The following is a 288,358-nucleotide window of genomic DNA, read 5'->3' on the forward strand; positions in this document are numbered from 1 at the left end:
TATGCAAATCAAACATTTATTGATAATAAATCATAATTTCATTATTCTCATATCCCCACATAAAGTTGAGACCCACAATTTGGGCTTTTATATGTAGTGCATAAAACAGAGCTTTATGGTACGATTTAGATGCCAGGCAACAGAAATTATCTTTTGTCCTAGAAATAATAGTGATGTGGTTATATTTGCTCTTGAGATGTTTGATAGTGCTATAGAGAATAGATTGGATAGTAAAGAGATTAAAACCTGAAGATCTGTTTGGTAGCTATAATAATAGTTCAGGAAAGAAATGGATAAGGACCTGAAAGAATTATAAATGGAAAGAAGGGAAACATACCACGTAGATTTTTCAGTTGATTGGATGTGGGGTTGGGTGGGGCAGAAGAGTCAAGAATGATCCCACAATTGAACATTTGGGAGTGCAGAAGTATAATAAATTAAAAGAGGGAAATTTGGAGGAGTGGTGGATTTAGAGAAAATCTTTTGGACATATTGCAAATGAGATTCCAATGGTTCATCCAGGTGGAGATGTCTAGGAGGTTATTGACAATGTGGGCTTAAATTTGGTGGGGGGTAGATTAAAAAGGACAACTGAATGTGGCCCAGGATACAGAGGAAGAATTTGGTCTTTTTAAGTTAAAATCTTTGTCTGAAGTAATACCCATTCAATGATTAAGGCTAGATAAGAAATGAGGCAAAAAAGGTCTTTTTTACCTAGTTTAAAAAAAAAAAAAGCAAACCAACAACAATCTGGAAGGGCAAGAGCTATTGTCTTAAGCATCAGAAATTTAAATATAAACAAAATTATTTTTCAGTTGTGTTCTGACTCATTGTGACCCAATTTGGCATTTTCTTGGCAAAAAGATATTGGAGGGGTTTGCCATTGTGCTCTCCAACTCATTTTACAAACGAGGAAATTGAGACAAACAAGGTTAAATAAATTTCCTAGAGTCACACAGGTAGTAAGCATCTGAGGCAAGATTTGAACTCTGGAAGATGAATTTTCCCAACTCCAGGCGTAGTATTCTATTCACTGTGCCCTCTATCTGCCCTAAACAAAGTAGGACCTTCTCTAAAAGAGTTTACATTCTGAAAAGGAAAGATAATATTTGTAACATTGATATAATGATTAAAATAAATATAAAGGGGAGCTGAAATCCAGAATGTGCCCTACCTAGAGATGTGCTAGAAATGGGATAAAGGTCTGAAATTGGGTAAGATGAGGCCAGAGTTGGCTTTTCAAAGCCCTAGGGTGGCTCCTGGATTAGATTTCCATTATGAAATTGCAAGGAATGGAGGTGTTGGCTTGAGTGCAATCAAGTGGAGATGGGAAGGTCTCAAGATATTCTTGTGGTGCTGTTCAGTAAAGAAGAAAGTATTTTAAATTCTAAATCCTCAGAAAAGGTTCTAGAAGAAATAGTTAAAATCCATAGAGTATATAGAGCCTTTCCTGTTTGATAATGAGTAATAGCATCTTCATCCAAATGAAAGCATGGGAATTTTAGATTGGTTTCTTCGTTCTCTTCCTATTCCTTAGTCTGTTTCATTTCTTTTTCAAATATTTTAGGCAACGTATCTATCCAAATTCTCTTTTTAGCTATTTGCAATAATATTTCAAAAGAGTCGTTTGGAAGTATTTAAGTAAATACCTACTTAGAATTCAGCATAAATAAGCTCTTTCACTTTCTTTTCATTTTTTGGGAGGCATTTGGGGTTAAGTGACTTTTCTAGAGTCACACAGCTAATAAGCATTAAGGGCCTAGCTCACATTTGAACTCCTGTCCTTCTAACTCTGGAGCCAATGTTTTATCCACTATACTATCTAGCTGCCTCATATATTTCATTTCCATGGAAGATCCATTTCTGAAAAATTGTGTTAAATGAGAAATTTTTTTAAGGGAGTAGTGAGAAGAATGTTCAAATTGAAAATAAAAATGCAATTTTTCCTATCAGAATTCACAGACCTCCTAAAATCAAGTGGGTCTATGTACTCCAAATTAGCTTCAGGGAAGAACATGATCTCTAAAGGTCAGTTCAATTTAAATACTTTAAACACAGACTGCATTAGTAGAAAAATCACATGAAATCTAAAAGTAATTACTTTCTGTTTATTTATGAAATCTCACAAATATTTTGGTTAAAAGAATTTCAGATGGTCCTCTCACTGTTCTGAACCTGTTTTTTCCTTCTGAAGCTTGTTTGAAAGTTGTCTTAAGCAAGCTTACAGAGGAGGAGATTTGTTAGTGAGATGCCTGCTGTTCCCATGCCAACAAATCCCATTTACTAAATTGGCTGCTTTGGGCTGTCAGGAGTGCTTTGACTTAATTCCAGAAATATTTGAAACTTCCTTAAAAACCTAAGTAGCCCTTCTGACTACATTGAGTTTCTGGTTCTTTGCAGGGCTCTTTTGACTAAGGGCAAAGATCATATCTTCTCTGTACACCAGATTATTTCCGGTAATTGTTTTCCCAAACTATAGTATTTATCAGCAGGCATGCTGCAGCCGAAAAAAAAAAAAAAGATTTAGAAAGACAGAAGGACTTCTGTTTTCCTATTGCCAGTCCTCTCTGGGTCTCACATGTGCTTTGATCTCTAGCTTAGCTCTTTCAAGATCTTCATCATTAGAGATTGTAGGTAACTGTTACCTGTTGTGGCTGGAAGTACTCTCTCTGCAATGAGACTCCCATAGTTGTCACATATCTGCTATTGCCATACAAAAATAGTAGTTTGAAACTTAAAGCTTTCCCCTGAGGAATTCAATTAAATCATGTAGTTAGAGTTATGCTCAGTTATCTCAGACGACCATGTGACCAGTCTGCAAATGGCAGTGAGATCATTTCTCGGCTCCTCTTAATCTGCTCTTGGCCTGTCTCAGGGAGTTTCCTGAGAATTAGAAAAAAAAAAAAAAAGAAAGAAAGGAAAAAAGAAAGAAAAGAAAAGACAAACTTTCCTTTCAAGGAAAAGGCAGTGAGTGGCTTGGCCATTCTATGTTCTGAACTGTGCTTTTGACTCTCATGAGAAGTTTGGTTGATGGAGGGCCATCATTTCAGTTTGTTTTTTAACATTTTTGCAGTGGTTGCTAGGAAAGGAGACTCCTTGTTTATTGGGCCCTAACAAATAGTGACAGCTGAGAGACAAATATGGTGTTCTCTTTGCAGGCTCAGGATGGGAAAGAGGCCAGTAATTAGCAACCTTTAAACACAGCTCCCTCACAAAGAAACCTTTGAGGGCTTTCTGGTACTGTATCTCTCCCCACTGCTTAGGGTCAATTAAAAAGGGTCTGACATCATCTCTTCAATGATAAATTACCTTCCAAAGCTCAGCCAATGTATGATAATTTGATATACTTTTCAAATTTAGAGGAACACTGCCCATCAGAGATTACAAAAAAAGCCCTGTTTAGAGTTTGGGTCTCATTTTCAGACACTGTCTTTTTTTCCTAATCCAGAAGGCAATCGAAAGACATGTGGGAAGCATATGTAAACATATATGATTTCAGGTGAGAAGTAGGTGGTTTTGTTATGAAACTGTGATTCAATTGCAGAACTTCCTGAGAGCTATGTTGTGGTGTTCTTCTTCTTTAAAATAATAATGTCTCTCTTTGGGAGCAGGTTTCTTGGGGAGGTTTTCTGGAGGCAGCCTTAAGTTTCAGTTAAAAGTAATAATCACCCAAATGCAGCCAGGTGCTAAAAGTTCAAATCTTTTATTGCTTCCTTCAAAATAGCTCGGTTAGTTTTTCTTAGAGGCCCCTCTCTCTCTCCTTGATTCTAAGAGCTTTTGCAGCTTGTCCTTTGCCTCTGCTTTCTTCAGTCTCCAGCCAGCACCAAGGTGAAAGTTGGAATGAATCTCATGTCTCCTTGCCTGAGGCTGGGCAGCTTTCTGGAGAGCCTTTCAGACTAGCCTTGGTTGGTCTCAATGGGGGAAGTGCAGGAGCCCAGCCACCACAATGGTGTGAGATGAAGTGAATCTGGTAGCACTTCTGAGAGAGTACTTCTCCTGAACTGACTTGATGCTCCCCTCTCAATCTTTTCAGCTGAACTCCCTTGACTGGCTCACTGAAGCTCTATTTATGCTTCTTCTCCGAGAGAGTGGGATTATGGGTTTCCTCCCAGAGTGATCTCTGGCCCTAAGAGCTTCTTGCTTATATGAGCTCTCTAAAGGTGTGAACAAGCATTGTTTTTTATCAGTTCTACTTAGTACCTTGTTTCTTCTGGCCCGTAACATCTCTTTGTAAGATCAGATCAATCATACTGAACCATGCTAAATTAGATAATTATTGTCTCTATCAACTCTAATGACTTAACACTTTGTAATGATTTCAACACTAAGTTAGCATTCTTGAGACATTAAAAGCACCAAAACACTCTGGAATGTTGGTTGGATAAAGTATGGGCGATTTATATAAAAAAAAAAAATATATGAGAATTGCTCAGGATCAGGAGGCCACATCTTTGACTTGTCTATAGTTACATAGCTGGTATATTTCAGAAACATGCTTTTAACCCAGGCTTCCATTTTGCAAATTTCATTTCACTCAGCATCAGTTCATGTAGGTCTCTCCAAGCCTCTCTGTATTCATCCTGCTGGCCATTTCTTACAGAACAATAATATTCCATAACATTCCAAACTACAACATTGATGATCCTTAGAAAAATCTAAGGAATCTCAGTGATAGTTTGGGGAAGGGAGATTTGAGCTTGGCTTCTTCCTTTGGTTTAGTACTGAATTAAAAATAATCACATTTTAGAATACCAAAGGCAAAGGAAGAGCTTTGGACAGGGTTCAAGTCTCAACTCCATCTCTTACAAGCTGTGTGGGTCTGGGTAAATCACTTAATTACTCTGGTTTCCAGATGTATCATTTTTATAATTGGGATAAGAATATTTTCTTTTTTTATTTCCTTTTTTTTTTTAGGAAGATATTGCTTATCATTTTTATTTTTTATTAAAGCTTTTTATTTTCAGAACATATGCCATAGCTAATTTTCTTTTTCTTTTTTTTTTGATTAAAGCTGTTTATTTTCAAAACATATGCATAGATAATTCTCAACACTCACCCCTGCAAAACCCTGTGTTCCAAAATTTTTCCTTCCCTTCCCCCCATCCCTTCCTAGACTGCAGGCAATCCATTATGTTTAACATGTACAATGTTCTATACATATTTCCACAATTATGATGACAAGAAAAATCAAATCAAAAAGAAAAAAATGAGAAAACAAAATGTAAGCAAACAACAAACAAAAAAGTGAAAATTATATGTTGTGATCTACACTCAGTCCCTACAGTCGTCTCTCTTTCTCTCTCTCTCTCTCTCTCTCTCTCTCTCTCTCTCTCTCTCTCTCTCTCTCTCTCTCCTGATGACTCTGATAACTCTGTCCATCACAAGACCATTGGCCTGAATCACCTCACTGTTGAAAAGAGCCACGTCCATCAGAATTGATCATTGTATAATCTTACTATTGCTGTGTACAGTGTTCTCCTGGAAGAATACTTTGATTAGCAATCTCACCAAGTTGTCATGAGAAAAGTGATTTATTTACTTGTCTAACTAAGTGGATAACCTGAGATTTAATTTTAAGTTTCATGATTTAACCTAGAAGGGTCTTTAAAAATTATCCAGTGCAACTCTCCCATTTTACATTTAAGAAAACTGAGGCCCATAGAGATTAACTGACTTATTTAAAAATCACATGTTTGATTTTAATTCACGTGATTTTTTTTTCATATTTCAGTATTTGATGGCCTGTATGGATGAATATATATTCATATTATTGGAATCCTAGATTGAGATATTAAATATTATTATTGTATTTTAATTATGAAAAAAACTGAGAACTGTGTATCCATTTGAAATTAAACTATTTATGAATATTTTGAGTCTTGGTCCTTTTATTCTTAGCAACTCTTACCATGCCTGTCACATAGGGAGGGCTTAATTCTTTTTGATTACAGGATAAAAGAAAATTAGTTACATGTATATCTTTTCTCCACATTTCTCTCCAACTACTTATCTTTTTATCTGCCTATCTGTCTACTTATCAATCCACCTAGCCATCCATCCATCTGGTCAATCAGGTATTGAATAACCTAATTTTAAAAGCTAAAGATTTAGCTTTGGGGAGGATATGGTGAGTTTTAAGTGTTGGACAGTTTTCCCTAACAAAAACTGAAAATCCAAGAAAGGAGTACAAAGGCGAATTGGAGGATGGTTTTGGGAACTTTATTAGTTAAAACAAGAGTTCTTATTTAGCGAAGGAGTTAATAATTAATCTTAAGATACTCAACCTTCATTTAAGTCTGTCTTGCAATGTATACAAATCTAAATTCTCTAGTTACTTAAATCATTGTTATTCAGATTTGTATTCAGATTTCAAACTTGTTTTGAAGATAAGAGCATGACAAAATTTATTTTCTAAATTGTATTTCTGTCAGCACAATGCTCACATAAATTTAAAAAATAAAAAATCCTCATTTGGAATACATGCAGTTGTGTTTCATATTTTAGGCCTGATTTTACGAATACGTTGAAGCTGCTCCCTCAAGCCTCACCAATGCCTAACTTATTATCTAATCCAATAGCATTTTTTCAGTCCTCATCCTCTTTGATTTTAGTGGAAATATTTGATTTTTTAAAAAACCATTTTTGCCCTGCTAATATTCTCCTCTCTCCCTTGGCATCTATGATATGGATCTTTTCTGGTTTTTATCCTTCTTAACTGCTCCTTCTCAGTCCCCTTTGATGGGTTCCTTGTCTCTTTTACCAAGTATCTTCTCTGTTTCCATACCATTTTTGTTTCTCAACACTTTCTCTTTGGGTTATCTTACTCTCTACACTTTACTCTTAAGCTTTTTCTGTCATGGAACTCTTTGGAAATCTGGTAAAGTCAATGGACCTTTTTTTAGAATAATGTGTAGGGTTTTTTTGTGATCAGAACTTAAGAAAATACTAAATTTCAGGTACTGACTAGTGAAAACAAAGTTGTAATTTTTTCCATCCAAGTTCGAAATGTATCCAAACACTCCTAAGAGGCATTGATGGCTCATTGAATAGAGTGCGGGGCTAGGAGTCAGGACGATCTCTATTAAAATATAGTTTTCAATATCTACTAGCTATGTGAACCTGGGAAAGTCACTTGAACTCTGTTTGCCTCAGTTTTTTTTTTCCTTTATTTATTTATTGCCTCACTTTTCCATAAGGTAGGATAATAATAGCACTTATTTTGCAGAGTTTTTATGAGAAACAAATGAAATATATGTAAAAAAGTGCTTGGCATATAGTTTTTTTTTTTTTTTTCCTGTAACTGGAGGTTTTTTTTTTTTAAATTTTTAAATAACTTTTTATTGACAGAACCCATGCCAGGGTAATTTTTTACAACATTATCCCTTGCACTCACTTCTGTTCCGATTTTTCTCCTCCCTCCCCTCACCCCCTCCCCCAGATGGCAAGCAGTCCTTTACATGTTGAATAGGTTACAATATATCCTAGATACAATATACGTGTGTGGAACAGAACAGTTTTCTTGTTGCCCAGGGAGAATTGGATTCAGAAGGTATAAATAACTCGGGAAGAAAAACAAAAATGCAAGCAGTTTATATTCATTTTCTTTCTTTGGGTGTAGCTGCTTCTGTCCATCCTTGATCACTTGAAACTGAATTAGCTCTCTTTATTGAAGAGATCCACTTCCATCAGAATACCTCCTCAAAGAGTATCATTGTTGAGGTATATAATGATCTCCTAGTTCTGCTCATTTCACTCAGCATCAGTTCATGTAAGTCTCTCCAAGCCTCTCTGTATTCATCCTGCTGGTCATTTCTTACAGAACAATAATATTCCATAACATTCATATACCACAATTTACTCAACCATTTTCCAACTGATGGACATCCTTTCATTTTCCAGCTTCTAGCCACTACAAACAGGGCTGCCCCAAACATTTTGGCACATACAGGTCCCTTTCCCTTCTTTAGTATCTCTTTGGGGTATAAGCCCAGTAGAAACACTGCTGGATCAAAGGGTATGCACAGTTTGATAACTTTTTGAGCATAGTTCCAAATCACTCTCCAGAATGGCTGGATGTGTTCACAATTCCACCAACAATGTATCAGTGTCCCTGTCTTCCCACATCCTCTCCAACATTCCACATTATCTTTCCCTGTCACTCTAGCCAGTCTGACAGGTGTGTAGTGGTATCTCAGAGTTGTCTCAATTTGCATTTCTCTGATTAATAATGATTTGGAGCATATTTTCATACGGCTAGAAATAGTTTTAATTTTTTCGTCTGAGAATTGTCTATTCATATCCTTTGGCCATTTATCAATTGGAGAATGGCTTTGATTTCTTATAAATTAGAGTCAATTCTCTATATATTTTGGAAATGAGATCTTTATCAGAACTTTCGACTGTAAAAATGTTTTCTCAGTTTATTGTTTCCCTTCTAATCTTGTCTGCATTAGTTTTGTTTGTACAAAAACTTTTCAATTTGATGTAATCAAAATTTTCTATTTTGTGATCAATAATGATCCCTAGTTCTTCTTTGGTCATAAATTCTTTTCTCTTCCACAGGTCTGAGAGGTAAACTATCCTATGCTCTTCCAGTTTGTTTATAATCTCATTTTTTATGCCTAGGTCATGAACCCATTTTGACCTCATCTTGGTGTACAGTGTTAAGTGTGAGTCAATGCCTAGTTTCTGGCTTGGCATATAGTTAATGCTATACAAATGGTTATTCCCTCCCTCCTTTCTCTGTAGGGTCCATCAGTACCAGTTTAGGAACTTCTGCTCTGCACAAAATGTCTCCAAAGTCTATACATATACCCCTAGCTTCTTTCTTGATCTCTCATCTCAGATACCCAGCTGCTGATACCTAGAACTGATTAACAGTTACTTAACACCTGTTGTAGTCAATTAGACTGATACATGTCCCAGGAGGCAGTGTTGAGTACAAATCTGGCCTCTGACACTTAACTAGTCTTGTGATCCTTGACAAGGTGCATAATTTCTGTCTGCCTCAGTTTCCTCAGCTGTAAAATGGAAGTATATATATATATATATGTATGTATATTAGGATTGTTGTGAAGATTAAATGGGTTACTTACAAAATGCTTAGTACAATGTCTGATACATGATAGATCCTCAATAAAAGCTTGTTTCCTTCCTTCACAACAAAATCAACTTCTTATGCTTCTTCCAGTCTCCTTATTTCTGTTGCTGTAACTACCATTTTGTCATTCATATAGCTTTGAAACCCCAGAGTCATTGCTGGCTCTTTACATCCCTCTACATTGTGTCATTTGATAATTATAAAATCTGGCGGATTTTTACTCTGAAAATATCTTGTGAATCCATTCTTTCCATTATTATTTCCTACATGAAGTAAAATATCCTACTTATTGTTCTTGTGAGTGATTTCTCTTTTTTACTCTATCCTTTATGATGTTGCCAAAATAATTTTCTAATGTATTGGTTTGATCATATAACTTTTCTGCAAAAAAAAAATTCCAGTAATTCTGCCTCTGCAACACCTGTGACATTTGTCCTCCTCTTCTCTATTTCCATTGGTACCAATCTAGCATAGCTCTTATTAATAGGCATTCTGGATTCTGTTCTTTCTCACCTCCTTGAATCCATCTTCTCTACTACTTCCAGCCTAGTCTTCCTTATACTCAAACTTTGTTAAGCTTTTTACAGCTTTTCCTTGAATGCCTCTGTATTACTTATTGGCACTTAAGGCTTTCCATGATTTGGTTTAGCTTTATTTAATATTGCTCAAGAGGCAACGAGGTCATACATTGGTTTTGGAATCTTGAGTTCAAATCCTCTCTCAAGACACTTGACCTTGAGCAAGAGTTTTAGTTTTTTTCTCTTTCAGTTGCTAACTGTGGAAGGGAAAAATTGGATGAACTTTGAGTACTTTAGTATAATGATTCTTCAGTCCAGAGAAAGATAAACTGAGAATATTTTTCATGTTACTAGGAAATAATTTCACATATGATTCTCTTATTAGGGCAATCAAAACCATAGTAGAACAAAGGGTACATTATTTGAATTAAATCAAATATATCCAGTTGGAAGAATTACATTATTAAAATGTTATTTTGTAGAGATATTATTCTATTATTTGATGATTACTTAATTTTACTGACTTGTGGATAAATTTCAGGAGCATCTAACTCCAAGAAAATTTCAGAGCAAATCAGAAATTAAGATTCATACAGATTTAAGAGAAGTGATAGTGGGCAAAGATAGAGACAACTAAAATAATGATAGTAAAGTTTATTTAAGATTGAGATCTTTGCTCATGCCTAGATATTTGTATTTTTTTTACTTTTGTTCTAGTTTGTATTATTTTAAATACAGTATTATATTATTCATTATTTATCCTGAATGATCTTAATAAAGAAATTTTATTTTTTTTTAAAAATAATGAAAGGCAAAATGGCATAATGGATAGCCAGCCACTCTTGTAGTCAGAAAGATCTGTGTTTGAATCCTTCCATTGACATCCATTTTATAGTGATCCTGGGCAAGTCATTTAACTTTTCAATGTCCCAGGTAAATTTTGAAGATTTTAAGCTGCAGTTACTTTCTTCTTTGCTAAAGAGTTTCTCCAATGGGATTATTTTAAATCAATAACACCATAGAGCTAGTTGCTCCCCTCCCATATTTCCAAAACAAATTAAGATAGAAAAAATTGCTTTCTACATTTTATCTCATTTGAAGGGGTAAGTAAGACTTACATAGTTATACCTGTGGCATATGTTTAAACACAAATATCAAATAAAGCAACTGAAATGGCCATACCCTTTGTCCTAGAGATTCTACTGCTGGGCATTTGTTCTAAGGATGTCAAGAATAAAAAAAAAAAAGAGTTCATGTTCAGAGCTTATAAAATACTGGGTATCCCAAAAGCTTAGCCTGGTTTAAAACTCCAATACAACAAGTATATAGTGACCAAAGAAAATTTTCTTAAATGCAGATCTAACTGGTCATTCCATTATTCCATTAATTTCAGTGGCTCCTTGTTAGTTCATCAGAGTTTAAAATCGCACAAAGGTCTTTTGGGATATCCTATCATTTGAAAACTTTGAAAAAAGATGTGTTTGACATGCAATTAGATTTTAAGCTTCACAGGATCAATAGATGTTCCAAGCTATCCTTTTTTCTTCTCCAAAATCTATTAATGCTTTACATGGTGCATTTTCAATAAATTTGTTGTTTCAGTCTGAAACACTGTGATTTTTTTTTGGGCTTCTCTTGGCAAAGATATTGAAATGGTTTACCATTTCCTTCTCCAGTTCATTTTACAGGTGAGGAACCCAAAGCAAACAGGGTTAAGTGACTTGGCCAAAGTCACACAGCTAGTAAATGTCTGAGTGCAGAACTCAAGAAGATGAATCTTACTGACTTGGGGTCATTTTTCTCCTTTCATTTTTTTTGATATTTTGATATTTTTGATATTTTGATTTTTTGATATTTTGAATATCCTTTTTTTTTTTTTTTTTTTTTCCCCAGGACCATATTGTGGTGAGTCACTGGATTCTTGGAACCTGCTCCAATAGGAAAAAAAAAAAAAAAAAAAAAAACTCAGGAAGTTTCTGCCAAGTTAGAAAATTTTTCAGTATAGGCCTCGTGTGTTTGGTCATCTGAGGGCAAGCCTAAGTAAGGTTTTCTAGTTTCATCTAGGATCAAGCTTGATCATTATGAACATAGCTGTTCATTGATGAGTATCTACTAAGGCCTGGGTACCTAATTTTCCCTTATCCTACCTTTCCAAATGCTGGGCAGTTCTCGCTTCCACATCTGATCCATTTTTTCCCAATCACACAGCTATCAACTTTAGTTCAAGTCCCTGAAACCTCTAATCTAGATTATTGTTCTAGCTTTTCTAATTGATTTATTTACCTCCACTTTCTCCCTATTCCAATCCATCTATTGCACAAAGTCAATTTTCTTAACACAGAACTGCCTGGGTTGTTCCCCTCCTCCATCTGCCCTATTGCCTCTAAGATAAAATTGAAATTCCACTGTCTAACTTTTATATCTCTTTGGTTCCAACTTATCATTTTCAGCTTCATTGGACATGCTTCCCTTCCCTGTGCTCTGGACAACTGATCTCTCTATTCACCACGTAAAACTTTTTACCTTCCATCTCTGTGCTTTGTGCCTGTCCATGCATTTGCCATACATCACCTCATAGAATATCAATCAAGTTATAGATCAAACTCCATTTTCTACATAAAACCATTTCTTGATCCTATGAACTGCTAAACCTTTTCCTGCCCAACTATCATTTTATTCAATTACTTTGTTGTTATTTGTATTATTTCCTTATATTTTTCCTTTTATTTCTCTATATTTCTATTATATATATTATATTATATTATATAGTTTCTATTCCATATTATATTTATAATAAATATAAGTATCTATTATATATATATGTACAATATATTTTCTTCCCCTCTCCCCCACATTGTAAGTTCCTTAGAAGAAGGGATTGTTTAACTCATTGTATTTTGTATTTCTAGTTTATGACATATTCCTTGGTGCACAGAAGGTATTGATTTGTTGAACTTCAACCTGTATTATTTGTGGGAATTGACCTACGGTGATCTCACAGTTCATCACCTTACTATCTTACTCTCTCTTTTTCCTATATCATACTTCCCATATTCAAAGGATCTCTCACCTCTGCACCTTTGTAAAGATCCCTTTGTCTTCTTTTCTCTATTTCTTGGAATCTCTAACTCTCTTCTAGGTTCAGTTTTAGTCCTGGATCATCAGGAGACTTTCTTGTTTTTCTCAATTTAGGATCACAGATTTTGAAGGAAACTTTGTGGGTGTACTTAACTAATTTAGGATATGTTCTAATCTGTTGAGGTATTTTTGGATCCTTATTTCTGTTATCTAACATATTAGTGATGATTTCCAGGATCATTCCTTGGGGCCTAGAATAGAAACAAAACCTTGAGGGACTTAACTCTTTCATTCCCAGAGCACCTGCCACGGGGCCTCATTTTTCTGATTGGTGGTGGCCTCAGTGACTTGTTTTATTTCACTCCCTAACCATTTCTTTTTCTAAACCTTTTTTTTTAGGTTTACTATATTTTTATTTGTTTTGTTAAAAAATTTCCCAATTAAAATTGGAAATTAGTATGGCAGAAACTAGGCATTGACCCACACTTAACACCATACACCAAGATAAAGTCAAAATGGGTTCATGACCTAGAGATAAAGAATGAGATTATAAATAAATTGGAAGAACATAGGATAGTTTACCTCCCAGACCTGTGGAAGAGGAAGGAATTTATGACCAAAGAAGAACTAGAGATCATTATTGATCACAAAATAGAAAATTTTGATTGTCAAATTGAAAAGTTTTTGTACAAACAAAACTAATGCAGACAAGATTAGAAGGTAAGCAATACACAAGGAAAACATTTTTACAGTCAAAGGTTCTGATAAGGGCCTTATTTCCAAAATATATAGAGAATTGACTCTGATTTATAAGAAATCAAGCCATTCTCCAACTGATAAATGGTCAAAGGATATGAATAGACAATTCTCAGACGAAGAAATTGAAACTATTTCTAGCCATATGAAAAGATGCTCCAAGTCACTATTAATCAGAGAAATGCAAATTAAGACAACTCTGAGATACCACTACACACCTGTCAGATTGGCTAGAGTGATAGGGAAAGATAATGTGGAATGTTGGAGGGGATGTGGGAAAATAGGGACACTAATACATTGTTGGTGGAATTGTGAATACATCCAGCCATTCTGGAGAGCAATTTGGAACTATGCTCAAAAAGTGATCAAACTGTGCATACCCTTTGATCCAGCAGTGTTTCTACTGGGCTTATATCCCAAAGAAATCTTAAAGAAGGGAAAGGGACCTGTATGTGCATGAATGTTTGTGGCAGGTCTCTTTGTAGTGGCCAGAAACTGGAAACTGAGTAGATGCCCATCAATTGGAGAATGGCTGAATAAATTGTGGTATATGAATATTATTGTTTGGTAAGAAATGACCAGCAGGAGGATTTCAGAAAGGCCTGGAGAGACTTACATGAACTGATGCTGAGTAAAATGAGCAGGACCAGAAGATCATTATATACTTCAATAACAATACTATATGATGATCAATTCTGATGGACGTGGCCATCTTTAGTAATGAGATGAACCAAATCAGTTCCAATAGAGCAGTAATGAACTGAACCAGCTACACCTAGGGAGAGAATTCTGGGAGATGACTATGAACCACACTACATAGAATTCCCAATCTCTCTATTTTTGTCCACCTGCATTTTTGATTTCCTTCACAGGCTAATAGTACACTATTTCAAACTCCGATTCTTTTTGTACAGCAAAATAACTATTAGGACATATATGCTTTAACATACTTAACATGTATTGGTCAACCTGTCATTGGGGGGAGGGGATGGGGGAAAAGAGGGGAAAAATTGGAACAAAAGGTTTGGCAGTTGTCAATGCTATAAAATTACCCATGCATATAACTTGTAAATAAAAAGGTATAATAAAAAAAATTCCCAATTACATTAACAAAATTTTAAACATTCATTTTTTTAAAAAAAATTGAGTTCCAATTTTACTTTCTTCTTTTTGTCCCTTCTTGAGAGGGAAAGCAATATGATTGATTATTCTTATGAAGTCCTGAAAAACCTAATTCCATATTAGTTATGTTGCAAAAGAAAATGCATATTAAAAAATAAATATAAAGAAAGTAAAAACAGTATGCTCAAATCTGCATTCAGACTTCATCAGTTTTCTCTCATGAGATGAAAATCATTTTTCATCATAGGTCTGATCTCCTTACCAGCCATCATGCTGCCCAGATCAGAAACTGATTCTGTTATTGCTCTTGAAAAGGAGGTCACTCTCTTTCTCTATGACTCCAATTGCCATCCTCTGACTTTTCTGTCTGAAAATTCTCCTTATCTTCTGCTTCCCTCAATATATTCATTCCCTATTAGAATTTGAATCTCTTGTGGATAAGGACTGTCATCTCTTTTGTATTAGGGATCCCACAATTTAGCATAGCCCTTGATATATGCTTTTTCTTTCATTAATTTGTTGGTTCTATTTTGACTATCTTACTGATCAAGATTTGATTCTGATGTCATTAGGAATTGTAATTTGGAATGTAGGAATATCAATGAGATATTCTTCATGTCGCTTCCCAGTCTTTGTAGTTGCCAGTGATAACCACATGAACAATTTTTTCTACATTCACAGGAAAGGAACATAATTAGATTGAATTTTTCATGAGGAAACTTCAAAGTTTGAACGATTTCTTTGATTCTTAGAAAACTAAGTAATATACTCCTCAGGGAATTACTCCATTTTCCCATATTCCTCCAAAGTGAATCAGAAGAAGACTTCATTGTATAGTTTTAGAAAACCTTATCCTTTTACTAGCTAATTGCAGTATTAAGTTAAATGGACCATGATGAGAAAGTGAAATTTTATTAAATAACATTTATTAAGGTAGATTATTGACTAAAATTTGAAACTATTTTTTATTAAAAAAATTGGAAAAAAAAACCACTTTTTTTTTTCTATTAGAATATAAGCCCCTTGAAGACAAAGACTTCCTCACTTTGGGATTTGTGTTCCTAGAATCTGGCACAGTGCTTGATACAATAAGTACTTAATAAATCCCTTTCTGATTGACTCTTTAAAATCTGAACTATCAAAATCAATTTAGCAGACATCTACTATATACCAGGCACTATAGTAAGCACTGGAGGCACAAGTTGAAAGAATAAGAGTTCCTATTCTTTACTCATTCTAATGGGGGTAGTCAAGTGCAGATATAAATACAAGTAATGGGAAGGAAGACAATAATAGTTGGCATTGGGGGGAGGAACAGGAAAGGCTTTATGTAGCATGAACAGAATCTTAAAGGAAGAGTGGGACTTTCTGAGACAAAGGTGAGCAGCAAGGGCATTCCAAGAATGGCAAAAGGAGAATACAAACTCACTGAGATGGGGAGGTTGAATTTGGTGTATGTGAGAAACAGAGAAAGCCAGTTTGTCTGGATCATGGGAGGAGGGTCCAATATGCTGAAAAGATGGGTTGGGGCCAGATTGCAGAAGGTTTTAACATCTAAATAGAAGAGGCAATTATCCTAGAGGCAATAGGGAGCCATTGAAGTTGATTGAATAGAGTTTAGACAAGTCAGATCTGCATTTAAAGAAATTACTTAAATTTTACTGATTAAATAAAATTACTGATTTAGAATGGTAAGACACTTAAAGCAGGGAGACTAGTGAGGAAGCTGTGAGGATAATTCAGGAGAGAGGAGATGAAGACCTGAATTAAGATGATAGTTTTGGGAGTAGATAGAAGGAATTAGTTGTGACAGATATTGTGAAAGTAGAAACAGTTAGATTTGGCAATTAACTAAATGAGGATGAAGAAAATTGAAGAGTTGAGGATGACAACCAAATTTATAAGTCCAGGAGACAGGAAGGACGATTTTTCTTCAACAGAAAAAGAAACATTTGGAAGATAGAATGTAATGAATTCAATTTAGGTTTAAAAAAGAAAATGAAAAAAAATTTTGTTTCCAAGATTGCATTTTCATGCATATAGCTCTTATTAATGCCTATTATTTTATCTTTTCCCGACTATGTCTCCATGATTCATGTTATAGTCTACCTACCGGGATAACATAATGTGAGCACAATTATAGATCACGAGGTCGGAAGCCTTTCTTGTTATCCTTAAATGTTTCCCTATTGTATCAAACAAATAAGAAAAGAAAAAAGTGATTGTTGGAAGAGTATTTCTCTTTGTCCCCAGGAGAAAGAGGAAAAAAGAGACTTTCCTCTCTGAAGTAAACTTAGTCGATTTCAAAATAGAAAAGTAGGTCATCTCATCTCTGTATCATCATTGTTGGGAAGCATGCCATGATTTTAATGCACAGCTGTCCAGCAATTTGTCTTTGGTGAAGGAATCTGATCACCACATTAATCCATCTGCTGACACCTGATGAAGTATATTGTTGAATCCTTTGACAGATGACCCAAGGATTGTGTGTGTGTGTGTGTGTGTGTGTGTGTGTGTGTGTATGAGTATGCATATGTGTGAGTGATGAGTACATTTTCTAGATGACTGAGCTCAGAGTTAAAAACCATTCTTAAGTTTACCAAAAAAAATACTTTGATGGAAAAAGTGGAAAAGTTGTTTTGGAAACCTAAATAGAAATCCTTTGAGCAAATGTTAGCACTGTTTATCCTAAGGACCAAGCCAAAGATAAATGTACCACTTGTAACTCATTTCTATCTCCGCCATTGGGGGAAAGAATGCCAGTTATCTGTGAGGGAAGCCCAAGCTATCTGTGATTCTGATATGACTTCTAACAACTAGACACCATGCACCAGAATAGTCCTAGAAATACCTTGTTTCTATTATATATGGAAAAAAAATAAAGATGGGAGTGGAGAGGAGAATCAGAAGAGGAGGAAGCAGGAAGAGGAAAGAGAAGGAAAAAGAAGCAGTTAAGGAGTAAGGAGTAGAAGAAAGGGAGAGGGAAGAAGATTAAAAATAAAGGAGGCAAAGTAGGAGGAAGGAGAAGTAAAGCCAAGCAATAGACTCAGTTCAAGCCACAATAAGTCAATATCTCAATAACTTTACAGAGTCTGATGTGAAACTTGTTACACTAAAAGATTTTTTTTTTTTTTTTGGTTGCTCTTCTTGGTTATTGATGTTGCAGAGAGTGAGTGAGGATTTTTGTGGGATTGACTATAATGCTTTTTAGTGTTCCCTGGTAGACTGGAAAATATAAACTAATTCTGGAATCAGAAAAACTGGGTTCAAACCCCAACTTCAATATTGTATAACTTTAGAAAAGTTACTTAATTTTCATGAACCTTGGTTTCCTCATTTGTAAAATGAGAAGTTTGGATAAGTTCTTCCGCAGAAATAAAAAGCTGTGTTGTTGGCTGGAGAAAGAGAACACAATCTTCCCCATGTGTGGCAAAGAAGTTTTAATAGTAACACTAGACTTATAGGATTTTTGAGGATGACGGGATCTGTTAATTAGTCCTGCCTTCTTATTTTATAGATGAGGAAATTGAGATCTGTCACTTACTGATTTTGAGAAAATCACGAATTTTCTGTGTCTCGATTTCCTTATTTGTAAAAAGAAGTCTTAACTTGAAATCTCTGGATTTTAAAAACTGCATTTCAATACAATTGATTTCCTTAGTAATCACATGTATTTTATTTTATATTTATATTTATTTTATACATTTAAAAACTTCTTCTAAGAAGGAGGCCATGGAATTCTTCATCAGATTACTCAAGGGGTCCAGGACAGAGAAAAGTAAAGAACTCCTCCTCTGATCTTCCTAGAAGCTCTAAGTTTAGGATTCTAGTTCCAAGTTCCAGCCATTCAATTCATTGAGTTAGCATTAGAATAGATATAAAAATTCATAGGTTTGATGAGAATAATATGAGGTGAGGTTATCAAGATAGAGTTCCATTATATTATACAAGTAACTGAATGAAGGACTTCTAAGTTTATTCAAAGGGCATTTTTGAGCCACAGGTGACTTTTGAACAGAAGCAAGATATAAGATATCAATATGTGATAGATTATTCTGGCAGTAGTGTGAAGGATAGAATGAAGAACAGAGAGAATGGAGGAAAGAACATCCTTTAGGAATCTGTTTCAGTAGTCATTTTTTCCATCGACAGTTTCTTTATTAATAGAAGGATAGGATATACTTTTTATAACCACTTTTTTTTTTTTTAATTCAGGAGTTACTTAGAAATAATGGGTACCTCTTTGTAGTAGCCAGAAACTGGAAACAGAGTGGATGCCTATCAATTGGAGAATGGCTGAATAAATTGTGGTATATGAATATTATGGAATATTATTGTTCTGTAAGAAATGACCAGCAGGAGGATTTCAGACAGGCCTGGAGTGACTTACATGAACTGATGCTGAGTGAAATGAGTAGGACCAGGAAATCATCATACACTTCAACAACAATACTATATGATGATCAATTCTGATGGACATGGCCCTCTTCAACAAAGAGATGAACCAAACAACTGCAATAGAGCAGTAATGAATTGAAACAGGTACGACCAGAGAAAGAACCACTACATAGAATTCCAATCCCCCTATCCTTGTCCTCCTGCATTTTTGATTTCCTTCACAGGCTAATGGATACACTAGGCCAAAGTCCGATTCTTTTTGAACAGCAAAATAACTGTTTTGACATGTATACTAATATTGTATTTAATTTATACTTTAACATATTTAACATGTATTGGTCAACTGCCATCTGGGGGAGGGGGTGAGGGAAGGAAGGGAAAAATTGGAACAAAAGGTTTGGCAATTGTCAATGCTGTAAAATTACCCATGCATATAACTTATAAATAAAAAGCTATTAAAAAAAAAAAAAAAACAGTGGGCACACATTAGATCTTCCCTAATGCAGACATTGAGTTTGGGAGTGGGTATTGATGTTTGGATGATCAAGTGCCAGCTTTATTACTTATTAGCTGTGTGATCCTGGTATAATGGGGTTTTCAAAACCTTGTCCTGCTTTACTTTGCCTTGATTGGATTATCTTTGGAACACTGTATTCAATTGTGGGCCACAGTTTATGAAAGCTCTTGGTCAGTTGCTGAATGTCCAGAGGAGAGCTACCACGATTGCAAATGACCTCAAGTTCGAATCATATGAAGACTGGCCGAGAAGAATTAGTGGCATTTAGTATAGCAAGGAGAAAACTTGGATATAAGGAAGTGGGGATCATAATAACTATCTTCAACTATTTGAAGGTATATCTTATGGAAAATTGAATTGGTCTTCTTAGTTTCACAGAAGAAAATGAAGAATAATTAGTGGAAATTACAAAGAGGCAAATTTCGGTTAGATTTAAAGGGAAAGTTCCTTATTATTAGAGCTATCTAAAAGGTAATAGATTGCCCCATCACTGGAAGATCCCAGTAAAAGGCTAGATTAATATATTCATTGATTCTTGTAAAGGAAGTTTCTTTTTCTGGTATGTGCTAGACTGGAAATAACTTCTGAAATTCATTTTTGAAATTGTATGATACTGTTGGACTCTCACTGTGATACAGAAGTGCCTTGGTGCTTTCTAAAACTATGCCAAATGCAGCAACAATTCTGAGTGATCCATTAAAACTGGAAAGGCTTGAAGTAAATGCCCATAAATAGACTATGTTGAAGCTTAGCCTAGTTAAATTTGAAATGTCCATAACTAGAGAATTGGTCACTGGCTCATGAATTTTATCAGCTGTAATAATTCATTTTACTTCAGACAACTGTGAAATATATTCAGAATACTGACTCCTTAGAGAAAATGTCAATAAATATCACTTACAATATGCTTTAAAATCGTTCAGCTATGCCTGACTCTTCATGACCCCATTTGAGGTTTTCTTGGAGAAGATACTGGAGAACTTTGCCATTTTCTTTGTCAGTTCATTTTTACAGATGAGGAAACTGAGGCAAACAGGGTTAGGTTACTTGCTTAAGGTCACTAGTGTTTGAGGCTGAATTTGAACTCATGAAGATGCATCTTCCTGAATCCTAGTCCAGTGCTCTTTTCATTGCACCACCTAGCTGCCCTACTTTAAAGTTTACAAAACGTATTTATGTATGATCTCATTTGATCTTCCCAATACCCTCTTAGATACTGTTATTATCCCTCTTTTATAGAAGAGGAAACTGAGACTGAGGGGTTAAATAGCCTCTTTATGGTCATACATTATAATATCCCGAATATTCCAACTTCCCCCATCATGGTTTTGACATATCACAGATTGATATGAGAAATTAAATGGGACTTTTTTGGGAGTTTTGTAGAAACTGCAGATGACATGCAAAGACAGAAAAAGTTTAGAAACTCAGAAATGGATAACATATAAGAATAGTATAATATCATGATTTTATCTTTTAATACTATGGTGATCTTTTTCTTCTCAAAACACAGCCAGGTGATAAAAGTTCAGATCTTTTATTGTCTCCAATATAGCCCGGTTAGCTTAGAGCCCTCCGAATGTCTCCAAATCCAAAGGTTTTGTCCTTCAGCCTCTGCCTCTGCTTTCTTCAGCCTTCAATCCAGCTCCACTCTTCATATAACTCTGCTGAAATCTCGACTCGTAGCTTCTTCCTCTGAAAACTCTTCTTCTGCCACCAGCCAGCCAAATGGAAAATATTCTCCTTGCCTTGGAGAGAGGGCTTCTGGCGTAATTCCACTGAAATCTCCCAAAGTGCTCTGTGTCTGCACCAGAGTGCTCCTCTCCAATGCAGCTGAACTGTCTTCTGCGACCAGCCAACCAAGTGGAATATATTTTGGAATAGATCTCTCATCACTGGCCTTATATCTGACTCTTCTGAGAAATGGGATTATGGGTTTTCTCCCATGGTGCTCTCTGGCCCAAAGAGCTTCAAGGGAGGTGTGAACTCACAAAGTTACAAAGTTTACTTTGTGAAGCTGGCATACTTGTGAACTCCAATGAGTAAAGGTGCAAACACAAGCATTGTACTAATTAGTTCTACTTAGTACCTTGTTTCAGGTTCTGCCCAAAACATCTTCTTGTAAGATTAGATCAATTCTAATTAGTTAGCAGTTTGTAAGGATTCCAACATAATACCATAATAATTCAGACTCTTTCTTTGATACAAAGGGAGAGCCAAAATTTTTATGTGGATTTTCTGTATTGTGAGGATGCTATGTCTGTGATTGTGGAAGAGATAACTATAATAACTGAAGCAGAATTTAAAGTCGGGTCTTCCATTATTCTGTCCTTCCTATAAAGCTGTCCATAAGTAAGAATTTCAAAGTGTCAATATTATTACAGAGGCCTTATGAATTAGTAGACAGTTCTCACCTTAAAGTCAAATTCAGGTTCAAAATCAGTCTTTACTATTTAGCAGCTATGAACCTGGGTGAATCATATATCTTGTTTATTAAGATGGCCCAATGAATTTTAATTCACTGTGCTGAGTGCAACACTTGTAGTCATGAAGACTTGAGTTTAAATCCAGACTCAGATATTTACCAGCTTAAAAGTCCTGAGCAAATCATTTTACTTCTCTCAGGTTCAGTTTCCTTCCTGAAAAACAGGGATAATAAAAGCACCTACCTCCCAGATTTTTTGTAAGCATCAAAGATGATATATGTAAAACATTTTACAAACCTTAAAGCACTACAAAAATGTCAGTCATCTAATACTCATTGAGTTCCTGCTATGTGTCAGGCACCACACTAAGCCCAGGAATGTTGTTAGTATTATTAATATTATTAACCTTTATGTGTTTCAGGCAATTTCCTAATATCATAGATTTAGAGTTCAGATCTTCTTGATTCAAAACTGATTTTTTGCTTAACAAGAGATGACTCTCCCTGTCTCCAGTCATTTTCAAAATCTGCTTAGAATGCAGAATTTCAGGTCCAACTCTGCAGAGGATATTGAAGAGCAGTCTAGGGAGACTCTGGCAAGAAAGGAAAACAATGATCCAGGAGCTGACCATGCATAGGACATAAGGATGCCCAGGACCCCCACCTTCCCTGCAGGATTTTGCTTTCTCCTTTTGGCAGAAGAAGAAGCCGTAGCTGTGATCTTCCATTTTCCCCTCTGGTTCTTCTATCTTCTTTCTCTGGCTGCTGTTATCATGACCCACCTATCCTGATGACATATCTCTTGCTAATCTAATATTTTTCTATTTACAGGAAGGCTTTTATTCCTGTATTTTTAGAATTACTGTCAGAAATGTTACTCTCCATTTACAGAAGTAATTTTTGATGATTTCTACTTAGCTACTTATTTACATTTCCCCCAAAGTCCATATTGTCTACAACTCTTCATTGCATCTCTCTTCACAAGTATATATTTTTTTTACTTCACAAGTATTATTTTTTAAAATGTAAACAGGCTTCAGCTAGTTTAGAATCTTAATTTCTTAATGCCTTACAATTTTCATTCCAAATTTTTCTGGAAAAATTTTGGTTTTCCTTTCTGGAAAATAAGGGATTTGAGTTAGAATTTCACCTTTGACACTGCCTACTTGTGTAACAATAAATAAGTCATTTTAATCTTTCTGGGCTTCAGTTTTCTCAGTTGCAATTTGAGTATTGAACTAGATGACCTCTAAGATCCCTTTCAGATTGAGGATACTGTCATAATTCTATGATCTAAATCCACTAGGGCTTATTTAAATAAGGAATTATTTTCTAGCCATGCCTCTCCCAGATAGCTAATTTTTTAAAATGCAAAATGTAAAACAATTTTAAAAATTGTATTTCACCTCATTAACTTCAGCCATTCTTTCCACCAAATGAACTCTTTTAAGATACCCATTATGGCTTCAAATGTATTGTTTATTTTTCCCTGATTTATATTAGTCTCAAATTTGATAAGCATTCAGTCTAAGCGATTACTCAAATCACTGAGAACAGTATTAAATAGAATGTGACCGGGAACAGTGATTAATAGCTTCTCAACTAGAGATATCATTACTGGGTTATCTGTTTTGTCAATTAATGCTGACTACAGAGTTGTATTCCATTTCATCCCACATCTTTCAGTCTTAACCATAAGGATATTGGGAGTGTTTGTCAAATGTTATTGGGAGTGTTTGTCAAATGTTTAATGAAATTCAGGTATATTGTATTCAAGAAAATCTCTTAATCTTCTAGCTTAGAAATTTTTTCATAAACAGAAGTGATGGAATATTTGGCTTGGATTGCTTTTTTTTCCCCTTCCTCTCTCCCTTTCTCTTCATTCCTGTCTTCTTTCCTGTCCTAATGATTGATATGATTCAATAATTTATTTTCATGTTCCAGGCACAAGACCTTCTCTTCCTTCTCTGTGTTGAAGAGTATCCCTCCTTTTATCCCCTCATTCACCTCAGCCATTAGGATTTTCCATGACATTCTAGTTCTTTTCCTTTCCAATGACAAGGTATATAGTACATAAATCCTTAAGTGTTATATTATCCACAAAGATTTTTTTAAAATGACAGATATTTAACTAGAGAGCATTGGACTTGGAATCAAGAAGGCTCATCTCCATGGGTTCAAATCTAGCCTCAGAAATTTCCCAGTGTGTGACCCTGAGCAAGTCATTTTACCCTGTGTGCCTCAGTTTCTTCTTCTAAAAAATGAGCTGGAGAGGAAATAGCAAAACACCCAGTACTTTGCCAAGAAAACCCCAAAATGGAGTCATGAAGAGTTGGACATGACTGAAACAACTGAACAACAAACTAAATTTGAAAAGTTTTATAGAATAAGACGATATTCTTTTCAATAACATTCCTTTCCAACTTATTATGTCATACTTTCCCTTTTTTACTCAAAGTATAAATTGAGAACTTTTAAAAACTTTTTTTTAATGTCAAAGACTTTTGGAAGTCTGGTAAAACCTATGGACCCCTTCTTAGAATAATTTTTTGAAATGCGTAAAATAAAATATATATTATAAAACAAAATGTGTAAATATATACAGTTATAAAAATATTTTAAGAAAGAAATGAACAAACCTCAGGTTAAGACTGTAGTAGATAAACTGGTTATTTTGCTTTTTCTCATTCCCTGCATGAATTCCCTAGGTATCTACATCTATTTCATGAAGACAGGTCTTCCCTTTCCTCCTTATAGGAGCTTTTTCTTTTTAAGTCTTTAGAATTTTACTCATCTTTTGCCCATATTTTCTGATGTGATTTCCCTAATGGAATTCTAGATCACAGAATGTTACCCTGGCCCTCACCCCACCCCAATGTACATTTCAAGCAGATTGCTCCCCACTTTTCTTTCCTTCTCTGTCAAAAATTTTGACAAGTTTCTATCATTTTAACTCCAACAACTACCTTCTCCCTTTTGGTGAGAATCAGGAATAGACATACCATTTGAAAGATGAAATTATACTTAAAGCCAGTCAAGAAATGGATAGCTTCTGTCCTTTGGGCAAAGAAAGCCCTACAGCAGATGTCTAGATAATTCAAGTCTTCTATCATGTCTCTATGCCAATTTAGTAATCTCCTACTTAATTTGTTATCTCCTTTGTAATATACTCCAACAATATATTGTTTTTATTTCTGACTTCATTCTCTTCACTCATTCTTTGCACCATGCATCCCATCTGTTTTTTTTTTGATGTCCTCACAAAAAAAGTTTATTTTAAAACATATTAATGGTTCTAAGTCTTTTAAAATTATTGAGAAATATAGGAGTTTTAAATGTGGGTTTTGTTTATTAATAACATATTAGAAATATAAACATCTCTACACTTTCATTAAAGTCATTTTGATCTGATGGATCCCTTAAAAGGGTTTTGAAAAGGTCTCTGGATCACACTGTGAGAACAACTAAAATATATAATGTTATTCAAATACCATATTCAAATACCATACTTTTAAAAATATATTTTGTTTCTTCTGAATTAAGTTCTTATAACATCTTACTTCCTTTTCTCCACAATGAAGAGATTGAACTTCATGATCTTTGGGACCTCTTATACCTCTAATTCTATGACACTAAATCCCAATGATATCTGTGATATCAAAATTTCTTGGTTCCCCTATGTGTAAAATAGGAATAATACTATGTGTAAAATAGGAATAATACTATTTATCTTACAAGAATATACTGAGAAAATCACTTTGTAAGTCTTAATTACTTTAGTGGATCTGGGAGTATCTCATGAATAATCTTCCCACTAGCATACATTTCAGTCCATTTATTGAAATAATTGAGGGGATTAGGAAACAAAGTGCTTAATTCTGGAAATTGGATAAATCACACTGACTCCTTCTTGCCACTCAATTCTTTGTTCCCTTTCTATTCAATTATTGGTCTAGTCCAACTTATGTCTTGTGAGAAAAATTCATTCAATTGTGGGGATTGAGAAAAAACCCTTATTGTATTATTTGAAACTGGGAAGCTAAGAAGGCTAGGAAGCTAAACCAACTTTCCTTGCTGTTTAGAGATCCTTAATTGAGGACTTAGGTTATGCTGGTCAGAAACCTGGTCAGAGCCAAAAATTGATGCAAGGATTTTTCTCACAATTATACATCTCAAGTAATCCATCTCTTATCTGAAAACTGGTTCGATGCTGATTAATCAGTTATTGTTTCTATGTTTCTTTAATTGTTTACAGACACTTTGAGAAGTAAGATACCTCCTTTTTCTGATTTTAAAGAATTGCACCTGTTTATTATTCCCCTTCCAATTAAGAAAGTTCCTAACTTTTCTCTAATTAGAGATCAGATTATTTAATGTTGTATTGAACCATTTATGTTAATTGACCTTATTTGACTATGCTTAATGTGTAAAAGTGTGTCTCTCTCTGTATTTGGGGTTCAATTAATTGTAAGCTGAAAAAGGATCTGGTCCCAGTTTTTTGAACAATTGGCAATATATTGCTTAATAAATTAAAATGTTCAGATTGAATCTTTATTTCTTCAACCAATTCATTTTTCACTTGTCACATCATGCTCTCTCATCCTATGGGTTTCTTGCTCCTGTTTTTCTCTATTATTTTCAGCTGGGTTCCTGCCTCCACCTCCACCCCCACCTAAGTGCATTGAAGTCCTTTATTTCTATCAATATTCTCATGATTCGTAGACCAACAGTTATTCATCATATGTCACTTCACTGTCCTTGAATGGCTGCATCACCTCTTTTCCCCATTAATACATGTTATCATAATATCTTTTATTCTACTTTTCATATTAAGACATATATAGCTTAGATAAAATGAAAAACTTCTGGATAATTAGTGCTGCTTTGGAAATATGCCGCTACCTGCTTACACACCCATAATTCACATCCATAGTTCTATCTTCAATTGTAATTTTCTTAAATTATGCTATTCTGTGATTTGCAGTTACATAAAATCACCTATGGAGTATTGCTCTCAATCATTTTCTTTGCAGTAATGAGTAACTTGGGACCCTTGGAAATCTTGCACAATTTTACAAATGGTCTCTTCATGTTCTTCAGATATGAATGTAGTTCATTTTCCATCAGTAATATCTGTCCAACACTAATACCTTTTTGGTGGAATTGTGAATACATCCAACCATTCTGGAGAGCAATTTGGAACTATTCTCATAAAGTTATTAGACTGTGCATACCCTTTGATCCAGCAGTGTTACTACTGGGATTATATCCCAAAGAGATACTAAAGAAGAGAAAGGGACCTGTATGTGCACGAATGTTTGTGGCAGTCCTGTTTGTAGTGGCCAGAAACTGGAAACTGAGTAGATGCCCATCAATTTGAGAATGGCTGAATAAATTGTGGCATATGAATATTACAGAATATTATATTGTTCGGTAAGAAATGACCAACAGGATGATTTCAGAAAGGTCTGGAGAGACTTACATGAACTGATGCTGAGTGAAATGAGCAGGTCCAGAGATCATTATGTACTTCAACAATAATACTATATGACGATCAGTGCTGATGGACTTGGCCATCTTCAGCAATGAGATGAACCAAATCCGTTCTAATGGAGCAGTAATGACCTGACCAGCTACACCCAGAAAAAGAACTCTGAGAGATGACTAAGAACCATTACATTGAATTCCCAATCCCTATACTTTAGCCTGCCTGCATTTTGGATTTCCTTCACAGGCTAATTGTATGATATTTCCGAGTCCAGTTCTTTTTGTACAGCAAAATAACGGTTTGGACATGTATACTTATTGTGTATCTAATTTATATTTTAATATATTTAACATTTACTGGTCATCCTGCCATCTAGGGGAGAGGGTGAGGGGAAGGAGGGGAAAAATTGGAACAAAAGGTTTGGCAGTTGTCAATGCTGTAAAATTACCCATACATATAACTTGTAAATAGCAAAAAACTATTTAAAAAAAAGTAATATCTGTCTAAGTTGTGTGTACTCATGAGCAAAATGCTTCCATTTTGCATGGTCAGAAGCTTTTCTGTAATCATTAAATGATAAGACCAAGAGGATCTGTATTCAATGAATCTCAGTCATATTTTTTGGCATTATGACAGCAAAGACTTGGTTCAGTATTGTATAAATATGTATAATATATTTACATCAAGGACACTTTTTCACAAAGATTTTATAGAGAAGAAAAAAAGAGGCATAAAAGTTACTAGTTGATGTTTTCTTGGTATTCATTTAAAATTTTATAATTGTTATTACTTGTAAGCTTTTTCATTCTGTGGAATCTTTCTCAAGACATTTTAAAATTTAGTTTTGAGTGTTTATTTCCCTTATTTTCTTTTCTCTCTCCCTCTTCCCACCCTCCGTCATTTCCTCCTTTCTTCCTTCCCTTTCTCTCCCTCTCTTTTACCTCCCTCACTATCTTTATCTCTTCTTCTTTCACTGTCTTTCTCTCTACTCCTTTCCTCTGTTTTTTCTATCAGTTTTTCTCATCATGCTGAATCTTGAAGTGCTGTTACTGATAATGTTAGGAATTGTGTGTGCCAGTGTTTCTGGAAAAAAGAGGGAGAGAAAAGATAAATTATAGAAGGAATAAACTCTGTTGACCCATTTAACTTTATCAGTACATAATTAACCTGATTAAAAGTCAGATCCATATTATATTTCCAGCTGCAAAAAGTGTTCAATTCTGTGATTATTTCAGTCTTAATTCTCCCCCTGTGAAAAGATTCTATAAAATCTTAAGACATTATATAAATATGAACTTTTAAACTCAAATCCTTCTCCCTAGGGAGAGAGTGAGTAGTTGGCAGAATAGAGAGAGCACTAGGCCTAGAGTAAGAAAGGACTGGATTTGAAGCCCATCTCATATACTTTCTGGTAATGAGCAAGCCACTTAGTCTGAGCCTCAGTTTCTTCATGTGCAAAATTGGGAAAATAATTCTTTTAATTCCTTGAGAGGAATCCCTAAGTGGAGATTGGTACTGAGTCAACATATCTAGGCAAGGCCTCCATCCCTCCACCTACATCATGAAAGGCCAGAGTCCTCTTGGCCTTTTTGAGAATTGAAAATTGATTAAATTAAATAGGAGGAAAAAAGGTAGGAATGGAAGGAGGAAAGAAAGAAAGAATAAAAGTAGGAAGAAAGGGAGGGATTAGCTTCATGAATTTTAAGGCAAGATCAAATTAAATTGGGTCTCTAATACCTTCCTAGTCCCACATTGTAGGTAGAATTCTAATTAGGAAATTATATAAGACAAAAGCATGAAAGACATGTTTGGGGGAAGGATGGACATGGTTTGATGTAAAGGAGGCAAGGGAGAACCACAGGAGAGAAAGAACTTACCCCGTAATCCCTATTGGAGAGCTCTCCTTTCCCAGGATGCTTTTACTTCCCATGCTGAGGACCATTTTTTCCTCTTATGTTGTTGGTGGAATTTTACCTTCTCTAAGTGCCAAATCTTTTTAAAAGAATATTGTACAGAGATGTGTGTGTTTGAAGTAACAGCAACTTGGAGGAAACCAAAGAAAGCCTCATTTCCTTTTATGACATTCAGTTATGAGACTAAGGGCCATTATTCTAGAATGGCCAGTAGCCCAAACATTCAAAGAGAGGTCAGAGTTCAGACTTGATAGAAAGTACCCAGTTAAGTAAGGAGACTTGGATTCTAGATTTCTTTCCTATCACTAGTTCTGGGTCTCTTTTCCACAGTAATGGTTCCCTTCTTGATACTTCTTGCCTTCTTCTTGATTATAGTCCATATCCATCCCTTCCCCCCACCTCCACCACCCACACACCTAAGATGCCTTTCATGCTTTTGTCTTATATAGATTCCTCATTATGGTTCTACCTACAGTGTGTGGGATTGGGAAAGTAATGGAGACTCAATTTAATTTGACTTTGCCCTAAAATTCATGAAGCTAATTCCTTCCTCCCTCTCTTCCTCCTATTTAATTAATTAATTAATTATTAATATCTAGACCTCTGATTTTATAAATGTGACCTTGGGACAGTGAGAGGTAAAGATCATACTATGGTTATTATGTGTCTGAGATCAGACCCGAACCAGGTCTTCCAAAGTCCAAGTCTGGCCCTTTATCTACTGTTATCTGCTGCCTCTATCGGGATGGGATTTTTTTTTTTTTAATAAATAGACGATTATGGATATGGACTGCTGATTAGTTCCTAATTAAGACATTACTTTTATATATTGATATTCTTGTTCTTTAAACATAAATGTGTAACTTCCTTGACTTTTGGATGATTTTGAATCACCTACATTTTGAAGGCAATGGGAATCAATTTCTGATTATCCATACAATTGCCTTTCATCTTTAGATTGAGACTCTATAGGTTCCTTATAGAAGTTCCAACAAAAATTAGCACCTAGATGGCACAGTGGATAGAACATTGGATTTAAAGTTGGGAAGAACTAGGTTAAATCCTGCTTTAGACACTTATTGTGTGATTCTAGGGAAGTCACTTAATTGCTGCCTACCTCAGATTCCTCATCTGAAAAATGAAAGAAGCATTTTCTTTACAGGAGTGGTATGAGGATTAAATGAAATAACATCTATATTTTGCAAACAAATTTTTAGCTCTCTGGGTTTTAGCTTACTTCTCTGTAAAAGCAGGAGGTTAAACTAGATTGCCTCTTGGCTCTTTCAGAATCTATGTTTTTGTTATCAGGGTACATGTGACCTTGGAAATGTTTGGATTACAGTATGATTACAGATTCTAAGGAATGAAGAGAAAGACAGGGATCAAGAAGAAAGTTTGGCATCTTTCTTTGTGATTGAGTTTCCAGAAGAGGTGTATGTGTGTTTTTTGATACATGGATGAGAGGGATAGATAAATATTCTAGTATAGAAGTCATAGAATTAAAGCTGGGAGAAACAGAAGCTATCCAGTGTGATTTTCCAAGAAATGGTTATCCATCCTCTGCCAATCACTTCCACAACAACCCTAATTAGCTCTTCCCTATTTTGAATTGAAATTGATCTCCTTGTAACTCCACCTGTTAGTCCTAGTTCTTACCTCTGGGACCAAAGAGCAGAAATCTAACCCCTTTTCTATATGACAGCTCTTAAGATATGAAGACAGCTGTCATATCTCCCCACCCACAAAAACTCTTTTATAGGCTAAATATCCTCACATGGCATTTTAAAAAACCTATTCTTTCCTCCAGATGAACATCACTTTTGTAAGGTAGAGAATGGGATATTAAAGAGGAAAGATGAAAAAGGAAAAGGGCTTACAATTTTGTCATAAGAAAAAGAATATCCTTTTGTAGCAAGGTATTTAAAACAACTTAAAAGTAAGGACCCTTATGTTGCTGTTGTTGGTTGGCAGTTTTTCAGTTGTATCCAACTTTTGTGATCTCATTTGTTTTCATTTTTATTTTTGGGTTTGTTTTTTTGTTTTGTTTTGTTTTGTTTTTTTGACAAAGTTACTATAGTGATTTGCTATTTCCTTCTCCAGCTCATTTTTACATATGATGAACCTCAGGTACACAGGGTTTAAGTGACTTGCCTGGGATCACACAACTAATCTGAATGGCCAGATTTAAACTCCACAATGTGAGTCTTCTTGAATCCAATTCCAGCACCCTAACCATTGTGCCATTTAGTTCTTCAAATAGTTCTAAAGCTTCATAGATCAAGTTTAATCCAGCTATATAGTGGCGAGAATATGCACATAAATTCTTGAAAGTAATATATACTCGGCCCTGCTACTTTTTTGGAAGAGATGCCTACTTTTGAGGCAAAAATAACACCATGTGCCAGATGTTTTACTAAAAAATGCTGTAAATGCTAGTTTAAGAATAACTCAAAAACAGATTTATGGTGGCTTGCTCTAAAGTCTATCTCCATGTTTGCAACAGCAAAAGAGACCAAAGTAAGCACATTTTCATTTCGTTTATGTGAATAGGATATTCATACACAATGGATATAATTGGATATAAATACACAATTCTTCTTCAAGATAACATGTCATTAAATACCAGGAAGAAAAGCTAGGTGTACTCCAAGCAAAATTTATTAGAAGTCTATTCAAGAAAAGAAAACACAGACCTTTGCTTGTAAGAATTCAATTACCTGAAAGCCAAGTGTGAAAAAAAATTATTTCCCCCCTTCTTTTTAAAATCAGATAGAGTAGAAACAGCATTTGTCTTAAATATTACAGGCAACAGATATTGAAGTGTTTTTTTTATCATAAATGGCATCAAAGGTAGTTACTAATCATTCCTTGGCAAAGCTGCATGCAGTTGACCTAGCTCTGAGCTCCAAAGCCTTTGCAATAGAAATCTTGTCATGACTACAGCATTAAGAAGGATAGGCTGCACAAAGGTGTTTCTTTATCTTCAGACTAATGACATTTCTCTGTAATAAAGATATATACATACATTTCAATCTGGCTGCTAAGACCATTTTTAAAAATTTATAAAATTTTGCATAAAAGCCAAAGAATTGCACTCTCAAAGTAAGCATCATGATTTGTGAGTCAGGAAAACCTATTGAAAAATTTTTCTTCAGTTACTGTTAAGTATGGGGTGAAGACTGAAAAGGAATTTTTTCCCATTTGTTACTGTACAAAAGAGAGGCAAATATATGTACAATATTTGAGAGGCTATGTCCATTGTGGGGAAAAAAAAATCAGTCACTGAGCACAGGTGAAAAGCCATTAAAAGTCTGTCATTTATAAGGTGCTCAAGAATCCAAATATGAACAGTTCTTGTATAGTCATAAGAATTCTTAAGCCAGGTCTCTGAGTGAGTGTAACAGAGGCATAATTCACTGCTATTCATTCTTGTGGGTTTTGATTACCAGTTAATCACTATTTAGTATGGTCTTAAGCTCATCATATTTTGGAATTCGAATTTAGATGATCTAGAACAAACCATTCATGGAGCCAAGACTCAAACCTAAGTCTGACCCCAAAGTCAGTGTTTTTTCCAGGACTCCGTCCTGATAAATTCCAAGATTTGGGTCTAACAAGGTGCCCGATTTATGAGTAGGAAAGATTTTATACAAATACACACGCTGGGAGACATAGGCTTAATATACTCCTGTCTTCTAATACAGACACTATTTGGACTTGAACCTTACAGAAATAAGATAAGTGGTGCATTCAAATAATTGCTTTGTTCATTAAAGGAAAACAAAAAAGCAAAGCAAAAACGTGGATTAATACTTCTGATGTTTCTGAAGTGCTATATATATATTTATTTTTATAAAATAATGCGTGCCTTGGGAGTCTAACATTTTCATAAATGTGCAACATATGCATATGTACTGTATGTTCATATACAATCATGCATGTATATGTGCACACATATATGCAATATAATAAAAATAAAACCAGTACATAGCTCTTGAAGATACTTTCTGTGAGTATCTTGTTCAAGGGTCTACGTTCAAATGAATCTTTGCACTAACACTGCTTTTATTTAAAATTAATCTGATAAATAAAACTAATATCTCATAGTTCATGTTGCTGATTATAACATTTTTAACATAAAATAGTAATGCAACTTTAGAACGCAACACTTTTTTTTGCTGTCCATCTTTTACCTCTTCTTTTTCATAGTAATTACTTAAAATTGTAAATTTTCTTATCATTTACACTTTTAAAAAGTTAAAAAAAGAAAACCCAAACCAACAAAAAGCCAACTTCTCCAACCCTTAAGGAAAACAGTCCTATTAGAAAACTCAAATGTGATAATAAAATCATGCTTGTCCAAGTGAAGGTTCCTACTCTTGCTGAAGATTTTACAATCACTGTGCGTGTTACAACCAGTAAACGAAGGCAAACAATCACTGAATTAGAGTTAAAAATATATTGTCAACTCGAACAAGAGGCAAACTTGTGATGCAGCAAAGTGAAAATAATGTATCCTGCCAAACTAAAGAGGTGGAAATGCAAATATCAGCATGTCCTAAGGAAACACTATCTTCCAGCTGTCTCAGGGGAGGTGATCTGCTAGAGTTTTTGATTAGGGGACCAGAAAAGCTTCTCTGTGAGATACTTCTCAATTGGACTCCAGATTTCATCCATTTTGTTTCTATGTATAATACAACTCCAGGTTGTTTTTGTGTTTCAAATTGTAAACATTTAAAACAGGTAACAGGACTAAGTACAGTTACAGCAAAACCCTCCAGCCTCTTCTCCCAAAGGGGTCATGGCAGCTGTAACTCTGCACTGCAAGGATGAAGATGGTGATGATGATGCTTAAAGCCTTCTGTTTGTGAAGCATGGAAACAGAAGTCCTGGGAAGCATGTTTTCCAAGAAATTTGATGTGAATGTATTGCTGAAATGCAGCATAAATAAGTAGAGAAAAGAATTCACAGCCTCTTGACATAGTTTCCGGGGAAAGTACCAAAGAATTTGGTTCTTCTTGAAGTTCCTGAAAGTAAGAAGCAAGAAATGAAAGGAGGCATAACAATGAACCATCACTACATGCATGGGGCCTTGAAGACAGTTTTCATATCCAAGGCCTTGCTGGTGCTTCCAACACCACAGGCTTTAAAGAGGAAGGAGGGAAAATCCATTTTAAGACTAAAAACCATCACAATACTTAGGTTCTCTATGTTGCTTGATGTGAAGGACTGGGTCATGTTCTATTGTTATCTAATTGTTATCTACTATTATCTAATTTCACTAATTGGAAATATAACCTTTTGGTAATCAATTTCTAAATCTAAGTGAATTGCAATGAGATTTTAGGTATGTGGTTGGCTCTGAACAGTAGGGTGAGATGAAATTTTTTTTGACTGGAAAATGGAGCAGCAGGAGATTGCAAAGAGGAAAATGGGAGAAGTAATGGAGGTACATGTTAAAACTATATCTTCCAATATAATTCTCCAAATGAGGTGGAAAGCTTGCAGAGTAGTGGTCTACAGCTGGGAGATATAGGAGGTAATATTTGGGCTACGTAACAAGAGTGAAACTTTCCCTCTTCTATTTAAAAATAATTTGGATACTAGGTGACAAAATTTTTGTCACCTTATTTATAATGAAGGTCATATCCTTCATTAAAAAATCTTACTTGCTCAAAATCTTAACAAATTAGATTGATTTTCAATGAATTACAGAAAGTCAACATATAAATGAGAAGAAACTGTTGGGGGGTTTGGAAGACAAGGCATCATTAGTAGATGTGATGTTTAAGTTATTAAAAATGTTTCCATGCAATATTTAAATTGAATGCTAAAAGGGTAATGATGAATACATCAATGCATTTCACCTCAAGAACATTCTATCAAAGAATCTTTTAAAAAACAGCAGATGAAATATGTAATTTAGAATTTCCAGCACATTTAAGTATAAGCAAGTTAATTTAAAAGAAATATACTTTTTTTTAAGCTACTCATCTGAATTTACTGTCCCATATTTGATACTTGCTATGTAATTAATCTCCCTTTAATTTATTTGCCTTTACTGGTTGCATAAAAACCACAATTGGAAGTGGTCAATAAAGGTCGCAATCATGGATTTTCTCTTAGTTACAGAAAAATGTGTGAAGAAATAGATGCTTAAATTGGGAATCAAGAGAGTTGAATAAAAGACCTAGATCTGTTACCAAGAGCAAATTGCCTTTTCTCCCTTCATCTGTATAATGGGACTATAATAGTTACACTACCAATAAGGCTCATAATAAGAAGTGGAGGCAAAGGAGGTTGGTAGTGAGGAAGGACTACGGATAAAGTAAGGAAAGAGACAAAGGTAGAATAATCTAGTTCTCTTTCCATAACTATATATCTATAGATGTGTGTGTGTATATATATATGTGTGTGTGTGTGTGTGTATGTGAGTGTACACATATACATATGTATACACACATATAATGTAATATATATGTGTGTGTGTGTGTGCGTATGTATTTGCTTTCCTAAGTATAGTTTTGTTATTTACCTATACCTTTATCTGTAGCACAATGAAGGTGTTCATTAATGCTTAAATATAATCACTGGAGACCGTATGGTAGTATATACCTGTAGTCCCTACTGCTGGGGGGATGGGGGATGGCTAACGCTGATGAATCACTTAAACTCAGAAATTCTGAGCTTAGAGTATAGAGTAGAGTATAAAGCTGATCAGGTGTGTGTACTAAATCTGGCACCAATAAGGAGAGTGCTTCTACCTCTGCCTTGAGGTAGAAAAACAGAGCAGGTTAAAGCTCCTGAACAAATCAGTACTGGGATTTGGTCATATCTGATTGTGATACTTTCAGCCAAATGAGATAGAGGAGTAGTCTCAAAAGAAAAAAAATCATGAGCATTTATCTGTCTGAATAAGCCTTTCATACATTCTGTTTTCTTGTTAAAACATTGGGCATTTATCTTATTCACAAAATCTTAATGAAGGAAATAGCTAACCTTTTATTTGTGTCATGGCCCCAACTGGCAGCATAGTGAAGTTGATAGGTGCTCATGTTAGTGCTTTTAAATGCACAAAATACATAGAATTACCAAAAAAAAAAATCCAATTTCAATTTTTTTTGAACCAAGATTATGAATCCCAGGGTTAGCACTTCTGAACTAGCCCAACAACCCAGATCTGAGCTGAATTCCTTCTGCTAAAGCTTGGAACTTCTGAGCTCAGATAATTAGTCAGTACCACAGCAGTAGGGACTACAAGTATGTGCTACCATAGCTGGGCTCCATGATTATTTTTAACCATTTACTAAACACTTTCACTGTGGTATAGATGTAATAAAATATAGGCAATGTCATCCTTGAGCATCCTTGAATTGAATTAGAAAAGACAGAAAAACTACTCAACTCTCCAAAGCTGCAAAGGAAAATCTTGACAAAGGATATTAGAGAATACCTGAAGACATATAGAGAGAACAATATTGTACATTCCTGATCATCCAGCCTCTACTTGAAGTCAGCAAGAAACCAATACTTCCAAGCTAAGCTAAGAAAGATCTAATTGTGAAGAAATGATTTTTTTTCTTCTATCAACCCAAAACTACAACTTCTAGCCCTTTCCACATATCTATATCTATATATACATATACATTGACCTTTTGTTGGAGATTATACTGTGAAGTCATACCATTGACTTGGAATTGGACTGAGACTTTTTTTTTAAGAGAAAATTTCTTAGAATTACATAGTGCATCTGCATTTTTATATATTTAAGAGGTCAAGGAGTGTATGAAGTCAAAGAAAGCATGATTTATCATTCAGTAGAAAGCAACAAATTATGCAAAAGTGTGCAAGCAAATTATGAGCAAGCAAAATGTATATGAAAAGAATCGGACACATACCCACAAACCATCCATCATCACATTTCTCCATCACATCAATGACATCGCTCTCCCTGAGCTCCAATTCATCTTCATTCCTAGGAGTATAGTTATACAGAGCCTGAAACCTTAAACAGGACAAATACAAATGCGTGTGTTTAAACAAAGTTCTTTGCACCTTTGCTAAGCTAGAGAAGGAGGTGAAATTGTCACTTTGGTTGGAAAAATGGCATTCTAACTAAAAATATACCAAGGAACGTGAAATTTTAGTCAACATGGAGAGGAAGAAGGTAAAACTCTTCATTAGGGTACTGGGCTGGGGCTATGATTACATAATTATGTAATTTCACTATTCACGCTATGAAGGGCATTCTAATATTTTTGAGTTTTTAAGGCAGATGCTTATTTTGTTCATCTGATGACTTTGGCTGTCTCACACAACTTAGATAATGAAATTGAATTAAAAAAAGTTATTATGATCCACCTACAGAAAATAAGAAAGGCTCTTAGAGAATCAGTGTTTCTGAAGATAGCTATTTAGGCTCACATATATCTGTGGCATAAATTTTGAAAGATTTGGTTTTCAAAATACATTTTCATTAAGAGAAACCAAATAGTTTAAATATATCTCTTGAGTACCTATGTGGGAATTTGTTAGAGTGCCACTCTGCCATAAGGAGATGTCATTTTTTTAAAAGCCACTTTTTTCATTTCATCTTCATTACCTATTAAAAATACATACATGCGCATATACCAAAAAAGTCCGCTGGCACACTGGGTGGCCATTCTCTTTGTATTTATGCAATGACCTAAATAAGACCTGCTTATAGATGGATGGGTTGCAACTTATACCAGTGGAATGAAGGTCCACACTATTGAAAACATGCACCCATGAAAGTGTTTTATCTTAATAAATTTATAATCAACTAGAGTTTGTGGAATAGTCTCAGTGGGGGGGAAATCTTATTCAGATAGTACATTTTATGCTATGTATGGATTACAGACCAGGATGAAACAACGGAAAACGATGGATTTTAAAATGTTCATTGTTTAATCCAATGCCAAATAGCTTAAAGCTACATGTTTCATGTTATATAAGAATTACAAAGATTTTTTCCTCCCCCCCTTTCACACTTTTGAACAATTCCTTCATATCCCTCAAATAATTGAACGCTACCATTCCCCAGAATCCCATATTTCTTGAGAGGCTATAAAAGAAGCATTAATGAAAGAGCAATAAAGAATTTGGGGATTCTAGTACCACCATCTTACAGAAGAAATTTATAAACAAGATGAACAATGGTATCTTAAAAACCAAAAATACAATATCTGAGATGGCCAAGGAGAAACTGGTACATAAATTAACATGACTGGGTCCATCTGACAATTGAAGGCTCTGGAAGCCAGTTTTATATGGCTAAAATATATCTTCCCCATGGAGAATGAAAAAAAGAAGTTTGTTTAATTCTCACAAATTGTTATGCAGCTAGGAAAATTGGAAGATCATAGATTTGGACTTGGAAGAGATTTTAGATGTTACATGTTTCAGTTCCTTAATTATACAGCTGAGGAAATGCAGGTCCAGAGGGAATAGGAGGCTTGCACAAGATATACAGCTATTAAGTGGTAAGGCTAAGTCTAGAAACTACATCTTCTCTGGCCAATGTTCTTGTCCCTACTCTGCGGTCTCCTCTGGCAGCATTCTCAAAAGACTGCTATTTGCAGTCCCTCAATTAATGGTAGATAAAAATAAGGGCAGCATTGGGGATCATTTGGCACTGAGAAAATGGACACTAGTGATTCTGACAAGGCTGAGATGATTCAGGAATGGGAAAATTAATCATCTATAATTGTTCTTATTAATTATAATTGATATCCATTATATTTGTTATTATATTAATTACATATGTCATATATATTAATTAAAATTGTTCTTTAAGTGGGAAAATAAAATAATGATAAAATAAGGGGAAAATGCTTTTGAGATTCAGGACCTAAATATAATCATAATAAGTATTTTAGGGCACTGACATATTAACTTACTCTCAAATGTGTTTACTATTCTATATTTCAGTAGTACAACACTCACTGGAGCTTTCCTGAACAGAAGTGTGGACTACTAATGGCTTGGATAAGGTCAAGAGGTCAGCCTTACACATAGATGGATTAGATTGCCACCATATGATATGTTCAAAAGGAAATCCAAAAAGGTTTCTTTCTTTCTCCAAATATACTATTTTGCTCTTGACACCTAAAATTCTACCATTCTACCATTCCTTTGGTTTGTTTGGTTCCCTATTAAAATGAAAATATACTGAGAAGAGTTAAGCTAAAAGCCTTATTATTCATTCTTACCTTATGGCAAACTATTTCATTATATTGTTTCTTAAGAGCTGATTTTCAGTATAGGAAAAAGGAATGTGAAGGCACTGGCTGTTTTTGGTTGGGGAGATAGTGCAGAAGAGGTAAAAGACTGGGATTTGGAGGTAGAAGACTTGGATTCAAATCCACACACTAGCTGTGCTACAGTGGGCAAACCATATTTCTGGGCCTGTTTCCTCATTTGTTAAAGAAGTCAGGAGTTGTAAACATTTTGAGAGGTCACAAATTTCTTTGGAAAGCAGGTGAAGACAATCTCTTAGAATAAAATTGATCATTTATATTCATAATGAAGACATTGATCAGCCATTGTACAATTTTGCCCATCAAATGGCTTTTTTTTTTTGATTGAATAAATGACATCTAAAATAGTTCTTATCTCTAAAGCCCTATGGAAAATCTCTTGATATTTCCAGTAGATGTTAAGAGTTTGGGGTGAAATTAGTTTGGATAAATAAAGGGAAAAACACTCAATTTTGAATAGTGCTCTCTGTCTTGGGAAATGACCTCGCTCTAAAAATATCTGAATATGTTGTCATTGTGTAATCTCATATTATCCTCTTTGGTGAGGGCAGAATGTTTTTGGCTCATCAGTTTGGCACTATTGTGTATTTTTTTTCCTGGGGCAATTGGGTTAATTGATTTGCCCAGGGTCACACAGCCAGGAAGTATTAAGTGTCTGAGGTCATATTTGAACTCAGGTCCTCCTGACTTCAGGGCTGGTGCTCTATCCATTACACCAACTAGCTGTCCCTGTCATGTATCTTCCAAAATGTTTGAAATTGTATTGCTTTCCTCTGGGCTGAGCACTGATTTTTCAGAATGGAAGGATGTGACTGGTTCAAGGCTTTAAGACCCTGGGCAATTACATTATTATTATTATAATTATTATTTTGCTGAGGCAATTGGGATTAAATGACTTGCCCAGGGTTTCATATTTCATAAGTATTAAGTGTCCTGAGGTCAGATTTGAATTTACATCCTCCTGACTTCAGGGCTGGCACTCTATCCACAGCATCATCTAACTGCTCTAGCAGCTACATTATTATCAAAGACCAGTTTGCAGGTACAAACTTTGATTTGATCATAGGATGATGTGTCTGTGTGTTTACTGAAATGGTCCTGCTTTCATTTCTCTCATTACTTGGAAATGTGAGCAAAGAATTGAGGCATCTTCCCAGGAACTTCCTGCTTCTATTAGTATTTAAATCAAGTCACTTTAAGAAGGGATACTTCCTCTGTGTTGGGGGTTCAGTCATGCTGTAAAAGACTAAAAGGGCTGTCCTATAAGACATACTGGAGGAAATAGGAATGAGTGGTGGAAGAAACAGGATGCCTTAAAGGGATATTTTTTTCTTTTAGTGAAAAATTTCCCTTATTCCAAGAAAAGGCAAAATTGAATTATTCTTGAATCTTTTAAGACTCAGAACCTAGCTATTCATAAGACTTACTTAAGGATCTAAATGAAGCCAAGTTCTCTACCTATATTTCATGGAATGTAACTGGGCAGTATTATTTAAAACAAATATTAAATCTGATCGTCAAAAGTATAGCTTTAGTAAGTGGTCAGAAAATCAATTAAATTCTGCGTCCACAGAAAACAACGCCCAATATTCCTTATCACTTAAAAATAGGGATGGGATAAAAGGATGGGATAAAGAATAGGATAAAACATTTATGCTCCTAAAGAATATTATAATTTACTATTTTCAATAAGGGGCCACCTTGAAATTGTCTATAAACTGCTCAATAGGAATTTAAAAATGAAAATTAGAAGATGTTCTTAGACAATTTCCAAATTCAGTAAAAATTGCACTCATCATCTTTCCTTGCAAAGGCTTATGGATTTTCTTATCAACTTTTTTCTCTTACTAGCTTCTGAGACTATGGCGTTTTAAGCTGAGAGAAGGTTTTCTAGGTTATGGACTCTAGTTGAGGGTGAGGGTTTAGGGTTTAGGGTTAGGAAAGAGGTGAGTTAGGGAAATGAAGGGAACAAACCATAGAGCCAAATCAGAGAGAGACAAGTTGGTATAATGGAAAAACACAGACTTTGATATCACAGGATCCCAGCTCTGCCACTAGGCATTCATGTGTTTTTGAGCAAATCACTTAATCTCCCTAGGTCTTGGCTTTCTCATCTATTAAAAGAAAGTGTTGAACTAGATCAGCTTGAAGATCCCTTTCTAGATGAATGATCTAAAATTCATAAAAATGGCTTAATTGCTATTCTCTGGGAACAGAAAGACTATGGTTCAGGGATAGGAATATGGTCAGAAGGCTTGAGAGTTACTGAGGATATTATAGTTGATGCTACAGAAGAGATTTTAGCATCTTTACTAATAATATCCCAGCATTTGGATGAAAAGGGGTTGATATCTCTTTGGTGCCTTCTCCTACAGAAAGTCTTTCCTGATTTTCTGAGTTGTTAGTTGTCTTTTGTTCCACAGAGTTATTTTTTATTTTTTTATGTACATGAATTTTCTCTCCTGCCCACCCCCAGTATGATAAAACGTCCTTGAGTGCAGAACTTGTTTTTCATTTTCTTTGTAGCTCTAGTCTTAAAGGTGCATGCCTTGCAAAAAACAAGTGCTTAACTAATGCTTGTTGAATGAAGAAAAAAAAAGTATTGAGTAGAAATAAGGGGTAAGAATTCTAGTGAGATTGTCTAGAAACTACAGGCTAATTTGGTAAATGGGAGAGATCATTTATTTGTCTATTGTTCCATAAAAAAATCAAAGCCATCATGATGGTGATAACTTGAGAGTAAGCTGCATTTAAGTGAGGCAAAATTGTACAAAGTCATCAGCCTTTCTCTTTCCTTCAAGATCATCAAGGTCCAATGATAAAACAAAAATCAAGACGACTGCCAATGACTTCTAGCATGGATCACTATGGCTGATGTGAGGAGAGTGTTTCTCAGGCTAAGGAACTAAATGAGCTTGGTTAAGTAGGAGCAATTTATGAAAGGCTGCCATTTGGAAAGGGTCCTTCTGGGGCATCAGAACTGTTTCAGAAAGTTCCTCCAATGGGCTATTCTCACTCATCTGTTCTCCCAATAACAAGGTGAGCTAGCTGCATTACAATGAAATTGATGCTTGCTAAGAGCCATAATGAGGAAGGAAAACTGACTCATAAATCTTAGGAGGGAGTCTAGCTCAATCATAAAGCAAAGACAAGGAACTCTTCATCTAAGCATGACTTCCTGATGGCATGTAACATTAAAGTTATGGAATATAACACAGGTGAAATACAATCAAATTAGATTGCTTATTTGGAGCAAATGGAACTCTGTCACATAAAGAAATTTACCATTTTCCTTTATGGCCACACAGATTTTGTATTTGAGCTCACTGGCTATTCCCCCCTTCTTTTGTTAGGGTTAGGGTTATTCTTGAATTTAGAAGAGAAGACGGATACTTACGGTTCCCCCCCACTTTGTATGTTTTCATGAGTAAACCCAGGGCGCTGTGGCTGTAATGAAATGATTTTTGATGTAAAAAAAGCATAGTACATTACTAAGTAAAAGTTTGGATAATGGCATGGTATTTTTTCTTGACATTTAATATTTCCTGTTGTAAAAAACCAAGAGGAAAGAAAAAGCAAACAATAGGACTATTGCAGGATTGAGAATTGGAATATTTTGAAGGGAATTGTCAAAATTTAACCCAAACAATTCATGTTCAAAATACTTGGAACATGTCTACAATCTAGACTCTTCACATGTTAAAGAACTATCACAAATCCCATTGATTTTTCAGAGGCCAGGAATATTGCAAAGACGCAGACCACTCGAATGGGACAGGATGGACAATAGCATACATTCTTAGTCTCCCATATATTCTCAAACAAGCAAAAAATAAATCACATTGAATTTTGACAGCAAAGGAGCCACATTCATTCATTATGTTGTTCCTGAACAGACAACATTCTCATGTACAGTACACATGAAAATATCAACTGGGCAGGCACCCCATGCTACATTTGGATTAACACTGTCCCTTTTCAAGATGAGGAGAATACCATGCAGATTTTAAAGGAAAACAGACGACTTTAAATAGACTGGAACAAACAATATCCAGGTAACATGTAACATTTTACCTTATTAGAGAAATACTGGTAGATATTTCCAGTGCACTGAACCCTCAAAAGAGTTTCCTCTCTTTTTAAACTAAGCATCAAGACCAGTATCTGTAATAGATACTTATAATATTGGAAATGATAAGCCTTAGCATCCTAAATCACTACAAAATTTTTTCATCTAATGGAAAAAAATAGTACTTTTCATCAATAGGTAAATTCTACATCCATCTGTAATCTCTGAGTGATCTAAATATATCTTCTAGGAAAAATGCTGCATTACAGTAATTCATCACACATTTTATATGCATCCTTATGCTGCGTGAAACAGATACATTGTAAACATAAGATATTTTCCAAGTCTGCATGTTAGCTTACTGAATACAAATCTTTCATGACCACTGCATTGAAGTAATTAGTTAAATGATCTTAAACATAAAGAAAGATACAGCTGGATTTCTGAGGCATTTAAGAGTAGATGACTGATAGGCTGTTTAGAGCTTTCCCTGAAAATCTTTATCATCTAGTGGTCCATTTTATTTAGGACACAAAATACATAAAGTAGGTAGGCAAATTGGTGGCAAAATCATTATAGTAACAGAGTAAGTGTCAGGAATAACCAATTCCAAATTGGGCCTTAAACACTTACTAGCTCTGTGACCATGGGCAAGTCAGCTAACCTCTCTCTTGCCTCACATTCTTCATCTAAATAGTAGTATTTATTTCCCAGGGTTGTCTAAAATGTAAACTTTTTAAAGCATTTTGTAAATGATAGCTATCCTTAAAAACACAGGGAAATGATGAACTATAGTGGTTTCTTTTAGCTCAATGATGAAATGACTTCATAATTTCTTCCTATATAACATGTGAATAATAAAGTTCTTCTGTTCTAAGTAGTTTTATTCAAATCATATAATGTATAGAAGAGCCTCTGTAATGTACATAACTAAATGTTGTCCTGGGTAAAAATTAAGGTCCCAACGAACAAGTGGGCTCAGTTATAGAGAATGCCTCTCTAAAGGTAATTGTAAAGTGCCCCCCACATTAGTAGGATTTGACGTTTTGAACCCTAAATAGCATAAATACCTTAGAAAAGCTGATTTTTGAAATTACTATTTTTTTTTTTTGCTCCACTGTCTGCCTATGAGGCAAATCACAAAGGAACTATAAGACCTGGAGAATGGAATAGAAGAATTCAATGAAAAAATCATCTATCTCAAAGGAAGGAAATTAAAAATATGACTTGCTGCTATCCCCTATTTTACTACCACAAATCACTATTACACTATCAATATCATATAATGATTACTGTTATGAAAAATGTCATCATCACCTTTAAGGTCAAATTGTGACTGACAACTACCAGCAGTTACAAGTTGTAGCAGAATAAATTCAATGTATTTTCATTTGCTTCTATTATATACAAATATAAATTGTAATATATATACATATATATGTCCAAGTCATTTATTTATTTGTTTTTATTTTTAAAATTGCATGAAATATAATTTTACAACTAGTACCTAATCTCACTAGTTACCTAACAATTTTAGAACTAGTACCTAACCATCCACAAAAATTTCACCTAATTAAGAAATAATATTCACCATAATGAACAATTTCCAAATTGAATAGAAAAGAAACTATCTTATTTTTGGTTTATTTCTTTAATTGCTAATGCTAATGAAACTAAAGTCATAAAATCAAATTGCCAACCACAAAAAGCAACCCAGTGGAGAGAGGAATGGGAGGGAGAAGAGGAAAGATTTTTTTCATAATTTCTATTTTATAGCTATACTATAATTGCTAATCATTGTAATTGTATTAGTTTAATTTCTTTTTAAATTCTTTCAATTTATCTCACTTGGAGGTTCAGGTTTATTGTTTTTCCCTTTTGATTCTAAGGTCACTATTTTTTTTTCGTCTATTAAAACTGATTAATTTGTTATAATCATGTGTTCTCACTGTATTCTACAGGCTTCCTTGATGTTTAACCCTGGGCTGTCTTTCCTTTACATTAAAACAAACAAACAAACAAAAACTTTCAATCCTTCCATGGATCTTAAAGAATTTGTCATTGTGTACTACTAGATTCATTTACCTCTATAGGTCAAATTGTTGCAGTCTTTGACGGGAAATATCTTTCAATATCTTTCAAAGAAGAATATCTGCTTGTACTTCTAATTACTCACTGACTATCTCTCCACTTAGTTGTATAGACAGCATCTCAAACTAAAACTGTCCCAAACTGAAATCATCATTTCTTCCTATCACATCCAAGTTGCTCTTACTCTAATTGCCATTAAAAAAAAAATCAATTCTTTTCCCAGTTACCCAGGCTCAAAACTTATCATCTGCCACTCATAGGTTCTGAATAAATTCTATTCTGGAGTTCCAAAGGAATCTGTAACATGATAGCTGAACTGCTGTGAGAGATCTCTGAAAATGCACAGTGCTACATGGGCTAGAGACAAGTAAATGTTCTATCTTTCCAAAAGAAAAAGAATGTGGACTGTTCAAATTATAGATTGGAGAGCTTAAGCATAATTTTTAGAAAATTCTAGAAGTTAAAAAGATAGTTTGAGAGCAGTTAAAAAAAAGAACAGTGTTTACTGAGTGCCAAAATGGATCTATTAAGAATAAATTGCATTACAGGTAGAGAACTTGGAGAAACGGTTAATTCATTGGATATAAGGAATCCCACAGAGACCTCGGTGTACTTGGATGAAAGGCTCCATTTAATAAGATCATATTTAGAGGGAAAATATAGAAAGTCCTCCCCTTAATTACAACACAGTTGTACAAGTAAATATAGGCGGAAATATGGCTAGACTAAAGTTTACATGAAGAATTTGGAGATTTTAACAGACTATAAGGTCCTTGTGAATCATTAGTAGAATTTGATAGCCAAAAAGGTTAATGAAATTTCAGTTTATATTAACAAAGGTATAGTGTCTAGATGAAGAGAGGAGATTGTGCTATTGTATTTACCCTGGTCAGAAACATCTGGTATATTATTTTCTTCCGGGCACCACATTTTCAGAAGGATATTGACAAGCCAAAGGAAAGTACCAAGAAGGGTGTAGGTATACAAACTATGCCATGCTTGTTTAAAAAAACTTGGGACATTTAGCTTATAGAAAAGACTGCCTCATAATAACTTGACTGCTGGAAGAATATCCGATAAAATTTCTTGTATTTGAATGTTCTTATATTTTAATGTGTAAGAGTGATTGGATTTGTTTGGCCCTAGAAGTCAGAACTAGGAAATTCTAGGGGTAAAGGGTGGGGGAAGGATGCGTCTTTACCTCAGCACAAGGAAAAATTTTTGAACAATTAGATAACAACAACAACAACAAAAAACCAGAATGGCAGAGAAGGATGTCAGTTTGAATTCCACATATCTGGTTCTCAGGTTTCCTCAACTGCATGAAGAATGAGAGGATTATACCAGATAACTATGAAGTCCTTTCAAGATCTAAATAGTTCCCCACCAATATAAATCTTGAGTTGGAGGTAATATAGCTATTTGTTGAGGATATTGTTGAGGTTATCACTTCAGCTATGGGTGAGACTGTCATATTTCTGAAGTTCTTCTGAATCATGAGGTTCTATGACTTTCATTCCTCCCCTAGTCCTGACAGCAATCAATGACCAAATTTTGTTGCATCTTCCTCTAAGAAATCTATCTATCCCATTATTTCTACTTCTTCTGTAAATATTGTACTTCATTTCCTCATTTTCATTCATTTTCCTCATTGAAATCCTTCTATTTGCTCAGAAATATTCACTATTTCCCTATGATCTCCTAAAGAACAAACAACACTTCCTTCCCTGGCATTCAAAATCATCCATAACCTGCCTTGGTTCAACCTTTTTGTCATTATTTGCTTCACATTCCCAACATCCCCAAATCCCAACAAACTCAGCTAAGGACTATTTCCTTAGCTTTCTATTACCTTTGCACCCTTGTTTATCTTTTCTCCCATATCTTAGATTGAGACCTTCCTTGACACCATCCGTCACCCCATCCTTCATCAATTTAAATCCCTCCCTTCCTTTAAAGGCTTAGTTCAGATATCACTTTTTCCACGAAATCTCTCCTAATACCCTTAAGCTGGAATTTATCTTTTCCTCTTCAAATTTCTCATATCCCTGTTTAGATCACTCTTTTGCTCTTTTATCACTTTCTGTTTTCTGGTAACTCATGCTATGACTCATCCCTCCTATTAAAAGGACTCCGTCATATTTCATTTAGAACCTAGCATAATCACTTGCACAATATAGATCCCCCTTAACTAAACATCTGTTGAGTTAAATCATACTGAGCGACATTCAAAAACAGGTTCTGATCAAGTTTTCTTCTTTGGGGGACAAGTAGGAGGTCCTGACTAGAAGATTTCATTGCTATAAGTAAATGCTGGGGAATTTATCAAATTAAACTAATACCTGCTCTGCAACTTATAATGTTCATGTTATTTGGGATCTGAGGGACTCAATCACTTTCCCAGAGTCTCTTTGTCCATATGGGTTGAGATTTGAAACCAGATTTTTCAACTACTAGAGTGGCCATCTATGTATAACACCAAACTGGATGACTGAGCTTATCTTTACTAATTTGAATGGCCACTCTTTAGTCTCTATTTGCATAATTCAGAAAACCCACCTTAGCAGAAGATGACTAGTTATGTAACACTGGGAATCAATTTGTCTTTTTTTCTTCCTTCAGTATCAAGCAGTACTAACAATTACTTAAGAGACAGAATTACATAGTGAATAGACATCTGGTTTGGGGGTCCGAAACATCTGTTACATTAATGAAATAAAATATGACCACCATTTGAATGGATGAAAGAGACAGTTTTAGTAGAAATTGGGAAGATTTCTAGGAACCAATGAAGCAGAAAGTAAGCAGAATTAGAAGTTATATGATGACAATATTATAAAGAAAAACTAACTTTGAGAGACTGAAATTTTGATTAATGTAATGATAGACATGATTCCAGAGGACTGTTCAGCTGTGCTCGGCTCTTTGTGACTGTGGAAAATGGGGTTTTCTGGGCAAAGACACCAGAGTGGTTTGCCATTTCCTTCTCCAGTGGATGAAGGCAAAGGTTAAATGACTTATACATGATCACTCAGCTAGGAAGTATCTGAGTTTGGGTTTGATTCCTGATTCCAGTTCTGGCACTTTATCCACTGTGTCCATTTAGCTGCTTCAGAGGTAATGGACTAAAATAACAGAATGAGACATGACTAGTATGGGAATCTGTTGCTTCAGCATGAATTTTTGTTCTGAGAACTTTCCTTTCTGTTTTTGTGCATTGGAGGTGGGGTGGAAAGGAAAGAAAAACAGATGCTTGTTAAGAAGAAAAAATAATAAAGTTTATATATATATATATATATGTATACACACATATATTAAGGATGTGCATTCAGGCAAATAACTTAATTTCTCAATAATACAAATAATTTAGAAAAATTATCAATATTTGCTGAGAAAATTTTCATCTCTGGGAGTTCCTTGAATCAATAAAGTCACAGGTGAGGATCAACAATATTACTCTGTAGACTTTAATCATTTGGATGCTAGTCTTGGAACTAGGGAAGCTTTTAGGTATGACCCTAGGCAAGTCATTATTTTTTTCAAATCATTTATCTCTTAGGTCATGGACAGATTATAATCTTTTTTTGTTAAAGGAAATTTCCATACTTGAAGTTCCAATGCTGATGACATCACAGATCCTTAATGGATTTCATGGCATTGCACTTGATGATCTTATCCACATATATAATTTTATGAATATAAACAAATAAAATAAAAATAGGCTTCATGCTTAAAATTATTTGTAATATATTGCCCTAATAATGCATTTTATTTTAATCATTTCTTAGTAGAATATTGGAAAAATTAAATAACTATAAAAGTAATAATATAAATCATAACAAGAACATATAAAATTAAGGTCTCCCATGCCTGGAATGATTCCCCCCCACCTGCCCCCAGCCATCTTCCTCCTCATCTGTTGGAAAAAATCCATTAGTATAATGAAAATACTGACATTTTCAGATTCAGCAACTCTTAAAACGTTCTACTAAGTAAAAGAGAAGTGACAATAGGGACTTGTGAAATCAGAGTTTATTGAACTATGTTCCCACTTCCAATTTTCAGATTGATTCATTGAAATTAAGGGTATCCACTGATTCCCTAACAAAGGAACCAGTGAGGGGTCAATAAAAAAAATACAGGTTCTAGAATCAGAGCATCTGGGTTCAAAATCCCACCCTTGCCCTTTGGGACCTGCAACAAGTTATACTCAGCCTTCCTGGGCCACAGTTATCTCATTGTGAAATGAAGAGCTTGGGCCATATGCCATAGGAGCTCCAGTTCTAGGATTCTAGGAACACAGAATAACATGTAAGAAAAAGGAGTTGAATGACTTTGATTTTTTATTTTCCCTAATTAAAAAAATGTTAATGATTTCTGCCATGGTCCTATATTTTCAGAGCTTATAATTATATAACCGTGGAGAAAAACTCTTATTGTAGAGCTTCCTTTTTTCATTTTTTTAAAATTATGGGATGAGATATTATATTTATTTCCTTCCAAGAAAAGATTTTCATATCGCCTGAATATTCCCATTAATAAATTCAAAGCTAATGCTATCATTATTTAATTTGTTGTGAATCTGCCTCAAATATCCCTAATATTATCTTTTGATTCCTTCCTCTAAGATTCCCTATTACATCTGTGGACATTGTCTTTTTTTAGCCCCAAATTCAAGGAGGACCTTCTCAAGAACTGTATACTGTACCATCTTCATCTCACATTCTCTTCTATATGAATAATCCAGAGCCAGATGAGTTGCTTTTTAGCTGTAGTTCTATCACTGCCTTGCTGTGCAATGTTGAGAAAAATAAAGTATCATGAGGTTTTAAGATTTGTCCTTCTGTAAAATAGGAATAACGCTGTCCTACCAGGAGGTTGCTAGAATGACATATTTTAGTCCTTCAGTGGAGTCATGAACTTGTCAGTGTTAGGGGGAAAAGTTACTAAGAGTAAAGAAGGCTGCCTTTGAGGGTGCATTCCCTTTCACTTGAGGTCTTTAAGGAAAGACTAGATGATCACCTGTGGGGTACAACTTTAGAGGATATTCCTGTTCAGTTCCAGCTCTGAGATTCTCTGATCCTTTTGTCTGGTATAATTATTGCAGAGTGAATAGAGAATGGGCATTATTGGCAGGAAGATATGGATTCAGGTTGCATCTTTGACACAGAGTGGCTATGTGAACCTAGGTAAGTCACTTAACCTCTTATTGCTCCCAGGAAAACCTCTAAGATACAATATAATAATAGCATTCACATGGTGCTTCACTTTGCAAACCATAAAATACTAGGAAAATGCTGGCTGTAATTATTATTACAAAAGGTATAGAGAAGTAAAAACTTGTATTAGGTAGAAGGAGTTTCCACAATTAAATGAAATGATGGTCTCTATCTCAGGGAGTGCTGGGATCACTATCATTCACCAAAATATAATCATGGTATGTGAACTTTACCGCCATCTAATGGAGTTCAGAGACAGCTACATGAGAGACAATTGTTTTTGGGAACCTCCCAGCAAACTCCCTAAGCAGCAGACTAAGTCAGAATGGGAACAGGACGTTTTCGATTAGATATTTTAAGGAGCAGACTGTCCGGTGGATTAAATAGCCATCTCTCTTCCAGCCCGGTGCCCTCCCTTCTTTCTTATTTTAACCATCTTGTAAAGGCATTTCTATTACTCATAACCTCCTGGCTGTTTTGTAGTTAAAAATAGAACAATATACATTTGTGATATTTAGCCTGGATCATATGTACTCTGAGGCTAAGAAAATGAACTTTTAGATTAACATGGGGAACTTCCATGCTGGTTATATATTAAAAGAGAAATATAATTTTTTTTCTTATTGGTCAAAATGAGACCTCCAATGACCTATTAATTTCATAGGTACAAAATGTCTCACAAAGGTCATTACTTTCATAAAAATAATTGTTTTTTTAAACAGAAAAGAGACAGTTATTAGGAGAGGAATCCATTCTAAACATAGGTCACAGTAATTTTATGCTTCCTTGTTATGGTTTATGTCAACATCTTTATTATTTTATATTGTTAATTTTCACAATTGCCCATTAATAAATGGCATTCTGGAAGCAAAGGTATATTTATGGTCCAACAAAATTTCTCTTAATTTTTTTCTTTTTCTTTTGGTTTAGTAAGGTCTACCAGCTGTTGTTATTGACATTGGTTTTAACTACATATGAACTTTCAAAGCCAGATAACCAGTGTCTGAAGGAAGCCTAGGCATGAAATCATTGTTTTAAAAATAAAACAGACTCTACTCCATCTAGAATTATTAGGTACAGTTCTGTCAAAAGTTACTTAGCACAGCCTGTCTCCAAACTATACCACAATAGTAAGTGATTCTAAGCTTTAAGAATAAACATTTGTTTTATGGATCTGATATTAAAATTTTAAAATAGCTTTTAAGAAGGTTTAAAGTTTGCAGAAGATAGCTAGTGACAGTGGCTAGAGTACCAGGCCTAGAGTTCAGGAAGATCTGATTTTAAATATGACCTCAGATACTAGCTGTGCAAACCTGGACAAGTCACTTAACTGCCTCAGTTTCCTCATCTGTCAAATGAACTAGATAAGGAAATGACAAACCACTACAGTATCTTTGCCAAGAAAGATGCAAATGAAACAACTGAACAACAAAGTTTTCAAAACAAAATCCTTTTGCGCTGATTGCCAATTCTAGCGCAATCATATTATGATTAAATGAAATTGTCCATGTGATCAAAGTCTTTCTAGGTTTGCTTACTTTCCTTTTAAAACTAAGAATAATATAATTTGTCATAAAATCTATTAAGGAAAATTAGACTATTTAATGTCATATGTAACAAACAAATTTAATCTACTCTGCAAAAATCTGGAAAAACAAATTTCAAGGTGACTGGATTATCAACTATGGGAGAACCTAAGGTCTCATTGGGTCCTAGAACAAGGTAGCATTTCTCTGATGGCTCTTGCCAGCCAAAAGAGGAAATTTTTGTGTATGGAATTCTTTACTTCTGAGTTCCATCTTCTGCCAGGGTCAGAAAAAGGGATCATAAGATTGAATGAGTATTTCTTTAGCACAGATGATTTAATGGTAAACAGAATGAAATTATTACAAAATGCTAAAAGCAAAATCATAAAAATGAATACATATCAAAATGAACCAAAAATAGAAGAAGAAACATTATCAAAGTCAAGGGCTCTTGCAGTTTTGAGTTGGGGAAAAAGTAAATGCCTAAGTGAACCACTTAATTTAGAACTTGCTATGACTAAGATTCGATCAATGATTTAAGACTAAAACTGGCGACCCTATGATGGTGATAGAAACACAAAACCTGTGGAAATTAACAACTCATCCCCCTTGACTGTATAATTTTATTTTAGATGAATATTTAGAATCCATTCATTTAAAAAATATAGTAAGTTAATGAACATACTATCTAATGGGAAATAATGTGCACTTTCATTTAAATTAAGATTATTGTAATATAGAAAGACTGAGAGAACAGATAACTCCTTAGAAATGCTATTCCACAATGAAGGCACAAGAGAACAGAGCTTAGCTCACTATAGTGACAAAATATTTTGAGAAGAGAAGGATGCATTAGGAAAAAATTCTAACAAATGGGACATCAACCAAAGAAAACATGCAGAAAACGAGATGCAGGATATGAATTAAGAAAGGTCCAGTTCATGTTTTGTTTTCTTGTCTTAGAAATCAGTGTCTTAGAGAACACACAACAGACAACAAAGCCTGGAACAGATAAAGAAAGCCACATTCTTGGTACTTATTTACTTACTAATATGGTGTAGAACTAGTGGCAAGAGTGCTGGATTCATAGTATCTATCCCAGTTCTTTCCCTTATCAACTGTAAGACCCTGAGCAAATCCATGTGCAACTGTGAGCATAAATTTTCTCATCTGTAAAATGACAGCACTGTAAAAGGCCATCTCTATGGGCATTAAAATCTTATGTAAAACTCTGCTTTTACTTGATTAAATGGCTAATGGGAGGAGAAGAATTTGAATACTACCAAGCATACTTTCTTTAGTGGAGCATGCCTTTTAAAATGTAGTATATATAAGCACAATTGAACTTTCGTTGATCTATGAGTATCTTCATCTTGATTTAATAGATAAAATTTATATATTGCTTTATATATGTTATTTCAATGACTCTATGAGGTAGATGCTATTGTTTTTCCCATTTTACAGATGAGGAAAGGAAAGTAGAGAAAGATTAATTAATTGGTCCAAGGTCACACAGCTGCTATATTTCTGAGGCTGAATTTGAACTCAGATTTTGCTACACTCTAGCTGACCAATGTGCAGGACTAAACACTAAAGGGGAAACACCGAAACAGCGAGGATGGGGAAGGCTGTTTCACACCTGGGGTATGAGGGACCCTACCCTGTGTGAATTGCTGTGACCTCTGACAGGTGGGCTGCAGGATCTCCTAGACATCACTGGACTACGAGGAGGCTTAGCCATTACAAATATCTCTCTTTTTAAATCAGCCTGAAAAAACCACAAAGAGGGTGGTCAGTTCCCTTTACATGCACATACAGCAGACATGCTTAAAAAAAACTTTGCAAATAAAAAAGCACTGCAGCACCCCTCTCCCACAGAGTAAGAGTTCCCAGTACTTGGGCTACTGGCAAAAGCCACCCTTCTGGTGTGTTACTGGGTAGCTAAAGCTTTCGGGGCTCACAGAATATTCCAGGGAAAAATTCATAGCAAAATATTTGCATATATAACCATTTGTTGGGAAGGGCAGAAAGCTGAGAACTCACAGAAGGAATTTTGCCCATAGCAAATGCATTTAAAATGAGTTTGTTCAACTATTGATTGATTTCCTATGTGCTTGTTTGAATGGAGAAGTGGGAGAGAGAAAGATACTTCCCTTGGTATATAGGTTCATCCTGAATGCCAGATGTCTATAGGATGTAAAACTCTTTCAATAGAGGAAAATAATTTTCTTCTTGGAAAAAAGGATAAAAGTACAGTAAAGTGCTCAAAATTTCTATATTTTAAAACTATTTTGATAACAACTTCATAATGTCAGGAACACTCTTCCACAGGAAGCCAGACTTTTGCACTGGTCCTTTTGGAACAAGCCACAATGAATTCTAGTAGTTTATTTGAGATAAATGCCAATAATTTGGAAATGTTGGAAGAAAACTGTCAAAGAAAGATCTCTAGAATGAAAAGACTTGGATTCTGGTACAGCTTATACTAAGTACTAGTTGTGGCAAGTTACTTTTTCTCCTCTCTGGACTTCCTTTTCCCCCTCTATAACATTAGAGGACTGAACTAGATAAGTGATATCTAACTCAAGTAGAAAGAGGATGGATGTTAAACCATAGTTTAACTAAACAAAGTAAAGATTCTAGCAGATCACATATTAACTTAGAATACAACTATTAATTTCTATATTCCACTGTGTTTTTTATTTATTTTATTAATTATATCCCAATTACATTTTAATCTGATTTGGATAGCAGTTAGGAATATTATTTGGCCTATTATTTCTAAAACTTCTTTCAGTTCTAATATTATAGAAACAGAATGTCATAATTGCTGGCCAGTGCCTTTTGACTGATTTGAGAATAACTCTCTCTAAGGGAAGTAGGAAAGGCTAGATTCATCTTTCCTCCTTAATGACCAATCTACCTTACTCTTTTTGTGACAGAGGTGAGGGATTATGGGTGAGGAACAGGCTAATATGCCATTTAATCCTGAATAATAGGTTTGCTTTTTTTTTTCTTTCCTTCAATCTTTTTCAGAAGGGATAGGAAAGGGAAAATTAAGTATTAAATATTCAGAAATTAAGATGATTTAAAAACAAAGATGGTATCACACATTTTGGGAAAAAAAGAAAAGAGAGTTATCATGTGCTAAAAAGTTTCAACATGCATCTGTCTTTAGTAGACCAGAACACTGCTTTTACCTAGGGATGTTTGAAAATAGTGCCTAATTAAATAGTAGAAACTCGGGCACTATCCCATCTCCAAGTGTCAGGCCTATTTTCAAGGGAAAACTGCTTCTTGCATATAGTACCAAGCATATAAGCAGGAGGAATTTTGCCTTTGGAGACCTTGTCGTTTGGGGTGGTAGTGGGTGACTTTTCTGCATGGATCTTGATCACTAACCTAAAAATCCTTAATTGCTGTAAGATAGGTCTAAACTTTTGTTTATTATACAGTGTACCCAAAATCTTAGTGTAGTTTTCATACTACTTAGTGTAGTATATTGACTATACTTTGGAACTTTGGTATACTCTGTATTAGGCAAGTTTATTTGAGAATCTAAAAGACCTAGTACAGATCTCCTGGAGTGAGATAGTAATGGATCAAAGTAATAGAAATAAGATGAATACAAGACTTAACCTTCCTGGGTTCCTAGGTTCTATTTATAAAACCATACTTTAGGGGAGGCTTCATTATAATGTTCTATAATGAGGGAGGGCCTTGTTACCCACTTCTCACTCAATTTTTTTGTTAGTTATTTCTCAGTCATGTCTGAGTCTTTTTGACTACATTTGAGATTTTCTTGTGAAAGATAGTGAAATGGTTTGCTGTTTCCTTCTCCAGCATTTCATAGATGGGATATGAGGCAAATAGGGTTAAGTGATTTGCCCAGGGTAATACAACTATATTTAATCCATCTGAGACTGGATTTAAACTCATGAAGATGAGTCTTCCTGATTCCAAACCTACTCTATTGACTGTATCACACGACTCAACTACAAGTAGTCTAAATCTCTTTTCTCTCGCTTTAGGAGAAATGATAGGATCATGGGTGTTGGGACTCAGTTTCCCTATCTTTATTTTTTAAATTTTATTTTATTAGTTTTTTTTTTTTTTACCAGTGAACAAAATTGTTTAACTTCATGTTAAATGGGGTATGGAATTCCCTATCTTTAAAATGAGATTGTTAGTGATTCAAATGATGGAAACTGAAATAAAAAGATTGAAGTCCCAAGTAGCAGAGAGCTGGTGTGAGAACTATTTATTAAGGGAAGGGTTACCTTAAGGGATGATATTTAAAACGGCAGATTTTGTCTCTGTACTGCACATTTAAAAGGATATTTCATTAACCTGTATTCCAGAAAATGCTAGTTTTGCAGTGGAATGCTTTTATTTAAATAGAACAAGCATCCTGTACTTGTTAATAATATGGGAATTATGTGACTTTATAAACCCAGAAAAGTAGGGGACTCAGAGGGAAGCCAACTGTTCTTTGCATAGAATTGAATCCATTTTTCATCAGACTTTTTCTTTAATAGTCTAATATTTAGCAGATTCTCCTCTGGGAGTTAGAGGCTTCTACTTGATTTCCTAACCATTTTCAAACAGAACTGAAAAAAGAAACCAGGAGATAAGAAAAAGCCAATGAAAAGAGTCAGAAATTTTAACCTAAAAATGAAGAAAGATATAAACAATTTATGTCCATGTGAATTACAGTAAATACTATTACTGTAAAATTGTTCCTCCTCTCCCCCCATAGTGAAAATAGAAAGTTCTTTTTACTATTTCAAATGTCTGACTAGATTTTACCTTTTACACCTCAAATTAATTTATTGGGGGTCTATATATGTATGTTGTGAATAGATCACCTAAAAAATATTTGAGAGACTTCATGTGATCTGACTTAGTTAATAGACTTGAATTGTGCCTTGCAATTTTCAATCTTTACTGTATTAATTATTCTTAATTGCAAAGAATAAAAAAATTTCTTTATTTTTTAAAGTTAAAACATTTTTTTACCTCATTTCACACATGGGGAAATGGCTGTTTTTCAGGAATCAATTGAGCTTTCTTAACAAAACTATTTTTGTGTGTGATATGTTGGCTTTTAAATTAAAAATGTAATTACCCCCTATGCTAAGATCAGACATCAATTTACTTTAATTATCTGATTTCAAATTCAGCCTCAGAAATATAGCAGCTGTGTGACCCTGGACCTTTAATTAATATTACTTTAATTAGAGGGGAATTATATACCAGATGAAGATGCCAGAACTTGGCAATGGATATTCTGCCATCTGCATCATAGGTAGCATTCTTTCTGTTTATCCTATTCGTTTCAAGGCCACATGGGTTGGTGGAAAGAAGTCTATATTTGGATTCAGGGAACATGGATGGGAACTATAGGTACCTAATTTACCATTTGTGTGACTGTGATCTTGAGCCTATTACTGCCTTGGAGAGCCTCAGTTTCTTCAAATGTAATAAGTGGGAGTTGGACTAGAAATCCTCTCAGACTCTTGGATACTTATTTTCTTTCAGTCTTAGTTTATTCATCAATAAAATGAGGATAATAACAGCATTATCACGTAGCGTTAGCATCACCTAGGGATAGTAAGAGGTTCAAATGAGATCATATATGTAGAATGTTTGCAAACCTTTTAAGGTTGCTCTATAAATAAGGTAAATAAATAATAAAATAACAATAGATAAGTAAATAATAAATAACAAAAAGGTAAATAAAGAAGGTGCCATATAAATGCTGACTGTTGTTATTAATGCTGTTAGCACTGTCTCTTCAACCTGTCAGAAGTTTACTAAGCACTTAGTTTGTACCAATTATCCCATTTCCAAGTAAGAAGAATAGTATTTACTCAGGTATTTTTTTTTTTTTTAATATTTACCCATTCCAAAAGTTATTCCACCACTAGGCCCTACTGAGCTTCCTGATCTGTAGGAAATAGCACGGGTTCATAAGGAAGTGGCATGAAATTATAAATCTCAAGACTCAAGATTTAAACTGATAGCCCTGACATAGTAAGTTGCTTGCATTAATGTTCAACTTCTTTCTCCAGTGCTTACTTTGCTCTATTAGAATTTAGGGATTTATTCCAATCTTGAAGGAGCAAATTTACCACTATCATTTTCTTTTTATTTGTTTGTTTGTTTTGTTGCTATACTTTTCAAAACTTTGGATAAGATCCTAAGATTTAGAAGTCATCTATTCCAAATAAATTTACAGTGAAGGAACTGATGTCCAGAAAAGTGACTTGTCTAGAGTCACATAGAAAGGAAATGTCAGTTCCAGGATTAGAATCCAAATCCTCACATTCAAAGCCAGGCTCTTGGCTCACTGCTGACACTGCAAACACCATGCTTGTTTGGTTACATGTTAGCAATTAATTTCCCACAAAATTTAGATCTTTCAAGATGGTTATTAATCTACAAAGTGTATGTAACCTTCCACATGCACTGGAAGGCATGCAATAATGTATCACACCCAAACAGCAGATACAGTTACCTTTAACTTGGGTGACATTGTCTCTTGTCGGTAGGAAAATTTGGTAAGGAGAGGAGGTGAATAGGTCTGGACAGAACCAGGGAGTGTAGAGAGAGAGTCAGACTTGGGTGCCAAGGTAGAATGAAATGGAGGGCTAGTGGAAAGGCAGCAAGGGGAAGTTGTAATAATCCCTTCATCTTCTGGAGAAAATGATGCTGGCTTAAATATTTTAAAAAGACAAGAAGTCAACAGGCTATCCAGTTGTCATTGGTAATGCCTGATAGTCACCTCCAATCCCAGTATCCTGACTGAAGCATTGTTGTGTGTATATGTTAGTATCACAGTTCCCAATGGATCATTTTACTTTTTCTATGGTTTGGAAGCCAGAACCCCTCCCCACCAAAGTTGCCTATCCTCTAATTTAATCTCAATTTTCTAGAAAGTTTTTGAAAATAAATCTAATTTAAGACTAGGAAAATTAGCAATATGAATGATTACTATAAGCAGAGTTAACTATGAATGAATACAGAAGGTGCTGGTTAAGCTTAGAAATAATCATTGAGGTTCTCTTCTAGGTCTCTTCTAGGTCTTAAAGTATATGCATTCAGGTGGCTCTCTCTCAGTAGATTCAGAGATGATTAGAGCAGGAAGGGATATCAGAAAACATCTAGTCCAACCTCTTTGATTCCTACAATTTCAATTTTTCCCAAGTTCACATTTAAGCTTGTATTAGAATTAGTTGTATATGTGTCCTGCCTCCCTTTATAGAATATAACCTCCTTAAAGTCAGAGACTGTCTTTTAATCTTAATCCTCCTTCCCGCTATCTCTCAGACTACCTCATTTCCCCCAACACTCAGCTTGGATACCATCATATACATGATTTCATTCCTAGGTTCTAGCAATTAATGTCTCCACATGACCAAATTTCTTGCATTTTCTTATGTGTTATGTCCTTTTTTCTCTATGCAAATATAGAATCACTGAATGCATTGGGCATCTTGATGGGAGCACTTTAATCATGGGCCCAATGGCAGAGTCAGAATTAGAAGGCAATCAGGATCATCCTTGGAAGATAATGAGTAAGTTGCTTTCTGGATATATGGAAGTAAAAAGCAAATAGGCAAATGGTTAAAGAATGTCCTATATTTTTACCGTCTTATCTAATAGCATAAGTGTTGTGCTCTGACCTACAAAAATCCCTTCTCTGCCTTACTAGGTAAAACCTTTCAGGTAAATAAAGTCTTTTGTCCATTTTGATGTCTAGTGCCAAATGAATACTTAATAAGTGTTAAATATTAATTATTATAAAATGGAATAATCTAATTATAAGGGTTAGTTCTTTAGTTAATAAGCTAAATCAAAATACCTCTTTACTTGTACTGGCTGTATTCCAGTCTTCCTTAGATATCCTAGGATCATTTATAATTGTCACTGGAGATGTTAAGCAATCATGTTTCATCTCCTCATCTTCCTCCTCTATGTATAGCCTTGGTGCTTCCTCTGTAACATCAGCTTCATACTGAAAGAAATCTGACTCTTGAAATTTTGGCTTCCTTCCATGGATGATTGACATTAACTCATCACAAGAGTCCTCTTCTTTTTCTTCAATGACAGGGAGTGTTTGGGATAAGGTACCCACATTATACTGGACTGAAGTAGCAACCTTATCACCCAGGACTTCAGGTACCTTTCCAATTTTTGAAAAGTTTCTTTTTTCTTTGTTAGTGGGAGAACCTTTCATCTCTTTCCAATCTGCACATATTTTTTCAGCTGGTTTTGTATAATCCTGAATTAACTCTGCATCATGGAACTGAGAGGCTAGAGGTGAGATGGCACCAGAAGAAGAAAGAAGTGGCAGAGAGGATGGCATTTCAGTGGGATCGCATGTCTTGGTAATGGAAGGGTTAGCCTTAACTTGAGCACTGTTATTCCCTAGGATTCCTGGATCGGACGGGCCAGTTGGGAAGGTTAAAGCCTCAAGTTTTTCTAATTCATCCAAGAAGTTGTCAGGAAAAGGAGGTGGAGTTGGGGTCACAGGGCTTGAAGGTAGAAACCCCATAGTCAGTGATAACCATTCATTGGTGACTCCTTCTATAGCCCCTTTATTAGAATATGGGCAAGGTGACATGAAAGGAAGGCAGGATGCACTGTAAGCCAACTTTACACATGAACAAAAGTATAGGAGGAAAAAAAGAAAGAAGAAAAGATAATGTAGCACAACAGAGAGAGAGAGAGAGAGAGAGAGAGAGAGAGAGAGAGAGAGAGTGAAATATAGAAGGAGTGCAATGTTGTACCAAAAAATCCCCATGTCATGTTTTGGATTAGAAGGAAGATATTTCAGTGAGAGCAAATGCATGAAATCATTAGCATATGAATCAGAAAAGTTATTTGAAAAGTGAAATTCTATCAGCCTTGGATAGGATCACAAATGTCAAAGCAAGATAGATGTGAATCAGAGTTCACAAAGAAAGCTAAATTATCTCTTCAGAGCTCTGTTTACTATTTGCTCTCTTCTGAATTAGTCTTTAGTGTGGTGATTAAGTAATCTATGCAAAAAGAAATCTGAAATAATTTCTTCAAACTATGACTAGACTTGTTCAGTTGAAATAAAAGATGAATTTATTAAGCATATGTTTTACTTCTGAATGCTAGTTTAATTTAATTTAATTTAATTTACATATTCTAAAATATTTAAGAAGTAGCTATACATTAAAGGATTATAAATGAAAAAAATCAAAAACAGAGAAATGTGACTGAGATTGAGGTGAATCCCACATTAGCAAGAGTGCTCTCTTGGGAAGAACTTGAGACTTCTTTATAGAGGTGTACTCTTATGTTGTGTGATTCAGATCAAAGAAAATATAGCTTTGATTTTAACCATGTCGTGTATAAATTTTGACTAGGTTTTATAACAACACAAATTATTGAGTAATTCTAGAAGCATCTGCCATATTGTTCTAAGTTACTTTTTTTATAGTAGTCATGGAAAAGAAAAAAATGCCAAGTTTTGTACTTGTAAATAATCTTAACTGAGGATAAAGAATAGCTTTTTACTGTACTTTGAATTTGTAAATAACATCCTTTCTGGTTCATAATTTAGTGTCATATTTTATTTACGATAGGTGGTGGTTTTTCTCTAAGCTTCTTGCATCTTGATAGTATAGTATTCTCTAAGAGAAAGGGTACCTTAATATACTTGGTTTAATTATTTCACTCTATCTTATTTTACTCTAAATATTAACAGTCTAATCTAGAATGATCTTCATTAAAGTCCTTTGATGCCTCCTTAATACATAGATAAGCTTAACTCTTGAAGGATATTTCAGAGAATTGAACCTTTGGTAGGTGCTTACTACCCTGGAAAGACTTGAGCTCAAGAAAAGCATTAACCTAGTTAAGTCTAAAGGGTTCATCAGTAGTAGATTGGTCAACAAATGACAGAATTTTTTTAAGAACCTAGCAACTCAAGAAATTTTCAATAGGTATTTCTTCAAACTATAGTTTATAAATATTTTAAAATTTTTGAACATGCTTTATTTCTAAATGTACTAAGAAACTTATCTATAAAAATAATCTCCAAATTTCTAATATATAAACTTTAAAATTTTAATCTAAGAAAATAACTGAAATCTGATTTTTAAAAATCTCAAAACAATTCAATGAGGGCAGCTAGGTGGCGCAGTGAATAGAGTACCACCCCTGAAGTCTGAGTTCAAATCTGGTCTCAGACACATAACACGTCTTAGCTGTGTGACCCTGGGCATGTCACTTAACTCCAATTGCCTTAGCAAAAAACCAATTCAATTCAAAGAAGAAAATATTCAAGAAAAATTATGACATAAAAATCATAGTACCTCACTGTGGAAGGGACTTCACAAGTCATCCAGTCTACTCCACTCCTGAGCAAATATCCCCTTCACAATCCCTCCCAGATAGTTATTCATTTTCTAAATCAAAGACCTTCAGGAAGAGAGAATCCATTGCCTTTTCATAAAGCCCATTCTGCTTCTGAATAACTAAAAAATAGGAACTTTTCTTCTATATCAAACCATTAATTAGCTTGTTGGCAACTTCCTCTATCTATTACTTTTATTTCAATTTACTGGAACCAAGAAAAAATATCTAATCTCTCTTTCATATGACATTCCTTCAGCTAAATTTGAAAGCGGTCATATCCATCTGCGTTTTCTCTTCGTCAGGCTAAATACCCTCAGTTTCTTAATAACTTTTCTTGATCTTGCAGTTCCTTACCATCTTGGTCTCTCTCCTTTGGTTTTCCTGGTATTAACTAAGACATTATAAGACAAATGTTAATGGAATCTGTGTACAGAGATGATTTTTTTCTCCTTTTAAAAACAGTCATATGAAACTAACTCCATTAGCAAACATACCTATTTCTTACATTGAAAAACTTATGTTTTTAGTCAGAGTATTACCTTTTCTTTTTCTTTCATAGTTAGGGATTAGTGTACTAAGGAAAGATAAAGTCTGTTAACAACTTTTTGGAATAGATTACAGAAACTAAAATTTAATTGATCAAGTTCCTTAGCTCCACCATTCATAATCCTATCAAACATAAGAGAGTTTTTTCCTGTGACTAAAGTCCAATCATAGGTACATGTTAAAATAAATTCTCTCCAATTTCCTTATTCCTGTTCTCCAGGATAATGTTTCTCTTAATAACTCTGCTCTCCACGGTTCCTGTTATAAAAAAGATCAACTTAATTATACTAGGTATTTTTTTTTTACCCACATCATTTACTGAATCTTAATCCTATTGAAAAATGAAAGGTCAAATATTTAACCAAAATTATAGCCACAACCAAATAACCTGAGAAATATTAAGAATGTCTTAGATTCAATTCTTTGAGAAGATTAAGTTATATAGATGGAGGTGATGAAAAATAGCTAAAAATTCCTGAGCTGCCAGTGTCTGGCATATAGTAGTTGCTTTTTTGTTTTTGAGTCATTTCTGATTCTTCATGACTCCATTTGGAATTTTCTTGGCAAAGATACTGGAATGGTTTGCCATTGTAGTTGCTTAATTTTTTGACTGACAAAAATAATGGGAACATGCAGTCATTTGATTCCAACCCCCACCCTCTAACTTATGCCCCATCCTATTCTTCCTCTATTCTTTCAGATCTTCCATATTATTTTTTCTATTTCTATAGATATTGTCATGCCATCCCACTAGTTTACTTTGATGGATTCCTACTTTTTCTTGTTAAATAAAAGTGAAATTCTCCACCTGGCCTTCAAGTTTGACACCATTTTACCCATCCTATCACTTCCTGCCATGGATAGAAAGCTCCAACCAAAAAGAATTACTCTCCTTCCTTCATTCACATATGCTACTTTTCTGGGTCTGTTTTGTTCTCTATACACGGGAATGTCTTTTCTTCCTTTAGAATGCTTGCCCAATTTTTAAAATCCAACTCAACTCTTTCATTAAGACTTCCTTGAATTCCCCATCAAGGAAAAAAATCTTTTCCCACTAGGCCTTCATGTCCCCTTCCTCACCCCACCTCAAATTTGAACCTCATTATTTTGGAGATTAACATAATTTGTGTTTATTATATTTGCTCCTGCTCCCTGAGGCAAGAAATGACCATCTTTTGACCAACACCTTGTTCTTTAAGCACTCTATAGACTTAGCAATGTTGAATTGCATTCAATTTGCTTAACATAAATATCAATGAACAAAATAAGTTCTCTATGATTAAAACCCAAAATGTAGCAGTACAAAAATAAAATTCTAATGAGTAAAGCTATGAAACAGGTCTCTTATCCTACTTCTACCATGGATAATTAGCATACATGTGTGTCCCTACATTTGGATCACAGTTTTCATTACAGCAATGAACAAATTAAGTTTCTAAAGACCTAAGAACATCTCCATTCAAATACATGAGTTAACAAGTACAAGTAGTACTTGCTAACAATTTCAACAGCTATATCTATGTCTCTGCCTGTTTGTTTACAATAACTTTTGCAATTCAGGATAGTAACCACATGTTCTTTGATAGGCAATTTTCTTGGTCACAAGACTGGCGTCTGTGGAAAATGTTTTGGAGAACAAAAGAAAATCCATATTAATAACCTAGATATATGTAAACTCCTACTTTACAAGGATACTTGATATTATAACATAATGTAATGATTGTTATTATGCATATGAATAATTGATCTGGACCCATATGGATCCATTCAAGATTGTACTATCATCAAGTTATTTCTTCTTACCTTATTTGAACTTAAGCTGTGTATCCTGTCGCTAGAATAGCTGTGGGGTATTGGAGGGTCCGGATAATCATTAGCACCTTTTGTGACATTCTTTTTGATGACTTCTACATAGGAAACAGGGAAGATACCTTGTCTGTTGGTTCCTGGTATTTTACCTTCATACCAATTTTGATCGACTCTTTTAAGAAGAATGACTCTATCCCCCTGTAATGGAAATGTACAAAATGTCTAACTAGAAAAATTATATTATAAACTATGTTATAAAGTATTTATTAAATATATTGTGTCACTATAAGTATATTAAGTAAGACAAAAATAGACAAATAAGTCAGTGGAACAGACTGATTAGACACTGAATAATCAGGATTAAGAATCAATACACACAGCAATTTAGTGCTTAATAAACATAAAAGCACAAATTACCAAATGGTGGGAAGTCTGAAAAGGGGTTCAGGTCAGCCTTTTATACCTTATGCTATGATAAATTCCAGTTAGTTAAAAACTGAAACTTAAAAAGTCATATAAAAATAAGAGAAAGGATGTATCACAATTATGGGCTGGAGAAATTTTATAGCCAGACAAAGGGACAAAAAGACATAAAGACAAAAAAGAAATATAAATTATGCAAAATTTGAAAAGAATTTTGAATAAATGAAATCAATACAGCTAAAATCAGAAAATATACCTATATATTATACATTTATATGTTAAAAACATCTTTTCATCACATAACCCTGATAAATCAAAGTCTGCCATATCCAAAATCTGTAGGGAATTGGTATATATACATTTATATGTTTATAGATATGTTTGCACAGCCACATATTAGACAATTTCTCCAATAAACATGGGTACAATGAATACAATTTCCAAAATAATACCAAACATGATTTCTAAAGTGATTAAAACCATTACTAATCAAGGAAATGCAAATTAAGACACTAAAACTAGTAAAGCATAATGATAAGAAAACTCATTGTTTTTTAGAAAAGAATGACAAAAACTTAGGAATTAAATGTCCGGCAATTAGAGAAAGGGTGCATAAAGTACAGTATATCAATGTAATGGAATATTATTGTGCTCTAAAGGATGATGAATATAAAAACTTCATAGAGACATGAGAAAATTTATATAAAGTGATTGTAGAATAAGGGGAAAAGGGCCAAAAGAACAAACTGCACAATGATTTGCAACGATGTAAATAAATTCGCTTTATTGAGTTGTTGCACTTTTAATAGATTTCAATGAAAATAGAATAATGAGAATTCATGGGTCTAAAATTTAAGATTATTAATGTGAATTAGTGAATATTTAAATAGGTTAAACTGATGTGTAAATATGAATTTTGACATTTAGATAAATTTAACATTGATATAAAACTTTTAACCTGGATTATATTTTAAATAAATCAGTCTTACTGAATTCATTAATTAGGGGAAATTTTTAATACCTTTCTCAGGGATAACTCCACATTTGTATCTGCATTAAAATTGTACTTGGCTATAGCTTCTCCAATTTCTCCCAGTTGAGCCGGGGGTGGTGGTCTTGCAGGTTGAGTTTTTTCTGGAGGGCTGAGTTTCTAAAATGAAAAAGAGTTACTTGTACATGAATAAGTGTTATTTCTGCATCAAATGGATATCTGCCTCTTTGCACATTAATCTGAGAGTAAAAGAGAATAGACAAACCTCTACATAAGAGATTGGAAATATCCCCACTCGTCCATGGTGCTCTCCCTCATACCAATTTTGATCAATTTTCCTGAGGATATAGACAGTGTCCCCTTTTTTGAATGACAATTCCCTGCAATAGACATTTTTAAATCATTAGATCTCTAGTTTTATAATTGATTATATTCATATCATTGTGTTAACACACTGGCAGATCAGATAGGTAAGCATTTCCCTTTATGAAGCACATATATATAATTTTAGAAAAAGTCATTTTAGACTTTATTTCAACTATATCACTAACACACACACACACACACACACACACACAAACACACACTGCCAACATGCCATCTCAGATATTTTTAGTTAGTCAGCTAATACCTAACCTGGCTCTTTTTAAAATTCTGGCAATTTAAAAAATAAGGCAAGAGACAGTCCTTGATCTCAAGGAGTTCAGTGAGATTAATACACACATATGTGTCTATCCACATACCTATACTTATGTATACATGCATATACATACATGTATATATTTTATTATGATATACATATGAAAATCTAATTGGCTAACAGGGCTTAATAAGTAAACATCAGGTTCAGAATAAAATTTTCAACACATAAAATGCACTGATCTAATATCCAGTTGATAATAATAACTAGCATTGTTTTTATATATGTATATATGTGTGTACATACATACACATATATATATACACACATGCATCATGTTAAGATTTGCAAAGCATTTTTATGTAACATAAATTAAGTGCTGAAACCTTTAATTTTGTTTTCTTTCACAATTCATAAGAAATATACATATCAGATTTAATTTATTGTCAGATTGTATGTTGTTTGTATGTTGTTTTCTTTGTGCTTTCCATCTCTTTCAAAACCTGAATGTTTCACAAAACTTTTTTTTTTTTTTGGATTTCGGTTTTCAGTTTTTCAATATTCAATACACTTATTATCTACTGCTAATAACAGCAGCTCATGTTTATATTGTGTTTTAAGATTTACAAAGTACATTTCTTACAACAAGCAAAGCAAATAGTGCGAATATTATTTTTCACATTTTACAGATGGAATCCCCAGATATTAAATGACTTGCCCAAAGTCAGCTCTCAACTCAGAATCCAGCACTCTTTTTCTATTTGCAAGATAGTCAGTGCTAGGTATTTTAGAGACTAAAGTGAATCAGAGAGTTAGACCAGCCCCCAGAAGTCATCTAGTTCAAACTATACCTCAACAATAATGACCTTTATGACATATTCAATAAGTGAGGTCTGCCTTTGCTGGAAGATCTCCAACAATGATAATTATCCAAGGCAGTCCGTTTTAATTTGTGTTGCACCAATTGTTAGGAAACTTATCCACAGGTCAAGTTTACATTTGTTTCTTCAGATCTTCTCTCCCTCACTAGTTTTTTCCCTCTGATAGAATCATTCAAATCCCAATTCTGCATTATATTACTGTAATTCAAGGCAAAATAAAGTGTGTACCATGACTGGGGGAGAAAGAAACAAGCATTTATTATGCACTTACTACATGCCAGACCCTGTATTAAGACACTGCCTAATTTGATTCTCACAATTAACCAGGGAAGTGGAGGAAATTGAGACAGGTAAAGTATACCTGGTTTGCCTGGAATCTCACAATTAGTAAGTATTTGAGGTTCCATTTGAATGGACTCTAAACTCAGTGTTGTATCCATTGCACCACCTATCATAGGAGAATGCTATGGGCACAGTGGGGATTCAGAAGTAACAAAGACTATGTCAGATTATGAGGATATTTGGAATTGGAAAATGTTTTATGAAAGAAGTAATTTTTAAATGAGGCCTTAAGGAAATGAATTGAATATATAGTAAGAAGAAAAGTATAGAAATTAGTGAAGTTTGTAGCATAGCAAATAGTCCGGTTTCAAAGGAACAAGGGCTACTCATAGGAAGAGAAGGTTGGAGAGATTGGCCAAGGCTGTTGTCATTATTCTTGTCTGTTCCTTCATTTTTAAAGAGGACCAATGCTATCTTGGAATGAACTGGATTTAAGTACCAGTGATATCCTGGGATGAATTGGATTTAAGTGAGGCAGAATTGCACAAAATTGTCAGCCTCCCTTTCTTTTCCAAAGTCATAGCAGTCCAATGGCAACACCAAATTCAGGACTGGCAATGGCCCAGGATGCAATGGAAACCCTTGTTTTCAATGTCCAGGCACATCCAGAGCCATAGTATGGAGGGCTCTGGATGGCTAGATGAGGAGTCTGGTTATAGCTCTGTAATCTGCAATGAGGCATCGAAGGTTTCTGAGCAGAAGTGTGATGAGCTGTCTTTCAGAAGGATTGTTCTACAACATTGCGTAGAAACATCTTGCTACTCTTGCTATTTTTGTTGCTCCATTCTCTAAATTGGAACACCAGAAGCTATCCTTAGGAATGTGAATCCTAGAGCCATTCAACTCTACTCCCTGGGAACATGGTCTTCATGTTTATTCCAAATACTTTCTACTTGCAGCTCTCTGTTCCTTTTCCTTCCATTTTTCTTTGGAAATTATTCTTAAATCTGCATATCTATCTATCATTGATCAATCAATTTTGTCTATCTATATTGGTACTATTTCATCTGGAAATGGGGGTTGTTAATGAATGGCTTTCCTTACCATATTTGTGATTTCCCAAACTATAACTCAATCTGAACACCACTGTCCTATATGCACTCTTTCTCCCATTAGAATATAAGCTCTTAGAGGACTAGGACAGTTATAATTTTAATATTTATATCGCCATTGCTTAGCATAGCATTTGGCACATATTAAGGTCTTAATACATGTTTCCCCTAGCCACTGGAATAGCTAATCAGTATAAATAAATCAAACCCACATTCTATTGAGAAACTATAGGCAGTGAAACCAGATAAGGATTTTTAAAAATTGCTTAAGCTAGGAAAATGATTTCTCCAGCTTGAGTGATGACAATGAGAACAGTAAGAAGGAGGCAGATAGAAAAGTTTGAGAGGGAGAATAATAACTTGGACAACACAAGGCCAATAAGACCGATGGCAGGGAGAATTTCAAAAAGGAAGGCAATAGTACTGAAGATAGGAGAACAGAGAAGTTGAGGACAAAAACTGAATGACTGATGGTGCTGGAAGGTAGGAGGGGAATTCTGACCTTGGAAAAAAAAGTTTCAGTTACAGAGAGAGGACAAGAAAGCAGCTTGATTAGATTTGGCCTTCAACAAGTCTGGGAGTTAATGGAAGGGAAGAGTTATTTTGGAAGCCTGAAGAAATAGCAGAGCCAAAGGAAAATTAAAAAAAAAAAAACAAACAAGATTTAATAAGATTAATCAGGTGTTCTCTTTAAGCTGACCTCATGAGAAATCTTTCATAAGTAATAACCTATCCTTTAATCTGTTTGGAAGTCATCCTAACTTGATAAGATATCGCTCAATGAACAGTTTTTCATTTGTTAAAATTCCTCAGATAAGGTGAAGAAAAAAATCCTTTACAGCTCATTTGTCTTTTTCATACAGAAAATATTAAAATACATAGAGTCTTCTCTTTGCCATCATTCCTATTAGACACACTTTCCATTTAGAAGAAGAATGGACCTGGAGTCAGGAAGATTTGACTTTACACACTTACTAGCTTTGTAACTCTGGGCAAGTCATTTAAATTTTATTGTCTGTGGATTCCTCAACCATAAAATAGGAATTCCTCCCTCCTTCCCTTCCTTTCTTCCTTCTTCCCTCCCTTTCTTCCTCCATTTCTCCCTACCTCCTTACCTTCTTCCTTTTTCCTTCCCTCTTTCTTCCTTCTTTCTTCCCTGCCTCTTTCCCTCCCTCCCTCCTTCCTTCCTTCCTTCTTGGCTCTGTAGCATGAATCTTTCATGAGATTGTGGTGTCAGCCAGTCAGTCCTAATACTTTGTTGAAACCAGGGGTTATTAATCTTTTGTTCATGGAATTAAAAAACAACAACTATATTTCAGTGTAATTGAAATTACTTTGTAATCTTATGTATTGTACATATTAAAAAAAATATATATATATATATGATCATAAGAAGGCTTTATCAGATGGCCAAAGAGGTCCATGACATAAAATAAGCTAAAAAAAAAAAAACCCAACAACAACCCAATAACAACCTGGTTTAGACCAATTATTTGTGACTCTTCAAACTCAACAATGTAGTCATGTGACACTCTTATATTTATCTTTAAATAATGGGGGACGGGCATATAAAAATGATATCATTATTAAACATGGGATTGCCCTTCAGATACTCATTGAGAATCAACAAGATTTGTTTTAGTGTGGATGGATTTTTTAAAGCTCCATAAAATAAAGGTGAGAGTTATTTAATATAATTGAATAGAAAGGGTTTTCCATTCCAAATGACTAATTCTGTGGCCATCATGGGTTAATAATCTTTTTATAGAAAGACAATGTTTGCTTTTATAAAACCCACTGATTATCAAAGAGTAATTAGATTAATTTTAACCACATATTTATCATTCCAATATAACTGGTTCAAATGACACATTCTGGATGATTCTCTAATAGGTTTACTATTTAATGGTCAGCTATAGATTTTAACATAATTCAAGTTCAAATAGAATTAAAAGTTAAATTTTACAAGCCAGTTCCTAGATACTACTAAGACAGATAATGCCAGACAGTAACATCTCTAAAGTAATTTAAATGCAAATTACCCAAGTGGGTTTGAGTTTTTCCTATTAAAATGTTAATAAATGTCTTTACTTTCCTTTTTATTTACAATGATAAGCATAAAGCCTGGCATATAGTAAGCACTTAATAAATGCTGACTGAATAATAGCTCTTTAAATTTCTAAGCTATAATGTAATGCAATATTTTTTTATTATGTTTTTGGCAAAAAAAAACCCCAATTTGATAAAAATGTCCCTAGTTCTTCTTAATAAAACTGATGTATAAGAAAAAAAAATTTTTTTTCTAGTAGGCCGAATCAAAGAGCAAAAAACCCCTTGGATTTAGTGTTGCGGAACATGGGTTTAAATCCTGATCTTATTAGTGAGTGTGTAACGTTGGGCAAGTCATCACCTCTTCTTAATCTGTATTTTTATTAGTAAAATGAGGTAGAAAGACTTCTAAGACTTAGCTTAGATTCTATCTACAATGGTAATCTTTTCCCTATTTTCTTAATTATTAGTTTATTTTCTATCACCTTCTCTCAAATTATCTTGTATTACCTTATCGGTGTATAGATTGAATCCCCACATATGTTATCTTATTGTTTTCTTATCTATGTTATATTAACTAGCTTGACAGCTAGTTGCTTTGTTTCCTCTCTCTCTAGTCTCTGTCTTTATCTCTGTCTTCTTTGTCTCTGTCTTCTCTGTTTCTTTTTTCTGAATCTGTCTCTGTCTCTCTGTGTGTGTCTTCTCTCTTGTCTCTCTTTCTGTCTTTTTTCTATCTCTTTTTTTCCTTCCTTCCAGATCTCCTTAGTGAGAGGCACAGGTACATGGAGTAGATGTTTACAATTGACTGAATTGAAATTTATTGTCAAGATATCATCAAAAATCTCTTCAGATATTGTCTTGTTTGTTAATCTTTTTCTAAATAGCCAGATTCCAGGTTTAAGAATTGATTAAAATACACACATGCGCGCAGCGCGTGCGTGATATCTTTGGGGTAAGGATTTCCAGGTAAGGATATTCCCTTTACAGATAGGGTCAGTGTCTATCTAGCAACCGATGCTTTGAGAAATTACCTGGAGCACTGAGAGTTGAAGTGACTTATCCATGGTTATAGAAGATAGAGTATATGACTAGCAGAATTTGTATTCAAGTCTTCCTGAATCTCAGACTAGCTGTCTATTCATCCCAAATGGATGTGGCTTACAAATAAAAGCTTATTCTTAATTCAATTTGTTTAACACATTCCAGCAGACTTATTTTTAGATCCTCTTGTTTAATATTTTGATTACTTTTCCCATTATGCAGATGAGGAGGGACTAACGGATGAACTAGTATTATTTGTTATGGAGAACACTGGGAGGACACAGTATTTCAATCTCAGCTATGTAAACATATAGGGAATAGCAACCATCTGTCCTATCTCTATTGTGAATAGTACAAAATTACAGGTAAGGATTTAAAATAAAAGAAAGAATTCCATCCCTATGAGAATTGTTAAATATTAGAATGGACTTTCTGGGTGGCTATGAGATCTATTAATTTCCCTGGAGACTTCTAAAAGAAGAAAAATTATTTTCTCCCTGGCACGGATTAGGTTTAGCTTTACTTGAGGAATTAATAGGATTTAGAGTTGGAAGGTATCTTAGAGGGGATGTAGTCATCTCTCCAAATAAATGACCTTCTATCCCTAAGAGTGTGTAGCACTTGGGTAACCAAGTACAGGAAAATAAGAGATACTAAAGCAGTATCAAAAAAACACTGAAGGAACCCCTTTAAAGAGGAATGGACATGGAGAAGGTGGTGAAGGAAAGAGAAAGCATGTATTTTCTTAATACCTCTTGGTAAACTTTTAGGAAATACCCTAGAATAACAAGGCCTGACCAGTATCTGACCACAGCAGCTGATAGAGCACCAGTCTGGAGTCAGGAGCACCTGGGTTCAAATTCAACCAAAGACACTTACTGTGTGTCCCTGGGTAAGTCACTTAACTCTGTCTTAGTTCCTCATTAGTAAAATGAGCTGGAGAAGGAAATGACAAACCACTCTAGTATCCTTAATAAGAAAACTCAAAATGAAGAAGATAGGACACAACTAACAAGTCTCAATGATAGGCATCATCTTCTTGTATCTTTGCAATATGCCTGCAGTCTGGGTCTGCAGATGTTTGTCAGCATTTCAGAATGCCTTGCTTTTTATACAGCAGGCACTCTATGCATACTTGTCCAAATAGCACTTAATTATAAGTCACTTTAAAAAAAAAACAGAGATTGTGTACCTTGTCCTAAAATTTAATTATAGGAGAATGAGCCAGATTATTTTGTACAGAGATTTTTCAAGACCATGAACCTTTGAATTATTTTCTTACTTTTCTATTTGCTAGACCCCAACTTGTTTGATGTATTTCATATCCAGATGTTTTTCATTGACCCCCAAATATAAAGCAGATCAACTATCAAATAAAATCTTAATAAAATATTTACTGGAATGGACTTCAGAGACAGGTTTGTTAAATACAAATTCTACTATGATAATATTTCCTTTTTTGTGACATTCAAAATTTTATGTGGCAAATAATTATATTACTTACTTAGATGTTTGGGCCTTAAAATCATAAACAGCTCTGGCTGGCAGCCTCTGAAATGGAAGGTAAACAATTAGTACAGACCTGAAAAAATGGATTTTCATTTTTTTCAGTTAGATAATCAATTTCACACCACTGAAAACAGATGAGATTCCAATTCTTCAAAAGGTCTGTAGTTTCACGACTACGGACCCTCTCCTCCACAGATGTCAATTACAATGCTTTGATGCTTTATCAGATAGTTTTCACTAGTTTCTGAAACCAAGGAGATTCAATATCTTATGGCTATCCTGGTTCCTGAACTGAAGATCACATGGCATCATGGATATAAGGCTGGAAGAGAGCTTAGAGGCCATCTGGTCTAAAACTAATTTTACAGAAGAGGAAAGTTTAGGCATGGAGCAGTTTAATGTCTTGTCCAAGGTCATACAGATCATAAATGGCAGAGATGGGATTTGAATCCATATCCTCTGACTCCAAATCTAGCACCCTTTTAACTATAAGCACAACTTATGGGTGATAGAAAGTTCATCTGTGACTGGTTTGATAGTTGAAAGTTGTTTAGCTCAGTAGGAGTACCAGGTAAACTTGTTCTTAACTTGGCAAAGTGTTGCAATAAACCAAGTACCTCACTAAACCACAAGGCATTTAGTGAAGTCAGACACTAAATCAAATGGCTAAAAAAATATGGAATTTTCTTAGATACATTTCAAAGGAGTTATTGAAAGGAAAAATGGAGATGTTTATTTTATAGGATATAGTATTAAGTATTAATCTAGCAAAAGTGTAAGTGGGAAAAAATTCATTTGGCTTCTCCATTATTTCCCTATGAGATTCCTCAAAAAAGATACATTCGTTTTTGAACTGAGAATGAAAGTCGTAAAGGGCAGAGCAGATTTAATACTTACAAAAATACTTTTTATATTGGGGACCAGATCTATATTTCTTCTGAAGTGAATCAGGGTATAAATAAAACCTTAAAAGGACAGAATATGAACCCTTAAAAGCATTAATCTCTCTCTCTAATTGAGGGTGATTAAGAAATTAGCAACTAGTTATTTTAATAGTTGGAACTGTCATTTGCAAAAAAAAGTACTTAGGAGAGCATGTGGGGGATGACAAAAAAAGGAGAGGGGAGTAGCTTTTTAGGTTAATCATGTCATCAAACTCTGGGTCTCTTTAGGACTCACTGTGCCCTATAGGGGCATCTGAAAGTATCATCATTCTGAAGTGGGCAGGTTTGATGATGATAATAATAGTATTTGAGGTGGAATGTGAACTTAGATTTTCCTGACTCCAGACATGATACTCTATCCACTGTGCTGTCTTCTGGCTAGTACCCAGGCTAGTGATCCTCATCATCTTTTATGGGAATGGGATTCAGGCTAAACTGGACCTTCATGGAGATTGACATTTGAACTGTCCTCCATATAGACTAAGAGCTCAGTCTTGGCTAAAACAGGATATTCTGGGATGGCTCTTGTCCTTAAGGTCCTTTCTAATTCTCCTCTAATCCCATCACAAACTGCCAAACTTCAGAACCATCCTTCGGTTCAGCTACTTGCCCCTAAGTCACCTACCAAGGATATTTCACTGTGACCTAGTATACCTCACTGAAAAAAGCAGTAAGTGCTTTCTGGCCATTCCTGGCAAACACAAGTTTATGACTCTATGACTCAGTAGTTAGAGGCAGAAAACTAGATATGGTTAATATCAGAACTCAAAGTACTTATCATTCCAGATTAACATCTGAAGCCATAGTCTACCTCCCAGGCTGACATCTCATTCTTCTTATGACAGAAATAAGCACAAATTTCTTGGGATCATTTCTTCTGTCTGATTTTCAGATATATTCTCATCCAGTGAATGATTTATTAGATAGCTCACCTTAAGTATAATGGCAACAAATATTTATGGGTTATGGATGGATGGGGAGTGAGCCTGTGAATTCACTGGTATTGTCAACTGTTAAATGAGGAAACTTTTTCTATGAAGATCAAAACCTTCTCTTCAATTTGTATAATCTCATAGAATATATATTGAGAAATTCAGAGGCTTTCCCAAGATCCCACAATGAGGATGTGATAGGACGATACTTGAACCAAGGTCTTCCTCCTTATGTGTCTCTTATTCTAAGGATATTCATAGTTAGAGTACAAATCCTCTGGACAAAAAAGATCTATGGTAACAGCCAATTGGTAGACAGTTGAATATCAGCTAACTGCCAATTTTCTAGATACCATTCTCTCCACCCCCTGCATGAATCAGAACCAATCCTTGAAGCTTGATCTGCATCTGAGATCCAGGTTCCCCTCCAGTACTTGGTTCTACTTAACCCAGTTAAGAATTCTAGAAAAACCAGTCAGTTTTATTGATTCTGGAACCCCATCCTGCCATATACCATACTACCACAGGTCCTGTTTTCATCCCCTTTGGTCCTTCTTACTATATTTCCCCTTAATAAACCTAGTTTGCTTGTATTTCTCTCTATTGAATCTTGTCTTGTGGTACTCTACAAATGTCTATGTATTGCACCCTGGAATCCTGAGACTTCATTTAAACTACATTAAGATACTTACTTAACCTTATATAGAGACACATACATCACCTTAAATTTCTGGAGCATTTTCATACCTGCTGTCTCATTGACCCTACTATTTAACTACCTCTCTTTCTGGAGTTCCTCTTCTTTCTCTGGGAGCATTTCGACCCAAGTCGGTGAAAGCTGATGAATAACTTCTAGGAGACTCTTGCTCTATTGAAAAGAACAATGGTAAGTACATGGTGATTATCAGCTTAGCATAAAAAGTAAACAAGTTCAACCATTTCTCAAGATGAGTGATTGTTTTCTAAAAGATAAGAAACATAACTAGATGTGCAACACAATTGAAAACAAAAGTACAAAACTCAAAGGTAAATTACAAACTTGTGACATTCAGTTCACAAGAAGATTGTGCTTGAAAACAGGTTAAAAATACCAGAGATCACAAAAATTAAATGGGAAAATGTTGAATGACAATGGCATAACTAAAAATGATTCTTATGTTTCTGAGTGATGGCTTGGGAAAATATATGAATCTATGGGAAAACGCTGGATTAATGGTAGTAGAATTTCAGATCCCAATATTCGTCTATTGTCTATTGTCTAATGTCAACATTAGAGAGCCTACTGGGGACTTACAAGAGAAAAGTTTGGAGGTTATACTCAAAACAAAGGGCCCTGGGAACATTTCGCTAAAATACAGTAATTTAGAATCTTGGTCATGGGAAGAAATAGATGATAAAAGAAAGAATTGAAAAGAAGAGATTATGATCAAGCCTTATAAAATGTATTCTCCAAAGACGTAACACCCTATTATATGTGACATTCCATTGTGCCCAGCTGATGTAATTTTTTGTTAAAAAGTCTATTTTTATCTAAAAAACAAAAACCCAAGGGCTTAATTTGATTCAACAATTAATTGCTAATGTTTGCCCTATTCCATTCACATCAGCACCAAATGAGCATGCTGGTTTACAGATAAGAATTCTGAGTACTGGTAGTTTTTAGCATGATCTTTATATGTTCTGCAGTTCCAAGAATTGCCTGCAAAGACAAGGGAAATTATTTAAAACTTTTTAGCACCAAGGGAAATTTAGCTAAGTGTTCCAAAACTTTGTTGCTAATTTTTCCCTCAAGGCCTCACAGACTATTTTTAAAAACCTTATTAGCAAATTCAGCTATTCTGACTAACAGGAAACACTAAAAATGAAGTCACCATCTGATCTAATTTTGAAGAAATTGAAGAAAGGCCCTAGAGGAATATTATTTGAATATTATGCTACAGAGTGATCAGTTAAAGTAATTTACATACATATATACATATCATATATTACACATATTTTATATATTATAGTCTCTTTATAATTTCACATACCACTATTTATGGTTGGTATGTATATACATATGTGTGTATGCATACCTACATATATTCTCTGACTCCTTTAAGGAATTCTCAACCTGGAAACTATGAAGTTAAATATTTTGATAAATGGGTTTCAATGTAACTGGGTTTTTTTTTTGGTAATCCTATATATTTTATTTTATAATAAAAACATTATTCTGAGAAAGGTTCTTATAAAGTTTTGCCAGACAACCAAAGGGGTCCCATGATATATTCTTTTAAAAAAGCATTAACAACCCCAAACTGTAGATTCAATTTAAATATTAATTGAACTGAATTCATTTGATAATTAAAAGCATGGTTCTCAAACCAAACCTAAGAACTCACTAAACAAAGATTCTAGAGTGGTTTGTCATTTCTTTCTTCAGTGCTTTCTGATTTCTATTATCAATGTAGAAAAGTTGGTGCAGTTATGTAGTGATAGACTATGAAGGAGTCTTGGTACTATCAACAGGGCCATGAAACCAAGAGGTTATTCAGTTATTTCTTTTCTGTCTTTTGAACCTTGATCTGCAAGAATGTGGGCATGGGGGAGAAGGAATTTGTCTCTATTTCTATACCCAAACTATTTATATGTCTAAATAAAATGGAAGCTAACAGGTGACTTGGCATCAAACTATACTAAGAAAACTTTTGGTGACAAGGAAATAGTCTCAATTGTCTCAAAGGTATCCAAGAGGTTGATATGTGATGAAGTGTAAAGAGTACTGGTCTGCCTGGAGCCATGAAGATCTGAGTTTGAATCTGACCTCAAATGCTTACTAGCTGTGTAACTTTGGGTTTAACCCCTATATGCCTTAGTTTCTTGCTGTAAAATAGGGACTCCACACTAGAGAAAGAAAAATGTCTTTGCTAAGAAAAATCCATAGAGTTACATCCGGTTGAACAAGGGGATCATGAATTTTCTTTGCAGAATAGTCTATCTCCAACAAAATCAGAAAGTGAGGGTTATAGGAGAAAGGTTCGATCTCATTCTGTCTGATTATTCTCATGCCCTTGGTTTGGAGCATTGAAGATATACTAAAGGAAGGAATGAATGTCAGGTTTATCACACAATGATACAAAAAGCATGAGGGCTGGAAGAAGTAATAAGTGCTCCCTGACCTGTTGAATTTAAGTTTTTCTCTTGATGTCTATATCTTCTCTGAATCTATAGAAATTTCCTAGAGTACTCTAAATGAATCTCTTTGCCTTTAACACATTCTAAACTCTGGCATCTTACTTAATACTTGCCTATATTCTTCCTTTTCTATTCTATTTGATTATTGCCTCCTTGAAAGCAAGGTCAGTAATGTACATTTTTGCATCTCTAAAACCTAACATGGCACTTTGCACTGAAATCGATTTAAAAAGTATCTCGTATATGGAAAATTGAATTATGACCAAGTTTTCGCAGCAAATATATGTGTGATGCAAACATATGTATATACACATACTGTACACACATATGTATATATTATTGCTGTTCAGTTTATCCCTTTAAGACCCACTTTGAGGCTTTCTTGGCAAAGATACAGGAGTGATTTGTCATTTCCTTCTTCAGCTCATTTTACAGAAGAGAAAGAAACTGAGATAATAAGGGTTTAAGTGGTTTGCTCAAGGTTACTAAGTGTCTGAAGCTGGATTTGAAATCAGGTTTTCCTGACTTTACCCTGATACTCTATCCAGTGATCCACTTAGTTAATTCTTTGTGTGTATGTGTGTGTGTCTGTGACTGTGTATACATACATATATACCATTTAATTGGGAATACAGGACTTATCTGTGCTATGTATGATACATTTATATCTGCTTTCATAAATGATTCAAAACTTCCAATGAAATAAATACATGTTCTCATTTTATGACTAAATTTGTAATTTAAAATGATGTAAATAATATTAATTCTTGATTATGGATTATCATCCATATGTAGCACATTTTCCCTTCCCAGTTAATATCATCCTAAAACCTTGCACATTAAATACAAAGCTTACATTTCTATAGCATTTTTAAAACTTTTCAATGAAAAAATTCTCTGGTTTTTAAAGCCTTTCAGAGACTGGCCCATTCCTAGTCTTTTTTTTCCCTTACTCTCTTCTGTGGATTCTTGTGATCTAGAACCTCTCACCTTTTTACATTTTCCACATATAAAAGTCCATCTCCAGATTCCAAGCATTTTCACTGCATTCCCCCTCTGTGGGGAACATTCTCCCACTTTACTTTTGCCTCCTGGCTTCTCTGCCTTCCTTCAAGCTTCAAATAAATTTCCACTATCTGTAAAAAGTCCCTCCCACATCTTAGTGATTCTCATCTGACACTACCCCCAATTATTCTGTATATAACTTGTTTGTACCAGTTGGGTTATGTAATTTTTTTGGCCTTTCTTTGTATTTCCAGTGTTTAATGTAATGCCTGACACACAATAGGCCCTTTAAAAATTCTAGCTGAGAGACTACTCAAAGTGCTGTCACTCTTATGCCCCTTCTTTTTTTGGTGATTGAACATCTCTATTCCTCTAAGAATCGGTGATTTTATTGTTATGGCTATTCCTGTCATCCTTCAGGCAGATTGCAGTACCTCAGTACATAACTCAGTAAGTGGTAATTTAGGATTCCCATGACTGAACAATTCACAAATGGTACATAATGCATAATTTCTAGGATCCCAGGGTCAACTCTGGTCCATAATGAGGAAAACTTTTTGTAGAAGCTGATTTCTGAACCAAGAATGTAAACTACTTTTAGATAAAATGAAACATAATGAGGAAAACAAATCTGCTGGGAACATTCCCGAGTATTCTTTCTAATGTCTTCCAGACCCTCTAAATAACTAACAAATTTTTCTCTTTTTTGGATTGTCTCCATTAACTACTCCTCTACCCTAATGACTAAGATAACATATTTTTTCTCATTTCCACACCACTTGGGCTGTCTTTAAAAAACTCACCTTGTTCCTTTAAGTCTAACCGACTTCACATGCATTAAAAAAACCCTTTCAGAGTAGACATATTGTGCATTGGGCCCTACATACCACTCAGGATGACCTTGATTAAAATATAGCTTTCTAGATCTGAAAAGTCTTTGCTTAAGACTAGTCCTTAATTAATTTAAACATTCAAGTTCTTTGACCCATTTCTACTTTCCTTTCTCTCTGTATATGATCTTCACTCCTATAATATTGAGAAAATTAAAGTTATTCAGCCAACATTACCTCCCTTTCTCCACTTTATTTCCAACTAGACTTTTTTTTTTATTCTGCTTGCTTTTGGAAGGTAAGAAGCCTTCTTCCCAGTTTTTTATTCATGCTCCTCATCCTATTTTCTCCTTTCTTCTTTACAATTATAATTTCTCCTCCACCACTTTTTTATGCCTCGAAATACATTTATGTCTCCCCCTAATCTTAAAATAACCCCAAATTCGAAATTTCTTTCTAATGATTCTACTACTCCTTTTAGCCCATGTCACTTCTTTGTATTCATCTGACACATTCCTTCAAGGAAGAATAATCTATATCACCTCTACCTTAGTAGCCATTTCTCAGTTCCTTGGATCTGAATTCCATTTCCATTACTGATCCTAAAATATTTCTTTTCAAGTTCACCAAGGACTTCTTAATTACCAGACAGCAACACCAAAGAAAAAAAATTCTTTTTGGTCAGCATTTATTCTCCTCAATGTTTCTAAAGCATTTAAAATTATTCTCTATCCCCTTTCTTCTAGAAACTTTAGTTCCTTTTACTTTTTTCTCTTTCTATACCTTCTTCCTAATCGTAGGTATCCCAAGGCTCTGTTCTTAGATTTCTCTCTCCCTCCCTTCCCATCCCCTTCCATTCCTTCTCCACCCTTCCTCCCCATTTCTCTCTTTCTCTGTGTCTATGTGTCTCTCTCTATGTCTGTCTGTCTCTCTCTCCCCCTGGCATCCTTCTCTCTCAGACTTGTCTATTTTCTTATTCCAACTATTTTATTTATGGAGATGACACCAAAATCTGTATGTCTAGCCTCAGCCTGTTTCCTAAGCTTAGGTCCTGTACCGATGACAACAATGATGACAGTGACAATGATGACAACAGCTAACAGCTACTACATATTTCCATCTGTATGACCTAGGGCTACCTAAAACTAAACAAATGCCAAATTCATTATTTTCTTCCCTAAACTTATCCTCTTCCCCACTTATTATTTCTGATGATGACCTGATTATTCTTCCAATTACCCAAGTTTGAAATCTTGGAACCATCTTAAATCCTTTTCATTTTACCATCCCCTGACCTTCAATCATCAATTTCAAAATCTGCAACTTCTCTTAAATTTCATCCCTTCCTTTCCTTTTTATATTGTTTTTGTCTATTAGAATATAAATTCCTGGAGATTAAGGATTTTCTTTTTGTTTGCATTTGTATCCCTCACATTTAGCACAGTGCCTGGCACAGAGTGAGCATTTAAATCCTTCCTGCCCTCATTCTTTAGTCCCTTCTTCTGCACTGTTGCTATCATTCTTCATGCTCTTGTAAAATATCCCTGCTTCCATTCTCTTTTCTCTTTATCTGCATCCTTTATGCTGATGTCCAAATGGTTTCCCTAATATATAGGACAGTCTATGTCAATTTACTGCTCAAAAACCGTCAATAACAACCAAACCCTATGCTTACCAGAAAAAAAGCACAAACTTAGTGTTTTAACATTCAAAGCTCTTCACAGTCTAGCTCCAGGGTAACTTTCAAACTTCATTTCACATTACTACTGTTTGAACAATTTTCATTTCAGCCAGATAGTCAATCTTTGATTTCATTCTTCCCGGTCCAAGCTCCATGCATTTGTATGGACTGTTCTTTATATCTGTAACAGTCTCCCAGTGAAATCCTTTTCTTCACTGAAACTCAACTACAAGCATTTTCTTTCCTCATCCTCCAAATTAGAATTCTTCCCTTTTCAATCTCCCTTTCTGTTGTCCTACTCTGTATTTTTCACTTTCTAACATGCATACCTGTTACTCAATATAAATAGCTAACATTTTAATACTTAAAATAAATTCTCTATACATAGCTTAACCTCATACTATATTCATGCTTCTTAAAAGCTGGGTGTGTATTGTTATTGCTCTTTTTCTATCTCACTATACCCATTGCTTAGTATACAGAAGATGTTTAATATATTTTTGTTGAACTAAATGGATTGAATTAATGATAAAATCCTTCGATAGTTCCCAGCTTTCTAGGCTCTCAAAAGGTGTTATTTAAACAAATAATTCTTCTGTTGAAATATTCATTTAAGTTTGTAAAAGATTTTCTTATATTTGCTGTCTGAGTGACAATCTCCAAATTGCCACTCTCCTAACAGTAGGCTCTATGATGGTCTTTTCTTTGAGATTACTATCTTTGCATGCCTCAACACTTACTTTTAGCACTACACATAAATGTCCAAAATGATAGATAAATGTCAGATGTTCAGTGAGTGAGCCATCATGTCACAACAAGCATCAGCTTGTCATAATTTCCCCCCGATGGATGGTATCAATAGTTAAGATGAATGAAATGGAAAGAAGAAACAGAAAATGACAGAACTAATAGGTGGCTGCTTCAATTACAAGACAAGATAAAAAAGGAAAAAATAATCCACCTTGGAAACTATCATTGTCCTGGTGGTTGTTGTTAGTTGTATCCATGTCTTGAAAAGAGGCACTAGGAGGTAATCGTCCACAATCATTCTGGTAGGGTAGATAATGGGCAGCACCATCTTGAGACAGGGGAGGCAAAGGCTGATGCAGGGGGCTTTTTCTCAAAGTCTTAAGTGATGAATTCCTTTCGGGAATGTCTGGAAGCAGCTCATTGATAAGTCTGTGTAATATGCTATTGTCGGGCAAACTTCCCCTTCTCTTTTCAGCTTTAATTTGATCACAAATATCCTTAAGGGCAGAGTCCAGAGCATCAAATACAGATGACTTGGATTTTGTCTTTTCAGTCTGTTTTTTGGGAGCAGTACTTTTTTTCCTTCGAAAAGGCACTGGGCTTACTAGGAAGGCTAACTTAGAAAGGCCAGAGTCTATTTCTTGTCGCCTAGAATCTTCAGCATGCTCCTGTTTAGCCCTTTCATGTTTCAACATGGTAGTAAATCGCGTGTAAGAGGCAGGGCATCTTCCCTTGCAGGAGCTGATGAGATGCCGGTGGTGATGGTGGTGGTGATGGTGGTGATGGTGATGATGGTTGGACCCATAGAAACTCTCCGACGATGTAAAAGAGAAATGATCAAAATCGCTCTCACTGCAGAAGGATGAGCCTTCTACATGAACAAAGTCACTGACATCAGAGACCATTCCATCTTGGTCACTGTCTGAGAACTCCATGTGAGAACGTGGTAGTTCATCACTGGTCACTTCAATGTGAATTGGCACTAGAGTTTTAGGCTTATAGCTTCGTGCATTAACCTGATTGACATGTCTCCCTTGATTTTCTTCCTCCAATAAAGACTCAATGGAAAACCTTCGTTTTGGACACAATCCATTCTGAGGCAATTCTAAGGTGACTGCAGACAACATTTCATCCCCTAGATTTGGCATGGATTTTGACTTTTGAATTAGCTTCTCAAACTCAGAAATGCGTGTGGGTACCATGTCCCTGGGCACTTCCTCAGTTGAGGACTGGCTCCATCCACGCAACATGCCCTTGTGTTGTTCCGTCTCATACTGTAATATCCTGGACTTTACAGAACAAATCACCTCAGACTTCATCAACTCTTTGCGGTTAATGCGATGCATTTTCTTGTACATTTTCAAGAACCCAGGGGCATCATGTGCAGACTTATGTCTGATTCTTGACCTACCACTTGTCCGGTTCTCAGGGATGTAGGGGGAGATCCATGTCAATGGGCAGCTGTCTTTGGAGTCCTCCTCACATAACAGAGAGCCCAGACTTTCTGACTTGGTCTGTGGGTCAGGGAAACTATCATGGTCCTCATTGAGAAGATCATCACAACTGCGAGATTTCAATTTGGGTGAAACTGATTCTTCTGTGCTGCTCCAGACCTCGGCATTCTGCCGTGTCATCTGCCAACCATTCTTGAAGTTGATGGTGCGCTTTGAATCATTTGGCACATCCAAGTGCTGCCTGTATGTGCTGCAGTAATCTAACTCACTTGAGGTGTGGTGGTTGTGCCCTGAATAATTGTAAAGGGATGGACATGCTTTGCTAATATCCCCACCTTATAATCCAAAGAGCAGCCCAGCAGAAGAGAAAGATTTCCGGCAGTTAACAGGTTCGCAAAGAGAAGAGATTGGGTCAGTAAGTATCATAAAGAAAAGAATAGAGCAAGCAGTTAGTGTAGTTAAAACTAGAAACAATATAGAGATAGTTTAAGCAAAAGGAAAAGTGCTAATTACAACAGGCTAAAGAACTGTTAAAAACTTAATTGGCTTTCTCGTCTATAAAATTAACAAAATAATAAAAAAAATTAATTACCAAGAAATCTATTCCATCTATAGCAATGAAAAGTTAAAGCTATGCTTTTTTTCCTAAATGCATCACGTGAAAAACGTCAGTGTCTATTAAACTGATAGCAGGGTGCGGCAATTATATGAAAGACCAACAGTCTGTATAAAAGATTGGCAGTCTGTAAATTTGAATTTATGCCAGCAGATTAAGCTGTTATGATTAACTGTTATTATTACCCGTTTTTTAACTCTAAAGCCAAATGTTAGAAAATTAACATTCAAAAACAGTAGCATGCACTTAATAGGCTTAAGAAGATAATGAGATTGAATCTAGCTTGTAATTGCCGATGAAGAGAGTTAAATATTACTTCAAATTCAGCTCAAAGAATTTGGAATTGGTCTCTTTATGATCAATCAGAATGATGAAGGACAAATATAGCAACAAATTGTAAGATGTGTCCAAGTAGTTTCCCCAATAACTGCTCCACAAATACAGCAGGACTTGGATTAGAATCCCAACTTTGCGACTTAACTAGCTATATGAGTGCCCAAGTGATAGAACTGTTCTTGGTCCCAGTTTCTTCATTTTAGGACTAGATAGATCCCAGGTTCTCCTTCAGTTCTAGAGTTATGATCCTCAGTGGTGCTGATTGGTGACTCATGTTTCTCTTAGGAAGGCTATGACTAGAGTTACTTAGACTTACCACTAGAACAGTTTATATCACCCCCTAAGTGAAAAAAACAAAACAAAACAAAAAAACACCCAGGGATTGATATTTTGACACCAACAGAATCCATCTCTGTTTATCTTATAATCATTTTGGCCAGGGCTTATCCAGTCAGTCATATTCCTTTACAAGTTTGAAAAACCTCTACCTTTCTGATTTAGCTCTGGGGATCTAGACTTGTCACCATGGTCACAACCGCTATACACCTCTGCTCTCTAGTGCCCAAGTCCCATCTCAGCAGTAAATTGGGTATTTAGGGAGATCTTTTCACCGTTCTACTTTCCAAGGGACTATTTTAGTAACTGTAGTAATAACAGATACAATGAATTCCTAGTGACTTAAAAGAATGATTGTTATCTCCCTGGGTGCAAAGTTTACTCATATATAGGGAGATTATTAGCCACCAGAGAAAAAGTGGTTCAGTGATTTGTGAACATTGAGACTGAGTTTTGAAATTGTTTTAAAGCAGGATATTTGCCAAAAATTTGATGCCATCTTTAAAAACATGCCACTGTGTTATTTGCAAGGATTGTAATAGTTTTTGTAGATTGTCCCAGAATAAAATATTGAAAATTTGAGAGGTTTCGTACCTGATAATGTTTTTAGAGCAGCTTCTGTTTTTATTTTCCAGCTACACATAAGTATAATCTTTAAATTGTAAGAATCTTCAAAAATGTTTCCAAAAAATGGAAATACTTCAACATTATTTTAACAGACTATTAATAAGTCACACAGTATTTTGAATTTGAGTTTATTAATGAAATATATATAATAGTCTTAAAATAAAATGTTTAATAGACATTATGCAGGCAGGAAATTCCCTTTCAATAATTGATGTTTCATCAGCAAGAAATAACCTAGATAAGAAGCTTCTTTTAAAAAAAAACAAAAAACTTAACAAAAGACATTTCATTCCCAAGATTGAATCTGATTAGACACAGAGACAAAAGCTATCACTATCTTGGTGCTTGTTTTCACCAAGAACTATGCAATGAAATTAGCAGATGATGTAGCTGCCAAAGAATTGGTCTCTTACCTTTTGCTCTTGAAGGGGAAGAAGGAGAAGAACCAGTGAAAGATTTCATAAGGGTGGTGCTTGGACCTGGGAGATCTGCTTGGGTTGGGCTGGTTCTGTTTGTATTCTGATCAGCCATACTTCGGGGATGACCCACTGCAGGCTCACTCTTCCTCCTTTTTCTGTAGTCACCAGCTGTACTTGCAGAGCTAAGCAAAAAGACAAAAAAAAAGGGGGGGAGGAACCACCACATCTAGTTCAAAATGAATATTTTCTGAAAACCTGAAGCTAGTATGCTGGTCAAATAGGTAATTACCTAGAGGTAAAATCACTAATCCCACCACCAAGTTTGAAATTCTAACTACATTTCCCTCTGTGACCAATAAATCTATTCCATCTATAGCAATGACAAGTCTATCTGTGATCCTGTTTTAAAATGGAAAGACTGTTGGTATTACTTAGTAGTTCATTAAATCAACACTTTGGTGTGAAGGAATTTATCAAAACATATTATTCTTTAACTAGAAAGATTCCTCCTCCTAACCTGGAAGAATAGGAAAAGAAGGGGGAAAAAATCAAAGAGGATATCCAATTTCACTTCTATAAAGATTTTGTTTAGAAAAGTCAAGATATTAATTCTAGTTTCTGAAGGAATTAAACTTAGTCCTAAGGACCAAGGCTACATTGCTATGAACTCAAAATAAACACGTGAAAACCTAAATGATCAATAATTTATCCACCAGGACATTACACTGGAAATGATATCCAATTTAAAGAGAGAAGAGCTGAATTCAAATGTCAATCCTCCAATTTGCTACCTAGGGGATTATGATTATTAAGGCTGTCTCTTAATATTATTGAATCTCTGTCTTTGCTTTAAAATGAAGAGATTGGATCATAAAAGGATGATGATAATGATGACACACTTTGACTATCTGGGTCTCATTTTTACCAATTTTAAAATGATTATTTCCGTTACATGAATAGACTATTAATTATTATGTATTTATTATGGATCTGGTGTTTCAAAATATGTAACAGCAGAGTTTTTATTGGAAAAGTTCCTCCCAGCAATGCAGATGGGATCTTGATACTTTTGTATACAGAAGGTTAGGAAGCAATTTCTCGTTTTTTTCTGTGAGATCCAATATCAACTCCAACTAAATGCAGAATCTTGCCACGAGTTCAAGTGATTCAAATATGACCAGAATGTGGGGAAATGTCACCTTCTAATTATTCTTTCAAGCACTCAAGAAAGAATATGTTGAATTTGTCACTGCAAAGGCAATTACTTCTTACCTAGCAGGCCTTTCCAGGCTGCGGTCTAAGGAGGTCTGATACAAAGAGGCCTGTAAAAACAGAATGATGATTCTATGAAGCTTATGGAATGAAAAAAAAAAATCACCTGTCTGAGTTTATAGAATAAATTTTACTGAAAGAAATTATCAAAATCACAGAACAACAAAAACCATTCACCTTAATAACAAAACTGCACTTTCCTAAAGGAAAGTCAAATATTTAAAAATAAAGGCTTATCCTATTTCATCAACATGTATTTTCCCTTTTAAAGTCTTGTGTTTGTAATATGCAGCATAATTCAATAATCCATAATGTAGTCGCTGTTTAGAAAAGAGAAACCTGATGTCTGAAAAGGAACAGTATTACTCTAATTTATTAATAAAATCCCATGTATTCAACCAAATAAAGGAGGAGATACGGTGAGAAATCACTTAGACATTTATGGTCATTGTTAAATTCTGTGGAAGAAATTTCCCCCTTTCTTTTGCCAGGTCTAATTGTTTTACTTTGAAATCTTGGAAAGACAGAATGCAGGCAATAAGAAAACATGTTTAATCTTTTAATATGTGCATCAAAACAGAATCTTAGATATCATACACAATCAGGTAGTTACAATGGAGGTCAGATGATAGTCCAACTGGTATTACAGAAAAAATTTCCCCAAAACACATCTGACAGATGACCATCTATCCAGTCTCTGAAAACTTCCAACATGGGGAAATCCTACCAGGGAATTGTTCATGAATAACATGAGAAATCCCACTTCTGTAGGAATATAAGTTCCTACATAAGTTAATTGAATCTTATATGCAAGATATAATTGTACAAGAAATAAATCTTGATAAGCCACAAATTCAGATGATTGACAATAAATTATGCCACCCAAGTCTGGCCAAACAGATGACAAGCTGAAAATCCAGAATGAGATATATATTTTTGAGCATGGCCAATGCAGGGATTTGTGTAGTTAGACTATGAGTACTTGTTTTGAGGGATTTTATTTTATTGTACAATTGGAGACATAATATAAGACAGAGATGATTAATTCTTGTAAGGATAAATACATAAAAATTGTTAAAACTATCAGCCAAGTTTGAAAAAATAAATGAATCTTGACTGGAGACAAACAAAAGGAGGGGTCATTAAGAATCCCTTTTCATTAATTTGCAAAGGGAAAAACATAGCATTTTCTTTTTTTCCAAGTAGAAAGTATTTTCAGAAAATGTTGGTCTACAGTTTAATAAGTTTAAATAATCTTTTCAATTTACTAAACTTTTTCTGTAGTTTAAAAGAGTAGAAAACTAGCTACATAAATATGGAAAATCAATAAATACATGCTATCTTATATCAGATCTACTTTTATAAAACACGAACTCAATTGATTTGGAAAGAGCCTTAGAAAAAATTGTAATCAACTCATTCCTTTTAGAGATGAGGAAACTTGCATCCAGAGCAATTGAATCATGATTACATAGGCAGGAAATAGAGCCAAGATTCAAACTCAGGTCTTCTTACCTTCCAACCAATCTTGTTTCTACTTCACCAAGATATTAGATAGAAAGTTCAATGAATTTCTGGTGTGGGATCTCTCTACCAGTTGCCAATGAAGATCTGAAGACAACCTCCCTAAGTTGTTGCATGAATCATGGAGACATTGAGTTATTTGCCTAGGATTCCATAGCTAGCAAACATCACAAGTTGGATTTGAATTCTTGTCTTCTTGATCCTAAAACCTAAAACATAGTCAATCTATCCAATAGGCTACATTGCCTCCTTGAATGCCAAATATAATCTTATGCCTGTCCTAGTTGACAGAATAATAGTTAATATTATAAGTTAGCATTTTGACTTAGCCACCCTCAAACTTTGACTAAGCTTTACTTTCAGACCATTCCCAAACCTCCTCAAGTTATCTGTAATCTGATCAAGTCAGATCTATCAACCTGGGAGATAAAGAGCCTTCTCAGTACAGGCTATCCTAGCACAAAACACTCTCTAAGTTTTATTTTGTTTTGTTTTGTTTTAAGTACACAATGTCACATAAGCAGGAAGGTGCATTTCATTGCTGCTCAGGAAGCAATCTTGGGCAAAAATGCTAATGAATTAGTCAGAGTTAATGTGCCACCTCTCCAAAACCAAACTGGATTGAATCTCAAGATCAGAAATGTTGTAAACAATAGTCAATGTATGGAAATAGTAGGGTTTTTATCATACCCTGGCAAAGAATTCATCAAGTACATTTATTTAATGGAAGCTACTTAGAGAGTTAGGTTAGGAGGAAGAGAGGGATGGAGAGGGAAGATAAGAAGGAAGTGGGGAGAGAGACACAAAAAGGGACAGGGAAAGGTAGAGAATAGATTAGGAAGGGAAGGGAGGAAAGCAAGGAAGAAGAAAATAAGCATTTATATAGTACCTATTATGTGCCAGGCATTTTGATAAATGCTTTACAAACATCAATTGATTCCTCAAAACAACTTTGAGAAGTAGTTGCAAATATATTTTATAGTTGAAGAACTGAGGGACAAATAGGTAGAATCATGCAATTAGTGTCTGAGGCAGATGTGAAATGAAATCTTTCTGACTTTCAGACATAGTCCTTTATCCACTGTCCCAAATAGCATTCTTTTGTTATAAAAATTCAAGAATGATAAACTAGAAATTAACTTGAAAATAAAATGTGGATACCAGATTGGGAGCTTGGGTATAGAATAGATAACCTATTGATTTTGTTCTGAGATTTTGCATCATATTCAACTCTCTTAGCATCCAATGCTTAGAGATGATCATTTTGATAAATCTTCCCTTTGATACTCTCCTTTCCCCCCTATAAATAACTGTATTATTTCTTAGTAAGTTTCTACTTTTTTCCCTTTAAATATAGTGTCTAGAGACTATATAAAAAGTATATTAATTTATCAATAATTAGTGGTGCATTATATTCCATGATAAATTTCAATTTTTATCTTACATTTTTGGACTTTCATAATTTTTTAGAGGAAAAAAATCTTTTAAAATTAGTGATGGAGTCAAAGAACAGAAAAACAGTAAGGATATTGGCTAGGAAGATGATAGGTTTGGACTCAAGAATATGGGTTCAAGTTCTTCTGGGCAATTGTGGTACCATATGTAAGACCAAGTATTTTAAATTTTAGACAAGTTATTGAAATGCATCACTAGAAGTTTCCACATCAGGTATGTCCTTATACCAATGGAATACAGTTCTGGATAAGAAATTTAAAAAAAAAAAAAAAAGCATACCAAACATTTTCCTAAAGAAGAAATGAGAGGTAATTTAGCTTTTCTTAGAGTCCCTGAAAATATCTAGATTTTGAGATTAGTACTATCAGGACAGAAATATTCACATGTATAGATTCATGGATAATTTATAGTTAAGTTCAACAACCATGACCCTTAGCGGTACTTACAGACACAGAAATGCATAACAGATAATTAGCAGCTGTATTTGATTCTCACAGAATATATGATCTTTCTTTCCATTGGGGAAAAAAAATTTGAAGAATGTAACATAGGTAGATATAAATAATCTGAATTATGAATGTATCCTTTGTAAAAATGCCCAGTTCTTAATCATTTAATGAGGAATGATATTATGTAAATATTGGTCAATCTAGGGGCTGCAATCTTCATTAGTGGCAGAGGGTCCAATAATTGAAGGGATCTTATGGGTCAGTCACACTAATCAATTTCTACCAATGGCCTTAAAAATAAAAACAAAACATATTTTAAAAAAAACTTGTCTATTCTTTGTTGCCTCTACTTCTTCATTTGACTCCCTTTCAAATCTTCTGTAATCTATCTTCTGATCTCATTATTCAACTGAAATAGTTTTCTCCAAAGTTATCAGTGCTTTTTTAAAAAACTGATAAATTTGATATTTTTTTTTTGTTGATCCTCATCCTTCTTGAAGTTTGTACTTCATAACACTGTTGATGACCCTCTCTTCCTTGGGTTTTTATGATACTACTATTTCTTAGTTTTCTTCTTACATATCTGATAGCTCCTGCTCAATCTGTTATGATGACTTATCAATTATATTACATTCCCAAATTGTGGGTGTTTCTATAAAAGGCTCTGTCTTATACCTTATTTTTTCTTGCTTTACACATTTCCCCCCCTTTTTTAAATCAACTCTCATCAGGCAGATTACTCACAGATTTGATTGTCCAGCTTTAGTCTCCCTCCTCAGCTTCCATCTTGCATGACCAACTGCTTCCCAGATAATAAAGACTATATGTCTAGTAGGCCTTTCAAACTTATCATGTCTAAATCAGATATTTCTCCCTCCCTCCCAATTTTTTTCTACTAGTTTTCTCTCTCTCTTTAGAAGACACCACCATTCTTATCAGTTTCCTAGGTTTATAACTTAACAATTGCTCTCTCCTGTCTCTCACCTCATATATTCTATTAATTGTTAAATCTTTCTGTTTCTACTTTTACAGACTTTCCTACATTTGTTTCTTTCTCTTCACTCACATAACCACCATCTTAGTGCCGCTTCCCATCACAAGTTAAATGCACTATTGCAATGGTCTTCTAATTAATTTCTGTATCTCAATAATTTCCATATCCTCTATTCTAATCTACTCTCTAAGCAGCTACTAAAGTTAATTTTCTTTTAGTCCAATTCTCTATTCAATAAACTCCACTAGCTCCCTATTGCCACCAGAACAAAACATTAATTTTTCTCTTTGCCTTTTAAAACTCTTGCAATCTGACTCCAATGTTCTCTTTCCAAACTATACTCTATCTCTACTCTATAGCCCAGCTAACTTTATCTTCTGTTTTTCATATAAGAATACTGTGCTTTGGTCAATTCCCATGCCTGAACCTCAGTCTCCTTACCTCCACTCCCCAAATCCATTTCTTCCTCCAGGATTCAGCTCAAGCATCACCTTCTACATAAACCTTTCTTAATTCTCCCAAATTCTAGTGCCCTACTATCTTTCTGACTACCTTTGTATTTATTTTAATTTCTTTTGTGTGTGTATATTTTATTTTTCCTACTAGGATATATAATCTCTCTGAATAAAGATTATTTCATTTTTTTTTTTTTTGCAGTGCTACCACACTGCATGGTACATGGTATGCTCTTAATAAAAGCTTGCTGACTAATTGATAACAACCATGGAAGCCTGAATCTAAGAATCATTGTCATGATAAATTAAGATGCTTTATTAGAGGGCATTTAAATGCTATACGACTGATTTTTTTTTAGGATTTCTTTTTATCATGCTGCTTTGTGGATGACTAAGTTGACTGAAGGTTGTAAATATCAAGATATTTTTCATGATGTTTAAGAAAAAAATGTCTTAAGAATTAAAGTGCTGTAAACTCTAGATTTTGGAAGGAATCTTAGGAGAAAACTAATCAAAACCGTATCTGAACAAGAACCTCTCCTCTAATACCGCTTGTAAATCAGTTGGTTTACATTTGAAAAACTCTGAGAGGAACCTTACTCATCTCATTTCTCCTGGAGACAAATTCTTACTGTTAGAAAATTTCCTCTTCTATCAACTCTAAATTTACCTCTGCAAATTGCTCCTGTTTTTGTATTATGGACCCAAGAAGAGATTGCTTCATCTTTGTTCCAAACAATAACAGTTCAGTTCCCTGCCCTCCCCCAATCCCCTGATTTACAAATTGTTGGAAGAAAAAAAAATTAACTTTTAAAATTTTATTTTTTCCAAGGAACAAAAATCCATGTTCTCTCTACCCCATTTCTTCCTCTGAGTAAAAAAGAAGGAAAATCCCTTTACTTTGTACATTCCTCCTTCTCCAATATTTTTTCTTTTATCTGCTAAGGCTTACTTCTATTTATCATCCTATGATATAGTATCTAGTTTCTTTACCATACTGGTTGCCATCTTCTTGATGCACTAAAGTTTATCAGTGTCTTTCTTTGGGAAGAGTACCTAGGACTGAACAGAATACTACAGGTATCATCTGACTAGGGAAGAATACAGCAGAACCATAATATCCTTTGAAATGACACTGTGCACCTTAGGATAATGTTAGATTTTTCTTTTTGCTGTCTTATATCCATAGTCTTAAATGAACACTTCTGTCCACTAAAACCTTCGGTCTATTGTTCCCCTCACCCCCATCATAATGAATTTTCCTGAAAATAATACTACAGGACATAATGCAATGATAAAAGCTTGTAATTTAGAAATGATGGGAAAGCATTAAATGATGAATTGTGAAATAGGAATGTGCAGAATCACAGTAGTATTCTGTAAGATCATAATCTGAAGGAAGAAACAATGATTCATTTACCTCTTTGGAAACACCAGAAGAATGGTCCTGACCATAATCCAGAGCCTTTTTAGGAGGCTGGGGATGGATGCAGCACATAGGCAGAAGTGTAGAGATGGAATGGAGGAGAATCAATGGCAGCAAGGTATGAACATGGGGAAAAGGTGACATAGTTAGAAATTGTGTGGACAGCATCAGATACATACAAAGAGTGATATGAATATAGCCAAAAGGAGTAAGCTGAAAGGACGAGAGGATTCTGGTAAATATTTTCAAGAACATGACAAAAATATTAGTAATTTGCTTAGTTTAAAAAAAAAAAAGTACACTCAACTCATCAGATCAATGTTAGCATTTAAATATTTGCCAAGAAAGGAATTCAAAGCACATTTAAGAAATATGTACTAGAAGAAAAAGCGTGCATTACATGCTGGTGAGTTCTGTATAGGATAGAAAATTATCATACAAAAATGCTGACAGATCTTAGTCTCAGGACAGAATTTGCCTAATTTTATCAATTGCCTAATTAATGACAACCAAATGCAACACAAAATCAGGGGAGAAACATCTGTTCTCTCTCCAGTTAACTTGGTGCCAATATATAAAATGGAAAAAATGCCAAAAACCAACATTTCATAGAAACATACAAAAAAAAACCCATTCATTTACAGTCACTTTTGATCCAATTATATAAAAAAATCTTTGGTATAATGGGCAAAACATACTATTTTCTAAAAATCTGTCTACTTATAGATTTTTTTTTACTCTTTTGGATCTAATATATAGAACCGATATGTATGTCCTTTATAAAATGTTGCATAGAACAGCTTTTTGTTAGGCAAAAGTATTCTTTGAGTAAAGCTGGGTCAGTCCAGAGTTGTGATCAGGTTGACTAGCTCCATAGTACGGGCTGTGCAAACTCTGATGACACTAGGTAACTATAAAAACTTCCATTAGCATCTTAATATTTTTCTCACAACTCTTAAATTGATGATAAAATTGTTGTCATTTCTCCTTATAGCCTAGGGCTATGACATTCTTAGGGCAAAAATTTGTGTCAAAATTGATTTTAAATGAGTTTTTTATTTGGAAATCACGGATTTCCTCCCACTACAGCAGGAGATCTCTAGGATTTTCTTCTAGGAGTTAAACCCCTGAGATGATATTTATCTAGTGTTTACATATTTGCAGTCATTTAGAGATCTCATTTATTTCCACAAACAGGTCAGTGCTTTTACCACTTTACAGATAAGCAAACAGAGGCTGAGGGAAGCCGAGTAAACTACTCAGCAGAGTTGTACTTTAATAACTTTCAGAGGCAGTGTTCAAACTGGCATTTTCCTGACTTCAAGTCTTGTGGTCTATCTACTTAAGAGCCTCAGTCCTGAGACACCCCATGTAATATCATTCGGATGAGAAGAAGACATTATGCTTCCTTTTTTTGTTTGCATGTAATTGCTGAAATTGCAAATTGGGAAGATTATTTTGTAGATCAGTAGGCAAATGTTTTTTTTTTGTTTTTTTTTTTTTTTTTTTACTGGTAGTACAGTCCTAAACAGAATGAGATATTCCTGTGTATTTTTTATTTTATACAAGTGGATCAAAACGATATATAAATAACATAATAAAATGCTTTATTGGAGAGAAATGATCAAATATTCTGAAGTTTTAAATCTAGCTATATTTCAATTATTTGCAAGAAATTAATAATAATTTGGCAGGTAAGCCAAACCATATAGGGAATAATTACTTTCCATGTAGGAATAAAACTCAAATCATCTTTGTGGGATGGAAAAGAATATGTAATTGGCATCTACCCAATTCTTTATTGGCACTTTTCAATTTGTCTTTCTTAAGGATGTTTTCCTAATGTTCATATGTTAATTTGCTAGCCTCACTTACCGGGCGTCCAAACTCCAGTTCTGAAAAGAATTTATACCAGGGTTCATTTTCTAAATCTATGTCATCTGGATTTATGCGATCAGTCTGGAGCAGATATGAAGGAAAAGGGAAGGAAAAGGCAAACTGAGCCAAGTGAAGGAAATGCTGTGTGACACCAAAAACATCAATACAGGCACACACCACAAGTCACAATGAGGGGAGGTAGCAGGAGAGGAATAGAGGACCAAAGTTTGGTGATGGGTTTTGCTGAAACTTCCTGTTCAACGCTTCCCATGGGGTAGCTTTTTCTTCTCATCATTTCTAGTTTTTTTTCTTAAGTATGCAATATTAACATTTCCCTTCTGAATATTTTAGATATATTTTAATATAATAGAATAGCTATAAACTGACAACATAGTAATGACCTCTATGGCTTTCACTCATTTCTAATCTTAATAACAGTATTTCAATGTCTATGTAGAATGGAGGAATGGGTCCAGATATCTTGCAGCAGACTTTGTGCTAAGACATCTAAATTTTATTTACCATTAGGGAAAGAACTCAGAAGAGGGTTCAAGGTCAGTGGGAGTGAGGGAAGCAATAGAATTCTACTTCAATCTATTACTTAGATGGTATCTGAGATTCTTTCCTTTCTTCCCCAGTACTATATAACCTGGAGAATATGAACAAAATTCCAGGAGATGCCATGGGTTAACAGGATACATAATCTAGGTGGAGACCAAATTTCATATGGATTCTTTATTCTGCTATGCCATTTGTCTCTCCTTAATTAGAATGCAGTGATGAAGAGGAAAAAAAAATTATGATCTGTATGACTATTTCTCTTTCCAAATGACCCCTTGGTACTATTACTTTTTTCTTTGTGTGTGGCTAACAAAGTTTAAACTTCATGAAAAGGTGACACAATAAGACAAAATACAGGATGGATTTTGACCTAAGTGGTATATAGACAACTGTTAGGATCCAAGTATCAATAAAACAGCAATCTGAAGTCTTATTTTAGTCTTTTATTTTTGAATAGGTTAGGATTCTGTACCTAATCCAGCTCAACAATTCATAATATTCCCATGAATAACCTAAATCCTTGGTGCATATTGAGCAGTTACTGTGAGGAGGACAGATAAGAGTTTGTGCAGCTCAAAGGGTTGTGTGAGAGATGGTTTAGGCCTTCTCTCTTGGGCCTGTGTAGGAAGGAGCCAAAGTGGGCAATAAGAAATGGCACAAGATTCGAGCACGGGGTTTGCTCTCCACATAATGTCTTCTTTCAGAAGAAAAAAATTCATTCTCTTACCACCTAGAAACACAAAGCAATATTACAAGAAAAACATTATTTATTCATAGTTAAAATTATATATTGTACAATTTTTTGCTGAAATCATTATGTGTGTGTTTATGCATGAGTGTGTGTGCAAATTTACATCTATCTGTTTACATCCTGAAATTTTCATGAATTTGAAGTTGTATTCTAATTAGGTGTAAGAACACTGACCTAGGAATCAAGAAACCTAAGTGTTAGTCCCAACTTTTCCCCTTTTTGATCCTCCTCAAGTCACTTTATCTTTCTTGATCTAAATTTCCTTCTTGGCAAAAAAAAGCACGTTGGACTGGATAATCTCTAATTTTCTTCTAGGTTTAAGATTCTGATAGTTTATAATTATTTTACTTTAGTTGAATATTCCAATGGATACTAATAGACAAACTGATATTTTCTAATTGATTTTTTCTATAACATATATGTAATATATTACATATAATATTTAGGAATATTATAGCTATTTCTCAATAAATGGGAGAAAAAAGGAGACTTGAGACAAAAGGAATTGAGAAGACACAAATTGTTCCTATTTGGGGAGCTAGAATGTGCATTTTCTACTTACACAGTTATCTTTTTCAGTAGTTTTTGAATTGAAGATGGTTGTCTGAATAGATATGGGTAGGAGACTACTAAGTCAAATTGAGTGCTCATATATTGTGTCAAAGGATAGATCAGTGCTTTGAGAATTACCTTTTCCTGACCTTCTAATAAGAGACCCTGACATCAGGACTGTGTATTAAACCTGTACTAAACTTCTCAAACAAGAACAGGGCCCTTAAATGTCAGGGAGCACAGACAGTAATCCCAAAGGCAAGATATGAGTCCTTTATGGTCAATGCCATGGTCTAGGAATGCAATTATGTCACCTAAGCTATTGCTGAAAAAATCAATTCCAATCCTTTGAAGATCTTAAGAGATTTCCTTCTCCTGGACTGACTATTTCAGTGCTGGGGATGAATGATTCCTCATCTTGATAAAACTAAGAGCCTTTGGATAGTTAAAGGCTCTTAGTTTTATCAAGATGAGGAATCATTCATATAATTGAAATTGTAACTATCCTTTGGATAGTTAAAGGATAATTACAATTTCATAAATTATATGGTTTACTTTTTTCTGAGTTGCTCCATTTCCATTTATTTTACTGTTGATGCCATATACTCTATCTATTTTCATGAGTCAAAGCAGCCTTCTGGCTGTTACAATTTTTTCAATATTTTATCAAAGATATAAGGAAGATGGAATTTGCAGATGGTAATACAAATGTTGAAATACATAAGAATTAAATAAGGAAAAGACAGATGGCCTCTCTTGGTCCTTTCGGTGATTCTTGCCCTTTTCTGTACTAATACAATCTTATTTCATAATACTTTATTTATTTATTTCATAAATACTTTATTTAATGCAACCAACACTGATGAAAAATCTACGGAATGATGAGATAAGACATAGCCCATGTCTGATGGGAGCAAAATACATTACTGGGAGATATGGCATGTGCTCAAATAATTATAATACAAGAATGAATGTGATAAGTACAAAGAAAGGTCTGTGTAAAGTAGGATAAATTTGTAAGAGGAGATATCACTTTTTTTTTTTTTTAACAATTGGTTGGAAGTGAGAGTCTTCAGAGGTATAGGGTATATGAAAGGGAGTGCTTTAAAATCAGACTGGAAGGGCAATTGGACTCTGGACTGTAGGGATTTGTGAATGCCTATGTAAGAATTTTACTCTACTGAATGGCTGTGAGGAACCATTGAAGATTTTTGAATAGAGAAGTATGTGATCATTAGGAAGGAGATGGGGGCTGCATAGAAAAAAAATGGATTGGAGAAAAGGGCGGACTTGAAGCAGAAAGATCAATCAGGAGGCTATTAAGAAGGTCCCTGTCAGAGGTAATAAAGGCCTAAATTAGATTATTTCAGTGAGAACAGAAAGAATGGAAAACTATGGGATAAATAGGGTAGGGGTTGAATGGATGTAACTTGGTAACTGGTCAGTTATAGGAGGAGACAAAGAGGAAAAAAAATTTTTTTAATGACTTTAAAGTTGTGGACCTGGGTAATGGAAAGTATCGAGGTATCTTCTGTAGAATCAGAAAAGCTAAAGGATAAAATAAATTTTGGGAATAAAATTTCAAATTCCATTTTGAACATATTGAACATGAGATAAGAATGAGGCTCCAAAAGACAATTGGAAATGACAATATGAAATTTGGGGAAGAGATAGAGATTTGAGAGCTCTGTTTAATGAGATAATGCATGAAACTATGAAAGTGGATGAGATCACTCTATGAAGAGAAAGGAGAAAAACAGAGAAAATGAGATAAAGGGAGGAAAGGAAGAAGGAGGAAGATGAGGATCAAAGAAGATGAGGAAGAAGGAAAGGACAGGAGAAAGAGAAGGAAGAGAGGAAGGAAAGAGAGAAGAAATGGAGAAAAGAAGAGAGAAGAGAAGAGGAAAAAAGGAAAAAAAGGGGAGAAGTGAAAAAAGGGGAAGGAGAAGAGGAAAGAAGAGAAGAGGGAGAAATGAGAGAGAAGGGGAAAGAAGAATGGATAAAATATAGGACAAAAAGGAGAGGAAGAAAAAAGGGAGTAGAGGGGAAAATCGCATGAAAAAAGGAAAAGGGAGGAAAAAAGGAAAGGAAAAAATGAACAAGAACCAAACCTTGGGGAACAACCCCAATCCATCAATGGATTTGTCTTTAAAGCTTTTTTAATCGAGTAGGAACTGCTATAATTTATATTCCTCTCCTATACCTTTGAGACCAAAGGTCCTCAAAATTTTTAAATAGGGGGTCATGGCATTCACTGTCCCCCAGACTGTTGGAGGGCCGGACTATAGTGAAAACAAAAACTTTATTTTGTGGGCTTTTAAATAAAGAAACTTCATAGCCCTGGGTGAGGGGAATAATCGTCCTCAGCTGCCCCATCTGGCCCGCGGGCCATAGTTTGAGGACTCCTGCCTTTGGAGAATCCAGGATCACTTTCTAATAGAGAAAAAATTATTGCCATAAACTTATATTAGAGGAATGCCCAGAGGAGAATCATTTTAACTCTGCCTTTTACAGATATGGTTCGTTAGATCCATTACTAATTCAAGGGCCTAATCTTCTAAACTCTGTGAGATTATCTGGACCACAGTATTTATTTATTTTACTATGTGTCCTAATGTCCTATTGTACATTCATTATCTTATTTATACATTAAAGTACTATGAAAGCAAGGAAAAAGTTATAAGCACTTAGTGTTCTATTTCTATCCTAACAGCAGAGGGCAGCAAATTTAACAAATGAAAATGTTCAATAGGACAATATCACAGACACTAAAATAAAATGATGAGCCCAGATTGTCAGAGATCTGTTTGAGGGAAGCTGGATTACTATGTTCAGAAAAGGATGCATTTTTGATTCAGTTGAAAAGCAGCATTGTCAGTTCTACCCAGATAAATGAAGGATGGCAGAGAAATGCAGAACATAAAGGAATATATAATCCAAAATAATTTATATTTAACTAAAAGCTATAATCCAATATGCATATTTTAGATTATGCCTTCATTTCATAACAAGCAAACACATTTATCAGAACCAGAGGACAGCTTTGTTGCAGCCAGTCAGTCATACCAAACATGAGGTCGTTGAATGACTGGTTAAGATGGCCATACATACCCTCGTTGCTTTGGCTACATGTAGAACTGACTTTCATCTGCGAAACCCAAAGATAGACAATAGATCAAAACTCACTAATAGTCTCATTCATCTTAGACTTCTCCATTTGATGCTATGCTTTTTTGGTTTGGAAGTATTCTAGTGCCCAGAGACTCAATAAAGAGGTGAGAGGAAAGTTGACCCAGGTTATTACATAAATTCACAAAGGAAAGCACAAATATATAGAGAACTACATCTCCCAGTAAGTAAGACTTCCATGCCATTGCCTTCAAAGGTTAGGAAGGAAGGAAAGGGGCAAAGACAAAGCTGTGTTTCTTCTTAATTTCTTTGCCCCTTTCAGTCTATCTATTCACCTGTGGTCTCAGGTGAAGAATCAGTATGTTGTCTTCTCTGGCAAGATTAAAGAACCTTGGTTATATGTCACAAAGGAGAAGATATCCATTCCTAAAATATATCAACATTTCTGACACATTCATTTTCTTTTTCATTTATTCTACAAATTTCATGCATATCTCTAAGGCAGATTTGTATTTATATAGAATTTTCTGGTTTTAATATTTGTGGATAATTGTGGACACACATACATTACAACCAACTCGCTTTTCAATCTCCTCTGTATTAAAGAATAACAAAATCAACCATGCTGGCATCTAGCCTTTATATCCTTGTACCATAACTCTACAGGTGGCTGATCCTATTATTCATTCCAGTATTATTCAGATTATCAGTAAAATCTCAAATTTTCAACATTTTTTTCAAAAAACTGAATTTTCTTATCCCTCCCAGGCTGGAAGGGCAGCCATTACTTTAAATGTGAATCACACTTCTGATCAGCATGGAAATTAAAGCTTGATTTCCAGCCTGGGACATTTGCCTTTCCTTAGGCAGCCTGGTATAACATCTCTGGAGCACTTACCCTATATTAATGTCAACCTTGATATGTTTCAACCCACTTTAGCTCAGAATTCTGTAGCTCAAGCAATCCACCCAACCTCAGCCTCCTTAGTATCTGGGATGAGCCCCCATGCCTACCTACACTGTCATTTAAATAACACATTTCACTGATGAAAATACTAACAGCTGTCATTAAATTTTTAGAAGCCTTTGAATTCTGTCTCCACAATGCTATGCCAGTTTGATTCTTGTGAATATCATTGCTCAGTTTAACAAACATTTACCCATAACTTCCTCTTGCAAAACAAAGGCCACGCAGGAAAACAAACCCCTCATTTATCTACTATTCAAGGCATGAAACAAACTCTGGGTTATAAGTGATTTATCTAGGAACATACCAGATACTGGAATAGACTTAGTTCTCTTTGATATAGGTTGTCCCACTACAGGAGAGGATCAAACATATCTCTTCTAAATGGAATACGAAGTTGTCATCATTGTCAAAGCACACTCTAGCAGAAAATGGGTTCAAGTGTTCTTTTGAGGAATAGATTATCACAGTATGGAAGCACAGAACTGATTTACAGCCAAGTCAGCTTTGCAAATATTTTATAAGATCAAATACTTGAGTTTTATTTTCTAATTTTCTAAATTTGTATCCAAACCAATAGGCACCAATAATTTAAAATTCTTTTTCTTTTCTTTGCAATGCTAATGGCTTCCTCTCCTAAGAGATGGTTTCCTGCTTAGAAAATAAATGTCAGTTCTTTCCCCAATATAGCAAATTCATAGGTAAAGTACAAAATGGGAACAGATTGTTGAGTTGCCAATCTTTCTAGTTTACAGAAGCTTCCTCATCTATGAATTCAAGACAGCAGCACTGTTATATTGTTGTTATGAAGACTAAAGAGTAAAATTATCACTGCATATTTTACAAACATTTCATACTAAATTCATCAACAAGGGAATAAAGAACTATGTAGCTCTATGAAAGGAAGCATACAATCAAATCAGGATGCTCATTTGTCATGTATGTGTACATACACACATAAATATATATATATATATATGTATGACTATAAATATGTGTATAAACACATACAGAGACATAGAAACCTTGTAGGCTAATAAAGATAATTTAATAATAGGAAAATTATATAATTATTGATAGTTTGCTTAGTTGTTCATTATATAGAAAAGAATCAGTTTATATCAAAAATCTCCCTGTAAGATCTGAGGTAATATTTATGTAACATGCTTTTTTTCCCCCTGAGGCAATTGGGGTTAAGTGACTTGCCCAGGGTCACATAGCTGGGAAGTATTTAGTATTTGAGATTAGATTTGACCTCAGGTCCTCCTGACTTCATAGGTGGTGCTCTATCCACCGCATCACCTAGCACCCCAAAACAGTTTTAAATTCAGTCCTAAGGAACTAGGCAGCACAGTGGATAAAGCTAGAGTTGGAATCAAGAAAAAACTTAGTTCAAATACTGCCTCACACATTTATTGAGCTTGGATGAGTCACTTTTCCTTAATCTACCTCAATTTCTGCAGTTGTAGAAGAAAATAGAACATACCTCCCAGAGTTGTAAGGATAAAATTAAATAATATTTGTAAAATGCTTGGCAAACCATAAAGAGCAATATACATGATAACTTTATTATTGTTATTTTTAAATGTTATTTTTATTATGTATCATTTAAAATGTACCCGAATTCATTGTTCTAATTATTATTTAAAGAAGTGGTAAAAAAAAAAAATCCATTTATTTAAAGAAATGAGATTTAGAAAAGAAAACATTCACATAGGTTTTTTTTTGGTTGTTTTTAGTATTTGTGGTGCATAATATAGAAGTAACACTACAATCATTCTGCTCAGTTTACAATTGTGCACATATTGGAGCTATTGCAGTGACTTTTTGATAATATAGTCTCTTAAGAATTGGAAAATAGCTTTTTAAAAAGAGTATCAAAAATTCATTTTATTACTGTTTCCACATTCCAAATTCTTTAGAAAATGGGATAATCATATCCCCTTGTTAATATTAATACCTCATTTGTGAACATTGCAATTAGTATCAGCATAATTCCTGAAGCACCAATGCTTCTATGAGAAGAGTGCTTTGCTAGTTATTGGGAGGGAGACACAGGTGTAGAAAACTACAGGACCACCTGCATAAAATATCCAGAGGGCTGACTTCAACTCAGAGAACTGTGAAACACTGTTAAATGACAAGCGAATTAGAATTACAAAGAAAGCTCTGAGTGCTATGTGACTAGGCATTCTGTGAAGCAGTGAATAGGAGGGTGAGGTTCTTGGAAAAGGTGGCTTGTGGATGTTTCCAAGGACAGGAAGTCAATGAATAATGGTGGCTGGGAGGAAATTCTAGACAAAGTGAGTAGCACAAAGAAAGGAGTGATATGGGAGCTTGAGGCATCTCAGCAGTTGCAGTTTCAGAGGTATTTTAAGGTAAGGGACTCTTTCCAGTACCATTTAATTTATGCGGCTGACATCACTACCAATGCTGCCCACTTATATGATCAGCCCAGTGGCACTCTGTCCAGTTTATCAATAACATGGCAAAAGATTGATATATCGGTTAGCTAATGAAAGAATCCTGATGCTATTGCTATTTTTTCACTACAACACATCTATATACATTACTAAAGGCATAATTAGTTCAGTTTGAGTGATTTGTATTTTTAATGGAATTTATTTTGCAAAGCCAAGAAATATCAACGTTAACTTTCTAGCAAAATTGACAAAATGATTCAAACCAATTATTCAGTTTTAGCAAACATAAAGGTCAACACCTTCACTATTCTGTTCCTATTCTGTCTCAAAATCTAATGTGCAATTTAAATTTGCAGTTCAGGTCACTCATTAGCAGTGTTATGATTTGTTCTTAAAATGGTATGGTCCCATAATTTTGGAGATAGATTATTTCATGCTTCATAAGCCAAGGAGACTAAGAAGTAAGCATATTCTTAAAGCCTTAGTTAGCTTCATTAGATAATGCTAAAAAGGAACCCTAATCTCTCAAACGCTGAACTCAGTCAACAAAAACTAGCATCTATAAGATGTCTTGAAGCATCTTCAAAGCAAACTGTAAAATGAGGGCAGAAACTGACTCATTTTGCCTTGGCATTCCAAGTACCTAGGATAATAATTTGCATTTAGAAGGTGTTAAATATAATAAATAAAAATAAATGAATAAACCAATGTTTAAATGAATTATATTTCAAGCTTTCAATTTTTAAAAAAATACCCTGAGTTCACATTCTCAAAGGCCAAAAATAAGGTGGAAGGTGTAACTATTTCTGAGAAAGAGAAGATGTTGCTTTAAATTCATATTAAGGTATAAATGACATATCAGGTTCTTCCTTCTTGAGAGGAGGAAGGGATAAATATTACACAAGTATCACATACATAGCAGAGGGTCAAAAGGAATAATAGACCATCACAGAAAGAAAATAATTTTGGGAGAGCAGAATGGAGGCTTCAAATATAAAAATATTCCTATTTTACAATTTTACCCACAACCTGCTCTGATAAATGGCATGAAGTGGTTCCCAAATGTTGATTTCTTTTTCCTGTCTGTATTTGTCTGCATCAAGTTAGAGAGAATGTTAAAATAAGGCAAGGTTAAAAATAATTCTGACTCACTGAACTGACAACTAATCAGGAAGCTTTTTGTCTGTGCACGCGAAGGGGAAGGACTTGTTAAGAGCTGATAAAAAAGGCATCTACAAAATTCACTTCAACAGAGCCAAATAAATGTCGTGAAACAGTTGGATAGAAAGGAAGCTACATTGAGAAAAAGTCAATGCCCATATGAAACAATGGATGGAAGGGAGATTTTTACAATAATATCTGGACCACCCAATCTGAATTGTGGTTCTGCAATCTTTAAAAAAATATTCTAGGTATTGTTACTATTGTAAGTCCTGATTTATTCTCTGTTGGCTTATTTAATTGCTTTTATATATAAACAACCCAAGTGAGGCATCAGTGTACAATCTGTCAACTTCTTTAATATGCACAGTTCATATATGTATTTCTATCTAAATATACACATACACGTATAAATATGCATATATTCAGGTTGCTTCTTTCTGAAATAACTCATAAAAGGAAAAAACCTGCATTTTCTTCTCTCATTATTAATAAATATGGATGACAACTGATATAGATGAAATTTCCATAAACATGTGGCAAATGAAGACGTGTACCATTCAAATGTAATTAAGACAAGCTGTTCAAATAACTATGTGAGATAATGAGGTGATTTCTAAATGATGTGAAGAGTAATCATTTTCATGGCAAAAGATAAAAAAACTTGAAAATCCATGATCGTTTTGATATCCGGAAGCCAAAACTTGTGTCTAATATGGAATGCTTACCGGTCTCTCATGTTGAAGAATTGATGACTTCCCAGGTTCATATTCAAAAATACTCCTTGGTTCAGAACGAAATTTTCGTGTGTCCACTTTTCTGTCTGGTGGATCCCAGTCATGCCTAGGAACAGAAAATCCCACAAGACTATATTAAATTCATTCCCTATTTTCAGTGTTAAGGGAAGAAGTTATATTTAATAATCAAAGATATAGTGTATAATTTCAAAAGTACTTTTAGCAAAGATTCAGAACCATCATAAGGAGAGAAAAGTCAACAGAAAAATCACATTTGTATTTTAACAGCAATAATAAAGATTTTTTTCCTCCTAAGGTCTTTTATTTGGTATAATTTTTTTCTATATAGTTTTTCTAACAATTATTTTCTACAGCTGAAGCAAAACCCTATGTTCAGAGATTACTGAATTGAGTTTTATTGAAAAGTCCCCTAAGGAACTATGAAAAGAGCTAATCCCTTCTCTTTGTGATTAGATCTGAAAGAGGAAGGTCTTTGGCCTCTGTAAATTGTCAACTTATCCTGCCTGCTTTTGATGAGAAGTAATCTTGATAGAAACTGGCATGTACTAATGTATATACTATATTTAATTTATTTCCTTCAGTCCTTTTAAAAAAAGCTTCCATTTCTATGAAAAGTACATAGATACCACTTTGCTCCAGGCAGAAACAAGCCATGTAAATCCCAGAGGACATATATAATCATATTACTTAGGGACCACTAAAATTCTTTAGCACTGATGAAGACATTTTGAAAGGAAAAATAACAATTTGTATTTATATAGTGATATAGCTTCTAAGTACATTCTTTAATGACTCGGATGAATTAGGTTGTACAAAAATTGTTGCTCCCATCTTAAGCTTGAGGAAATTGAGACATGAAGAGTTCAAGGCACTTGTCCATGGATACACAGATAGTAAATGCAAGAACTAAGCCTGGAATACACTTCTTGTAGTTTGAGATTTAGAACTTTTTCTATTGATCTAGATACTGGTTCAGATCTCACCTGAGACTCCCTACCTGTGTGATCTTGGGGTAGTCACATTCTCTCTGATTCTCAGTCCCTCTATTAGTTTCCTCCATTTGAGGGTGAGGCTGCGGATTTAGGGATAATAGTAGAATTGGATATTCTTGAGAATCTGTTCTAGAGCCATGATTTGAGACTTTCTTAATTATTATGACATAAAAGAAAGAACTACTAGGGAACTAAGTGGCACAGTAGATAGAACTCCTGGTCTGGAGTTAGGAAGACTCTTCCTCAATTCAAATCTGTCCTCCGATAGTTATAGATCCTGGGCAAGTCATTTAATTCTTTTTGCCTCAGTTTCCTCATCTGTAAAATGAGCTGGAGAAGGAAATAGCAAACCACTCCAGAATCTTTGCCACAAAAATCACAAATGGGATTACAAAGCATCAGACACACAAGTGAAAAATGACAGAATGACAACAACAACAAAAAATACCATACTAAGTGAAAGAAGCAAGAAAGGAAAGATGGAAGCAAACAAGTAGTAAAGAACAAAAGATGAAGAAAAGGGAAGGAAGGAGAAAAGGGGGAAGAAATAAGGCAGGAAGAGGGAAGGGAAGATAGGAAGTATTTATTAAGTGCCTACTACATGCCAGATATTATCCTTATTATGCAGTTGAAGAAAATGAAACAGTTAAGTGACTCATTCAGACTTAAAGAAGCAGTATCTAAAGTCAAATTTGAACTTGGGTTTTTCTAACTCCAGGGCCAGTCCCATATCAGAACTTTCATTTACTGGTTGGGGGACTCTGAACTCCAGTCGCTCCTCTGAAAAATGGGAATAACAAAAACACATTTACCTACATCACAGGAAAGACATTGGTAAAAACTACATAAGGTAAATACTAGAAGTATTGTAATGTACCTCAGGGCAAGAAGTAATCAAACTGATTGGATCATGGATAGTAGTGATGATGATGATGATATTGGCATTTATGTAGCATTTTAAGATTTGCAAAGTATTTTTACAAATGTAATTTTATTTGTTCCCACTGTGACCCTGGTGAGGTAGGTTTTACTATTATCTTCATTTTAACAATGAGAAACCTGAAGCACAAAAGGGCTAATTAACTTGCTCAAGATAACACATAACTGAAGTGTCTAAGGGAGGATTGAAACAAATTTTCCTGAGAGGCATTAAGTCACCTGGCTGCTTCTAAATAAGGTATCATTGATGCATATATACTTAAGTGTAGTACTTATATATCATTGTTTTGTTATCTTATTTATGAAAGTCATATAATATCTATGTGCCAGGCACTGTGATAAACATTTTGCAAATATCATCACATCTTATCCTCACAATAAGTCTGGGATATAGATGTCATTATGTTTCTTTTTTATATATAGTTTTATACTTATGCATCATTAACAAAAGCTCTGTAATAACTACACCAACCTGTCAGAGTTATACAACAACTAGCCAGAGTCAACTCCCCTTTCTAATTAATTGACTAGATATTGTATAACTGACATCCTACTGTAGTCATTACAAGGCCCATGTGAATAGCATGTGTGTATGTGTGTGTGTTTCTCTATATCTCGTCTTACTTCAAATAGCATATTACCAACAATTTCTTGTACGCAAGACGAATCGCAAAATACATCATCAAGAATGTATATGATCAGAAAAGAATAGATCCTAAGACTACATAATGCAGAGAAGCTGCCAACCTGCTTTGGTAGATGGCTTTCCTCACCAATAAAACTATAGATGTAGACCCTATCTTTATCTCTTTCTTTAAGGAAATTAAAAATATTCATTCCAATATGAAAGAGGAAAATTTCCATTATTCTTATTCATCATGGATTTCCAAAAGAAGAACCAAGAAGATGTTTCGTTCAGTATTCTGTGAGCTCCTTCATGCAGTTCTCAACTGAGGCAGATTTCCCATCAGAGCCCTGGGAGTTTTTTATATCCCTTGAGTGTTAAAATACAAATGGAAAGAATACTCACCTATATATATATATATATATATATATATATATACACACACACACTTACACACTTACTTTGAGTTAATAATAGATCTGAACTTAAGGTGAACCAGCAGGAATATACTGCTCTGCTCACTGACGGATAAATACACTTGTCACCATCCACTAAACTCACCTTTAGACAAGTAATCCAAGCATCTGAGAGAATTTTTCTATGTGATCAAAAAAGAAATAGCTGTGCACACTGACTGATTGATATGAGTTCACCATCACTGTGTGTGGAAGATCAGGGTCCTTTCTTTAGCTAGGGCCCCAGGGTCACAAATAGCTTTACTGGAAGCTTTCTATAGGATGCAATTGACCATACCAATCTTTCGGAGAATTCCTTACTTTTCTGTGGAAGACCTGTCTCTGGGCCTAAACGGTGGAACTGGAGGTGGGATATGTGGAGGAGGCAGAGGGGAAGAGGAATCCTTAAAGGCATCGGCGCCATTGTCAGAGAGGCTTTTGGAAAGAGGTCTATATGTCTGCATCTTTGCAGCAGGGTGGGACTGAGTCATGTAGGAAGCACTAGGAAGGCCTGTAAGGGAAAGAAAATAGAAGTGAAATTGTAAGAGATGCAATAAAAGATATACATTTTCACTACCTACAAAACAATCTTTAATAGTGCTAATTATCCCCAAATTTGTTATGACAATAATTATATATTTAATATAAAATACATAACAATATATTTAATAGCATATAAATATAATGATTATCACACCTAATTGTTATAATGAATAAGGATCCTCCCAATGACATGGAGTTGATACCAACTTGGCAAGGACAGCAGAACTTGCAGACTAAAAGATCCTTTGTGTGGTGTTTTAAAAAGGTTCAAGAGACATAATTTCTGGGTAGTTTAATCATCTTATTAATAATGCCAGTATTTCAAAAAAAGGATGGCCACTTTGCCATCCTAGATCAAAGATAATCATGGCAGCTGGCACATAGTTTTTATGCCTTTTGAAGAGTAGGTGTTCCCCAGGGGGTAAATCAACCCTGGCTATCAATTAATGAGGGGTAGATTTTACAAATAGAAGTGGACTTCAGTGTGGGACTGAGAGTAACATCATATTATCCTTGGAGAGTGAGATTATCTCTATTCACCCCCAGTCATGGACAATTTAAACAAAAGGGTCCCTCTCTACCCAAGCTTGATCGAAAGGAATTCAACTTAGATTAGAGATTCCTAATAAGACTGGGTGGGGTTGGATAAAGGAAATCAGTTCAGACTTCAGAGACTGAGGTCTTGAAATAAGAATAGTGAAAAAGGAGAATTCTGAATCTCCCCACATTATTAAATATAAATAATCATTTCTTTCATATGTATAGTAAGTTGTTTTAAAAAGTTGGGACCGTGATAGAACCAGTACAACTAAGTAAGAAGCATCTGTCCAAAAGGTGATGCTTTCTTACATCACTGTGGCTAAAAACCAAATAAAAATCAAACCTTATTTAAGGATTCAAGGGAGGATTATAACCTAAATTGATGAAAATAATACATATAAGCTAAGTTGATGGAGGAGAATACATAATTAAGCATATGGACTTGAAATTATATAGGGGATAGATTAGATTAGATCTATGTTTTTATTGGTAAAAAACACCCTTACAATGTAGATTGGTTCTTACTCTGTAATTTAAGGTCTTTTAGAGCTTCTTGGTACACTGTGAGGTTTAAGGGACAACGTCACACACTTCCAGTATGTGTCTTGCACCCATGTCTTCCTAACTTAAAGACCAACTCTCTAACTCTAACTCCCTATTCCATATGTTTTCTTTACATGTCTCTTTTTATACTAATGAAAGTAAATTTCATCTGGATCCTTCTCTTTAAATTTCTGTATATTTTAAGTTTAGCCATGTCTAAATTATTGCAGTGTTAAGATATTATGTACATGAGTATTAAAATGAATATAAAATTACATAATTATCCTAACATTTTATGCAGATGCACAGAATGTCATAACATCATAATTAATTAGATTCACTAATTCAGCATATGAAATAATTCAGAGATAAGCCAGAATGAAATTTGCTTTCAGTCAGCATATTTTTTAATATAGGGTAAAATAATAATGTAAATGTGATGGAAAATATTTATTTCAAGTCCTCCCAAATATTTTTAAATCATCTATTTGTATATAAATATTAATAGATAATTAAAATTAAAACAATAAGTTGTAGTATAAGGAATTGCACTAAACATTTTAAACATTCTGGGTATAAATACAAAGATGTTGGAATCCTTACAAAGTGTTACGTAATTAGAATTGATAGAGACAACAATTATCTAATTTAGCATGGTTCAGTATGATTGATCTGATGCTACAAGGAGATGTTATGGGCCAAAACCTGAAACAAGGTACTAAGTGGAATCGAGGAGACAATGTTTAAATCTAGTTTAGAATTGATTTAATCCTACAACAAATAATGATTTCCCAGTGATATAATGATTGGTGTGTACTCAGTGTACAGCATATAAGCAAGAAGCTCTCAGGGCCAAAGAGCACTCTGGAAGAGACAGAAGCCCACTCTCAGAGGCAGAGACAGATTCATTCCATATTCCACCTTTGGGCTGGCTGGAGACATTTGGAAGGAGCTAGGGGTTGAAGCTCAAGACTTTGAAGGACACAATAAAGGACTGGATTTTAATTCCTGGCTGTGTTTGAAGTGATTATTACTCTGAACTAAAACTAATGCTATCTCCAGAAAACCTCCCCAAGAAACCTGTCCATAGAGAACGATTATATTAAAGAAGAAGAACACCACACAAAGACATAGGCCTCCAAGAAGATGACAATCTAGTTGAAGAGACAATTAAAAAAAAAACCTAATGAGACTAAATTATAAACTTATAAATTATATAAATAACATTCATACATGTGATGAGCATTTATTAAGTACCTACTGTATACTAGGCATAGACACCTGAAATATAAAGTAGAATCTGTCCTCAAGAAGATTATGTTATTTAGAGAAAAACATGTATATATAAAATTAAACACAAAATATATACTTAATAATTGGTTGTGGGAGTTTTGTTTGGCTTATTGATATCAGAGAATGAAACAATAATAGAAAGAGCATAAATGCTTGTGGATCTATTATCAGGGCTTCATCCCTTTATGCTGAGGACTGCTTGATAGACAGTTTGGTCCAGTGGCAAGAAATATTCCAGCTCATGGAGAAGGAAATGGAAGCAAAGAGGATTAAGTGATTTGCCGAGGGTCATACGACTAGTAAGTGTCTGAGGCCAGATTTGAACTTAGGAAGAGGAGTCTTCCTGGTTCCAGTCCAGGTATTCTATTCAATGTACCATCTAGTTGCTCTATTGAACACTTATCTATCCTATAGGTCTAGAACCCATTATAAATAACACATAAATTCAGTGTGAAAATAAAATTAAAGAGCAGAAAAAAGATTTTTCTATTCCTTTCAAATCAGAAGAATGTGTTCCTTATAGTCTATATCAACCAAGTTCATTATATTGATTTAAAAAAAGGCATTAATCTCAGTTCAATAAATAGCTATTAAACATCTGCAAGGTCTGAAATATTACACATGACAGCAAGAGAGATAAGACAAAGTTTCTGCCTGTAAGGAGTTTGTTGTCTAGCAAAGGATATGAGATAGAGGCACACACACAAAAAGAAACCCCTATTGAATGGGAGAAGTGTATCAAAGATAAACAGAAAAGGAGCTATGAAAGGATGGAGGGGCTCCCTGGCCTTGGAAATGGGTGGGTAGGAGGCATCACTGAGTTGTTTTGATTAAATTGGAAAGAGAAAATGGGCGCCATTTTGGGTGGATAAAACTTGCTATTGAGCCTGGGCAAAGAAAACATTCAGGACCTTCTTAAGAATGTGGATTGCTTAATAAAATATAAAGAAAGAGTTTTCGAGGCAAGTTGTTATGAAAAATTGTGGCAAGGATGAGTTACAAGTGACACCAGCAAAACAGGATTTCTTTTTAAAGAATGGCTTTGGAAGAAAGTATACACAAGGTCACAATATACTCTGTTTGACTTGTCCTCTCCCTTTAATTGCCAAAGTATATCTAAAAAACATTCTGAAATCCTGATTACCCCCTTTCCGGATTGGAGAATTTTATCTTCTGTACTCTGATGATATTACATTCATTCACATGATCCTTCACACTTTGTATAAACACTACTGAATTATATAAACAAACAGTAAGTATAAATGAGATATTTGAGAAATAATCTCATTTTCATGTAAAAAATTAATTTGTTTATGGTATTTCTATTAAGAAACATATGTAAGGCATTATTATCCCTCACCCCTAAAATTAAATTTAATCAAAATGATGAAAAAGTATCTCAGAAATTAAGAAACAAAAAAAGGGCAGGGAATTATATAGCTTTTTTTTTTTTAAACTAGACCTCATTGATACTAGCAAAATAGTCTTCAAAAGTGAAGAAATAAGTCTTACCTGCATTATATGTATATGGAGTATGATACATATCTGCATCATCATCTGGAAAAGAAGACAGAAATGTTATGGAAGCATAGTATCTTTCTCACTGGGACTGCTGGCCTTCAATAATAGCCTGCATTTCTCCAATAATGTTTCCAAAATGCTTTGTGCCTAATGATCATGTGAGTTACACAGTATAAATACTACCATTCCCATTTTACAGGCAGGAAAGAGAAGCTGAGAAATTTGAAGGATTTGCCCATGATCATATAATTAGTGTCTGAAACAACAATCAAACTTCAGGTTTCTGGATTCTACATCTAGCACTCATCTGTTACCCATTTTGCCTGTCAAGTGGAAATATTAGGTACTATAGCAATATGGCACCTTGCTTTTTAAAGCCCCCCTTTTTTTTATTCCAAAGCTATATCATTTCAGTTTTGGGTATCAGATAGGTATTTACTGTACATGGTTCATTGGTTTTATTCAGTCCTCTTTATTCCAACATCTTTCTCTCTTATTCATTCCCATTCTGATAGTTTTCTCCCTTCTAGGGGCTTTCAAGATATCAGTAGCAATAGACAACTTTAACCTATACTCCATCCCCCATCCCCAACCTCTTACAAAAAGGAAGAGCTATAAATTGATTCATTAAACTCTAGTAAGATTTATGATTTAGAACACAGAATGATGCTTTAGATGGGCAGTGTGAAGCCATCAAAAACAAGGTCAATATGTGCATATCTTAAGGCTTAGGACTCCTATTACAGGAGGATTGGGAGAATTAGGACGATCCTAGAAGAAAAACTTTGCGGAATTTCTTATCTTGCTCAAGTGAAACATGTTTTTCCTAAAAATAGTAGGAATTATGGATAGTAGAAAAGTTGATAGAATTAGAGTTGGAGGACTCAGATTCAAATTCCATCTACTACTTAGTATTTATATGATCATGGGCAAGACACTTGCCTCAGTTTCCTATTCTGTAAAATGAGGGGATGAGGCTAGATAGGCTGTATGATCTTTCAGCTCAAAAACTAGGGTCCTATGAAAGAGGAATGCAAAAAAGTAAACATACCAGGTTTGTGAACCATATGAATTTGCTTAAACATAGTCTTGTACCAGTCCTTTGGTCTGTCAACTGTCTGTAAAATAAAATTTCAGTATTTAAGTCTGGGGCCATAGGATCAGAAATGATATGACATATAAACAATCAAAGAACATTCATCCTCAACATTCTGACTTCTTTCATCCTTTTTTATCAGTAGTAATAGCTCTGATATACAGTCCCATTTGGTTAGATGCTACAATGATAATAATAATCAGCTTTTTTTGTCTAGCCACATGAACTAGCTTGTTGTAAATGTGATCCTTCCTCTCAACCTCATAGGTCAATTAGGTGCCACTTTATGATGTGTATGTGCTATAACTCTTACCCTAATTGGGTCTGAAAAGACAAATTGATAATTGCATTCATAAGTACTGGATGAACCAACAAGAGCAGATTTTTATCCATGAATCATTTGTAGCAGGACATTTATTGAATACTAATCCATGTCAGAGAACTGTCTTCAGAGTAAAATAATGTGTACTTTTTAATTTATTTTATTTTATTTTAATTTTTATTTAATAATTACTTTATATTGACAGAATCCATGCCAGGGTAATTTTTTTTTTACAACATTATCCTTTGCACTCATTTCTGTTCCAATTTTTTTCCCCTCCCTCCCTCCACCCCCTCCCCTAGATGGCAAGCAGTCCTTTATATGTTTGATATGTTGCAGTATATCCTAGATAATGTGTACTTTTTTTTAACAATTACACCACTCTCCAAACATGGAGGAGTGCAACAAGGGTATGGGTATAGGTGGGATCTAAGCCATCTCAGCTACTACTAGAGACCTGCCTTTAGTATGCTATCTAAGGAGGCAAAGAACAAATCATTATTGCAAACTCTTTTAAATATAAATTACCATTGAGTTTTCAGCCCAAGAGTATTAGCCCCTTGAAAGCAAGGGTCTTATTCATTTTATTATCTTGGTAGTTTCCTCAGCTCCTATAAGAAACCTTTCATGTTTGGGACTGATTAAATGCAATTGTTAAATGAATGGATAGATATAGGACATTGTAGTCATATGTCTGTGAGAATTATCCATGGAGTTTAGAAACTGAAACTGAAGATAGTGAACTTAAAAAGCCATAAAATTAGGTTAATTCTAAAGCACATGTTCAAAAATATATCTTTTTCTCTCTAAGAGTCTATAGATATATGATTTACCTTAATTCTGTCATTATTTATGTGACCTTGGATAAGTGGACTTCATTTCTCTGAGCTTAGGTTCATCATGTATCAAAAAAAAAAAATTGAATCATATGATTTGGTCTTTAAGGATTTTTTGAGCTCTCTTTGATCTCTTTGATCCTTGGTAAAGATTTAGCTATTACTTCCTAAGTCCATACAAAATCAAAGGTCACATACTTTTTTAAGCATATATTTATTAGTCCCAAGATAATGATTTTCTCTTTTATTTTTCTTACATGTTTGAGCCCTTTCCATCAATATAGGAAATGTATGTACACTCATATATGTATGTGGTACATACTTGTGTGCAAACACCCACCCATATATAGCTTCTTAGCCAAACTTTCCCACCCAACTCTTTCTTTCCCTCCTCCAATCTATTCTGGTTTATTTTTGCTTCCCTATAAGTTTTGAAAACCCTCTAGCAACTATAATCAAATTGATATGAGAGGACACCTGCATTTTAAAAAATTTTGTTTATTTTGAAAAATAATGTGAAGCAAGTCCTCTGATAGTTAGAATTTCCAGGATGCATGTGAATTTAAAGGATCATATAATTGACAATCTGGCCAAGTCCTGATTCATGTTCAACTCTCACCATGATAAATGAGTGAAAGATAGTTTTATTGAATGACTAGTTTGCCAAATGATGATATCTTCAGGGAAAAAAGAACGTTGAAAATGATGTCAAAGATTACAGGTTTCTTCACTTTTTTATGTCAGAATTTTTTTGGCAATCTAGTGAAGCTTGTGGATACTTCTCAGAATGATGTTTTAAAATGTATATAATATATAATATATATGTAATATATATATAATAATAAAATATAAAATGTATATAACATTGGATTACAGAAAACCCCAAACTCCAAACCCAATTACTTTAGAACATAGTTGGCAAAATATATTTTTTTTGTTTTTTTTTTTTGAGAGATAAAAAGGATATTTTTTATTACATTAAATCAAGGAGGTTTTGTACAAATAAAAAAACCCAATGTAACCAAGATTAGGAGACCAGAAAAACAGGGAAAAAATTTTATAGACAGTTTTTTGGATAAAGGCCTCATATCTCAACATATAAAGAACTTTTGGCAAAATATTTTGAAAAGCAAGTTCAAAGATCCTTGGTAAAGATTTAGCTATCACTTCCTAAGTCCATACAAAATCAAAGGTCACATATTTTTTCAAGCATATATTTATTAGTCCCAAGATAATGATTTTCTCTTTTATTTTACTTACATGTTTGGTATTATATAACAAACAATTGACAGTGACGTGTTTAAAAAGTTTCTTGAATGATTTCTGGCACAATGATTGTAGGAAGGAGGCCCAAGAAACAATTCATATCCCTGTATATGGAAAAGAATCTTGCCAGACAGGGATTTCTTCACTTTTCTGGAGGGCATACATCAGACAAGATTGCACAGCTCCTTAGCCTGGTAGCTTTATATGGTGTGTACCGGCAGGCCAGAAAAAAACTGTCAGTTGGCAAAGGGGAATCCGAAACTCCAGACCTTTTGTGGAGTTGGGAAAGACCTCTGAAGGGTTCTCTTAAGTTACCTCTGAATATAGTGTTCTGCACACAATAGGCATTAACAAATATTTGTAGAATTTAATTCTGAAAACCCTTTTTATTATTTTTTTATTTTTTATGTTTAAATTAGAGGCACTTGACTTCTCTATACTTTAAAAATACAAGACATTTTTGATATGTCAAGACATATCAAAAATGTTTTCTTAGAATGTTCTATGTGGTAATGTATAGTTGCTGTCTATATGTCCACCTATCTATCTATATCTATGGATAAGACAAATCGGTATCTAAAGATAAATATATTGTACATTATATAATAGAGAATTCTCTCTCTCTCATTTCTATATAAATAGATATTCTAGAAACATATAGATATGTAAATATCTATCTATATTTTTCTGGCCATGACTTTCTATCAGAAAAGGTGTTAAATAAATATAAGATAGCTACATTTAAAAATTACTAAACTGCTCTAAGGTTCAAATTTTCACATTAGCCTAACATACACACTTTCCATCAATACAGGAAATGTATGTACACTCATATATGTATGTGGTACATACTTGTGTGTAAACACCCACCCATATATAGCTTCTTAGCCATACTTTCCCACCCAACTCTTTCTTTCCCTCCTCCAATCTATTCTGGTTTATTTTTGCTTCCCTATAAACTTTGAAAACCATCTAGCAACTATATTCAAATTGACATTAGAGGAGATCTGCATTTTTAAAATTTGTTTATTTTGAAAAATAATGTGAAGCAAGTCCCCTGATAGAATAGAATGGAGCTTCAATCACATCATCTTATGAAATTTTAGTTCTAGGAATTCTTTTTTCTTCCCCTGTGGTCAAGATCCAGGCAAAGCAAACTGGAACTCATGAAAAAACAAAAAAAAACAAAAAACAAACTCTTTTTCTTCAGTTAAAATTACTGAGATATACTTTCAGTTTTATATTCAAGCGGCTTTGAAGTTCTAAGTGGCTTTACAGAGAATTGTTTTCTCAGGGTTTAATTACAAACATTATTAAGTAGCTGCTCTGACCAAGGCATTACATCAGTCACTAGGGGAAATAAAAAGATGACAATAGGGATCATATGGTGCCTTACAACCAAAGCATAACTTCATCAATTCATCTGATCCTCACAGTGGCCCTATTGAGGTAATTAATAACCCCCTTTCACAGATATGGATTGTGTTCTCGAGGTCACATACATAGTAAGTTTCAAAGCTTGGATTGGGATCCAGATCTTTTCACTCTAAAGTAGAGACATATTCTGCCCAGGACTGTGTTGGTGATTGATGTCAAGTAGCTAATATGAAGGATATGAGGTTAATAACCTTTGATACATAAATGGATGGCCTTGGGAGGCAACTGAAGAGATGAAAAATCTTTTTTTTTTTTTTAAAGCATCCACTGGCTCAGATAAAGTGTGATTTAACATTGAATAAGAAAGCTATACTTATACATCCTTTCCAGGATTGTGACTCAGATTTGGGAACAGATGTAAAAAAGAATAAGATTTCTAACATTCTGTAATACTTTTAACTCCTTCTTTAAAGCAGGGATAATTTTCAAGGCCCATAAGAAAGTATGTAGAGAATAATGGCTCCCTATTTTTGTATAGATAGTACTTTATAAATTACAAAGCTCTTCTATATTTATTATCTCATATAATGCTTTCAAACCTCTAGATGCTGAAAACATTTCCAGTGAGGTAGAGGTAAAGATAAAGCAGTAGATAGAGTTCTGGGTGTGGAGTCAGGAAGACTAAAGTTCAAATCTGGCCTCAGACATTTACTAGCTGTGTGACCCTGAACAAGTCACTTAAATTTTTTCTGTCTCAGTTTCCTTAACTATAAAATGAGGATAGTAATAGCATCTATTTTACCAAGTTGTTATGAGGATCAAATGAGATATTTCACAGTGCCTAGTGCAAAGTAGGTGCTATATAAATGCTTATTCCCCTGACACTCCCCACTGAGAGATGAGGAAATTGAATACACAAATTGTTTAATTGATTTGTCTGAGGTTGAGCTTAAAGAGGTAGAACTGGTTGCAGAAGCCAGGACATTTGACTCATCAGTATTTCTTTCAAAATACCATGCAAAAATAGTTCTTTTAATCTGGACCTGGGTATCTTTCATTTTCATAAGGAAGAAAGAAAGGCAGTGTGGCCTAAATGATAGTGTTAGCCTATAAGACTTAACACCAAGTCCAGCCTCTGATACCTACTATGTGGGAGTCTCAGATGAATAATTTAACCTCTTAAGAGTATACTTTTCAGAGAATACCATATTCTGCTTTGGGAGAGGGGGCTTTCTTCACTGGAGAATTCTCTAGACTGAAGAATTCATAGGTCAACATCCCTGAACCTATTATGAAAGAAGGCAAATTCTGAAGCTACCTCTTTAGACTAGAGGGTTACATTTTTGGTTAAACATCCACAATATTCTAGACTAGTTTTTAAAAGCTAAACAGGAAAAGTGGAGAGTCTTGACTTAAGGACATAAAGCAGACACAGCTATCTCTATTGTGTTAACTTTTATTCATTTTAAATCCATATGGAGACAAATCTGTTCACATAAATAACTGACCTCGGTTTTTCTGAACAGAAACTGATTGCTATTGAGATGCACGAGCACCTAAATGTGTGTACACTCAACCTTTTCAGGTGTCAATCAAAATCAATGATCCACTGGTGAATGCGTCATTGGAATTTTAAATCACTCTCTTCTAACAGCATCATTTGCATGCATTAGATACACATATACATAAAGATATACACTTGGTGTATAGTACTCTATGTATGTACACATAGAGATGTTTATACATATGTAGCTATTTATACTTACAGATCCTCTACCTCTGTATAAAGTTACATGAAGAAAGCATGCCATCCTTATTAGTCTAATATTTCAATCAGTCTTTTCTCCCCTCTGTAATCTCATTAATAGATGGACACATCAGTTCCAATGGAGGTAACTGATGAGTACAATATTAGGCTTAGAAAACTCAAAGAAATATATTATTGGAAAATTAATCGAAAAGATTCAAACATAACTAAGAAATCTGAGAATTTACTTGTCGATTAAAAATTGGTAGCATTTTTAACTGAAGATTCCATCCAAAAAGTACTCTCTCTATATACACACTATCTTGAATTCTCACACAATTAAGATCCATTAAAGAAGAGAATAAAAAACAGAGAGTAGGCTCTTATTGAAGATGCCCCAATCTTGTTTTTTTTCCCCTTATTATCTGTCCTATTCCTTGTCTCAATCTATTTCTTTTCTAAGAATGGTTTGCATTTCCATGAACCAGCTCTTGGCACCCATATGGCCCCATATGTTGGAGTGTATACAGGAGCTGATTTGGTCCTGTCCCTCCCCCCAATTTCACCTGCAGAGGTGTTGCGGCTCTCATCCTGGCTGTCATTTGGGTTTCCTCTTTCCAGGTAGCACCAAACTTTCAGTCCAGATGGACTTAAGTAAGCAAAGAACTGTTTTATCCACAGCTGCCCCTGCTGCTGCTGAGACCAGCCAGAAGAACCTAACAGCCTTGAGCTGGAGTTACTGGAGTTTAAAGAATTAAAAAAAAAATAGTCCAAAACACGTTCCTAGTCATCCCCAGAGAGCTCTCAGCTGTGACTGTGAAGGGGGTGGAGCCAAGGGAATGGTGTCCACCAAAATGTGTCTATTATTGCAGTTAGAGATTCCTCATCACTAACAATGCAACGTCACTACCTCCTTTCCCACCCCTTTAGCTCACAAAAATACCAGCTCCCAGCAGACGCCTCCTCCCACCCAGGGTTACACACATCCATTTCAAGAAACAATTTCTTGGCTTCCCAGCAAGGCACTTGGGAATAAAATTTAACTAAAGCATTCCTGAATCCCTGGTTCTTCCATTTTCTCTCTGTAGTCCTAAAACTCATTAGTGAAAAGGGAGGGAAAATGTATGCTTATAAATTATAGCTCTGGCAAGTACATAATGAAAATGAAAAAGTTGAAGCTGTCCAATAATTGCCAATCAACATTTCCCTCCTGCCACATGCAACATCATATTCAAGAGCACACAGATTTTGCACAGTGTAGTCCCTATTATATAAGAGCTTAAGAATGCAAAAAAGAAAAAAAAACCCAAACAAAAAAACACCCGCTATTTACAATTGGTTCTTTGTAAGGGTCTACTCACAATGACAGAGAGGCAAATTCCAGCCTTTCTTACCGTTCTAATTGCTGTAGGGATTCCAGACTCATCTACTGGTCCAATGCCTGCATAGTGGGGGGCTTTAATCACTGTCACTTTCTTCTCTTCCTCTGAAGATCTATAAATTGGTATTGTACTGCTGGCAGAGCTACCATCCAGAGAATGGGCATGTTGGGAATATGTGTCTGTGGAGTCTGTGAATATCATTTAATGGAATGATATAATGAATAAGTAGTTAAAAAAAAAGAAAGAAAAGAAAAGAAAAAGAAAAAGATAACTACATATGTATATATATTTAAGATATGGACTAAATAGGATAAAATAGGTAGCTACATAAAAATCTTCATTAATACCACATTTTTTTTTTTAAAAAAAAAGCTCTGTACTTCCATCATTTTTTCTGTATTTCACTGATTTTCCATTTGGAGCCAATGCATTATTAAGATGAAGACATATGCATCAGTGGTATTTGTTTAATAGACTCTCTCCCATTTTCATCTATGATAAGGCTATTTCTCATGGCTAAATGCTCCCCTCTTTCCCAATTAACCTATTTAATTTCTATGCATTGACTAGGAACCCACTTAAATGCCATCTCCTCCAAAAAGCTTTTTTGCAGTCCTTATTTAGATAAAGAGCTTCTTTCCCTCTTATATCTTAAAAAGAATTATTGCCTGTCTATTCCCTAAAATAACTGGTGTCAAATTCTAATAGAAACAGGGGTGGGTAGAGGGGTGGAGGCTACCAATTTGTAAATAAGGATCCCTACCAGCCACATGCCAACTTAGTTTTAAAATATGATGTTATCATGTTTAACATGTATGAGACTGTTTGCCATCTAGGGGAGGGGGTGGAGGCAGGGAAAGGAAAAGTTGGAACAGAAGTGTTTGCAAGGGTCAATGTTGAAAAATTACCCATGCATATGTTCTGTCACTAAAAAGCTTTAATAATAAAAAAAAATGTAATGTTATCAATATTCTGTTACATTTGTATTTATTTGTTAAGTGTTTCACAATAATATTTGAATCAGATTCAGGCAGCACTGAGGAGTCCCAGAAGAATATTTATACCTCTGCTATAATGCACTCAGTATGCAATTTTATGCTTTTTATCCACCTGGGTTTATATCTCATCATCCTATTGGACTGTTACCTTTTTGAAGGCAAAACTTTTGTCTTACCTACATTTTCTATCTCCTAGAGTACTATTAGAGTACTAGAGTAATACTCTGACCATATTAGATTCTTATTTTCTGCTTGTAATGGATAGTTAGGTGATATAATGGATAGTTTTCCAGGTCTGGAGACAGAAGGACTCATATATTAGAGTTCAAATCTGATTTCAGACACTGATTACCTGTATGATCCTGGGCAAGTCATGTAACCTTCTTTGCCTTAATTTCCTCATCTGTAAAATGACCTGGAGAAGGAAATGGCTAACCACTCCAGTATCTTTGCCAAGAAAATTCTAAAAAGGGTCACAAAGAGTCTGAAAATGAATGAACAATAACCACAAACTACTTGTATTCTATGAATGTTCAGAAGTCTTTCCTTGTATCTATATGCTGCAGTATTGTCATAGAGGCAATTTATTTGGTTTGTTTGCCAATAATTAAACAAAAAATTAGAACTTATTTATATCTAAGGATTGAATAGCCAAAATATATGTCCTGTATTTGGAATGCTACGATCTGATTTCAAATCTTTGCTCTGCCATTTGCTATCTATGAGTTTCCTTCTTTTTGTCTCAGTTTATTCAGGTACAAACTCAGAGATTAGGTCACATTTCCCCCCCCCCCCCAATTCTCTTCTAGTTGTAAATCCTCTTATCCTAAGGATTTCTTCCTCAGCAAAAAAATGGTATATGTCAGAGCACTAAATGTGGATTTCATTTCATTTTTGAATCATAGAATCACAGAGCAGAGGACAAAAGATATTGACCCCAAGGAATTCTTAGAAATGATATAGTCCAACATCATGATATTACAGATGAGGAAACTGAGGCAGTGTGAGAGAAGAGTGACTTGCTCAAAGTCACATAGGTAATATATGCAAATTCTGGGTCATAGGATAGGACCCAAATGCAGGTTTTCTGAGCCTAAAAAAGGGTTTAAAAAGGAACCAGTAAAACTATATTGAAAAATCTGAAGAATTTGTTTCAAGCCCTGGGAACAGTATAGAGCAAAGCTTCTTAAATTATGGGTTTGCATGGGGTTGCATAGCTGAATGTTGTGGTCACAAAATTATGATTTATTATCAGTGAATGTTTGATTTATATACCTATTTTATATGCCTACATATAAAACATTAACTTTCTTTTAATTCTCTATTCTAAAGGTAATTGGTATAGGGAAGGAAAACCATCAAGCGGTCTCATAGCATTGGACCCACATGCTTTCAGGACTTGGGACTGTGAATATCTCACATGGGCAGGGGATAACTGATATTCAAATGTATAGCTGTGTGAATATACCCATTTGCTAGGTCTTTCTTCCTGGTTAGGAAGTCAGAGGGAAGGGTTCTGCTGTTTTTCCAACTCAAGTCTCTACTTCTAATTTTCTCCCTGAGGTGGGTCTAAAAATAGTTGACTTTCTCTATTCCCCATATTTACAGCTATCCCTGGAAATTGCTTAGTTTATTAGGATCATAAATTATAGCTAGGGTTGGAAGGAACCTTAGAGATTGTCTAGACCAGTGGTCAGTGATATATGATCCGCAGGCCAAATCCTAGCTGCCACCTATTTTTTTGTAAGGCCCCGTTTAAGAATGGGTTTTATATTTTTAAATAAAGTGTTATTGTATTAAAAATTTTTTTTAAATCTTAGCTAGTACATACAAAAAAGATGTGGCAGTCAGGATTTGGCAAGTCATTTACCCTCTTTGAGCCTCAGTTTCCTAGTTTGACAAGGTATTTAGCTGAGCTCAACCTAGGATAGGCAAACAATGGCTCAAGTGCCAGCTGAAATTTGAACTTATGTCTTATGCTCCCATGTTCTCTTTGCCTCTCTGATATTAAAGAAAAGTGGTTTAACTCTGGGTTGTCTTTGGATTTTGTAATCTGAGTTATAAATCAGTTTCTAAAGTATACCAGTCTTTTAGTACATAAAGTTTTTCATTTAACACTACAGGAACCTTATGTTGTTGAGTGTTTTCAGTTATGTCTAATTCATGATTCTATTTGGGGTTTTCTTGGCAAAGATATTGAAGTTTTTACAATTTCCTTTTCCAGCTTATTTTGCAAAAATGGAAACTCAGGAAAACAGAGTTAAAGGACTTGATCAGGTTCATATACCTAATGTAAGGCCAGATTTGAACTCATGAAAATGAGTCCTTCTTGATATTAAGGCTAGTTTTCTATCCAGTGTACCATCCAGATCCTCACATAGGGATCTTAGATAGCACTTAATTTAATCTTCTATCAAATGTCAGAATATTTTCCCAAATTCTGATAGATGGCCATCTAGCTTCTCCCTGAACTTTTGCAGTTGACAGAGAGTTCAGTATTTTTCAAGGCTGTCCTTTTCATTGTTAAACATCTCTGATTGTGAAGACATTACATGACAAGTTATCTGTCCCTTTTGAGAAATGATTTAGCCTTCAGTTCTCATGATGAGAAAAAAAAATTGTCAAAATAAGAGCTCTTCCAACAGAATAGTGAGCCTCCAATGACTGCAAGTCAGTTCTTTCTTTTTTTGGCGGGGGGTGGGGTGGGGTGGTGAAGGGGGACTTTAAGTTATATGTATTCTTGCTACTGAACCTAATCAAATCAACAAATAAATGTTTTTAGGTATTAGGTACTTAGTACTATGCCAAAATAATTTTGAAAAGTCTCTGCTTTAAGGAAATTAGTGTTTTACTGGAGATGAAACATGACACCTACTTGTAATTCAATTTAGGATTTGAGAAAAAGATAGGAGAGATCATTCCATTTCACTATGTTTCGAGTAAGCATAGTACTATGAAAGGTTTGCGTAGAGGACAAAGAAGGTTTTATGAAGTAATTGACATAATCAGGCCTTTGCCCAAAGGCAGCACTGGACAAGGAACAAATAGCCCCCAAAATCTCAATATATAGTAGAAAGCTTAGAAAGACTAAATAAATCATAATTAATCATAAAAATATAATAATATAAACAATAAATCACATTTTCTTACCAATTGTCCTTCCATGCTGCATGATAATGCTTGAATTGAGTGATGCTGGTAGAGAGTAAGCTGATGGGGAAAATGGCCTCTGAAAGTAACTCATTGGACTGGTAGCCCCTCCAGAGCGCCCATTTACTGTTATCTGAGCCTGAGAGAAATGAGAATGCATCCCAATAAGAACAAAAAGCCCCCATCACACCTAATAAAGAACAAGAATACATTGCATTCCTCAGAATAGAAATCAGTCATCACACATCCCTAGTTCTAAAAACTGACAATTCACTACAACAGGAGCTGGGTGTTTTCCTTGTGCCTCTTTTCTTTTTCTCTTACTGTAACATTACACCCTAACCTCCATCTTCCTTGTACAAGGAAGATATTACTGTTATTGAGAACAGACTAGAAAATTCCTGACAAAATGTGACTTGACGCATCAACAGAAATGCTCCTTGTTCTTAGTAGTAGAATTAAAATGAAAAAAGAAAATTTGTTCCTATGGATATAACTTTATTCCTGATATTCTGTATTTGTATCACAGCTATATTATTCCTCAAGAATAATTGTAGATATCTTGGGAAAGTTTCCTCTCTAAAGTAATTCACAAAAGGAAGGCATTTGTTGGGATTTATACCTTAAAGGAGAAATAGGAGGAGAAATACATGGAAAAACATCATTTCATTGGATCAGAATAAGACTCACTTAGACCCATTGACTTCTGCAAATCATGCCAATCTGTCTGGCATGGCCTCTGGGCTTGTTTGCTGAATTATACAATCTGATAGTCTTATCTATTGTTTTCTGATTATTCAAATGCAGTGGTGAGCTATTTAATAAAGTTCTGTCATTGGCTGATTTGGTGCATCTCATAAAGATAGGGAGGGCTCAATAAACATGAACTGATAGTTCTCAGTTGATCCAATCCTCAAAAAATTTAAAAAATTTACACACACACACACACACACACACACACACACACACACACACACACGTGTGGCCCACATTCACTAAACTCCTTACCAGAGAATAGCATTAAGCAAATATGAGCTTTGGATTTTGAGTGATGATACTATTTCTATAGCCTTTCATGTAAAAAGAGCTACTTCATAATAAAATTTTATAGAGACTCTTTGGCTATGTAGCTAAAGAGTCTCATAAAAATAACAGTCACCTTCTATAATTATAGTATCTGAAAACATGTGGCTTGTAACATTTCATTACTGTGAGATATAGAGTCAGTTTATTTATGACCCTAACCCAGAATACAAACCATGCATGTAAGAAATTGTCATTCTGATAGCAGTTATTTGAAATTTTATTATATGATCATTTTAATCTAAAAAGTCCTGTTTGTTGGTTCTGATTATATTTAAACTAAAATTTGGGCAACAAATTATACAAATTTGAAAAACTGATACCAGAAATATCCTATGGAAATCTGTTAGTTCACAGATCACATTCTGATCAAATAAGATAATATTTGTAAAGTACTTAGTACATAATAGGAGCTTTATAAATGCAGGCTACCCTTTCCTTTTCTTTGCTTTTGTGTCTATTATGCTTTAAAAAAACATGTCACCAAGAAATCTTTTTTGAAGAATTTTATCATTTAGTTACTTAATTCATTTGAAATAGCCTCTTCTATTTGCTTTTACAGATACAGTCACACAAATTACAAATAGTGAAATACATAAACCTTCCTGGACACATGACATATAATAGGATAAATATATTAATTTAGAAGTTAGCATTCCCTAGAATGACTCAGAGAAAAGTCATTCCTGAAGGACAAAACTGTAAGAACATCAATTAAAATTATTTACAGCATTCATTCCTGTGAGACAGAGGAGAGTCCACAAAAAATATAATTGGTTAGTTAAAAGACGAGGAAAGGATTAAGTTTCATGTAGTCGGTTACCACTTCTCTGGGAAACAAAATAATGTTAGATACTCATATACAAGACATGCTGAGATAAATCTCTAAGTAAACTATTGTTTAAAAAACAGCACCATCATGGGACCGGGATCTCTTTAATCTAAGCTTTTCTGAATCTAAGTCTTCCCTTAAAATGCTGCCAACATTGTAAAACACACCTGTCAAAATTTCTGGGCTCACTTTTAATTAATGCAGGTTATTACAGGATAACTTTAAATAATCCATTCATTATAGACATAAATATAACTTAAGTGAATTAAGATTATATCGTTGGTTTGTTTAATTCTCTCTATATGTGTATGTATATATATATTTGTTTATTGTTTTTGTGCTTGGGGAGGAGGAAGCATGGTATATTTTGAGTGAAGAGCTGACCTTGAAGTTTCAAGTTCCCAACTCTGACACACATTAGATGTGCCTCCAAGCAACTCTAAGACAATTATAAATTTCAAAACAAGTTTTCTTCAGCATTCGAAGGAGTTTTCTCTTTGTGAGTTTCCTTTACCAATAAAATCACAGGTTCAATTTTTAAAAATTCAACAAAACCCAGTATTTTTACCAATAGAATTGTAATGAAAAGTCCTTTTAGACTGTGTAGGAACAGATTACTAATCATCAACTGTGAGCATCAAAATGTTCAGCTGCAAAATGAAACGGCAGACAAGAAATATGTTATTTTCCCCTTTGGAGACCTGTTCCAAGAATGCAGAGAGTGAGGAAGGATGAATAATTACATGAGTGGCAGCTGTGGTATTTAAGGTGGTGCCATCTGTCACAGCAGACATCTCATTCAAGGTTGGGGAAGGTGTTTCAGGACAATCAGTAGGAGCATAGTTAGAAGAAGTCTGAAGCTCATCTAGAATGGCAGATGAAATCTCGCTCACAGAGCGAGAAGAAGGCTCACTGAGACACGAGTCTGCGACAAAACAGGTGGTGGCAGTGGCTGGGTCATTGCTGGGGATAACACTGTCAGGAGCTAGGAAAGGGTATTTATAGGAGGAGTGTAAGGGGGCCACAGATTTAGGAAAGCGTGAAGACACAGCATCATCAAGGGGTGGCAGACTGGAGGATGCCAGGCAGGGGCCACTGTCGGGCGAAAAAGAGGTTTGATTAACTGGTACCACGGAGAATGGATGCAGTGGAGAGGCTTCTGCTGCTGCTGTTTGCCTGTGGATCTGGGGAGCATTTGCCTCCATCATATTGGCAGCTAGTTTCTTTTTTCCAAGCTAGGGTTTGAAAGGAAAAAAATAGAGAAATGAATGAAAACATCCTCTTCTCTTTGCAGCATGTCAGATACAGACAAAGTGTTAGCTTTGTTTACTGGAATCTTAAAAAAACACATTCAGAGGAATTTGAAATCAACTGCATGCACACTATTGTAAAAGCATGTGAACATGGAGGAAATGAAGGGAATAAGTATTTTTAAAAACAAAACCAAGACAAATTCACATTGGGAGGTATTATGAAGGAAGGACTTGAGAAATTTTGCACAATTCAGATCAAGCATTTTTAAAAACATATTTAAAAAGTCCTCATGACAGCAGGATGGACGAGCCTATTTGTTATGCTAGAAAGGGAGTACTTCCTTTTTCTCTGCCAGAAAATACATTCTGGGATATGAATCATTTTTATTGTTGTTTTTCTCCTGAAATGTTCACAATAGGAATCAGGTTAGAGCAAGAAGTTGTGATTTAATTGATCTAAATGTTGATCAGGCAATGGCAATGGGGACCTGATGGATAGTTAACCTTGGCACCAGGAAGAGAGGATTAAAGACTCACTTCTGAAACATACCAGTTGTGTGACCTTAGGCAAGTCAGTTCATCTCTATGTGTTCCAGAATACTTGCTAAAACTATAATTGAAAAAAAGGTGTTTACCAGCATTAGTAGAGGAGATTGCCTTATTTGGGTATTGCTTGTGTCAATGAAATTATATGCAAAACCCTTCCAATATTCCCTTAAACATGAAGAAACTTATTAGAATTTTTCTCCCTCTTGGAAACCCTGCATTTGGTCAGTTACACTAATATGATTCAAAGTCCCAGAAAACCATTATAGAGGTATCTCCAAATCACTTAGTGTAAGAACTTTTTAAAAAAGAAAAGAAAAAGGTGATGAAGATTAAAATGCATTAATATTGGTTAGGCTTGTCATTGCTGATTTTAATGGAAGGCAAAGGAGGAAGAAATTGAAAAAAGGCAAAGAGACCTCAATACTTCCAAGATTGTATTGCCTCAGTCTAAAAGAAAGAAAGGAAGAGAAGAAGTAGGGTTTGTCATTGGGAGCAATTAAAAAGCTATTACCACAGAAGCTTTTGAAGGGGTTTGCCAGTAATCTGTGGTTTGGATCCCAAAGTCTGAAATGACTAGCAATTTCCAAAATAAATCACAGTAATAATAATAGTGCCATACTGAAAAATTTAATCTAGCTACAAAACACCTTTTTTTTTTTTTTTAAAAACAATACTCTGAGCAAAAAATAGACTAATGCCCATATTATCCCCATTTTGCAGATAAAGGAACTAAGGCTCAAAGAGGAAAAACAAAAACAGCTTTCATGTGGTTAAAAGAGACATTTAAATGCAGGTCTTGAAATGTTCAATTTAAAGAAAACAAAATTATTTTTAAAATTTTAAGATAAAGATATTTCTAGAATAACCTTAAACTTTTTTGTGTTCTGGATCTCTTTGACAATGTGGTATAATCTATGAATCTCACTTCAAAAAAAACCTTTTTTTACATGAATAAAATAAAATATGTAATTTTTAAAAATCCTGCTAGCAAAATATATTATTTACAGATTTCCAGATGTCAGATTAAAGTCCTTGCTTTAGAGAAAAATACAAATTATTATGAGTTTAAACCATATATACACAAATTTTGTTATATTTCAACTAAAGGTACAGGGTTTTGAAAATCTTATGTACTCAGTGTAATGTACTAGGTGAACTGAAAGATAAACTGGTTCTGGATAACTTTTGTTTGATATGTATGTTTTGCTAAGTAAAATCCTATCACCAGTTCATATGTTAATAGAAGTATACTATAAAGTATACAATAGAAGGAAACTACAACAAATTTAAGTTAATACATAAAAAAGAAATTTATTTCAGCAGCTGTGCAAAGGGGATTTGGAGTACTCAAAACAAAGTTTTACCTATAAAATTTTCCCATTCTCATTCTTCAAGAATTATGTTTTAATGTGTCTTCAAGGTAGGAACATGAGATCCAAAGTGAGACACATATAGTCAAATTTGCAAGAACATGCAAGGAAGTGACTTCTAAATGGGGATAGCCTGATATAGTAGACAGACTGTTGGATGTGGATACAAGAATACATGAGTTCAAATTCTGCCTCTGAAATTAGCCTTAAGTCCTTCTCTAGTAAAGTCACAACAGAAATCTTCTCCCCTTTCCCCCATAGAGGGAAATACTACACTGGGCACCCAGTTCTTCTCTGTATTTATTGTCTGTGTTTCTAAGTAAAAAATGTAATGGGTGATTTTAAAAATAAATTTCAGGATTGGATAATGCAGGTAAAAACTCTTAAAAAATATAATAGAGACACTATTAGGTTGTGAATAGAGTGCCAATGTAGAAGTCAAGGGGACTTCCATTACAACTTAGTTTCATCTCTGACCTATACAGGCTCTGTGATCCCCAGTGAAAGTCACTTAATCTCTCAGGGCCTTAGACAACTCTCTAAGACTAGAAATGATGGAGAAGACACCAAATTGCTTAGTTGCCAGAGTTCCCTCATCCAGGAGTCCCTCGTTACAATTATAGTCCACAATTCACATATAAATTTGTGCCCAGAAGAATATTTTACTGCTTTACACATAAAAGCAGGAAAAAAAACCCCTTAAGACTAAATTCTTCAGGCAGAAACTTCATACTGGGCCTGATTAAGTGGACCCCCCCCCAAAAAAAAAACAGGCATTTAAAAGCATGACTGAATATAAAACAGTTCATAAAAGAATTAAGAAAATGTGGGAAAATAAAACTATATTTTTCCTAGTCTATACAGATTATATTACCAAATAGTTCCTGGAGGAACATTTAAATTTGGTTGTATTCTCCATAATTCGCAGAACTGTGCCTACACATAATATTCAATAAAATACTTCATAATTAAGAGTGAGAGAAATAAATACTACCAGCTAGCTCTTCTCTCCTATTCTAATAATATAAATGACCATATCACCTGTATTATAAAGTACAGTATCATAAATAACTGTTTAGAGTGTTTATAATTTTTGTTAACAGCAGTTTATGATGGTGAGAACAAAACAGTTCACATTTACATGTTGTATTTGATGTTTTAAATGTTTATGTCAATCAATAAATATTTATTAGATGCCTACTATGTGCCAGCCACTGTGTTAAGTTTTAAGGACACAAAAAAAAGCAGAAGAAAATACCTGCTCTCAAGAAGTCCACAATCTAATGGTTTATATAAAGTGCTTTTCCCACCAATCTCTCACTGAATAACATCAAAGTTTTATCTGTGCTTTAAAGATGGACAGCTAATTGAAGGGAAGAAATAAACTGGGAAAACATTTTTACATTCAAGGGTTCTTTATTGATAAAGGCCTCATTTCTAAATATATAGAGAATTGACTCAAATTCATAAGAATTCAAACCATTCTCCAATTAATAAATGGTCAAAGGATAGGAACAGACAATTTTCAGATGAAGAAACTGAAGTCATGTTAAAAGGTGCTCTAAATTATTATTGATCAGAGAAATGCAAATTAAGACACCTCTGAGATACCACTACACACCTGACTGGCTAAGATGACAGGAAAAGACATTGATGAATGTTGGAGGGGATGTGGGAAAACTGGGACACAAATACATTGTTGGTGGAATTGTGAATGGATCCAACCATTCTGGAGAGCAATTTGGAGCTATGCCCAAAGGCTTATCAAACTGTGCGTATCTTCTTTGATCCAGCAGTGTTTCTACTGGGCTTACATCTCAAAGAGATCTTAAAGGAGGGAAAGGGACTCATATGTGCAAAAATATTTGTGGTAGTCCTTTTTGTAGTTGCAAGAAATTGGAAACTGAGTGAATGCCCATCAGGTGGAGAATAGTTGAAGAAATTATGGTATATGAATGTTATGGAATATTTTGGTTTTTAAGAAATGATCAACAGGATTATTTCAGAGAGGACTGGAGAGACTTACATGAACTGATACTAAGTGAAATGAGCAGAACCAGGAGATCATGATACACAGCAACACTAAGATTATACCATAATCAATTCTGATGGAAGTGGCTCTTTTCAACAATGAGATAATTCAGGCTAGTTTCAATAGATGTGTGATGAAGACAGCCATCTACACCCAGAGAGAGGACTATGGGAACTAAGGGTGAATCACAACATAGCATTTTCACTCTTTTTGTTGCGGTTGGCTTGAATTTTATTTTCTTTCTCATTTTAAATTTAAAAAAATTTTTTTGACCTGTTTTTTTTTTTTTTTTGTGCAGCAAAATAAATATATAAATATGTATGCCTATATTGGATTTAACATATATTATTACCATGTTTAACATATCTTGGATTATATACCATCTAGAGGAAGGGATGGGAGTAAGAAAGAAAATTGGAACACAAGGTTTTTCAAGGGTCAATATTGAAAAATTATCCTTGCAAATGTTTTGAAAAAAAAAACTTAAAAAAACCAAGATGGACAGCTAATTGGCTTAGTGGATAGAGTCCAGGCTGGCATTAGGAAGACCTGAGTTCAATATCAACCTCATACACTTCCTAGCTGTGTAACCTGGGTCACTCACTTATTCTGAACTGTAAAATAAATTTGAGAAGAAAATGGCAAACCACTCTAGTATCTTTGCCAAGCAAAACTCAAAAAGTATCCTAAGGAGTTAGACATGAGTGAAAATGATTAAACAACAAAGGAGAACACTGGGTGATTTGCCTTTGTTTGAAGTATATTTTTCAATTAACAATGATAAAGAGTTTCTTTGGAAATTTTGGCTTGAGATTCTAAAATTCTGGTTATTCTAATGAAATATTAAAAAAGAAAACTTGAAGACCCAAAAGGTAGTCTAGAAGGTAGCTCTCATTGAAGAAAGAGCTACACAAAACAGACAAAATGATTTAGATAAATAGAAGCTAAACTCTGTGAAACCAAAGTTCTAATAAACTGAAAAAGTCTCCTAAAATCTAACTGGTATCACCAGATAAACAAGAAAAAATCTAAGACTCATAAAAGACATTTAGTATATACCTATAATAAAGTTCCCATCAGAATCCCATAATGTTTTTTTTTTAAAGTTTTTTTGGCAAGTGATTCAAATTCCACTAAATGAAAATAGATGTTTAAGAAAAAAACTTTGATGTCGATATTCTGTGGAATACTGGATGTGCTGTTTTCTGCAGAGAGTTTGAGCCAAGTTACTAGGAGCTTTAGTGAAATAGCCAGAATTATCCCATTAGTCTTTGCTCAGTCCACAAGAGTAAATATTGCCCAAGGGACCTCTGGAATTCAGGAGACTACAGGCAAGAAAGAGATACCTTTTTGATATAATTTCCTTGTTGGGTAATCAACAAAATAGAACTCATATATATATCTTGGATACCTTTATTTGTGGATGCAAAATGATTCATTTCTAGTATTATTTCTTGTTACAACTTCTGTTTAAAAAATTAGTTTATAGTCATCTACACCCAGAGAGAGGCAGTGGGAACTGAGTGTAAATCACAACATAGCATTCTCACTCTTTTTGTTGTTGTGTTCTTGCATTTTATCTTCTCTAATTTTTTTTCCCCTTTTTGATTTGATTTTTCTTGTGCAGCAAGATAATTGTATAAATATGTATGCATTGGACTTAACATATTTTTTTACCATGTTTAACATATATTGGATTGCTGGCTATCTAGAGGAGGGAGTGGGAAGAAAGGAAGGGCAGAAAGGAAACCTAACCTAATGAACACCCAAATAAGACTGTAAAGCAACTTCAGAATGCAAACAAAATGATCGCAAATACCCTGGGAGGCTCTAACAACATTTTATGTACAGCAAAAGGACACCTATGGTTTGAAATAGCACCAAATAGATTTAATTAAAAAATTATTAATAAATTTAATAAATCTCTTTTAGGCTAGTCTTTTTATAAACTAAATTGGAAGGATAAAATAATAAATGTTCAGCCACACTGTGCTTCTTCCAACTGTTTATAATAGTAATTCTTTTTTTTTTTTCTTTCTAGACATCACTGGTTTTACTTTGAAGTTGCTGCATGATCAAAGTAGGGCCCTTCTTGGGAAGTGAAAATCATGAGGGCAAATCCAGAAAGGAAGAATGTTGAAGTCAGGTTCCTGGTGGGGAAGGAAGAGACGATTACTATCCCTAATAGGAAGAGATTGGACTTTTGCTGAGAAGATTTTTGGAACCATAGTCATGTAAGGTAACAATATGGCAGACTTGCCTTTAGCATCTATTTGTACTATTATTGTGACTATGTAACCTTCCTTTCTCCTGCTGTCTATAATGCAGAAACAGTAAGTCTTGGAAAACTCTCTACTTTAACATCAGTTTTTCTTAGGACCTTAGGACCACAAGAACTGGGTTTTTTAGTGGGGATATTCCTGGGTCAGCAGGTTCAACATTCTACTCCATTTGAACCAATTCATTGGCACCACTTCAATGGATTTTAGTAACCTTATGGTTCTGACCTAAGCCAGATCTAACCCCTTCCTCCTCCTCCTCCATTTTCTCGTCTTCCTTTCCTCCCTTTCTCCATCCCCCTTTCTCTTCACTCCTCTCTTGCTCCCCATCCCTCTCCTCCCCTTTCTTTTCCTTCTTTGTCCCTCTCTCTTCTCTCCTTATCCCTTTCTCCTTTCTTTTCTTTTCCTATCTCTCCCTCTCCCCTTTCTTTCTTTTTCTTTTCTCTTCCATGCTCTTCTCTCATGAGTTGGCCATGTCTGATCAGGGTACATGATCACAAAGCCAACTTAAACTCCATTTTCTATATCACTGACTAATTGCTAATATCGGTCTTTGTTGGATCCATCCATCTGAGCTCATCTATGTTTATGCATGTAACTAAGGGCTTTAGGAAACAGAATATATCCAGGATCAAAGAGTGAGAAATGGGGAAAAAAATCTAGTCAAAATGGGGTAGATCTAGATACATCCAAAAACCAATCTTTAGCATTGCAGTTATCAGTAACATCAGTCAGAAACCCTGAGGTTCTTCCTCTTCCCAGATTGATTTTTTCCCCCCTTTGGCTTTTGTGTGGTATTATTATTATTTTCATTAGATAAAAGAAGCCATTCTTTACCTCATTTCTTATCTAGTCTTAATCACTAAATAAGTATTGCCTCAGTCAAACCAAGATCTGGAAAAGACCTTGGTTTAAAAATGCCAAGGTCCAGGGCCATCTCTAGTTATCCTGATCTGTATCTTGTATCTGGACCCAGATAGTTCTAGAGGAGAGAATGAGGTTGGCGACTTTGCAAAGCCCTGCCTCACTTAAATCCAATTCATTTGTAAGTCATGGTATCACCTTTCTGATTTCATAGTACTCTTCCAGAATGAAGAACAAACTACAAACCAATAAATGAATGAAAGAGTAGCATTCAGTCAGAATGCTTCCCATTGGGCTAATGCATCCATCTCCTGTGCTGTAGTCATCATACCTTTTCTTCTTTTCAGAATCCAATCCCTATACTGCTGCTGCATCTTGAGCCAACTTTGACATGAACTACGGGGGATAATCTTTTTTTTTTTTTTTTTTTTTTTTTTTTTGAGAAAGAAATCCCAGAAAACAGAATATACATGTCTAAAATGGTCATCAGTTACAAAACCTGTCTCTTATTTGCCTCACTTAGGAATCAGAATTCACTGAATCACAGAATTTTTGGTGAAAGCGTTCTTTGAGATCAACTCTTGAGACCATTTAATTTAATTCTCATTTCTAGATGTGGAAGCTAAAGTGATGAGGGGTTAAATTAGACAGAAGCAATAGTAATAACAGGAAGCCTGAATGGCTTCAGGATCCTGGAGAAAATATTTTGTTAATGTTGCACTCCTTTTTCCAACCTTAAAAAGGAGAACTAAATAGAGTATTATCTAACTCAGGGGTCCTCAAAGTACTGCCTGCCGGCCAGATGTGGCAGCTGAGGACGATTATCCTCCTCACCCAGGGCTATGAAGTTTCTTTATTTAAAGGCCCACAAAACAAAGTTTTTGTTTTAACTGTAGTCCAGCCCTCCAACAGTCTGAGGGACAGTGAACTGGCCCCCTATTTAAAAAGTTTGAGGACCCTTGAAATTTATTCACCTCTGGGCTAAGGAAGGGCAAATGCTTGCATATAAGAGGAAAAGATTGTGATGATGAACAATTCTATTATTTGGTTCCCATTATTTGTCTTCATTCATTACTATTTTCCCTATACAAGGACATGATTTCTGTCCTCAAATTTCTGTGTGAACTATAGGATCGAATTTTTTTTAAAATTTTATTTTATTTTACTTTTTGCTGAAGGCGATTAGGATTAAATGACTTGCTCAAGGTCACATAATCAGGAAGTGTTAAGTGTCTGAGACCAGATTTGAACTCAGGTCTTCCTGATTTTAAGGTTGGTGCTCTGTCCATTACACAAACCAGCTGCCCCCGATGAAGTTTTTTTTTTTTTTTTTTTTTAAACAAATGGCTTAATAATGTTAGATGAATGAAAAAAATGAATTCTTCATAGAAATATGTATTACATATAATACTGTTTTATACATATATATGTGTATATACACACACCTTTGTTCTTTATTAAAAGAATAAATTAATATTTAGAATACTCAAATATAATCACTGATATCTGATTTTTTATAGAATTTAAGATTTAGAGTTGGAATATTTGAAGTTTATAATTATATTTTTTGGAGCGGGGAATAAAGTATATTATTTGGAACACTGTCTCTGTCTCAGAGAGATCATTACAAAGACTCTTCCAATGAGCAGAAATTTTCTCACCAGATGGTTTGAAGCCTTAAAAACATGAATAATATTCTCCTCCTCCACAATAAATGTGGGATGATATCCCAAAGGGTATACTATGTGGGAAATAATATCACCTTTTTTTATATTCCTTTCTCCCTACCTCCCAGCATACTTAGTGTTAAGTTTGTTAACTCTGAGTAATCATGTCACACCTTTGTTTTCTCTTAAATTTTAACAGATAAAACTTTTTTTTAAAGCATTTGTCAGTCACTAACAGAAATGCTTTGCATTTAAAAAATCCTCCTAAAATACTTAGACCTTTTTTTTCTTCTTTTCTTTGCAATTAGTTTGCCCTCCATCATTCTCTTTGTTTAGAGAAGGGTGCTAATTATGGACTCTGACATAAAAAGTAGCTTGAAGCACGGAACTCATCCTATACTTCTTAACTTCCTTTTTCTTACTGATTCAAATCCAGTGCTCTAGCCACATATTTGGGTGCCTGAAAAATCCAGAACTCTTCTAGTTTGCTAATCCCTCCATTACATATTCTGTATCAGTCAAATCATTCCCTATTTATAGCCCATAGCATCCTGCCTCTAGATATTTGCTCATGCTGGTCCTTTTGCTTGAAATGTTCTCCTATTCCTTTTTACCTGTTAAAATTAAATCTGATTTTAGAAATTTAACTCAAATGTTCCTAAAGCATTACTTGACCAACTATACTTAATTGTATCCCCTCAGATGTTGTGAACCATTTTGTTTGAACCTAATAGACTAATAAACAAAAGACATTAAACCCCAAATCTAAAGAAAGAACTAAGAATGATTTAAAAAGAAAAAGATGATTTCCAGTTTAGTGGCAAAATAATCAATAGAAGACTTTTGTTTGGAAGAGTGGCTGAATTTGATTATGAAGGAAGAAAGGAAGGAGTTTCAACAGTTAGAATAATTATAATAATAGATGTTGTTTATTTAGTACCTTAATATTCACAAAGTGCTTTATAAACCATTGCCTCCTTTGAGGCTCATGACATTCTCATGAGGTAGGTAATACAGCTTTTACTCTCCCCTTTTTACAGATGATGAAACTAAAGGGACTTTCCCTGAGTCAGAGTAAAATCTTCCTTAATCTAAGTCCATTATTCTATCCATCATACTCTGACCCTCTCGATGGGGGCAAAGCTCAGGTAGAGTAGGTAGAGATCTTACACATCATCAAAAATGTTTGGATTATGCAAAAATACTGCCCATTTAATGCTCAACAAACCACATGTGAAATATGTTCAAGTCTGTGGAGGCACCATATTCTAAGTTATTGACAAACTGCAGCTTCTCCATAATAGTATAATAAGATGGTAACAACCTTGGAAATAGTTTCTTCTAAATTTAAAAGAACAGGGAATATTTAGTGTGGAAAAGAGAAGATTTATGGGCGACTTTATGTTATTCAAAAAACAAGAAGAAAGATGGTACAGTAGATGGACTACTGGATCTGGAGTCCAAATTTGACCTTAGGTGTTACCAGTTGTGTGATCCTGGGTAAAAGTTGCTTAATTTTGTTTAATTCAGTTTCCTCATCTATTAAAAGAGAAGATAATAGCACCTGTCTCCCAGGATTGTTATGAGTATAAGATGAGATAATATTTGTAAAGGACATAGTACAGTGCCTGGCTAGGTTAGCTATTATCAGCTTTTGAGAGCAGAGGGTGGAAACCAGAACGGGGCAGACTTCAACTTAATATAAGAAAGAATTTTCTTTTAAAAAAGAATGTTTTTAAAAACTTTTTACATGCAACCGAGAAAAATAAAATACTAATAAATTTTAAAAGAAAACCGAACAGTTCTGTTCAATAATGCTAATGAAAACTCTATGATATTGAAGATGATTCAGGAAAAATGCAGATGTACTCTTCCATCATCCCACCATTCAGATGCTGACAACCCTGTAACTACTTATTCATTTCAATATGTGAGATAAAACCTCCACTTGAGTTCCTACAGATGTAAAGAGCAGCTCTGACTGTGATGTATTGGCCCCTAATTTTCCATAATAATTGAAAAGATGAGTTTTGCCCTCATGAAATATAATGTTCATTTCTTTTAGGTGCAACAGAAGAGTCTGCCTCTTTGGGATCCAGTTATTTGACTTTGGTTGTCAAGTTTCTGCTGAAAACCTTCATGAACTTGGCATTATGGACAACACTGGTAGACATTTGTTCATGTGACTTCAGAGCAATCTTTATAAACCCTCTTTTGTCAGGACTTTGGGAGGGTAAATTAAAGACAAGGAACTTATAAAAATAGTTTGGCTTCAAGAAACAAGACTGTAATTCTTAGTTATTTAGACTATTTTCTTGATTCATTTAAATTAATGCCCAGGCTCTAATAAAAATTTAAGATTGTTAAAAAGCTTCTTGGAGACCAGTATGTTTCTCCCCTTGGAGGAGTGAACATCTTCAAAGTTTTAGATATGCTAATTCACCTCCATCATCAAGGTTGCTTCTAGCTCTTAATTTTCACTAAGATGTCTGGCCAAAAGGAATGAAAAAGATGAAAGTGACCTTTGTGAATCTTTTTTTCTAAGACAAACGATTTAGAAATGTAATCTGACAGTTCCAATAATGTATTTTCTCTCTCTTGTTGAATGCTTAATCTCTCTGAATAATAGAAATAGAAACGATTTCCTCTGGGAATTTTGACTATGAATTGCTTATACAGACATTTGTTCAGGATTAAGCAGTGTGCACACTGGGTGGTCTCAGCAGTCTCACCACCAATAACACAGAAGAAAACTTTAAAGAAAAGCTTTCAGATTTAATTAGATTTTCACATAAACAGATTTATTTTGGAAGACAAAGATTACTAGAATTGTGCCTGCTGACTTCTGTACTTTGGCCTGAAAGCAAGCCAAATTCTCAATTCCTCTACCCCCAATTCCTGTAATAATGATGGTGTTTTAACTCCAATTTTCATACACCTGCTCTCTTGCCTAGTTCAGTCCATTCTGTGACACAAGTGATTGACCATGTTCTTTCTCCCATTTAATGAGTCTCACTGGAGCAATGTCGTAGCTTTTTTTTTTTTTTTTTTAATTTAGTTATTTATTTATTTTTTTAATTTGCTGAGGCAATTGGGCTTAAGTGACCTGTCCAGGGTCACACAGCTAGGAAGTGTTAAGTATCTGAGACTAGATTTGAACTCAGGTCCTCCTGACTTCAAGGCTGGTGCTCTATCCACTGTACTATCTAGCTGCCCCCTCCCCCCCCCTTTTTTTTTAAATGCATATCGTATTGTATAAATTTCAGGAACTATGGCACCTAAGGAAGGGCCTTCAAGTCACAAAGAAAGACAATGTGATAAAGTATAAAGAGCATTGGACAGAAGATGCGGATTGAAGTACTGACTTAATTATTTGTATAACCTTGGGCAAGCTATGTAATTCTTCAGTATGCTTTGTCTATAAATTGAGAATTATAACAGCTGCTCACTCTTTCTCACAGAATGGTTATGAAGGTCAGTTAAGATGATAAGGTAGCAGGACTGAATGCTGGACTTGGACTCAACTAGAGCTGGGTTCAAATCTCATTTTTGACATTTACAATTCTGAACATCAGGTGTCTCCCTAGTCTAATCAGGATAATTATGCTTACCTCACAAGGGTGTATGAAAATATCATATGAAATAATGATATGTAAAGTGCTCCACATACTTCTGCACATTTATCAATATCAATATAATATAATGAATTGATAGTCGTTATAATAATATATTACATTATATAATTACTATAATGATATATAAGTTTATTTTATCAAAATAATAACATGATCAATTGATCATTTCAAAATTTAAAGTACTATATAAATTTAGAATATCATTATTATCTACTTCTAATCATCATGTAGGACATGGACACAGAAAATATTTGTTAATGATACTGTCTTTTCATATGAAAATTTTTGTTTTGGTATAGAGACTGAGTCTATTTAGAATAGATTAGAAGTGCAGTGAATATTTATAAAGGGAAGAGGGAAGGAAACAAACATTTATTTGATAGGCACTGTGCTAAGTACTTTACAAATATTATCTCATTTGATTCTCACATACTCAATTCCAATAGTAATTAGCAAGGAACCTTTTTATCTACTCTACATTTCCAATCTGGGTCCTTTGACATCCTTATGGCCCCATCTCTTCAGGGGCTCACCATTTTGGTACTAGACTTAGTGTGGACATTCAATTGGCTTTAGACCTATTGTAACTTGGAACTATCAAACTCAAGTGATCCATTAATTGCAGCCTCCTCTTGTTTTATAGGAATCTGCCACTACATAGGCCTACTGTTGTTCATTCATGTCCCAATTCTTCATGACTCATATTTGAGCTTTTCTTGGGAAAGATATTAGAGTAATTTGGCACTTCTTTTTCCAGCTCATTTGACAGATGAGAAACTCAAGCAAACAGAGTTAAATGACTTTCCCATAGTCAAACACCTAGTAATTGTCCAAGACTGGACTTAATTCAGAAAATCTTCCTCATATACTGGTCTATTATTATATAATTATCCCTCTCTTTCAACTTAAATTTTTAAGATTATTCTAACAAAATAATTGTTGACGATATTATTAAAAACATACATATATCACCTATTCTATGATCATCCTTGGATTTTAAACTAATTTTTAAATGAAACAACTGTCAAATACATTATTAAAAGCATACACATATGATCCAATCTATGATCATTTTAGTACTATTTAGAAGAAAAGGGGGAAAAAAGACAGCACTCATATTTTCTCTCAATAGAATAATGCATGCAATAATTTGAAGTGGATTACTGCTGTAATAGCAGTTTGTAGATAATTCTACTCTACCTTTCTTGTCCTATTTCCTTTTTGAAATACTCTTCGTTATATATTTTATACTACATCCCAAACTAGAGTATTTGTTGAGATTGTTTTGCACTTTTTCATATCTGGGCTTTGGGCCAGGCTTTCCCTATGCTTGCAAAGTTTTCTTTCTTCTCTTTGTCTAATATCCATTAAAACCTTTTTTGTTTCTTTAGTTTAAGGACTTCTCCTTTGGATTACATCTTGTTATACATCTCTTCAATGATCATGTCACACAATGTCAGCTATATAGTTAGTTTGTTTTTGTCATAACCATAAACTATAAGCTCTAAATGTTTAAGCTCACATCTAAACTTTGCATCACTACTCAATATAGAACTTCATATACAATGTGTGCTTGATAAATGTTTCTTAAATATTGTTGAATGAATAAATAAATAAAATTATAATGTTTCAAAACAGTTATAAAATCTCAGAGTTGGAAGGGCCTGAAAGTTTATCTAGTCCAATGCATACCTGAAAAATAATTCCTTTGCAACACATGTAGTCATCTAGACTTTATATTAATTATGTTGCCTTTAATTTCTGAGGTTAGTGAATATTAAAAGTTTCCCAATAGAAGAGGTCAATGTCTTCTATTTTCCTCCCATTTACTCACCAAAAAAAACCTTGATTTCCATTTTCTTAAGTCTTTACATATATGAATAAAAAAAAGTTGGAGGTTGCTCTAGACACTGATTGAAGTAATTTATAACTTTGTAAGTTATAACTGGCTTTTGATGTATAATAGAAAGAATCTGAGGGCATGGGATTCAAATCTGGCCCCTGATGCTTATTACATGTGTGATCTTGATTAAATCACTTAATCTCAATGAGCCTCAATTTCCTCATCTGTAAAATGAGAGGATTAGCCTCAATAACTTCTAAAGTTCCTTCTAACTCCATACCTATAAATGCAATGACTTCAATATTATTTGACCACAGATATCTAAAAAAGGAAAGAGCTCTGGAATAAAAAAGATTGCTGGGGGCATGGTTTATAGCTTCTAAAATTCTGTGTGTGTGGAGAAAATGTTCTATCAAAGCTTGCATGTTTCTTTTGTAAAATCAGTGATAGAAAAGATTAACAAGGCTCAACACAGTTCTGAAAGCAAATATGGGAAAGAATATACCACATGGCTCCCTGGGGGCTGTTCAGAAGCAGCAAATGAAGAAATAGGTCCCAGTTCCTGAAGAGGCTCCTTGAAAGTGTCTGGAAAAAGCTCAGGTCCTCCTTTGTGGCTTTCCAATTCCTGTCCTGCTTTATGGTCATGGAGGGGAGCTATCTGAATGGAAAGAGATGCTGTGTGTACCTCAGGAGCATGGTTATGGGTGGGTGAGAAAGGCCTTTGGGAAAATCCCAGTGCTTCGACAGGCTGGGGCCACAGAGGAATGCTATTTGATTGATCTTGGTTAGGGGTTAATTTCAGAGTAGAAATTCTCCGTAGCTGAGTATCTTGTGTATAGTCCTGTTGGAGTAGAGTGTTGTTGTCAGCTGCTGGTTGTTGGGAGCCTGAGTTGGAAATTGGGCTCAGTGAATTAGTGATTTTTTGTGTATAAGTCACAGTTGTGTTAGATTCCTCAGAATACATAATGGTGTGACTATTTTCCTTGTTAGAACACATAGCCTTCTGGAAAGCGTCTCCGTTAGTAAAGTAAACTGTATTTGAGGGGATTTGCTTCTTGGTTATTGATGGGTTCAAAACACTACCCTCTTTATGATCAGTTACTGAGGGACTAATAAAACTCTCTTTTCTAGGAGGTGGTAGGGGCACCTTATTTGACAAAATCATCCACAGAACAAAATAACATGAAAGGAAAAAGAGAGAAAGGCAATGTTAGCTCTGAAAGCAACTCTTTTAAAGTCCATACTTTAAACAAAAAAATTGGCACATCACACCTATTTATAATTCTGATGTTTAGGAAACTGTTGCTTACATTTGTTTACAAGACCCATGTATTACCTTAGTTCACTTTAAACTTTGTTCAAATTCATACAAAAGAATGGCATCATAAAAAATGCTACTACCCCCTATCTATGGACAAACAGCTTAGTTCTTAAAAATACTAAAAGTAAAAACAAACTCCAATAGTATAGCAATTTAAAGACCCAAACTTTAAAAGGAACATACAGATTGTTAACTCCGAGGATAGAGATAGTCTAGGAAAAGAAGATGAATGAACATATTTTCTATCCTCATGTTATCAGGCATCACCAATGGTCAAAATTATATTTATACATACAAACGCATTACAAGCTCACTAAGACATCAACACATCCCTCACTTAATAAAGTCTTGAATCTATTATGTAATATGAATCTATTGTGTATTTACAGATGATACATTCTCATACCCAAGGCTTTGGGATTCAGAGCACTGGCCCAGAGTCTTTAAAATATTTTTCTTTAAAGGGCTATGAGCATCTTATTAACTTTTTGGGGGGATGAATTATCAGAAGAAAATTTGCTGTATTTCTGATCCTGCCTTCTACGCAGAGAATAAATCTGAAGTCAGAATAAGCAAAAATAACACTCATTCATAGGTGTAGGTAATACACCTAAATGACTAAAGCCAACTGATTTGGAGTGCCATGGAGTTGAAAATTTTAAAATGTCTTCACTTTAAACCACGAGAAACTTGTGGGAGTAATCTTACCTGAATTGGTGATTTTTTGTCTTGTAAATTTGGACGAACACTTCTAAAACCTTTTGCTGCAAGAGATGAATAAGTAGCATCTCCATTTAGTGTCTCTCGAGTTCGCTCATCATAAGATCTCCAAGCTTTAAGAAAGAAAAAACATAATACAACAATATATCTAATGCAGAGATATCCATGTTTACCTTCTTTAGAATTCATTAATGAAATGAAATATTCTTCTTGGCAACTGAATTCAATCACATTTAATGGAATTATAAAAGTATATGAAATCATATAAAAATATACGAATTTGTTTTTATTTAAAGATAATATTGTTGGTTTAGCTCTAATCCAACGATATTATCTTTAAATAAAAACAAATTCAAAATAACTACAAAATGACATGCAAAATAGTTTTTCCTTTACCTGAATCTGGAGACTGAGAATCACGTCCTAAAAGAAAATGAATGCCTATATTAATATTAGCATAAATTAAATGAAAAACTCAGTAAAATGATTTAATAAAATGGTATTATCATAAACGATTAAATAATTTTCACAGTAACCTTGAAATCAATGAGTCTTTACTCCTATTACTGACCAAACTAGATAAATGAATTTAAAATATTGTGTGAACATTCTATAAGGATTTGGGTGAAAGGCAATGGAATCTTTGGTTAAAAACAAGTCAGACTATCTAATTATTCATTACCACTTTCTCTTGCCATTAGCAATGTCAAGTTACACATTATAACAGAATGTGGTTTTGAGAGGGCTATATTTTAATTTTTATGTTTAGAAAATGTGTTAATTTTTAAAAATTTCACATCAGGCTTTATTCTTCCTTTTTACTATAGATAATTTTCCATCATAACACAAAGAATCTGCTAAAAGCACATTAGATGATTTCATAAGAGGCTTCCTCGAAGATGCTAGTTTCATATTTGATTTCTTTATTGTTAGACTGTAGAAAATCTTCGTTTCTGGTCAATTTCCTTTGATAATGCACATATAAAAGAGTCTACAAAATGTACGTTAATCATCTTATTGGAACTCAGTTGAATTAAACTCTAAAGAGACCTATGTTGTATTTAGAAAGGACAATTATTAGAATTTTGGTGTATGGTTCTATGTGGGAATGGGAGGATACAAGGGATTATTTTCAAACATATGCTTATATTAAAGATATCCTGTTATCTAGGGGAAAATACATTTGAAAGATATGTAAAAGAACAGAAATGGCTGAATTCTATTTCCTAAATTAATGAGCACCCAAATAATTAAAAGGAGTAAAAAAGTGATTGTGTGCATGCCAACATATAGTACATGTATATGCAACTGACTCAAAGATTTGGAAGTGATAAGTAATAAAATCATCTATTATGATCGGTTATTAGTGTAATTTAAATGAATATTACCAGAATTTATTCCAATGTGTATTTATTAAGCTCCTTCTGTTTGCTGGGCAGAATGTTATCTGGTTTGGATACTAAGACATGTCTTGATGAATAATCCCTGCTCTTAAAGGGTTTGTTACTGTTCAGTCTTGCCTGATTCTATGTGACCACATTTGGGGTTTTCTTGGCAGAGATACTGGAGGGGTTTGCCATTTCTTTCCCCAGCTCATTTTACTGATGAGAAAACTGAGGCAAAGAGAGTTAAATGACTTGCCTAGGATCACATAGCTATTAAGTGTCTGAGGTCTGATTTGAACTCAGGAAGATGAATCTTTCTGACTCCAGGCTGAGCATTCTAATCACTGTGATAAAAGAAACAAAATGACGTGACAAAACAGAAATTATAACTGTAATGTGTTAGATGTCAATTATTTTTTCACTTCAATGTTTATAGAATAAGAATATTTTCAACTTTGGATCTTGCAGAAATATCAGAAATCTTAAACTTGGTTAAAATATACAGGAGACCAAAAATTAGGGATCAAAGATGGACTCTAAATAAGATTTCAGCAGCAGAGGAAAATTTGCCTCAATTGTTCATAGCAACCTTCCCCCGCTCCCAAATAAATCATGCTAATGTATAGTAGTGGGTCAAAAGTCTTGCATTTCTCATATTCATAAATATGGAATAATTTTTGGCTCTTGTAGAGAATAGCATATGGGATAAAACTTTGATACTAATCTAATTTCCTCATTTTATAAGATGAAGACACTGAGTTCTTCAGTAGAGTCATTTGGACCATTGCACACAGATATTAAGTTAACAGAGTCAAAATTCAAACTGGGGTCTACCTAATCACCCATTGTTTCCTAATGATGTAAATCAATTCCCATTACAGTATATAATACCACAAGAAAACTCTGAACAGCAACAGGATTTCACACCAGATAATGATTTGTTTTCTGCAATATCTGATTCAGTGTAATAATCTGGATCACCCTTTGTTGGAATTTATCCTAAAGAGACTTAGCCTTTATGGTGATATTACCATGTAAGCAACCCATAGGGCAGAATCTCAGTCAGGTCTTCAGAGATATTTCTAGGGGAACCATGACAGTTGGTTGAGCATTAGACTTTCAGTGAGTCATAAGATTAAACAGGCCAAGCATTTCCCCAATATTATTTGCTTAAGAAAAATAAGGGTAGTACTAAATCAATGGTAATTATTTTATTGTGTTCTATTTTCATCTTTGGAGATCCCAATTAGGATTTGCATTTCTTGCTTTCTCTTACAAATCTGTTAATTTGCTCACTATATCCAATAGTTGTTATTTTAGTTCTATTACATTCCAGGTCTATTATTCAATATCTACTGATATTTTCTGGGCTTCACTTACTACGTTATATCCACCTTTATTTTTCTTTGCTTTTCCTTCGATATCATTTTGTGCTTTTCCTAACTGTCCCTTCACCTTTGGTTGTATGATTTTCTTTTCATTGAATTAGAGTCCTCCTTTAATGACTATATCCTTTCTCAACCTACTTTTCAATAAACAGAAGAATAATTTTTAAAAAGAGAGGAATGGCATAAAAGCAAGGACCAGCATGGACAGAAAAGAAGATAGTCTAACCATATAGGATAAAAGACACATATCTTGAAAGTACACTGGCATCCTCAGAGATTAAGATTAAAAACAAAAACAAAAAAAGGCTTCAAGGATTTTGAGCAGACTGATAAGTAGATGGACCCCAGAACTAAGAGTCAGGAAGACCAAGTTCAAATCCAGCCTCAAACATTTGCTAGGCAATTGTTCTTAAATGAAATGATATTTGTAAAGTGTTTTTGCCAACCTTAAATTAATATACAAATGAGGGTGTGTGTGTGTGTGTGTGTGTGTGTGTGTGTGTGCGCACTCCAGCTGTTTATGTTAGGTATTATGGAAAAAAATTGATGACAACAGTATAAGATAAGGTATAAAGAACTTGAAACCTTTGTTAGTATCCTCACACTGATGAAATCATAAATCATAAACTCAATTCTGAGTTTCAGTCTTAAGGAAAAAGGAAAAAAAATCCTTTAAAAAAAATTTCCCTGTAAGTGATCCATTCGCTGACTTAGGATGCCAAGCTTGTTCTATGTCTGTGAAACACAACCTAGGGACCTTTTTAACTCTAAATCTTCTGATCTTTTGGGCAGGAGTTTAAAACTAAAAGCTAACATTTGCCAAGTCATTGATTTCCTACTAGGGACTTACATGGCAATGCAATCACTCCATGACTAATTTGAGCAACCCCTAGACCTCAAAAGTACATACACACACACACACACACACACACACACACACACACACACACCAGTAGAGTTCTATAAGAAAGTTTTTTTTAAAAATGTGGAAGTACTAGAAAGCAAGGGATGACTGTCAGACAAAGAAAGAGCAATATTTCTTAATAGGCCAAATTTTCTTTTTTTTTTTTATTGATAAGGTAATATAATTATAATGGAATATGAACCCAAAATCTCCAGGAGAAAAAAAAAAGATAATTCTAAGTACTCCTCAGATATCATTGAATAACAGCAAGAAAGTATAGGATTTTTCCAAAAAGAATTAAAACTTTAATAAGAAGATACTGGGAATTAAGTAAAACACCAATATTATTGTTTTAGAACTAATCAAAACAAACAACAATTTAGAGAACTTAAATCACTTGTTTGGAAATTTCTCTAAAGTATTAGAAGCTCTGAAAGATAATTAAAGCTAAAAAAAAAAAAAAAAAAAAAAAAACTAGAATGCAATTTCAGTCCAGATTTCCTAAAGAAATCTTCATGAGCAAATGATCCAGAGATGTACACACAAAAGGAAACCTTAACATGCTAGGGAATCATCCATAACTACTGCAATTCATACATACATAATGGTGCACAACAGAGAACAAAAGAATAAACTACAAGGAAGCAAAGAAAAGATTGAAGAAAATAAATAACAATGATTTTTTAAAAAATAAGTGTTTGTTGATTTGACAATAAGAAAATCATAGATACTATTTAATTAGAAGTTGGATGACTATTGATGGTTAGTATTAAGGAAAGAGAATTTAGCCAAAGCATCTGAAAAATCTGGCTTTGATTCTACTCCTCAATAACCTGGGTAACCTTGCTAAGTCATTTCCATTCTTTAGGTCTTAGTTATCTCATCTGTGAAATGGCAGGCTGGATTAAATGACTTAGTTATTCATAAAAATCCTTTCCCAATTTTCTCAACAGCTAGTACCCTGTTTCCCTCTCATAGTACCTTTCATTTAACAACTTAGCATATATTTATGTATGTGCATAAACTGTATGTTTATGTTGTATACATTTTCTGTATTTTGTGTCAGCCCTATTAAAGTGCAAGTTCCTTGCAAACAAGAATTACTTCATTCTTTTTATTTACATTTGTATTTCCAGTACATAGTTTACTATGTATCTGGCGCATGGTAGGAACCTAAAAATATTTGCTGATTAATTTTCAACTATTATACTCTGTGATTTCTATACTGATAAAAAGTTAAGCTAGATGGTCTCTGGAATGCTTTTCAACTTAAAGAATCTATGATTCGTTGATTTTATAAGATAAATTTTACCAGGTTAAATGATTTCTAAAGATATGAAATGCTTAAATCCAATCAATCCTGTAAAATTTTAAGCAGGAAGGAAAATAATTCTATTCCTTTCTCAGTCTCCCTCTAAGCTCCACCCCAAGACACCCCAAAACCAAAAACACAAACCCAAAAAACTCCTAAACATTTCCTGAAGGAATATAAGTTCATGGAACAAACAGGATTTTAATGTAAGGAGGCCCTGACTCTGCCTGGGTTTCACATAGTGTTAAAAAAAAAAAATTCTATATTTGAATGTGGCAAGCAATTCTGTTACTTTAGGCATCATTATAGTTCTAGCTCATGGCAGAAAGTTCAATGTGAATTAAGATGAATTTCCCAAAGGGATTTCATTCACTTTCAAGCAGATGCTTTTTAAACAAAACTGAACTGTAACAGGGAGCTACTTACCTGATGGCTTATGGGTAGCTTTCAGTTTCCATCCTTAAGCATTAAAATATTGATCCAAAGAAATTTCTTAAGAAATCTTCATTGATAGTGAACAAATAATTCAAAAATCTAAAACTAAATTCTTTTTTTTTTTTTTTTTTGGCAACACAACTAAAACTTAATTCATTTCTTTATGATACCCCATACCCAGTACTTTTTGGTGAGGCACACAGTGATAATAGCTTTTTGATAGTAACTTTTGATAATGGCTAATTCATATAATGAGACCCCAACTATGAGTGATCATCAAGTGCCCAAGAACAAATATCATTAGACTTCTTTTGTTTTTCCCTAACTTCAAGTTATTAACATAAGTAAATTTTGAGAAAAAAACAAACTCACTGTAAATCATTTTACCTGGAAATTAATAGTCCTTAAATATTATAGTTCTTTATTATTTTTGGTATTCCTTTGCTATTCACTCTTGCAACTTTAATACTTGGGTCACCTAAGAGGGAACCAATCTTACATATGATAATAAATTCATTTCCAGGACAGCTATGGCCATCTCCCTAGAAAAAGCAAGGTCATCATGGCTCTGTCCTTTACTCTAAGCCAAAGATTCTAGGAAGAACTTTTTGCTTTAAGTTGGTGAAAAATAAGGACATTTTTGGAAACTCTGTTTTGGGAGTCAGAGCAATCATTCAAGCAACTTACACATTTATTGAGTGACTTCCGAATGTAAAGCATTGTGACAGGTACAATATGAACTATAGACTTCCTCAGTTTTTAGCAGTTCTCCCCTTCCCCTCACCGAACACACACACACACACACACACACACACACACACACACACACACACACACACTGGATTAGGTGACGGTGAAACTGCAAAAACTATTTTAGGAAAAAATACAATGCTCAACCTGGAATCAGGAAGACCAAAGTTCAAATCTCATTTCAAATACTTATTAGCAGTGTGATCTTCAGCAAGTCACTTAATCTTTGCCTACCTCAGTGTTTTATTTTCAACCATACACCTACCTACCTGAGCTGTTGTGAAAATCAAATGAAATAAGGTTTGTAAAAAACTTAGCACTATGTGTCTGACACATAGTAGATGCTTAACTGAATGCTGGAAAAAATAGAACCCATTATCTATATAACTAAATACTATGGAACTTTAGTTTCTGAGATAATATGAAAATATGAAGATAATAATTAACACATTATGATGACTCAATGTAGCAGCAATAAAATGATCATGCATTAGTTGTTTTGGTTTTTTTTTCATATGTTTCACATGAGACATCAGAGTCATCAGACTAATTTTACTGCCAGGAGGACAGACCTCTTTGGCTCTTTATTTTTGGAATAACAGAAATTGATGAGCACATCATTCATAGGATTAGGAAAAGTAGAGCTCAGCAGGACACTGGGAAGCTCTAAGTTCTTCACTGTCCAAACAGAATGATACTAGAAAAAGAGAAAAGTTAGACAAAGCCATTCCAGTGTAGAATTGTGCGAGTTAGTGGTATAGTTATACCTGCAGTCAATAGGTTTGGAGAACTCTGAACTCTCTTCACAGCTGTTAATGTGACAGACATGGCAGCACGTTTGCGAGCACACCCACCGCTATCTGAAAGCAAAAAATAACATAGCGGGAGCCCAAGGCAAAAAAAAAGCAAGCACATGCAACACTGTGGGATTTTTCAAGTGCAATCTGCCAGACATCCATTGAAGCAGTAAATGGTTAAAACTAGTACCATCTATATATATCTGCAAATTTTCTCTAAACAAAACCAGAATCTGTATTTTAGAGCTATTAATGCCTCAATAAAGGAATCAAAATATTTTATACCTAATATTTTGTTATATGCAATCATTGCTTTCAAAGACAGCAAACACATGTGGCAGAGTTTTTCACATTGCAAAACTTTAATTATCATCAAAAAATCAGTCGATGAGCAGGGGTATCAATATGTTTATTCAGTTTTTTAAAAATCAGGTTTTATTTTTATACAACTGCTGATTTTGACCTATTATGGAAGTTACATGCAAGCTATGTACAGGATCCAAAAAGAAAGCCTTATATTGTGGAAGTCTTGAGCCCTTTCACAGTTATCATTGAAAGTTATATAGCAAAAGAATGAGTCTTTCATCAATTAAGAATGAAATCAGAGTAATCATAAACTACTGTCCTGAGATGAACATATTCCATTTTATGAGAATATTTTCCTTTTTGAATAATATTCATATCAAAAGTTCCAAATTTATAATCATGAAATATAAAAACTAAGCTTTAAAAAAAAACAAACTATCCCAGTGTGCTCTAAATAATTTGAGAAGCAAAAATACTTCAAGTATCAGAAGGTTAATGTTCTATTTATGAACTTATTCCTGTTCCGTTCCCATATTCCACTCAGTTTTGCCCTTTGGAACGATCTTTCTAATGGCATGTGCAATAAATAGTTGAGCCAGTTCCCCAGAATTTAACTCTTTGTGACAAACTACAAAGAGAGATAACCCAGTTAAATGCTGAAAGTGATTAAAACTACTGTACTTCCAGTTACCATGTTTTGTAGCCACATTCTTTTCCGAGTTAATCTATGCCATCTTTGTACAAAAATCTTATTTTGCTAATTACTAATTTGAAAGCCATATTACTGTGCATCTACATTAGTAAAGGTCATCTGCGATATGATACATATATATGCGATATATATTTAATTAACATGGTTTCTAAGCCAGCCAGAAAATGCTTTTATATTAATGGAATAACCTTGTTGCCAAAAATTAATTCTTAGTATATATATTTTAAAAGATAATTTATTCAAATAAAAATAATTTCTTTTTAAAAAGCAAATTGTATGTAATAGAGGTCCACAATTTTATATATAACCTTTTAAAGTTCTATTTGGCATGTGTGTATATGTGCATCACATACAAAATAAGAATATTAAAAAGGAATAAATTTAATGGGAAACCATGAGAAGGGAACCAAAAATGGTAAGGTAAAGTTTCCAGTAAAGGTATCTTTATCCCACAAGCAATCCCTACCCCCCCATTCCCCAGAAATATGTTGTAGAGATTTTCACTATAAAAACATAACAAATACATGTTTATGCTTGATGTACTCCTAAGAATTAATAAGAGAAACACGAAGGTAATTTTACTGGGGACAAAAATAAATGGTTTTAATGTCATCACAAAATGAAAAAAAAAGCAAAGAAAAACAAGTCAGTTTGACAGATATGGATTTCTGAGATATGATAGGAAATTTGTGAAGATTTTTTAAAAATTCATTTAAAAATTTAAAAAAAAAAAAGGAGAATGGGAAAAAGAGAATGGACAAAAGAGCTAAAAGCAGAATTGCTTAGTAATGCATTACTTTCTCAATTCAGTTGAACCTGGAGGAAACACAGGCTGAGAAGTGAGAAAAGAGGTTTTTGGAATGGTGACATTTAGGGTCACAAAAGATGAATTCTCTGTATCCAAGATAGCTCTAAATAGTATGAGAACGTACATAAAAAGAGACTTAGTATTTTTTCCCACATCTCTATAATCAAAGGCCTAACACAAAAGGGAGAAAACTTTCAGAACCTACAAAATATGATTTTTTAAAGGATGAATATGTCAGTTGATCCTCTCTGTCTTCCAGAAGCTCCAGGATCAGAAATTGGCCCAGGTTTTCCTACATAAGAATCTTTCAGGAATATTTGTGAGATTGAAATTGCTGCCTCTGCTTACCCCAAAGAAGCCTGTTACTGGCCCTTACCTTCAAACTAGTTAACTAGTCTAGTTTTTGCTCTAATGAACTACATAATTTATACCAACTCTCTCCAACCTTAGAAAACTCATTATGGATAAGTCACATACCATGAATTATTTATGTCCTTCTCTCTTTACATGAGCAAGGGTCTCTTTAACTAATAGCAGGTCATACTTTGAAGAGAAAATGGAAATACCATAGCTGAAGGACTCATCTATATTTTTGAGACATTCCAGAAAGAAAAATAAATGATTTTTCGGACTCTTTCAACCAGCTCATGCATTTGTTTGAAGACAAATATGTGAAGATTTGTTTTTTGTTTTTTTATTAATTATACCCCACCAGATAGTTGAATATTTGAATAATAAATATTTTGGCTACATAAAACATTCCCTAAAGGTCTTCTATTAGATATTAAAGGTTAATTTTAAGACACTAAAGACTAATGTTGTCGTTGTTGCCATCATCATTCAATCCTTAGCACAGAGTGCTTGGAAACAAATTATATAGTATCTATCTATATAATAGATGAAATCATTATTTTTTTTCAAAAGTAGGAATTTTTAAAAAATAATTCTGTTACATCAATCTGAAAAACGCAAGCAAAGGTTTATAATTACTATGACTTCAAAACATTAAATTTCTTTCATCTATTAACATGCAAGTAAAAATGAGATTCTTCCTAAGATTTGAGTCACTTTTCAGAATTACGTTACATGCACAGAGAGATTCAGGATGTAATATGGTCATATGCCATAATAAAACTCTATCATCTAAGAAATAAGTATATAATTCTTGAGAATCTAATTAAGGAGCAACTTGTACAGAGGCAAGAGCAGGGCCCTAAATTACATGTTTATGAAAGTTAGGTAGATATTGTATACCATTTAGCCTATTTTGGAGTCGTATCATCAGATGTTTAGTTAGCCATAGAATGATGATTTGGGGAGGAAAATGGAGCAAAACAATTCACAAAGACAGTTGATGAAAGCATAGAATTATTAATAGAAGAACACATCAACAAAACTGTGAGTTCTTGAAATACTGAAGTAGACAGCTTAGTGACTCAGTGGGCAAAACTGTGGGCACAAAGTTAGGAAGATCTGAATTCAAACCTGGTCTCAAACACTTATTGACTCTGTGATCCTGAACAAGTCACTTAATCTCTGATTGCCTCAGTTTCCTCAGATGGAAAATGAAGACCATAATGGTACCTACCCCTCAGGCTTGTTGTGAAAAGTAAATGAGATAATATTTATAAATCACTTAGTGCAGTGCCTGGAACCCAGTCGCTGTTGTTTGTCTTTCGTTCTCTAAGATGATCATCAAGGAGATGGTCCCATGACATTCAAGTGAATTGGAGAGCCATCGGGCGGGAGTGGGGTCCAGTGGCCAGTTATAGATCAGGATGACTGGAGATGGCTCTGGATGCAGTGGGGGATCTTTGTCTTTTAAAGCTAAGATTTTTAACAGGTCTCAGTTTGGTTGAGGCAACCAGTGATTAAGGCTAGGTAAGAAAGAAATAGGGGGGGAAAATGACCTTTTTTTACTGGTCAAAAAAAAAATCAATCTGGTAGGGGAAGACCTTTAGAATCTCTGGTCAACACAGCAACAAATGCTGTTTACATTCACTGTGAGAAAATCAGGATCAAAACAAACACCAAGTGGGCTTTGCCTGGGACCTTTACTGATGGATCAATGAGAGCCTTTAAGGCTTGGTCCTGGGACATGGTACAGACTTAATAAATGCCATTTCCTTTTTTCTTACTGAAATATTTTTAACATATACTATGTTTATGAGATGATAATAGCATTAAGTATTATAAAAAGTTTTTGCCTGCCTATGTTAATATTAATTTCTGGCTTTCAGATTTTGAATGCGAAGACCACAGTAGGTGCAAGATAAATATGAAATATATATTTGTTATTAAGGAACCCAGTTTTCACCATGAGCATTTTTCAGGCCTTCCTTTGCATCTCTGCTACTTTTTTCCCCCTCTAAATTCTTAAAAAACAAAACAAACTTCTTGTGTTTAACTGTGAACCTTCCTGTTTGCTTTCCTTTGGATCATTTCTAGATTATATTTTCATTTATTCTAAAATTCATCGATTTTTTTTTTTACATCTACATTTCTAGTCTGCCTTTTATTCTTTCACCCACATTCCTCTCTTTTACATCTATTTGTATGTACTTATGACCAGCCTGATTTCATTAGTATTCTTTGTGGCTGCTTAGGACTCAAGAGTATTTTATCAGAGGCATCTACCAAAAGCCAAATGTTAGCCTCTCCTAGATCTCTATTAATGTAGGAATTAATGGGAATGAACTTTAAATGGCTCATAACTTTTTCATAGAACACAAGTCAGTTCCTGGAACAGCATGAAAAATTATACACACACAAGACAAAAAGTTCAGATGACAAAATATTTTACATTGTCTCCCTCCTTGTATTAACTCAGAGAAACAGTGTTGGTGAGGAGAGGAGACTGGATGGGAGAAGTCAGTCTTTTTTGGTGGACTGGAAGGAATATGGGATCTTGAGTCAAAAAACCTAAGTTTGGACCTCTGCTGTTTCACTTTCTACACAATACAGTGGTTACCATGACCAAGCCATTTCATTTGTGTAGGCTTGTTTTCTTAGTAATAAGGTTAGATTAGATGATCTCTAAGGACTTTGGGAATAAACATTCTAATATTCTGTTTCTATTCCCACTAAGTTGCCAAATGACCAAGGAGAAAAATCTGGATCCTCAATTACCTGAAAATGAATGTGAGCATTTTAAGAAAAAAGAAAAGAGAGAGGAAGAGGAAAATTTGAAATTCAATGTAATAGCTCAACAATACAAAATATCACTTAGGTAACAAAACACTTTATATAGAATGCAGTGGATAGATAGTTCTAAAGTCCTATTGAAATTTGTAAGCCAATAGTACTAAGTAAGATATAGCAGCATTCTATGTGGAATTGCTTCCCCACATTCTCCTGGAATGCATCATAGAAAATTTTATCTAAAAATATATCTACATAATGTTTATACCTGGTGTAACTATAATGAAATGAGACTGATTTGATGTGAGAGTTGAGAAATCTATCCCATTACTTTATAGTCATACTGTGTATTGAGATAGTAAGATGGAGGACATGTAAAACAAAATCCAATAGAATAACTTGCTTTTAAATTTGAGTGATTTTAAAAGGGACAAATCTCTAAGTATACAGATACATACACATAGTTGAGATGGTTTTGTTTTTATTCTCTTCTAAAATCACAATGAGTTTTATAATGCATTCAGAAAACAGGGGAATTAGGTAACAAAAGAGAGAGAGCTCAATTATAGATGGCTCTTGGGTGTATCTAGACTAAATATTACTTAATAATTAAGAGTCTTAATGTCATATCTACTGCAGATCAAGGGTCAGCACAGTAAATTATGCAAAAATAATGATTTGGGGTCAGGAATATCACTAAATAAGATTTGAAAACTGACAGAGACAGCATACCTGTATTCATTTTGACCTTGGAGGGTTTGCTATTAAGATCTTCAGTCTTCCTGTAGGAAACAAAATTATGCATTAATTTGTTCACTAGACAAAAGGATGTGGCACAAAAAGATTCTGTTGGGGTAGTAAAGAATTAATTCCACACCAACAAATGAATGAATTAGCCCTGTTTCATAATCAGGGCTTCATTTGGACACAATTTATAATATGACAAACTGTTTAAGAACATTTTCATTTAGATTTGAAAATAGCAAGCATGATGTTCATAGTGAATGAATTTTATTTTGTAAATTTAAAATATTAGAATACTTAAATCGATAGTAGTATAAACATTTCTATATATCTAAGTAAATGTTCTATCCTCTTGTAACTAAAGCTTAACTTTTACAAAATCTAAAAATATATGAAAACTACAGTTTCTTAGCTTAATTGCATAATTCTTTAAGGTGAATAAAATTTTCTTTAGAATGAAAAGATTGTCTGATTTTTCTTGTGCAGCAAGATAACTGTATAATTATGTATGCATATATTGTATTTAATATATACTTTAATATATTTAACATATTGGACTACCTGCCATCGAGGGGAGGAGATGGGGGGAAGGAGGGAGAAAGTTCAAACAGAAAGTTTTGCAAGGGTCAGTGTGGAAAAATTATCCATGCACATGTTATGTAAATAAAAAGCTATAATAATTTTTAAAAAAAGAAAAAAAAAGGAAGGAAAAGATTATGTATTATTCTCTGAAACTGAAGGGACTCTTGGTAAGTGACTCTTTCCAAATTCTAAAAGGTACCTAAATACCTCAAAAATATTATTTGACATAGATGAGTCATTATTTCCTGGATGACTTATTCAACATGGCTTACTCTGGAATGAAGACGGTTATGAAGATGATTTATCTCTATTTTTCTTTTTTTCCAGGCCCAGGTAGAAGTGTAGAAAAGAAATGACTTCCAGAGAGACAAAGACTTTTCCATAGTTGGTTTCAGCATCTGATGCTTATGAATGCCACTGGGATAAGTACCAGTGATTTGTTGTTGTTCAGCATACACATTATAACAGAGAAAGACCATCTACTGGGAGTTCAACCTGATAAAATGGAAGAGTGTGCTAGAATAAATTCTAAGCACAGCACACCATTTAGCTTAGGTTTCTTATTCTACATTTATTACCTTTGCATATATGATGTTTTTAGGTGAGATCAAAGAAGAAATATGTGCTCTTAATTAGAAGTAAAACCAAGCAAGAGATAAGACAATAAAAGAAGCCATTTGAATCTTGCCAGTAGGCCTGTATTTTTGTGGAATTTGTTGCTTAGCCAATCCATTTATGTCCCTCCTGGATGAACATTCTATTCCATGTATGTCACAGTTCTAACTTTACTTGGATATTATAGGAAGGCAGAATTAAAATGGAAGGAAACAAGCCTAATCAACTGAAACTATAAAGGTTTTGATCGGCAAGCTTTTTTCCTCTTTTTGACAACATGTGCAATGTAGGTTAGAATGCTGCCAAGAATACTTTTGCTTGGAGTCACACAGTATCTCTCCCCGCTCCCTGCTCCTCTCCCCTTCCTCTCTCCCCCCTTCTTCCCCCCCGCCCAAGTCCTACCTAGCTTTCTTTCTCTATTACTATTATTATACTTTTCACTCTACTTTTTATACCCAGAGCTACCTTTCACCCTTTTTTTAAACATTAAGTTCACTTCCTAAGAGGAGCCTACACTGAATGGAATAAGATAACGACAATAAAACCGAAATGGACATTTATCTTGTCTTGCTTGTGCCAAGTTAAACTTTAAGATTAAACATCATGGACTGATAATGTTACAACCTAATATAAGGTACTTTAAGGTTCAGAATAAAACGATACACTGGTAGCATATTTGACTGAAAAAGGTTAGGCCAGTCATGAAGCAAGAACGAGATAACAAATGGACAGCTCCCAGAGTTACCTGAATACTCCCACAATATTAAAAGAAGCATATGAAGGAATGTTCTATGGAGGTTTTATGAATGGAAATTTAAGGAAAACATCCATAGGACAAGATGGTGCAGAGGAGATAAGACTTCTCTGTTTAAGAAAGCGGCACCTTTGTAGGTGAACACATAGTTCCACCATAACTACATAATATGATGAAGACATCCTAGAAAAAAAAGATTCAGATCTTTTTCATGTTCTCTTTTCTATCAATCCTTAGTATTCAATAAATGATGATCAATCAAGAAAATGAAAGAATAAGAATTGTCACAGTGACATTCTTCCTGATCCACTGAAGACAACACAATCAACTCATTATATAGCACAAAAATTTGGCATCATCAAACTAATTTACATTTTTCAATTCTGTAAGATCCCATAGTTTTAATCATCTACCTTGGGAATAACATGTTCCAATGTGAATGAAGATATCTCAATGCATCTCATCTTCCATAGGGGTATATAATACAAAAGTTACTATAGGATTATTCTTTGAGGAATTTACAATAAAGTTACATAAACTCAACTTGATGAACATTTATTGAGTCCTTATTATGTACAAGACCCTGGGAATACAAACAAAAATGAAAGAGTTCCTGGCCTCAAAGACCTCATGTTATAACTTTTCACACTGATTTAAGGTAATCCCCATGACAGTCAACCTCATTTAAAAAATGCTTTTCAGTATATAGAGATCAATACTGGACATTGAAAAACAGCTCTATGTTGAGTTGTTTTAATGATACTTATATTTGGAAAGGGTGCCAAAAAATAAGTCAATAGAGTAGACAGTAGCATTTCATATGGTCACATGGAAGCTGCTACAAATATTTTAATTTTAACCCAGTAGCATAACTTGCAGTATTCTTACCTTAAAGGGATAAAGAAAATGGAAAAGAAAAATCTCAAGGGGATTGTTACTAAATCAGAGCCAACTTCTAAAATTAAAGATCAGATAAAATTCACAGGACCAGCAATTTAGCAATGAAGGTCTTTAAGAACACACCTTCAATTCTACTCCATTACTTTAAAAACTAAAACGTGGCTTTAAGTTCTAATAACTGATTAAAAAAGCGAGAGAGAAACAGAGAGAGGGAGAGAAATTTATAGGCTTCTATAATTTAAAGGAATCTTAGAGAACACCTAGTCTAAACCTGTAATTTTGAATTATAGGTTTAGACTAGGTGTTCTCTAAGATTCTCTAAGATGAGGAAATGCAGGATCTGTGACTTGCCCAAGGTTCTACAGTTAATAATTTATAATGTTGGGATTAGAAGCCATACCTCCAGATTCCTGGTTTCAACATTTGTTTTTACAGTTACTCCTCACTTTTTCTTGTTTGAATACCAGTAGAAGTATTTTCAAAAGATCTGACATTACAAAGGAAAATACCATTCCAAGATGCTACCCAATCTTTCTTATCTTTTCTTCTTTAAGTTAATGTACCCTTTGCCTTAGAAAAAGAATTTGTATGGGTTTCTCAATTTCAGATTGTCTAAGATGTCAGAATGTGAAATAACCAAGTTGCTAGTCAAGTATAAAAATACTTTCCCACCCACAAAAAAGCATTGTTTTGTGTGGACCCTTAAGAAGGGCCTAACTTGAAAGGAAAAGACTGTTCTTAGGTGACTGATAAAAATTCATGAATTCTATTTATACTAAAACCATCAACAAATCCACCACTGAGAAATCTCTCCAGACAATTTGAAACCCAAGTAAGTTCAATCTCTTTTGTTAGGCACTGATAAAGTGTCTTTGATTGTAAGGCTAAGCTTGCATAACAACCACAAATTATTCTGGAAAGCTTCAAATTCCTCGAGTGTTTTCATGCTGCTAGAGGAGATGGCGTTTCAAGTATTTCCTTAGCTTGGAACTAGGCAGTTCCATGAAGAAAAGCTGAAAATACCCGGACCTCCTTGACTCTCAGTCTTGTCCTAACTGCAAAGTACATTGGGGGTGTCCAAGAGTGTTCATGCAAATGGTTCTGGGGCTCTGATTTCCCTAATTAGATTGAGTTCTTGCCAATTTTCAGTGAGTTCTTTTTAAGCTTATTTATAAAGGTTTTAATAGGGCTTGAGCACTTTAAGGCCAAAATTGGCTAAGGGTGATAAGCTGCCTTGTGAAAAAATGTACAGCTCTGGAATCAGACATTTGGCTGCTCACATTTGGTTGTCAATATGGTATCCCATAACCAGGCCTATGAGCTAATGGCATTATAGAATATATGATACCAGTATACTTTCCTCTTAAGCACCCACTCGGAGCAATATTCATTGGCCCATTTGTGTTCCATTTATGCCCGATTATGTCATTTTCTTAATGAAAATTAATAGAATCTGAAGTCATAACGATCTATAAATATGTAAAGTCAAGTTTAGTCTCAGTGCAGGTGAACATCAGATGAAACTATTTTTCATTGTAGATTTTATCTCAGGAAAGTGCTACAGCTATTAAGATACATGGGACAACACAGGTCATCTAGTCCAATTCCCTCATTTTCTAGGTAAGAAAGCTGTGGCTCAGGAATTAAATTAGAAATTAGGTTAGAATTATAAGACTGTAGAACTAAAGGTAGAAGGAACAAAAAAAAATCCATCTAGTCCAGTCTTCTCCAGATGAAGGGGCTGAGTAAGGTCCAGGGAAAATATAATAAAATTAGCATTAGAGGTAAAATTTTAATCCAGATCCTCTGACTCCAGATCTGGGGCTCTTAAACTGTCCTGATATATTTTTGTGGTATCATTTCAGTTATATCCAACTCTCTTTGACCCCATTTGGGATTTTTTCAGCAAAGATTTAGATATAGTTTGTTATTTCCTTCTCTAACTCATTTTATAGATGAGGAAACTGAGGCAAAGAGGGTTAAGTGACTTGCCCTGCATCACACAGCTAGTACATGTCAAAAGCTGATGCATACTCACCTGAATGAGTCTTCCTAACTTCAGGTGCAGCACTCTATCCACTGTACTGCCTAGCTATCTTTTCTGAAAGATTAGCTCTGTTTTATTTTAACTTTTAAGTGATATGCAAAACCCTAAATTTAAGTAGTCAATTTATTTCTTACCCTGAAAAACTAGAAGTATTCATAAATGTCATTTTATTCTATTTTTTAAATGATGTTCAGATAACTTGATTTATATTGTCAAAGGTAGCTTTTAGTCACTGGTTCTACCCCAGACAATATTTTGTCTGACCTTATCTTAGAAAATAAAGTGTTCTGCCTTTAAAATGGTTCTTCTAATTCAGTTCTCCGTGCACAAGAAATTTTCCTTTCTACTTTGTATATCATCTCTCAGAGCTGGCAAGCACATGTGACAGCTGACTCTGACACTCTTATTTCTCACTTAATAGGTAACACTGAAAAGCACCATACATAGAGCTTATGGACCAAAGTTATGTTCCTGGGAGAAAGCCCAGAAATACATACAGCTAGCAACAAAGTTGATAGAACCCAGGTTTAAGTATGAACGGTTGCCAACCACCAAGAGCCCTCTGAATGTTAACCCTTATCATTATGGAACTACTAATGCCTAAAAAAATTAGATCCATAGTGTTTAGAATCTAAATCATCTCAAACATTTTCATATAAATGCTTGTTTGGTTATGTATTGATTCAGTCATTCCATATCACTCCTATGAAAAATTATTGCTATGAATGAGGAAGTATCAAAAAAGATTACATAATTTCAAGTCCCCTCCACAACCTGGTCACATTCTTTCAGATGCTCACCAACGAATCAATATGCTTTCTTTTTGAAAAATCTCAATATTTTACTTTTCCTCAAAAATATGTAAAAACAATTTTAACTTTTTTTTCAAATTCTGAGCCTCAAATTTTCTCCTTCCTTCCCCTTTCCCAAGTGAGAAGGCAAGCAACTTGACAAAATCCCCAAGAAAAATAAAGAAAAGGCATCTTTTTGTTTGTATTTTATTTTTATTGTATTTTATTTATTTTATTTCACAGAATGACTTACATGGAAATGTATTTTGCATGACTATACATATATGATCTGTGTCAAATTGCTCGACCAGTTCTTTCTTTGGAAATGAAAAGGACTTTTCATCATAAGTCTTATACAACTGTCTTAGATCATTGTATTGCTGAGAATTACTACTATTCATAGTAGACCATCATAAAATATTGCTATTACTGTGTACAATGTTCTCCTGGTTCTGCTCATTTCTCTTTGCATCAGCTCAAGTAAATCTTTCCCGATTTTTCTGAGGGCATGGTGCTTAGAATTTTTTTGAAGACCAATAGTATTCCATCTACAATCACATATAACTTATTCAACCATTCCCCAATTGATGAACATACCCTCAATTTTCAATTCTTTGCCCACTACTAATAAGCCTGCTATAGTTTTGTACTTATAGATCCTTTTCCTTTTCCTCTTTTTTTTACTCTCTTTGGGATACAGACTCAGTAGTGATATTTCTTTGTCAAAGGGTATACATGGTTTCATAGCCCTGTAGACATAGTTCCAAATTGCTTTCTGGAACGGATGAATCAGTATACAACTTCATCAAGAGTATATTAGTGTTTTTATTTTTCCTATATCCCTTCCAACGTTTTGTCATTTTCCCTTTCTGTCATATTAGCTAATCTGACAGATGTGAAGTAGTAGTTGAGAGTTGTTTATATTTGCCTTTCTCTCATCAAAAGTAATTTAGAGCAACTTTTTCCAATACCTATATGAATTTTGATTACTTTGAAAACGTTCTTATCCTTTGACCATATGCCATATGCCAATTGAGGAATGACTCTTATTTCTATAAATTTGACTCAGTTTTCTATGTTTTACTTTATCCATTCCCCCCATAAGCTCTCAAAAACTTTGTTTTGCTTCTGACTTTTACCTCTCCTCAAATGACCCTCCCTTGTAACAGACCAGCGCCACCTCCACTTCTCTTATTCCCTTCCTTTTCTACTTTCTTCTATGGCAAGATAGATTTCTAAGCCCCACTAAGTATGCATATTATTCCCTCTCTGACCCAATTCTGATGAGAGTAAGATTCATATGCTCCTCTTCCTATTTTCCCCAATTCTTTCTTCTACTGTAATATATCCTTGAAGTCTCTTTTATGTCAGTTAATTTATCCTATTATACCTCTTCCTTCCTTTTCTTTCTCATTCACCAATAAAAAAAATTTTTTTAGATAATCATAGCATTGTATTCAAACTCACACCTCTGCTTTCCATGTATACTCCTTTGAACTACCCTAATCATGAGCAAATTTTTAGGAGTTATAAATATCTTTTTTTTCCATGTAGGAATATAAACAGTTTAACTTTATTGAAGTCCTTATGATTTCTCTTTCCTGTTTACCTTTTTATGCTTCTTTTGCATCTTGTATTTGAAAGTAAAAATTTTCTATTTATGGTCTCAGGAATGTGTGAAACTCTTCTATTTCAGTGAATATACATTTTCCTCCCTGAAAGATTGCATTCAGTTTTGCTGGATAGCTGATTCAATGATGTAATCATAGCTCTTTTGTTTTCCAGAATATTATATTCCAAGCCCTCCAATCCTTTAATGTAGAAGCAGCTAAATCTTGTGTTATCTAGACTGTGACTCCATGATATGTGAATTGTTTCTTTCTAGGTGCTTGCAGTAGTCTATCCTTAACTTAATCATTCTGCAATTTGACTATTCCTTGGAGTTTTCATTTTGGGGCTCTCTTTCAGGAGATGATCAGTGGATTCTTTCCATTTCCCCTTTTTTTCTGGTTTTAGACTATCAGGACAGTTTTCTTTGATAATTTCTTGAAAGATGATGTCTAGACTTTTTTTGCAATCATAACTTTTAGTAGTCTAGTAATTCTTAAATTATCTCTTCTGAATCTATTTTCCAGGTTAGTTGTTTATCCAGTGAGATATTTCTCATTTTTTCCCTTTTTTCATTCTTTTGATTTTGTTTGTTTCTTGATGTTTCATAAAGTCATTAGCTTCCACGTGCCCAATTCCAACTTTTAAGGAATTATTTTCTTCAGTGAGCTTTTGTATCTCTTTTTCAATTTGGCCAATTCTAACTTCAGGAATTCTTCTCTTCAGTGAATTTTGTATATCTTCTTCCATTTGGCCAATTCTGCTTGTCAAGCATTTTTCTCTTCATGGGATTTTTGGGTCTATTCTGTTTTTTAAGGTATTATTATTTTTTTCAATAATTTTTGTGTGACTCCTTTACCAAGTTTGCAGTTAACTTTTTTTTCATAATTTTTTTGGTATCAATCTCAGTTCTCTTCTCAATTTTTCCTAAACCTATCTTACTTGATTTTAAAAATTATTTTTCACTCAAAGAAAGAACACTGGGAAATGAATGTAAATTGACTGCATTTTTGTTTTTCTTCTTGGGTTATTTATACCTTCGGAATCCAATTCTCTCTGTGCAACAAGAGAACTGTTCAGTTCTGCACACATATATTGTATCTAGGATATGTTGTAATCTATTTACCATGAATAGGACTGCCTGCCATCTGGGGAAGGGGGTAAAGGGAGGGGGGGGAAAAATCGGAACAGAAGTGAATGCAAGGGATAATGTTGTAAAAAATTACTCTGGCATGGGTTCTGTCAATAAAAAGTTAAAAAAAAAAAGAAAAAAATTATTTTTGTCCTTTTTCATGGTCTAAAACCAATTCATATTTTTCTCTGAGTCTATGGATGCAGGAATTTTGGCTTTATTGCCTTCTTTGGAATGACTGTTTTGATCTTCCTTATCATCATAATTACTTTCTATAATCAGAGATTCTTCCCTGTTGTTTGCTCATTTCCCAGACTACTTCAAAAAAAGGCAGACAATGAATAAGCCAATGACACCAATCACTTGTCCTCTAGCTTGATTTTGGTTAGTGCTATAGAATCTCAAGAAAGGCAAGAGATGAAGGCCTCTCCTGTACCAGTTGACTGGAAGAACCCTCTCCTTTGAGATCCTCCTATCTATTACATATCTATCACTATCTTGTCTTCTGCATCAGAATAGGAGGTCCTTGAGCATAAAGGACGTTTTGAATTTACTATTAAGTCCTCTCTTCTGTAACTAAATATTGCCAATCCCTATATAGGAATTACTTAAAAGTCTCTTTAATTGATAGATAATTTTTCCTCATTTTTATAATCTAAAACAAAGGACAAGGAAAACAGACACCTTCAAAATGCATGGGAAACTTATGTGGAACAAATTGCAAAAGATAAGATTGTAGTAGCTGCCACTTCTACTTAGCTCAAATGGACATTTTACCTTTTTATTCAACAGTTGTTGTTCAGTTATTTCTTAGCCTTCATGACCCTAATTTGGGATTTTATTGGCAAAGATATTGAAGTCATTTGCTATTTCGTTCTTTAGCTATTTTTACAAAAGAGAAACTGAGGCAAATGGGGGTAAGTGACTTGCCTAAGGTCACAAAGTTAGAAAGTGTTTAAGGCCAGATTTGAATTTAGGAAAATGAATCTTCCAAGTTTTAGGTCTGGGTGTTCTGTGCCCCTTAGTTGCCCTTTTTTAACAGTACATTAGATATTATAACACCTCAGCTATTATAATACAGTGCTTTATAATAACATATAATAGTATAGTAATATGTATAATAGTGACAGTATAGTGCAATAACTTTGCAGTTGTTTTTTCCCCAGAAAATCCTATGAGTTGTCATTCTAAATAGTATGATCACAATTGTGATTCCTCATTCACTAATGAGGAAATTGAAGTTCAAGAAAGGGAAGGAGACTTGCTCTATGATGCCCCACAATGGAATGGAAAACACATGGAATTTGGGGTTAGGCCACCTCAGTTTAAATTCTAGCTTTGTTATTTACTATTTTTGTGACTTAACTATTAACTGTTTCCTCATGTAAAATTGGATGATTTCTAATATTCCATCTAGCTCTAGGTCCAACCATTCCACGAGTCTAAGAGATGCTCCCTAAAAGGGTCTGTTCATGGCCTTCTTCACCTCTCTTAATCTTTATTGACAAATTCATACATTCCCATGGCTTCAGCTATTATTGCTACAAAAGCAACTCAAATATCTATTTCCAATTCTAGCTTCTCTTCTTAACTCCAGACTTGCACTTCCAAGTGCTTATGAATCTTTTTTTCTCTTTATCTAGGAATTCCAATGATACTTTGATTAAACATATGCAAAATATAGGGAGAAAAAAGGGGGATGAAAAATTCATATTATATAGATTATGGCTGGATAGGCAATAACTGAATCTACGTGAAGATATCTATATCTCCATGTAGATATAAATATGTGTATATTTCTCTCTGTCTGTATATATATATGTGTGTGTATACATATATACACACATATATCTTGAACAAAAGGATGCAGGGAGAGGATGAATTGGATTCAGAATTGAAGACTACCAGGAATGCAAACTGGAATGTAGTTGGAAAATGGTCCCATTCTCTTAATTAGAGGTTACCTAATATAGTCTTATCAATTTTGTAGTTGTTTAGTTGTTCAATTATGTTGGGACCCAATATGGAATTACCTTAGTGAAGATACTGGAAGTTAAATGACTTGTCCAGTATCATATAGCTGTTGAATGTCTAAGGCTATTTTTGATCTCAAGTCTTATGAATTCCAAGTTCATCTTGCTTGCCTGGTCCTATAAATACCCTACCACTATTTAAAACACAAAGGAGATAATTATGGGAGGATTTCAGGCAGAAGCTCTATGACCACTTGCTGGAGAGATTAGAGAAAGGAACAGATAATATTACTTCTGAAAATAAATTTAATTTCCAGCCTTCAGGATCTTTCTTATGGGTTAGTGGCCCCCATTTCTATGTGATTTTGAAAACACTGTTCTAAATTATCTCGATCATTTAGGAACACTGGAAGAAGGGAGATATGTTGCATTGACAATCATGAAGTATTAGAAGAGAGATTAATCTTTCTAATATGTGGAAGGATCATTTATAGGTTATTAGTGGAAATATTAATGGACAAAGATTATATACAAAACCAGTGAAGAATTAACCACACTGACTGGACCATAGATCCATCTAAGTATATGAAGAGGATATTGCTATTTTAAAAGGGAAAGCTTGGATAAAATTGATGAACATGAATGGCATTTTAAGCACCAGTAGAGAGATAGGTAAAGAGGCCATTCTGATGCCCTACAAAACAGACATGCAAGATATGGTTGTTTCATATGTAGGTGAATTATCATTACAGATCTCAAGGTTTCAGTTATTCATAGGTTTAGGTAGCTAAAGTCAAAGGTGATAAAAATGTAACTAGTGGAAATTGGAAAACTTAGTAAAAATATTTATAGCTAATAATAGTTTGTGGAAGAACCTTGAGATATGGCACAAAAGAAACAAATAACTCACAAGAGTGATTTAAAATTTACAAAACATAATCATTCCCTACAATACTCAGAAGTAGGATAATTCTTACTATAATCACTTCATAGGTGAGAAAAGACAGATCACACTAGGATAAAGTAGAAAAGTGCCAAAGCTAAGAATCAATCCTAGGTTGCTGGATGGGTGTGAAGGATGGAATGCTGGACCTGGAGTCAGGAAAACTTGAGTTCAAATCCCATAAAGTACCTTGTAAATCTTTAAGTGCTATGTAATAATAATACTAATATATATATATAGCATTGTAAGATTTGCATAGCATTTTACAAATATTATTTCAATTTATCCTCATAATGATTCATAATGGTTATTATTGCTATTTTGCAGATGAGGAAATTGAAGTAAATAGAGGCTAAGTGATTTTCCAAGAATCACACAGCTAGTAAGTGTTAAAGTGAGATTTGAACTCAGAACTTCCTGGCCCCAGTCCTGACTCTCTATCTACTGTACCACTTAGTCATACAGATACCAGCTATTATTCTTATTCCACATTGCATGCTCTTTGCACTGTGGCATGCTGGTTTCTATTTCTACTAAGTGAACCAATTTGATTTCATCTATAAAGATCTTATTGAGGTGTCTAGATGCGATACTTTAATCTAACACCTTTATTATGAATAAGGAAAATTGGGTGTTCTGCTCCCAAGAGGGAGATTGATTGCTTTAGGTCACCAGTATTATCTGTTCTGTAAACAAGCCTTCCACTACATATGACATCCCAGTGGAAGGAAACCAAGAGTGCAAACTGGCCATTTATTCTTTCCTACGGGTAGGAAGATGATGCAAATTGCCATGCCTTTTCTCCATTCTGAATATGGTTAAAATAAAATTTGAAGAATGCATCCCCCCCAACAATACCAAAAAGGACGTCAGTTTCTTTGTCATCTTCAAAAATGTAAGTAGTCTAGAAATATGCTTCAACTTTGAAGAAGGCATTTCAGTGCCATTTTGTGCAAATGTTCTAAAGTAACCTGGATTTATGCTAAACATCCACAGGATGACAGTTGGGTAATACTTGAAACCAAAAACTTCAATAACCTCCTAAGACAAGACTGAATTTAAGACACCTGATATCCAAACAAGGTTTCTTCATACTGTAGGGTTTTTGTTTGTTTGTTTGTTTGTTTTGTTTAAAAAAAAAAAATTGGTTCAGATCTCTGGCCAAAGAGAAAATGAGAAGTAGCCTGACCTAGAACCAACTGTCTTTCAAGTGACTTAATTCTGTGAACCCCTACAAAGTGAAATGGAGTGTGATAGTTATGGACTTTCTGTTAAGTAAAATGTCAACCAAACTGACCTGGCTTCCAAGTGTTTATGAAATTTGACATATTCCCTCACTTTTATGCCTAATATAGTCCTGCGAATATCTTGCCACTATTTAAAGCAAGGACTGCAACCTCTCTACCATAAAGAGGCAAAGAAAACAAAAGAAAAAAATTGTTTTGAAGAGTTAAAACTCATACAGCCATAGATTTTGTACATCATGAGTATTTATTATAAAACAAAATATTAGAGTTGGAAAAGCATTTTAGAAAGCTAATCCCCTTCTTCCATTTTTCTATGAGGAAAGTGAAAAGGAAAATGACTTGCTGAGGATCATAGAATATTTTCTGGGGGAGGCATTCAGGGTCAAATGACTTACTCATGATCACATAGCTACTAAGTGACTCATGCTGGATTTGAACTCAGGACCTTCTGACTCCAGGGCCAGTGCTTTGTAGCACAAGTTATTATATTATTTTTTTTTTTCTGGTTGTTGTTGTTTAGATCCCATTTGGAGGTTTTCATGGCAGAGATAGTGGGTTGCCATTTCCTTCTCCAGCTCATTTTACATATGAGAAACTAAGACAAACAGGATTAAGTGACTTGACCAGGGTCACATAGGTAGTAAATGTCTAATACTAGCTTTTGAATTCAAGAAGATGAGTCTTCCTGATTTCCTAACTCCAGGATCGAGGCTCCATATACCGCACCATCTAACTCTTAAATCTCAAAGCAGTAAATATCCATTAGTGTATTTCCATTCATTTTTTCATGTTATTATTTTTCTTTCCAACTCCATAAAAACCCAATTCCATTGAGATTTCTTACAGTGATTCCTTAGCCAGCTTGGTTAGATTTTACTTTGCTCTTTCATGTCTGCATTTTTATTCCATTATTTCAATCACCATATTGTCTCTATTTTCATTTCAAATCTAAGTTTTAGAATCCCCCACAAAACAGATACCTATGTGATTTCTGAACAGTCTCCCTTGCTGCTGCCCACAGTAAATCAATGTAGCATAAAGCCTTTTGCCCAGACACAGTTTGGCCACTCTCCTCTGTGTAGAATTTCCACTGGGGCAAAGTGCATGGTGAAGGAACATGGTGAAGAATGAGTAATTCTGGGGTTCAAATCCTCACTCTAATAGATACTGTGTGACCTTGGGTAAGTTCAGATCTTAAGGTACAGCCAAGTTGCCAATCTGCATAGAGAGTGTTTATACACTAAGAATTGCTTCCAGAGGTCCTCAAATTTTTTAAATAGGGGTCCAGTTTACTGTCCTCATATTGTTGGAGGGCCAGACTATAGTAAAAACAAAAACTTTGTTTTGTGGGCCTTTAAATAAAGAAACTTCATAGCCCTGGGTGAAGGGAATAAACATCCTCAACTGCTGCATCTGGCCCTCGGGCCGTAGTTTGAGGACCCCTGGTACACAATGAAATCACAGATATGGTAGTCCCCACCCCCAGAGACTGCTGCTGCCACAGGTGGTGATCACAAATTAAGACAATGTAGAATGGATGGAAGCCACTCAAAAATTGCAATAAAATAAAACAACAGGATGCTGGTGAAGACTGAACCTTGTTGGACAATTAAGAATCAAAATTCTGTCTTTATTAGTTTTCTTCTCATTATTTTTAAAAGTAGGGTGGGAGAATTTTCCCAATTGTGCCAGAATTTTTACTGATAATTGCTACATTTCTGAGTTACAAATATGTGGCCCTTAGTTGTATGAGGTTGCTACAATGCATGACAGAAGCATGATGGGAAGGTTTGAAGTTAACATACACATAGTTCCATAACTAGATAGCATTAAAATTGAGATCTGAGTTCATTTCTTCTGGCTGTGAACCTATAACTATCCTTTCCATAGTGAAATCTCAGAATCAGAGAAGTATTGGAAGGGCCCTCAGCAACCATCTGTTTCAACCTATAATGAACTAAGGTACCCTTCTCCAATATCTCCATCAAATGGTCAAGCCCCTGCTTGAAGTCCTCCAATTAGGAGAAAGCCACTATCTCCCATGCCATCCTCTCTCTATTTTTGGATCATTATACTGAAAATTTTTTTCTTTACAATGAATCTAAGTGCTCCTCTTTTCAATTTCCAGAAGTGCTTTTGGTGTTATCACTTACAACCAAATAAAACAGCACTCGGATTTCTTCCATAGGACAGCTCTTTAAATTATTAAAGACCATCATACTCTGAACTCCTCATACCTTCTCTTCTTCAGTGAAACAGTATCAATTTTTTTTTTTTTGCCAGTCTTTGTTTAGCATGTGGCTAGTTTTTTTCACCATTGTGGTTATTTTCTTATAGAAGAAATCCAGTTGCTCTTCCCTAATAAATGGTACCCAGGGAAAGCTAAGTGGTACAGTGGATAGAGCACCAGCCTTGGAGTCAGGAGGGCCCAAGTTCAAATCTAGTTTAAGCTATATAACTCTGGCTAACCCCAACTGCCTAAAATAAATAAATTAATGAAGTGTGGTATCCAGAAATGAATCCTTAGCTCAGATAGGGTCTGATTAGGGCAAAGTAAAATAGAATTTGTTCTTTCCCCATTGGAGGCACTGTGCCTTTCAATTGGGTCTAAAATAGCAAAAGTTTTTTTCTTTTGGATTGTCAAGTCGTAATTGACTCATATTGACCCCGGAGCCCATTAAAAACCCCAGATCCTCACCCATCCCACCCTACCATTTCCTGTTAAGTACATCATAGGAAACACTTTTTTCTTACCACTGGAAGGTTTCAACTTTAGGCTGGATGACCTGTCAGATATATTATAGATGGAATTGCTGAGAAAAAGATCTATTTAGTGACCTTTAAGGTTCATTATATGACAATTAAAGAGTGTAATATTATAACACATTCTATATGATATCATATAGAATAAAAATCCTATTGCTTGCTTTCTCATTTGCTCTAGACAACTTAGTGCTGCTCCATATCCTCTGCTAAAAACTCATCTTTCCTACAAAGGTAGAGAACAGAGACCTTTAGAGGTCACAATCAGAAGCATTTGAGATGAAATTTCAAAACAAATACAATATTTATACTTTGGGTCTCTTATGTCTTTAGTGGGACTACATGAACTCTAAGATTCCTCCCAGATATGGAATTCTGATCCTGTAAAAGACATGGCATTCAATAAATATTTACTGTCTATCTTGCTCAAAGAGCAGCTGAGTAATATAATAGATAAACTATAGGGCCTGGAGATAGGAAGACTTGTCTTGGGTTTTAAATCTGCCTCAGAAATTACAAGCTACTTAATACTGTTTGCTTTAGTTTCCTTACCTGTAAAATGAGCTGGAAAAGAAAATAGCAAACTGTTCCAGTATCTTTACAAAAAACAAAACAAAAACAAAACCACACACACACATACACACACACACACACACACACACACACACACACACACACACACACTACCACCACCACCACCACCACCACAAAACAAAACAAAATAAAACAAAAAATCCAAATGGAATCATGACTGAATAACAACCAAAAAAGGTGTTAACTGGATTCCCTTCCAGATCAAAATTTTTTAAAAAAATTCTAAGTCCATTGGAAAAAGAACATAATCAAAGGAGAAAAATCCTGGCTGTATTTGAAGAATAACATTCTTTAGAATTGCTCATAATTTAAAGGACAAACCTGTGATTCTCAAAACATATTTAATGATGTTTACTTTTAAAAACTCAAAGATTGAAAGATATAGGTATGCTGAATGCCTTCATATATTTTAATAGCAATCTCTCACTTATTGAATCAGCCAAATCATCTCTTGTTAAGTTGAAATTGTGCCTGATCAGCACAAAACAAAACTGGTAGCAATTTTCGTGCAGATTATCAGCATGTAGTTTCTTTAACTATTACTAAAAATATTACTATCTGATCTCTAAATAAATACAAAATATTGAGACAGCATTACACAGTGGATAGAGACTTGAGTACTAATTCTAGTCCCTCTATTTATTATCTGTGTAGTCTGGGGTATATTACTTATAATAACAATTAGTATTTAAAGGTGCTTTGTAAATATTATAGGCCTCAGTTTTCTTATCTGTAAAATGGCACAGAAGAAATGATTTCTGAGGTCTTTCCAAGTCTGATATCTACGATGCTGATTTGCAACAATATCACACAGCCTGCCTTTCAGAAGAAGAAAGGAAGTAAAAATCACGGGATCAGCATTCTTATTTGACAAAACTTAATTTTTTTGCCTTCATTGAATAGCTATTTACAAAGGCATTACATTATAAAATCTTAATAAATTAAATAAAATAAAAAAGATTATCTGAATTAATGGAAAACTATGAAGTATAGAATATTTGTAAAGAAGAAATTTTATTACATTTCTGTGTGTAATTTAATTATAATAAAAAAACAGAAATCCTAGAGGTAGAGGTTAATGACGGGATAAAAAGAAAAAACAACCATTTGTGTCTAGCATTTTGATTTACCTGAAATTAATTTTTCAAAGTTCTTTTAAAAAAAGATCTTTGTTTTTATTATGAGGCTTAATTAAAAAGTCTTATTTATATTCCATTTCTGCCTAGTTTCCTTTTTTTTTCATTCAATCTTTCATATAGTCTAAACTTTGGCCTAATGTCTATCAAAATTTTCATAAATGATGAATTAGTGGGATCTAATTTTAGTACTAGTGACATTATTTATTTTAATTTCATTATTTAAAAACAATAAATCTGCTGAACAGAGATTTGACTGGCCCAGTCTCCAACCTGGCAGACAAAATTCTCTCCAAAGTGAGAAAATCTTGAGGGAAATAAAACATTAATGAAGTTTATGTAATTTCTAACTTCAACAAAGTTTAAAGTTCATTGTTTTGTACTAGAATGCATACAAATTGAATAAAAGTGTTTTTTTAACATAGATAATCTGTTCAGATATTATCTAATATACAATAAATTTGCTATGTTTAAACTACTAAATCAACAATATAAAAAGTACTAATAATTAGGGCCTTCTAAATGTATTCATGAAAGTTTCTTTAATTCTTGGATACAAGCATGATTTATATATATGTAAGTCGCTTATTTTTCTAAAACTTCATTCCTAAAGACAGTGATTTCAATTTGTAAACTGTCTCAAATGCAATTTCCAGATGTAGAAGGTTCTACAATCTCTTATACAGAATGTATTTTAAAAAGGGGTTTAAACAAATTTAAAGGCATCTTAATAAAGTGTACATATAAAAACGCTGACATTTATAAATATAGATTACTGTAGTCAGTTTTATCACTGTGAATTTCAAGACCCACCCCCACCCCCCTATCTCCAATGTCTTATTGAACTTTTCAGATTGAATATTCTAAAAATAGCTCAAATTTGGCATGTCCCAAACTGAACTCATTATCTTTCTTACAGTAATCTTTCCTCTTCCTAACCTATTTTTGTCAATAATCCACCATCCTTCCATTCTCCCAGGTGGGTAACCCCAGCATTATCCTCAACTGAATACCTCACTCTCCTTCATCCCAACATATCCCATCATTTGTCAAATCTTGTTACTTCTACCAGTGTAACATCTCTTGCATCTCTTGTTTCTCTCTCCTCTCACTAAAGCTCACTGCTTTAGTTTACATATCAATCATCTCTTGCAAAGGTTATTCCAACAGGTATCTAATTGGTCTCTCACCTCAAATCTCTCTGCATTTCACTCCATCCTTCACACTGAGGCTAAAGTAATTTTCCTTAAATACAGATATGACCATGTAATTTCTCTACTCAATCAATTCCAGTGGCTCCCTATTGCTTTCTGGATTAAACAGAAAACTCTGTTCAGCTTTTAAAGGCCTTCATGACCTAATCTCTACATTTCTGTCTCATTGGACATCACTTCCCCTTCCACACTTGGGTTTTCTCTCCATTCCCACAGAACAATATATACCCATCTTTGATTTTAATGTCTTTGCTTTCCTATCTCCCATTCCTTGAATGCAATCTCCTTACTTTCATATTACAGAATCCCTCTCTTCCTTCAAGAGGCAGATGAAGCTCTTTCTACACAGGGTTTTCCTGATCTCCTAATTGCTAGTGCTTTTCTTCCTAAACTACTTTGTATCACATTATCTTTTATTTTACTTATTTTCTTTTTATTTATCCAATATATGCTTACATAAGGTCTTGACGGTTTTTCTATCAGTATGTAAGCTCCCTTTAAGTAGAAATTATTGAATTCTTTGCATTTGTATCTTCAGTGCCTAAAGACATGACCTGCTACCTAGTAAGTACTAATAATAGTAAAATAAGCACTAAAAGTAAGTAATAAATCTTTGTTGATCAATGTGTTAAATCCAATCTCTGGCATTAGTCATGTCTCATATACACATGCATGTATACATCCTATTGAAACAATTATAACAAAGAGAGAATGCAAACAAACAATCAAATTGGCTGTGTAAGCAACATAAGTGGATGTTTCTGTGCTTTCAGTTAAAAACATTCCTAAGCTGGAGGGATGAATTTGAAACCCAAGACATGTAAGTAATTTATTAAATGCCTACTATGAAAAGATATCTGAAACTCTGTGACCTGTCTACTGGAGGGAGCACTCATATGAGTCACAAAGTCACTACAGCCTTGAATTGGGACAAACTCAATTTCATTCTTTCAGAGAGTTAAAAACCATATAGGAAGAGTGAGAAGCTGGGAATAAAGATAAATGTTGTATAAATTAGAATAAGTGATTTATGCTTAATGAAAGGATCAAATTTTAGACTCCATGGAAGAATCACTAGTAGAAAGGAAAAATCAAGGTTTTACCAAAGCAGATGGAATTTCAAGATTATATGGTAAACAGATATTAGGAGGAAAGCCATTTTACTCAAGCATAGGTAAATAATTAGAAGATGGGAAACACATATATATGTGACATTCTGTATTAAGTCATTCTTAAAAGCGCTAAGCAGTTGATAGTGAAGATTTTGAATATTTATGACCCTAAGATGTATTATAATCCCTTTGATGATTTTTTTGTTGTTACTGATAAATGTAGCCCTGAAAGTAAGACTACATCTTGTTGACATACCCTCTCTATAAAGAGGACTTTCACATCTTGTGCCTGCTTAGCATTCAAATAACTAAAGGTCGAAGTAATAGGCTTTACATATAGTACATCCGTCACTCTCTTTTAACTACAAAATGTGAAAGACGCCAGATGGATAAGTGAAATTCTGATTATAATTGCAAGAACACTCAACTGAAACAACATTTTTTTAGTCAGTGGAATCTGCATTACAAATGAATTTTCCTTATGTATTTGGCAAAATATTGATGCTATTGTTCTTTTGGGGGTTCCTCTCCCCCAACTCTGGAATCTTTCCACACATCACCTCTCAGATTCCCCTCTCTCTTTTCCCTAGGCTATTAAAAAAAAAGGTTAAATGTTTTCTCAGTGGGACTTTATTAAAATATAAATATAATGCTCTAGTGATAGTCAAACTCATATAGAAACTGATAATGATGCCATCCATAAGAATCACTGCAAAGTACATGTTAACTAGTTTAATCACTCATTAACATTATCTCTGTTTTATTGTATTTTAATTTGTTTTGTTAAATAGCTTTCTCCTCTTTCCTTATACTGATAATGCAAGGAAAAACTGCCTGGAAGCTAACTGAAGATGTATTTGAGGATGCATATTCCTAAAAGTCTGGTGTTGGTATCTCTCATGGAACTATTCACACTTTAAGTTGTATTATATTAACATGGGTCGATAGCTTATTTTCCTTAAGAAAATAGCTCTTTTAGGTTAGGAGTCATGCCAATCATCTTTATAGTTTCGATATTATCAATTATGGTCCTTTGTATGAAAAAAGAGTTCAGTAATTTTTTAAATGCCATGATAATGTAGTTCATTTAGTCAATAATGATTGAATAAGTCTCCTATTTTATCTTGGAGTTTTTGAGACCAAACTTTCAATCATGGAGTTTCAAATCTGAAGAAATCCTGTAAAAATTCTTCTTTAAGAATATACTTATCAAAATGGCCTGCTCAGTTGCTCCCAAATAGATCACAGTCATTTGTTCGCCCCTACCCTCCTAAGCTGGAATGACTTTCATCTTCCCATCTACCTTCTCAAAGCTCACCCACCTTTCTTGAACCCATAAAGCCTTCTAAAACCGTCCTAGCTTAATGAGAGTGATCTCTTCCTTTGAGTCTAAAGCACTTATCTCATTTGACCTTTGTAAATTGCCTCAAAATCATCTTATATCAGTGTCATTTAAAGTGTTACATATGTTGCATATTTTCTCCTCAATTAGACTGGAACTTCATTATAAAATGGGAGATTTGGGCTAGATTATCTCATTTCCCATCTCCAACCACTTTAGATTGGCAAGACTCAACTGACAGACAGACTATTTTTTTCTCATGTAATTTGTATTTGGTTTACAGTTACATGAAGAGTTCATCTTCTGTGTGGCCAGATCCATTTCCTCCATGCTGTTAATGCCAGATCTGATCAATTATACAACATTGGATCAGTGGTTGAAGCTAGAATGTGGATGGCTAGGTTGTACCTGTGGCTATGTGATGAATGGCCTGGTATAGATGAAAGATATTAAACATAAGGATAATATAATTGAGGGCTTCTTAAGCTTTTTTGTGACCCCTTTTGTACTGAGAAATTTTTACATGACCCATGGTATTCACGTATGTAAAATAAGAATACAAATCAAATATTTACTGATAATAAATCATAATTTTGTGACCCACACATTCGGTTACATGAGCCCATATAGGATTGCAAATAAAAGTTTAAGAAGTTTTGGTTTAACTGGGAAATGAATATAAACTGCTTGCATTTTTGTTTTTCTTCCCAGGTTATTTATATCTTCTGAATCCAATTCTCCCTGTGCAACAAGAAAACAATTCGGTTCTGCACACATATATTGTATCTAGGATATACTGTAACCTATTCAACATGTAAAGGATTGCTTGACATCTGGGGGAGGGGGTGAAGGGAGGAAGGGGAAAAATTGGAACAGAAGTGAGTGCAAGGGATAATGCTGTAAAAAATTATCCTGGCATGGGTTCTGTCATTAAAAAAAGAAGAAGAAGTTTTGGTTTAGTACATATTAAGATAAAAAAAAATGTAATACATATCCAATGTATTTAATTAAATATTTGGCAAAAATTTAAAAGCTAAACTGATGGTTTCTTGTTTGAACCATCATGGAATATAAATTAGAAAGTGGGCAAAAAACGCTTGAAGACTAAAATAGGAAAACTGATGCTCCTTTTAAGCCTGATTTCTGTGGATGCTTTCTATTCTCCAGGCAGGAATGTGCTTTCCTTTGGTCCTTCCCACTCCTTTATAATGCTTTAAGTTCCACTGATTCACAAACCATACACACACACACACACACACACACACACAATCAGCTGCTTCTTCTCCTCTTCCTCCTTTCTCTTTCTCTCTTTGGCCCTCCCCTTCTCTTTCCACCTTCTCCGCCCCCCTCCCCTCACATATAATGGGACTAATGTTATCATTTACCTGAAATACATGAAATACAGCAGTAAACAATCCATAAGAGGGGCCAAAAAGAGAGTCTTATGTGATTTTCTGGGGCCCAAAGATTTTTGTTTCTATTATGTAAAATCACACATTACATTTGTCATTGTTTCCCTCTTGCCTCCTGGGAAACAAGCTGTCTAAAGCTACTTCCATACTTTTTCCTTCTCACCTTGTAAACCAGTACCCTATTCTTCCTAGTTACTTTTCTTCCATTTCCCAGATCCTATATACTTCCAAGCAAATCAAAATTTCTATTTCATAGGTCTCAGAAGACAAATTTCTGCTTGGAAGGAATCTTCAAGATTATCTAATCTAAACCATCCCTAGTAGAGTACTTTTATACCACATTTAATAAACAGTCATGAGGCTTCTGTTTGGAAAGACAGAATATTCTTTCTATTCTGTGAGGGAGAGTATACTATTTCCCAAAACATCCCATTCCATTTTTAGAAAGCCTTAATTGTTAAGATATAGCAATTTTGTTAAAAAAAAAATTCTCATCTGGTATGATCAACAGAGGCATGGATTTCTAATGAAGATGATCTAAATTCTAACTTTGCCTCAGAAACTTAGTACCTGAATGACCCTGTGCCAGTGAGTTTTTCCTAATCTGTAAAAAGAGGGGATGTAACTTGACCATGTCTAAGACCTTTACGATTCTAAATCTATGATTCTCTGAATAGGCTTAGCCCATCCATAAGTCTTTTATTTTAAGAGAGCAATCTAGCTCAAATGAATCTTTATTTGCAATACGAGGAAGACAGATTTTGAGGAGGTATTCCTAGTGAACTTTGCTAACTCTGAGCTTCACCATTCTTTATTACCACCCTTAACTCCTACAAGTTATTTTTTCCTATTTATCAAAGGAATTGGTTGGCTTCCTTCCCTCCTCCCTCTATTTATTTTGTCTCTGAAAGGAAAGAATGGAGGCAAAGCATTCCTAGCTTTCTGTATTTTTTCCTCCAACTCTTGACATTTCTTTTCCCTTGTCACTCAGGCCCCCAGTAGTGTTTCCAGGAAGTTGATTACACAATCAGCCGTCCATGACCAATTAAGTCCATCAATTTAGTAGCTAGAATTACATGATATTTTTGAGTCCTGCTTATCTTCACATTTCAATGTATTTCTTTTTCTATGGACTGGTAGCTAAGAGTGAATTTCCCTAATAATTGTTTTAAATGAATAAATAAAGTCTCATTTATCTTTAGAACATGTAAACTAAAGAACATGTGAGTATACAAGGTATATGATCTTTATCTCTCTGCCATGTTTATTGTTCCAATAATGGCATTGAAATCATCAAAGGAAGATGGTACTCCATTCACTTCTTGTTTAAATTTATTAAATAAGGGTTAGTAGTGCTTTGTTTTCCTCCACATCCTGAAGCCCTGGAGTTTATTATTTACTGTTATATTCAATGTCTCAATGAACCAATTCCCAGTTAACTTAAGGAGTAAGTTATTTGATCCAAGAAAGTAAGGAAATCCATTATGTCTTATCATTTTTTAAACTATCAAATATAAGGCACATATGTGCATGCACACATACACAGATGATGTAGCTGTTTGTTGTCTTCTTTTTCTCCTCCTCCTCTTCTCTTCCTCCTTTTCTTCTTCTCCTCCTCTTCCTCTTCTTTTTCTCCTCTTTTCCTCCTTCTCCTTCTTCCAAAACAAATCTGATCCAGACAGGTTAAGCCTAGATAGGTTCTTAGATCTAGAACTGGAAGGAAATCCTCAGGTCAAAACCTCACATTTTTATATATGAGAAAATGAGGCCCAGAGAAGTTGTGACTTGACCAGAGAATCACAGTTAGTGTCTGAGGCAGGATTTGAACCCAAGTTCCAATGATTAAAAGAAGAAGAGAAAAGGCTACTACAAGTCAGGTTGACTATGTCCATTGATTACATTTTAGCATATACAAAAAGAAAAGGAAAGTGCATAAATATTAATTTAGGAGAACTAGAATTTTAATGACATCATTTGAGTTTTTGGCAGCTATATCTTCATAATATGCAAAAACAATTTTCACACGTGTAAATCTGTTTTAATACATGCGTCTATATTGCTGTGAGCTATTAGGAATTAGTCATTTATAATTTTCCTCACTGCTCAAACCTCAGTTTTAGCTCTATGGTACTCATATGAACTTTATTTTGCATTCAGTAAAAAATCCAAAGTGTATCCATAATACATTGCTTATCAGGAATTCCAAGCTGAACAATACATTGAGGAAGCTGACACTATTCACTAAACAGCTAAAATGTGTTCTTCCCTCTTTACCAGGAGTTAGGTCTCAAACCAGAGGCCAGTTCCTGATACTAAAGGATAGGCAAGATGCAAGTACCATGAATTAGGTCCAAGATCCATGATTTCTAACCAGTTAGGGACAGGGCAATAGAGAGGATCACCTGAAGTGTGCCTGATAACATCCAGCAGCAGGTATGTGGGAACCTCTTCATGGAAAGACCAGAATTCAGAAGCAGGAAATCTAGGCCATGTTGGGAATTGGGGCACCAAGTTGGAAGAAATCAGGAAAAAATCTATTTGCTATGGAACTGGGAAACAGGATAGTGCCTTGTTTTCAGAGGAACAAGGCTAGAGAGGTTACAAACATACTTGGAATTCATGGTCAGCTTAGGACTAGCAGTAAATCAAGGAATTCCTGAAAGAGAGTCACTTCTATTACCTCTTCTTGACTCAAATTGATCACATAGCCTAGGACAAGGTTGAACCTAGAGATGGGGATAAAATTGTCCCAGCTGGAAAGGTTAGGGGGAATGAAAGATAGGGAATCATCAAGACTATTGTAGCATGATCTAATCAGCCCACCTCCCACCCCCAAACAAATGGTGATTTTTGCTCTCAAAGCATCTGTGAAAACATCCCTGTTTCTGGCCAAAAAGGCAATGGAGAGTCAACAAAAACTGAAAATTGAATGTCCTGTACTTGACAGAATAATAGGAACCAAGATGCTTACCATTTTGTCAATAACCCTATTGCCCTGTGCAATTGAGTAGTAATGCTCTGTAATTAAACAGTTTTATACTCTGGGAAAGCTGTGTGACTCGCTAGTGAATTTTGGAACAATCATATATTCAAATTAGGTACATGATTTGGCACTACTGTTTCTCATGTACAAGTAAAAAACAACAACAACATGTGATTTAACTGGTTTTGGACTGAAAACTAGAAGATTTAGCCTCAGTTATTGATACTGATATATGGCTAATTTGAGAACATCACAACTTCTAGTCCCTTAGTTTTAAATTGTATAAAATATAATGAATATGTTGGTAACTGTCCATGGTAGGGTAGCGGAGTCATGAGACTCTAGGATTGAGTTCCACCACATCCCAGCATTCTCAGCTTTGAGATCCTGAAGAATCACTCTCCCTCTCTAAACCTCAGTTTCCTTTTCTGCAAAATAGAGATAAAAAAATTTATACTTTATATATTACAGAGTTGTTTTGAGGAAAAGTCTTTGAACACCTTATAATCAATAAATCTTGATAAATCTATGTGCATTAGAAATCTGAGTTACTAATACTACCTTTTCTCACATAGTCGTTGCTAAATTAAATTTCATGAATTTATCAAAGAATGAATTTATGGGATTATGCCAATGGAGCATAAGTTTGGCCAGGTCTTTCCAAGATTGAGAGGTTCCAAATAGGGGGATGATGACAGACTGGATGTCTACTTTTCACAGAGTACCCTAGCTCTATTTGGAGAGGTCCATCATTGGAAGTCTGGCCAATAGGTGACACAGTTATTGGCTAGAGTGATTAATGAGACTAGGAAAAGAGGTGGATGAAGGGGACAAAGTGTGGCACTGAGAGGTCATCCAATCCAACTCTCCTTTTCCAAAGTAGGAAATAGAAGCCTGAACTGGTCAATTAAATTATCCACAGTCTCCTCTTTTGTAGAATGAGGAAAATAATTCACATGCCAATTACCTCACTGGGCTGTTGTCAAGAAAATGCATTAGAAACACAATCTGTCATTAGCAATCATAATGCTCAAGGTTATCTGGGAAATGTAGTATCATTCAGAGAGCACTAGAAGTGGAACAGCTCCCAGCTCTGCCTTTGAGTCTCTGTAATCTTTGCCCACTGGGAGCTCCATTTCTTCTTCCATTAAATGAGGAGGTGGACTCCAGTTCTCATGTTCTCTTGAGGCTTTAATACTCTTGTGATTCTAGGTGGGAGCCAGGAAGAGAGTCCAGGACCTGGTCCAAAGTTCTTTCTTCTGTGTCACAAAGCTTCTCAAAAACAACATTCAATTATTTCATGGATCAAAGATTCTTAAAACCATCCTCAGGAAAGTCATCACAGTTTGTGACATTACAGCAATCTTTTGAGTCTCTGGTACTGTTTGTTGGTGCCATAGGAGAGCCAGTTGGAAGGATACCTGGTCTAACTTAGTCTATCACTTCTATTGGTCTGGTACAAAAGGAAACACAGAATAAACACATTTGGTCCAAGGAGAAAGATGGAGGTTTTCCAAATGCATCCCTGGCAGTCACCCTGTTCCCTGTGGCTCTTTATGAATGTGCAGAAATATAAATCCCCTTTAAAGTAGCAATTGGTATTGTAGAAAACTGGCAGTCTATCAAGGTGAGTACCAAATGCTTGAAATCCAAATTATGGGTGGTTGCTTTCCAAAGCTATACTAGGACATCTTATAAAGCAATGCATATAGATGGGGTCACTCTGCTTCCAGCTGCTAGAGAGTAGTATAGGAATAATAAGCACATTTTCTCATTTAATGAATGCCCGATTTAAACAACTTGTGCCAATTAGCAAAATTAATTTCAATTGCAAATTCATAACTACAAGTTTCAAAAGTATAAATTATAGAAAAGCACTGTTTTATAACTAGAATTCAGGTATAAATGATAAATTATAATTTTACAACAGAAAATTTTGCAGACATGTAGATTTCTGAAAAAAAAATCACTATATACAGGAAAAAATGCTAAGTTTGGCACACAAAGCTTTCCAAAATCTAGCTCCAAACTATTCCTTCTATTCTTATTTTAAACCCTTCTCCTCCATCTAATTGAATAGAATATTATTAAGCCCCTTCTATGTGTCAGATAGTGTTCTAGTGCTTTACAAATACCATTTCATTAGATCACATAAGTCATTCTGGTGTACTTCTCATTTTTGAATTTTGCATTGCACTCTCTGGCCTCAGTGTATTGGTGCGAGGCATCAAGTAATCAATCAGCAACTATTATTAAGTGGATACTTATTCTGTACCAGACACCATGCCAGAACAGCTCCTGTCCTCAAGGAGTTTCCATTTTAATGGAACAAAAACCATGCTCACAAATAAGCATATACACTAAGTATCCAGAATAGATGCAAAGGAAGTATAGAAAGGAAGGGGAAGAAAAGAACAGGTACAGGTTTCCAGAATAACAACTAATAATTATATCTAGCATTTATGTAGCTCTTTAAGATTTGTAAAATGCTTTATTATGTTATTTCATTTGATCCTCATGAGAAGTCTGTAAAGTTTATTCGTATTTTTACTAATAAGGAAATTGAGGCTGAATGAGATGCCCAAAATTACATCGCTAGTGAATACCTGAGACAGGCTTTGAATTCAAATCTTCTCAAACCCAGCACTTTAATCACTATGTCAACAATGTGGGTGTAGTGATAAACTAAAATAAAGTGAATCTAGAAAGAGAAGAAGTTGCCAAGTCATAGGAGGAGCAAGAAAGCCTGGAAGCGCTGACAGGGAGCAAGAATCAATGAGTCAAAGGATACGGAGCAAGATGTAACCAGTACAGGAAATAATGAGCAAGGGATGGAATATGATGGAGAGAAAAGGAAGGAAGCAGTGAATGCCAAAAGATGGAAGAGTCTAAAGTGACTTCTACCATTTCTCTGCCTATTGTAATATCTACTTTCCTTTGAGGTTCAACTTCATCTTCTCCATTAGGCCTTCTCTAGTCCCTTCTCCACTCCTCACCACTTCCCAGAATGATCTAGTCTTTCCTTCTTTTCAAAATCCCCTTTTGACATCTTTTATGCACTGACATCACTCAAATTTGTATTGTGATTACCCACATATATCCCACTCATAGAATGCAAAATTAAGGTTGGGTAATGTATCATCTTACATTAAACGAATCAGACAGCTAACAAACAAGTTATTTATTAAGCTCTTACTGTGTGCCAGGCAATATGTGAAGTATATATGTATTTCCAGTCTAGTAACTTCTCTAGAGTAGAAACTTAATACTCGCTGAAGTGAATTTGTTCAAACTAGGAGAATGACTTTAGAAGGTATGATGCTCTATTTCCTTGCTTATTTACTTTTGCTTATGCAGTAGTTAATGCTAATATCCAATTATGGATATCCTTCATTACAATAATGACTGTGACTGCTGTTTGATGGGGGGGAAAACATATTAAGGAAGCCATGAGTTCTAATTTAGCCTTAGGTACTTACTAGTAAGTCCCTAGACAAGTCCCTTAATCTCTGCTGTAGTTTCTTTATCTTTAAAATGGGGGTAAACTGGAGAGACTTACATGAACTGATGCTGAATGAAATGAGAAGGACCAGGAGATCATTATATACCTCAACAACAATACTATATGATGATCAATTCTGATGGACAGGATTCTCTTCAACAATGAGATGAACCAAATCAGTTCCATTTGTTCAATAATGAATAGAATCAGCTACCCCCAACTAAAAAACTCTGGGAAATTAATGTGAACCACTACATAGTATTTCCCATCCCTCTGTTTTTGTCCATTTGCATTTTTTTATTTCCTTCACAGGCTAAGTGTACATTATTTCAAAGTCCAATTCTTCTTGTGCAGCAAAATAACTCTATGGATATGTATACATATATTGTATTTAACATATACTTTAACATATTTAACATATATTGGTCTACCTGCCATCTGGGGGACTAGCGGGGGAAAGGAGGGGAAAAATTGGAACAAAAGGTTTTGCAACTGTCAATGCTGAAAAATTACCCATGCATATATCTTATAAATAAAAAGCTATAATAAAAAATGGGGGTTAAATAGCACCTATCTCTTGGGATTATTGTGAAAATCAAATGATGAAACATTTGTAAAGCACTTTACAAATCCTAAAGTGCTATGGAAATATTAGTTACTACTAGTTATTACTACTAGTTAATACTCGTTATTATTGTTGTTATATCAATGGTTAAAATGAAATCACTGTTAATACTGGCACCCAGCTAGCACATTGAAAAAGGAAAAAGAAAGGGCCAGAATGTTAAAAGAATGTTTCTGCTTCAAATTCCATGTTGATTCTATTATCTCTGACATATTAACTATCCACTTTTGAATAAATATGGCTACTTCCTTAGCAAATAGTGCCAATCAACTAAAATTTAGAAGAAGCTGAAAGGTTAGGACTTCAGAAAAAGAAACTGAATACAAGGCCAATAAAAAGAATACTATTTTATGCAGAATTCAATCCCCCCCTCTTCTTATCCTCTACTGACACTGTCTTATTTCCTTCCTATCTTCTCAATTACTTTTTGATTTTATCTATTCCTATTTCTCAACTTAACCATAAGCTTGCACCTATGGTATGCTGCCTATGACACACTACACACATGTATGTGGTAGTATATTGTACATATTAAATCTATATAAAATGCATGGAAAAATGTATATATGTACTATATATATGTATCTATATATGTATGTGGACATAGAGGTATAGATGTTTGTATATCTGTGTATGTGTATATATACAGATAGTATTTTATGCCTCATTTTTAAAATTTGTATTTGAATAATGGTTCTGGAGCAAAAGACTTGGATTTAAATTCTGCCTTTTATGCTTAGTCCTGTGTGACTTTAGGCAAATCAGTCACTGTTGGAATTTTTACAAACTGCTAACTAATTAGAGTTGATCTGATCTTACAAGAAGATGTTTTGGGCCAGAACCTGAAACAAGGTTCTAAGTAGAACTAATTAGTACAATGCTTGTGTTTGCACCTTTACTCATCGGAGTTCACAAGTATGCCAGCTTCACAAAGTAAACTTTGTAACTTTGTGAGTTCACACCTCCCTTGAAGCTCTTTGGGCCAGAGAGCACTATGGGAGAAAACCCATAATCCCATTCTCTCAGAAGACTCAGATATAAGGCCAGTGAAGAGAGAGCTATTCCAGAAGATATTCCATTTGGCTGGCTGGTCGAAGAAGAGAGTTCAGCTGGTTGGAGAGGAGCACTCTGGTGCAGACACAGAGTACTTTGGGAGATTTCAACTGAATTACGCCAGAAGCCCTCTCTCCGAGGCAAGGGGGAATATTTTCCACTTGGCTGGCTGGTGGCAGAAGAAGAGTTTTCAGAGGAAAAAGCTACGAGTGGAGAGTTCAGCGGACAACCAGATTCATCTTCATCTCACACCACTGTAGTTGGTGGCTGGGCTCCTGCACTTCCCCCACTGAGACCAAGCTGGTCTGAAAGACTCACCAGAAAGCTAGCCAAGCCCCAAGTGAAGGAGACAAAAGATTCATTCCATCTCTGTGTTGGTTGGAGGCTGAAGAAAGCAGAGGCAGAGGCTAAAGGACAGAACCTTTGGATTTGGAGACATTCAGAGGGCTCTAAGCTAAACCGGCTGCGTTTTGAGAAGAACAAGAACTCCAACATTTGAACTCCAACAAGTCACCTTCCATAGACCTTTTTTCTTTATTTTAAAAATGAGGGATTAGACTTGACAGAAGAAAGGAAACATTTATTAAGCACCTACTATGTTCCAGGAACTGTGCTAAGAGCTTCTACAAACATTGTCTCATTTCCTCCTCAGAACATAAGTTAAGTGTATAAACCTTTTATATATTTGAGGAAACTAAGGCACATTTGAGGAAACTAAGGCTAATAGTATCAAGTGACATGCCTAAGGCCACAAAGGTAGTAAGTGTCTGATGTTAGATTTGAACTCAGAGATCTTCTTGACTCCAGGCCCAGTGGTACATCCATTTGTGCTACCAAGCTGCCTTGATGGCTTCTGAAATTCCTTCTATTTCTAAATCCATTATCCCATGATCCTAAGTTTTCTCTTCTTTGTTTGTTTGATGAAGAAAAATAAGGCCTCCATGATAATGTTCAATAAATGTCCTCTTGAATAAAATTTCCTTGGTGTCCATCCTACTGAAAGGTGCCATGTATGTCAATGATGCAAGTACCACCCTCATCTGTTTATCACTAATAAGTACTTTTGATCCCTCCCTAAGTTCAAACTTCTGTCATTGGACCTTATTCAGCAGTCCACAGAAGAAACAACCTAGGATCATGGAAGGTCTTGTCCCAGGTCTGGCTATTCATGTTTCAAAAGTTCTCTCTTGAATTAACTTTCATATTTTGAATTTTATGCAATATTTCATATTACAAAGGATGACTATGATAATTGAAAAACTGATGGCTTGCCTTTTTTAGGTCCATCCCTATATATTTATTTCATATGTTTTGGTTGAAGGAGATTAAATTAATTATTTTCCTGTATGATCGTTTCTTTAATGGGCTTATGGCAAAATAAAATCTGCTTTTGGCTCCTGATGCTATAAAATCCATATGAGCAGAAATGTCTCAACATATTGAGATTGCCTCCTAGCTGCCTCTGATTGATTGATCTAGCTACTATACCAGACTGCTGAGACAGATAAGAATCCCAGTAGGAGAAGAAATCAGTAAAGTCAAACATAATTACATGCATTCTAATTCTGTCCTAGGGATGTGGTTCAACATTTAAACAAATGTACAGCAAAAGGAAACTGCAAACTGGTAAAATGGCTGTGATTATTGGGAGGGCAATTAATTGTAATTAGATTTGGGGGGGAAGGAAAAAGCATTATAAAAACTGAGCTCTTTTTTTGAATCTGTTTATTTTATTTGTAGAGTTCTAACAGTAGATGGATCAGCCCAAAAGATTATAATGACTTCACTTTGGGGATGTAAGGAAAAGAAGAAGGGAAGCATTCAGCAGCACAAATATATCCCTTGAAAATAATCTTTGATGAGTCACCAAGAGAAAAATCATTTTAGTAACTCATCTTTTACTGCTCAGTACACCTATTTCACTATTTGAGTATTCCCAAATGACTTAAATCATTTATTTTGTTAGTCAAAAATATTGATTTTGTGCCTATTGTGTAGCAGGCCCTGTGCTAAACGCTAGAATACAATGAATGTAAAAGAAAGACCCTACCTACCTTTGAGGAGTTCACAAAGAAATGGGAGAGACTATATGCAAATAAACTATATACAAATAAGTTTTAAACTGGATCTGTTGGAAAACATCAACAGAGGGAAGGCGCTAGAATTTTGTCTCATTACCTAATCCTATTTTGCTTTATGTGGAACCCTAATAAAGAGTAAATTGAAATATATTAATTTTGCTTTTTAGTTTTTCCATTTTCCCCTATCCTCCCCTCTCCCACTCCCCATTTCCTACCAACTATACTGCTTTCAGATTTCTCTGGAACTCTCCTACATATCTTCCTTCCTCCCTCAGAAATCTGTCTTCAGAAAAATTATCCTGCAAGACTGAATTTGATTGGTCCTTACTCATCATTACTTGTTATGATATGAGAGCCACCTGCCAAGTGGCTGCTGGAGGTTTACCTCAGACCTGTAAAATTGATCTCTTCATATGGGAGAAATAGAAGGAGGAGGAGAAGGAAGAGAAGGAGGAGAATGGGCAAAAAGGGCAGGAAGAGGGGAAGGAGGGAGAGAAAGGAGAGGAGGGGAAGAGGGGGAGGAGGGGGATGATGATACAAGGAGACTGAGAGGCAGTTGCATTCTTTGACCTCTCTCCTCTTCCCTCTTGCCTCCAATTTATTTCATTCCCAATCTACAAGGAACATCTTCGAAGACTGCTTTGCAACTCCTTCAAGGGTGTTATGATTCACAGCTGTGGAGGATCTTGGAGAATTGACCTGCCCCTTCACCCAGGCATGGTTCTTAACAATTACTGGCTGCCTCTCTGATTAGTATCTCTGATTGGAAGCAGGGCCTCTATTTAAAAAGGGGGATCATCACTATCTTCTTTCCATTTCTCACAGTTATTTGGACCTTTTGGACTTCTCTATCATGTACTTGCTTGTACTTCCTCCTCTCTCTTCCTTCACCCCAACCCTTTTTAGCATCTTTTTGTGGGTTGGTTTCCCTGGCTAGACTGTAAACTCCTTGAAGGCAGAGACGATCTTTTATAAAACCTTCACAAAACTTTGATTTGTATCCCTCAGGGCTGCCTGGCCCACAGTAGGCAGGGTTGGCTTCTAAAATGGAAGTGTGGCTCTGATGTTTCTATACATTCTATTTCCTTTAATTCTCATCTTAGCATTGAATCATTGGAATTTGGCATTGAATTTGGAATTCTGGGATAGAAAAAGCTTTGAACACATAGAAAATGACTAATCTAGAGAGAGGTTTTAATAAACAAGGCAAAAAACTCACAAAATTAATGATAGACTAAAAAAAAACAAGAAATCAGCTAAATCCTTTTGTTTGTTTTTGTTTTTAGCTCTTTTGGTATTACTTATTCTTCAACATTCTTAATGATTTGTATAGGTTATTGCCTGCCACTTCAAAAGTAAACAGGTGATTTTGGAGAGCATCCAAACAAGCAAATCCTATCAAGGTAGCATTCTTGACATCCTGTGTTCTCTCCTTCTGACTGGATGGCTTCCATAAGAACCTACATTTAAAGCGGGGAAGAGGAAGGTAGGGGGAAAGGCAGGCCAGCCTTGTCTCATTCCTCTCCAATCTGTGTTCTTGACTTTATGTGACTGCTCTCCTCCACTGACTCCCAATATATTTGTATTCTCAGTCTTTAGTGTAGTGCCAGGCACATAGTGAGCATTTTATTAATATTTGTTGACTTCTCACTATTTATGGAAAGCCTGTCATGTGCAAGAATGCTCACCCTCAATAGCATGATAGAGAAATGGCCAGATAACTGGACTTGCAGTTAGAAGACTAGCATTATATTCTTGACTCTACTGTTGTGACTTTGGGAAACTACTTCATTTTTCTAGAAATTCTGCACTTATAAAATGAGGAGGTTGAGTAAAATTATTTCCAAGATCTCTTCTAGTTCTATCATCCATTTCTAAGAGTAATCACATAGAATAGATTTCACAAAATCATATCATAGAGCTAGAAGAGTTCTTATACATGATTTAGTCTCATTTTGGAGTATAGTATATACTTTAAGAAAACTTAATTTACAAAACAGATGATTATTTTTCTTTTTGATTTACATTCCAAACCAAGTCAAGTCAATAAACATTTATGAATCACCTACTATGTGCCAGGTGCTATACGAAGTAATTTAGAGAATCAGCTTTTATTTTTAAATTAATTTTTCTCAATTACTAAGCATTCATTACTCTTCTCCCATCTTTATCTGCTGCCTTTTTAAAAGAAAATTCTTCTTAACAAATATGCAGAGTTAAGGAAATCAAATTTGCGCGTTGGCCATCTCCAATGGTTCTCGTTATCAAGTTTTCCCTAGTGGAGAAGGAAAAAGCAAACCACTCCAGTATTTCTGCCAGTAAAGTCCCTTGGATAACATTGGGCCATGGAGGCATGAAGAATCAGACATGACTAAACAACAACATGTCCAAAACTTTGTATCTCATTCTATATAGTCCATTATCAAGACAGAAAAAAAAAAAGGTCCTATAGTTTTCTGAAAGTCAAAAAGAATGATTAGGATTAAAATCAAAGCAGCTTGACATCTTAAGTTTGGTGTACTCAAGGAGTAATATTTGCGCAGCAAAGAGTTATAGAAAGAATATATGTATAAGAAGAAAGTCATGGGATAACATTTTATTTTTATAACCTCAGGGACACAGATAGGGATGGAGGTGGAAAGAGTGAGGCAGAATGGCCATTTAACCTAGACTTCAAGTTTTAAAGAAGCTTTACATTTAGCAGGCAAAGAACCATCAGAATTCAGGTATGACATGAGAATTTCACTGGTTTCATCATGTGAATCTCAACTGCAACATTGTAAGAAATTAAAATTTTCCTCAATAATGAGTGCATTTGCAAAAAAAGAAAAAAAGAAAGCTTCAAAAGGATTTATATATATATTTATGTATAAAAAATATATATGTATAATCATGCTTCAGTTTGTCATGTCTTTCTGTTTCATTTTAATGCACGTGCTTTTATTTCTCTTTTTCAACAACTATGACTAGGGGGTCTGAAAATCTGGAAGTAGCCTGAGTTTCTCTGAATTTCTGAGAGTCTGTGTCTTTCCCTTTCAACCATGGTAGGGAAAGTGCAAAAACAGAGGCAGGAGAAATAATGCTACATTGTTTTTTTCCAGATCATTTCCTAGGAGGAAGGACCACAGTTTTTGACAGTTGCCAGGAGCACAGAAACAATTGACTTAAGAGGAACCTTGATCTGGTTTCTGTTCTAAAGAAACTAGTGGCTATAATAATGATAGCTAGCATTTATACGTCATATTATGGTTTGCCAGGGGCTGCTGATTTGTTACATAATTTTCTACTCACAGCAATCCTGTGAAATAGGTGCTATTAGATCATTCCCATTTTACAGATGAGAAACCCGAGGCTGAGAGGGGACAGTTAAATGTCTGAGGTAGGAACAAATTCTTATCTTTATAATTCAAGTGTATGGCTCTTACTCTCTTGCTTCTTTATATTTGCAGAACTTTACAGTAAAGTTCTAGTGGATTATATGCATAGGTATGTGTGTGTGTGTGTGTGTGTGTGTGTGTGTGTGTGTGTGTGTGTTGTATGAAACACCCACCCATCTATCTCATTCAGAAATTTCTTATCTTTTTCTCAGTCTACTCATGGCATGTCCCTGATTAAAAAAAAAAAAAAAAAATCCAGATTTCCATTCTCCTGGAGCAATAAGCTCAATCTTTTGTTTTATGATTCATGTGCTTTTCCAATACTGGAAAAATAATCCCTTTATAACTAAAGAAGCTGAGCATATACTCATTCCTTTTAAAAATTACAGCCCACCGAAATTCTGTTCTAATTCAGCCAAACTACTCAATTTGCTACTAAACCAAGTGAAAACCCACTGGGAAATGATTTGTTTTCTTCTCAACAATCTTTCTTTTTAATTTGTACAGGGGCCCAACAAATGAAAAATCCTCTGCTTTCAGCCAGACCAGTAATTCAAACCCTAAGTGACCATATAAATAAACATCACTGATACCTGCTAATAGGTCATGAGTTCTGAGCAGGATATGTTTGGAGCAATCACAGTTTATAACAGTCTTTTCAGCAATAGATGAAAAGGGGATTATGTTATTATGTTACAGAGCCTCAGACGGGAGGCGACAGAGCAGCTGTGATTGTGTACAAGTTTTATCTTTGTACCGGCGAACCATGTTGAGGACTTATGTTTTGCCCTTCTTGAATGTGCTTTGAGGATATGAGGTATCCTATTGATACAGTAGCAGGAAAAGAGGTTTCTCCATTTCTAGGACTATAAAATAATTCTTGGATTCTATTAGCTAGGAAAATTCTAGAGTCATTAAAAAAAAAAAAACTGATGGTATATCTACCATATAATAGAAATACATTTTAATAAAAAGCAATTGGGTTTTATCATGTGAATAGTTATGGGAAGTAGCAATATCTAAACAATAATTTAATAGAACTATAGTCTCCTATCAATTGAAGAGTGTTCTGATTAATTGGAGGAAAAAATAATCAATGATCTTTAGTTTTTCCATGTCAGATTTTTGACAGGACTTAAATCTCAGAGTCTAAGAAGTCATCGTTTTCATTCTCCTGTTTTCACTAAAAATCTGTACAACATTCCATGGACACAAATTTAACGAAGGCTTTCTTACTATCTCTTGCAAGTAGATAATGATAATAATAATAAAAGACAATGAAAATGTCCAGGATTTCAGTGATATGATTTGTACTCAGTTTTAAAGTAGGGAAGGGGGCGGGGGGGGGGGGGTAGTAACTCTGATCATTGTGATAAGAAGGAAAATATTTGAAAAATGTCCTAATTCCAATCATTAGGTATAATATGGTACTTTCCGCAAAACTTGGATAAAATTAAACTCTTGATATAACACAGATGGTCTGAGGCCATCTGGGAGTACAATAGTTTTACTTACAACACACATAGATATACTTCTTTTTGCTGGGAATACAGTACCTTTACTTGAAATATACATAGATTTCTTTTGCTGAGAGGTCAGTAGTTTTAATTGAAACATAGGTAGATATACCCCCCTTTGCTAGGAGCATAGTAATTTTACTTGAAACATAACAGATATACTTCCTTTTGCTATGTCTGATAGAAGGAGGTTTTAAAACTTATTTAATTTTGGGGGATAATATGAATTAACTCAATTAAGATTCAGATATTTGATTCCACAAACAACAAGCAAAAAAAAAAAAAAAAAAAAAAGGAAAAACCCCTCCAAGATGGAAATAATGACCTATCTTTAAATAATGCTTCAAGTTTTGCAAAGCACTTTCTATACAACACTGCTATGAAGCAGACTATCTAAGTGTTATAGTTTATAAAGAAACGGAAGTTTAGACAGCTTAAGTGACTTATCCATGGAGAAGGGGGAGGGAATATGGAATGGATATTTATTAAGCACCTACTATGTGTCAAGCACTCTGCTACGTGCTTTAAAAAAATCTGATTCTCACAACTACTCTAGGAGAAAAGTGCCATTATTATTCCTCTTTTATTTTTTTAAATAATTGAAGAAACTGAGGCAAACAAGTTAATTAGCTTACCCAGAGTCATTCAGCTTGTATCTGAAACACATTTGAAGTCAGATCTTCCTGATTCCAAGGACAGAGACCTATCCACTCTGACACTACTCTGCCCCAGTCATAAGCCCAAGGTCATATAGTTGAATTTAAAGTCTGGTTTTTTGAATCCAATTCTTTATGAAAATAGGTGGGTGTAGTGCTTAAGGTACACCAAATACACTATATACGCAATCTTATTTGATCCTTACAATAACCCTGTGTGGTAAATATATTCTCCATAAACTCCATTTTACAGATGAAAAAACTTAGGCTCTACTTTATTATATCTTATAGGCTTATATCTCTAAGAGATCTTAAAGAAGGGAAAGGGACCCACATGTGCAAAAATGTTTGTGGCAGCCCTTTTTGTAGTGGCCAGAAACTGGAAGTTAAATGGATGCCCATCGATTGGAGAATGGCTGAATAAATTATAGTATATGAATGTTACAGAATATTATTATTACGTAAGAAATGACCAACAGGATGATTTCAGAGAAGCCTAGAGAGACTGACATAAACTGATGCTAAGTGAAATGAGCAGAACCAGGAGATCATTATACACGGCAACAACAAGATTATATGATGATCAACTCTGATGGATGTGACTCTTATCAATAATGAGATGATTCAAACTAGTTCCAATTGTTCAGTAAAGAAGAAAATCAACTACATCCAGAGAAAGAACTATGGGAAATGAGTGTGGACCACAACATAGCATTTCCACTCTTTCTGTTATTGTTTGCTTGCATTTTTGTTTTCCTTCTCAGGATTTTTTCTTTCTTCCTAAATCCTATTTATCTTGTGCAGCAAGATAATTATATAAATATGTATACATATATTGGATTTAACATATACTTTAACATATTTAACATGTATTAGACTACCTGCCATCTAGGAAAAGGGGTGGGGGGAAAGAAGGGAAAAGTTGAAACAGAAGGTTTAACAAGGGTCAATGTTGAAAAATTACCCATGCATATGTTTTGTAAATAAAGCTATAATAATAAAAGAAAAGAAAAAAAAAGAAAAAGAAAAAAACTGAGGCTCAAAGAGTATAAGTGAATTCCTCAGTCATTTAGCATATGTAAGCATCTGAGGCAATATTATTACCAAGATATTTTTGACACTAAGTCCAGCATTCTACCCACTGATACTATAATTTGCCATCTTATTATGTTGCCATTTTGGACAAATAGTTCTCAAACTTGAGAAAACAATGAGAGAAAAGAGGATGCAACTGCAATTAAAAAAAAAATAGGTATATTTGAAAGTCCAGAAAAGATAGCACTTGATAGCTTCTTTACAGTAGTGCCATTGGAGTTTGCACTGCTATATAGCCAAAATCCTTTCCCAGTAGTTACAGAGTTAGCAGTAAGAATTATGCTTACTCTCGCTGGAAAACCTATAGATTTCAGATTTTTAAAAAACTTCCTAACTACGCATTTCTCTAGTTCAGCAGTCCTCAAAATGTGGTTTAGAGACCTCTAGAGTTCCTGACCTTTTCAGAGAGTCTGGGGGGAAGGTGTCAAAAGTGTTTTTATAATAATACAAAAATATTTCCATTTTGAATAAGGCAAATACTGATGGATTTTTTCCAAAAGCTTTGTGGGGGATGGGTCCTCAAAAGTTTAAAAATCATTAAACTAGTCTATCTCTTACTTCAAGGACTAGGAAGGAAAAAATAGATTGCTATTTAAAAGCAAAACATCAGTCCCCCTTCTCCATAAACATCAATGTCCTGAGTTTAGAAAGTGAATTAGAACCCTAGCAAATCTGAATGCAAAATACTTCAGAAGTGACCTGATCCAACCCTTGGATAGAAATCCCCTATATATGGCACCTAAAACAAATCATCATCCACCTTCTCCTTAGAGACCACCGTGATGGAAAAATCATAATCTCCAATTTTGAAAAGCTCCAGGGAAATGAAGTCAAATTATAACCACCTCCCTCTCACCCCACCCCCAACTCCGGCTGTTCTGAAGCTCCATATGTTCAGTAATATATTCAGTTCCATACTGTTTTCTTGGCATGACTCATACACAAAGGGCATCTGCCTAAGGAATAACAAATTTCAATGTTTTTCAGCATTTACTTTTTGGCAGTTGATTTTCTAAGTGATTGCTCCTACTTCACTCTTTTATGTCCATTCCTTTAAAGCCTGACAGCAGGAAGCATCTCTGGGAGTAATAAATTAGCTATTCATTGTTTTAATTTCCAGCAGAGGCAATGTACCAAAAGACTTAGTCCTAAAAATGATCTAGGTTGCCTTGACCCTAGGATAACTTTTTCCCTTTTCTTTCTGTGCTCTGGCATCTCCATGTCAAATTATTCAGGCCTTTAACCAAATAATATAGATTTCTATTTCTTTTTATCACCTGTGAAAGAAGCAGAATAGTGAAGAATACTACTAACATTTATATGATATTTATATGATATATAGGCTGCAAAGCCTTTTACTAAGTATGTTAGTATGTTAAATGATTCGATTAGGAAACAACACGGAGGGGAGGGGAGAGACAGACAGTTTCTACTTTGCTTAGATGTGCTACCCATTCCACCCACCTCCACTAAAACCCTTCCCCTTCTCTCCCCCCCCCCCCCAAGCCTTCCAAATAAATCACTACTTGTTTTTATTTTTTATGTATCTGAAAGTTTCTTATCTATAAATATGTTGCATTTCCCTTATAGGATATAAGTTCCTTGAGGACAGAGAAAGTCTTGTTTTTGAATTTGTATTGCTGGTACCTAACAGCACCAAACACAGAGTAGCAATAAATGCTTGTAAACTGACTGTATGAACCTGGGTAATTAGACTCCATGCTCTTTAAAGTCTGTTACATTTTGAAATTTTCCTTCCCCCCAAAAATGTTCAGGGAATAAACAACTACTTAGAATCTTTGATTTCACCAGATGAAAAAGAATGAACTCCAAAGCTACACTTTTTTTTTCCCCCTTTCCTGGAGTGCCCTAATATTTACAGAGCGGAACTTATGTTACAAACCAGTTCCAGTGTGAGCAATTCAGTAGATTCGCCAATGCCAAACAAAGTGGCAGGATTATCTGTCCATTTAATTCTGTGTTCCAAATCTCTAGCTGAAAGAAACACCACCTGCTCATCAATATTGCATTATTCATAACAGTACTGTTTGCCATGGCAAGCATCCCCTATCCCCTACAGTAAATCATTGACTAGATTCATAAAAAAAGAAAAGAAGAGGGAAGACTCCTTTTTTCCCTCCTGGGAATTACCTTTCTTAATCTTTACACTAAAACTTAGCATTTTACAGATCAATTATTATTACAGATCAGTGATTAATAATATACAGGAAGTCTTCAGTTGAAATGTGTGATTCTGGTTGGATATCAGATCTAGTAATGGTTGTTAGATAAGGCTAAGAAGACCTTTATCTGATGAAGCTCTGAATTTCCACACACTGCAGTGGTATCTGCCTTTGCACCCCAAAGACCACAAGCCTTTCCATAAACCCTCTATTTGAATCTTCTCCATATATGTTGCCTCTTCAATTTGAATATGAACTATTTGAGAGCAGAAATTTCTTCCCCCATCTGTCTTAATGTGATGTTTAGTACCCTTAATAGTAACTCTTTAAAAAGTTTTTTAGTACCCTTAATAGTAACTCTTAATAAAGTTTTATTCATTTACATAATAGAAAGATTGGAGGTGAAAATGGGGAAGAGTATAGCAATAGTCCAAAACCAATAAAGATATAGAAAATGAGAATAAGGAAAGAAAATAAAGAATAGTTAGTTAATACCAGGAATTGAAACCACCTCCTACTTTTGTTAGCCCTACTTCTGTTATGGGGTTACTTCATTTTTTCAGCCACCTTGCTCAAAATTAGAATCTGTTTTAACTATTTCTTTGCTTCATTGTTCCCATCATAGCAGTAACTAATTCTTATGACTTCATAGTATTCTGGTTATTTGTATAGAATTGGAATGTGTGGGTCAGAAACCATTAATAAAAAAAACTGGATAGATCTCTAGAAGCAAAGCAAAGTTTATTATACATTCTCGCCGAGCAGACAATCGAAGGGAGGAAGCACCTTAGGCGGCAGGGTCCACACTTTTAATCCCTAACGCAAATTGCCCTGCCCCTCCCCTTTTCCCCCCTCCACTGACTCTCATCCTTATTGGCTGAGAATCTTACATTCTAAACTCGGTAACTATCCAAGAAATTGAACTTGACCAATAAGTACATAGTTGCCCATATTTGGCTGAAATAGGGAGGATAACAAGAAGGGGACTTAAGTATGCCCTAAGTATGCCCTTAGGGGGATAACAGGGAGGGGATAGCAGGGAGGAGACGTTAAGTATGCCCTTAGGAGAATAGCAGGGAGGAGACACTTTAAGGATGCCCTTGACTTAATGCTTAAAGTCCTTCAGGCCTACTCAAACTTTGAAATAGATGAAGCCTTACTCCATTTTCACAACTGTCTTGAAAGATCTCACTTATCTCTTTCAGGAATGTGAAGAGATAATTGTACATGGCCTTTCTCCTCTCCCACTTGAGGCCAAAAACTGCATCTTGTTTACTACTGTTTCTGTGTCCTCCAAAGAATCTATTTAACAGAAGACCTTACACCCACTATTGGTATTCAATGTGTTTGCATGCCTAAATAAATTTAGTAATAAAGACTGAACCTTCTAATTCTCATTCCAGTGGAAGATACATTCAAGATTCTGCTCATGATTCCAGTAAGTTCATGAATTCATGAAGGGTCTATTGTATATCAGATGATGTGCTAAATGTACAAAATACAAAGAGAAGCAAAAACGGTTTCTGATGCTCAGGAAACTTCCCCTAATTCTAAGAAAGTAGATCCATCCATACATACACATAATATTTATATGTATATATGTATATCTCTGTGTACATGTATTTACATATGCATATATATGATCTCAGATCTTCTTAAGTCCAAGAGGAAAAGTCCTTTAGAATTGTCAAGAGACAAATATTCTCTCTACCATAATAGATTACTTTGTATACTACTACATTGGACAAGGATTCTTATTTTTTGTTTGTTTGTATGCCATGGACTCATTTGGCTGTCTGGTGAAATATATGAAACCTTTTTCATTACAGCAATATATCACCAGGATCATACATTATGACCAGGTGCGATTTATACCAAGAGTGCCAGACTGGTTCAATATTATGGACCCTTTCTCAGACTATGTTTTGATTTTTTATATGTTTTAGAAATGCATAAAAGTTAGGCTTACAAAACAAAACAATTATGTGGAAATTGTATGGAAAAGAACTCCTAATTTAAGATACTGACATTAAGTAGAGGAAAACTGACAACAGAATTCTTTGAAGTCCTTTATATTCTAATGGTTTTATTAGGATTCATATGAACTTAGCAGAACATATCAAAGAAATAGGGAAGAAGTGAGAAAGAGAAAAAGGAACACACACACAGAGGCATAGACATAAATATAACACTGGAGATTGGACATTGACCAAGAACTTCAAAAATAGAAAAAAATAAAACCGTGTCTGGGAGCAGGAGTCTGTTTTTACTTCAGTCTGGCACAAATCTTTAAATATAAAAGACATTTCAGGAAAGAACATAAGTCTCTTATGGGTAAGAGCCTTACTTTCCCTTTTAATGTTTACTTATGTGTCTTTTAGAAATCAAAATAAGACTTTTTAAAGCTAAGTCAAAAGCAAGTGAACTTAGTCTTGTGATACTGAGTAAGCTCCTCCTGTATTAATATCTACGAAACAGATGCAATCCTGAGTGTGGGGACATCCTGAATTGTTCACTTGTGTTCAAATGTACATATTCTTGGGCATTATTTCCATGACTACCATATGAGTCACTCACTTCAATCAAGATTAGTGTAATCAAAACAGCTTCATCAAAGGGATTTTTAGTCAATTCAGGGAAGGTTTACAAGCATAGAGAAATCATCCTCTAGCTTATTTATGCACAAGTACAGCTAATCAAGTAGGTGTCAGAGCTCACTCACATAAAGTACTAATGGCACATAGTCAAACAATTTCCAAAGGAGAATTGGTGGAAAGGTTGTGATAAACTGAGTAATTGGCTTTCTAAGATCATTCTGGTGCAGAGTATTTGTAATTAGCTGGTCTTATTTAATTTAGATAATGTCTTCGTTATTTCATAGCTGGAAGGAATCTAGTGAAAAGAGTGAAAAATTAGCAACTACTTTGTTAATAGATCATAAAACCTATGCTTTTATCCAGGCCTCTTAAGCAGGAAACAACAGAAGCTTAAGAGGTTCACTTCACTCAATAAACCCATCTGAACTTCTCTACATAAAGAAATAAGCCATAATTATAAAAGTTATTAAACTATTATGCCACCATTAAGTTCAACTTCTAAATAAAGTTCCATGATTCACTGTTCTTCCATTCTGAAGTAGACAGAGGCCCTCATTTTGAACATAAAGTCTTTGTGGCCACTTTTATCAGGAAAAAGGGATCTAGAAACTAGGGAATGTTGTCTCCCTTCTTCTCCACCCTTCTAGGGAATGCCTAATGGTATGCTATCTTTTGTTCCTGAATGTGCTATTATGCAGGTGGTGAACTTTTCCCTGGAGACAAGCTTATGCTGGAGTATGGCTGGAGCTAGTTGAAGGTTTTATGGTACCATATTTATAGCTCTTCTTCAGGAGCAGTAGAGAATTGTTGGGCTCATCCTTTTAAAATATAAAATACAATGAATTCCTTTTAAACTAATTTAGATCTTCATGTACCTGGGAAGGGAGCATACATGTACCTTGGCTGGGGATGGCCCGATGTCATTAGTTCAGAAGTAAAAAGATTCCTAAATTGGATATAATAATGGGTTAACATCAAAGTTGGCTGTCCATGAGCTTTTGGGGAAATATTTTCCTAGAGCAGGAGTTCTTTATTTGGATCTGTGGATATATTTCAGAGGGGTCCATAGACTTGTAATGGAAAAAATACATCTTTATTATTCATTAAATTCTAAATGAAATCTGGAATTTCCTTTGATTATTTAAAACAATTTTCTGCGAAGGGGTTCATAGCCTTTATTAGACAGAGGCAGAGTGGGAAGCACAGTTGTGGACCATGACACATCCAAACATGGAATAGATGTCCTTTTTTCATAGTCCCCATAAGCATGCTGATAGTATTTCTAATATAGCAAGGGAGTGAACTAATTTAGGTGGTAAAAAATAGAGATGGCAGAGGAACATGAGTTTGGGGACAAGAAGAGCCATCTATCAGTGTCTTGTGGAGCTTTTTCTATTGGTATCTTAAAACACATGCTTCTACATAGACTTTGTTAACTCTTCCCTAAAATTACTAATATTCTTTTTGGTAAAGAGTTAACAAGAATTACTTTTATTCCTTAAGAGACAGTAACTGAATGTCTTTTGTTTTTTTTCCCTTAACACCCAGGACTTTGAACACTGTACTTAATTATTTTAGGCCAAAGAGTTTTAAACTGAAGCTCATGTCTTATCAGAGCTAAGAATATACATATACATATACATAAAGACAGACATATGTGTGTCTTTATACATGCATACATATATACACATATATTTATATATACACATATACACAGATGAGACTTCATTTCAGGGAGAAGTTAAAACTATGTTTTTCTAAATGTATGCAGATATAGATATATCTTCTTCCTAAATTCATTCATCTTTTTATTACCAATATCTATATGGCCATGAAAATTTCCCAAGAATTAGATGTATCTCACAGACAGCAATAGAGAGGTACATGGTGGAAGTAGGAGGGCTGCAATATATAGCGAAATAAGAAGTGGCAAAGAAAAAATATAGTAAATGATAAGAAACTCATGATTTTTTTTTAAGATGTTATTGTTTTGTGGCAGCCAGAATAAGAGATAACTGTTGACTGGGTGCTCCATGAATATCCTCACATTAAAAAAAGTGATGAAGGACTCTAATATATTGAGTGGAACTTATGTAATGGCAGGACCTGGATAAGGATTACATAGGATGAGCCACAGGCAAAGTTGGAATAGATTATAATTTATATCATGGGAGGAAACATCCACACCAATTAGGTCATGGGGAGAAAAGAGAGAGACTGGAGAGAGAGAAGTGGAGGGGCAGAGGTAGAGAGCGAGAGATGGAATACTTTCAGATATTATATTAGCATTTCATATTACATATATCATTTTACAATGTTCCTGATACATTTCACAACTCTTTGCAGTATTTTATTCCTTTAATTTTCTTTCTTAGAGCTTTGGTTTTACAGGCAGAATCATTCAACCACTAAATTACCTATTACATCTCATTTTTCCTGCATTCAAATGAGTCTATGTAGTTTAGACTAAGTGGGGGAGTGATCTCACATATAGATTGTAAGGAACTTTCTTCTATATGACCAGGATAACAGCAACATCATGCAATTTCTCTTACTACTGTGTTAGTTAGCTTATAAGGAAGGATTTAGATTTCTCTTTTCAGAGCAAACAAAAGTGGAATTAGCTGGCCAGTGCTGTCAAAGACTTGCTTGCAAGAACAATTAACTCCAAGAATCATTCAGTCTAATATCAGTTATAGTTCCCAGATTTCTGTCAGCCCATCCAAAAGTACTATCAATTCTCAAGTGGCTAGAAGGGTACTTCAGACTTTTCTTCTCTTGCTCATTTTGATGCTTTATGTCCCATATGGCTGTATTCAATTTTAGAATTACCAGAATCTACTTTAGTATCAAATGTTAGATTTAGCAGCCTCTTGAGCAGAAACACACACACACACACACACACACATACACACACACACACACACACACACACACACACGCATTTCCCATACAATTTTCAAGGGGACTGAGAAAAATAATACAAATTTAAATGCAAGATAAGTTGGCATTTTGGTCTTTAACCTTGGACTACTTCTGAATTTGAAAATGTTAAAGCTTTTCCCACAATGTAACTTAATTGGAAAGAGCATACTGATCTGAGAGATAGAAAGCAGGGCCTAGTTTTAATGTGATTGGATATATTCAAACTCTCAGGAGACTCTGGTGAAGCTCATAGATTCAAGACAGCCCAAAAGATGAAACAATGAATAAAAAGGTCTGGGTAAATACTAATTTACCTGTTGTATATCTGTGGCTTGCTTTTGAGCCAGAATTCTCAACTTCTTTTGGGATCATCCTTTCTGCCCTTTTTAACAATCTTGGTGAAATCTATGGACCTCTTCTCAGAAACGTGTTCTTCAAAGCATAAAATAAAATATAGAGAATTAAAAAGGAAACCAAATACTAGTGAAAATAAAGATGGAAATTTTTTTCCTCATCCAATTTTATGGGACTTTTGAAAGCTACCCAGGGACTCCTATGTTAAAAATGCTGATTTAGAACCTGGGTGGAAGACTGAGCCCCTAATGAGAACAGGAAATAACATCATGAGCTATGCCAGATTTTCACTTTTTTCTTCTCTAAATCCAATTACAGAGTTCAAAAATCCCCAAATACAACTCTGGAAATTACAGAAATAGGTAATAATTTTAATAATTATAACTAGTATTTATTCATCATTTTAAGGTTTAGATTTTAAAAGTGTCCTACAGGTTAACTCATAAGAGAGAACACTGGTTGTCTTCCACACCAGTCACTGTCCTAGAATTCTAGTGTGGAAAGAGAGGCAAATTGATGACATATCAAAGAGACACATCAGAGAATAGACCTTTCTTGCATATAAAAGGGAATCTGAAAACCATCTTGTCTATTGAATACTCAGTGAGTTGATCTGACTTAGACAAACAGTGGAAGCTCAGTTCAAGATTCAAATCCAAGAATTTGTAGTAGGCTTTGTATATGGGCTCTTTGTCTTTGTCTTTCTTACAAAGTATATAAATTTTCCACAGGATTATTCACTTATAGAGACATTTGCTAAGACTTGATCAATTTTCCATTGTAGAAAAATTCTATAACCTACAAAGTAGCACTAATTAATCTGGCTTGATAGTTGACAGTGAGAGAAATGCTGGATTTGGAGTCAGGGAATTTAGATTTGAATCTGGAATGTCCCCATCTGTAAAATGAGAGCTAGGTGCATTCTAATATCCTTTTCAGTTAAAAATTTATGAAATTCTCTCATCTAATAATCTCCTTCAGCCTCAGTTTCCCTATGGACAAAATATGAATAATGCCACTTTTCTTTATGCTTCTCACATTAATGTTGAAAAATATTTGCCAAAGCAAATAGAGCTCTTCAGAAGAAATTTACTATAGGGTAGATGGCAAGTAGCATAATTAAGTACTGCTTTTAAAATTGGAGGATTGGAATTCAAATTCTTTTCAATTAGCTACCTGTATGACTTTGAACAAGTCATTCAACTTAAGTTTCCTCATTTGTAAAATGAGGGGATTGAATTAATAACTGCTAAATAATTGCTTTTCTAGCTCTTAAGCTTACAAGTCTTTGAATCCTATGTGTTAAATGAATTACAATCATACAGTGCTGCCCTAGAATCCCAAGGTGTTGACAACAGCCAAGAAATGACAAGATTTTATTAGGCAAATTTTCGTTTAAGTCATCTAATCCCCATTTCGAAGAATATAAATTATGAGAAGTTTGGTAGGTTCATTGGCTTTAAGTGCATTCCAATTCTTAGCTCAAACATTTTGGAGATAAGATCCAATTAGGGAGCATTTTTTTTTATAGGAATATGTATCAGTCAAGAAGCCCAGAATATGCCCAGTCTTACTCAGCTGATCATCAGATTTCTAAGTGATTACTATTCTTTTAGAAAAAAAGAATATGAATCAGCCAGCTAGACATTTATATTCTACTAAACACCCATCTGCATTGAGTGTTTGGATTAAAACAACAATAATAAAAACCACTCATCAGAGGATTGTAGATCTAGTACTTCCCTTACTCCTACATATTTCTCTAACTTTTTAAATATCTGTACATAGCTTCTCTATTTGATATTTGCTTGTTTTCTCCCCCATTAGATTATGAGATCCTTGAGGGAAAAAACTATCTTTTAACTTTCTTTGTATCCTGTTCTGAGCCCAATGCCCAGCACACAGTATATGTCACACACAAAAAAATGTTTATTAACTGACTTTTTCATGAAACTTTACATACTGTTCTCAGGATAACTCAAAACTCATTCAAATCAAATCACGATTCAATCCAATATAAAGTTTCCTCTTGTCAACTTCAATCAATGTATCAATAAACATTTATAAAGTACCTACTATGGGCCAGACAATATGCTAAGTGCTGGAGATTTTTTAAAAAAGGCAAAAGCCAGTTCTGGCATATAGTAGGCTTTTAAACACTTGGCTCAGAACAGTAGCTCGCATTTATTCAACATTTAATAAGTCAATACAAAACACCGCCTTGGAATTGCCTTTCTATTTAATGTAGTATTTGTAGGATTTATTTCCTTTGTATTACTTGAGCTCTGAATTAACATTTTATAAATTCTATTATTATTATTTTTTGATAGCTTTTTATTTACAAGTTATATGCATGAGTAATTTTACAGCATCGACAATTGCCAAACCTTTTGTTCCAATTTTTTCCTTCCTTCCCCCCATCCCCTCCCCTAGATGGCAGAATGACCAATACATGTTAAATATGTTAAAGTATAAATTAAATACAAAATAAGTACACATGTCCAAACTGTTATTTTGCTGTACAAAAAGAATCAGACCCTGAAATATTGTACAGTTAGCCTGTGAAGGAAATCAAAAGTGCAGGTGGGTAAAAATATAGGGATTGGGAATTCTATGTAGTGGTTTTTAGTCATCTCCCAGAGTTCTTTTGTTGGGTGTAGCTGGTTCAGTTCATAACTGCTCCATTGGAACTGATTTGGTTCATCTCATTGCTGAAGATGGCCAGGTCCATCAGCATTGATCATCATATAGTATTGTTGTTGAAGTATATAATGATCTCCTGGTCCTGCTCATTTCACTTAGCATCAGTTCATGTAAGTCTCTCCAGGCCTTTCTGAAATCATCCTCTTGGTCATTTCTTACTATACAATAATATTCCATTATATTCATATACCACAATTTATTCAACCATTCTACAATTGATGGGCATCTACTCAGTTTCCAGATTCTGGCCATTACAAAAAGGGCTGCCACAAACATTCATGCACATACAGATCTCTTTCTCTTCTTTAAGATCACTTTGGGATATAAGTCCAGTAGTAATACTACTGGATCAAAGAGTATGCACAGTTTGATAACTTTTTGAGCATAGTTCCAAATTGCTCTCCAGAATGGTTGGATGTATTCACAATTCCACCAACAATGAATTAGTGTCCCTGTTTTTGCACATCCCCTCTAACATTCCACAATTTTTCCCTGTCATTCTAGCCGGTCTGACAGGTGTGTAGTGGTATCTCAGAGTTGTCTTAATATGCATTTTTTTTGATTAATAATGACTTGGAGCATCTTTTCATATGGCTAGAAATAGTTTCCATTTCTTCGTCTGAGAATTATCTGTTCATACCCTTTGACCATTTATCAATTGGAGAATGGCTTAATTTCTTATATATTAAAGTCAATTCTCTATATATTTTGGAAATGAGGCCTTTATCAGAACCTTTGACTGTAAAAATGTTTTCCCAGTTTATTGCTTCCCTTCTAATCTTGTCTGTATTAGTTTTGTTTGTACAAAAACTTTTCAATTTGATATAATCAAAATTTTCTATTTTGTGGTCAATAGTGATCTCTAGTTCTTCTTTGGTCATACATCTTCCATGCATCTGAGAGGTAAACTAACCTGTGTTCTTCTAATTTATTTATAATCTCATTCTTTATGCCTAGTCACAAACCCATTTTGACCTTATCTTGGTGTACGATGTTAAGTGTGGGTCGATGCCTAGTTTCTGTCATACTAGTTTCCAATTTTCCCAGCAATTTTTGTCAAACAGTGAGTTCTTATCCCAAAAGCTGGGGTCTTTGGGTTTGTCAAACACTAGAGTATTAAAGTTATTGACTGTTTTGTCCTTTGAACCTAACCTATCCACTGATCAACTAATCTATTTCCTAGCCAATACCAAATGGTTTTGGTAACTGCTGCTTTATAATATAATTTTATATCTGGGACAGCTAGGACACCTTCATTTGATTTTTTTTTCATTAATTCCCTTGAAATTCTTGATCTTGACTTCCAGCCAAGATGGTGGAGAGGAGCACACAGCTGTGTAAACCCTGCATTTTCTCTCAGAATCCATTTCATTACAAGCCTCTGAATTAATGCTTGACTGAAAAAAAAAAAAAAACTCACAAATAGTTACAAAGAGAAAACATCCTTGAAATTAGCCAGGAAAGGTTGGTTTTTGCTCGAGGGCGGGGACGGTTTAAATCTGGTGGAGGCTGAGGGCAGGCAGCGGCAGTGAGAGCACCACAGGCAGCTCACAGTTGAGCAGACCAGAGCGGGATGGAGTGTGTTCTCAGTCGTCTCTGTAGGGAGAGCTTTGCTACAGGATTGGATACTTTGCCCTGGCAGCAAGCCAGTAGCCCAGCAGAAAAGCTAAAAACACAAGGGGTGAAGAATATAACCCTGAACAGCTGGTGTCTCTCAGGACCTGGCCACCCCTTCCTGACAGCATTTCAGTATGCTCTTAGAGTCTGAGAGCACAGGCGTAGCACAGCCACCGCTGTCCTGTTTGGTTCTTGCTGCTGCCCCCTGCAATCTGTAGAGAAAGCTCGGTAACACCACCCAGCCCAAAAAAGAAAAAAAAAAGCAGATTCCATTTGGGTTTTTTTTCTTTTTTTCTTTGCTAGTTTGTCTTTTATTCTTCTCTAACAAAATGAGCAAAAAATTGAAAAAGACCTTAACCACTGACAGCTTCTATACAGATAGAGAGCAGACTCTAAACCATGAGAAGACTAAAAACAGACTATCTCCAGGTGAATCCCTAAAGGAGGAGATCCTCAGCACAGATGAATCTCATAGAAGAAATTTAAAAGGCTCTCACAAGAAAGCTAGAAGAAAAATGGGGAAAAAGGAGAGGGAGGCTTGGCAAGAGAGTCTGGAGAAGTCATCCCACACGTTAAAAGACAGAGTGGACAAAGAAATCAAATTGTTGAAAAATAGAATTAGTGAATTGGAAACAGAAAATAGCTCTCTAAAAAATGAAATTGGTGAAATGGAAAAAAATTCCATAGAACAAAACAACTCACTTAAAAACTCAATTGGACAATTAGAAAAAGATATAAAAAAAAGTTAGTGAAGAAAATACTTCATTGAAAATAAGAACTGAACAAATGGAATTGAATGACTCAAGGAGACATCAAGAATCAGTCAAGCAAAACCAAAAAAATCAAACAATGGAAAAAAAAATGTGAAATACCTTCTTGGGAAAACAACAGACCTGGAAAATAGATCCAGGAGGGACAATATGAGAATTATTGGACTCCCTGAAAAATATGATGAAAAAAAGAGCCTGGACATTATCTTCCAGGAAATTATCAAAGAGAAGTGCCCAGAACTCATAGAAACAGAGGGCAAAATAGACATTGAAAGAATTCATCAATCACCTACTGAAAGGGATCCTAAAATCAAAACACCAACAAAATATAGTGGCCAAATGCTAGAACCCTCAGATGAAGGAAAAAATACTGCAAGCAGCTAGAAAAACCCAATTCAAATATAGAGGAGCCACAATAAGGATCACCCAGGATCTAGCAGTGTCCACATTAAAAGATCAAAGGGCCTGGAATATGATATTCCAAAAGGAACTTGGTATGCAACCAGAAATTGCCAGAGACCATGCTCTTGAGGATATGCCAGAGACCATGTCCTTGAACATTACCATGTCCTTGGAGGCAGGAGACAAAGAGCTAAGAAGAGTAGCAAACACCCTAAATTCCTGAGATTAGATAATGTGTCATCTCCGCCCAAGATCTAGATAACAGTATACTCCAGGATTTCTGCCACACCTATGGTCAGACATTCTTCTCATTGTAACCCCCCACTCAGAAATCCTATTTAATTAAACTCTCTTCATTCATTAAATAGAGACATTCACCATCTTAAATCTTGAGTTGCCTCTCTGTCTCTCCGATCCTGTCCCCAAGCCGTGTGCTTTACAGACTGTTGTCTTACAGAGCCTTTGCTCCTCCTCGGCCCCGGCTCCACTCTATGACCCACTGTTGATGTCCTGCCGGACAGGACAAGAAATAACTTCCCAGCCAGAATGAGCATCTTCTTCCAGGGAAGAAGATGGACATTCAATGAAATAAGCGAATTTCACCTATTTTTGATGAAAAAACCAGAACTTAACAAAAAGTTTGATCTACAAATATAGAACTCAAGAGAAACCTAAAAAGGTAAAAAGAAATCTTGGGAACTATATTTCAGCTATAAAGATGTATAAAGGATACATGTATACCGTCTTCTAGAAACTAGAGATAGAAAAGACATTGTACCAGAAAAAGGGTAAAGTGGAGGTACTACATCTCATGAAGAGGCAAAGGAAATCTATTATATATGAGAGAAAGAATGGAGGGGGACGAATATAGTGGATATCTTACTGCCTTCAGAATTGGCTTTCTGAGAAAAATTTTAGACATATTCAATTTATGGTGAAACTTCTTCCATTTCATTGAAAAGTGGGAAGGGAAAAGTGAAAAGGGAAGGAATAAGCTAAGTGGAAGGGAATACGGAAACTGTGAGGAAAAGGAATAAGATAAGGGGAGAAACTCTAAGGGGGGGAGGGATATTAAAAAGGGAGGACTGTGAGAAACAAGTGGTGCTCACAAGTTTAATACTGGGGAGGAGGGTAAAGGGGAAAGATGGGAGAAAAGCATAAACAGGGGTTAACAAGATGACAAGTAATACAGAATTGGTAATTTTAACCATAAATGTGAATGGGGTAAACTCTCCGATAAAGAGGAAGCAGTTAGCAGAATGGATTAACAGCCAGAATCCTACAATATGTTGTTTCCAGGAAACACACCTGAAGCAGGGAGATACATACAGAGTAAAGGTAAAAGGTTGGAGCAGAATCTACTATGCTTCAGGTGAAGTCATAAAAGCAGGGGTAGCTATCCTGATCTCAGATCAAGCAAAAGCAAAAATTGATCTAATTAAAAAAGATAAGGAAGGGCACTATATCTTGCTAACAGGTAGCATAGACAATGAAGCAATATCAATATTAAACATATATGCACCAAGTGGTGTAGCATCTAAATACTTAAAAGAGAAATTAAGAGAGCTGCAAGAAGAAATAGATAGAAAAACTATAATAGTGGGAGATCTCAACCTCACACTCTCAGAATTAGATAAATCAAACCCAAAATAAATAAGAAAGAAGTCAAAGAGGTAAGCAGAATACTAGAAAAGTTATATATAATAGATCTCTGGAGAAAATTAAATGGAGACAGAAAGGAGTATACTTTTTTTTTCAGCCATTCATGAAACCTATACAAAAATTGATCATATATTAGGACATAAAAACCTCAAACTCAAATGCAATAAGGCAGAAATAGTAAATGCATCCTTCTCAGACCATGATGCAATGAAAATTACATTCAACAAAAAGCCAGGGGAAAATAGACCAAAAAATAATTGGAAACTAAATAATCTCATACTAAAGAATGATTGGGGTGAAACAGCAAACCATAGACATAATTAATAACTTCACCCAAGAAAATGACAATAATGAGACATACCAAAATGTGTGGGATGCAGCCAAAGTGGTAATAAGGGGAAATTTCATATCTCTAGAGGCCTACGTGCATAAAACAGAGAAAGAGAAGGTCAATGAATTGGGCTTGCAATTAAAAATGCTAGAAAAGGAACAAATTAAAAAACCCCCAGTCAAACACTAAACTTGAAAATCTAAAAATAAAAGGAGAGATTAATAAAATTGAAAGTAAAAAATCTATTGAATTAATTAATAAAACTAAGAGTTGGTTCTATGAAAAAAAAAACAACAAAATAGACAAACCCTTAGTAAATCTGATTTAAAAAAAGGAAAGAGGAAAATCAAATTGTTAGTCTTAAAAGTGAAAAGGGAGAACTTGCCACTAATGAAGAGGAAATTAGAGCAATAATTAGGAGTTACTTTGCCCAACTTTATGCCAATAAATTCGACAACTTAAATGAAATGGAAGAATACCTTCAGAAATATAGCTTGCCCAGATTAACAGACGAAGAAGTAAATATCTTAAACAGTCCCATTTTAGAAAAAGAAATAGAACAAGCTATTTATCAACTCCCCAAGAACAAATCCCCAGGACCATCAGATGGATTTACATGTGAATTCTACCAAACATTTAAAGAACAATGAACTCCAATGCTATATAAACTATTTGAAAAAATAGGGATTGAAGGAGTCCTACCAAACTCCTTTTATGACACAGATATGATATTGATACCTAAAACAGATAGGTTGAAAACAGAGAAAGATAATTATAGACCAATCTCTCTAATGAATATTGATGCTAAAATCTTAAACAAAATAATAGCAAAAAAATTACAGAAAATCATCCCCAGGATAATACACTATGACCAAGTAGGTTTTATACCAGGAATGCAGGGCTGTTCAATATTAGGAAAACTATTAGCATAATTGACTATATCAATAACCAAACTAACAAAAACCATATGATCATCTCAATAGATGCAAAAAAAGCATTTGATAAAATCCAACATCCATTCCTAATAAAAACACTTGAGAATATAAGAATAAATGGACTTTTCTTTAAAATAGTCAGGAGCATATATTTAAAACTGTCAGTAAGCATCATAAGCAATGGGGAAAAACTGGAACCTTTCCCAGTAAGATCTGGGAGTGAAGCAAGGTTGCCCACTATCACCATTAGTATTCAATATTATATTAGAAATGCTAGTCTCAGCAATAAGAGTCACGAAAGAGATAAAGGAATTAGAGTAGGCAATGAGGAAACCAAACTATCACTCTTTGCAGATGATATGATGGTATACTTAGAGAATCCCAGAGATTTTACTAAAAAGCTATTAGAAATAATTCACAAGTTTAGCAAAGTTGCAGGTGTGGTATTTTTCTTCTTTAAAATAATAATAGTTCTCTCTGGGAGCAGGTTTCTTGGGGAGGTTTTCTGGAGGCAGCCTTAGTTTCAATTAAAAGTAATAATTACCCCAAATGCAGCCAGGTATTAAAAGTTCAGATCTTTTATTGCTTCCTTCAATATAGCCCGCTTAGCTTTCTTAGAGGCCTCTTGCTCTCCTTGGTTCTAAGAGCTCTTGCAGCTTTGTCCTTTGCTTTTGCCTCTACTTTCTTCAGCCTCCAGCCAGCACAAAGGTGGAATGGATCTAACTCCTCTAGCTCAAGTCTGAATGTCTCCAGCCAGCACCAAGGTGAAAGTTGAATTGAATCTCTCTTGCCTCCAAGAGAGGGCTTGTAGGCTTTCTCCCAGAGTGCTTCTCTCCGACCCCTCCTAATGTTCCGAAGTAACTCACTATCCCGAAGCTAAGAGCCTCTTTATATATGATCTCCCAAAAGTTGACTCCTCCTTCTGGGGCAGGGATTAAGGGAGGTGTGAATTTGGATATCTCATACTAAACCCTGAAATCTCCCAAACATGTGAACTCCAATGAGTACTTAAATACATTAGTGAGCTAAAGGATTTGTTAAGTACCATGCTAAATTAGCACTTTGTAAGGATTCCAACATGCAGGATACAAAATAAATCCCCATAAATCCTCAGCATTTTTATACATCACCAACAAAATCCAACAGCAAGAGATACAAAGAGAAATTCCATTCAAAATAACTGTCAACAGCATAAAATATTTGGGAATCTACCTACCAAAGGAAAGTCAGGTATTATATGAGCAAAATTACAAAAAAACTTTCCACACAAATAAAGTAAGACTTACATAATTGGAAAAATATTAAGTACTCTTGGATAGACTATGCAAATATAATAAAGATGACAATACTCCCTAAACTAATCTATTTATGTAGTGCTATACCAATCAGACTTCCAAGAAAATATTTTAATGATCTAGAAAAAAATAACAACAAAATTCATTTGGAAGAACAAAAGATCGAGAATTGCAAGGGAATTAATGGGAAAAAAAAATCAAATGAAGGTGGCCTAGCTGTACCTGATCTAAAACTATATTATAAAGCAGCAGTCACCAAAACCATTGGTATTGGCTAAGAAACAGATTAGTTGATCAGTGGAATAGGTTAAGTTCACAAGGCAAAATAGTCAACTATAACAATCTAGTGTTTGACAAACCCAAAGATTCTAACTTTTGGGATAAGAATTCATTATTTGACAAAAACTGCTGGGATAACTGGAAATTAGTATGGCAGAAATTAGGCATGGACCCATACTTAACACTGTATATCAGGTTGAGATCAAAATGGGTCTATGATTTGGGCATAAAGAATGAGATTATAAATAAATTAGAGGAACATAGGATTTATCTCTCAGACTTGTGGAGGAGGAAGAAATTTATGACCAAAGATGAACTAGAGACCATTATTGATCACAAAATAGAAAATTTTGATTACATCAAATTAAAAAGCCTTTGTACAAACAAAACTAATGCAAATAAGATTAGAAGGGAAGCAACAAACTGGGAAACCATCTTCACAGTTAAAGGTTCTGATAAAGGCCTCATTTCCAAAATATAGAGAGAATTGACTCTAATTTATCAGAAATCAAGCCATTCTCCAATTGAAGAATGGTCAAAGAATATGAACAGACAATTTTCAGATGATGAAATTGAAACTATCTCCGCTCATATGAAAGTGTTCCAAATCACTATTGATCAGAGAAATGCAAATTAAGACAACTCTAAGATACCACTACACCCCTGTCAGATTGGCTAAGGTGACAGGAAAAAATTAAGATGAATGTTGGAGGGGATGCAGGAAAACTGGGACATTGATGCATTGTTGGTGGAGTTGTGAATGAATCCAACCATTTTGGAGAGAAATCTGGAATTATGCCCAAAAAGTTATCAAACTGTGCATACCCTTTGATCCAACAGTGCTACTACTGGGCTGACACCCCAAAGAGACACTAAAGAAGGGAAAGGGACCTGTATGTGCCAAAATGTTTGTAGCAGCCCTGTTTGTGGTGGCTAGAAACTGGAAAATGAATGGATGCCCATCAATTGGAGAATGGTTGGGTAAATTGTGGTATATGAATATTATGGAATATTATTGTTCTGTAAGAAATGACCAGCAGGATGAATACAGAGAGGCTTGGAGAGACGTACATGAACTGATGCTAAGTGAAATGAGCAGAACCAGGAGATCATTATATACTTTAACAATGATACTGTATAAGGATGTATTCTGATGGAAGTGGATTTCTTTGACAAAGAGATCTAACTCAGTTTCAATTGGTCAATGATGGACAGAAGCAGCTACACCCAAAGAAAGAACACTGGGAAACGAATATAAACTGTTTGCATTTTTGTTTTTTTTTCCGGGTTATTTCTCCCTTCTGAATCCAATTCTCCCTGTGCAACAAGAGAAAAGTTCAGTTCGTCACACATATATTGTATCTATACTGTGACATGTTTAACGTGTATAGGACTGCTTGCCATTTAGGGGAGGGGGTGGAGGGAAGGAGGGGAAAAACTGGAACAGAAGTGAGTGCAAATATAAAAAATTACTTTGGCATGGGTTCTGTCAATAAAAAGTTATTAAAAAAAAAAAACTTAAAATTGCAGAAAAAAAAAATTCTTGACCTTTTGTTTTTCCATATGAACTTTGTTGTTATTTTTTCTAGGTTATTAAAATAGTTTTTTGGGAGTCTGATTGATATAGCGCTAAATAAACAGATTAGTTTAGGTAGTATTGTCATCTTTATTTGCTCACCCTATCCAAGAGCATGTAATATTTTTCTAATTGGTTAGATCAGACTTAATTTGTGTGGAAAGTGTTTTGTAGTTTTGCTCATAAAGTTTCTGATTTTCCTTTGGCAGATAGATTCCTAAGTATTTTATACTATCTGTAGTTACTTTAAATGGAATTTCTCTTTGTAACTCTGACTGTTGGATTTTGTTGGTGATATATAAGAATACTGATAACTTATGTGGGTTTATTTTGTATCCTGCAACTTTGCTAAAGGTGTGGATTATTTCTAATAACTTTTTAGTAGAATCCCTGGGGTTCCCTAAGTATACCATCATATCATCAGCAAAGAGTGATAATTTGGTTTCCTCATTTCTTACTCTAATTCCTTTAATCTCTTTCTCAACTCATTGCCAAAGCTAACATTTCTCATACAATATTGAATAGTAATGGTGATAGTGGACAACCTTGTTTCACTTCTGATCTTATTGGGAATGGTTGCAGTGCGTCCCCATTACATATGATGCTTACTGATGGTTTTAAATAGATACTACTGATTATTTTAAGGAAAAGTCCATTTATTCCTATACTCTCAAGTGTTTTTAATAGGAATGGATGTTGGATTTTATCAAGTGCTTTTTCTGCATCTATTGAGATGATCATATGGTTTTTGCTGATTGTTCATATTAATATGGCCAATTACACTGATAGCTTTCCCAATATTGAACCAGTCCTGCATTCCTGGCATAAATCCTACTTGATCATGGTATATTATTCTGGGGATGATTTTTTGTAAAATTCTATTATTATTAACCATTATTTTCCTGATACAAAATTAGTTGCAAAGATTAAGAAAGTAAGGCAAATTTTGTTTACTCAAAGGCTTTTAGAAATAGAATTCTCAGTCTAATTACAAGTCAATCAATAAGCAAATGTCAAAGGATAAGAGAGAGACAAAATATAACAGTTGATTGTGTATGATTAAGTCAATCCTTTTCCCTTTGATATGACATCTTAGCTTGACAATTCAACTAACATTCAATTCAATTCAACTCAGTAAACATTTAAGTGTCCAAGTGCAGGATACTGTATATTTTAATGAAAAGTTCATAAATTTAAAAATTCACTGGCACCTAGAATATCAAATAAAGTTTCTCTTTTTAAACCAGTTTATACATACATAGAAGAGATAACATGAAGAAAATATTTATAAAATTAGATAGAGGGTTAATGCCATAACATTCCACATCTACCTGGGGTTAGAAATGGCTTTGTCACACATAAGACTTTAGGAGCATTAATGCACATGTGTAATAAAAGCATGAGTACTGTTACTTTCACATATGAATGGGAAGAGCTAAGGTTAAGTAGTGACTATACAGATTAATGTATACAAAGTAGTAGTATCCACGAGAAACCAATAAGTTGACTTATTCCTTTAAGACTTGGAGAAACCACAAGATGGCAATGTAGAGACATAGGGTTTCACAGATCTTCCCTACATGTCTTATAAGCAACCTATCACCAAAGTTCTGCTAAATACCTGCATAATCTATCCAGTAATGAACTTTAGTGTTGACTGGTCCCAATACAGAGCTGCTTTAAGGCAGATCAAGGAAAATAGTTCTTTGGATTTGTGCTGACATTGATCTAGTGTGAGGGGTGGAGGGATTAGGAGGAATGGAGGTGGGAAGATGGTGGTGGTTTCAACCAATTCCTGGGTGAATCTGAGCTAGCTTTTCATTAAGAACTGAATTGTGTTCTCTGGTTTTACTCAATTTATTTACTCAATTTACTCAACTTATTTTTTTCCCAAAATTCAGAAGCAAAACCAAACTAGGTTTGTTGTGGTGGTATAAGGGATTAGCATCCATCTTTGACATGTGCGTGAGACCATTGTGAAATTCTGGAATTGCAATCCAGTGTGGAGTATTATGGCCAAAGCCTGGTTAAATATGATTCAATTTAAGAATTATTTGTGTAGAATTTAGTGAAAAGCCAGAGGGAAGTAATTTTAGAACATGCTAGAGATAAGAACTTGTTTATAAGCTAATGAGTCACAAAGGGCTACTGATGAAACTTTCAACACAGTGATGTCCAAGGGTATTTGCTTGTAACTCTAGGTTGAACAGTTCCCTGAATCAAACCAAAACTGATTTTCCTTTTCTATATTTTTCTCTTTGGGGATAGTGTTGTTTGTTTTTCCCCGAGGCAATTGGGGTTAAGTGACTTATCCAGGGTCACAAAGCTAGGAAGTATTAAGTGTCTGAGGCCAAATTTGAACTTAGGTCCTTCTGGCTGGTGTTCTATTCACTATACCAAATAGTTGCCCCATATTGTCTTCTTTAGGCCAACCAAAACAAGTTAGATCTCTATATCACATTATATGCCTTCAAACATATGCTCTGCCCCATTCCAAATTTTCCTTTCTCCAAGCTAAATATTCCCACTTTCCTTCAACCAAAGAAAGAAAACTTATAGAACATCATTTTATGTACAAAGAGCCTAAGATTGAATTAGATGAATTGCCCAAATTAAAGATATATCAAGAGGCAATGTCTTCATTTGAACTTTGGCCTTTTGACTACAAATTCTGTTCGTAACCTGCCATGCTATCATCTTTCTCATTCTGAGTACTTTGCTTCAAATTTAGGCAGCCTAATACAAAGGTAGCTTTTCTCCTGTTCAAACTAAGAATGTTTAAACATCTTGCCCCAATATCTAGCGTATCAATAAGTAACAAGCCACTTACAGAGGTTCCTCTACAAGTGGAAGGTAGAATAGCATAGTATAATGGGAAAAAGGAAAAACTGAATTCAAATCCAATTATAATCCTAAGTCACTTAAAATTTCTGTGCCATTTTTTCTCATCTGTAAAATGAGGGAGTTCAACAAGATGATTCTTGATGACCTTTATAGCTCTGTATCAATGATTTACATGGTGTGTCCACATTGGACACATTGGGAACAGTGGATAATCAGGAGCTGAGATAAGATGGACTAGGAAGGAAAAGACTCCTCAAATCAGGGTGGATTTTGATAAGCATGAACTTAAGTACTTGCTAAATTTCCTAACAACCCCAAAGGGTAAGATGATTCACTGTTCCCAGCAATATTTCCTGCTAGCTTGATCCAAGAGACATTTCTAAAAAAGTCTTTACAGGGAAATTTGAGTGGACTTGCCAGTTTGACACTAGTCTTGCCCTACAATCTTCCTCTTCTTCTATTACTCCTTTCATCAATAGACCATATTCATCCTCATATAGATTTTCTGGGCATAAATGATGTTGAAAACTTAGCAGGAAAGAAAAAGAAAGGACAGAGAATACTGAAGTTGTTTCAGATCCCTAAACTGTTGTATGTTTACTTGTTCTATATGGATTTTTATTTTTTTTTTTTTTTTTGGGGGGGGGGGACAAGTAATTGAGGTTAGGTGATTTCCCCAGAGTCACACAGCTAGTAAGCATCTAAGGCTGGATTTGAACTCAGGTTCTCTTGACTCTAAACTCAATGCTCTATCTTCTGTGCCACTTACCTGCCTTTGTTTTGAAAGAATATTTTAAAGGATAATATAGAAGTATTATATTATAGAACAATAGAAAAGAATTATAAAGAAAATATATTAAAGAATAAGAATGTGTTTTTTTCATCTGATCTAATAAGCCCCATCAAGAATATAGTCCCAAATGAATGTAAACTATTTGCATTTTTGTTTTTCTTCCCAGATTATTTCTGCCTTCTGAATCCAATTCTCCCTATGCAACAAGAGAACTGTTCAGTTCTGCAAACATATATTGTATCTAGGATATACTGCAATATATCTAACATATACAGGACTGCTTGCCATCTAGGGGAGGGGAAAAATCGGAACAGAAGCAAGTGCAAGGGATAATGTTGTAAAAAAATCACCCTGGCATGGGTTCTGTCAATAAAACATTATTATAAAATTAAATTAAATAAAAAAAAAAAAGAATATAGTCCCAAAATAGCAGAGCATACCTTCTTAAGAAATGCACCCAGATCAAAATGGTATATGGTTCTGTCCTATTGTGGCTGTAGAAAAGAAATATGTCACAATAAGTAATGTGAATGTGTTTAACTGAAGAATTGCAAAATAATCCAATTTGACTTTATAATATGAACTGGTTAAATGGAGTGAATTATGTTGCACTTCATCTCATCTGCATTTTTTCTCTATGAAGTTTGGTATGCAATCCTTAGAAAAATAAATTTGGAAAAATAATATCTGAGAAAATATTTATCATTGTTTTGCTTTTTTAAGAATTATTCACTATGATTGGGATGTCAAAGTAAGGGGAATTATTATATCTGGCCTAATTTTTCCAAAATAAGGATTTATGTGGTAGGTCTGGAAAGCCATCTTTCTCTATGATTTTCTAGTTTCATCTTCTCTCTTGTTCCTCACACCTAATTTAAGGAGAACTTCCTGTTATAAAAAGTCAATTATGGTTTCATTCCTCAAATATATATTTGGTGGAAGCTTTTGGTGTAGCCCAAACTGTAGTGTATGACCTTTCAAGACTATCCACTTAATTTCCCTCATCCCTCCCAACCCATTTCTTTCCAAATCTTCATAACCTACATAAAGATAATGAGGAGGAAAGAATGGGATGGAAGCTCCAACATGTGTAGGACAAAGTTCATTCCCAGATAGACTTGCAATAGCCTTTATAATCTTGAGGCATTTCATTCTCTAAGTAAGTTTTCCTTTACTTTTTTTTGAAATCCACAAATTTGAAATTTTTAACCAGTTTGATAGATCAATAAATAGATAGACAGATAGATGTAGAGATATTTGCAGTTATATGAAGACATAGATATATATGCGGAAATAGATCTATATAAAGACATATCTCTGCCCTACTCTTCAAATTCTCTTCTGTTGACCTTTTCTATCATCTGGATCCATCCATTTGGCAAGTGCCCTTATATCTGGTTCGGTTTTCTTGGGGTCTCGGAGCAGCAGCCTTCATTTCAGTTCAGTAATCACCACACGAGTAGCCAGGGGTTAAAATCCAAATCCTTTATTGTCTCTCAAAGTCTTGTCTCCTTTCCTGGGGCCTGGTTAGCTTTCTTAGAGGCCTATCTCCTTCCTTGGTTCTAAGAGCTTGACTGTCTTCTCTGCCCTCTGAATCTCTCCGAATCCAAAGGTTTGTGCTTCAGCCTCCACTCACCACAAAGGTGGACAATGGAATGAATCTGTCTCAGACTTTGCTGGCTGTTATATACTCCATTATCATAGGTGTGAATCTTGTGGAACTATATTAAGTACTAAGTACATGTACTGTACTAGAGAACTGTTAAGCACTATGCTAAACAACCATTGTCTCTATCAATTCCACTGACTTAGCACCTTGTAAGAATCCTTTGTTTCAAGTTTAGAGTTCTGGCCCATAACAATATATCTAATGATACTATCTGACTTTATAACATTTGGCATTTTCTTGGCAAAGATACTGGAGTAGTTTGCCACTTCCTTCTACAGTTTATTTTATAGATGAGGAAACTGAGGCAAAGAAGGTTAAGTAAGGTCATATAGCCAATAAGTGTCTGAGGCAAGATTTCAACTCAAGAAAAAGAGTCTTCCTGAATCTAGATCCAGCACTCTATCTATTGTATTATCTAGCTGTCCTAATATTAAAAAATAGAAGCTCCCAATCCCTGGATTCTGGGATGAAGTTTTTTTGCAATCAAATGTTTTTTGGGGTGGTGAGACTATCATTAAAGAAAAAGTTACCAAAAATAGATATGATATATAAACATGACTAAAGTTTATACATATGCATGACATACTGTAAGTAGTCCATTGTAATAGACATGAAATGAGTAATTCTGTTTGCTGTATGTTGTAATATTGGTTTACAATATTACTTGGCTTCCTAACCAAAGCTGTAATAGTTATCAGGTAATGGGCGGATACCTGATCATAATGAAATGCAGGAGAAAGTGTATGGGTGCAAGAGATCAGGTGCTAAGATTTAGGAGAGAGATTCCAACAATGTATCTATACTGTAGCACCTGGTTTCCATTTCCATATTGATCACAGTGTAAAAGATATGATGAATAAATTTGCTTCCTTATATGAAGTCCACTTCAATCATCTTTTTAAGATTGGAGACAGCTGCCTGACTCAGGCTATCTTGTTGTCCTACTCAGATAATTGGGTCCCAGAATCACTTGTCTTTTGCGATTGTGATCCCAAGATCCACTTTCTTCCACACTCCCTTGACTTTGTTCACAAATCCTTCCTCCCTCCTCCTTGTTGAGAGTGTGCCCCAGTTTTTTTTTCCCAGGTTCCAATATTGCTTTCCTTCCTGAGTATCCTCTTTCATTCACTGCTACAAATCTGTATTGATGGGAGAGAGTGGATGAGTTTTATCATCTACTTTCTCTCCAAAAAGTACTCATTTCTGTTTCTTCAATGATCAGCAGTGGATAGGAGTATGGATTTATAGCATCTCAACTCTGTAAGGAAACTGAGACCCAAGAACCTGAGGACCAAAAGAATTTGAGAATAGTCTAAAGAGAGTCACTTTATAACATACCAACAAAACTTTTGTTTCATTTATAGTAATGGAATAGACAGTGGGGGCAGAATAGATAGAGGATTGGGCTGGAGTCAGGAAAACGAGTTCAAATATGGTCTCAGACATATCATAGTAATGGGAGCCTGGACAAGTTACTTATTTCTACCTCAATTTTCTCAAATATAAAATAATAATAATAATAATAATACAAACATCCTAGGGTTGCTATGACAAATAAGATAATACTTGTAAAGTTCTTAGCAAAATGCCTGGCATATACTAGGTACTTAATACATGCTTATCCTATCTACCTTTCCCTCTCTCATTCCCCTTTTTGGTATCTAATTATTGGGATTTTTCCTCTCTGTAACTTTTTTTGTTAGTTCTTAGATATAGTATCTATATCTTATATCAGTCTTCTATTAGTTTCATGACATATCTCTTGATATTGTTGCTTTAATTATGTTCTCATTCTGGTCCCTTTCCTCTCAATATTTTTCAGCTTATCAATGTTTATAAGGCTTTTGAAATTTCATCACAGGAAAACTTGACATTATGTCTCATAGGGCCATGTTTACTTAATTTATCATTATTTTCTTTCTACAATAGGGGTTTGAGCATGGATAATAAAAATAACTGGTTTTTGGTTAGTCTTGAAAATTTAATTCATCTTTAAGATCATTATCTTAATTTAGTAAAAAATAGTAATAAAGAAAATTAGAATGTTATTTTAATATTTCTCTCTTCACCCAGCTATTTGCTAAATTCTTAAAAAGCTCTGACAATGCTTTCATGATGTTTTCCAAAGGAAAACAGGAAGGGGAAGCTAAATTTCCAGGGAATCATTTGGCTAAGTGTTTGCATTCAAGATTTCCATTCATTTTAAATTTCATCATTAGGGCTCAGAGTCAGTCTAGAGCAGGGGCTCAATCTGAACTCCTGGTTAGATTAGAGATTTATGAGTTAGATGAAGGGAAGGAGGGGAATGCATCTTTATATTCACTAATCTATAGCCAAAATCTAGCATTTCTTTATTATGATTTTTTAAAAATGGCTTCACCATTTAAACCATTTGAAAAGGTTCATAACAAAAAGAAAATGTTAAGAATCCCATCTCTAGAGACCAAGCAATAGTCATAAACAAAAACCTACTAGAAGGAGCAAGGTATAGAGGATAAAAAGTATGGTGGCCATGGGAGTCTCCTAAATCCTGCAATCAGACCTAGCCTCTTCCATTTAAAAATGAAATGATCTTTGATTAAAAAGTGAAGTGAAATGAAACTACTTTACTTCTCTAGACTTCATCTGTAAAACATATTTGATTATAAGATTGCTAAAGTCCCTACCAACTAATATTCTGCAATGCTGGGGTCTCCCTATAGGGTTTATGATCCATTGGGGAGAAGAATAAGATAAGAAAGCGAGATGGAAAGAAAGGAAGTGGGTAAGTTGAACAATAAGTAAGCATGGAATAAGTGCTGTTTTTCCAAATGTCAGCCAGTGATCAGTAGGAGCTTCTCCCTTTCTTTCAAACCACTGTTTCCCTGGCAAGGTCAAAGCAAATTCTGCTTAGATCTCTGATGGCAGAGTAGGGTTTTTTCAAAGAAGCAGGAAAAGAAAATCGCACATACATATACACTGTGTGTGTGTGTGTGTGTGTGTGTGTGTGTGTGTGTAATTTATATCGTATGTATCAAGAATCTTACTCTCTCTTGCTCTCTCACACTCTCTTTGTCTCATTCCCTTCCCCCTCTTTAATTCTCTTTCCAAAAATGGGAGTGAAAGGAAGAATGTATCAAGTAAGTAATACAAATGGACTTGGACATTCAAAGAAATATGAAAGTGCCATAATACAGTAAAGATGGTAGTGAAAGGCAGAAGACCAGTGTATCTATTTTGGGTTTGCAAATGAGGAGTTAAAATTTAAGTGATCTCTTGAAAAACTAAATTAGCAACAAATCTAGGCACCCTGTTCAATGTCCAAACTGTTAGTCCTTATTCACTTGTTAGAAGAAACAACATCTTTTCAAAAGGGCATTGAGTGTCCCTTTCTGCAAATAAGAATTTCCCACCCATGAAAACAATTTGATTAATCAGATTATGATAAGCCCAAGACAGCTATTCACAGTTTGGAAGGATCCTTAGCCATTTCAGTGAAACAGCTTTTCAAAATATATTTACGGTCATGATTTAAAAGCCATCAAGTTAGGAGGACACAGAGACTGAATAGTGTTATATTTGACCTATCATAGTCTTTCCCAATATGATTTGCCTAAATCTACTGATAAGAATATCCTTCTGTTTATGTGATGCTATTTAGAGACACAAATACTTTGCTGGCCTTGGAAGATGACATTTTGATTTAAAGCAATTTAATTTTTTGGCATGTAAATAATTATTCTTTTAACCTACAAAGGTCACTTGAATATTTTCTGAGAAACTGGCTGCTTTAAACTTCTTCTTGGACCTCCTTGTGTCTCATATTTGACCATAACAGATGAAAGACTTGTCACCCAAAAGAAGTTAGAAAAGTTCATTAATCCCTGTCAGAAGAAATGAAGTGATAAGATTCAAAAAGTGAATTCCATCATTTTCCTCTTTCTATAACAGAAAAGGAAATCCATGTTGGGTGGTTTTGCAACTGGATAAGTTTATAGATATTTTTAAGCTTTCTGCTTTGCCAAGTATTTGATGCAAAGCTATTTTCTTTCTATTTCATGCCAAAAAAAAAAAAAGAGTCATCCCCCTTAAATATTTTTCCCATATCTGGCTACATGACAAAATTTCTAATTTTCCAAGAATAAACAAATCATCCAGAGTTTACAAAAATGCCACTCAGACTATTTGGATCAACCATATCTTTATATAGTAGAAACATCCTAAGCATCCTCCTGGTAGATTGGAGAAGTTTGATATGAGTTTGTTAAATGAATTTTCCAGCATATCCAATCTTGCATGTTTTGGGTTTCAATGAAAGCTTTGGTATTGCTCACCATTACTTCTCTCTTCTTATACTCCATTCTCTTTATTAGAAAGCATCAACTCAGAATTAATTCCTATCTTTGACCATATAATACCTTAGATATAATACTTATGCCAGAGTACCCTGTGAGTACTATGTGCTTATTTGCATATTCAGCTGGTGTTTCAAGAGAAACATTTGCAAGACATCAGGAATTCTAGTATTTAAAAGTGTGAACTTGCAAATTAGCTGCCAAGTTTAATAGAAAATGGACTGTTGCCATTCCTAACATCCTACTGCTTTTGACACTATGTGAAGTTCAGACATGGGGAACAACAATGTGAGAGTGTGTGTGTGTGTGCGCTTAAATTATCTAATAAAAATAATTTCATTTGTAAAACTAAGAAGCTGAATGAATATTCTTAAAGAGTGTGAAGCTTTTGCCTTGGAAGATGACATTTTGTAAACTAGGTATTTGCTTTGAAAACAATCCAAACTATATATTCTAAAAATGAAAAACATCATTGGAGAAATAAATAGTTTTCCATTTACTACTGAAAATTATTAAGATTTGGCAGAATGAACTTGATGGATTAAATCTACATAATACCTTCCTTTGGGTATGTAAGATATAAGATATAAGATATAATATAAGAATTGATATAAGAATTATTTCTTTTAAGAATTTTTATGGCTTGTAAATTCAATTATTTGAATTAAAGGTATAAGACATAAAAATAAAAAAGGGATAAATATTTATAATGAAAAAGTATGTTTATATAATATATACTGCATATTTAGTGATTCACTTGAATATTTTCTGAGAAACTGGCTGCTTTAAACTTCTTCTTGGACCTCCTTGTGTCTCATATTTGACCATAACAGATGAAAGACTTGTCACCCAAAAGAAGTTAGAAAAGTTCATTAATCCCTGTCAGAAGAAATGAAGTGATAAGATTCAAAAAGTGAATTCCATCATTTTCCTCTTTCTATAACAGAAAAGGAAATCCATGTTGGGTGGTTTTGCAACTGGATAAGTTTATAGATATTTTTAAGCTTTCTGCTTTGCCAAGTATTTGATGCAAAGCTATTTTCTTTCTATTTCATGCCAAAAAAAAAAAAAAAAAAAAAGAGTCATCCCCCTTAAATATTTTTCCCATATCTGGCTACATGACAAAATTTCTAATTTTCCAAGAATAAACAAATCATCCAGAGTTTACAAAAATGCCACTCAGACTATTTGGATCAACCATATCTTTATATAGTAGAAACATCCTAAGCATCCTCCTGGTAGATTGGAGAAGTTTGATATGAGTTTGTTAAATGAATTTTCCAGCATATCCAATCTTGCATGTTTTGGGTTTCAATGAAAGCTTTGGTATTGCTCACCATTACTTCTCTCTTCTTATACTCCATTCTCTTTATTAGAAAGCATCCACTCAGAATTAATTCCTATCTTTGACCATATAATACCTTAGATATAATACTTATGCCAGAGTACCCTGTGAGTACTATGTGCTTATTTGCATATTCAGCTGGTGTTTCAAGAGAAACATTTGCAAGACATCAGGAATTCTAGTATTAAAAAGTGTGAACTTGCAAATTAGCTGCCAAGTTTAATAGAAAGTGGACTGTTGCCATTCCTAACATCCTACTGCTTTTGACACTGTGTGAAGTTCAGACATGGGGAACAACAATGTGAGAGTGTGTGTGTGTGTGCGCTTAAATTATCTAATAAAAATAATTTCATTTGTAAAACTAAGAAGCTGAATGAATATTCTTAAAGAGTGTGAAGCTTTTGCCTTGGAAGATGACATTTTGTAAACTAGGTATTTGCTTTGAAAACAATCCAAACTATATATTCTAAAAATGAAAAACATCATTGGAGAAATAAATAGTTTTCCATTTACTACTGAAAATTATTAAGATTTGGCAGAATGAACTTGATGGATTAAATCTACATAATACCTTCCTTTGGGTATGTAAGATATAAGATATAAGATATAATATAAGAATTGATATAAGAATTATTTCTTTTAAGAATTTTTATGGCTTGTAAATTCAATTATTTGAATTAAAGGTATAAGACATAAAAATAAAAAAGGGATAAATATTTATAATGAAAAAGTATGTTTATATAATATATACTGCATATTTAGTGATTCACTTTATTATTTTTAAATAATCATTTTAGTTGTTACATACTAATCTACTTAAAACCACCTAGCCTTATACATATTTAGGAAGACTAAAAACTACAACAACAATAAAGTTTGTAAGAATCTGGATACAAAGAGATATTTTAAAGAACAATCCCCAGAAATACAGTCTTCAAAGAATACACAAACACACACACACCCACACACACACACACACACACAGAGACTCTCTGTCTCTCTCTCACAGCTCTTCTATAAAAACTTGGGATCAATGCAAGTTGTTTTGCTGGAATTCAACTTTTCAGCTTCCTTTTTCCCAGGCATGCTAAACAAAATTTCCTTTAATTCTCAATACTCAAACTTTGCTACATGATTCTTTGTCCCTTGGGTAGGGAGCAGTATTGGCTAGCATTTTAAGTATATTTTAAGTACAAGTACGCATTGCAGAGAACTTACTTTATGTTGCTCACGTCCTTCCATGATAGAAGTTAAGAGAGGTCTATCCTATTTCCCTTAGGTTAGGCAAATCAGCATGTCACTGCACCTGAATGCGTGAATAACCATCTTCATCTGTTACGATGGTTAGAAATGGTTTGGTATCAATCTTATAAAAAATAGATGATGGAAAGCTAGAGCTCTTTACAGAAATACAAGTCTGCTCTCTATATGTGTATGTGTGTGTGTGCTCTTTGAAGGAAAGAGCTGAAAGGAATATGAGAAAAATTATGTTTACCTGAAAATGCAAGTGTGAGTAACACATGTGCTATAAAACAATTCATCTCTATGGGCAAAACCTGATTCCAACTAGAAAAAAAAAAAAAAAAGGAAGACATCACTTATAATCTTGTGAAGAAAAGAAGGAAATAAGTATTAATTGCCTATTATGTGCCAAACACTGTGCAAATATTACCTAATTTGATCTTCATGACAACTGGAAGGTAGGTACTATTATTATCCCCAGTCTATATTAGAGGAAACTGAGGCAGACAGAGTATGTGACTTGCCCAGAGTCATGCAGCTTGTAAGTGTCTAAGGACAGATTTAAACTCAAGTCTTCTTGGCCCATCCCTATCCACTGCACCAACTAGCTACCTTTGTGCAATACACTTTCCCAAATATACTGCTTTCCAATTGCTTCAAAATCCTTTATACCCTTTCCATTAGCTACATCACTGTAGTCATGACCTCCCTCTTTCCTAATTTGCCAAATAAGGGCGATGAAGTTATATCATTTCCTTCATAGGATTGTTGTAAGTGAAATAGTCCTTAATTGATAGTGGCCTATTATATAGAAAGCTGGCATCTGACCAGGAAGACTAGGTTAGGTTCAGGTCCTACTACTTCTGATAGACTGAAGTGGGATTCTGGGAATGGGTCTCCTGAAACAACAGGGAACAAACATTTATTAAGCATATGGAAGATACTGTGCTAAGCACTTTACAAATATTATTTATAAATTATTTGCTTTTGGGGTAATCCCAAATGCCTTCAAGATTTAGGAACTTCTTGTTGTGGTGGTCCTAGAGGAGTTTTTTCATATAGGAATTCCCCAAAGCAATGAAAATCCAGGTTCAGTTTCTATCACTCTGCTAAAGCATTTTTAAGCATTTAAGTAGGAATTGTTATATATGTTTTGCATTTCCCATACCCTGCCCCCATCACATCTAGTGCTATGCTGGGTAAATAGTGAGCACTCAGCAAATTCTCACCAAGTGATGCAGTTGTGCATCCAAGACATTTGTGTGGCAATGAAAGGTTGTGCTGCATTTCTAGCAAGCAGCCTACCTCAGATGGTATGGTATACCTGCACAAAGCTTGGAAATGGAAGGGCAAAAGGGTCAGATGGACCCATTAAGAAAAAGTAACCCTTCTAGAGCAACAACAGAAAAATAGAAGTCAGGTCAGATTCTGAATTGTTATACCTGTTAAAGGAAGATGGTCATGGAAGAGAGACTACCCAGGAAAGAGAAAAATAGGTCCTGGATCTAATCCATTAACAAGTATTTATTGAGCTGCCAAGTTTTGAGCTTCTGACATACTTTGGAAGAATGTGATGGCAATGTGTCCTAGACCACTGCTGTCTCATAACCAAGGACATGTGGAGAAATGGGTATGTATAAAATGAACACCATTTTATGTGCCTTCATGGAATAGTACACTATCACAAAGCACTACTTTTTTTTTCATTGGACTTTGGTGACCACATTAGTCTGTAACTTCATCTCTGTGACATCTATCAGTACTTTCTCCAGTTTCCAGAAGGAGGATCTGGTTTACACTCATCTGCAAATTCAACCCTGATCTGAATCTGAAATCCTAAGCTCAAGAGATGGTTAAGATGAGATTATATTCTTCAATTTTTAACAGATGTAGATAATCTTTTGTACCTGCACCATATTTTGAAAGTCATTTCAATCACCACCACCACTACCATCACCAGAACTTTTATAAATCAGTTCTAATAATACTCTAGTAAAGGAGGTTGGTATTTACAAATAAATTTATTACCAATTACCTGTTTGATCTCACTGAAGTATGCTTGAGGCAGCATGGGAGTGAGCCCACATTTCCTGAACATCACTTTAATCTTCGATGAATTTGCTATTTTCAAGGTTGTCAATAATTTTCTCAGTCATTCTTCAAACTATCTACTTCAAGCCAGGTGGCACTATGACAGACCACCTTTTAAGAAGAATTCTTCTATACCATGGACATTTTATTCTGCCCTACAAGGTAGTGTAGCATCATCCCTGATGTTAGAAAACTATGCTAATGTTGATTTCCATATACAAGTGTAGTTATGACTAAAAGATAAGACTAGTTAATTCATTCCACTTTGTATCTATAGTTTAGCATGGCCTGTGGCTGCTTCTTGGATTCACAGTCTAACATTATTGCTAACACAAAGACACTAACAATCAGAGCCATCTTGAAATAGTTATAAAGATGGTGGTGGTGGTAGCAGAAGCAGCAACAACTTGCATTTATATTGTTATTTTAAAGTTTATAAAGAATTTTGCACATTTAGGAAGTGTCTAAGGTCATTTTTAAACTTGGGTCTTTTTGACTACAGCCCCAGCATTCCATTTACTGTGCCACCTATCTTTCTGCCTCATCTCTGGATACAAAAGATCCCATATACTGACTGATGCTAGGAAATTACAATAGAAACCTCAGATTTTTTTTGGTGGAATTTGCTGGGACTATTCCAGTTAAGTCTAACTTTAGCTAACTTTAACAATAACAACCAATGAACATTTACTGAATATTTTCCTTTATCTTAGACTCTCTTCTCTAGGAATGAAGAAGCAAAAGTGCAAAATGTAAAAAATAGCTTTTCCTTTTTGACTCTTTTTTTGCTTGCAGTCATGTGAAAGCATCTAATCCTATCCACAAACACAGAACATAATAAAGTGGTGCTTCTGAGATTACTCCTGTTGCTCCCTCTCAGGTTGCTACCTCTTCTTGCTCGAAGATTTTACCTTAACTGAGAATTTAGGAGACCAATCCTAGCTCTGATACTCACTAGATCTCAGCTTTCTCATTTGGTGGACAGCTAATTCTTCCATATCTACTTTTATAGAACTTTGAATGTTTTGAAAGACTTAGGAACTATGATCAACAAAACAATCAATGAGAATTCTAAGGCATTTAAGATGAAACACACTGCCTATCTCCAGACAGAGAGATGATAGACTCGTGATACAAATGGAAACATCTTTTCATTTTGGACATGGATAATTCAGGAATTTATTTTGTTTGACGTGTGGGAGAAGGGTGGTATTTATCACGGATTTCCTTTTTCTTATCTTTTTGATTAATGAAGGAGGTAGAGAGAGAATTTAGAAACAAAAATAAAGTAAAATTGTATTTAAAAATAACTGTGTGTATATATCTCAAAGAATACATTTATATGACTTGTGACATGATTTGTCCATGAAAATCCTACTCTGCTCCCTAATCTTGGCATGGTGGTGTTAACCCTACCTTCCAAAGGTTCCAATGTAGATTGAAGAGTTTGTCCAGTTCTATCATCTTGAATGGGCTCTGAGTATAGAATGAATGGAGGGCTCATCCTACTTTATCCTATTTTATCACTATCCTTTCTCTTTTACTTCTATTTCTCCCTGACAAACCTCTTAATATCAGGGCATTTATTTCCTGAAATAAAAATTTATTTAATTATACTCTCACTACCTCATTCAACTTCAAGACTCACCTACTGTTTGCTAGTAACTAGTCACCTGAAAATGATCTTCTTTGAATTTAGCTAGGTTTCTTCTTAAACTAAATTTCAGAAATTAAGAATAATTTGAAAGATCAAGCTGTAATTCATTGTATACAAAATAAATTGGGGTCATTAATTGAAAAGTGCATTTTTTCTAATCTATTAAAGCAAAAAAAAAGTAGAGATAGTAAAATGAAAATGTTTGTTTTAGAGTAAAATTATATTCATTTGTAATTGTTTATATTTGAAGTATATTTGTACAGATAGAACAAATAGTAAATTATAAAATTAGTTTTAAGAAATTGTAAGTTAATGTGCCAGAACCTTCTAACATAAGTAATAGTCTGTCTCACTATCCATAGCAAATTCATTGTCTAAGTGTCAGAAATATAAAGACAAAAATGAAATTATCCCTTCCCATAAAAGGTTGATCACCACATAAGATGATAAAGATTTAAATTTATATAAGCTTTGCCCTGATTATCCCCTGAAGTATGGAATAGCCATGTGTCAATCAGATGAGGCAGTACCCTCACAGATAAAATTATGGCTCTTTAAAGTATTGATTCTATAGGAATAAGAAACTCTTTCACTTGGACATTTCATTCAAGAGGACTAATGACATCAATATGTGATGTCTTGACTTGCAAGTGATCTGGATTTAAGTGAGGCAAATAAAGTCATCAGCCTCACTCTTCTCCAGAGTCATCAGACTCCAGTGGCAAGATTTAGTGTCAGGTCAATTTGGAGATGGCCTCAGGTGCAGTGGGAGACATTGACTTTTTTAAGCTGAGGTCTTTCCCAGGTCTCAGTTTCAGAGACAATACCCGTTTGATGATTAAAGGCTAGGTAAAAATTGAAGCAAAAAACAATCTAGTTAGATAGCAGTAAAGATTTATAAAACTAGATGAAAGCACATTTATCTTTGATTAGTTTTCTTAATCCCCCAATAAACAAGAAATAGCAAATTATACTTTTGAAATCAATGCAGATCTCTGTACTCATCTGAAGTTATTGTTTCACCCACTTGGTTCCACCTCCCCTCCTCCCCCCCAAAAAAATCTCATAGGCATGCACATTCAACAAGGAAAATATTCTTTTTAATTTATGATGATATTCAATAACAATAACAACAGCAATTACCAATTAAATAATACTTTACTGATAGCACTTTATAAATGTTATTTCATTTGATCTTCACAATAATCACTGAAGGTAGGTATTATTATTGTACCTATTTTACAGATGAGAAAACTGAGGCAGGCAGAAATTATGACTTCTTCAAGGTCACAAAGCTGGTAAATATCTGGGGAAAGATTTGAACTTAGGTCTTTTTGACTTTAGACTCAGAGCATCTAGCTGTCTCCAGCTTACAGAACAATCCTGACAATAAAAGCTACAAAGTTTCTCTCATCTCATCCTACCTTATTATTTAATTGAGAAAATGGTTGTTAAATGGTTGTTATCAGGAGAACTAGTAACATATGCTTCCCACTTCTCACCTCACAAAGGACTAGTATAAAATCTGCCTTTATTATTAGTTCTACTTGTGATTTCCTAAGAAACATTTTTCTCATCTCCTCTAAGTTGGAAACAGCATAGCTTTCACATTTTCAGCCCTTTTCTGACAGTTCTATCATTCACATTCAAAGACCTGATGAGTGACCTGTTTAATTACACTATCATCAAACTGTATGAGCTGAGACTTGCATACAATTCAAAAAATTCCCTTTGCCCTTCTTTTTCTTTCTCCCATTGGAAAAACAAATACTTCCTGAGTGGAAAACTAGCTTCCAGAATTTATAGTCCTTTCTTCAAATCTTCAATCCTGGAGGAAATACATTCATCATCTTCAAACATTTACTGAGAGCTTATCAGTTGTACAGGATTAAACTGTACAAATTTCCACAATGAATCATATTTTGTTGTTTAACTTTCATCCCCCCAAAGACTACCCTCTGTTGGAATCTTTACAAACTGCTAACTCATTAGAGTTGATGTTTTAGGCCAGAACCTGAAACAAGGTAGTAAGTAGAACTAATTGATACAATGCTTGTGTTCACACCTTTACTCATTGGAATTCACAAGTATGGGAGATTCACAAAGTAAACTGTGTAACTTTGTGAATTCACACCTCCCTTGGGTGTGCCTCGGAAGGAGGAGTCAACCATTGGGAAATGATATATAAAGAGGCCCAATTAGAGAGAGATTCATTCCATTTTCCACTTGGCTGGCTCTGGTGGTAGAAGAGAGTTCAGCTGAAGATTGAGAAGGGAGCATCGGTTCAGTTGAGGAGAAGCACTCTCTCAGAGGCGCAACCAGATTCATCTTCATCTCACACCACTGTGGTGGCTGGGCTCCTGCACTTCCCCCACTGAGACCAAGCTGGTCTAAAAGACTCGCCAGAAAGCTAGCCGAGCCCCAAGTGAAGAAGACAAGAGATCCATTCCATCTTTGTGCTGGCTGGAGGCTGAAGAAAGCAGAGGCAGAGGCTGAAGGACAAACCTTTGGGTTTGGAGACATTCGGAGGGAGCTCTTGGAAACAAGAGGCAGAAGCAAAGGACAAACCTGCAAGAGCTCTTAGAACCAAGCAGAGAGGTAGGCCTAAGCTAACCAGGCTATATTGGAGGCAATAAAAAATATGAACTTTTATCACCTGGCTGTGTTTTGAGGTGATTATTACTTTCAACTGAAACTAAGGCTGCCTCCAGAAAACCTCCCCGAGAAACCTGCTCTCGCTCCCAGAAAGAACCATTTTTATATTATATTTTAAAGAAGAAAAACACCACAACCCTCTAAGAAAATTTGACTCTATTCTACCTTTTACATGGTTGTTTTGAGGTCATAATGAAAATTCAAGATTTTCCAAAATGAATTTACCTATTATACCATTACCTAATGTTTGATACAATTAAACATATATACCCGCATTATTAAAATTATACTCTGTTACTTCATCATAATGGGGAAGTGAGCCTGAATTTACAAGACCTATGCTAGTGGAACATAAATTCTAACCGCTCCTACACCAAACTAAGAGGCTTTTGAGTATGTACAAAGAGACAAGTTATTCCTCAATAACCAATCCATCAATGAACATTATTTATTTTTATTTTTTTCATTCTTTATGCCTAAGTCATGAACCCATTTTGACCTTATCTTGGTGTACGGTGTTAAGTGTGGGTCAATGCCTAGTTTCTGCCATACTAATTTCCAATTTTCCCAGCAATTTTTGTCACATAATGCGTTCTTATCCCCAAAACTGGGATCTTTAGGTTTGTCAAACACTATATTATTAAAGTTATTGACTGTTTTGTTCTTTGAACCTAACCTATTCCATTGATCAACTAGTCTATTTCTTAGCCAATACCAGATGGTTTTAGTAACTGCTGCTTTATAATATAATTTTAGATCTGGTACAGCTAGGTCACCTTCATTAGATTTTTTTTTTCAACAATGAATATTTTTAAGGCAGTTGGTGGTATAGTAGACAGAACTCTGAGTCTGGAGTCAGAAAGATAAATCTTTCTGAGATCAAATCTGGCCTCAGACACTTACTAGCTATATAACACTGGGCAAGTTACTTCAGACAGGAAATGATATCCTAATGTTAAGGGTACAGATGAGTGTTACAATATGTGGTTTTCCTTTGATCATGATAAGTGAATGATGGAGAAATAATGGAAACATTCAATCTTTTTTTTTCTTTTCTCCCTTTAAAATACATTAATATACTTATTATTTACCTACTCTGTTCTGGACACTGTAGGGAACATAGAAGTGACTATAATTTGGTCCCTGCCCTTAAGGCATTTATAAAGCTAGTTTGAAAGATAGAGATATCAAATCTTGAAATGTTAGAGAATTTAGGGCTGAAAATTCTATGGCTCACCCTGAGTTAGCGTCAGGACTGAAAATTCAAGAAGATGAGAGAAGCAGGTGGTCAAATTAGCTGGGTCGCAGCCAGGAAATGGTGGAGAAAAGCATGAGTTGACATGTGGACTAATGATTTGCTAAATGGTCCATGGACTGAAAACTAAGTCGAAATGGGTTGCTATTCTGAGTAGGCATGGGATTTGAAGGCTGAAGCTAGAGTGATAGGGTAATGGATAATATGATCATTTATAGAAGAGGGGGGAAACAAACTATATACTAGTCTCCTATCTTCTAACCAAAATGATGTTTGGAGTGGGGAGTGGGGAGAAAAGAAATTCTCAGCAGAGGCAGTGAGGAAAGAAACCCATAAGATCTAGATCCCCACTCCCATCTTAAGGTCTGGCCATGAGGATTTGGCTAAATGAATCAAAACTGGTTTTTGAAACCTGGAACAAGATTTTTAAAAAAACACAAAAAATTAACCCATTATCATTAAGAATACTAAGAAAACACACATACACACATATATATACACACTCTGTGTTTCCACCTGAGGTGAGATTAAGATGTAATATTTTTATCTTCAGTCTTCTACTGAAAATGCAATTAAAATATGTATTCTCCTTAACTACAAAGAAAAATTATGTGGTTGACAAATTTCAGCATTTGGTATTGAAAAAAATGTTATTAAATGACTAATTGCTTATAGGACTTCCCTTCTTTAAATAGGCAAATTGCCTACAACCTTGTATAGTGGGAAAAGGAGATCAAATTTTTAGTGAACTGGAAATGTTCTTCTCAAAGTCACATGGATGGAAAGTAATAATATGCTAAGTAGAGTCTCTGGTTTTAGTATCTTTGGGGGTCTCATTCCCCATTCTACATTTAATTCTGATCAAATGAGTGACAAATTGCTTCAAAGAAAATACTGAGAGAAGAAACAGCTCAATTAATCCCTACTCCAGGCCTGTTTTATCTGTCATTTCCATATGACTAATGCATTCTGATCCATTTAGCCCTAATATGATGTGCATTCTCAAGAAGCTTGAATAAGAATAAAAATAAAAGATTTAAATGGATAGTTGATAGACAAGAAAATATTACACATATACTATTCAAAATATTTGATTGGTAAAGAGGCAAACATGTGCAAATTATGTAGCTCCATTGACAATAGTGGGGAGGGGAAGAATCTAGCAGAGAACTGAGGGCAGCTACTTGGATGAAAGACATTCCACAAGGGAAAAAAAAAAAAAACTCCAAAACACAAGTATGCAAGTAAGTTAATTCAACCATGTGTCCTTTACTGTTATAACTGCACATTAGCCACAAACAATTTCAATCACAGGAAGTACACTCAGTTCAGTTACCAGTACATAATAAGCATTTGATCCTAATTAGAACTAATGACAGTATCTGAATTCTGAATCTGTAATGCTTTTGTAGGATACTCACTCACAAGTATTTCAAAGTTCTCTTCAGCTTAATGGGGGACTTGTTGGTATGAAAAGAAATTTAAAATAAAAACCAAATCTTTTCTTTTCCATCAGCAGGGGGATGATGGAGAAAAATGAATGTGAATCTACAGTTGTTGTTTTCTTTTAAAAACAGTAATCATACCCTCCCATTCCTCCCCCCCCCAACAAGAGAACTATAAATTGAATTATGATTGTATTGTACTTATATGATATGATGTTGGAATCCTTATAAAGTGTTAAGTTATTAGAATTGATAGAGACAATAATTATCTAATTTAGCATGGTTCAGTATGATTGATCTGATCCTACAAGGAGATGTTATGGGCCAGAACTTGAAACAAGGTACTAAGTGGGATTGAGGAGACAATTTTTAAATCTAGTTTAGAATTGATTTAATCCTACAACAAATAATGGTTTCCCAGTGATATGATTGGTGTATACTCAGTGTACAGCATATAAGCAAGAAGCTCTCGGGGCCAAGGAGCACTCTGGGAGATACGAAGCCCACTCTCAGAGGCGGAGACAGATTCATTCCATATTCCACTTTTGTGCTGGCTGGAGACATTCAGAGGGAGTTAAGGGCTGAAGCTCAAGACTTTGAAGGACACAATAAAGGACTGGATTCTAACTCCTGGCTGTATTTGAAGTGATTATTACTTGGAACTAAAACTAAGGCTGCCTCCAGAAAACCTCCCCGAGAAATCTGCTCCCAAAGAACCATTATATTATAAAAAAGAAAAGAACACCACAATATGAAATTTAAAATCCATTGTATAATATTATAATTCTTGAAATGGATTTGATGATATACATTTCTTAAGAAGATGATTGTGGCAGATTTGAACAAATTATACTATATGAATAAAAATATTAAGGAGCAAGTATAGAATCCAATTAAACAGTGTTCAGGCTATTTTTTTTTTTTTTTAACACTTATAGGACTGTACCTTTCAAAATATGTCTATGAAAGCAAAGAGTCAAGTAAAAAAGTGATAGTCAACAAGTATCTGCCTTTTTCTGTGCCAATGACACTTGATATGTGCCCTAAAGATATGTGGCTATGTACACACTGTGATAAGCAATAAATACAGTGAGACTATGCTATAAAAGAAATATGGTGATACACAAGTAATTTACTGGTAACAAGGGAATAATTATTATTTTCATTAATATTTTGCTTTCAGAAGGAAACTGACATCCTTGAAGGCAGAACTATTTGTTCAGAATGCTGTGAAACAAACATATGCAACAGCCTTTAATAGCTTTTATCAAGATTTTGGAATAATGCTTTTTAAAAATGACTATAAAATAATGCTAAGATTGTTATTTACACAGACAATTGTAACATATCAAAAAAGCAAGTCAAAAAAAATTTGATATAGTGGTTTTTCAGACCTCTATTTAAATTCTAAAATTCTGATTTGCTAATTAATTATTGTTTGGTTATAGGGACTGACAGTGAACAACAATTTTTCTTAAATGCAGACTTGAATTTTGAGTTCAAAGATTACTTTACAAGTACAAAGTAGAGGCATTACTACATAGCCACTTATCTAAAAAAAATGGTGTTTAGGGTACGGGAAGGTTTAATGGACTGCAAACTCAATATATGTCAACAGTATACTATGAAAGTACAAAATTTTATTTCAAAATTAGGTTGCATTAAAAGGTATAATATGCAGGATTGGAGGAGGAGGGTAATTGGCTTACTAAACTTTGCTGTGGATGACCACATGTGCAATTCTGGGTGCCATGTTTTAAGGAGACCATTGGTAAAATAAAGATACAGAGGAGGACAATCAGGGGTAAAGGGCCTTGATTACATTATCTGAGGTATAATTAAAAAAAAAAAAGTAGATGTTTATCCCAGAAGAAAGCTGATTGGGTGTGGAAAGATGGGCAGTAAGGCTATGATTAGTGTTCAATAGTAGAAGAATTAAAGTTGTTCTTAACTCTAGGGCAGAACTAGGAATAATGAGGGTGAAGATATTGTAAAGAAGCAAATTTGGGAATGATTTAAGGATAGATTTTCTAAAAATTTAATACATACAAAAGTAGAATGTATTGTTCTAGGAGGTAATGGGTTCTTCTTCACTAGACATGATCAAACTGAGGCGATGTGATCACATAGACTTCTTCTTCAGATAAAAGTTAGAGTAGATGACTTCTGAGGTTCTATCCAACTCTGTTATCTTAGGAATACAAACTTTTCTGAGTGCCCTTGAAAAGATATCTACACAGATGCATATTTGAGACATAAATGTGGTTAGATTCTTCCTGTATGCATATATCTTTTATATATACATATGCATATGTATACACACATGCATGTCTATATTGCATAAATACATTTATGAATATTAATAAATATATGCATGTGTATATGCATTTTTTATTTTTACTATATCTTTTTTATTTAAAATAATTATATTCATCTATGCTTAGCTAGGTAAAGGACTAGGAGCTAACTGACTTCAGCAGGCTGAGAGCAGAATTGTATAATTTTTTCTCTTTTATTTATTTTTAATACACATGAAATCAGGACAAAAGGGAAAAACCATAGGAGAGGGAAAAAAAATACAAAAAAAGTGAATATAGCATGTGTTGATTTACATTTAATCTCCATAGTTCTTTTTCTGGATACAGATGTCATTTTCTATCCAAAGTTTACTGGTACTGCCTTGGATCACTGAACTACTAAGAAGAACCAAGTCTTTCATAGTTGATTTCACATTATTTATAATGTATCTTATATCTTACTTTTATCCAGCCCAGAAGCATATATCCTGGAGAAGAGTGGAGAAAACTAAATTTGTTGTCCCCATATTTTAGTTAAATGTTAAACACATTCAAAATCAATGAACCACTAGTACATAATGGAAAGCCATCGTCAGTTCTGATACCTTGACCACGTGCTTTCTGAAGAAAATAATGGGTATACAGACTTTATCAAGAAGCCACCTAACAATAAAACTTGGAGGAAGGGGTCATATCCCTCCATATCAGGTTGAAGGTCTGTGAAACCAACCTTTTGCTCTCCTCACTGAATAAGGAATGCCAACCATGGTGATTATATTCAGCATCTTGAAAAATCTTTGCTCAGTGCTACCAATGATCTCTTCTTAACACTAAGTGGTAAGATGTTGGTCATTAACACAATGCTGAGATTCTAGTATCCCATCATCTATGTCACAGCAGAAATAAACTTAATGCAAATGCATGGTTGGAAAGAATGGGTATCAGAAGAATAAACCACTGACAATAAATCTTCCTTAGAGGAGCTACAGATCAGAGGAAAACACTACTTGACATATGGCCAAATTCTGAATGCATATTCTAACATGCAGCCACCATCAGAAAGCAAATTTTAAAATTTCAGTTTGCTAAGAAGTAGCAGCAGGCTTTGATAATTGAGCTTCAGTCATCAATCAAGTGCTAGGTTATACATTAATGCCTTGGAGTGGAAAGGCTGAAGGTCTCCCACAGGCCTTTTTAGCATTCAGGTCAATCCAACAAACATTGTTAAGTACCCTCTCAAGGTAAAATACCCAAGTGATGCTACTCTTAATTAAAAAGGATGCTCTTACTTTCTACTAGAGATAAGGAAGAGAAACGGACACTAAAACATTTATTCAGATTCCTGAACACAAAGAACTCACTTTTATATAAGGGATCCTAATGTTTGATACTCCCACTTAATATAGGATTATAAGTCTTTAAAACTACTAAATACCAATGTATCTGTAACTGATACAATTGTACTTTGAAGCGGCTAGATAGATAATGGATAGAGCTTGGTGGATACAGCATTAGGCCTGGAGGCAGGGAGACCTGAGTTCAAATCTAGCTTCATATACTTACTAGCTGTGTTAACTTGGCCAACTCATTTAAATGGTTTGCCTTAATCCACTGGAGAAGGCAAGAGCAAACAACTCCAGTATTTTTTCCATGAGAGTTGCACAGGACTGAAGAACTGAACAAAGGCAATAAATATGTACCTGGGAGAGTGGAGGAGAACAGCAAGCTGCAATTCATTACAATTCAAAAAGAAGGGGAAAGAGGAGAAAAGAAAAAAAGGGTGAAGAAGACTGGTGAGGAAAAGAGGGAAAGGAGGAAGAAATGAAGGAAAATGAAGAAGACACATTCTTGAAATAATTAAAAAAAAAAACCCATAGCAACCTTTTTCTGAAATTTCTAAATGGCAGTAAAAAAATCTAGTACTGTGTAAACACCTTAAGGGAAGGTTCTGATTTTTTTGTCTGCCATTGTATCTTCAGCATCAAACTGAGCTTGGCATATAGTAGGTACCTAATAAATGTATCTGAATTCAATTTATAGCAATACTTTCCCCCCTCCCCCTTCTCTATCTCTTAAAAAATGGTCATCAATTTCCTTTTCCAAAATATCTAGGCAGCCAAGTTGTGATTATTAAAATACTTCCCAAATGTTTGCACTCCTGTTAAGTCTCTGCTATTACATAGTAATTCTTTAAAAGGAAATTGGGTTGCGATATGTTTACAAAGCTACAAAACATTTAGAAAGCCTGGCACCATTCCATTGTTTCCCCCCATGAATTGTACTGTATTCAGAAGCCTCAATTTGGAATTCATGACTTTAACAGCTAACCTTGAACATATGTTCTTTTAGTTCATAGATAAAAATGAGTCATAGGAAGTGTGTTATTTCTTCTTGCATCATAGGAAAGCTTGGTATAATGGAAAGAACACAAGCAAAAGACAGGAGATCTGGGATCTAGTCCTAAATCTTGTCAACAACTAACTATGTGATTTTGAGCAAGTTATATGACCTAGGGAAGTCTAGTTTTAGACCTAGGGGTCTAGTTTTCCTCATTTAAAAAATGAAGTTATTTAATTGAATAATCTACCCATTTTAGCACCAAAATTCTAAGATTCAATGACCTAATAAAAGTAAATTAGATTTTAAAAAAAATTTCATATGTGGAATTGAGAATGAATTAGGGCAAATATATGTAAGTAATGGTACAAAGGTAAGCAAAAGCAAAATGAGATATTGTGAAGAGAGAAAATCTACAGAATGACAACCCAGGATACAAAGCACTTGCTAAGCATCAAACTCTGAAATTAGAAAAATTCAGTACTTTCCTCCATTCCTCCAATCTGAAATTCTAGCCTCAATGTTACTCTTAGAATCCCAATATCCTGAGACTCATTTCCAATTACCTTTGTACAAGACAGACAGAGAGAGACAGAGACAGAGAGAGACAGAGAGACAGAGCAAACTGTTGATTCAGTGAAGTTAGAGTTGAAACTGCCCTGGATCATGAAAAGATAGGAGGGTGAATAAAATGCATGTGTATACACACACACATACAAATAGTTGAAATCATTATCATCATAAAAACTGAATCATGTATATAATGAAGAAAAATGTCATCAAATGAGCTTAATTTTAGTTTTAAATTAAATTTCACTTTGAATTAAATTGAATTTCAGGTCAAAATTAGACTAGGATTGTTGTGTATCATCTATTGCTTTTAATATCTTTTCTTCCATATACTGAAAAACCAATTACATGGCTGGTAGTGCCAATATTCCAACATAAAGATACAGAATTTCTTGCTGAACTCGGAAAATGGTAAGTTTTTAAAAAGTGCTGCTAAACCTTTAGATTGCATCTTCTTACAAACTATTTCAAAGTGGCGTATGACTTGTCTTACCAATTCTTTTAATTTCCATCTTGGTCAAAACTTGAAGTCTTACTTTATATATGAAGCAAATGGTGCCATATTTGGGTAGCTCAGGAAAAGAAGTGTCAACTGTTATTTCTGTAAAAAATTGACATCTAGGCCAATGAAATGAGATATGACAATAAGTTGGAAAATTTAACAGCCTCTCACAATGGCAGGAGCAAAAGAACCTTCAAGTAACACATATACCATCTGAAAAACGAGTTCATTTTTTCAGGTGATTTGTTTTCCTCTTTTCTATTTTTAGAGTCCTCCACAAAAGTTTGGCTCTAATATTTCACTCTTGTATGTTCATAATTTGAGTTCTTGAAAGCTATGCTAATGGAGCATGAGCTCTGGCTTTGGGTATGGCCTCAGAAACAGATCACATACTGTTGAAGAAGCAACCCAGCTAAGGATGGAGAGGCTAATGAAAGAGTGGCCACTAGATTTTTAATTCTTTGGTCATGAAAACCAATGAAATCTAAAAACACAAAACAGTACTTAGATCTTTGAGTCCCTAATTTACTTCTTCAGTGTGGTAAGAAAGAAGGCAAAGAATGCCAGGAATCAGAAGTTTTATTCTCTTCCTGAACATTCATTTCTCTATTGCTACTCTAAATGCAAGTGTTTTACCCAATTTCCACCAAGAAAGACGTGAGCCTGAACCACTATATATAGTGACATTTCTCACTTTACATGAAATCAGAAGAGGGAGTTAGAACTAAACAGAAGGACACCTCCACAGATTTTCCTTGGAGAGGTGATTAAAGGAGATTATAGGATTACAGACTTTAAAACTGCAAGGAACCTTAGACATGGTCTTGTTCAACCACTTCATCATGTCACTGAAGAAAATAAGGTTAGCTGTATGACCCTAGGCATACAGCCTCATCCAAAAAAAAAAAAAAAAAAGAAAAGAAAAGGAAGGAAGGAAGGGAAGGAAGAGAAAGAAGAGAAGGAAAGGAGGAAGGGAAAGAGGGAGGGAAGGAGGGAAGGAAAGAGGGAGGGAAAGTTCAGAATGGTTAGCCAATTTATTCAATATCACACAGGTAGAAAATGGCTAAGTTCGGATTTGGACTTACATGGTTTAACTCCAAATCCTATTGTCAGTTAGTAGTGCTAATTTCATTATGGGATAAAAGACAACAAGAAATTTCATTTTGTGGGATGTGGTTTGTGGGATGTGGGATGTAAGATCTGATCTTACAATATTCATGAAGAAAATAAACCAAAAAGGTCTCAGAGGCAACATCTGCTTGTAGAAAATGAAGAAGTGGGGAACATTTATGAAAAACTATACATTTATTCCCAAACCAGGTCAAGACAAGCTCTCTACTTGGGGACTTCAGTGAAAATGGGAGGATGGCAAACATTATTTTGGAAAACATGATTCCCATATGAGAAACAAAAGAAAACTATGACTCATAGGTCTTTACCACCTCCAGGATCAAATATAAAACTCTTTGATTGGCATTTAAAATCCTTCATTGCCTGCTCTCATGGTGGAATTAAACAGCAATTGATACTTACCTTTCCAATTTTCTTTTGTTTCACATGCTCTTTTCTCCCTGACCTTTCAATCTCTGTGATCCAGAGATGTTGACCTCCTATGCTATAATCCTTGAAGAAAATATTTGATCTCTTAGCAGTGAGCATGTTTATGGTATTTTCTCCATACTTAGAATGTTCTTTCTCCTTTTCTCTGCTTTCTGCCTTTTTTCAAGTTGTATCCAAAGTTTTACTTTTTAAGTAAGCTTTTTTCAGTCTCTCTTAATCCTAGTGTCCTCCTCTGTTGATTATCTCTGTTCATCCTATATATAGCTTGTTTTTACCTAGTTGTTTGCATGTTGTTGCTATCATTAGATTGCATGTTCCTAAAAGGTAGGGTCTATTTTTTGTGGTTGATGGCTATATCTCAATATTCAAGAAGGAATTAGGAGACACATGGACTCAAATGACACATATACAAAAATCTACTAAGTATGAGAGCCAGGAGGCTTCCTGACTCTTAAACAATCATTCTTTTAATGGAATCATATTGTCTTCAACAACAACAAAAATAACACATTTTCTACATTTAAATTCAACTTTAAAGACTCATTGTGATGAGGCTGTAAAGCTGAATTAATCTCTTTGGGCTTCAGACTCTTTATCTGTAAAATGAGAGTGATGGCTTCTTAGGTTCCTTCCAGTTGCAAATCTCCAGTCCTAGGTGTCTCTGGTCCTGTGATTCTCAAAGTAGAATGAAAGTCCAGACAAATTCTAACATAATGTAGAAAAACTTCCAAGCATAGACTTGGTGATAGATTTCTGAGGACAGCCTTGGGTAAATTCAAGGCAGTTCCTTCCCAGAAGATTATCAATAGGTAGTATGTGTGTGTGTGTGAGAGAGAAGATTAGAATAACTAATTAAACTACTAAGATGACAGTCTGTATCAACATTGAGAATATCACAGATAAGAAATTATTGACTAAAATATATTTCTCTGAGAATATCATAGATAATATGGAAATTACTGACTAAAATATATTTCTCTGATGACAGTTCACAAAGTGTTCTTTCCACATTGAAATATTATAAAATACACGTCCCTCTCAAAATCACAACCATTTTTTGAGACCTAAGTCAAAAACAATTTCCTTGAACAACTTTCCTGACCACTCTAACTCACTAGGAGCTCTTGTTTTTTTGTTTGTTTTTTTTTTCAAATATACACAACACTGTGTTATGTCATATATATTCTTTAATGAGCAATCATTTCTTTCCTTGTGATATGACCTTTTCTGCTTATCTGCTTTGTTTTTCCAATTAGATTCTAAGTTCTTTGAGGGCAGAGCTCCATGTCTTTAAAGTAGGTATATTCCTATCAGGCTCAACACAAAAGAAGTGCTCAATAAATCAACATGTTCACTGATTCTCTTTCACTTAATTATGAGAGTCACATCCTTGTCCATATTGTCAGCATGTGGGCAGAGTTGTGAAGTGATCCAACCAATCTGGACAACAATTTGGAACTATGCTCAAAGGACAATCAAACTGCATTCCTTTTGATCCAGCAATATCACGACTAGATCTGTCCCCAAAAGATCACAAAAAGGTTAAAAGACCCATATGTACATAAGTATTGATAGTAGCACTTTTTGTGTGGCAAAAAAAAAAAAAAAAAAAATGGAAACTAAGGGGATGCCCATCAATCGGGATTTGGCTGAAGAAGTTATAGTATACAAATGTAATGGAATACTAGAAATGACAACAAACAGATTTCAGAAATTGCTGGAAAGACTTACATAAACTGATGCTAAGTGAAGTGAGCAGAACCAATAGAACATTTTACACAATAACAGCAACATTATATGATGATCAACCATAATAGACTTAGCACTTCTCAGCAACATAGGGATCTAAGACCCATGATGGAAAATACTATTTTTATCCAGAGAAAGAACTATGGAGTCTGAATAGAGATCAAAGCATACTATTTATACTTTCTTCTTTGTTTTTTCTTTCTTGCTGTTTTCCCCTTTAGACAAGGGAAAGTTCTGATTATCCTTCCATAACATGACTAATATGGGAAATTATTTAATATGATTACACATGTATAAAGTATATCAGACTACTTTGTGTCTTAGAGAGAGAAAGGAAAGGAGAAAAATTTGTAACTCAAAACCTTGTAAAAATGAATTTTGAAAACTTTCTTTATTGGAAAAAATTGGAAAATTTTTGGAAATTGCAAACTGGAAATTTCATTGAAAATTGGAAAAATTGGAAATTTTGGGAATTTGGAAAATTCCAATTGGAAAAAACAAAATGCTACTAAGTGGGGGGAAAGTATATTATCAACATGGAAAATTCACCCCCACACCCCTTCTTTTTTGGGGATCCCAACCTATTACTTTATTGACATATAGAAACTTGAGTATGGAAAAGCCTTCCACAGGTTGACAACTCATCTATAATTAATATTCTTGAGAGCTGCTTAGAGTACTAAGAAATTAAGTAATGCTTATGATTGCACATGTCTAATGTGAGAGAACAATGATTTAAACCTTAGGTCTGATCACTATATAATTTCTGATAGCCACAGTTGTTGCTAAAATGCTACTGAATTATGGAAGAGGAATCATGTGGAATATGAACAAAATGTACTGGAATTGCATATGTCCTGGAATATAATAGCATTTGATATTGGGACTAATCCATGGAAGAGAAAGAGGGCAGTAGGAGCTAAGCTACTGTTCCCAATCAGTTTGCAAATGTACTTAGGAAGAAAACTATGTGATTTGGAGGGGAAAAAAGAACACTTTTCTTTAATTATAAGAAGATGTTATTTTGAACTGCCTAAGATACTTAAAAAAAATAAACTCAAACCTCAAACATGTTACTATCTACATTAAAAATACAAGGATATAAATCAGAGGCCTTGGAGGAAAGGAAAGAATTCTCATCAGACCTATGTTTACTAAGCTGTGGCTGCAGCTGTGTTAGAATACTGTCAGTGGCTTAGGACTTTGCACAGCTGATATCAGGGGCATCTCCAAAGCAAAGGAATCGGGGACTGGAGTGTAGGCATGCAACTTGATGTAAATAGACTTGCACTTGGCTCAGCTGGGGCTACACCCATTAATAAGCAACTGCCAGTGGCTTTGGCAAAAATTCAGGCATGAAGAGGCCTAGAAGTAGCCTCACAAGTGGTACAGCTGAAGAACTGTCCCTGCCTGGAAGCAATTAGGTTTGGTATTTGCCAACCAGCATTGGAAGGATCAGGGTTCAAATTCTGCCTCTTTCACTGACAACCTGTACGATCTTGGGTAAGTCATATGACCTGTAAGTTTCCTTTTTGTCACCTTTAAAACGAGTGATTTAAATTTAGATGGCCTCTGAGGTCCTTTCCAAATCTAGGTGTATGATTTCACGATCTGATTTATTTTTCAGAAGCGTGCCAGAAAGTATTGGAGAATTGAAGTTCCTCTGGAAACATTACCAATAATGTCCATCTCTGAAGGGTCTGGTACTCTTGCATCTGGATCAACATGTAAGGCACAGGGCAAGGATAAGTCGTTTCTGTCCTTTCTTAGTCTGAAGAAAAAATAAAAGAATCCTCTTGGTTGGGTTTTGTATTCCTCTCTAGCATCTAACACAGTGCCTGATACTTAGCAGGAGCTTTAAAAAAAACCTTGAATGACTGATACTCTGAATCTGTCTAGGAATGGCAGAAAGGAACTGGGATACTTACTAGACACTTAATAAATTCTTGGTTGATATTTTCAACAGGTGGGGGGGGGCAAAAGGGAACTGGGGTACTAATTGAACCTTAACATATTCTTGATTCTTTGATACTCTGAATCTGCCTGAGGGTAGCAGGAGAAAAGTGAGCACTTAAAAGTTATTTATTACTAAATGCTTAATTGATTGATAGTCGGAATTTGTCTTGGGTTGACAGGAGAAAACTAGATATTAAGAGGACTTGTGGGAGATGGTCAAGTTGCTGTGGGTAGTAGTATTGATGGAAACTTAACTTTTGTTACAAGGCAACTGGGGATTAAGTGACTTGCCCAGGATCATACACAGCTAGTAAGTGTCAATTGTCTGAACTCAACTCCTCCTGACTCCAGGGCCACTGCCCTATCCAAGGGTGTCCCCTGGAAACTTACTTCTAAGTCAAATATAATGTAGCATCATAGATTTAGGATCTTTGAGTTCCTCTAATTTGTGAACTGAAATCTAGAGAGTTAAGGTTAATGATTTGTCCAAGGTATATAGGTTAGTATAACTTTTGCAGGTTAAATAGCAAAGTCAGAGTTTTAACTCATGTTCTCTGACTGCAAAATCCAGGACTCTTTCCACTGAGCTACTCTTTCTCCCTTCCAGAATGAATATTCAGGGAAGAGGCAGTACTCCCTCAAATACAGGGCACATTATTTCAAATTATTCTCATAATTAAATAATAAAAAGAACTGAATAGAACTCCTAGCATGCTACTTGCCACCAATACTAGATTCCAAAATATCTGTATAGGTCAGTAAAGCAAATTTATCTTTTTTTTTATGATAAAATTATATATTCCTTTGAAATATATTTCAAAGTCTGAGAGAGAATTTTTTTTTCATTTTCTTACACTCATTCCCTAGGCACCTCAAAGCAAATAACTGAAAATAAGTCCAAGCCCTCAGATTCATGACTGAGGCTCAGTAATGCCTTTATACAGTGAAATGCTCTTACAATATGCTTCTGTTAAGCTTCCTGAATGTTTATTTTTAAAATCTTTGCCCAAGGCTCACAAAACAGTGTTTCTCCAAAGCCATATTTGGCCCACATTAGCTAGTTAAGAAACCCCACCCCTTCAAAAGACTTCTCACAAGAAAAGTTCTGTGATATCTCTACAATCAATGGGAAGTCAGTGATCCTATTAATGGGTCAGATTACACGTTCCCATAATTATATACTGTCTGGTAGACAGAAGTTGTCCCATCAGTTCGCTTGCTCTTAGTAAGTGAGTGTTCACAGAAGTAACTTAATTTATCTTCTTAAAAAAAAAAAAATCACCTCTTATACTATTTCTTCTGAAGCCTTATCTGCTGACAAGAGGCAGAGGTTATCTAATGAGTCACCCCATAGTACCTCTCACACTTCCTACTCTTGGTGTCTGAACTCTTGGATAATCTCACTAAATTCCAAACTTGGGGGCCATTTCATTACAAAGTTTAGGTCCTTAAGAAGCATGAATAACAAGGATGGCTAAATAAAAGGAATGTTGACAGATTGTTGAATTGTAACATGTTGAGGAATTCATCCTCATAGTCATAGTGACTGAATGAAATTCCATTTGTTAAAACAATGACCTTTCAATTGTAACAGAAAAAAAAACCCTTCATTCTTTAAAAAAAGATTTTCCCCTTAATGAATTGAGCATTATAGCTCAACTCTGTTAATCCGAGAATAACAATCTTATACACATCAGGAAGGAAGGAAATTAGGATTAATTTAATTTGGTACTGTGACAATGAAGAAGCACATTACAATGCTTACATAGGTAGTATATTTAAAGACTAATGTATTAAGAAGAATGTAATCACTTTGAAATCACTGTGGAAGCTGAGTTTAATTGACTTTAAATTTTTATTTTTTAAAAAAGTTTTCATCATCATATTTATGAAATGAGACTTTGAGTGTGTAGACCTGCATTTTATGAAAAAGGCGTTTGCTGACTTTTCCTCCTCAATCAACAGTCCTGGGACATAATAAATAGCAACAAAGTGAAGGTTTTAAAATACCATCAACCTCCATTGGTACAAGGTACCCAGAGGTCAGCAGGTAGAACTGAGATCTTTGTCCCATATTTATTCCATTGAGCCAAATCCCACCATTCTCATGGGAAGGAGGTTTTAATTTTTTTAGGGGGATGGGGAGATGGATCCCTTTGGCAGTGAAACAAAGCCTATGGACCTTTCTCAGAATGATAATTTAATCATGTAAAATGTATAGGATTTCAAAGGAAATCAGTTATTTCCTTTTATTTATTACATATCATATGATATTTCAATATCATAACCAACATATTAAACAACAACAACAAACTCATTGACTTTAGCTTAAAAACTCAGTTTAATTGGCTATTGTAGTCCTTCTGACACTGATATTATCTTTTGAAATCCAAAGCTATTTGTCTTCTGTTTACTGTGCTCAATTTTCCTCTTGTAGATATGACCCATCTTTCCTGATCTATAATGACTAAGGAATGAGGTTAGATGTGGATTCTTACCATAAGGTTTTGAAGTAGTCAAGGAGAACTGATGAGGTTTAAAACTTATTATCTTTCCCTACATACTTGCTTCATCATTCACTCTATGTGTAATAATTTTAACTGGTCTTCTACACTCAAAATCTTGGGAATATCTTTGGCTCCTTCCTATATCTTGCAATTTCATATTCTAATAGTTTTCAGGTTGTGTGTTTTGCCTCAGTAATTTCTTTCATAGTTCCTCTTCATCTCCTTTTACCTGAATCCCTTTTTCTATTACCTCATCCCTGGGATTCTCCTGGAGCAGGCTCCTAAGTGGTCCCTCAACCTCCAAACTTTCCTTTCTTTAATCCATCCTTTATACAACTGCCTTTTTATTTTTTTTGGTAGGCAATGGGGGTTAAGTGACTTTTCCAGGGTCATAAAGCTAGTGTACTCTATCCACTAAGCCGCCTAGCTGCCCCACACAGCTACTAAATTGACAATCTTAATTTACTTGGAATGGAAAATGCCATCTGCTTTCAGAAAGAGAACTATGAAGACTAGATGTGGATAGAAGACATAGTATTTTCAACTTCTGTTTGCTAGTTTTTTTTTTCTTTCTTGTGTTTTCTCTCTTTTGGTCTTTTTTTTTTTTTTGGTGCACAATATGACAAATATATTTTAAAGGATTGTACATATTTGTTCTAAAAAAATTAAAATACAGTTTTACCATGTCAAGAAGTTTTACCGTATCCCATTTTCCTTAAGATAAACTACAAACACATCTGTTTGCTACTTAAAATTCTTTACAATTTGGTTCCAACCTATTTTTTCAGGCTAATTGGACATTCATACTTCTATGTCATGCCATATTCTTGTCAAACCAGTCTACACAATATTTTGTACCTCATCCTTAGGAATTCATTTTGCATTGTTGTTATTTCTAGTCACAAATATCTCTCACCTAATCTTTCTATCTATCCAACTCAGCCATGTGCTCAGTGACTCAGTCCTTTTTGTGGTTCCTCAAGCAAAACTCTCTATCTCCCAACTCGAGTGTTTTTATTCATTTTCCTCCATGCCTGGAATGCTCTCCTCTCACCACTGCATTCTATAGTCCCTTCAAATTTTGATTAAAATAACATATTCTACAGGAACTCTTTCCTCCTCCCCTTTTAAATCTAGTGCTTTTCCTTTGTTGATTCTCATTTATCCCATATATAAAAATTGTATTATTTGCATCTTGTCTCCCTCATTAGACTGTGAGATTCTAAAAGCAAGGGTGTCTTTTGCCTTTTTTCTTGTTGTATCCCCAGTGCTAAATTAGCACAGTGCCTGGTATACAAAAGGCATTTAAAAATGTTTACTGACTGATACCCTTATTTTGGGTCATAGACCACCTCCTCTCCCCCACACAGTCTAATGAAGTTTATGAAGTTCTTCTCCAGATAACATTTTAAATGCATAAATACAGCATTACAAAGAAAGCCAATTATAATGGAATAAAAAGTAATTTCTCTTCTATCCAAGTTAGATACTCAAATCTATTTTCAGATTCCTTCTCAGATTAAGAACTCTTGTTCCAAATACAGCAGATGTTTAATAACTATTTGTTGAATTGTATTGAAAATGCATTTTACTAGAAATTAAAGGACCTGATTTCAAGTCGAATTTCCCACTTACTCTGTGATCTGGAATGAGTCACTTAAGTTCTAAGAGGAGGTGTGATCAAAGGCCCTAATGAAGTCTTTAATTCTACCATTTTATAGTAAAAGTGAATAAGTCATATGACCAGTACATTAATCTGTAAAGAATATTTCATATCACAAATAAAAATAATTTCTTCTTTGTAAAGACATTATTCTGATCACCCTCAGAATCTGTAACTATCATTGTATAATTCTCTCCTTAGATAAAACATTGCTTCTCATTCATTTGTGGCAAGGCTTGATATTCCCTCTATTTCAAATGGATTGATTTATTTGTTGGGTTGATTTTTTGACAATCCTGATATGAACTTACAAACACTTTGAGTTAATTTTGTTAATGAAGAAAGACATCATCAAGAAACTGAGAAGTATGTTATTTCCATGACAGACTCTCAATGAATATTTACTGAATGTATTTTCATGGCTTAGCATTGTAGTGGGTATATAAAAAGTTCATAAGACAAGATCCCTGCCTCCAAGAAACTGAAAATACATTTGGAGACATAGAACAAGCAGGCTTCAAATAATAAGATATGATACAAATGTACAGTATTGAACATTTTTGTATTTACTTATGATTTTAGAAGCATTTGAAGAAGGATGCCATAATAAGATCCTAACTAATGAAGAGGAAAAGAGAGCTTCAACTGGGTCTGGAGTGATAGTTAAAAGTTTGAATCAATGAAGGGCCTTGAAGGGTAAAGCCAAGACATGAATCAAGTCTAGAAGGTAGGTATGAGTTGTGTTTGGATTCTTGGATTTCAACTAGTTACATCTTTTTTTGGAAGGGAGGAGATAATTCAATATATTTCAAATCTTATAAAGAGTTTGATTATAAGATTTTTGTTGGAATTCAACTTCTATGTAATATTGCTAAAAGTTATTTAATTTTTAAAAATTGATTGATAGACAAAAATGTAAATATTTGCCTAATGAAATTCCTTGCATATTTAAAAGAAACCATGTCCCAGTGATTCAAAAACTTTTCTTCTTCTTCATTTAAAAAATTCATGGGAATTTGGCTGGATCATAATTATTGAAGTTTCATGTTATTTCTGTTTTTCTGTGAGTGAATTAAAAGGACTTTTTTTTACTTGTTTTTTTATTGTGACTTTTTAGAAAATTCTCACATCTTTTAATGGACACATAGGAATACTTTAAGAGTTCTTTGAATTAAAATTCTCTGAATTCTACCTCTTAACGAGACAGGGAGGGAGTGGGGAAGAATAGAGCTTTATTTGTGCCGATTGTTCAAGCTATGTACCAAATCAATGGTGCTCTAAATGTAAAGGAGCAAAAAACAAGGGAAGAGGAGAAACATATAGGTAATAACTACCATCTTCCATATTGGAGCCAGAATAGTCCGAATCAGCTCACACTTAATGAGAGAGAAGAGCTATATACTATAGTCTTTGAAATGCTAATAATAGCTGTTTACCCAAAAGAAAATGAACCTTTGCAGAAAGAAAACACCAACTCAGGAACATTTCCTGGTGGGGAAATCCCTCACAATCTTGAATACAGACATGAATGAGTCAGGTATACAGCAGAAAGACTAGGAATATATGGAGGGCTTTTTCTGGGGGAGAGGGTAATGGGCTTTCTTAAATCCTCTATTTGAGACTATTAATATTAATAACACAATATTTATCTGTCACTTGATGTTTTAATCAGAATTTTGGAAGACAAATGACATATATGAAGAAAGGCAAAGAACATAAAATATAATATGATAAGGCAAAAGAGTATCATTCTGGCTAAGTATGACTATTCTTTTAAAACCCATGAAGAAATATCCAGTCTATTTCAATTTTTTATAAATGAAAAGACTCAAAATTTGAGCTGGGTATTTTTCCCAACCCTACTCAAATATCTGGGGTTCTTTTTAAAATACAAAACAAATAAAAATTTTCTTTGATTTCAATTGATAGATCATTTCTCATTTTTTTTTAATTTGGAAAGCCTATAAAACTTAGTATAATAACAGTATTACTTCAATGTTGCTTATGATCCTTGATAGAGTCCTCACTCAAATCATGAAAAAAAAATGTCATAATTCAATAGTCAATGTCAGGGGCACTGTCAAAACACTAATCTAGGATATCAATTATAGAAAAACTGAATTTAAAGCAGTGGAACCATATGTCTGTTCCTTATTCTATAGGCTTAATTTGGCTGCTTCCTTCTCCTCCTCTTTCATGGACAATAACACACAAGAGACTTGTTCAGTGCTCCAAATCAGAGCTCAACACTACCAGACAGTTCCCACAGTTAAAAGCTGGAAGATACATTTGTTTAAATCCCTAATTTTATAGAAAAGGAAATAACCTTGTCTAAGATCACCTAGGTTGCATTAGAGTACTAACTGTCCAAACAGCCTTCAGTCTCCAATTCAGAGGCTCTCAACTATATTACATGGCCATTAGGAAGAGGAGTGGGATAAAGCCAGACCCAAAGAGGCAGGCTGACTTGTTCTTTAGATCAGCTAAGGGTTGATTTGTTAAGGGGCTAAACAAAGGCTTAACTTCAATCCAGACCATTCACAGGAAAAGTAGGAAGAACAGGTAAGGCACATCAGTTTTCTAGAGAATAGAAACCCTTAAAGCAATAGAACAGATTACTAAAAGCCTAATTTGTGCAAACATTTATGTCGTTAAGTATTGTTCAAATACCTTGATATTTTTTCTCAGCCTCTGGCCCCAAGACTGTTAACTCAACTTGCTTTACCCCTGCCCAGGCTTAACAATGGCAGCTACTACAACAGGCATCAGTCAGACTTCTCAGTCCATCTAGTCCAGTTTCCATCTTTTAAACATGAGGAAACTGAGGGCCAGTTTATCTAATGAAAATTCAAAATATATTTCTGTCAAAGAATCCAATTTAGTTTTTTTTTTTTTTACTTTTTAAAGAGATTATGTTTTAGATTTGAAATCTTTTCATAACAAAACTAACTGAAATCTTTATGAATAATTGACATTTGAGCACATATAAGTTTTATTTCCTTTTGAAGTAGGAGAGGCTGGAACTGTGGAATATAGGTAAACCAGTTTGTTATTTAGATAGAAACACTATAACTTTCAAACAAGGAAAATAAGTCAACCCTACACAGACCAATTTATATCACATTTTCCCACTACAGATAATTCCCCAAATAAAGAGCCTTGAAAGGTCACATTCAAGAATTTTAAAAGGAGTTATTGTTCTATCTTCTAGCACCTCACAGATCATTTCGATTTGTTCCCTGATGTAAATTATTCACCATTTACTAAATCCATGCTGAAATGCATATGCAAATATTTTTATAACTCAGTGGGCTGTGGGCTATGACTTCTAATGTGTATATATCTTATCAACACCTCTCAGACAACTCTCTTAGGACCTCTTTGACTAAATCACACTCTGCAATTTCTATATTGGAAAGGAAAAGGAAAAAGAACCACTGTATGTGATTCTTTGGAGAAGAGATTTTTGCAAGTTAGAAAGTAGGGAAGTTAAATTCACACAAAGGAGGCAATATAAAAGGGGAAACACCCATCTTCACATACCCACATCTACCTATAACTTGATATCCACAATGTATTTGGAATCTGAGGTCCTGGATTTGAATCCTAAATTAGCCGTGTTACTATGTAGTTTGGGGCAAGTTTCTTAGCCCTTCCAGGCTTCCTTCAGTTTCCTCATCGTTTAAAGAAGGAAGAATTCTAAATCTATAGTGCGTTCATCTTAGGATAAAGGAAACTGGTTCTAAGCATCAAACCTGGGAATGCAATCTGTCCAAGCAGAGAGAAAAGAGCATCCTTCTCCAGCCCTGCCAGTTTTTAACTTTAGCAATCAGTCAAAATGTGTTATTGATTGGTTCTAACACTTCCTCATGGGGATAAAAGTGATTTAAAGAGTCATTAGGGACTGTCACTTTGCCTCCCTCCCCCAGAGCCAGGAAAGGTATTGGAAAGAGCCGATTTCTTTTGACTATGGACTGAATTTAATTCTACCCAGTTTTGGACAGCCCAAGAATTTAGGGGCAAGTAGAGACCAAAGTCATTAGATGCCCATGACCTTGCATGTTTATGCAATGATTATGCAATATAATCCTAGGATAAAGCATATTACCTTTTATTTAGAGAATTTAAACTGTGTTCTCAAAGTTTCTCTAATTTGGATTTTATGGGGAGGTTTAGCACTCTGTCATAGGATTAAACAAATACTATGTTCTTTTGAGGAGAGGTGTAGTCTTCATAAATCTAGAGTTATGTAGTTATTCTAGGGCAGTTAGGTAATGCAGAGAGTACGCTGTATCTGGAGTAAGGAAGATCTTCCCGAGATCAATTCTGGCTTCAGACACATACTACTTATGTGATCTTGGACAAATTACTTAACCCTGTTTGCTTCAGTTTCCTCATGAAAAGAGAATGAGAAGCAAAAGGAATGAATGACAAACACACCATATCTTTGCCAAGAAAACTGGAATAGAGTCACAAAGGGGTAGACATAACTGAAAATAACTGAAAAACCAAAAATAGTTATTTTCATGCTATTAACTTGAATTAGGTAGAAATAGCATTAGATGATCTCCAATTTTCAGGTGAGAAACAAAGACCAAGAAAGGATTATGTCACTTTTTTGCTACAACTCAGAGACACTACATTTTGGTTCGCCACTGCTGTTTTCAGCAACCAAATCTTTTTGCACTATTCACATGTTGTAGTTACCATGACTTACATTACTTTTTATTTCATAGAAATACATTTAGAACTGAAAGAGATTTGGGAGATTTTTAGTGCCATCACTCTCATCTTACAGATGAAAAAACTGACTCTGGGCAAATCACCTTACTTATTTGCCTCCATTTCCTCAACTAGGATTAATAATAGCACCTATCCTGCAGGATTGTTATGAATATCAAATGAGATATTTGTAAAACTCTTAGCATAGTGCCTGGCATATAGTAGAACTATATAAATGTGAGTAAACATAGGTTCCGTGACCTCAGAGTCATTGCTTTTCCCATGATGCCTATTAGTGATGTGGAACAATTAGGAATCATTGGGTTATAGTTACTTCAAAATTTTAAGACTTTTAAAATAATATTTGCTTTGTCTCATTTTATTCTTCTCTGGGACAATTTTTTTTTAATTTAAAGAATTTTTTGAGAAACCAAAGTTAAGACATTTTGATAAGAAATCAGCAATGAGTAATTAATTGAATAATTGACTCTACACATTCTCTCTCATATAGTACTTTTTTACTCTTCTGGATTCTCCAAAGGGTCTTATGTATCACTTGCTAAAAAACTTAATTCTAGAATAAAGTTATGTTTTATTAAGAAAAATATAACTATGGCATTCACTTAACTTAGCAATGATTTCAGGGATCTAATTGTATTACTGCCACTGTGTGGAAGACCACTGCATTTAATTTCATAAGATGTAAGTCAGCCTTCACTGTGATCAGAATTAGTATTTATAGATTTTCTTCCCCTGAACTTAATTTTCCTACATTATGGACCTTTCTCTGCTGCTTTCCCAACCCCTCCCACACTCCACTTCATCCAACTGGTGAAGTTTGATTTCTCATTTTTAGTTGCTAATGTAATAATATTTTACAAAGAAAAACAACAATGACTGTCTCACTGGGAATGATTTATGTTCAACCTTGGTTATTTTAGACCTCCCTTTTGGCCAATTTGTCTGTGGGGATTATTGACTATTCTTGTAATCCTTGGTGCAGTCATTTGTGCTTCTCATGAGGGACAGACACAGGAAAAAAAAAATAGCTCAATACTCAGTCAAGAGACAGTTACATGATTGGGGATGGGTGGGTAAGCGGAGGTTGGGAGGGAAAATCTCAGAAAGTGATTTTTTTTTTTTTTTTTGCTTCAAATGTAGAGAATTTGTTGAACAAAACTTACAACTCCTCCCTTCCCCATCTGAATGTTGACATAGGCAGTGGTTGCAGATCACCAAAGTTTATTGAAGGAACACTAACCACAGTGAGTACTCTTTTATTTTCTGAATACATTATAAGTAACAGTACAGAATCACTCAATGCTTACAATGTTCCCTAGGAGTATATCAGTTAAGCACAGGGGAAAAAATCTGGAAGTTTATTATTTTTCCACCCATATATTTGACACCACCTTTGGAAAACGAACAAAAGGCATACTGTCAAGGGGAGAGACCTGGACAGAATGTTACTGTTTGTTCCTTGCGAGCACAGAGGTATATTTAAGCAAAGAAAGACATTCCATTGGTCCCTTGGGACTTCCTTCCTTCCACTGAATTATACCAACATGTTCACACCACTATAGCTCAGGTTGTGTCAGCCTTTCAAATGTGAACTCTTATTGGCTAGGGTTTAAGGAGAGCTCAGCTATAAATAAATATTAACTTTGGGCTTGAACCTGGCTGTGAAAAAAAAAAAACAGAAAAAAATCTAAGGACTAAAGGATTTTATATTTTTAAAACACAGATACATTGAATTAGAGGAGAAAAAATAAAGGCATTTACCTGTTGCATAAATCTGCTCTGGCATAATAAGCAAGCCTCAAAATAGCCCAAAGTCACTTAGTTTAGGATTGTGTTTCAAATCCAGGCTCACTGACATTCATGAAACTTTTGGTAAACGAAAGCCAAGTTTCGAGCAAGGCTGAGTAAAATACTGCTTTCATGTGGAACCTGTGTGAAACCCAGTGGCCTTGGCTATGTTTCCTTTTGAATTTTACATTCAAACAATCCAACGTCTCAAGCTAAAATGAAGGAGTGAAGAGAAACAGTAGAAGAAAAATGGCTTGTGTGGGGATGGGCTGGCTCTCTGCCACATTCAGAGTCCATTCATCTTTGGGTCACTGGACTTTGGGATGCAACTTAAGCCTTTTACAATTCAAATACACTTGATATGGCCAAACAGATGCTGCCCACTTCTTAGACTAAAATAAAAGAATGAATGAGAAAGCATTTGCTAAGCATTTATTATTTGCCAAGCACCATTTTAAGCACTTGGGATACAAAACAGAAGCAAAGACTGGCCCTACTGTCAACAATATACATTCTAATAAGTAGAATAACCCATAAACAGTTCAGGTGACCAGAAAGACACTTTGGTCTGGAAAATTGCAAGGATAGTAAGTAGGGTCATAAGGTATTAACATATCCCTTCCAAGAACAAAGACAGAATAGATTGGATCCTAGTACCAGAATCAGAATTGGGGGCAGAAAAAATGTCCTTCAGCAAGGTGGTTGTTGAAGCTGTTGAGAAGGTATGAAATGGAGGGAGGAAATGAAGGGGAGCTGTTTCGAAGATCAAGTCATCATCAATCAGGAAGAAAGTGAAGGATAGAACAGATATGCGAGAGATGAAAAAATTAAAATCTCCAGCTCAAGTCTTTCAGAAAGCCCTCCCAAAGCTTAGAGAACTTTATAGAACATCATCAAAATAACAGATGGAAGGAGACTTTGTAAGTTTGTAAAGGTTTCAGAAATATAGGGATTAAATTTTCTCTTACATTCTGAGGTTGCAAGGGAAAAAGGAATGGACAAAAGTAATTTAGGGGGAATAAAATTAGAAATACTGACCACTTCTTGTCTTTCTTATTGATAAACCAGATTATTCAAAACCAGATTCTATCTAGATTTAATCTTCTAAATTAGATTTTATTCCTCAAAAGCTTCATTTAGCATCACCTTCTTTAAAAATTTGTAGAGGCTTTCTGATGTACAAGATAGCTGAGCCATTACTAAGGAACAGAGGTCAGCTGATAGACAGCAAAACCATCAAGGGTTTGAGAATAGCCACAGTTACCTACCAGATAGTGACCGGAGGGCCTGGTTTGAGTCTTAAAGAAGACATAAAGTTCAGGTTTCTGAAGACTGGACAAGAGCACACCTTGATAAAGGATACTTAAGTGTACTTTTAAAATGAAGAAAATTTTAAAAGAAGTTTGGAAATATCCTTTTGCTTACTCTAAATTGCATATTGCTCCTCCTTTTGGTCTCTATTGTATCCTGGAAATATAACTCAGGAAATCCCTATATAGACCAGAAAGTTTCACCAAAAGAAGACAACTTCTTTTTTGTTGTTTCATAAAAATCACTGTCTATTAAAGTATATATTTTCTTTTGACATGTGGCCTATGATACCCACAAAATCTTTTGAAATAAATCTTCAATTCCAAGAGTTTCAATGCTCAAGTTAGAATAATCAGCTCTGTGGTAGGCATTCTATGGTAGAGTACAGAGCACACAGCAATTAGGGCAGCCCAACAGTTCAAAGTAAGTGATCTGAGAAAGAAGCTTTCTGTATATTCATTTGCTCCCTATTTCAAGAAATCTACAATAAGATGTAGCAGTTGATGAGGCTAGAGTTCTGTAAAGTTATGGATTCCTCTTTTTTTTTTTTTGCTGTTTGGTTTTTCTACCAATAATTAAATTTTATTAAAAAACAAAGTAATTAAGATAAAAAAATCATCAAATAAATTACAATTGCCCAAGCTAGTTTTAACTAGAAGGATGCAAAGCAATCCACAATCAAAATAAATATTGTGTTTGAAGTTCAAGTCTAGAGATAAACAACTTTACAAATGTCAGAACACAAATATATAGTGGGGTAGGCTGGGAGAGAGAGAGAAGTTAGAGTGACATCTGAAAAAGCATATGATTATTTCAGAACTTGCAGACAAATATACCTCAGGATAGTTGTGCAGATCAAGTGAATTCAGTTTTAAAAAGTAACAGAATTCCTGATTTATACTATGAGAGAAAAAGGAGGAGAGAGAGAATAAAGTGGTTGAGGTTTATCTAAATTATGACAGTAATAAACAAAATAGTAAAAACAAGAGAGAAAAAGATCCTCATATAATGCTTCCATTGTCACAGGGGAATAATTATAAAAAAGATCTCTTTGCTCAGGTGGTTGAAACCCTAACTTTGTTTCAATGCCCTTGGAAGGATAAAAATAAGCAGTCTAAACAACAAAATAATACTGTCTGAGATGTTCAGTTACTGGTCTCATAGTCAAGTTTCTAAACTGGGATTTTCCTACCATTGTTCCACAACTTAGGCAGGTTAGTATTGCAGGTTAATACTAAGGAGATGGTGTCTCAAGTGAGGATGTAGCTGATCAGTAGAAATACACATTAGGCTTTCTGGAAATACTAGAAAGGAATGTTTAATTAAAAAACAAACAAACTGGCAGCCCAAGATTTTGCTTGCTTGTTTGTTTTACTATAAATAAGTTTTTCAAGAATGTCAATTATGAATATATTACAACCACACTGAATTACCAAAATATCACCTACCAGGCAGCTGATTTTTTTTGATAGTTGCTCTAGTGCGGAGAAAGTAGGAGCTAGTGCCTTTTCACATGAAGAAACTGTTTGTTTAGCCCTTTCAGAAGGTCTTGAACTCCAAAGGTTTAAAGCTTTGTCCAATCCAAGAGTCTGAAGGAAAGAGAGGGAGAGAAGAATGAGGGAACAAGCAAAGGAATCTTAGCTTTTGGCTGGGGTTTCTGTTCTGAGAGCATCTGAGTTATTTTGAGCAGCAACAGCAGCAGCCGCCGGCTGATAATGTCTGCAATCAGGGTGAAAATGCAATACTGAACCACCACTCCTGCAGGGGGGGAGAAGAGAGAGAGAGAGAGAGAGAGAGAGAAACATGGAGAATATACATATGAGTGTGTGTGTATATATATATATATATATACACACACACACACACACACACACACACACACACATACACACACACACACACACACACACACACACACACACATATATATATATATACACACACCCACACATATATATTAGAAAATCCATAATGAATTGATTCATTGTGTAGCTTTTCAATTTAAAACTTGAGGAAAACTGCCAGAAATATAAAGTCTTTATATTTTCCTGGAATCTTTAAGAAATATTTCATGATCATGGCTTTCCTTTGCATTTTAGAATTATTTACCTGGCTTTATTGCAGAGGATGTTCTTCCTCTGATACACTGAGGTACCTTAGAAGACAGCCTGCTCAGCTACATTGGCTTATTTATATGTTTCTTTTTTTGTGAGCATTTCAATCAATCTGGTATCAGTCTCTGTTGACAGCCCAGTCTCCCAGAAGACTGAAGGTGGCAGTTTATTTCCAGTATGCAGCTGAATTTTCAGTTTCACTAACTATGCTATTTTGGAAGGCTACTGGCTTAAACTGTTGACATTTCTTATCTGTTTGTGGGTGACTGGGAACCCTCCAGTGACATGCTGCAGACACTCATTCCCAGCTTCTGATTGCCCAGGGACTAATGAACAGGCAATTTCTACTAAAGTCCCTGACAATAGTAGACAGAGATTTAAGCTTTTTCCTCCAGTAACTGTCTTAGGGAATGAAATCCAAGACTTGGGAAGTAGCTGACACGGCAGCAAAGATGAAGAATGAAAACAATCATTGCCCCATAAACTTTTGTAGCTTTTCCTTTCACAGGACAAGCCTATTTAAATAAACTGCATCCTCCATAAATCTGTTCACCAACCATGGGCAGGCAGAAGATTCCATACATCTTCTGAACTCCTGGCTTCCCCATACTGCTTTATGAAATGCCTTACATGACTAGAAAAGAAAATCAGTTATTTTCTGCCAAGAAAGCATAAGATAACACTGCATTTTTAACAACCTTTCCATCTATGTGCTGAAAAACTTTAATCTTCTAAACGCCAAGAAACAACAAAGCAACCATAAAATAACCCATCAAGGGATGTGGTGCCAAATTGAACATTAGGTTTTCAAATTTCTTATTCTGGAGGCTAATTGTTAGATATTTCTATTCTTTATTAGTTAAGAATAACTTTGGAAATGAGGACTGAAACCAATGGCAACTAAATAAGACTGATAATATTATAATTATTGACTAGTGAAGGGAGGAGTTACTCAGGAATGGGGGTGGGAGGGTAGTGAAAGAAATGTCCATTCTCTACAAATATATTTACTAAACCTTTTAAAAATATTTTGCTTAGGAGGCAGCTAGATGACACAGTGCATAAAGCACAAGCCCTCCAATCAGGAGGGCTTGAGTTCAAATTCAGCCTTAGACAATTAGTAGCTAGGCAAGTTGCATAACCCAGATTGTCTCCCCAAAATATTTGTTTAAATATGGCACAATCAGAAGTTAAGATTCCCATTTCAATTTCACAAGAATTTTAAAATATCTTTTAAATAAAAATTCTATTGTTTTTATTTTTAAAAATCTAATTAACATTTTAAAAATCAGATTTTGATACAGCAGGAAGCAGTTTTCTATTGAGTAAGTTGAAAAAAAAAACTGGTTGATTTAATATATACCATGGACATTTGTCCCTTTCCACTCTGCCACAACACTTAGGGTTCCAGTTCTGTTAGTAAGATTGAAAGAGACAGGAATTAACAACAGCAACAAAAATGATACTCTTCCAAGAACCTTTCTTTTTTTTAATCTCCTCAGGAAAACTATGGGAGAGTTAACTAACTCCATCAACCATTAATCAGTCAACAGAATTACAGAATTTCAGAGTTAAATGGGAACTCTCTCCCAGGCCAAGCTGTAGTGGATAGAGGATCTCCTAAAATAGATATCCTTTTAGGATAACTTAGTGTCACAAAGTTTTGCCTTCTCTCTTTCATGCTTTATTGTTAACTTTTTCTGTTATTCCTGAGGAAAGAACTTGCTAGGACTGCATGTGCTAAACTACAAAAGTCAGTTATACAAAAAATTTTGGGCAAGTTTTTATAGAATCATAAATTTGTGGAGCTCAGAAGAAAATAAGTTCATGACAGCAAGGACTAATTGTCATTTTGATTGGGTATTCCTAGCATCTTGGATGGTTAGTCCTGGAGTCAGGAAAACCTGAGATCAAATCTAGCTTTGGACACTTAACTAGCTGTGTGATCCTGAATAAATGATTTAATCTTTATCTGCTTCAGTTTCCTCAACTGTAGAACAAGAATACTAATAGTACCTATCCTTGAGGAATGCAAGGATTAAATGAGATTATATTTGTAACAACACAGTGCCTGAGACATAATAGGCATTTTATAAATGCTTATTTTCTTCCTTAATAAATGTTTTTTGAATTGAACCAGAGGGTCACTAGTCTAATACTCTTTTACAGATGAGGAAATTAAGGTCTGGAACTCTTAACTGTCTCGTCCAAAACAGGGCATTCAGTAGCAAAGCAGCAACTCAACCTAGGTATTTTGACTACCTCTCAAAAAGACAGCTAGTGAAACAGTGGATCCAGTTTCAGATACTATCTCTGTGACCCTGATATTTAAATTCAATTCCCCATGTTTCTTCAACTATAACCTCCCTCCCTTTCGTCCCTCTCTTCCCTCCCTCCTCTGCATCACGTTGCTTCTACAACTCAGTGTAATAAGAAAAGATGAAAATATGCCAGAGCACTATCCTGATAATGACACCATTTACCTATGAGATACTCTCCCCAACCTTGCCCCTGGCTCTTTTCTATGCTTCCATAGAGTTCACTTATGAAATCCGAGCCTTTCAAGGTCTAGGAGCAAAATAGTTTTAAATGGAGTTGATTTTGCAGTAGAAGGTAAATGAGTCTTTAAAACATATTGCCTTAAAAGGTTAAAAGAGGTAAAATTTCAGCTTTGCCTAGGTGCAATATATTAGAGATAGGGAGTCTTTTTTAAAAAATCATCATTCTGATGAGGACAGCACTGACTGTTATCAAAGAATCTATAATATTTTAGTCAATTTTGCATTTGCAACAGAAGCAATCAAAGATAGAAAATACTGCTGCTGTTGTAGTTTCATATATGGAGAAAGGCTTGCCCACAAGAAAGGAAAACCAGCAATATCTATGATAAACACGTAGAGAAAAATATGGGAAGAGTCAATATATATGCTTACATCAGGAGGAGAGAAGTCTTATCTATTTTCATATAGATGACGTGTTGTAAATTGTGGCAGGTTCTGGCTTTGCAGTCTTATTAGCTTGTTTTACTTTGGGGCAATTCAGTTAATCTCACTGAGCCTCTGTTTCCTCACCCATAAAATGGTATTTGTACAATACTCCTTACTTCAAAAGGATGTTGCAAGGATTAGAGGGAGATGATGTTTATAAAGAACTCTGTAAATTAAAAAATACCATATAAGTGTCAGCTACTATTCTACATCTTATTAGTACTTCCTAATAAATTTATGTAAAATAGATTTTGCTAGGTCCTAGGGAAGATCTCCTTTGCTCTTCTCTCCAATTATTCTGTGACCTTAGTGTCAGTAGCATATCATCTCTCACCAAATTAGCATGCTAGAGGGTTGAATCAAGATATATGGATTCAGTGTAGTTTATCAGTGGGCTAGATGGCACAGTGGATAAAGTACAAAGTCTAGAATCAAGAATGCGTGAATCTGAATTCAAATCTGATCTCAGAGATATGTATGTGACTCCTGGCAAATTACTTAATCCTTTTTGCCTCGATTTCTTCATCTGTAAAATGAGCTGGATCTGAGTTCAAATTTGGCCTTAGATACTTGATCCTTGTTAGTGGTATCACCCAGGACAAGTCACTTTTGCTTTGGGGAGGAAAAAAAAGCTGGAGAAGGAAATGGCAAACCACCCCAGTCCAAGGAAGCCCCAAATGGGGCCACAAAAGATGGTCAAAACCCCAAATTCAACAACAATAACAAAGTTTACCAATATGTCATAGCTATCTCTATCCATGCTGTCTGAGTTTTGTAAAGTATAGAGATCTTGATACTCCATCTACTCAATCAATAGACATTCAGTAAGTACTTACTATGTGTCTGGCACTTAGTTAAGAATCTGGGAATACAAAAAGAGACAAAATACAGTCTCTGCCCTCCAGGGGTTTATACCTAATAGAGAAGTTTATAATGTAATGGACTCAAAGAAAGAAGAGAAAGGGTTAGTACAGTGCACAAAATATTCAAAAGTGTAAAGAATCAATTCATGGAGCATCAATCAATATTTTCATAATGTTACTAGAAATAATCTTCCAGACTGGTGGTTAAATGAATGAAAAAACAGTCATAGATTACTTGCCAATATGTTAATTACAGTGGTCTCATTGTTAAGCTCATGGTCTCAGTCCCAGCTCTCAAGGAACATATACTCAAATATAAAGCCTGTGGTACGTTTTTAGGATTATGTTTTTAAATATATAAAATAAAATGCATAGTATTACAAAGAAAAGGTTAAAGTAAAAAAGGATTTTTTCCCTCTTCACCTGAGGTCATGGGCCCCTTAATCCATAGACTCCTTCAAAGTTCATGGTCAAGGATGCTACACAATGATACTTTTACTAGGTGAAAACTTAAGAATAATATAAGTTATAATCAAAGGTATAAAAAACTAGGATGAAAATGGCCAAAATATCCCTATTGTAGTAGGATGAGATCAATCAGGAAGGAAAGCTAAGTCTTTTATAAATATTTTCTCATTTGATCCGCATAGGAAGCAGGGGCTAATTATTATTATCCCATTTTACTAATGAGGAAATTGAGGCAGACCAAGGTTAAATGACATGTGCAGAGTCACAATACCTAGTAAGTATTTGTGGTGCGACTTCATGACTCTCAGAGTTCTAGTCCCTCTTCTACTTAGTTGCCTCAATAAGATGCCCCTTTGGAACTATGTACATGAGAAATTTGTACTATGTGCAAATTAGCAGCTGTTTTGGCAGTCAAACTTCATAATGCTTTGAGAGGGCATATAGCATGAGGGATATTAAATCCCAAGAGAATATGTCACACACTCATAGATCAGTGGGTATCCTTATAAAGGTCAGAAATATGGAGGTACCAGTGGGTCTCGGTAGTAGCACCTACAAGAACTAATAGCAGCAGCTGATAGGAGTATCTGCATTGGTAACTGAATACCTAATGGTAGACAAACTCAGGAATTAACAGAAAAGCCCAGGAGAAAGCCTAATGTTTAAGGGAAACTTCATAAGAAATCCAGAAAAGGAAAGGAGGGTTTAAAATAATTAGATGTGAATTTGGGAAATGGTTCCCAGTCCAATTAGATAGATGAAGGAGAATGGTATGAATAAGGATGTAAGAGAATGCAGGAGCCAAATTGTCAAAGACCTAAATGCTATTTTATCTAATAGGCAAAGAGGGGATGCTGAAGGATTTAGGGGATAAAGGAGTAAAATGCCCTGTGTCTTAGACAACAGTAACAATAAAAACAATGATAATAATGATAGTAACAATAATACCAATAATAGCTACCATTTGTTTAATACTTACCATGTACACGGCACTATACTTATATATACAAATATGATCTTATTTAATTAAAATCCTGAAAGGTAGGTACTATTATTATCCTCACTTTACAGGTGAAAAAAACTGAAGCAGAAAAAGGTTAAGTGACTTGACCAAATTCACATAGCTAATAAATGTCTTGAGGAAGGATTTGAATTCAGGACTTTTTGTCTCTAGGCTCAGTGTTCACCTTGTCACCTAGCTATGTTGAAGATGAACAGGAGAGAGAAAAGAATAAAAGTATGGCTCCCAAAGAGGAGTTTCTCAGTTCAAGAGATATATTAATCAGAGTAGAAGGAGGCATAGTAATGGAGAAGGGAGAGCCAATGTTAACTCCAAGGTTATGAACATGTGAAATTAGGAGGAGGATGCTACTTTCAATAGGGATGTTTGCAAGGAAAAATGGCAGATTAAGATATGGAAGATAACAAATCCCATTTTAAAAACTTGAGTTTGATATATTCAGAGGAATATTGAGGAGATCTCTCACAAGCAGTTGGCAGTGGGTGAGGAGCTCAGAAGAGAGCTTAAAAGTAGATTCAGAAGTTGTCCATATAGAGATTAATCATATAAATGTTCATGGAAAATAAACTTGAATATGTATGAGTCTTCATTGAGATCAGAGAGTTTTCAAATGTTATTGGATAAGAAATATTGGATAATGTATAAATGGTCTGGGCAGGCCATTTGAAGTTGTTAGATTTGATTTATAAGGAAAACTTCATTAAGTGGAATACCATGTATAATCTATGCAAACAAGTAAACATAACACTCAATTTAATGAAAGAAATAAGATAAATGGATGTTCTTTGTGTCCTCCATTATTTCAATGTCAGCCAATTCTTCTAGTTGGGCTTCAATAGCCTAAAGGTTCAATGATATGTATATGCCATAAAATTACTTCAATAAAGTAAAGTGTGACCTCAGACAAAGTTCTGATTCCCATTATGCTTCAGGCAAAATGCTAGGTAAATGATGTTTACAATTCTAAAATCTATGAAACTATGATGTAGAGTACTTCTGGTCCTTCTACTATCTTTTTAAAAAATGTGAATTTATACAAACACCCATGTTCATTCAACTATTTGTTGTGGATACCATATGGTATAATCAATACTTGGGACCTAAGAGTTTGACTAAGCTGAATGTTATTATTGATTCAAGGGCATGTTAATAGCCCTTAGTCATGGAGACTAGAGCCAGGATAAAGTTAGAAGTCTAATAGATTTTTGTTCTTTATCTGATTATATGTTAAAGTTTTGTATTATTTTTGTCTTCCAACAACTCCTTTCTCTACTACTTATCAACATAGTGAGCTTACAAATAGCCAGTGTAAAAGGACAATAGCAGGAAATATTTCAAAGAGAAGTCCTGTACAAACTACCCCAAAGATCAAAAGATCAAAATGATCTAAAGATCATAATTTACAAACTGTATCATGTATTAAACCAAAATTTAAATATGTGCTAAATCAGCAGAAGCCATCTAAGCACCTCTGAGAGGGTCCTTTGGTCTTAGGATATGCAAATCCCAGACAAATTTCCAACCTCTACAGTAAAGACTAGAAGATTACCAAGTGGCATTGACATCTTTGGGATATGGGGACATGATAACTTTAAAGTAGGAAATTTAGAAATTATTTAAATGTTACTAAACTAACCCTAAGGTGGCACAGTCTATTCCTCTTAAAAATCCTATAAAAACAAGACCTTAAATTTCTGCACCTCCCTTCCCTAGACAAGTCTTCCATTTACTAAGGGTCCATGCTATGAGTATGTGCTCCCAATTCTAATATATCATATGAGTGATACTTTCTGCCTTTCTCCCTCCCCATCCTATTCATCTTCCCATGCTATCTGCCTCCCTTCACCATTCCAGTGAATCTGCTTGTCTCTGTACTTGATGTGCTTTATTAAAGTGTGATTTCAGCCCTACTTTCTACTCATTGATACCAGTAACTGCACAAAGAACCAGGAATACTTGCTCCCATTTCATAATTACATAATTATGGATTTACATTAATTGGATGAGTTATTGAGCCATTCTATCCATGGGGTTTTACTGGCAAAGATAGTAGAATGATTTGCCATTTTCCTCGCCAGTGAATTAAGGTAAACCGAAATTAAATGACTTGTCCAATGTCACATAGCTACTAAGTATCCAAGGCTGGATTTGAACTCAAGTCTTCCTGACTCCAGGCCCTGTTCTTTATTCACTGATAGCTGTCTCCTTTTATGATAAAAGGCCTTTTCATAAGCTAGCATTGAAAAAGAGTCTTTAGTTTTTTGCATATGATGAACCCTTCATTCCTATCTCATTCCTAGATTGTTGCTAGTGATCTAAGTGATGTCTTGGAGTAAAGTGCCAATCAATATATATCTTTGTTTTGTGTTTTGTATTTTTGTTTCCTGTAAAAGACATTTTTTTGGTGCTAATTTTGTTTTTTGTTTATTGGCTCTTTGACACAAATCTTACTGATCTCTGACTTTCCCTTTAGAATCCATATCCATAGCTATCCATAGCCCAGAATACCCTTTTATCCTTAATTTTAAGTAACTGTAACATATACATCTCAAGAATTTAATTATGAATGCCGCAAGGTAACATATGCTCAACAAATTTCTTAATTTTGCGCTTATTTTGCACAAGGCTCTGAATATACACGGGCAGAAATACTGGTGCCTATATATAAAGAAATGATCCATTCAACTGAATAGCTAAATGTCCAAGTGAGGAAAAAAAGCTTAATAAAACAGCAAAAAAAAAAAAAAATCAAGCTTATACAAATATACTCATTAAATACGAAAAGCAGCAAATTAAAAAACAATCATCTTTTAAAAATGATAGAACAAATTGACATTTGGATCAGCTAAGTAATAAATTTTTTTTTTGTTGTTTTTTTTGTTTTTTTGACTTTACCAAATAATTGTTTAAAAGAAGAGTAGCTAAATCACAAATACCTAATTATATTTTATTGTAGAGGCTGGAATTATGCACTGAAATAGGGACTGCAGAGCGCTTGAGGCTAACTTCTGATTGGACAATACTCTATGGGCATATGCTTGGAAAATGGTCCTTTCTACCATCCGAACCGGCTCAATGATTGGTGTATAGAGGATTGTAGGAGGACTGGGGGTGGAGTAAAGCTAGCTAGAGACACACAGTCTCGGGGTTAGACGAGGAGAAGGCAGTTGTGGAAAATCTGCTTCCATCTTGTTCAATCCTACGTCTGGGGACCAAGAATAAAGATTGAGGACTTTTGCTTATCCTGACTGCGGCTGATTCTGGGGTATCCGGGGTGCTAGCGCGGTCATTACGTTTTATAAACTTAGAATCAAAAAACGAAACTAAAGATAACTGAGATCATTTAGTCCAATCCCCTCTTTGTTATAGAAAAAGGAAGTGAAACTCAGGTCATTAAAAAAATAATAACTCATTGTTTCCAAAGTTAATGTAATTATTTTAAAAGAATTGATTGGGTTGTTGGATAATTCCTTGATTCAAGCTTTTCTCTGCCCTTAGATCATGCCTACTAATTTGCAATTAGATCAGTTTTCTTAAGGGGTCATATATGGTCTTCATAAGGCATTAAGTAACACAGCATCTTAACCTACATTTATTTTTGAATGGCTCTATCCATTCCAATTCAATCCTACTACATTTCCAACTAAGACATTCTTTCACTTCAGATTTTTCAGTTATATTGTTAAGGAAAAGCATCTTTCTTTAAAGGCAGGTGCCATTATATTAAACTCTTTTATTAACCCTCAAGTTATAGTCCTTCCTAGTGCTTCCATTGCTTGTTACAAGTTTTCTGAAACTAACATAATTAATTATACATTTATTTGCCTGTACTTTTACCCAATTCTTTTTTAGGCTATTGTCACTTTTCTCCCAGAAGTATATGATACTCTATTAGAATATCTTAATTATTTATTGCAGGTACCTGATACAAATCTTTTGTGATTAGAATCACTGACGGGGAATATATACTGCAGGCTGTAAATATTACTAGACATTTGTACCATCTGGCTCTCTACAGGAAATATCTGATCCTGTTTGTCACATAGTTTATGAGAAGACAGACATAAAAGAGAATGGTGGCCAACCAGGACGACAACTCTACTGGGTTGGGGGGGGGGGGAGAGGGAGGGAAGAGAAGGAGAGAGCAATAATTTTGTAAAACAACTGATCTCCTTCTGTAAATCCATTGTGGATTGTGGATATAAGTATAAACATAAATGGGCAGGAAGGGTCAGAATTTGAAAAACTGGAAGTGTTTTCTAACTTGTTTCCTTAAAGTATCAAATAAACCTTTCTCTGTTCCAATGTAGGTAGGTGATTCAAATTGTAAAATAGGAGTTAGAAAACTTGGATTCTGTCCTTGAGGAGGTTGAAACATTCAGATAGCACAGTGCACAGAACTTTGGTCTCCTGGAAGATTTGAGTTCAAAGTCACTAAATCTGTCTGACTCACTTTGCTCAACTATAAAATGGGGATCTTAACAGCACCTACCTCCCAGGGTTGTTGTGATGATCAAATGAGATATTTGTCAAGTGCTTAGAACAGTTTTTAGCATATATTAGATACTTAGTAAATGCATGTTCCTTTCCCTTTCTTTGCTAGCAGAGTTTGCTTAATTTGTAGTTCAGTTTTATTGACTATGGAATGGCTAGAAGGGGACTTAATACTTTCACACAGCTTTAATAAAAAGTAAGAAAAAAAATACTTTCACACACACATGAATCCATCATTCTTATGAGGTAGAAATTATTAGGAAGTACAATAGGAAACATACTGTCTTCCATTACATACATATCTGAAATAAACATAGTAGTCATTTCCGTATGGTCAGCCATTCATTCATCACATAATAGTTAAGAAAGTCTGTGAAATGGCTAGGATCAGCAACAAGCAGTTAGGTAAGAAACGAAGTCACCCTGAAACAAATAAGCAAGATTCCTTCCTCCCTGGAGGACCAGTTCATGTTGACCAGAAACTTCAATGGGCTACAAAAAGTAAAACCAAAGATGTTAATGTTGCCAATATCCTTTCTTCTTTGGTTCTCCCCTGATTCCTTGATTTAGTTCACTGATTATTTCACAGCTTTCCAGGCATCATTTTCATTAAATTTAATATGTTTTCATTCCAAATGATTCTCTAAATGTATATCTTTCTGCCCCTCTGTTCTATATTGAGTGTTTATGAGAGATTTTTTGGAAATGGCATTCATCATTGCAAAAAGAAGTTTAACTGAGGATGAGCATTTCAACTGTTCTCAATCCAAAAGATGAAGACAGGTGTAGACTGAGTCTCCAGAGAAAACATTTCTTTGATGGACAATTTCCTATGCAATGGTTCTATGCAATAATTCCTCTTAGCTGTTTGGACCTAAATCAGAATTGAAGTCATCTCTAGGTTAGTTATCGTGGTGTCTCAAATGTCTCCATATCTTGAGGAATCTCAGATGGTTAGAAGAAAGAGATGGATAGAAGTTAGAGAGGGAGACTGACTTATCTCAGCCCAAGATACTGTAGACTCAGTACTCCATATGTGCAACAGGTTGGTGCCTGTTGTATATAATAGAAAGAACTCTAGGGTCAAACATTTGTTCCTCTACTACTAACTTTGTGACTTTGAGCCACAGTCTACTCGTCTATATAATGGGGAAAATAATGCTCACATCATACACAGGGTAATATTGACATAAAAATAAAATGACATCATAAATACATGCACATTAAAGCACCACAGAAATAACCAAAATCTTACCACATATAACATTTTATGACCTAGTAAGGAATTCACAAGGAGAAAACTCCCTCTATCAATGCCGATCAGCAATTGTTTTGCTCCTTAATATCCATGAAAGTTATCTTAGATACTGAAGAGTTAAGCAATTAATCCAAGGTTACATAGGCACTCTGTGTCTGAAGAAAGGAAAGAACCCAAGTTTGTCTGTTTCTGTCTTTTTTGTAAGGCAATTGAGGTTGAGTGACTTGCTCAAGATTTATATTACTAGATGTGTCTCATGTCAGACTTGAGCTCAGGGTCGGTGCTCTATCCGCTCTGCCTCTGGAACCCAAGTCCATTGACTCTTGGCTCTCTATGTCTATCTAGTAAGTCCCAGAGCCTATCAAATGCTGTATGTATATGAACTTGCATATACACAAATATACATACATGTGCATATATATGGACCACACACAATATATACATGCACATACTGATAAAATATACATTATATATGATGCACGTGTACACACATCTGCATATACACAAAATATACATCATGTACAATATACACATGCACAGATAAAATATACATTACATGTAAAACAATACACATGTATATATGTTTCTATAAAATACACATGATATATCACATACATATATAAAATATACATTAAGTAAAATACAAAATATACTTACCTATATACACATATAAGATATATTATATGCAAGAGACACGTACTATAAATACATATTTGCATATATAAAGTATTATATAAATCACCTATGTATACGACCCACATATATATGTATCATACAACACAAGCACAATGTGAGCATATATAACACATGTATGTATAAAGATACAAATATATGTGTACAAATATACACACCCAGCCATGGAAACACACACAGACATATTTCAGTAATGGAGGTTTAAAAAGATCAGCACGAATTAAGGTTGGTTGATTGAAAGAATCTGAATTGAAGAGAGAATTTCAAAACACCTTTCTAAGTTTTCAAGCACCTTTTCAAAGACATGACTAATATTTAGAACAGCACATCCATAAAAACACTTAGTTACATTATTGTTTTCCTAATAAAATTAAAATGTGTAGAATAGTTCTCTTTGTTGAAGCCTGAGAACACTTATGATTCCTAGCCCTACCTCATTTAGGAAAGGAAAATGGGCAGGACCTAAGGTGGTACACTAGAATATAATTCCACAAAGAATAACAATAACAACAACAACAAAAAGCTGAAAATACAAAGCAGGAATCCTCATTGTTTTTCATGGTCTTATTGAATATTGCTCACTCATTGTTTAGGAAACTTTAAACAGGGACACTTCAATAGGGTGTACATAACTTTCAAAACCTAAATATAATGATGGAATTTTAATCATTGTTGATAAAGTGGCTTTAAAAACATTATTTTCAGCTAGTTACATAACTAATTTGAAGATAATGACAGTTCATTAAGATTTCCAGTTCTGACTTCTTAAAATGTTAAATGTTAACACAGATTAACTGACAGTCTGACATTTCAATCTGCCCAATTTTTCAAAATTAATGTTTCAACAAGTTTAAGAAAAATTTTTTTCTTTGATTTTAAGAGGCCTAGAACCCGAGTTTCAAAAAAACTAACACAGATTTTCTTAAGTTTTTTTTTTTTTTTTTTGCACTAAAGATTCAAATAAAAGCCATGTCTGAATAAGTCATTTTGGTCTGAGGAAAGGATATCAAAATTTCTCATTTTGAAAAATGTCTACATTACCCCCATAAGGCAATTTAAATTGGATATATGTATGGGAGGTCTCAATGAGGGGAAAGAAAGAAGAAGTAATTATTCTCTAGGACTAGAACCAAATAATTCAGAAGTTTCCATCAGTCATAATCATAATTCCATTATATTTTTAATATTAAGTTGTTCTACACATTCTTCATTCTGTATAGTTTGAGAATGTAAAATAAAGAAAGTATAAATGAATCAAAAGATAAAAAATAGAAAAGTTTTTTTATTAAAATACCCATAAACATAATACCAGAATTCAGAAATATTATTTTTAAAAGTTTTATGTAAACTGAGAAAATAAGGACTAGAAGTATGGCAGTTATTGCAAATACAGAAATTTCTTTTTGTGTATTAAGCATATTAAGTGTATTTGTGTATTAAGTACCAGAATTTGAAATAACAAATAAAAATCAACAATAGTATGGAATAAAATTTTCAGAAAGCAGTAATATATGGCTATCTTATTTTTAAACTATGGTGTGTTTGTTTTTAAATACAAATATGATATGTATTCGTATGCCTATTATATGTAATTTTTTCACTTTTATTGTTACTGGGATTTGCAAGGTAAAGTCATAAAGTTTTATTTCGTGTCCTTCTAATTCAGTCCAGATAGCTTATTCAAATAGCTTTTCAATTTCATTTATTTTATTCCGAACACGAATTTAATAGTGTCAGGACAATAAAAATCTGGTGAAAAAAACACAACACCTAAAGTAGGGGGGGAAAGCCTACAAAGGGCATTATTCTACTAATGTCTTTTAACCAATGCTCTATCATGAATGATTCTCCATCTTATAATCTTTTCAGTATATCATGCTGTTTCTCACTTACTTCCTCATATTAAAAAAATAAAGTTGGAGTAAATGACCTTTACAATCCTTTAAATCTTAAAATTCTATGTTTTCTATAAGGTTTACATTTCTCAGTTATATTAAAGATTTATTTAGTTAGAAAACATGTGACTGATCATAGTGTCACAGAAATAGATTCTGAAGACAAAGTTTCTGACATTGACATTAAGAGCCTCTTTGAAAGGTAATTATATGTGCAATATTGATATGTCTAGGGATGTGTTGTCATGGACTACACATTTCAGAAAACATTGGGGGCAAAGGGTATGTGAGTTCTGAAAGTGATTTTCTAGCGATGTATAGAAGGGATGTCATTTCAAAGCTGACTTTGAATGTGTAGTAGAAGAGATTAGATGTGAGGAAAGTCATTGCTAAGAGCTTGATTTTTTTTTTTTACCTAGAGCCTGAGAAGGGAAATAAACAACTTCTTTTATAATTGCAATGGTAATATGGAGATGAAGTTGACTCTAGTGTGATAGTCTAATTCACTGTAAGGCAACTATCTGTCCATGCAGAATGGATACATGTTAGATTGAAATTTTTAAAGAAGTCCAAGTCAAGAGGGAGAATTCCTTCTTTCAGGCATTACCGAATAAATGAAGTAATGAATAAAATGCACAATCTAAAGTCTTAATATTTATATATAATTATCACCTCCCTTAAACTATATTTGCATACACTAATAATTAATATGAATATATATTGACTAAAACCTCAAATATAGAAAACTATTACCTCTCTCAAAAGTAGTGTGTATATGCATATACTAATAATTTATATATATGTATATATATATAAACTAAAACCTCATTTAATATATATAAAACTATTACCTTTTTCAAATATAAATTTAATTTAATTAATATTTTAAATATTTATATATATCATATATATATTTAATTTTATATTATATATATTTATATATATTTAAACTTATTAATATGATTTTAATTGATATATACCTAAGTAATATCATTAATTAAAATGTTAAGTAATATATAAATTATAATGTAATTATTATATCATGCTCTAATGATATAATGTTATATTAATTCAACTATATAAATATATTTGAGAGAAGTGACGGTTTTATATATTAATTAACTTCTGATTCTGGGCAAGTATTTTCAGTGCCACATAATTCTCTATGACTGTAAATGGAAGAATGCTTTCATAGAAATTTTTTCTCACTGGATATTCCCTATAATAGTGATATCAAACTCAGATGAAAATCAGACCTCTAAAACATATATAAGGATCTCTACAGGCCACAGATTGACTTAGAAAACCCCATATTAACATTATCTATGTTCTTTCTTATTTTTGTTAAATATTTCCCAATTGCATTTTAATTAACAGATTAAACATGCTTTATTAAGGACTATTTTGGTCTCTGATACCTCATCCTATACTAATAAAATCATAGAATCATTTTAAAATGAAAAAAAAAAAATGTTACCAGCTACGTGGCACATATAAGAGTGTCAGGCCTGGAGAGTCATGAATACTTGAGTTCAAACCTGGCCACAGACATTTTACTAGCTGTGTGACCCTGGGCAAGTCACTCATCTGTAAAATGGGCTAGAGAAAAAAAAAACAACCCATTTCAGTATTTGTCAAGAAAATCCCAACTGGAGTCACAAAGAATTTTGCACAACTGAATAAGAGCATTCATGCAGTACTCAAAGCACTATATGTATAACTATCACTATATATTAAGCATATAATTTATTTCTCTATAAATTATATATTATACATAAATTATATGTAAACATTATGTATCAATTATATGTGTAAATAGTAATATAACATATTTAGATCACAAAGATTTGCAACATAATTAACATGTTTTGTTTTATCTAATCCTCAAATAACCCTGTGAGATCAATGTTATTATTAACCCCATTTTACAGATGAGGAAACAGAGAGCAGCTGTCTAGAGACTAAAGACCTAGCAAGGAGCTTGAAGGACAGAACTTGTTGGACAAAAAATATCACTAAGACACAAAGGTAACTGAGACCCTCTTTTGCTCAAGCAATAATAAAAGAAAATTCCCAAGTCTGGCACTCTAATGGTAGAACCGTGAGCTTTACTGGTTGGAGCTGGAACCTCTTAATATAAGCGGATCCTTGAACACTCAGAATGGGGTGCTTTTAGATACATGCCATTAGAAGATGCCAGAAGAGGGCGCTTCAACAGAGGGTAGCACTGATGTGCAACTAAGGTCCCTGACCCCACTAGGAGAGAAATTTTCCCAGAGTGGCCATCAGTGACACAAGAGAATACACAATGAGGAAATTAGGATCCTGTAATTAATGTGAAGAAGGGGGCATTGTCTTTGATTCTTCTCTATTAATAAAGCTTCCTTGCTAAATTACAGCAGATGTGTTTGGAGCATGGAATCAATACAAGAATAGCAGACTATTCAATGAATGGATTTTCTGGCCCCTTGGGGCAAAAGAAATGCAACACTATCAAACTTAACCCAGGTCCTACCTTTCACGGTATCTCTGACAAGTTTCAAAACTTTACAGTGTCATTTTGTGACTAATTACACAAATTGCACATGTCTTGTTACTTAGTAGACAGTAAGTTTCGAATTGTAAAGGCCTTTAGAGGATATCAAGTCAGGTACAACCATTCATTTTACAGATGAAGTAGAGAGAAGGTAAAAGCCTTGCACACAGCTAATCATTATCTGGGACAGGATTTAAATTTAGGCTTTCTTGACTCCAACTCTACCACTGTATCCATATATCCAGCCACTTAGTTGCCTATGTGTGTTTAAGAGTGTTTATTGATTAAAAAAATCACTAAGACACAAAGGTAACTGAGACCCTCTCTTAGGTAGTATTTTGCTGAAGAATCTCTTTAAATTGAGGCAGGCTAGTTTTGGGCACAGCTGAATCAGGAATCAGCTAGGAATCAGTAAGACTCATATTCATGAGTTCAAATCCAGCTTCAGACACTCAACTACTTGTGCAACCCATGAGCAAGTCACTTGACCCTGTTTGCTTCAGTTTCCTCATCTGTAAAATGAGCTAGAGAGGGAAATAGTAAATCACACCAGTATCTTTGCCAAGAAAACTTCAAATGGGGTTATGAAGAGTCAGACATGACTAAGACTGAAATGAAGGAACAATATATCTAACTGATAATCAATGGGCCCATTCCATAAGACTTTCTAACTTATTAGTAACTACTACTTTTTTTTTTTTTTTTTTTTTGGCTGAGGCAATTGGGATTAAGTGACTTGCCCAGGGTCACGCAGCCAGAAAGATTTGAACTCAGGTCCTCCTGACTTCAGGGCTGGTGTTTATCCACTACACCATCTAGCTGCCCCTTGGTAGTATCTTCTAAATGTATACTCTACCAGTAATAACTTCTAAGCATTCAAAGTTACTTCCATGTTCACCTCCATGCTGGAGTAGGAATTCACTGGGACTAAGATTGGGATGTACTAAAAGTATAGGCAGGCCAAGGTCCTGTTCATCAGAATACATGGAACTTTGAGTCAAGGCTACCTAGAGCATGGTAGCTTCAAAAGAAGGCATCACCAGGGTAGACGAAGTTTATATATGAAGTCATAGGGCCTACATTTAAATCTAAGGTCTATTATTTTATTTTAGGTATGTCACTCTCTAGCCCTCAACTGCCATGTCTATAAAATGAAAGATGATTTTAAAGTTCCCTTTCAGTGCTAAATCTATAATCTTATCACCCTTTCACCCTAACAGAAACTAGGGAAAGAAGTGAAGAAAAGGCTATTCCTTCAGTGTGACCATACAAAGGACTCTTTGCTGGTATGAAAGACTCTCCCTAGGAGATGGTACTGCCATAGCAATTGGGATACTTTAGATATCTACTGTATAGAACAAAAGTGGGAAGGATGATACACAAAATATCAGATGCATAATTCCTTCATTAATGTAGATCTTGATTTCTAACGTAACTCTTCTATGATCTGATTACTTGCTGAGTTTGCTCTGTATGCTTGTTACAATGATTTGGTGTAATTTTATAATTATCCTTTGTGATTAATCTTGCTTATAGTGAAAGATTAGGAGAGTTTACACTGTAGTGACTGTTGAATTCCCATATAATTCTGGCAGTAGGCATGAAGAGAAGGATGGGCTGGAAATATTCTGATAAACAATATTGGGGACTTTAGGAGTGGTACTAACACTGGCAATTATGTGCGTCTTTGTGGTAAAAATCAAGACCTATCTTCTCTTGCTTGACTTTTAAAAGGTGTTTCTATGTTTAAACATGCCTTTATGACCTTCAAATTAGACAATGACAGTGAATTCTGTGGTCAGTTAATACTGAAGAGTCTGGAAATTTCGGATTGTAATGAACACCACAATCTTTTGTTAACACAAGAACATGTAGAGTATATAATACCTGTATTCTATCTCACAGCATAGCTATCTACTTATGTCTGAATACATTTCAAGACATTGTCTTTAAAGAACAAAGCTCTTTATATTTTCAGGGATATATAGCTGAGTCAGCTACATGGCAAAGAGGATACCATGCTGGCTAGAGTCAGGAAGACTCAAGTTCAAATTCAGCCTGCCATTTACGCTGTATGATCTTGGACAGATCATTTAACCTTTATCTGCTTCAGTTTTCTCAATGGTAATAAGAGGACAATAATGGCACCTACCTCTCAGAATTGTTGTGAAGATTAAATGAAATAATATTTGTTAAGATAAGCACTGTTTCCAACACACACTAGATGATGTTATATAAATCCTTATTCTCTTCCACTCCTTAGTAATCATAGAATCAGAGGTCCTCAAACTTTTTAAATAGGGGGCCAGTTTACTGTCCCTTAGACTGTTGGAGGGCCGACTACAGTAAAAACAAAAACTTTGTTTTGTGGGCCTTTAAATAAAGAAACTTCATAGCCCCGAGTGAGGGGGGATAAATGTCCTCAGCTGCCGCATCTGGCCCGCGGGCCGTAGTTTGAGGACCCCTATAATAGAGTTTGATCCAACTGTTGATGCAGTGGATAAAGCTCTGAGTTTGGAGTAGGGAAAATGTGAGTTCAAATCTGGTTTTAGATGATTCTAAGTGATGTGACCCTAAGACAAATCACCTAATCTTCAATTGCCTCAATTTCCTCAAATTGAAATTGTGGGTATTCATAGCACCCACCTAACAGGATTGTTATGAGAATCAAATGAGATAAGCACTTTTTACAAATCTTATCACATGCCTGGCATGCTGTAGGTTCTTTATAAATGCTTATTTCTTTCCCTTCCTTGGGTACGGATGGTTATGGCAAAAGAGGTCTGGGATTAGAGGGATAATGGATGAGAAGGGAAAAGCAATTATCAGAGAATTAACAGGTATTCATTAGGAGCCATGTACAAATAAATAAAAGAAGAGATACAAAGTACTTTGGACAGCAAAGGTTCCAGAAATTTCATGTAGAAAGTACTGCTTGAACTAACTATGAAGGAAAAACTAGCCATTTTGAAAGGCAGATTTGAGGGGGGCTGCATACCAGGCATGAGATATATCTGATGCAAAGGCCTGGAAAGTAGAAACAATGGATCATGTGCAAATAACAGCAAGCAGACCAGTATCCCTAGGGCATTGCATTCACCGGAGAAGAGTATGCAGAATAAGAACGGGAAGGGAAGAAGCAACAAGGTTTTGAAGAATTGCAAATGTCAAACAAAGGGATTTTATATGAGATGTTTGAATCAATAATAAGCTTCTGGAATTTACTTATTAGAGAAGTGATGTGGTCAGACCTCTGCTTGAAATGTTGGCTTTGGAATGAATCTTCCTTTTTTCCTTTAACCACCCTATCCACAATATATTAGAAAAGAGAAAGAATGGGGTATGAAGACCATGTCCTCAGTGAAATTCTAATCAATTCAAAAATGTTAGAATATTTCTCATTTCTATGTATGAATCATTCTAGCCAAATAGAGATATAGCCATAATTTCAGTAATGAGTGGAGAGGAGCTGAAGAGATGTGGTTATTGCATTTGGAGTTACTTGAGAACTAGTGGAAAAGGCTTCATGGTAAAAAGAGAGAAATATAGCATAAATGAAAGAATTCTACACTGGAGTCCAATGGCCTGAGTTTTAATTACTGGGTCTTCAAGTAGAGATTAGAGAGTCTCTTATGGAGGCTGTTAAGAAGATGCTTTTTTCCGGTAGGAGAAGAATTGTACCTATTACCTTAAAGGTCCCCTTTTAACTCACATTCTATGATTGGGTGACATATTTGATGAGGACTATTATGTGACCACTCAATTTACAAGAATCAATTCCTCTTACACATACCAAAAGTTTTCTTTCAAAATTCAAAAGAGAATGTGACTGTGAAATGGTATCTTTGGAAGTAGGTACTAAAGCTTAAATTACAATGTAAAGAAATAAACTTTTTAAAATTGAATAATTTGCCATAGCCCTGGTTCAACAGTTTCCAAGTAAAAATGAGAAACTCTCATAGGACCTGGATTTGTCATTTATATTCCCTTAGGAAATAGTATATCCACTGCAGGCTTTGTTAGTTTTAGGGGTTTTCTGTGTGGGATATAATTTCTTGGCTGATGGAATATGAATTAATGTTCAAAAAGTCATAAGAGGAAGGGGATTTGGATTGTTATTTCTTATTCATCAGTCTCTCCACCCACCAAATCAAAGGCCCATAAATTTGGCCTAGCGCTAAATAAACTCTACTATTCCTTTTTGATCAGATATTCCAGTTAGTCTGGAGATTTCAGTAATGTGTTATAATTAGTAAATAATATGCAATGGAACTTTTCTATATGAAGTATTTCTCTTATAAATGGATGATGAAAAAAAACACTTTTTTTCCCAGGCTTTCAGAACAATTGTGAAACTGTCTTCTAAAATTCTAACAAGTGCACATCATGGTTTCATTGGTATAGTTTATGAACTTAATATTTTTAAACAGCACATTAAAAGCTGCTGGGCTATTGCCTAGAAATCAGGGAATTTTTGAAAAAAGCAATCAATATTTAAATAGCATTCAATGTGTATGTTTAATAATTTGTATAAGAATGATAAATAACTTATTCTCATACTATCTCTACAAAGACTGGACAAGACCTTTTCACAGATGAACATGATCTCATGGTAAAGTTAAGGGATGCTTTTTACAAACATTGTCAGGGTAAAATGGGAAGCTGAACATATTCACTATACCAAGGAAACAACTTCCATTTCTGCTTTGGGGGCTCTGAAACTGGTGTGTATTCTACAGAACTTTAACCACACTGCCTTATCATCCTCTCCTTCTTTTCATTACACATCTCATTACTATCAGTGCTATATTAGAGTAATACGCAGACTTTAAAAGAACCCTGAAATCTTCTCTTTCTCACAAATTAGATTATGTGGCTCAGATTATTAATGGTGCTGCCAACATTAATGCCACTCAATCTAAATTGGACACTAGAAGCAAGTTCAGTATTTAAAATTCAGATTTGCTGAATTAGACCAAGTTGAATATTACATACCCATTATCTTGTGCTCTTTTATTGGTACATAACATGGCAGCAACATTAGGAGTAATAAGAGGTGTTATCCAAACCAATACCAGCACCTGTGATCACCCCAATTATAAACACACAACTTCATATGTATCCCCTCCCCAATAAGGGAGGATAACTAAACAAGTGTTGTGGGCATTGTACTGACCTCCCCTCTTCATCCTCCTCAACACTCACTCTTACTGCTCATAATCATAATTGATTATGGTAATGAGGGTGGCTAATAATTAAATAGTAAAACAATTTAAGATTCACAAATTATCTTACATACTTTGTTTCATTTGAGATCTCATACACTTTACTCCTCTATATTACACCCCAAATAATAGCCCATCACTGCATGAACCACCAAGCACTGCATGTATACTTCCTGATATTTTTGGGGGGAATTTTGAAGGTAACTGGGATTAAGTGACTTGCCCAAAATCACACAGCTAGCAAGTATCTGCGGTTGCATTTAAACTCAAAGTCCTCCTGATTCTGAGTGTCCCCTTCCTGATACTTCTAAATGCTTCTGTGGAAATGCCAGTATAATCAGAACCCCTTTTTAGCTATTCCAACAAAAGTGGGAGCTGAGAAGAGAACTTTACATACCAATTGCAAAAACCACAAATCTCTCTATTTTCCAGGTTCTAATGGAATGGGACCATTTTTTTTTTAAATAACAGTGCTATCTTTACATTCATTTAAAATAATGTAAAAGTATGTATATGTGGAGAGGGGAGGACACTAATAAATCAAATAGATTTACATAAATATAAATACATAAGTCTAATGGATCCAAATGGATACAGCTTAAGGCATGTAGTTAACTTCTCTTTACTTCCCTTTCCTCTTTGGGAAGATATGGGAGTAAGAACAGATCAATAATCTCAAAAGGAAGGAAGGGGCTTCTTAGTATGACTTTGAGGCAATATATTTCAGCGAGTGGCAACATGGCTTGAATACAATCCCCTTTGCAAAAACCAACCATGGGGCATGTCTCCAGCACAATTATAGTTCCCCTTCACCCATTATTCACCAGAGCACACCAACAACTTCACACCTAAACCCACAATTTCCCAACCTTGCTCAGTATGCTCCATAAATCAATCCTTCAGGGCTATACAAGTGCCAGTGAGAAAATCTCCTTCACATCTCTCTTTCCTAAACTCCTAACATACACATGGCTAGATCAGTGCTAGATCACTGGGTATTGTGATATGGCTCTTTGGACTCTCTGCATTCCAACATCAGCCATTAAATTAAGATAACATATCCACTGAAGTACCACTTACTCAGAGGATGGAGAAATTCAGTTTGAAAGTATAGTTCATATTAGAGATTGGGATTAGACAATATGACCTTGGATGTTTCCTCTAACACTGATCCCATGTGTCCATTTTGATAAATACATTTCATTTTCAAAACTTTTTCATATAATTTGTTTCTACATATAACATTTCTATTCCAATTAAAATCAGGAAGCATTAAGGATGTATCCAGGAAAATAATAATTGAAACAAACAAGGCAATCAAAAAATCATCCTTGCCTTAGCAAAACATAGTATGATATTTGTGTTTTGAAGATAACCTATCCTACTGAGATCCTTTTATATCATTATTCTACCAGTCACTATATTAGCTATCCCTCCTCACTTGATAAAGAATTATTTATAAAGCATATTTCTGTGAATTCACAGATTAAAAAAAAAACCTAACAGGTCCAAACCAAATAAAAATCTTGGGTTACATTGTGAAGAGAATGACTTTCAAGAATAAATAGTACTCTCCCATTCTCAGATGACCTTTGGAGAAGGTGTCCAGTTCTAAACAGGGCATTTTGGGGAAGGCAGCAAAGGAAAGCAATCAGGATGCTAAAGAAGCTTGAATCCATGCCATATAAGGATAAACTGATGAAGCTAGGGATATTTAGCTTATAGAATAAAACTCAGAGACTTATTTTCAAGTGTTAGAGGGTGTCAGTGTGGAAGATAGGTTCAAGGTTATTCACTTGGCTTCAGTGAACAAGAGTTAGAAGTAAAAAAGATACAAATTTGAGCTAAATGTATGGGAAAGCTTCTTAATTATGAGAATTGTTTAAAGGAAGAATGACCTGTCTTAGGAAGAAATAGGTTCTCTGTCATTGGAGATCATTAAGCCAAGATTAGATGACCACTTGTCAGGCATTCTGGAGAGGAGGTCCTTTTTTGGATCTGGCTCAAATTCTAAGGAAATGGTGTTATTCTATGATAATCAGAAAAACGCAAGAATCAAAAGACTTGATTGAGTTTGAGCTTGGACATTTCCTAGCTATGACTGTGGATGAGTCCTTCTGAGCTCCTTTCCTTTGCAATAAAATTTGAGTATAAATTCTATGGCCCCCTGATCTCTAAAGGCCTAACTGGTTATTTTCACCCTGGGGGTCTAATGGCTGACTCCCACTCCATGTATCACAAACTAATCTCATTTGTTCCCCTTGATGCTTCTGACTTTTACTCTTTACTTTTTACCCCAAGTTTGTATTATATTTGGCACTTGTCTCTCCCAGATTCTCAATCCAGTTATTTGGATTTCAAATTCTAAATCTCTATGTGCCCACTAAAAATACATGTAAATATACAAAACATTAACAGGTCCTATTTATTCCATCTCTACAAACTTTGGATTTGAAATCCTCTATTTACCATAGTAACCACCCTAGTACTCCAGGCCTTCATTGTATCTACCTGGACTAAATAGCTTCTAGGATAGGTCTATCTGCCTCTCCATTCTGCCAGATTAAATCCATCTTTTACATTACTGTTAGACTAATCTTTAAGTTTTTCACACAATATACCACAACAAATTCCAAATAAACAAAAGAACAAATGTAAAGAGATAATAACCAAGAAAGAAGAGGAAACTACAAAGCCATATTTTTCACATCTTTGGTGAGGGGAAAAATTGCACCAAGATTCAAGATTTTAAAAAGATATAAAGAACAAAAACGACAACACTGATAATATTATAATAATATTAGAAAGAATTTCATGGCAAAAAATATATCAAATCAATATAGCTAGATTAAAAGTAAAATTTACAGATAGTAAGAAAAGATCCACTAGTATTATTCTGATTAATGCCTCAGGTACAAGTTGTACAAAAAATTAACAAAGATGTATTGATAATAAGAGACGAATGCTCACAAGAAGGTTTTCACAAGTATATTTATAAGTATTTATAATT

The 288,358-nt window shown here is 34.6% G+C and overlaps 1 protein-coding gene across 12 annotated transcripts; it reads right to left on the minus strand.

Moving 5' to 3' along the window:
• Nucleotides 1–31,955: 31,955 nt before the first annotated feature.
• SORBS2 (sorbin and SH3 domain containing 2) lies at nt 31,956–158,836 on the minus strand. 12 transcript variants are annotated; one of them, XM_051967685.1, is made up of 23 exons: nt 158,787–158,836; nt 153,058–153,150; nt 146,513–146,539; nt 146,105–146,229; nt 126,669–126,807; nt 122,533–122,708; nt 115,546–115,612; nt 114,486–114,530; nt 110,376–110,565; nt 107,014–107,128; nt 96,739–96,822; nt 94,858–94,914; nt 88,561–88,610; nt 87,283–87,470; nt 83,712–85,289; nt 76,837–76,925; nt 74,177–74,223; nt 66,933–67,047; nt 66,698–66,826; nt 65,248–65,451; nt 42,993–43,042; nt 37,214–37,320; nt 31,956–34,342 (listed from the first exon to the last, which is right to left on the minus strand). In XM_051967685.1, exons 1-23 carry the CDS (start codon nt 158,794–158,796, stop codon nt 34,281–34,283), a joined length of 3,747 nt encoding a protein of 1,248 aa, XP_051823645.1. In that variant the 5' UTR covers nt 158,797–158,836; the 3' UTR covers nt 31,956–34,280. The 12 variants fall into 12 exon arrangements, with proteins under 12 accessions (XP_051823645.1, XP_051823642.1, XP_051823647.1 ...); XM_051967682.1 differs by lacking the exons at nt 94,858–94,914; nt 96,739–96,822; XM_051967687.1 differs by lacking the exons at nt 83,712–85,289; nt 158,787–158,836 and having other exon boundaries at nt 153,058–153,134.
• Between the last annotated feature and the right edge of the window lie 129,522 nt (nt 158,837–288,358).

Source organism: Antechinus flavipes, chromosome 6 (genome assembly GCF_016432865.1).
Source record: "Antechinus flavipes isolate AdamAnt ecotype Samford, QLD, Australia chromosome 6, AdamAnt_v2, whole genome shotgun sequence".
Lineage (NCBI taxonomy): Eukaryota > Metazoa > Chordata > Mammalia > Dasyuromorphia > Dasyuridae > Antechinus > Antechinus flavipes.

Excerpts from the sequence above, each read along its gene's own strand:
- SORBS2 (XM_051967676.1), bottom strand. The coding sequence starts at position 126,762 with ATGAGTTACTTTCAGAGGCCATTTTCCCCATCAGCTTACTCTCTACCA. Across the intron at positions 110,566-114,485 it reads TCCATATACATATAATGCAG|GCCTTCCTAGTGCTTCCTAC; the intron begins GTAAGACTTATT and ends TTTCCCTTACAG. Across the intron at positions 94,915-96,738 it reads AACTGGAGTTTGGACGCCCG|CCTCCTAAAAAGGCTCTGGA; the intron begins GTAAGTGAGGCT and ends ATCCATCCCCAG.